Source organism: Fringilla coelebs (genome assembly GCF_963513975.1).
Source record: "Fringilla coelebs genome assembly, chromosome: 10".
Lineage (NCBI taxonomy): Eukaryota > Metazoa > Chordata > Aves > Passeriformes > Fringillidae > Fringilla > Fringilla coelebs.
Genome location: NC_140036.1, coordinates 17,524,547 through 17,812,283, shown reverse-complemented (window position 1 = coordinate 17,812,283; position 287,737 = coordinate 17,524,547). Strand labels below are relative to the sequence as shown.

At 41.3% G+C, this 287,737-nt stretch overlaps 9 protein-coding genes and 1 long non-coding RNA gene across 12 annotated transcripts in view; 3 read left to right on the top strand and 7 right to left on the bottom strand.

The window, feature by feature from the left end:
* Positions 1–3,756: 3,756 nt before the first annotated feature.
* On the bottom strand, positions 3,757–23,041 carry MCCC1 (methylcrotonyl-CoA carboxylase subunit 1). The gene is made up of 19 exons (XM_084212379.1): positions 22,889–23,041; positions 21,861–21,907; positions 20,733–20,872; positions 20,228–20,323; positions 19,951–20,072; positions 18,878–19,025; positions 17,982–18,103; positions 16,762–16,873; positions 16,363–16,444; positions 15,451–15,578; positions 14,347–14,530; positions 13,692–13,801; positions 12,233–12,449; positions 11,423–11,509; positions 10,812–10,861; positions 8,545–8,682; positions 7,038–7,145; positions 5,977–6,048; positions 3,757–4,423 (listed from the first exon to the last, which is right to left on the bottom strand). The coding sequence occupies exons 1-19, from the start codon at positions 22,942–22,944 to the stop codon at positions 4,304–4,306; spliced, it is 2,139 nt and encodes a 712-aa protein (XP_084068505.1). The 5' UTR covers positions 22,945–23,041; the 3' UTR covers positions 3,757–4,303.
* Positions 23,042–30,021: 6,980 nt separating this feature from the next.
* On the bottom strand, positions 30,022–41,525 carry LAMP3 (lysosomal associated membrane protein 3; the record flags this gene model as incomplete). Its single annotated transcript, XM_084212472.1, has 6 exons — positions 30,022–30,161; positions 33,449–33,616; positions 34,148–34,205; positions 35,862–35,984; positions 37,081–37,814; positions 41,480–41,525. 6 exons carry the CDS (start codon positions 41,523–41,525, stop codon positions 30,022–30,024), a joined length of 1,269 nt encoding a protein of 422 aa, XP_084068598.1.
* Positions 41,526–46,419: 4,894 nt separating this feature from the next.
* On the bottom strand, positions 46,420–177,094 carry MCF2L2 (MCF.2 cell line derived transforming sequence-like 2; the record flags this gene model as incomplete). The annotated part of the gene is made up of 34 exons (XM_084212569.1): positions 46,420–46,520; positions 47,645–47,748; positions 48,167–48,279; positions 48,830–48,948; positions 50,991–51,077; positions 52,731–52,802; positions 54,459–54,548; positions 57,077–57,172; positions 61,013–61,122; positions 64,173–64,245; positions 67,322–67,400; positions 67,810–67,902; positions 69,166–69,387; positions 73,389–73,514; positions 75,761–75,853; positions 76,361–76,453; positions 81,189–81,258; positions 82,521–82,636; positions 83,780–83,846; positions 121,858–121,946; positions 123,326–123,429; positions 132,200–132,377; positions 132,765–132,956; positions 133,309–133,500; positions 134,021–134,140; positions 134,809–134,923; positions 136,504–136,628; positions 137,652–137,801; positions 141,005–141,121; positions 146,470–146,589; positions 147,830–147,920; positions 152,911–153,025; positions 160,734–160,817; positions 176,953–177,094. The coding sequence occupies 34 exons, from the start codon at positions 177,092–177,094 to the stop codon at positions 46,420–46,422; spliced, it is 3,858 nt and encodes a 1,285-aa protein (XP_084068695.1).
* LOC311157721 lies at positions 100,848–139,639 on the top strand. Its single transcript, XR_014616420.1, has 5 exons — positions 100,848–100,962; positions 134,039–134,119; positions 134,467–134,566; positions 137,506–137,748; positions 137,989–139,639. It is a non-coding gene; the product is annotated as an uncharacterized lncRNA (long non-coding RNA).
* B3GNT5 (UDP-GlcNAc:betaGal beta-1,3-N-acetylglucosaminyltransferase 5) lies at positions 116,704–118,652 on the top strand. The gene has a single exon (XM_084212570.1). The coding sequence runs from the start codon at positions 116,881–116,883 to the stop codon at positions 118,015–118,017; it is 1,137 nt and encodes a 378-aa protein (XP_084068696.1). The 5' UTR covers positions 116,704–116,880; the 3' UTR covers positions 118,018–118,652.
* A 28,265-nt stretch (positions 177,095–205,359) lies between the features above and the next one.
* On the top strand, positions 205,360–217,506 carry RFC4 (replication factor C subunit 4). The gene is made up of 10 exons (XM_084212017.1): positions 205,360–205,595; positions 206,169–206,247; positions 210,594–210,673; positions 211,836–211,955; positions 212,819–212,962; positions 213,254–213,374; positions 213,808–213,933; positions 215,500–215,580; positions 216,462–216,578; positions 217,299–217,506. The coding sequence occupies exons 1-10, from the start codon at positions 205,471–205,473 to the stop codon at positions 217,392–217,394; spliced, it is 1,089 nt and encodes a 362-aa protein (XP_084068143.1). The 5' UTR covers positions 205,360–205,470; the 3' UTR covers positions 217,395–217,506.
* An 872-nt stretch (positions 217,507–218,378) lies between these two features.
* Positions 218,379–225,203, bottom strand: EIF4A2 (eukaryotic translation initiation factor 4A2). The gene is made up of 11 exons (XM_084212680.1): positions 225,148–225,203; positions 224,236–224,281; positions 224,013–224,145; positions 223,616–223,755; positions 222,376–222,544; positions 222,077–222,186; positions 221,846–221,989; positions 221,318–221,455; positions 220,941–221,030; positions 220,622–220,701; positions 218,379–219,185 (listed from the first exon to the last, which is right to left on the bottom strand). The coding sequence occupies exons 1-11, from the start codon at positions 225,174–225,176 to the stop codon at positions 219,041–219,043; spliced, it is 1,224 nt and encodes a 407-aa protein (XP_084068806.1). The 5' UTR covers positions 225,177–225,203; the 3' UTR covers positions 218,379–219,040.
* Positions 225,204–240,747: 15,544 nt separating this feature from the next.
* On the bottom strand, positions 240,748–257,376 carry KNG1 (kininogen 1; the record flags this gene model as incomplete). 3 transcript variants are annotated; one of them, XM_084212324.1, is made up of 11 exons in its annotated part: positions 240,748–241,675; positions 242,024–242,183; positions 243,645–243,734; positions 244,671–244,778; positions 246,200–246,366; positions 246,879–246,960; positions 249,042–249,149; positions 250,840–251,012; positions 253,237–253,321; positions 254,224–254,334; positions 257,182–257,376. In XM_084212324.1, the coding sequence occupies 11 exons, from the start codon at positions 257,374–257,376 to the stop codon at positions 241,488–241,490; spliced, it is 1,467 nt and encodes a 488-aa protein (XP_084068450.1). In that variant the 3' UTR covers positions 240,748–241,487. The 3 variants fall into 3 exon arrangements, with proteins under 3 accessions (XP_084068450.1, XP_084068451.1, XP_084068449.1); XM_084212325.1 differs by having other exon boundaries at positions 242,030–242,183; XM_084212323.1 differs by having other exon boundaries at positions 240,748–242,183.
* Positions 257,377–259,687: 2,311 nt separating this feature from the next.
* HRG (histidine rich glycoprotein) lies at positions 259,688–270,494 on the bottom strand (the record flags this gene model as incomplete). The annotated part of the gene is made up of 8 exons (XM_084212275.1): positions 259,688–259,781; positions 260,726–261,588; positions 262,218–262,304; positions 263,804–263,920; positions 265,558–265,724; positions 266,233–266,320; positions 267,285–267,392; positions 270,303–270,494. The coding sequence occupies 8 exons, from the start codon at positions 270,492–270,494 to the stop codon at positions 259,688–259,690; spliced, it is 1,716 nt and encodes a 571-aa protein (XP_084068401.1).
* Positions 270,495–278,144: 7,650 nt separating this feature from the next.
* The window catches only part of FETUB (fetuin B), a gene marked incomplete at its 5' end in the record, with an annotated part of 9,649 nt that continues 56 nt past the window's right edge, over positions 278,145–287,737 (bottom strand). The window contains 7 exons of the mRNA XM_084212095.1: positions 278,145–278,625; positions 279,090–279,173; positions 280,093–280,206; positions 281,042–281,208; positions 281,725–281,812; positions 283,167–283,277; positions 287,572–287,737. The exon at positions 287,572–287,737 is cut by the window's right edge and continues 56 nt beyond it. Coding sequence (XP_084068221.1) covers positions 278,209–278,625; positions 279,090–279,173; positions 280,093–280,206; positions 281,042–281,208; positions 281,725–281,812; positions 283,167–283,277; positions 287,572–287,737 — 1,147 coding nt within the window. The 3' untranslated portion in view covers positions 278,145–278,208. The remainder of the gene's footprint in view (positions 278,626–279,089; positions 279,174–280,092; positions 280,207–281,041; positions 281,209–281,724; positions 281,813–283,166; positions 283,278–287,571) is intronic.

Here is a 287,737-nt window from a genome sequence, read left to right as displayed (position 1 = left end):
ATTTAATAATTGAAATAAAATAAATAATAATACTACAACTGTAACGAAAAGACGACAGAGTGAGACATGACACCCAGAAGAGACAGGTGATGCTGTCTACAGTTGTTCAATGCACCCTGACTGATGCCCAGAATGTCCCCAAGCAGCCAGCAGTGGCTCCTGGCCAGCTTCCCCCATGGCTGTGCTTGCCACAGTGTTCTGTGGTATGGTATGTCCCTCGGGGCAGCTGGGGTCAAGCTGGCCCAGCCCTGCTCCCTCCCAGCTCCTTGTACACCTGTCTGCTGGCAGAGCATGGGAAACTGGAAAACCTTTAACTTAGAGCAAGCAATACTCAGCAGCAACTAAAACAGCAGCTTGTTACCAACATTATTCTCTCACTGACTCCAAAACACAGCGCTGGACCAGCTATTAGGAAGAAAGTTAACTCCCAGCTGAAACCAGGACACAGATTAAAGTTAAATCCAGCAACCATTATAATTTTAAAACCCAGCAGGACTCCAGATGTGTTTTATTAATTACTGCTAGAATAAAAAGTATGGTGTATTCAACCAGAACATCCATGTTTGTTGTAATATGAATTCATTGTATAATCAACAGGTTTTAAGCTAAGCTAACATCAAATGTCTCAAAATTGCTTTTAGAATCCAGGCTCTCTTCCAAGAAATTCAGTCAGATCACATAAAAATAAATACCAAGGTTTCAATTATCAATTTCTGCCATATTGATTTTTTAACACAGCATTCAGTAGTGCATATTATTTTCCAAATGAAATTCTTATGCAGAAGGATATGCCCCAGTATTATAGAGGTACTAAGCGATACTTACCTGCAAGGCAGTTGTGTGTAAAAATCTCTATTTGGAACATAACTGTACAAGAAGTTGAAGTATCTTGAGTATGTTGAGAATATAATTTGTGTAAAAGCTGGTAGTTCAGAACTGAATCAATTGCCATTGATTGTTCAGTAAACACATTCTAATTGGCACAGCTGAGCTTTTTACAAACGGAACACAGACAATTCCTGATCTGCTTGAAAAGTAGTACCTATTTCAAGGTCATATCAACAAGTTTCTTTAATAAAAGAGTTGCATGCCCAGATAAACTTTTTTCCCCCCCTATTATTGACTAAATTTTAAAGGTCCTGCCAAAAAACACTCGAGTATTCATATTTTTAGTCAGCATGAATACTTGAAGCTATGATTTCCTGGTATAGAATACACACTGGAAACTTCACAACGCTATGGTATTGATAGTTGATGTATAAAAGGTTAAAAAACCCTTCCAAGTAGGGTAGGTCCATCTGAAATTACAACTTTCCCAACAAACAGAGAAAATTATTTATCAATGAGTGTGTCCACAAATTTTGCAGTGTTTTGATTGCCATCAACCTCATTAAATAGGAGGAAACAGGCAAATATCTAGCAAGTGACTTGTCTGAAGTCACAGTGAGTCAGTGGCTAAAATAAGAACACAGTCCTGCTCTCCTTGTTCCCAGTCCAGCATGGATTGAGGCTCCACACCACAGAGCTTCCCTGGGTATCAGCCACAGGAACTGGCAGCAGCTGGAGAGTGCAGGAGAGATGGAGATCCCCACAGGGGATAACAAATGTACAGGGGGCTCTCACTGTGGTCTGGCAGCATTCACACTGCTGGGCAGGATGAACCACTCCTGATCCAAGCTGACCAGTGCTCAGTGTCACTCCCAGACCCTGTCTCAGAGAAGCCTGAGTCTGGAACACCAACACCTTTGTTCTCTCCTGCAGACCATCAACAGTGGCTGAATTAAATATCTCGTGACACAGCCCCCTCTCTCCTCTGGTAGCAAGGAAAAATCATTACAACTAGAATCAGTTCAGATTAATTGTTCCTGTAACATCTCTGACTGTTGTTTCAGAACTACAGCACTATCTGAAAAGGTACATTGATAATAAATTAGTAGCAGAGGTTACCCCTTTGGCCCAAATGCTAAAATAGTGCATTTTAAAAAATTAAAATTTTTTTTCTTAGTCTGCCATTAAGCGTTTTAGAGACAACAAGTGACAGCTATGTTACTATGCTAGGTGTCTTATCAATTTACATTCATAACACTAACATTTATTTGTAATAAACTGAAGATTCATGAATATTTTGTTAACTAAGATACTGGTATAGGAACAACCTACCTTTAATAATTTTTTGAGCATCTCCAAGTTCAATTAAATCACACTGCAGTAAAGCATTTCAAGTATGCAAACTATGACAGTGACTTCTGCAAGAGATATTTCTTATATAAACAAAATCATCACTATCTGAAAAATCTATCTCAGTAGAAACCTCCAGAGATAAAACCAGCTAATTTTTGAGAAGTGAGGGAAAATGAAGATTGGTGAGATGATCTGTCTCCCCTGGGTCCGAAGGGAGGACATTTTGTCAGTTCCCAGGGAAGGTGTTTTGCTGCACTGGCTGTGTGCAGCCAAGCTGTGCAGACTGAGCGGGCAGGGAACCTCCTGCTGGGAGTTTTAATGTTTTGGTACAGATTCAGTGCAGCAAAGTCAGTCTAGAAACAGCCCTGTCACAGAGAGAGAAAAAAAATAAATGCCAAGCTGCTGAGTCTCTTTAGGGCTGAGCTCATGTTTCTAGGTGAGGATTCAATTCTGGATAAAACAAGTGCCTAACCTTACCTGCAGTGAAGCCCATCACAAGTGTCTGGATTACTGCCTCCTAAATGTGAACTGCAGATTGTGCTCATCATCATCAGATGATACAGAAACAGCTGCTTAAACCCTCTAATCCAATGCATGAACAGAAGCAGCCAAGGAAAGAACAAAATGGAGAAAAATCAAAACAAACATTCCAAGTTATGCTTAATTTTTATTTGGCAGTAAATAAAAATCATAGTGGCAATATTCTACAAGATGATCACTGGAATTTAATTATTTGCTAGGTGACCATAGGATTGGAAGAAAAATTGTAAAGTATTAAAATATGCTTTTAATACACTGATCATCCAGAGTCATTGCTTTTTTACCACTTTTTTTTCTGCATTGCAGACGAGGCTGCACACTTTTAAAAGCAGATCAGAGAATTCCCCACGATACTGTCTAGTGATTCAGAAATGAGATTTCAGGTAAGGGTCCATTTGCACAGATTTAACTACAGGCTTGGGATCACTGCAGCATCTGATTGCTCCTTTCTGCAGTATAGAACAGATTATTTAATTAAATTAGCAAATCAAAACTTCATGTGATAACAGAACTTCACATTAACTGAAAAATGAAAAGACTTTCAAAGTTTGCAACAATTAAAACATTTTTTTCTTTCTCTTGTTTCCCTAAGGTGATGGTTAAATAAGTTAAATTTATGGCAAATTATCAGTATGCTTAGTCTGAGAATTCTTTTTCTTCACATATCCAAAAATCTACCAATTTTCCTTCCTGAAACGCTGCAGATACAAAAAAAAATCTATTATTCTTAGTATTCTTATTTTATGTTGTTATAAAGACTGTGGTGTACTTTATTCTAGCCAATAAGAATTACACTAGAACATGAACAATATGGTAACAGTAATGAAGATTTTGAAGTCAGTATTGTATTTTGGCACACTAAGTATTAAATAAGCTTATATTTCTATGTTACTACTTCATGTTTAAAGTTAAAATGGTATTTTTTGAAAGCAGTTACATTTTAACTTTGATTAAAGTTGTTTGTTGTTTGATTAAAGTGTAGCAGATGTATCTAAAAAATGCTTTGCATCACATATTTTGAGGTATATTAAAATAATTTTTGAAATGCAAATTTTCACAACTCATTGAGGTAAACAGGAAAAACAGATGCACCAGAAATGACTGAGAGGGATTCTGGGCTAAGGAACAATCCTAAATTCCCTATTAAGGCAAAAACATAAGATAGAAACAGGAATTTTGCCAGAAAATTGAAAAACTGTACTTCAGATTTCCTTCAAATCAATCCTCGCATATTTAAGGGAAAAAAGGCAGCTGTGAATAAGAAGAACCCAACCTGTCTGTACCTTATAGTCCTTATTAACCTCTCTGATCCTTTCAGAGTTTCACATCTTCTTCCAGTCCTTTCCTAAGGCAAACAACCACTGGACAACAATCACATAGGTCCACAAGTTATAAATACAATTACAGTATAGTGATACCCAAATTTTGGTGAAGACAGCATAATTTACAGTCAAACTATGCAGGAAGTGCAGAGGAAAACAATCCCCCAGTCATACAAAACAGTTTGCTGAAAATATGAAGAAATCTTCTTCCAGGAGAAAATCAGCAAAATAGAAAAAATAAAATGCACCTTCCTTGAATTTTATTTTGACTCTGCCTCTTCATCCTCGAATTCAACGAGTGGAGCATGCCTGTTGGCCTGGGCACCTTCTTGGAAATTGACCTTTTTAATCACTCCTGCCTTGGGAGCCCTTATGGTGTGCTGCACAGAAACACAGCCAGAGTGAACAGCAGACAACTCAGGGGTTCCCTCCCCTCCCTCTCTCTCCAGCAAATGCCAGCATTACTGCTTGGTCCATTTAAAACTGAACATGCTTAATTCCTTCCGCTGACATATTTTATTTTAAACCTTCTTTTAAATATTCCTAGTCCATTTTTGAGATTTATTTTCTCATGAATATTTGATAAGTATACTGGGGAGAAAAATGCTATATAATACATTTATATGAATTATCATCATCATATGAATGATCAGCAGTATGAACAGCTGATTTATTTTACCTCACTAGTACTTTCTGCTGTTGTAATAAATACCAAACAGAAATAACACAGTATTAATCCAAAATGTTAATCAGAGAGCAGATTTGTTCCCTTGAGAGAAATCTGTAAATTTACTAAAGATAATTCTGTTTTCTGGCCAAGAGGGGTCTTTAGTGGGCAGATATTTGGCAAAATTCAGATGAAACACAAATACAGCTACTAATGACAGTAAAGGAACAGCATGCTTACACACCAACCCCCAACTGGTCTGCTTGTCATTGTACCAGGTCAGTTTGATATTGTAGCTTTGCCTTTTAGTAGTTTTCTACATAGGATTAGTCTAGCATCAAAACATTTAAGATCAGATATTAAATCCTCACATCTAAGGACCCTCTAAATAATAATTTGCTTTTTAAATTTTACATTTTGTATTTCAATAGCACTTTAAAAAATAATTCAGATAATGTCAATCTGGATATCAGTTGAAGAGGCACTAACACATTTAGCATCCAACTGCAAAGAAGTTTGCATGTTGGTTTTTTAGTGCACACAGTTTTATTTTTTAGAATTTGAGTGTAATTAAGAAAAGAACATGATAAGAGAAAGGCAGATTTTCTCAACAATGTTAGTTAGGCTGCAACAAACTGAGGTTTATTTTAAACTAATAGTTCAACCAAACCAGTTCAGGCTACAGGAACTAATTCAAGCAATCTGAGCCACAGTCAAGCACTATGACAAGGCAAAATTCAGTCCTCTGAATGCTGAGTGAATAATTACATGTAATCTTTAGTGTGCTCATCATAAAAATTTATGTAAACATTATGATGATGATGATGATAATAATAATAATAGGATTATACACAAGAAGAATCCTGTGCATATTTACATCTCCATTAGCTAAATCTCTGTTTGAAGTAACTGCAGACATCCATGTGCCTGGATCACAACCAGAGACCAAGAGACACATCAAGACAGTTTTGTGCAAGAAAAGTGAAAGAAGAGGAGGGGACAGAAGGCCTGACACCACCACCCAAATGAATGCTAAAACAGCTGCAGAATACCATGGATTATATAATAATCATTTGTTAGTAAAATAACAGCAAATATAATCCTCTGAAATCCAGTCAGACACAACACTGATGTTACAGCAGATGAAGTGATACTGACAGCTGCAAGCTGTACTCCACACTGAACTTCAATAATGCAACCAAAAATAATTAAATTTTGAGCAGATGTTTATTTCCTCAATAATTAAAACCTTTATATGTCACTTACCTCCATTTTCATAGCTATCATAACCATTAGAGGGTCTCCAATCTGAACCTTATCCCCTGCCTTCACAAACACCTGCAGTTCAGGAGAAAATTGGGGGGAAAATCGTTTATGCCTGTACAATTCAAAATCAGCTGGATCTTGACTAACACAATGCACAGAGGGTGGGAGGCTTTGCAAAACAGCCACATATTATTTATTTTTGTTGGTCTGGGTATTTGAGTTCTTTAGATAGGGAACAGGTCTAGCTAGATCTCCTCAAGGGAAGGCAGAGAGCCTACAGAAAGAGGGTCAGTACCAAATGACAGGAGGACCAGGAAGCCATCTACTTATCAAAGAAGAAACACTTGAAGAGATGAGGTATAGTCTACTCTTTCTGGGCTTCAGTAATTCTATTTTGAGGAAAGTGCAAGGCCTTTTCCTGGAACCAGTCCCTAAAGTCTTTAAAATAACATCCAGATAGAAGATGGCAGGAGCCACCTCATTTTTCAACAATTACTCTGACTTGGAGTGTTCATTCAGGATGTCAGATATCCATGTTCCATGTACTCCATCCTCTATGCCTTTTTATTAGTGGCTGAATCTTTCAACCACTAAACTCTCCAGAAAATCTCTTTCTGTTGAAACTTTGTCACTGTACAGAGAATGCAGAAGCCTTGCTGAGCTAAAGAAAATTAAATCAATTCACAGCTTAACAAAAGAGGCATTTCTGAGTATTTCTTCTTTTGCAAGTGAATCTCACTCTAGTGTTAGACTAAATGAATCAAACAGCCCATAGCACTTCAGGGAGCTTTGACTTGGGAAGTAATTAAGATGAAGAAAAAATTAGTTAAGCAGTAGCATTAGTCCAGATCTTCCAGAGCTCTAGAGAAAGAATGGAAGCCTTAAAAAGCCATGGGTGGCTGCTGAAAACTCAGAGTAAACAAAGCTTTTTCCAGTCAGAAGCCACACAACACTGCATTACTGGCCCCAGTTCTTTCCTGGCAGCACAGAAGCACTATTTCTGGCAGAGTAAATTTGAATATATTGGAGAATTCAAGTCCCACCCGTGTTGTTATAATTACCTTTTCTACTGTGCCTGTCATGGGTGCCACAGCTCCACTTTGTTCTGCCCCTGAACTCACTGCAGACAAATATTTGGGCACAGGGAGGCCAATCTGAGCACTGCCTTCCTACAAAAAGAAAATCCAGGACAGGTGAGTTAACAAAATGAGATAACAGCACCAGTAGATGGGCTGACAGAGGGAAAGAACACATGCAGCCTTAGGCAAAGCAGTCAGCTCTGAGGGTGGCAGACCCTGAGGTCAGGGCTGCACTAGGACTGTGATGGTCACTGCTTTGCCAGTGCCTGAGGCCTAGAAGTCACACAGCTGCTGGAAGGACCAGCAAGGAAGGAAAAACCCCTGTGACACAGCAGCTCCATGTGGATCTTTCTCCAGAGCCCATATTTGTACCTTCCGTGTTCCTGCATCAGCAGTGCAGAAGGTTTGGAATATGCATAAAGGCTGTTTGCACAGGAGCAGGCAGGTTGCTGCAACAAGCAGGAGACATGGTGGCATCTTCATTGCCAGCCACTGCCAATGATTGCTTCCCCATTTACAGTAAAATTAATTCAGTGCTAAGTTTAGTCAAAAATTCTCACTGTTACTCAAAATTCCTTAAGTCCTCTCAGAGTTGCTTCCCAGAGTCTCTCAAAGCCTCATTACCCTCCACATCCTTTCCATGCCCTAAAGTAATTCTTCTCTATTTTTATTCTTCTAATGATTTCTTCTCTCTCACCCCAGACTCCACTCTGATACCACAGGACAACTGAGCTTTGCCATTCCAGCATGAGGTTATTTTGTCCTCATCACTGGAGCAACAAAGTTTTTGCTGCATTCTCCTGAAAGTCTTAAGGGGCTCAGAGCTAGAAGTTAATTACTGAAACTAATAAATAATAATTTATTTATTTAGATTACATTGAGTTACTTTAAGGCCTTGCAATGTTTTAACTATAAATAAAAAAATTACAGCCTAATAATGCAGTTAAAGCACCTCTTCTTTCAAATGTCACTTGCATATATGCAATACATATTATGCCATGGTAACTCATAATTGCATATTTTAATATTAGCTGAAGATATCCTTCCTCAGACCAGTATTGATTTATTTCTTGTCATATAATTTAAAAATTGTAACTGAAATTACAACACCAATTACAGGACCTTTCAGTTACATTCAGGTCTGTTACAAGACCTTTGTCAGTTTGAAGCACTTACTACTGTTCTGTGACAAATTTAATACCTGACAAATTCGGTATTTTGTGTTCCCCCCTCCTAAACCATCATCTCCAAACCATCATTTCCTCACCAGCTGTATTTTAACTTTCTAAAAGTAATTCGTTTTCTCACTCACCACAAGCAATGACTTTCTAATTAGAACAATAATCCAACAAGTATCAAAATTTGATAGGTCAAAGTAAGAAACTGAAATTGTTGTTCTCTTTCACATTCTATTGCAATTTATATTGTTCATTTATATGGATAAACTTCCAAAATTTTAAATTTGTGATAGTAAAGAAAGGAACGTTACCGGGAAGAACAGATAAATGGTGTTGTCCAAAATGACCAACTTGGACTTAGACACTGTTCCATTTACTGAAGACCTCAAGTAAAGTGAATCGCCTTCTTTCAAGATCTCTCCAGAAATCAGGAATGTTTTATCTTGAATCTGAAAGTTAAATGCTTTTATAAGGACAAAGGTTAACCCTTCATGAGCAATAAATCAAAAGATTGTATTTGTACCCTCATAACCTATGATTCTGCATAGGCAACTCTGCAACTAAAAAAAAACCAAACATTTTTAAACCTTATGTATCTTTTATTTTTCAGTTAAGAGACTGTTCTGTATCCAATAAAAACAGCTCAGCAAATTATCTAATATATTCACTCAGGACAATTTTTATGTTAAACAAGGATATGCTATCTCTCAAGACAAAACAAAAAACCCCCCAGAATATTTAGTTTAGTGATGCTATTAAAATCCAGTATTTTTAACTTGTCCTAGCATCTTGACTTTCTTCAAACTGAGGAATTCATAGTATTCAGCTGACATATTCCACAATGTTTTCCAAAAGAGAGGTGACTTCCTCTGTCTTGGAAGCTTGCAGGACAAGAACTACAACATATTCAGTAAACCTACAAAGGAACAGAGCAGTAATGGAAACAGTGCCAACGAGACACCAAAACTGCAAAAGAAAGACCAAACAGAGAGGTCGTTTATTTATGAATATCCCTTCCCACTCTCTCATTCAGTGGAAGCTGCACCTGTCCTACAACTGCAGCACACAAAGACTGTAAGAACACAAAGGTAAATACATTATATTTCACTCATATGTTTACTTCCAAGTCTGCCATCACTGAGCACAGAATCAGAGACTTGCTGTTCTTTCAAGATGGTACAAGTAGAAATAAAACTCAAGTCTTCATTTACATAGTTGCAAATTATTCTTCCACTGAAAACATGCATTGAAAGGATCCTGGTGATCTGACACTGATCCCTGAACAGAGAATCATTTGCTTGAGCACTGAGTGCCTGCCAGTTCTAGGCCCAGCCACCTGCTCTGGTGGCTTTGTCTCAGGACAGGTTCTGCAGCACTCCAGAGGCACTGTCCTCCTCATAATAAGCCCCCAGTTATGTCTTCACATCTCTTATCTCCAGCTGCTCTCCACTTCCTTGTCAACCCCCATTCTTCCTTCTTTCTATCCCTAGGAGTCTGCATTCCCCCCAGCTACACTTCCCTCCACAAATGGTCCCTACATCCCTTCTAGCCTCTTTTCATTGATGCTGATGTCACTTCTGATATAAGGCACAGGTGTAAAAGCTCTCAAGCATAACACAGATAATCAATACACTCAAAATAACCCAAGTATTACAGGAGGGATGTGGGTTATCTCATTCTTCATATCAGTAGAAGTAAAGGTTTGAGTTATCAGGATATACCCTTGAAAGCACAATAATCTTATCACTATTTTTCTAGTACACTCATCTCTATACAGTCTAAGCAGTCCATAAATACTTATTCTCCTAATTCCCCTAGTCTGACTATTAAAACAAGAAATAGAGATGGCATTCTTGAGTATTCATCCATTCTGGATGCCAAATCCGAGAGACCAAGACATTCAACTACGGGGGATGCCAGAAGGAACACTGAACACCCAGCCAAACACAACCCCCTTCAGCCCACAACTGGAGACTCACATGTGCACACACAAAATTATCTATTGCTAAGGCATCTTGAGCTGTTTACTACAGGAGCTCTATAGCATGGACAAAGAAGCCAATTCTAGGGGGTATCATTCAATTATCTAACCAGAAGATCCCTCAGCTCATCTGGTAATCACTCTCCAATTTCCATCTTCAAAATAAAATGTTATCTTGCAGACAATGCTTTAGAAAGCTTTTATTTATCCCACAGGAGATCCATTCTCTTGCACAGAATAGAGCAGGAGTCTTGTGAAAAAGAAGTCTTTTTAAATGCAGATTTAAATCTAACTACTCAGGTTTTAAACAGACAAATTTAACAAGGAAAACAAAAAATAAGACCTTTAAATACTGAAAACACAAACACTTCTTTTAGCCTTGTCAGAAACATTTTAATATATCTTCCATGCCAATCTAGCATCTAGCACAGATAATTTCAGGTCAAAGTAACAGTATATAGCAATGAATACAAGCAAACTAAAAATAGAATCTTGCATCTGTAATCAAGCAACTTTAGTAACAATTAATACTAAGAGAAATCTACAAGAAAGGAATTCTTTTATCTAATGAAGTATCTGAAAAAATTGTACTTGTACCTGCATTTTGTATGACCCATCTTGATTGTAAGTTACAGCTACATCCACAACTGTTCAATAAAACAAAACATGCATGTGTGATTAGATTTAATTGGAGTATCTAGAGAATGATGACATATAAACTCTATCAAGGTTTTCTTGATAAAAATGAGGCCTACCAACACTAAGATAAGAACAAGTATTTTCAGATTAGCTTACTACACACTGCAGAATTCCTACTGAATTCCAGACAATTTTTCTTTCAAAGATGAACATCTGAAATCATGTATCTAAAATCTGTATTATCAGGACAGAAAACGAGTTTGTGAGGGGAGGAAGTACTCCTTTCACAACAAAAAAGTTCAAAAAAAGTAAATTGCACTCTTTTTAAAATCTCAACCTCATTCATTTAAATGATGAACATGAATTAGTAGTCATTTCAATTTGGTTTACATGTGCTCATGATCTAACAGTGTGGATTAAACAAACAATTCTGTGAATTCCCAGCTTACACTGCATACAACTCATACTGATTCTATGCTGTTTCTTAGCCTGAATTTTCAAGCACCAGTTAAAATAACTTCACCCATCAAGTACCTCCCTTCCCTCCACATACTTCTTTATTAACTTACTCTTTTCCCCATCCAGCAGAGACAGTTTTCTAGTGTAACATATATTTATTCTTCTACCAGTGCTGGATGCAAATGGTGAGAATTTATCTAAAACACAAAATACACAGATATGTCATTTTTCATTCTACTCAGCAAAACACAATACTTAGAAACTTAGGCCTTAAAATCATTGTCCTACTCTTACTACCTTCATATTCATGTATTTATATTGCACAGAAAAGACTGGGGAACTACTGTAGTCAGGGAGAGTGACAATTCCTTGATCTCCAACACTGAATAAATTGACGCTGTGTGACCTACAGAAAACATGACACTAAGAAGGCCACTGGCTGTTTTCCATTAACACATCCCTGAACAGGACTAGAGAGCATCAGAATTCAACTACACCACAGCAGGTCCTGATTAACCTTTAGGTGAAGGTTCCATTAAATCCCCACTGTTTCTCCCATTCAGAGCAGAGGTAATTTTGTCTGAAGACCTTGGCAAAGTGTAGGAGTAACAGAGGCAGAAGGTAAGCTTGATAAGCTTGTGCTTGTCAAGAGCAAAGAGCTCACAGTGTCACTGACCATGAATCCCAAGGTCTTTCAGACAGTGCCTGTCTGAAGGACTTTGGGAAGTGCCCTGGACATTACAGTGGTGACACATTCCCTATCTGATCCTTAACAAAAGTTATAGTCTGCCCTGTGTGCAAATATCTGGGAGACGCCAGAAGGCAAGGCCCTGAGCAGGCACAAAGTAGGGCAAAGAAAGAACATCCAAATTAACTAACTGCACATGAACTCTTAAAACAATACAAACAATGATCCTTACCATCTGACTGATCTCTGAAAGCATCTGTCAGCATCTTCTCTTTCAGTATGAGCCCTAGAGCTGCCTGACACATAACTTCATGTGGAGTTGCCTTTTTGGCTGGAAATAGTTCATCATGGTGTTGAGGAATGAAATTAGTGTGCACATTTCCAGCCTCAAACTGTGGGTGTCCTGACAGGCTCAGTAAGAAATCAATATTAGTGCTTAATCCAACAATCTGTAAAGAAACGGAATAGAAGCATATTGCCAAATTGAGTTATGAATACACAGCTTTCTGCTCAAAAAGTTTACCAGTAAAATGTAATTCATTCAACTGGTCTGTTTTATTATCAATTAAACCACTAACTGTAAAAAGACAGAAAACCAAAACAAAACCCAAAAACCCAAAAGCTGCTTTCTCCAAAGCACTCTGTTTTCTAAATGTTGCCTTTTTCCACTGTGAAGTTGAGCAAAGTTTCCAAGAAACAGTAACTGGAGGTAGCTTCAGAAAAAACCTACTCTCGGAAAATTGAGCTCTGAGTATTTAGAAGAGCATTCCTAACTTAACAAGAGCTTCTTATTAAAAATGAGTTACAATAGTTTCAGTATCCCATATTTGATCTTTTAATAGTAAAAAGTAGGAACAGGGACTTCTACAAGTTTACTAGATACTATCCATTTCCTATAGTGCAAAATACCTAGTGAAACAACATTATTATTTTAGAGAAATCATTGAAACTATTAACAATACTATGCTGTCAACATTTACTGACAGAACTGCTGAAAAAATTCTGGAAAAACCAAGAAAATTCATTTATCTTTTTCTCTTGCAATAAATTTCATTTTTAGCTAAAACAAAAATGGGCCCATCACTTTTCACTACCTCAGGCACATGAACGTGATGTTCATGTTGTTGATTTAAAAGTGTAAATTATTTCTGCACAAGTAATATTCAGTCTCACCTCAAGCCAAACCTTCAGAATTCTGCTTTTGAAAACAGTTATACCACCTGTGGTTTTCGTAGGGAAAAATGGAATGTTTCTTAAGAAGAACTGTCAGCATATTTTTTTACCACACTTATGGTCTAAAAATTTAATTCTGTTTATAAATTAAAAATTACAAGCAAACATGGTGTGACACAAATTCCACTAAAGAAATCCTTTAAGTCTGAGAAAGCTCACACTACAATTAAAAATATTGTTTAGCCTTACCCTTCTACAATGTCCCAGGTGAATATTCAAACTGAAGACATCAGAAACCTAAAAATCTACGTGTAAAACTGGGCTGCACACTTACTTTTACTCACTCCACCAACGAAAACAGTTTGCAAATTAGGAAAAAATACAGCTTTTGCAAAATGAATTTGAAATGCAGTAGCAATGCAGACTCCCTTTTGGAAACCACTTTTGTTTTACTGCAGTATTTTCTGCATGCTTTGATGGCTCAAGCTGTGGTATCACACTGGGTTCCTCCCACTTACGTTGTACTGGCGCAAACTGTAGCGCAGCTTTCTGAGCGCTGCCTGCCGGTCCTCAGCCCAAACAACCAGTTTGGCAATCATGGGGTCATAATGCACAGAAACCTCATCCCCTGAAAAGTGGCAATAAAGCAAAAATGATGTAACATGCAACCAGGAATTTATGAAAGTTAATGCAAAGGTATGAAAGTTTATGAAAGGTAATGCAAATTACTAGACACATGGCATCCAACTTGGGCACAATTCATGGCCACATTTCTTTCAAGATTAAAGTTGTTTGAGGACATGATGTGGCCTGGCATTTCAATTTTAAGGACAATTTCAGCACAGACTTTTCATAAATTTTTGTAGAGGTAACATGACTCAAATTCAATTTTCTTTATTGCAATCAGAATGCAAGATTGCTAAATGGTGAGGAGAATATCACCACCATGAGCCAGGGGACATTAATTTGGGTACAGGTAAAGAAGAGGCAAATAAAATATTCAGTGATTGACCAAAAGTACATGGAAAATCATAAGGAAGAATAATTCTGTAGGGATTTGTCTTTATAACAACACTTTTTAGGCAAATTTATTTAGGCCAAAGAGGGAAATGCTTACAAAGATAAGTTCTTGATGTTAATTATTTCTTCTTCCATCACTGCCTTCAGTTTTACCTTGCCTGACTCCGGTCTCTATCCTGGTGGAATGATCTGCTGGGGGGGTGGATAAGTGCAACAGGGGCCCAGCTCCTGGCATAAAGTTATTATTAGGGTCTTCAGCATATATTCTAGCTTCAAATGCATGGCCCTGGAGCAGGATCTCTTCCTGCATTAGAGGAATCTTCTCTCCTGCTGCAACCTGAAAACAAGAGGTTTTTTCTTTAATGCAGGATCAATATTCTGGAATGCTGATATATGAAATACTAACTATATTTCTTCTGAATATGAACAACCAGGAAGCCCATTTGAAAAAGCACAAGGAGAAAAACAGTGCCAAGACCACTGAACCTGTCCACCTTGTTTCATTCTTTCTTCCAGTGTTGTTTGATCCCTGCTCTAACTCAGGATTCAATTCTCAATTTTCATGCCCAGATAAAGAAGACAAATGCTCCTTCTTTTTGCATCAGCATTGCCATTTTAATTTTCTTTTTGATTACACTTCCCCACCCTTAATCTCACAATACTTAAGCTTCCGTCCTCACATTTGGATTTATGCAAACAGAATTGGGGTTTATTTCAAGTTGCCTAATACCCAAAACATCCTGTGATCACTCAAACGTGTGAATAATCTCTGCAAATTGGTTGAGTGAGGAAATCCACTGCTCCAGTCCACCCCACTGTACAGCTATTTCATAATGTGGCTACACTGGTATAACACCAGACCTAGGTTTTTGTGAAGATTTTTTTCCTCCTACAGGCGGATGCAAGAATGATTTTTGGGCCACAGATCCATTTCAATTACAGTTTTAGAAACCTTACAACATAGCAAAGGAAAGATCAGGACCTCACTCCCTCCCATCTACCACACTGTAATGTCTCTAAATACATTTTAAAACTGTTTTCTCTTTACACAGCTGGGAGAGGCCTGGTTGAAATTCAGAGCACCTACACAATGCTCTACATCCAATACAGCAATGTGAGATGTTCCTGTGGAGCAAAGGAAACTCTACCCTGACAGCTGAGCAGGAGATGAGGATCTGGAAACCCATCTGGCCTCTCACAGGCAGTGTCACACAGCACTCAGGAGGAACTCTACAAATAAAATCAATTAACACTCACCCTGAGCTGCCATTCCACCAGGTCTGTTCCAGTGATCATCTCTGTAACTGGGTGCTCTACTTGTAGCCTGGTATTCATCTCCATGAAGTAAAAATTATGTTGGGAGTCCATAATAAATTCAACTGTTCCTGAAGTATTTAACAAAAGGACACTTCACCTAAGAGCATCTCAGGTGTCCATTTATGGAAAAGACATCCAAGACACTTAATTCAACTATGCCAAGACTATTATTTCTAAATCAGACACACTGAATTTCTATATTAAATTCTATACAAATAATCAAAGAGGGTCACAAAATTGAGATCTGAAAACAGAAGGGTTGTTTCCTTGTACATTTACATAACCTTTGTTTAGTAGCCATTCTCTACAGTAAGAGCTGCATTTCATTAGCACTTTAAAAGTGCATCAAGACTCTTTGAAAGTGTTCTGAATATTCATAGGGTATGTAATTTTTTTAAAATAAATATCCGAACAAAGCAGTGAGAAAAAGTTACAAATAATTTCAGGAGGTTATTTTTTATCTGGGAAATGGTGTGGACTTTAAAGTAAGTTGTGATTTTCTTTTAAAGACTACTCTTTGCATATAAAGTACTACCCTTTCTGTGCTAAAAGAAAAATTATTTTCTCCTTGCTCAGCTCAAATTTACTAATTCATAATGCTCACTTTCCAACAACAGTTGAGTTGACCAAATTATCTGCCCTGAAATTTTTTCTTTCTATCCTTCAGCTGCCACTGGTCATGAGTTCAGGTATGCAAATTTAAATGTGTAATTACACCAGAATTAACCACATGATTACTTGCTTAAACCTCAAAAATCTGAGGGATGTCTGTCATACTTGAAAACAACCAGATGCCATTTGCTTGAGACTTACAGTCTGACTAAGTTAAAAGCTGCACGTCCCCAGGCTTACCTGCTCCCACGTAATTCACTGCTTTAGCTGCTTTGACAGCAGCTTCTCCAAGTCTCCTTCGAACCTCTGGACTGATTCCTGGCTGTAAATAATAATAATATTACAAGCTATTGTTAAGTTTGGTGATATTAAACCTGGTATGCATGAATATTGAACAGAATTAACAACTGCAGTGAAACCCTTATTTATATTACACTTGAAATCTACATAATTCTTCTTTAAGAATCATTTTCCTAAAGAATGCAGGTTTTTTATCAATTAGAACATCTTCTGTAGCAAAACTAAAATGAGTCTGAGAATTACAAATAAATTATTACCCACTACATACATTCAGTGGGGGATAGCAATTGCTATAAAAACATGGCCGTTCATAAAAAATATTAACAATTTTCTACTCACCCCTGGTGCCTCTTCAATGATTTTCTGATGCCTCCTTTGCACACTGCAGTCTCTTTCAAACAAATACACTGCATTGCCATGCTGGTCACCAAATACCTGGACTTCAACATGCCTGCTCCATAAAAATAGATGTTTTAATGTATTTTAATGCTCCAAACAGACTTCAAACTTGTACATTTCAGTAGCGTTTCTTATAAGTTCAAGTGTCTGTCCTTAAATAAATACCAAAAATGTAAAGTGAGGCTGATATTACGCAGGATTTTACTGTTTTAGACTTATTCAATCTTCTAAATGAAAGTGGATTCCTAATAACTACTGCACTGAAATCTCATAGATAGTAGGATAAGCATGACATCTATCTGAAGGCTGCTACTTCTTTCTTAGTTACTATGATAAAAGTAAAACCACTTCAGTATTAATTCGATGATTATTTCCCTCATAATTTTCTGTGCAGCAATTCACAAGAGACAGTAGCAGTGCTGGCTCAGAAATAACATTGTTCACTTCAAAATACCATTTCAAAGGACAACTATTAGGTGGCAGAAGTTTATTCTATGCATAAAACTAATAAAAACACATGACCATTCTGACAATCCCCTGATCCTGGCAAAAGAAATTCCCCAGCAATGAGATTTTTCTCATGTCCACTTGACAGCATAAACAGACCCTCAATTTCTTTGGAATAGATGTTTTCCCTATAGTGATGCTTCAAGGAAGAACAGATGTAAAGTACAAGATGTCAAACAGCCCTCTGTGAGACATTCTTTACAAAAAATAAATTGGTTCAGTTTCACAGGCCAGGCGTGAGCTAAATACTCTCACTTCTGTTTGAAACATCGAAGCAGAGAAGATTAAATAACTGGTTTGGGACACCTGATGGCAGCAGAAACACCATCACAGCTTGACTAAGGTCTATAGTTTCAATATTATAGAGTGATTTTTTTCCTAGATCTAAATCAATTTTAGAAATCTCACTGCCACACCTCCCAAGCAATAGCATTTTAATTCCTGTCATTCAAAACAAAGCCACTACAAGAAATTCAATAAATTGTAAAAAAATTTAACCAAATTAACAACTTTCATAATGCAAATCAGATATACAAAACCAATTTTAATCCTACAACTAAACTAGCTATGTTTATTTAACTAAACTAAGCTATTTATGTTTATTTAGGTAGAATAAACATTACAGTGTTTATACTGAAGCATCTATCTCTCACCTTGGATTATCTACAAATTTCTCAATCAGCATTGCATCATCATTAAAAGACTTCTTTGCTTCTCTCCTTGCTGATTCTAGTTGGTCCAGAAACTCCTTTTCTGAATGAGCAATCCTCATGCCCTAAAATAAAAAAGCTTATCTAAATAGCTAAAAACACACAATGAAAAACCTTGCTGCACACATAGAGTGAGAAATTAGCTTAAAAATAACATTTTTTTTCTTTCATAAACTTTAGTAGAATTGTGTATCGGCTTCCAGTAAGATAATCCTACTAAGTCCCACTGAAAGTGCCATAAGAAGTGTATAAAATAGATATTATCATTCCATTGATATGAGGGAGGACAAAATTCAATTTTGTCCTCAAATATTATAGAAATTTCCCAAGGTTGGCAGAGAAAAACTTATTTTTCACAAAAGAAATCTAGCTATTTTGGAAATAACTAAAATTTTCCATACGCAATTTTATAGACATTTATTTCAGAACAAAATCTGATTTAGACTGGGAGTTCACCACTCATTCAAAAATATCTAGACACAAAATGGTATTTCTAATCGTTTCTTATGCAACATTTAAAACTGGTAGCAAAGGAAGTCACAGAAGCTATCATAGAGTAACAGTTTAAAGTCATCTCATTTTGCATAAATCCAGAGCATAACTTTTCTGCTCATATGAATTACTGGAGATCCATTGAAACAAACAAAACTCTTCCAGTTTATTCCAGCTACTTTTGTTCAGCATAGCAAAGGGAAATGAGATTTCATAGTGCTAGATTGGCCATTAATAAATTTTAACACAAAGTACTTTTCCAGTTTTTGTTTTCTTTTAGAATATTGAGTTACAGATCCTGAGCCATGGTAACTTTACAGCACATGATGAACAGAGGAGTTCCCTACCTTTCCTCCACCCCCACGGACAGCTTTAATCATTACTGGGTATCCAATTCTCCTGGCATGTTCCTTTAGACACTCATCAGACTGATCTTCTCCATGATAACCTTCAACAACAGGAACGCCAGCAGCAGACATTATAGCTTTGGAAGTGCTTTGACAGAACAGTTTTATATTTAGAATGATAAAAATATTTTTTTCTTACTTTAAGCTCCAACCTGTCTAATGTTCCCAGTGTTAATTCTCTCCATGAAAATAGTTCCACAGTAGACCTCAACAGGACTACTTGCATAGGTGGTTACACAGCACTGGACATGCTTCAAACCAATATTTTTGTTTCTCCTAGCAGGATTACACTTTAGTTTGACTGGTTTTTCCACATTACAGATGCCAAAATTTAGCACTTTGAAATTAAAACACTGTATCCTACAATATTTAGAGTTGTACAAAGGCAAAACTTTTCATTACACAGGCTACATTCACACCACACATAAAACACTCAAGCATAACAACTCTAATTTCTAAAATGCATGCAAAGCTTGTTAAATTACTGAGGCAATTTACTCGCACATTATGAGGTGATAAAGTTAATTCTCTCTAACTACAATTATACAGTTCCTGTGTCAGTAATAACTTCATTTCCATATTCTTGATTTACACCTCATAGCTTTAAAGTCTTTCTTTGATCTAAGTAACTAAGAATAAGATTCTCTGTGATGAACTAAACTTATAATTTTACATGAGCCACAATAACCCTGATGATTTGGTGCTTCTTTTCCAGGGCTCTTTTGACCCATCCAATCTGATTACTGAACCTTTACCTATACTACACTGCAATGCTTCAATTCTAGAAAAGTAGAATAATTTAATTACTAAAATCCCAATAACTGAACAATCTTGACTGCTTATGTCTCTAAATGAATCTATAAACATGGAGTTTATTCCTTTGAAGAAAACTGTAAAAATACAATGCAAATTGACAGAATAAAAAAATTACAGAGCAACTGGTCATTTGTTAACAAAATCAGCTTTGCCAAGCTGTAAACTGTATAACCAAGTAACAAATCAGAAATAGATACCTTTTAATACCCATATCTCTGATAGCAGATGAAGGAGGACCTATGAAGATGATTCCCTGCTGCTTACATAGCTCTGCAAACTCTGTGTTTTCTGAGAGGAAACCATAACCTGGATGAATAGCCTAAAACACAAAAAATGTTACCAGCCTGTTTTTTGTATCAGCTTAGCTTAGAAAACTCAGAAATTTCATAGATCATTAAGGAAAAACAAGATGAGCAAAAATAAAGAACTAAAGATATGGAAGTAACAGAAAATGTAAGACCCTGATCTCCTTACCTGTGCTGCTGAGACCTTGGCCACCTGCAGTATTTTCTCCATGGCCAAGTAACTCTGCTGTGAGGGTGGTGGACCAATGCAGTATGCTTCATCTGCCTGTTTTACAAAAAATACATACAACAGAGACTGGTTACTAGCAAATTTAAATGAGTTTCTGAGCTAATTATATCACTTATCAGACGGTAGTTTAAATCACTGCCTTTCCTAATGGCTCAGCTGAGCAAAACAAATTCTGACATTTTCCCCAGAATCACAGTCCATTCTCTAACCCCTGGCTGTCCAGAGTCTGAGAGTGAAACTTGAATGCATTTCCTGTAAAGCTGTCAGGTGTTGAGACAGAGCCCAGGCAAAGTTTCCACCCATTCAAGGAAAACTTGGCAGTAGGTCTACAGCAGTGAGAATCAACTTTGCATCAGCACCCAAAGCTGCTTTACCCATGGAACTTATCAATGAAAAATACTGTTATGAATAAACATCAGCCACAAATTTAATGAATATACTTCACCATTGCTACGTGCATGGAATTCCTGTCTGCTTCACTATACACTGCCACAGACTTCACCCCCATTTTCTTGGCTGTTCGCATCACCCTGCAGGCGATTTCTCCTCGGTTTGCAATAAGGATCTTCCCTATGCTGTGACCTCCTGTTTGAAAGGATGAAGCAGACTAAGAAACCAAGCTACAAAAACATTCCTGGAAACAAAGCAACCTTAAAATTCTGGTTTCTTTTACATGATTTATAAAGTTTATGCATTTCTTCAATAACGAAAAAAAGCATGCTTCACCCAAAAGCATTTTCAAGCTGCTCTTTGAATTCTTAACTCAGAGTCCTTATGCAGAAATATCCTTAAGCCATTTTTTTTTTCTTTTTTAGAATTCAAGAAATATATCCTAACCCTAAAAAAGCCCACTTCTACGTAACAGCTGATGCTTACAGTTGTGCTGTGTACCTTCTGGACTAACTAGGAAACAATCAAAGCTGTGTTGTGTCCCCCACAACAAAAGTGATTCACATATGAAGAGCACTGTTCCCCCTTGATACACAGTGACAAAGAAATAAAAAGGTATCAACTTTCATTGGTTTGGTTTTCTAATCAGTGACTTAGAAACTTCTAAAACTTGCCATGACAGTCACTACAGCTTGATGGAAGTATAAGGCTAGCACTGAGAGTCTTCTCAGTGAGAACTAAATAGCTTAAAACTGAACAATAATGTTAAAATAGATCTCTGAATTCCCAAACATAACTTTTTAGATAACATGACCACAGAGTGAGTTTAAATAATCTTGCTAAATCCCTTTACACTCCTTCATATGTTATTTAAATACATTATGCCTATAAAACAATTCTCACAGACTTTGCATTTGTATCAGAACGGGACTCAGAGGAAAACATCACAAAAAATAAATAGTTTTCATTAATTTCCATATACCTAAATATAATAGATAAAATTATACAAAATGTTGTTTAAACATTAATAATGATTTCTGTTAGATTAACTACACGTTCCTGTTTTTAAAAATTGTGAAGGTACTGAATATTTATTTAAAAACCCAGTGGTCTTTCAGCAACTAATACTCTAAAACCATCCACACTGCATAGCAATTTAAGCTAAAGAAGTGAAATGTCATACCTATCGTTGAGGCCCATTTCACAAATATTCGTACTTGGTTCCATTGCCTGTGCAATTATAAAGGGATAGAAGTGTTACAAGTGCATATGAAGAAGTGGTAACTGAGCTAACTTTATTTTCAGGTGAGAGAGGGACAGCACTGGAGCTTCTGATACTCTCCCTACATACTTTCACTTGGACACAATAAAAATTATCTCTGCGCTCTTTAGTAGCATTCAAACAGAAATAATCAAGGAGTTTTCTTAAAACAGACAAGCAAAAAACCTCTTTTTGGTGGACAGAACAGCCAACAATTAGCATTTACTTATTACAGAGAGGCCAACTCATTAAGTATTTGGGAAAGAAGACATGAGCAAATAGAAAATAAAAAAGGTTAAAAAGGCAACAGAAGCTGTTTTTGTAGAGCAAAGGTGCGAGAGAAAACAATGTGAAAGAGCAAGAGTGAGCTATGGAGACTTTTAGAAATGGAAAGTTAAACTTCAGATGATTAACGCTAACTAAATTAGATAACGGCATGAAGTGACTGGCTGTGAAAGCAAACTCCTGGAACTGTTTTAATTAGTATGTAAAACAACTTCGGAATTTTGGATCAAGTCCAGCATTCTTTAAGCGTTATCGGACAAAAAGACACGGGACGTCCTCGACACCACACAAGCAGAGCTCGGTTGTAACACTGACAGGAGAAATCGGTGCATGTCTTAAACATCGAACACACAGCTGTCACGGTCACCCTCCCAGCGGACCGACCCCCGGGGCCGAGGGCAGCTTCACGGCACCCGCGGCAGCTGCCACAGCCATTCCCCAAGGCCCACGAGGGTTTATTTGCTCCTCCTTCCCCCAGAGCAGCCCGGCCTTCCTGTGTCTGCCCTCAGGCCCCGCAGAGCCCCTTCCCCTCCTGCTCCGTGCTCGCTATGGGCAGCTCCCCCCAGCTCCTCAGGCCGCCCCCGGCCCGCACCCACGGCTGCCCCCGGCCCGGCCGCCCCTGCCCGCGCTCGGGGCCGCCCGGGCCTCCCCCGGCCCGCACTCACAGCCGGCGCAGCGCCCCGAGGCAGCCGCGGCCCCGCTCGGCCGCCGCCAGCGCCATGTTGGGGAGCGCGGGCGGGAGCGGGGAAAGCCCTGAGGGGCAGGGAGCGGGCGGAGGGAGCGCGTCACCGGGAGGAGAGCCGGGCACGGCCGGGGCCCGCTCGGGGAGAGCCGCGGAAATGGCTGTCGGGGGCGGGGCGGCGCTGGGCGGCACCGAGGAACGGCGCTGAGGGCACAGGGAATAAATTTCATTTAAATGTAGAACCATGCGTGTCGCTGAAGGGTTATCGGCCTTATGGATGCACGGGCTCAGCTGAGCGTGCTCCTTCCGGAATGATATCTGGGGTTGTAATGGGACAGCGACACACAAGGGTGCGGGTGCTTGGGAAGGGCGCGGGCATCCTCGGGTAGCTCAACATCCCCGGATCCGGCATCAAAACCGCCTCGAGCAGCAGAGGAGGTCCCAGAAAGCCGTCAGGATCCATTCCGCTCCCTCAGTCTTTGGAGTTTTGCAAGTCACAGAGCCGCAGAAGATTCGGGTTGGGAGCTTAAAGCTCATCACATTACATTAACCTCCGTTGAGCGGGGACAGCTTCCGGCAGCCCAGGTTGCTCCCAACCCCATCCAACCTGGCCTTGGATACTTCCAGGGATGGCACGTCCACAGCTGCTCTGGGCAGCCTGTGCCAGAGCCTCACAACCCTCACAGGAAGGATTTCTTCCAAATATCTATCAGTTTAAGGCCTGGCCCACCCCAGTGTGGGGCCTTCTAAACCTGTCCAGCCCCAGCACAGTCAGAATAAGTATTTCCAGTTGTTGTTTACAAATAGCTAAGCAGCCGTGCTTTTTCGCAACGGGAATACACAAGCTGTCAATTGCAATAGTGGCGATGTTTAATGTCTTGAGTGTTCTCCATACTCGGAAGCATTTTCTTACACGAAGAGCATTTTCAGTATGCAGGCAATCTCTGCTTGCTCCACTCCTGCTATTTTTACTTTGCCATGGTGACCCCTCACACCAGTGACTGGAAGGTTCAAGTAGGTTAAACAGACACCAGATCAGCTTGGGGAAATCACCCCTTGGCTCTGCAAGAGGGATCAGCACTTGCTCTGAGGATGAGATTTTAAAAACTAAATTATTAAGTGAAGCTTCCGCTTTTCCATAATCCATTCACTCCAATCTTCTTCAACATAAGATGCTGACAGTGTGGATCCTACTTTTGCCTTTTGATTTTTAAAAGGTCGTGTTTAGTTTGTCTCTAAACACAAGATGGCAGCATTTTATGTAGTTTAACTGTTGGATATTGGGGAGAACTACAGATATTTTCCAGTACATAAATCAGAGGTAGCAGAGGAGGCTTTTAGCAATAGAACTGATGGAAGTGGCAAACTCGTTTACATTGCAGATCTGCTCTTAGTGGAGGCATCCTGCCAGCAGGGCCTTTAGGGCTTGCAAAGTCAAGAGGGATCACCAGACTATAACACGCAGATGTTTGAAAGTACAGTGTAATAAAGCTTAAATGCAGAAATAATAATTTCCTCAGTGACACCAGTAATATGCTTGATGTGCACATCCATAGTCAGAAGCACTCAGGTGAACCTACCAATGTAGTGGATAGGTCGGGTCAGCAACATTTTTCTTTTAATTTTATTGGGGAAGCTGGGCATATTTTAAAATTATTTGATTAATAATTTGAGTCGTTTTCTTGTAACAATTTTTCCCATGAGCAGATTGTGAAAAATGTAATGTGAAATATGAATTCATTTTCCTTGACCTGATGACAAAAAAAGCCATTCCTTGGTAAAATGAGGTTAAACATTGGCTGGACTCATGATTCATAATCTTCAAACATTTTTGTGGTATAGGAAAGCCTCAGTAAAACTGAGGTTCTAAACTAAGATCAGTGTCTCTAATAAACACAGATATCCTGACTCAGATTGAACACCTTCCTTTTTCCCAACAGCCATTTATTTTGTTTCTGCATGTTCGAAATGCAACCTGCTCCTGTCTAAAATTGTGAACAAAGAGCTAAGTAAGAATCTGAGTTGATTAGTTTATAATTTCATAAAGTACTTGGGATCTACCAATTCCACAGGCAATAAGGCTCAAAGAAAAAGAGAAATGTGTGTTTTGTGACATTTTGTGGCTGGCTGGGGAAGCCCAGATGCTGATGAAAGCCCAGCAGTGTTATGTTGCTGTGGCAGATAAACTTCAGACCCACGTCCCCTTGTTTGCATGCAATGGCCACAGCCCTGCACATGAGGAAAAAAGAAAAGTGTAGTGTCCAAGTCTTGTCACCTTAGTCACAAAGGGTTAACTCCACAGAAATATTTCTCTTCTCACCCTTGTTATTTTGCTCAAATTGATGCTTAAAAAATACATCTCCTTTTTTCTTCTAAATATTCTGATGCAAAGGTTTCTTCAATGAATTCCAAACCTTTGTGCCTCTGGGACAGTCCAGGGTGTGACTCACAGATGGGGACTTTTTGCCTTTAAGTAAAATAGTTGACTTTTCCTCCATCTGCCACTAAGCCTTGTCAAGAAAGAATTTTGAAACACCAGCAGCTTTTGAGGGCCTACTTCACACACACAAGTGTCTATTTACCAGCCCAGCTTCTAAAACAAGAACAAATAAGGAATCTTGCCACTAAATAGGTGTGAGCCTGGCACCAAATTTAACACTGTACCAGGCCAAGCAAGTGCCAAAGGTCAGAGCAAACTGCCCCTGCTCTCCAGGCAGCCCTGCTGTTCTTCTGAAGGACAAATCAAGGGGCTTGCAAAGTTTTTACCTTGTGACATTAAATTATCCATCTTGTAGGGATTCGCACTGTCACCAGAAATGAAACATAATTCTGATGTTTTATCCCTGAGGGAAGTTACAGCCTCACTGCTGCCCTCACTGGCACTTCTCCAACAGCCAAGTTCCTCAATCAGCTGCTGGCAGCAGAGAGATTGTTTTTTCTCCCCCATCTTTACCACGTCTTCTGCTTTCCTGCAGTCCATCTAACAATCTTTGCTTCATGAAGAGCCCATTTCAGACTCAGCCATTTCAGAGAGAAAATCATTGCACACTGTAATGATTAAATACAGCCTTTATTAGGGAAACACCAATAATAGAAAAATAATTTCTTATTTCTCATAGCAAGTTATTTTTAGCAGCCATACATTATAGCAAGCTAGAAGTGATCAGCCAAGGCATGTTCAGACTCAAGATGCCAATCTAATCTCCCTTCCTCTTTCAACTGAATTAACAGCTGTTTCTTAATTTTTGCTTTTCCATCAGAAAACAGAAAGGACTGAAAGAAATTAAACCCTGTTTTTTAAACTCCTCAGTGACCTGTTTAAGTGACATCATTGTGTGTCTGGGATGCTCTCATTTTGTCTGGGGTGTGCAGAGACCACAGGGGATGGTCTGGCATGGGAGCTGCAGCAGAGCACCAGGGAGCCATCAGGATGTGGGGATGTGCTCACCTCCTAGTCCCTGTGATGGCCCCATGGCCTCCTGAGCAGCACATGCTTGCACAGAAGTTAAGCTTTGCTTCCCTGGTGGATGCATCACGTCATCAATGCACCACATCACCCTGATCAGCACCTTCTGGTTCAGGGCTGGGTTGGTCTGAGCTTGCAGCTGGGGGAAGAAGTGGGCTGGGGCTGCTGAGTCGCTCTGGCACCCAGCTGCAGCCTTGTCTCCTCCCACAGCTGACAAAACTGCCCTTCTGTCCCACAGTATGGTCATTATGGCCCAGCTAGTGTGCAAGCAGTTCACCAAGTATCCTCCTTTTGTATGGTGCTCTTTTAGGGACTTTTTGCTCAAGATACTTCCTCAGGTAAGATGCTTGAAAGAGCAAATCTGGCAACACCAAGCGGAATTACCCCTATGGAGTCTTGCCAGTAGGAGGGAGACCTCAAAGCCACTCCATTAGATAAAAAAGTGCCAGCTAAATGTATTCCTATATTCTGGCAGAAAATGAACATGGGCATCAGCTTTTAGAGCTGCACATGGCAGCTCAGGGAGCAGCTGGGCTGTCTGGTTCTAATTCAGCATTAAATCTGGAGAAGCAACACTCTCTGCTATGCTGACACATCCCTGCTGCAGGCTGGCTGGGTTTTGGGATCAGGGATGGAGGTGATGGGATGCAGGCTAGGCCACAGCTAGGAGAAAGGTTGCACTTCAAGGCTGGAATCTCCTGATGCAGTAAGGATTTCTCCAATGGATACTGTACTGCTGTAAAGCACTAACTCAATTGGATCAATTTTGCTGCATGTTGGCAGCATTTCCTGGGAGCATCCAATCGTTTCATTGGTTTGCACCACGTGCACTTCGCTGGTGCCAGTTAGAGCAAGCCCAGAGTATCATTCATGTACAAATGGCAGAATACAGCTTCATAAAAATAGCAAACAAAAAAAATAGCACAAAAAAGCATGAGAACAAATAAGATAAATCTGAATCCAAACATTGTTCAATATTAACATGTTGATTCACTGTAGAAAGAAAAAAAAAAAACTATGGGGGAAAACATTATTCATGCATCACTAGTAAAAATGCCAGGTGTCACAATATTAACCACAGAATTAGCAGTCATTAGTAACACTTTTCTGTCCTCATGTTCGTATCAAACTTTTTTAAAAGACTATTAAAATAAAGCAGTTTTTCAGATCAGAAGAAGCAAATGCTATATTCGTGTCAGTAGAAGTAACACAGATCACACAGTCCAACAATCCAAAGAGCATGTGAAATGGGACTCAGCTTTGACAAGGGAAAGATGTCTGATCCCTGGGCAGAACAGTTTAGGGCCAGACCATGTGTTGAGCTTTTTAGGCAGCCTTTGTTAAAATGGCCACATGTTGCAGACTGGGACAGTGACATCCCCACTGCAGGCACAGGCTCATTTTCAAATGGAAGCTCTTCATCCATTTACCTTTCCTCCCAGACATGCCATTTTTTAAAAAAAAGGTGAGTGCTTTAATTGAGTATAAAAATCTGCTTTCTAAGCAACAGATTCATAGTATTAAGTAACCCTGAGAATTAGAGGGATCTTATTAGGCCCAAGGTCTGAGTCCAGTGGTCGCTTGTCTGCTAAGGGGAGAAGGAGGAAGGGAAGATGAGCTCAATAAAGCTCACTAAGCATTATGAACAGGGCTGGAGCCCTTTTGCAAAAGAATAATTGAAATTCTTACCTTTTAATTTGAGTATTCAACTGAATACAGTCCAAATCATGGTGTCTGTATTCGAGGCATGAAAGTTTGGTGTCCTATTTCTTGTGCTGTTTTACCTTATAAAATTCAGCTGTTCCTGTGCTCACAGCTGGTTCTGATGTTTCTCCAAGTGTAAAAGTGCTTCAAAATTGTCTTTATCTTTCTTATTTATTGGTTCATTCAGACTCAAAGGGAACATTTCTAGAGAACGGTAATTACTTCCACAGCTACATATTATACTGATTATAGAGCAGTATGGCCGTGTTTCCTGCTTCACACAGACCAACATGTCTAATTAATTCATAGAATGGAAGAATTATTTTCTTTATTCATTTAAATAAGTAAACTTGCAATGGTGAAATACTAGTAAAGTATCAAAACTATTTTTAAAATACTTAAGGGAATATCTGATATGACACAACCATCAATTTTATCCGGTGAAAATCCAGTGAGGTTTCATCACCATTAATAACTGCGCAGGATTTGGGCCATTATTCATAGAAATTAAATTAATTCCCAGCATTTCCTTTTTGTTTAGATACAGATTCAACTGTTAAGGCATTTTTACCTATGAGTTCATCTTTCTTTTGTTTAATGAGTGCCATTTTCCAGTCCTTTTCCAGGCAAAACTTTTATTAGTAAAATTTAAGCCATTAGCCTAACTCCTTGGAGGAAGTGTGCTCTTTTGAATATTATTTTCTCTTTTGCAAATGCTTTTGTACCTAATTTCTTATCACCTTGATGTCATTTGCTTCAGTGAGCAGATTGTGTGGCATGTGCACATGTGTATGTGTGTGTATGTGCACATTTCTGCACATGTAAATCTTTTGTGACAAGGAACTTTTCCTTGTTACAACAAAGAACATGAGCTGGACTTAAATCTCAAAAGCAATTACTATTCTCATGCCTTCATCATTGGTTCAGCAGGAAATAGACTACAGAGTGTATCAGTGTGCTTTAAAGCAACTCCAGATTATTTCCATATGAAAATCCAGCTGCTCAGCTGTGAGCACACTGGAGATCACTCACTTTTGGGCAGAGTCTGTCCAAGGCCTGTGCAAGCTTTTATTTCCCATTGAAACCCTGACCTTACAGCATCAGTGGATTTCCCTTCTCATGGACCTCATGCAGGTGCCCCAGTGATGGTCACTTAATCCCAGGCATTTCCAGTGAGTGTGGCATCTGCCTGGATTAAGAGACCACCCTGTTGCCCCAGCAGAGCACATTTCCTGGGCTCAGTGTGGTCACTGCGACAGGTCCATGTCTGAACAGCCCATGGGGAATTCCTGAGCTCTCATAAGACCAGGAACATATTCAGCTCCAGGGTAAGAGTCACAGTTACCACTCTGTTTTTGCAAAGGGCTTAGTGGGACAACTCTAGGAGCTTAGGAAGTGTAACTGTGTGTAGGACTGGTGAGAACTTGCTTGTGAGTGGAGTCCCACTGACAGTTCCCCTGAGATTTTGGCACACACCATATTCTGAAAAAAGCTTCCAGTGAGCTCTCACTTAGCAGGGTTGTCTGTAGCTGTGGGCCTCTGGTTTATTCACCTGAAGGTCAGACTTACATCTTTTGATAAATCTAAATACCATCATTAACAGACCTGATGGATTTTCTGGGGGATAGTGATACTGCTTGCTTTAAGCTATTTTTAGGAATCTGGCTTAGGTGATCTGAGTGACCTCCTTTGTTGCCAAAAGAGAGAATTTAGGATCCTCATTTTGGCTACATCTAAATTAGATGCTAAGAATAGCCTAAAGCAGAAGGTGTGAGTTCTCTCCTTCCCACCTTAAAAGAACTCCTTCCAGAAACATTCATTAGCTGTAAATACACAATGTCATCTCACTTAAAAATGTGGCTTCAGGGCAGAGAGATTGCCAGGCAGAAGCAAAAACTCCTGTGACTTCTCTGCTTGCTGCACACACTTGGAAGCACAAGGGCACCTCAGATGCGTTCATATCCTCTCTGTGGCTTCCTCCTGGAGATCAGGAAGGTGGCAAACACAATGACAAACAATCCCAGGATAGTCAAGCACACTGCAATGGGAGCTACTTTGCCGTTTCTATCAAGAAAACATTCTTCTTCTGAAAGGAAAAGGAGATCAGAGGATGTTACAGCAGAATAAAATACTCCTAAACTGTACATCTGTATCCCAGTAAAGTTAGCAAATACAAGCCAGAAGTTCTCAAAACCTTGCTTTCTTTTTCTTTTTCTTTTTTTTTTTTTTTTTTTTTTTTTTGTCCTGAGCTATACTTACTACACTTTTTATCTATGGTGAGCCTTATCTCAAGAAAACCATCCTTGCCCCTTCTGCAGTAGCTCTGTGCTTCCCTGGATAGTGGCTCTTCTCCCTCACATCTGCAGGAATTGTTTCACCACTCAGCACACACACAGCAGGGGCTTTCTTCCCAAAAGCAGATGGGAGCATCACAATACAAAGTGCCAGCCTGAAAATAAAGAGCAAGACATCCTGCATGGTCAAAAACAGCTCCTGTGTGACATCTGATTGCTTCTTCCCAGTGAAGACTATCAGGCCAGAGACAGAAGCCCGTAGACCAGCACATCACTAGTGCAGTAGGGATCCTTGTTAAGTCAGTGTTTTCTAAGAATAATCAAATTCTAATTTTCTCTCTGTTTAATTCAGAGATAATTATTTGTAGATAATGGTGGCTAACTCAGAACATTCAGAGATTAGGAAGACAGAAGCCTTGGGCATAGTCCAGGGAGTTGCTTTAGCAGTACCTTTGCAATTTTGTTGTACATATGATGATATCAGACAGAAATCATATCTTTGAAGGACCATCCAAACATACCTCTTAGCTACAGAGAGGGCAAATTCTGGCTTTCTCAGCCAGTTCCTACCCAAATGAATATCAAAATCATCCTCTGATTAAACAGAAACTTATAACTTTAAAGTGAACTTCTAGACTGAAGTAAATTGGCAGCTTTCCTGTGGAGAGATTGTGCCATGTGGGCCACTGACAGAAACAGAAACTTTACCCAGTAAGAATGGCAGGATCAGCCTCAAATTAAAAATACAAGTGTGGTCCTGGGAGTGAAGGCAATGTCTGGGAATGACCACTAATGTGTTATTCCAGAATTGGATCAGACCTGTATTTTCCATCAGATCTACAGGAATTATCTTCCTTGGGCTCCAGGGAAAGACAGACCTCTGTCATGCGGCTCTGCATGGCAACTGCTGAGCAAACTGTTCTCTAAGCAGGGCAGTGTGGTCAGCCAAACCCCACAGTAGATCCCAGCTCAGCAGCAAATCCAGTTTATAGCCAGGATACGAGGGAGATCCAACACCCTGTTCCCCCTCACTCCCTGGGACTGTTCTGAGGCAGGATTCAACAGAGCTCAGAGGTAAAAACCTTGACTCTTATTCCATGACTGTGCTGGCACAGGTTGTAGCTTGGCTTGGGCTTTTCCCCCATGGGAATTTTATACTGTCAGTGGGCAATGAGCCCACAGAACATGTGGAGTCCATGACATCATGTCACAGCTCCAGAGCCTCCACATGGCTCTTCCCAAAGTCTAATCCTCTTCTGCTCTAATCCAGATGGTGATGCAATGCCACAAAGCCAGCAGCATGAGCATTCCATTAGAGGTTGCCTTTTAAAAGCTCTGTCTGGTTAATGTAACCTGCTGTTAAAAGAGGTGAAAAGTATTGGCATCTAAGTGTTGTAAAAACCAGAGATGTTTGGCCATTTTGCTTTGATGAAACATTGGGAATGAAGGAATGAACTCCATGAACTCTAGAAATTGTTTCTGATACAATGAAATACAGAAGGCTCTTTTACAGATTTCTAGATTCAAACAGATTAAGCTATTGATGCTGTAATCTGTACAAAACTGTAAGGAACTTGAAACCAGTGACCATTAATGTTTTCTTTTTCTTCCCCATTAAAAGATAAGCAAATCAGGAGTAACAGAAGTGAAACTATCAGTCTTGAGACACCCGAGGGGAGGAGGCTGATGATGTGTTTAGTCATTCCTTCACTGGGGATTTTCTTTTTCAGAATCTGCACATGCAGCCAATACACCAGAGTTTCATGACCATTTTATAGCCACAGGGGAATTATTTCAGAGGTGGGAGCTGCTTTCTCAGCTTCTGATTAAAAGCAAAACTAATTTAAATTTGTACATGGTATTGACTAGCAGAGATTAGTCTGACTTGGAGAGAGAGAGAGGGAGAAACAGCAAGCATCTTTCTCAAGTGAGTCTCTCCTAGAGGTGAGACCATACCTAATCCCATAAGTAATATCAGTCATTGTACACATTTGAATGGGAATGCAGGGACCAGGTGGGATCCCATGAGTTCTTCCATGGGATTCCACTGTTATTCCATGAAAAAAATCTCCAGAGAATGAAAGCATAGATAGGATTCTCAGTGTGGAGAAGGACCATGTCTTTAAAAAGCCCCAAATGTTGTTTCCCATTATATCCCTTTTAGAATGGAAAAGGTAACCAAAATGGTGACCTAACAGAAGAAGAATTGGTCAAACAGAGCCAAACTGAGTCAAAAGACAGATCTAAAGCAAAAAGAATACAGGGGCAATATTTTGTAAGTACATAGAAAGGCAAGTGGCAGAAGAGAAATTGTCTTAATTGCTGCATCTGAAGGGCTGGAGAGCTGGTCAGCCCCTCTGTGCACCTGAGTTCTTGTATGGAAATGCCCTGAGAGGAAGCTACAGAAATGAGAAAATGGACAACTTGAAAGAGATCACAAGGTCCCACTGAGTCCCCCTCTCTGGTCTTTGTCTTTTACTGAGATACCTGATTGCCTCTTTGTGGCACTTCTCCAAGAAAAGACAAACTGAAGAGATGAGCATCATGTTTAATTCTGAAGCTGGGAGTGGGCCAGTTGTGCTCCTCCTCAAGAGCACATTTCATCATGTCTAGACACAGCTGCTCTGAAAATATCCTGCATTCACAAATGTCCCTTATTAGCTGGCAGTTTTGCTGCTGCAGCTGTCGGACAATGGGAGTATCAGGAGCCTTTTAGAATAGCTAAAATCTGGCTATATTGAGAAAAGTGACCTGGAAATGAACTTTGCACATTGGGGTTTGGGCAGTGCACTGGTGGTGAACACACCTCTGCTTGTTCCAGGAGAAAATGGATGAAGAAGAAAATTGTGGCTGTAGAGCTGAACATTTTTAATGAGAAGGTGAAACAGAAGGTACTAAATGCAGGGGGAAAAGATATTTTTCCATCCTCCATAGGTATTAGCAATGTGTTGGAAATGACTCAGGAAAGGTTGAGAAAACAGCAGTGAGATGTATATGGGTATAATTTGGCAGATTACATCCATCAGGCCACCAGAGTGCTGTAGATCTGGGAAGGGTGGAAAAGTGTCCTTCTACTCACCTTTTCCAAACTGGTTACCCACAATGTCAAATGCCTGCAGCTGCATATGAACAAAGAGGATCTGGAAGTTCTTCTCCAAGGGGAAGGTTTGCCTGCTGGCACACTTAAAGGAATTCCCCAGCTTTGTTGTGAACAGCTTCTCATTTAGGGCAGCATAGTAAAGCATACCTGAAGGCCAGAGAGAGACAGATGAGAATCCACACTGACTCCATTGGAACCAATATCTTCCTGAAGTAAAATGGCCCCAGAGGTGACTAGAGCATGGACATCTTCTCCATAACCTATCACTTCTTCTTACATGTTTAAATGAGTGCTTTAACTATCAATGGACAATTCAGCTGAGCTTAGGTCTGAAAAAGTGGCTAAAATTTCAGATGCTTCTTCAAATCACATTTTAACAAATTGAGTCTGCAGGAGGGGTTAGAATTCTCACAGGAGCAGGCAAGATTTGAAGTAATCTTTACTCTGAAAGAGTGGGGCAGGGAAAGCTTTTGAGATCAAAAAGAAAATGTAATAATAGTGTTGCAACTGCAGCCAGGCCCCTTCTCTTCTATTTTTATACCATAAGATTTAGGTGAATGACACGTTGAAAACTTGATAAAACACATATTTGCAAAATCCAGTGTTTTAAAGTTCTGAAAGCTTATCCCACACCCAGAACAGTTTGACATGAAGTTAAGACAGGATAAAATCACTGACCTTCAGAAGATAACTGTATTCTGCTCTCAATTTTAGTGACAGAGTAACTTGGAGCTTGCTGCAAAAGAAGATGTATCTTTATTCATAATACATGCTCATATTTGCAGGGGAAAGAAACACAGCTTACCTTAGCAAAATGGTCATAAAGAATATCTCAAGGGAACATTTTGCAAAGCATCACCTTTAAGACCCAAGAACCAACTCTCTTGGATGTATTTTTCTTTTCCAAATCTCAGCTGCATCACCAGTTCACTTCAATGAAATGAGGCTATGCAGGTGTCATTTTACACAAACTGCTCAAGCTGGGAACTCCTCAGATACTTGTGATAACCAATAGTAGGAAGATTGCTGACATGGAAAGCACCTGGCACAACAGCACAGAGCAAAATTTCCAGCCAAGTGTCCTGACCACATGTGCCCTGAAGCCCTGGTGCAGCCTGGACACTGCTCTTCCCTGGAGTGCCACAGGGGGAGAGCCAGCCCTGGGAGCTTCTCCCGGGTAGCAGTGTTGGAGTAAAATGTTATGCCTCATGCAGCAGCCCTGCTACCCTGTTTAATTCCTGCTGTGAGCACAGAGGGATTCACGAGTGCAGCTGGTGGATAAATGGCATGAATGTCTCCTGTGCACTTGTAGGATGGAGTGGGAAAATTGAAGAAAGAAATGCACCAGGGAAGAGGTTCTCAGCATCATTCCAACTTAAAGACATAAATACAAACATTTTTGGGTGGCAGTGCTTTGTTCTGTTTGGCCACGGTTAAAAACTTTGCTTGGGGAAAACACCTGCTCTACTTCACATCTTGGGGGTTGGTTACACAGTTCCTTTTTTCAAGCCCTTCACAGAGGCTGATGGGGTGGTGAGCACTGAAGCAGCCCCTCTCCTCTGCCACCCCAGCCCCAGGGCCTGAGCCAGCCCCTCTCCCACAGGGACAGCCACAAGTGCCACTGGAGCACTCCTGCTTCAAAGCTCTGAGAGAGGCTGTGGGGACCAAACACCAAAAGCCAGCAGCAAACTGTTTTCTTATTAACTTGAATTTCAAAGCAGTCCAAGCTGAGCCCTGCTATGCTCTTGAGACTTATCTTTAAGTGGAGGGTGCATTGTCTAATGCTGTGCCAAAACCCACCTTTTTCAGGGCAAGGCAGGTCAAGCACCTCCTAAAGGTTCACATCACTCTCCTTAGCACTGCTGCAACTGGGGGCTTTTGTAGGTACTTGAATCCCAGCCTTTCCCTAAGGATTCTTGTTACACCAAAAATGCTCCTCTTGTTGCAGGAAGCACACATTTAAAACAAACAGAGTCTGAACTGATCCTTTGTTTTGAAAGAGCTCCTTCATTTTTTACCTTACTTTTCCTCTGTAGCTCTTAGAAAACTCTTTGCCATAACCTAAAATACAGATGACTACTAATCACCCTTCCCTTCCAAATGGAAAGTTCAAACAGAGCTGATTTAACACTGAAGTCAGGTGTACTGTGAGCACAGCATTGCACCAGGCAGCCTCCAGAGGTATTTTCCAATCTGAAATAATTAAAGCATGGTTCTCTGGTTCTAGCCCTCTGGGAAGAACAGGAGTAACCATGCCTTATATACAGATGGAAAACAAGCACAGAGATAGATAAAATGCCTTTTCCCACAGCTCAAGATGGATCAAAGGCAGCTTTGCTTTGTTCTTGCATTCCAGTCCTAAATACTCCTTCCCTCTAAATGCAACAATTACCTTTACAAAGGTGATGTTTACAAATCCTCCACTAAAAGTTAAGTTCAGCTCAGACTGCACCATCCCACAGCTTCCTGATATCTTTGTCGCATTGGGGTTGACAGTCACATATTCCATCGGCTCCTGTAGAGAAAAGAGACATTGCAGAGCTGCTGATGAATAAAAACAACCATGCAGAGATTTAATAACTTTAAAACATGCAGAGATTTGCCCCTTTTATGCCCCCAGACAGGCTCTGTGTGGCTGAATGAACAGGCTAGTGGTGGTGGCAGCCAAACTGCTGCCTGCCAGGGCTGTTCCCCACTTATAAACCAGCACTGGTGGTTGTCTGACACATCACTGAGCTGTTCCACTGCATTAAGCTGGCAGAAAATATTTGGTTTTTGTTCATTCAGTGAACTGATGATTCAAGCAGAGTCAGGTGAGTACGAACAGTAATTTAAAAAGAGGGAGTACCTTAAATAATTATCAACATCTCACTATGGTTCTGGTGAGGTTGGGAATCCTGCTCCCTTCCTGGCTTCTGTCAGGACAAGGGATGAAAATCACCTTTACCATCATTAGTCACTCTTCCCATGTCCCATGTTAGAAATATTCAGATATCAAACATGAGTATTTGTATTTGTAACAGGGATAGCATAAGAACTCCAGAGCCTGTAGCTCTATATGGTGTATTAATGGAAGCAACAAAACCTTAAGCCTGAGGGACACAATTGCCATTTCAGGTTTATGGCATCTTTTGCTGAATCATTCTCAATGGATCACTTCTAGGAGAGAAGAGCAGCTCTTCAGGACCTGGCAGTTCCCATGATCCCAAAATGTCCATAGATCAGCATCAGGACAGCCCACTTCTAAATCCAAGTCTGCAAATTGGCAATTTCTTGGTTTCACTGCAACTCACAATGTCAAGATCTTACCCAAAGTCACTTCAGATTTTAACTAACTCCCATTCTGGGAAGCACAAATAACCCTGCAGGCTCATCCAGCATCTCTCCCACACAAATATCACTGAAGTAAGAAAGCACCTTTACGTGCCCCTGGCATCATCACCACACAGGCCAAAGTACAGCAGCTGGGATGCTGTGCCATGAGGGGCCTTAGACTGGCACCAAACCACTTATTTTGATCATAGAAGCTAATTCTGAAAATGCCTTGGAAAGAGGAAGAATAAACTCCAGCTAATGGATGAAGTCACTACAAAGCTCAGCTTCCACCTCACCTGTTGTGTATTTCGGGCCATCAGCTGCAGACCCATGACGGCTTTGACGCAGGTCCCGTTGCCATCGGAAACGGCGTAGGTGCCTGTGGGGATGGCAGAGGGCTGTGGGGTGGGAGAGGGTCTCGCTGTGCTGGCAGGGGATGTGGGGGCTGTTTGTGTCCCTGCGTGGGTGCCCGTAGTGTTGGTCACGGCCGTGGCTGTTGGACCACCAGTGGCTGCCGTCTGTCTCTTTGCCCGCGTGCTGGGCCCGGCCCTCCGTGTGCTGGGGGCTGCAGAGGCGTTGGTGGCAGCTGCCCCCTGGGTCCTCGCTGTGTCGTGCTTCAGGGAGGTGTTGGTGGCCACTGCTGCAGTTGCTGTGCTCACACGTGCTCCCCTGCCATGGCTGGTGGAGGACACGGGGGCAGTGGCTGTGCTCTGGACAGCAGCTGTAAGCGAGGGCACGGCCGTGGTGCTGGGGCTGTCTGCAGGGGCTGTGGATGCTCCTGCCTGCGCTGCCGTCGGCTGGCCCGCCGCTGGTGCTGCCTGGAGCTGCTCCCTTGTCTGCTCGGTTGTTCCGTGGCTCATGGGTGTTGTTTGAAGAGGGCCTGTGCTGGTAAAATGAACTGTGGTGCTTTGATGGGGTGAAGAATGATAAAGGGAAAGTGGCTGAGCAGAAGTAGCCATTTGGTGGAAGGATGTGGTTTCTGGAGACAGTTCAACCCCCAGGGCCACTTCAGCAAAGCAGGAGGAAAATGCTGCAAAGAAACTAAAGTCAGTAGTCTAGAAACCTTTATGTTTCACTTTTATGTTGATAACCACAACATACCTGCCCTGGTTTTGTTATCAAATGGATGATACAATTTCACTCTTCATTTGGCTCCAGTCATGACAGGAGAGTGAAGGCAGACACCCTGCAGGACTGTCCACAGCTGGCACCACTCCCCTGAGCTTCCCACCTCTGAGTATTCCCATTCCAGGGGAGCACACTGCCTCCCAGCTCTCCACACACTGAGGAACCAGGCCTTGCACAATCCCCAGGCAGCACAAGAATTCCCTGCAGGAGGTAGTTCAGCAGGATTTGCTGGAAGCAAATTGTTGAGGTCTAAGGAAGATGAAGTGGGTGTAGCAGCCAAAGGGGTTGTTGGTTTCTTACCAACAAAGTGTAGGGCATGGGGATGTGTCTGGGTGTGTGAAGGAAGTGAGGCAGTGCCATGGTCTTGCAGTGATTCACAAGTCTGGGAACAGGGAAATTCCAGGTATTTATTTTGGTGTAGCAATGTCAGCTTGAACCCTGGAGTTCTTCCTCCTGGAAGAACCCAAAGACTATCCCTCTAAGTGATGTCCTTTCAGAAATGAGGGAAAAAAAAAATCAGGGTGCAAAAAAAAAAATCCAGGAGCATTTTGGACCACATCAGGAAATAGTTACAGCACCAAAACTATGCTTCCACCTAATAACATTTACAGAAATATGTCCCTTGCAGAAGTGAAAAAAAAAAAAAATCTGTCTCCTAAATGTAAATAGAGAAGTGAACAAAAAGTGGGAAAGTACATTGTAGAATATCTGAACGTCACAACTCTTCTGCTTGAGTCTTTGGTAGTGTGCAACAAGACTCTGGAAAGACAAGGTCAAGTTAAAGAAATAAATCACTCATGTATGTGAATTCTTTGATGTAGATAAAGGCAGAGGTAGTTAAATGCTTTACTGCCTAAATTAGTGGGAGGACAGAGATAAATTCTCCAATTTGGAGACAGAAGGGACCCAAAAGTCCAAGACAGCTCATATTCCCAGCAGTACAGCTCCACAGAGAATGCCTCAACATGTCTGAGTTCACTATACACTGGTTCTTTCAAAGAAATTTCTCATGAATCGGTGTCAACGTTGATGGCAGGCAGGCTGCTGAGATTAGACTATTAGGATAGATTAATGCCAGAGGCACATTTAGAGTGAAAATGGCTGAAATCTTCCAAGGTCTTCCATTTATTCATTTATTTGTTGTCACTCATCATGAACAGAGATCTTCAATAATAGCTGAATTCACAAAAATCTAACCATTTTCAGATACATATAAAGTAAGAATAATAAAACTTACTGGGTTTTGAATCAAATTCAAGATAAAAATCAAAGAAACAAGAGCAGATGCACAGATCTTAACCCTTACCACAATTTTCCCTTAAAAATGGCTATGCTGGAGGAGAAATGCAGATGTAAATACTCCATACTCCTAAAATTGCCTGGGTTTCACTCTGAGCTGTACAGAACACACCTGACTGCCACTTTAGGTGTTACCATCAAAATGCAACTTGAGACAGTTGAAAAACCTCAAAAATATTGTGATTTTTCTCAAATTGAACCTAAAAATGCATAATTCATATGATATTTTCGTTAATTTTCTCTCTTTCCCCTATGCTCTGCCACAGCTGATGCAGAGCTGTTAATCAGATGACTGATCTCCTTCTGCGGGGCCAGGGGAAAGCCAGAGCAGCTGCCGTGCGCCAGTTATGGGTAACTGCATCCAAGTGTACAAGCATGATAAAAACAAGAAAGAAGAAGTTGCAATTTTCACTCTTTCTTCTCCTCTAAGACTGTGAAACAATCCATATTTAAATTTACATGAGCCCTAAATTGTCTGTAGGTCTTAGTTTTCAGTTCACAGATTGGTTTTGACTACTGACCAGGTTACACAGATGTAGAAATATTGAAGTGACATTAGAATACCACCCATAGGTTTTAAATAAAACTTCTCTAAAGGTCATTTCAACCCAATTACTTTTCATTATTCAGCTGGACAGGGTGACCTGAGGGGTGAAGCCAGAAATGTCTTTGGAATGACCCATGGCTCTTGCTCACTGGGTGACTACCAGACTGTTCCTCCAAGCATTCTGGGGCTTCTGCCAGTGCATGATGGCCACACTGCTAAATCCATTGGCTTGGTCTGTCATCCCAAAAGGCATTTGGCCACATCAGCCCCAGAGATGGGCAGGGATCACTCTCCAGCTGCACCCACTGGCACTGGCTGTGTTTGGGTGGCTGCTCAAGGTGGTTTGGTGGTCCTGCTGTGTGAAGGGGTAGATGGGGAAAACAAAACTCCCAGAAACGGACCAGCACAGTTCCCAGAAATTCACTGTTCCCAGTCTGGGCCTGGAGATCCCCTTTTCATGCTTTGGTGACAAGTTTTGGTCACAAGGAACATCACTGCTCTGCTCCCAGGTGTTATGGTGGGAAGCTGAGTGCTCAGTGCCATGGCCTGGCTGTGCCATTTCTTAGCCTGTGCTGGGGTGTGTGATAGAAACTCATCCCCTTTTCATCTAACCACACTCATCTGTTCAGCTGCCCAGCAGCGTTGTTCTGAACTAATTATGTTTCATTCCCTGTCTGCATAGAAGGACTTGACTGTGTGACATTAATAAAACATCACAACAAATTATTAAAGGAAAGATCAAAATTGGGTAAAGAACAGAGGAAACAAGTTCTTTCTGGTCAAAAGTGATTGCTGACCGCTGAATTATTAGTGTTGTTACTCAGTCTGATCTTGCTCTCCCTTTCATCTGTATGTTTTGGGGCTATTTCAGCAGACTGGCTATGAAGCAGGCATGGGAAAGCAGAGGTACAGCAGGAACTGCTTGTGGTCGAGTCCCTGAGCACTCTCCCTGCTCATGGACTGCGAGGGGGACAGGGATGTTCTTTGTGTGATCCCCATGTGCCGATGGCAAAACACACCCAACAGCAAGCTCAAACCCTTGGCAATTCCACAGATTAAATCACATTTTGTCCTCTTCACCAGGCAAATTTGGTGTTGAGCAGTGACTGGGAGATGTCCTTCATGCATATGGCTCCCCAGCTTTTCATAGAGCAGCATTAAGGATCAGATGATGACTCTGATGGGGTTTGTCATTGAGAGAAGCCCCAGCCTGTCTTCTCCAAGCCCCTGCCTCACTCCTGCTTTCCTAATCCTGCTCTGCATCTTGCAATGCAGATAAATTAATGACTCGAGCAATGCTTCCTTGGTTTTTTTCTTTCCTGCTTGTCTCACTCAGGATTTTCAGTTAGATCTGCAGGTCTGGAAATGATTTTAATTACGAAAAGCAAAAGGTCTGCTTCTAACAAGGCTTTGAACTGATTCCTTCACACAGAGTTTATGCCACCACAAGAGTTCAAGGGAAAATACAGAGGAAAATGTCAAAAACTAAGTGTATACCACTACACAGTTTGATACACTAAGTGTGTCAAACTGAGGGTATGCCAGCTGCAATGAACAGCAGGGATGGTTATTTCTTAGCAGCGGGACTTTACTGAAAGCACCCTTAGTATTAGCAACAAAACTGTCCAAAGTTTTGAGTTTGTTGGGTGCTGTCCTGACTGCAAGGAAACCAGACTGACATAATGTCCCGTTTTTCAGGTAGAAATGATGCTGTTACTCACCACAGGCGAGGGTCAGCGAGATGAGCTGCCGTGCGCTCCTCCCCATGGCCAGCACGGCTGCGGCTGTGAGAGGCGCTGCTTCTCCCCGGGAGCCGCTGCAGAGCAAACCGAGCTTTCCTGCGGACTGAAAAGTTTCACTTGATGCAGGGAGTGCTCAGTCACATGGCTGGGAAGGAGGTGGAGAGAGAGGGGGAGACCGATGCCTCTTGCCTGTGAACTCACGCAGAAGGAAATAAATGATGGTTAGGAAAGAAAGTGAAAAGAGAAATGACTGCTGGGCTGGCTGGGAGGAGACCTGGGGCTCTGCGAGGCCAGGGAAAGCTTCGCGCATCTCCCTCCCTGTCTGAGAGCCTGGTGCACAGTGCCCCAGCAGAGGGTTACAGCCTGTAAATCAGTGCCTCCCCTGTGTTCTTTAGAAAATACTTTATTTAAGGGCAAACTCCATCTTTTATGTTAAGGCACAGAAGGGAGAGGTGAGACCATATCCACAGAGCACCTGCTAAAAGCAAGACAGGGCTAAGCAGAGCCCCAGGTGGGCTCTTGTCCCATGGGGACCATCCTTTGCTGCCTGGCCCCGTGCTGCTCCCAGGCCTGCTCCAGCCAAGGTGCATGGGCAGGGACTCACTGTTAGTGCTGCATCCCAACACCCCTGGCACACCCCTGCTCTGTCACACAAAGAGCTCTGTCACACAAAGGGCTCCTGCACAGCTCCCCAGGCCGGGGCAGGAGCCGTGCAGGCAGTGCTGGTGCGGGGCTGGGATGTGCAGCAGGAGAGCATCACTGACTCCTGCCCTGGGCGTCCCCTGCCCTGGGCATCTGCCAGGGGCCTGTCTGGACAGGGAACAAGCAGCTCCCACGCTGGCCTCTGGCTGCTCCCAATTCTTCTTTTCCTCATACGAATATCAGCTGCAGCAACATGGTGACACCAAGGACTTAAAGAGTGAGGTGAGGTGGAGACTGCCCCCAGCAATCTGGATACTGCATGAAATCGGGTCCAGTTTATCTTGGTCTATTTGCACTGTGTTTCTACATTCTCATTTTCACCTGCTTGCCTTTATACATGATCCACAGCTTATATTTGGATCAATTAGCACTCCCTAATGAACACTGGCAGGCAAAAGCATGCAGATATCTCAGGAGTAACTATTATAAAGTCATCTACAACTTTCTCTGTCTGTGTGAACCTTTGCACCCTCCTGAGAGCCCTGGTGATTCAGAACATGACTAAGGGAGATGGGTAATGGAAAAAAAACCTACTCTGCCTCTTGACACGTGTGTTGGACAAATTAAACTTATATTGGACAAATGTGTTTCAATTTTTTTCAGCTCTGATAATGTGCCTTTACTGATAATTCATGTATTTCAAATAGAAAAAATAATCTCATTTTACTTGTTCCTTCATATAGAGACATCAACCACCAGGTTTTGTACTAGTTATAATTTTTATAAATTTCAAACAAAGTGTGGTTCTACACAGGTCAGAATGGCCTAATTACAGGAAGTTCATTTGCACACTTTTTTTCTTGTAATAAATTCATACATTCTGTATTGACTGGAAAAAAGGACAGGTAATTCTGTGCTCTTTCCCTGTCTGATTATCTCTCATCAGTCACAATATACAAATACATCATTATCAACACCATGGAAATCATGTAAGAAAAACAAACTGTACCAATTCTCAGCTGGGGAGAGGAAATCTTAGCAGCTATTTCAGTCCAGCTGCAAGAAGAAATACACATTTTGGATCTTTTTTCTTATTATTCTTATATCTTTCTAATCACATATATATATATATTTGAAGTCTTTGAGTACTTTTGGAAAGGAAGCACATGGCCTTTCTCATACCCAATCCTGTTTGAAATATCAAGACTCTAAGAATATCATAGATAATAAAATGGCTTCTCATCACACACATGACCAGAACATGACACACACGGAGCTTTGCTGTCACTGGCAAGAAAAGCCAGAGCTCAGATGTGGTTTGGCTGCAGCTGTTTGTGTTCAAGACAACGAGCACTGGTCTGGTTCTCCACCTGGTGGGGCTCCAGGTGAGAGGAGAGGATCAGGCCTGATTCTATTCTAGCCTGGTTTACTAAAAGCAAGACTCGTGTGTCGTGCAACTGCCCGTCTCTGTTCACCACTGGTGCCAGGGAAGGACTCAGCAGCCCACCCACACCTGAGTGGGCACTTTTGAGGGCAGTTCTGAGGATGTGAAGTTTCTGAAGTTTCGCAGAAGAGCAGCAGAGCAAAGAGAAGAGAGCCCAGGCAAACCCTCAGCCTGGAGGGCAGGTGTGGCCAGCCCAGGCCCAGGAGCAGAGCCAGGCACGGGGCCAGCAGCAAGGGCTGCCGCAGCACGGACCTACCTGGGATCTGGTGTCTTCTACAGCCACATCTTAGTCACAACCATTACTTTTAAATGACTTCTAAATGGTCGCTATAGCATCTCCAAACAACACTGAAATTAAATCCTTATTTGAAAACTATGATTTTTAGGTCCATCTACCTGAATAGGATGGTGTCAAAGACCTACAGACAGAATAAGCATACCCTAACACACATTAGTCTTGCTGGACTTTACCAAATCATCTTCTAGACTGTACATGGAGAGTCATTCCCTTAATTATCACTTTGCTTGACAGAAATACACTAATTAAAAGACTGTCCTGCATACTATTTTAAAAACTCAAAAAGTCATCAAACCCCATTTTGTCTCATCAGCAAAGCCAGAAGGTTGCTCCTTTGTCTTTCCATGCATCGGCAATGTCACAAATCTTCAATTTGGCAGTTTCATACACTCAGGGTAACGTTCCCTATCTCTCTTCCCCACACACAAAAGTTTACTATACTCACTAATGTGCAATCAAAGCTCCCTAGCCCTTCCCTCTCCTATGCTTAGGGCAGGGGTAGACAGCAGCACTGTTCCTGTGCAAAAATTACTGAAAGTAACAGAGAAACGAAAATGAACTCATTTTAGAGAGAGGATAAAGTAATTGCACTCTAAGAAAATGTTTCTTTAGGAGACTGAAAGGAATATTTCTTTAGGGGACTGAAAGGAATCAATTCTTCCTGCAAGATGCTGATAACCACAGTAGACCAAGAGGATTTGTGTTCCTGAGAGCCTACATGTCAATTTTGAGGTAAATGACCAACACAAACAGGCAAGCTCCTACCTCTGTAGAACAAAACTAGTTTCCAGAGAGGTCCTTTACTCCTGAACAGAAAATGTCAAAAGTCACAGAGTTTAGATATGGAAGGTTAGAAGAGCCATGGGTTTCAATCACCACAGTGCAACTTATAAGCAAGCAATAAGTCTTCATAGGCAAAAAAAAATCTGACTAAGCCTTTACCTGTTCCAAGGCTTTTTCTCAAACAGGACTATCTGCCTGCTCCACAGCTATCCTGACTCCCACACTGAGATACTTGCAACACCAGCCTCCACTGAGACACAAAATAAAACATTTGAGTCCCTGCGAAGGTGAGAGCAGAAATAATACACACACCTACTGCTTTGCTCAGAGGCTCACTTGGTAAAGAGTGGGTTTTGGTTTGCTTCATCTCCATTTCTAGAGCTTTTAGTGCCCTTTGTTATTTATATAAAGCACCACTAGTCTGAAGGTTAAACAAATCCCTAAGAGTGAAAGCCACTCACTCACTCTTGAGCTTCTTCTGGGCTCATTTTTACCAGACTGGTTTTCGCCTGTTTGCAACTCTTAGTCAATATTTATTTTTACTAGCAGCTAGTTTAAATATCTAGTTTAGCTATTTATCTTTACTAGCAGTATTTATCAGTACTAGCAGCTTTTGTGGGACCTAAGACCCAATTACCATCAAAATGTCTTCATGCCTTAACAGCTGCTCTAAATGAGCTAATGGCTTGTAGAGGAATCATAACATCTGTAATCACTTTATATTATACATTACATCCTTATGTGGCAGAGATTTGGTACAGTCCTTTCATAAAACGTCCTGGAAAGAAGTATTTAACAACAACACTTTATCCACTCATTGGAGCATCTAATGCTCACTGCCTATTTGCAATGCTTAAGTATATTCCAAATGGGGGGTGAAATGTATCTACTCATAGCCCAGCACACAAGGAAAGCATGCAGTCTACTCAAACATATGACAGTAAATGGCATTCAACTGAATTCTCGGCACCAAATGCAAAGGGTTGTGATCCAGCAACCAGAGACTGTAGAGGGGACAGAGGAATGACTGAGACTGTAAAAAGAGTTCAGAGTGTTCTTTGTCACAGTAGCTGTTACGTGTCCTTACTTCCCTGCTTAGCCCTGCACCATGCCAGGTGAGGAATGCTGTGTGCAGCAGGGCCTCCCGGGCCACTGCAGAGGGGACACGTCTCTGCTGCACGGAGCCTCTCTGATGGTCCCAGCCAGAAGTCTCCTTTCCACAGCCACCCTCTGTGGGGTGTTTTTGGTGTTGACTGATAGCAAAAAGGGCACATTTGTGATGATGTATCAGCTGGAATTAAGGAGGACAGGGAAGGCACAGCCAGAGGCAAGCAAATGGAAAAACCTCCAGGTGACCCCAGGGTGGAGCAAGGACTCATAACCACCACATGCCCCTCTGCAGTGATGTGGTGCTCAAGCAAAGTTGCCAAAAGGTGCGTGCATAGAGACTCTTCAGCTCTGCTGTCGACCTAATTTAGGCCACATCTTCTGAAACAGTTTGATAATCAATGCAAGAAGCATTTTTCTCCTCTAATACTGAAGGTAGGCTTGATGTCTTCTGGATGTTTAATGCTCCTTTCAAGTTTGTTTTTCCCAGCTTGCCAGGTGGACAGCACAGTTCTCATTTGTTCATGTTGATAAAATTTTAGTGAATTATGAACCTCAGAGCTTGTGAGAAAGGCAACTTTGATCCAGTGTCCACCCAAGATAAAGACAGGTGGACGGGGTCCTGAGGAAGGCTGGTCCTGCTGTTCAGCTGCCAGCCCTCTGTTCTGCTGGGAAGCTTTTGGCCACCTCAGTTTCCTTCGTGTCTGACTCTACTGAGGCTGTGCTGCAGGAATCGTTGTACGTGTCTGAAAAGGAGGACATGGGCATTGTCACTACAATATGTCTACAGGATTTTTCATCTACAGTCTTGAAGTTCTTTCTTAGAAGCCTGGAATAAAATAAAACTTAAAATCACAATTCTACTGCTCTTCTAATTCCTTCACAAAAAGCAAGGGAGGCTCTTCTGGTGTGTAACTGTAATGTGTGCCTAGCTTTATTTTTCTTTTGAAACACTGGACATGCCAGTGAAATGAGAGCCATTGTTAGGCTGGTGAGGTGAAGGAGCAGCAATTACCAAACTCCCTTTGCACCACAGTAAAGAATCCTGAGGTTGAAAAAGGATTTCCTTCACTTAAACAAGCTGACCAAAAAAATCAAAAGAGATCAGTAACTCAGAATAAAGTGCTGGTAGCTCTCCATTGCAGATCCCCAGGGAATGGCGGTGCCAGATTTTGCTTTCTTTGCTACCAGAAGAAAAGCAGGACACTTTGGTAAATTATATTTAAGGATGGACAAATATTAGTCTGAATTGTAAAGCTTTGATCTGCAGAGTTGCTCAGATTCAGCTTTTCCAGTGCAACCTGTTTGGGTGTTAGGTCAGAACCAAAGCTGTGACTGGATGACTTTTAGTGCTGATTTAGCTGAAATCTTGCCAGAGCAGCCCTTCCTGCAGCTTTTGGAGCCAGCTGTGAAATATGATGAAGGCAGTAATGGTTCATGAAATTTTAATGTTTTCAAACCTAGGCCAGAAGCACAGCCCTGATGCTGGTCTCCATCCAAAGTCTTTCCATGCCAGGTTCAAAGCTGTCCTGCAGGCACACCCTGTGTATGAGACACTTGGGCTTGCTGTAAAGCAGCCAGCCTGAGTATTGGTAGCCATAGAAGTTGGATGTGAGATTCAAGCTCTGCTCAGAAAGGGGAAAATAATTAAGCCAGGCCAAGGAAAACTGCTGTGCTTGACTAGTTCTGACACCCAGGCACCAAATTTCAGGTTAGCTCAGCCATGTCACCAGATACTGCAGCACAGACATGCACTCAGGTGAGTACTTCAATACAGAAGTGCATTTTTTATCACATGTTTTTTGCTATCACATTCTTTTTCGGTATGGAGAAGAAAACAAACAAGCCAGTAACACATTTTCTGTATTACCTGCATTGCTGCTCTTAATTATGTTGTTACTGTCCCCCTCTGCTGGCTGCAATATGCTGGAGGGAACCCAGTCGCTTTTCTCAGAGACCAGTTTCTTCACTAACCTGAAACTCAGAGAACAGTCAGTGAATTTTCCTACATTGCCCTTTCCTGGGTTGTGTTTCTTAGAGGTGCTTGTTGGGCTATCATTTCCTGAACTAAGGAAGAAGGCAGAGGACCCCGGGCAGTCTTTCAGGTATCCATACAGAATCACAGAATGACCAGGTTGGAAGAGACCTTCAAGATCATCAAGTCCAACCCAACCCTAACACTTCAACTAAACCTTGCACTGAGTGCCACATCCAGTCTTTTTTAAAATACATCCAGGGATGGTCAGTTCATCACCTCCCTGGGCAGACCATTCCAGAACTTTATCACTCTTGCCATAAAAAACTGTTCCCTAATATCTAACCTATATTTCCATCTTTTCCAGGAGGTTCTGGCTGTTCCAGCTGTCAGGTTCTGTCTCGCTGCCATACTCACCATTGACCATTCTCTCCTTCCTGCACAAACTGCACTAAATCTCCATCCTCCAGAGAAAGAGAATCTGGGAAACAGCTGTCAAAACTGCCTTCGACCCGGAAGAGATTGCTCCCCTAAAATGAATGAAACAAGGCACCAGAAATACAATCACTGTGGATGAAAGAACACTGTGCAAGAGGTTTTAGTTAAATACTGAATTAGGCATTTCAAGCTGGCAGATATTTCTTCTGTAGGCAATTGTGTTTTATCATGTCCAGGTTAAATACTACTCAAAATTTGGATAGACCTCTTAGACCTGTTATTTAGACTTTAGGCTTGACCCACCAGCTATTATTCTGATATAAAAATTTGGTTTGTGATACCAGGTGAAGTTATCTGGAAAAGTTTGAAATTACTTTTTAAAGACTCAGAGTTTTCCCTCACTTTTGTAGCAGGCAAAGTGACATCTTACAAGAATGGGTGGCTTTTTATGATCTTCATCCTGATCAACAAAAGTCTTGTAATAATCTTCCAAAGCCCCAGATCAAATTTCCATCTTCTATATTACCACACATCCATGGATTTAAGGCTAGTATGAACCCAAACTTTGCAGGTTACATTGTGGTCCTTAGAGAGGAGGAAGTTGTGCTGGAAAAGGGCAGTGTAATTTTAAAAAGCAATTACATTGTTAGGGTTGGTCTCTTCCTCCAAATCAGAAGAGTTGGAGAGCTCATCCATGCTGGAAGGGATGGCTTCAAAATCTTCAAACGTGTCTAGAGAAGGCATTTGTCTGCTGGGCCAACCTTTTCAAAAGACATAAACCAGAAAGAATTAGATATCAGACATTAGCCTCTTTGAGAATGTCTGTAAAATAAATGTCACATGTTCACTTCTCGCTCTTCCACTTACCGAATTGCTGGTAGTTTTTGTAGTTTATTCCATGGTTTTGCTATAAAAATTACGTCACAGCCATCATTCTGTCTCTAAAAGCCTGCACCACTCACTGTCCCTGGTGTGAGAGCAGCATGTGTGGCTGCAGTGTTCACACCCATGGATACTCCCAGTGCTCAGCATTACTCAATCCCTTCAGCTCAGGAGGTACAAAAAACAAGGACCAGGAATCTTCCTGCAGAGCAAATGATAACTTGTGCTGACAGGACTTTCAGAAGGCCATGATGATTCAGTTTCCAGCTTACCTCCACATGTTTAAGTAAGTACAAAGCCATGGAATTTTGGTTGACTGCTTATCTCCATCTCACCTCAAGGGGATATTACCACCTGAGCAATTTACAAGATTATACCCTGGAGCAGGCTGCAAGTGCAGGGAAGGGACAGAGTAAACAGCAAGGCACAAAGACAACCAGGGGGGTGAGGAGAGATCTCAGTCATATTTGTGTGGTTACCTGTCTTCCTGCATGATTTTCACCAGGACCACCCCAACCCAGCAGAATGGACTCAGTGAGAGATTTCCAGCCCAAGCTCAACAGCCAGTCTCTCTTCACCTAAAAAGGCATGTCCATAGGATGTGTCCTGAGGGAAACTGAGGCTGAATCGGTCTGCGTGAGGCTCCCATGGTGCAAAAGTAGCTTAGGCTCTTTTGTGCAGATGGCAATCATCATCTTCACTTTCCTGCACTTGATGCCTGTCCCTTTTCTGGTGGGGATGGTGATGACTACAGTCCAGCTCAGAGGAAACAGACCTTGCATCTACCAAGCAAGATGTAGCTCTGACAGATACAAGCTGAATAAAGTCAGTCAATTTACCATGTGCCTTCCTAATTAGTGTACCTGCTGGGCTTTAGCTAATTCACAGGGACTTGAGCTGAGCAGATGCTGAACCAAGTTCTTTACATCCTGTGGGCCATTGCTCTCAACAGGGCGAAGCTCTGACCACAGGGCATGGAGACAGACGCTCACACAGTGGGATTATGCACATCCCAGCACTCTCAACCCACACCAAACCCTGGCCTGAGGCAATATAAAACTCAAGCCAGGCAGCTCAGGCAGTAAACAGAAAAGTGACCAGATTTGGGAGAAATAGGTTATTAATTGGTTTCTTTAATCCCTTCACATGCACACCCTCCCTGCTATCAGCACTGGTTGGTACAACACATGGTCATGCAGCTCTGCAGCCCCTTCTGCCACCCAGGAACTGTCTGCTCCACAACTGCAACCCAGTTTCAAGGGACACAGGGACCTTCTTGCAGCACAGCTGCATCCCCAGCTATCACCCCACAGGTATGATCTGCTCATCTGTGCTTTTAAAGGTGTAAACCTAAACCTGCCTCTGAAGCGACACTGTCCTGTACCAGTTTATTCACACCAGCTATACTAGCAAAGGCCTAAACATACAAGAATATACTGATTCTAATTAACTTCAAACTGCTACTGCAATTTTAGTTCAAATTCACCAGCTGGACTACAAGCACCAAGAGAAAGAGATATCACTCTACTCCATTAGACAAAGCTTCCATTGTCATTTAGAAACCTCACCAGCAAGAATTCTTTACAAACACATGCATCAGCCTCCTTCTTCCATACAAATCCCTATTCTAATTTCAGAGACTAAGGAACAGCTCGTTTCTCATGCTTAATTCTTATAAAATAAGACACATCAAGTTCTGAGTTCTCTTGCTTTCAATTAAAATAATTATTTTCAGCCTGACCTCAGAAAACCAGAATCTGGGGCATTGTTTCTAAGCTAATGATCCAAGCTTTTTCTTCCATTGTTTTGGTGGGAAATAATATTCACCAAAAGAGAAAACTCTCTTTATAATAAAGAGAGTAAATGTTATCATAAATTTAGTTTGCCAAATTGAGTTTACAAATACTTTAATTTTGTTTACCTGTCTGTGAAGCAGATCTAGGTACGGATCTCGTGGTGGAACCAGCATTACAATTAGTCTGGGCCAAAATGGTGTTCTCAAAAGCATCTGTGACAGGAAGTACAATTTGTGTCTTCAAGGTGAAACAGTGACCAGACAACCAGTACAAAGTGAATTCCTGCATCACCTCTGCAACTGACAGTCTCTTTAACAAACAGGTGGACTGGGGTCCAACAGTTATAAAAGAGGAGACACATGACCAGCACAAATGAGTGAAAGGACAGCAGCATTCCACAGAAAAACTGTAAGTCTGAGAAGGACAGAGAACAGCGAAATGAATCAAACAGAAGTATTGATGTTAATTAAGGAAGACAATTGCTGAGGGAACAGTGCAGTGTTCTATTTCATTACAGCTTCCTTACTCATTTTTAACATAGTTTCCTTGCAGCTTTTAAAATCATTTTGTAGGTGATAATTTATGGTTTTGATCCTAATCCACTCAGCAGCAAAAGGGGACCAGGGAGACCAGAAATTAATGATTTCACCCTCGATGAATGCAACAGAATTTTTTTTTGGGGGGGTGGGGAATCCTTTGTGTCAGAGCCCTGTCAATAGCAGCAATGTTTTCTGGTAAAGGGGTGATACTGGCCATTGTTTCCCACTTAAAGGTACTCAGTCTGGTGAGGGATGCTGTGCAGCAGTACCTTGTGAGGAGCAGGTCAGTTCAATGCTGCAGGTAGTTCTTGCACCTTGAAATCCCACCCTGCCCCTGCAGCCACAGGGCATGCTGAGATCAGGGCATCTGTCAGTGAGGGAAGCAAGGCATAAACTCCACACTTTGGGAAACTCTGGTGCTGGGTGCCAGGATGGTTCTAAACATCGTGCCGAGGGTCACTGGCAAAAGGAAATATCCTGCAAACAGCAAAACTACTTCTGCTGTCTCTGAATTGTTTCTTCCAACCTCTCTGTTCCTCTTCTGCTGGGAGTGCCATGGGAGATAGCTCTGATATTTCACCAGTTCCATCACTGACCTGTTCACTGGCTCTTCCTACCAAGTTTTTGTGCAGAACAACACAATGCTATGAAAGGAGTCCTCAGCCCACACCTCTCCTGCCTGTCCTACAGCAGAGGTACCTGGCTCCTTGTGTCCCCCTAAGGCAAATGATCTGGGGAAGGGGGAGGCTGACAATGGAAGCTGGTGATCTTCCAGTGGCTGAGGAACACCACCCCAATTTAACTCTTTGGTACTGTTTATTAAACAGTAATTTATGAATCTGCTGCAACAAATTGGTGGAAATTCTGCTTGTCTGAAATGAAACACTGCACTTGAAATGACTATTAATGCACAGTCTAGCCTCCCCTGTAGTCTTCATGCACATGGCTCCTGCAGACACCAACAAGGGAAGAGGGATGCAAGTGGCCAGACTGCAGGTGAAGGTGAAAAGGAGCCCCTTGGCTCCCTGCTGCTGCTCCCTATGGAGGGAGGCAGAGCCAGGCAGAAAAATCCAGATCCAGGTGACAGTCTAGAGCTTTACTTCTTAAAACAGGCAAAGAACTGGGGGTTTAATTCAGGCCCATGCCTAGGTGAATATGAGTGCAGGGGACAGGCAAGGGAGGAACAAGCTGTCTTTATCCCAGTTATGCAGATAAACTGACCCCAACCCCCTAATGAGCTCCAGTGTCACCCACCAGCTGTGATGAGATGTGAATTCAGTGAATAATATCAAACGAGGTTTTCATGCAGGATGGAAATACTCCTACCTTCAAACCCCAGGGGAGTTGGGTCACTCTTTATTTCATGTCTCTTGACTTTAACTGCAGGAACAAGGGGACCTGTGTGGAGTTTATAGAGTCACAAGGCTGTAAATATCGTTAAAGGAGAAACTTGCTTTCTTACATGTGAAAACCCTAACTACCTAACACTTCTAATTTCACCCAGAAGAATGACCAACCCCTGGGTTCTAGGAGCTGAAGATATACACTTCTGTGAAGTGGATGGGGAACAGACCCCTTTTGTCAAAAGACATTGAGACATCACCACAAAAGAATCTGCTTCCCTTCGGTCTCACAGATGTTGCCTCTCACTCCTGCCCAGGAGATGGCACTAAGGCAGCAGACCTGCAGTCCCCACCTTCAGCCGTGAGGCTGGCAGGACACAGCCCTCAAAGGCAACATTTCTGACCCCCAGAAGTGGGGGACACCAGCCACAGTCCGTGTGCAGCGCCTCTCCTGTGCCCCGACTGCAGGAGTGAGGATCAGACAAGCAGCAGCTGTGGCCTCAGAAGTGATGAACCACAACACCCTGGCTAGGTCTGCATCTGGGCTGATGCTGAGACAAGACTCAGGCTTCAGTTCTTTTGTCATCTGAAATATTTTCTTAAAGCAGATGCTATAACTAAAGCACTTAATTGAAAAGCACTGATTCTGTTTTCTAGCTTTGAAAATCATTGCAGAAGTAGCTTTCTCAGTATCCCAAGAGATTGCCAACAGTCTTTTGGCAGGATTCTAGGATAGGACTTTTTGAGATGAAACTGTAACAAATTTTAACTTTCATTGCAATTCACACATGATGCCTTTGATACACCACACTAAAGAACAACCCTTGGTTGCCCATTTTCTTTGTAGATATGTGCTTCATTATGTTCCTCAGCTTTGAAAACAATTATTAGGAAATAACTAAATCTTCCCATAATTTAGCAACTGATCATGTATCTGAGTTGTCGCTGAGGGCAAAAAGCTGTAATAGCCTCTTCTCATGTGCTTTGCCCATCACTTCCATGTGAGGATGTTCTAGTGCTGTGGTCTAAAGGTGCTGTCAAAGAAACATTTGTCGGTGGTGAGACTATCACATCCTTCCTCTGCCCATGAACCCCCCATACCCTCATTCCCTGACAGCCTCATTGCAGCCAAGGATGTGGCTCATATCCTTCACAGCTGTTGAGAAGGCAACAGATACTGAGCAACTTTCTTCCTGACAACTACAGAGCAAAGATTTTTATACAAATTAATTCTGCCATTTTGCCTTCTATTTTGATTTTTTGAATTGCCCTGAAAATCTTAACCTTGCAAATCAATTCCTCCAGTCCATTCCAGGTAGTATATGCAGAATTCCATGGAAGACCATATGTTCTGTTGTCAAAATTATCCCTGATATCCAGGCATATGTGCCCACAATGCTACTGGAAACCTAACCCCACATCAGCCAAAAATTAATCCAATTTCCATGGACATCAGCAACACTTTTTGAAGCCTACAGTGGAGAAACTGGGAAGAGTCACTCTGTGTGCTGACAGCACGCCTCAATACACATTCAGAATGTCCTGGCCTGCCTCCCTGCAGGTGCTACACTGGTGCTGACTCTTCTTCTACTGAAACCTCCTGCTCAGTAAAAACTGAGCCTGAGGGGCTCACTGTGTGAGCAGCATTTGGCAGTGGCTGTGCCAGGCAGCAGGCAGGGAGAGGGGAGCTAAGCAAGCAGCAGGACAGTACCTTTGGTGACAGCAGAAGCATTGACTGTGGTGCTGATGGAGGAGGCTAGGGAAAAGCGACGGGTAACTTCTCTGTCCTTAGACTCTGGATCTGGGAGAACAGACAGATGCAATGCAGGGCAGGGTTAGAGGTTAATAAGCACTTGGGGTAAAAGATGTTCAAAGCAAAGCAGCAGCTAGAAAAGGGTAAAGAAAAGAAAGGTTGATCCTCTAAAACAGAGAGGAAAAATACCCTCAACAAGGTGAAAAGCACAGAAAATGTTATTATGAACATATTTTCAAAGCAATTCCTATTGCACCAATTTCAATACTTCAGAAAAGAGCCATGCCAATTATTATTTTAGCAACCAACTAGTGTCCAAGTACAGCTACAAAACACAGAGAAATGAGCATGGTGGCTGGAATGGGGTGTGTGTCTACAGATGAGGTTTGGATCATTTTAGACACTGAACTGCTTGTTCTGTGATGACTGACCTGAAATACACTGAAAAACAAGGATGAATGGAGTTCACATCTGTCATTTCTAAAATTTAACTGTGTGAATGCCTGAAAATATTCTCCAAGCTTCCATCTTGACCAGTGCAAACCAGCTTGGAGAAATTGAAGGCTATGTGGTGTTTTTTTTTTTCTTTATTTAGTGTCCTGCCTTTTCTCTAAGTCTGCTCAGGAGTAAAGACACAGATTCCCCACATTTCACTATGAGATGTGCTAAAGTTGTGCCCACCCCAAGGAATATGAACTTGTCTCTGCAAACCAGGATGACTAATGCTGACCCAAGGGTGGGGAGATGCAGGGTGCTTTGAGTGTGGACTTGGATACACTTTGGTGCCAGCTCTGGGATGGCTGTGCCAGGGATCTCTGCTCTGATGGAGTGCAGGATGCCGAAGTTTCTTCTCCAGACATCAGCATTTCTTTGACTAAAACACCAAAGTGATTATACACAACATTTTCCAGCCTGTCCTATCCAGCCTAGGCAGACAGTTCAGCATTTCTCTGAGCATCCATGCTCCACTGGCAGTTGATACCAAATCTTGTTTTCACCCTAGTTAGTTGGGGTATTATATTGTTTAGACCTTCCTTTTATGTGCTCTGGACAGGAACAGACACAGCAGATCTGAACCAAAGTACCCTCAGCTCAACACACCATCCTTCACCATGGCCAATAACAAAACCTTTAGACAAAGAGTCCAGGAGCAGGACAAGCTGATTGCAGACACTTCCCTGTTCCCTTCTCCCAGCTTCCAACCTGCCTCAGCAGCCAGCCTGTGCAGTGCTGAGAGGCTTTGCCTGCAGCCATGACCACGGCCAGCCAGCCTGTCTGCCAGCAGTTCCCTCTGGCCAGGAGCAGGTCAGCCCCACAGAGTGAAGCAGGACATTGTGCAAGATGTGTTCCACAGGAATCTCGAGTAACCAGACCCAGCAAGGCTTTGAACTCAGAGCACCTACAGCTGAGCTCTTCTGAGCTGTGCTTCGCTGCCTGGAACACTGAATACAAGGCAAGGCATTTCATATGACAAGAAAAACTCAGATGAAAAAATAAGAGACCCCAAACAAAATTGTAAATCTAGACTTGCAAAAATTACAGCATCATTTCTGAAATCCGTGTTTTGCCATTGATTTTCCCGAGTCACAAGATTTAAAATCCACTTGTTTTTATATTTAGATATTGAACATTGTTTGTCCATCTTGGATCTCACTACCACATGAAGCCTTAATCTGGTAGCCAGAATCTTACAGCAGTGCTGACTCTTGGTGCATTCTTATCTACTTTATCACATTATAATTTAATGCTTCTGTATTTCTGCTTTTATGCTTTCATCTTGGTTCTTCCTCCTTTGATGTTCACCCTCTCCATCACTGCATAGTAACCCTTTGTCTCACAGAGGAAATATTACTTATCAGAACAGGAGAAAAACCACACAAAAACAATAAAGGGAGTAATTACAGTATCTTTTCAGAAAGTGATTGCAATTAGTCATTCAATTTAATTTCTATTCACATTTCTTTCCGCTAAAGTCTCTTCCTTGTACAGCCTTCACAGGAACTTGCAATACTCTCTATTCATGGATATCTACTAAACATTTATGCACAAGTACCCAAAACACAGCATTTTACAGTGCCATATAATTAAGTGCAATAAAACCCAGATCTCCTGAATTCTGGTTCCCCACTATACCGCAGCTGAATAATATTTGAAAAAACAAAGACGTCCAACCAATGAATGATTTCACACATGAAAATCTCATGTAGCACAACAGATACAACACTCTTTTTCTTCAAGCCTGTAAGCTGCTGAAAGAAGTTGAGTTGATAATTTAAAACCAGTTCACACTTTGACCCTTGAGAGAAACTGGAAACAAAGGTTATTTGCACTGTGCACCAGTATAGAACCCAACCAGCCCACCCAGAGGTTGCCTTGCCAATGCTGCTGTGGGAGCAATTTTTGGTGACGGCATCTTTGAGCAGAGGAGCCACTTGTGTGCACCAGAAAGGAGCATTTGGGTGAGATGCAGCAGCACTTTAGGAAACGGTGATGGATGGCACCATGGGATGGAGAGAACATTGTGGGAGTGCAGGAGACAGATGGCCTGAGACCAAATGCTGCATGGGTGATTTTACCTTTGGGTGGAGCTCTGCGGTTGGAAAGACCTTGCAATGTGAATCGCTTTCTAGCAAGCGCTGTGCGCTCAAGGTTAAGGCTGCTGGAAGCATCAACTAGGAGAGAGAGGGAGAGGGAAGAGAAATAAGGAAGGAAGGGACAGCTGTTCAGCTTATGGGAAAGGAAAGGTTAGCACTGGATGACAACTAAAAAGAAATCAATAAATTTTGATTCAGTTCAAGCCTGAGCAAGAGCTAATCAACTGGAAAGGTGGCATGAGGTCAGGGTGAGTAAACCAGCTGAACCAAACAGACCCCTGGGTTGAGTTTGGCTCTCTGAGTTTTAATGGAGAACAACAAAACAAAACCAAAGAATAACAGGTGCAGGGAGGTAGCTCTCATCAAAGGAAAATAAAATTTAGCAGCAAGCTGGTGCCTTCTGTTATGGAAACACATCATTGGCTGGAGCAGTGAGTTGTAGGGAGAAATAAGAGAAGAAGCTTTGCAGTACAGGACATGCAAGTGTTGGGGGCAGTCCCACTTCTGCAATCCAGCACTGGCACTGACAAGTCTGCCCTCACCAGCCCTGTGGCTGGTACACCTTCAGCCTTACCTGCTGAAACCTTTCTAAAGCCTCTGAAGCTGGCAGAGTCATGCAATTGATCTCCTGATTTGCTGGGATGTAAGGGTGCCATGCCAGCAAAGCTCACATGCCAGGCTCCTGCATGAATAATCAGCCATGCCGTCTGACAGCTGCCTCTGCAGAGATCAGTCACAGATGGATTGAGGTCCTGAGGCTTTGGGCTTGAAAGATACTCAGTTACTCACATTGCAGGAAACAGGACCTAGCTCAAACTCCCAGATCCACGCATTCCTGCCAAATCCTCCATCTGCTCATTTCTTGGTGTGGGCAGATAACACCCAGAAGGTTTATGGCAAAGGAGCAGGAGGAAAACCATGTGTTGGGTACCTGCTTTTGAGCCTTGGGATTTAACCAATAGATTTTCCTCCTCTTTAGTTCACACACTGTCACATGAAAATCTTTAGAGGGGCAAATGAGGACCAAAAGTACAAAGGGAACACAAACAGACAGTGAATCCACACTGACAGACAAGCAACAGACAGATTAGCTGTGCTTCCAAAGGAGAGTGCATCCCATCACTTCCTGATTTGCAGCCAAGATAATCCAGGACCTGAGGTGCCTGCATGCATAGGTGGGTGTGAGAGGAACAGATTTTAACACAGAAGAATTATGTCACTGTGGTTCAGCTCCTTCTACCCAGTGCCAGCTTTGGGCCAGGCAGGTGCATCTGGTGAGGAGCTGCTCCCAAGCAGTGGGTTCAGCTGTGGGGCTGCCTTTGGCTTCCAAACAGTCTGTGTTGGCCATTCCCTGCCATGGCTGCTCCCACTGCCAGGCAATCTTTGTACAGATACTGTAGCTTATAAAGAATTTAAAAACTGGTATATAAAATATATTTACTTTCTGCTTTCTTAGGGCAAGAAAATCCATAGCATTTAATTATCAGAGAGTCCCACAGGGAGTACAGCAGTGCATGTGCAGAGGGATGGACTCCTGTGTTCTTCAGCTCTGCATTTGAATCACTTCACTGAGGGGCCCCTTTGCATTTCACAAGCCCCCACAGCCTCTCAGCACCAGCAAAGCACTAGACACTGGTCTCTAAAGTCATGTTGTCTCCACCCAAGTAATACAAACCTTTTCTTTCATTCTGCAGGTGTACCAAATAACCCTGGAAATGATTTCCAAACAGAATAAGAGCCAGGTCCTGATGGGCAGCAGGTTGAAGGAGAGCCTGCAAAGCATATTTGTGGCAAAGAAAGCCAACAGCATCCTGGGCTGCATTAGGCAGAGCTGTGCCAGCAGCTCCAGCGAGGTGATGTGATGTTTCCCCTCATCTGAGCTCAAGAGAGACCCTTCTGCAGTGCTGTCCTGTCCTCCTCGAGTGAATCCAGTGAAAGACCATGAAGATCATTAAGGGATTGCAGTAGCTGACATGAGGAAGAGTGAAAGAGCTGTGATTGCACACACTGGAGAAGAAAAGGCTCAGGAGGATCTTATAATATAAAGAAGATGGAGCCAGATGCTTCTCAGTGGAGCCCAGTGAAAGGATGAGAGAGGCAACAGGCACAAACTGAAATATGGGCAATTCCATTTAAAAACGTGAGAAACCCTTTTTACTGCGAAAGGGGTTAAACCTAGGACAGTGTCCCCATGGCAGATTATGGAGTCACCATCCTTGGAGCTGTTCAGAACCCAAATGGCCATGGCTGTGAGCAGCTTGCTGCAGCTGACCCTGCTTTGAGCAGGGCAGTCAGACAAGGGGGTCCCCAGAGCATCCTGCAGGATTTGCTCCTGTTTTATTTCTAGGCAGTGACTCCACCAGTCTGGTCCATACAACACACTGATTTCATGTAGAAAACTCTGCCACAGCCACTTATCAATAAGAACAAAACTGAAACAGTTTGTCAATAGTACCCTCCTCTTCTGTACTGCAGAAACTCTCCAATATTTTAAAATAATCCGTGTTCACATTAACTACACCGATATTGGAAGCATTTACAGGCAGTAGGTGGCACAAAAGAGACAGTTTTGGCAGAGCCCCAGGCTGTGTGCCGGGTGTTGGGACATTTCCGAGTTCAGCCCCCTGCAGAGCCCCAGCCCTAGGTGCCTCGCAGGACACAAACTCGAGTTTTGGTGGGACATCTAGAGCAGGAGAGCATTTTTCTGGCTCTGCAGGGCGAGGTTTGCAGCTCAGGATGCACAGGACACCCGAATCACCCAAGAATGGACTCACTGCCCAGCCCTGCAGGAAGAGCCACCCACCAGAGGATGAGGATGCTCTGGGCTGAGCCAGTGGGATCCCAGCCAGAGCCCTGAGGAGCTGCTCATGGGAAAGCAGAATACAGAAGAATGACAATCAGCAGGAATGCGAGCCCTGTTCCCACACTCTTGAGTAAGCTGGACAGTTAGAAAACATCAGTAATCTTCCTGGGATTTTTTTTTCTGAAAATAGGTTTATAAATTTAAAAGGAAAAGCTACTTTTCCACTTTTTGAATAAGAAAAAAAAAGTCTAAATATTTTAAAAATAAAATTTTACTGAAACAAAATTTTAAGATTGGGTTTTTAAATGAAGAATCCATAACTTTTTTCCAGCATGAAAACCTAATGCAATTAAAAATCTTTTGGTGAATAGCCTCTCTTTTCCAAGAGAGATATTAAATTTTCTTTTAAAATATCTTTATTTATAAAGGGGCTGTTACTTTATGCCTCATTTGAGCATTAATCTCTTAAGACCTCACATTTTTGTTTTTCATATTAGTAAAAAATTCTTTGTTCAGCATTAAGAAATACTGCCTAAAAGAGAAACTGTCAGAAGATTTTCTCTTCCTGCTGTCAGATGAGATTTGGTTTCTTTATAGTGTTTATTTTAACTTCCATTATATAGAAGATCTATTGTACTTATGGCCTCAAATAATGGAGGGACTTTCTGTGACTGCCTGTGGGTTTATTTACTGTACACCTGAGGAGAACTGATATACACAGAGGAGGCAAAAAACTCTCCTTGACTTATACAAAGAAATCAGCTAGCAAAGTCTGTAGAAAAAAAATTTAAATTAAGTATGTCTAGAAATCAACTTCACCAGGAGGCAGCAGGTTAAAACACATATGCTATTGTCCCCTAAGTTCTATTTTTAAACAACACAAGTTGTATAAAGAGCACTATAAAGCATCAAAAATCAGACTTAAAAACCCTAAACTGGTGATGCCTTTTGGTGCTCACAAATTTTCACGGCACATTCATTCAGCCTTGTAGCATTGGTTTTTTGATGTTGGATTAAAACAACATGGATTTAAAGTAGCCTCATCAAACTCCAGAAATATGTGCAAATATAAGAATATTACCCTTTGGAAGCCAAAGCTCTGTCAGAACTCCTACCTCTCTTTTGTCTGGCACTGGGACTGGAATTCCTGTTTTTGTTGTTAGATGCATCCACATTTGATGTCTCAGATTTGTTTTCATATATACTTGATGACTTCCTGCTATACCTTGGGACAAAAGAAATACAAAAATAGTAACATTCCTGTTAACATCTAATAAAGCACTGAGCTCTAAGCATTCTGTTTTACCTTCAAACATGGAAGCCTAAGGAACAAAGGACTGGTTTTAAAATGCTGTGTGTACAAAAGCCTGCATCTGTGCAGGCATGTGTGGTGGGAAAAACCCATCCTGTCTTCACACCACACAGTGAGGGACGTGCTTCATCAGAGTTGAGAAGGGAAAAATGGAGAAACAAGCTGATTGTCTGCACAGGTTCTTTTTGCAAGTGCTGCAGATTTGAAAGGTTGGAGTGGGAAGCCAGGTAAAAAAAGACAACCCAGATTTTCCGTCCTTTGCAGCATAAATTTGTCTCCAGGAGAGAAATGGATACTGGATGGTCATGTACAGCTCATATCATGCATAAGCAACATATGAATTCTATTGGCTTCCCCAACTTCTTTTTCTTCTGCTCTTTGGAGCATGAATCCCAGTGGGATATCCCTGTCTGCAGCTGAATCACAAATGGGAGGATCCACCTTGAGAAACCTGCCCAGGTCCTGGCCTTGGGTAATGGGACTGGGGCCCCTGTCCCAGGATTGTAGGACATTCAAGCTGCAAGGTTTTCTTGTGGTTCTTTGCAAATGTCTGTTGGTTTAATTTGGGTGTTTGACTGTTATCTTTGGCAGACTGCTCCACACAAATCACTGTATCTACCCATTTGAAATACTCCTTGCCAAAGTGCTTGTTATTGACCTGTATCAGCAATTAGACTGCTGCTTGCAATTAACACATGAACTGCTACACTCAACCTTCACAGGGCTTGTTCTGCTGTAAGGGATGGTCCAAGATATCATTAACAACTTAAAAACATTTTAAATACTAGAGATTTGTAAATACCTTTTCTAAATATAAGCTAGTCCAGGACTCATTGTTTTGCATTTGAACTTCTGACCTGTTTCTGATGGAATCTTAGCAAGGTCTCTGTTACCTCCTGTACTAAATCAAAATATGATTTTGCAGCCTAATGTCGGGTACAAAATGGGGCTCAAAATAAACATGGGAACAAATCCAAAGCACACTCACATTTCCTTATTCTTTTTCCTCTCTTTCTTCCCTGCTAGGCTGGGATAACTGTGAAACATGCAGCTGACAGAGTTAAAGATTTACAGCTGTGAGAAAGACACCAAGAAAATACACGAGATTTTCTGAAACAGCATCTGCAGCCAAATTCCAAAAGTTTGTGTTTATCCATGTTCACAGGATATTTTGACATGGATGTATGACTGCATCAGTCACTTCCAACAAAGCAGATAGTTAAGCAGTTAGAACAATAGACTATTTAAGTTTCATGTGTTTAAATAGATTAGAAAACAATACAAAGGGATCATTTCATTATCAATGAAATGCAGCAGCCATCCCTTGAGAGAGACACAGCAGCAGTAGATACCACTGGGCATCCCATTTTAGGATTAAGCAGTGAATTTTGTGGAAGAACTTGGAGGGGAGAGAGAGAGAGAGAATTGAAATAGATTGAACAGGACTTAAGGACACTCAGTAACTGCCTGTATGTAGGACACTGGCTCTGAGTGTCCCTTTTTCCAACACCTCAGCTCCAATCCCAAGTCAGGCCTGCCTTATCTCATGGAATTGCAGTCTCAGGTGATGTTGGTGGCATGTAAACAGTAAAGGGGATAGTCTTTGTCATGGGACAGATACAGCCTGGGGAGGGGAAAGCATCCTGCAAACAGATTTCCCCAATAGCACAGCAACTCCCAACCCACAGCAGAGTCGCTGTCACACATGGGCAGCCCAGGAGTAGGTGTCTGTTGAGTAGATGACATGCCAGTGATGAATCAGCCTCCTTCTGCTGGCAGAGCACTGATGGTGCTGGCTGCTCTTTAGCAAATGCTGTCTCCACTGGCCTCCAGCACCTCTCACAACTGGGGCTGCTTGGTCATGTCAGCCCCGAGCACAGACCGTGCCACGTGGTGGCTGCTGCAGTCCAGCCTCTTCCTTCCCCTCCTTGTCTCCCCCCAGCAATCCAGAACAGGCTGCAGAAAAGGCTCCCCAGTCTCAGGAACTCTGGATCCACCATTTCACATCACCTCCTGCACAGTCAGCTTGGTGCTGCAATTCTGCTGCCCTTGCTCATCTTGGGACACCTTGGGTATTACAGATAATGGGGCACCCTAAACTTTGTGCCATTCATCACACCCCAAACATTGCTCTTTCATGAAGACTCACTGTATTCTTCTGTTTCTATAATAACCCAGCATTTGGAGCAGGAGCATCTGACCTCCCTTTTTCTGGCACAGTTGGCAGAGTGAGGACAACAAACACTTCATTTTTCCTTTGGTTTAATCCACTCTAGGACAAATAGCTGATCGCATGGCCTTTCTCCCTGGAGTTAATTTTCTGCTGACATATTTTGTCTATAATTTCTCCTCTGGAAAATCTCACTTTAAGAGCCTTATAAGAAGGACACACATCTGGATTCTTCTGAAACATTCTTGTGATTGCACTTCATATCCTACTGGAATCATTTTCTCCCATCCCCAGGGTGGTTCTGCTGAAAGATTTCCACCCTTGAACCCTAAAAAAAGCAAATTAACCAAGCCTAGAGAAAATATGGTGCAGGATTAATAGCACTACATCTGTTTAATATTTCTTGCATTGAGTTGTACAACTCTCAAGAGCTGGCTGTTACCTGGGATCTCCTGACTTGGTTGATCCTACTAAAATTTTACAGTGAGTGAAATCCCATGCCAGCTTACATTAAACTTGCCCAGCAACTGGGTCATTACAAAACTTTGCTGACAGCTCCATTTGAGATCCTGGAAATGTTCCAATACTTTTTCTCTAAACTTGAGTTAGTCTTTGAAATTAATTCTGCATTGTAATATTACTTGTCTCTTGAGCAAACCTTTATCTGTGTTTATTTATCTTTAAAGAATTTGAAGACAATTGAAGGAAGCTAAACACAAAAACCTATGACTTTATGTACTGCACAAATGCAAGACAAAACATGGCCCTGATATGTCAAGGCAGCTGTGGTTACCTGCTTGCATTGGAGGAATCCATTGGTGCATGATACACACTCTCAGTGATTCTTTGGTGCAGTTGACTTGCTTCTGTTAAAGAAAAAATAAAAAGAAGCTGTTCCAAAATGTTTCAATTGTTTCTGTTTTTATGTAGAAGGTGGGAGAGAGAAACAGGAGAGGAGAGATTTTGACTGCCACTCTAATCAAAATGGAATGCTTGTACTTGAAGAGAAAGACATATTAAGATCTTAATGAAACCTTCTGGCTCACCAAACAACTCACATTTTTTCACCACAAAAGAGATTTCTTTCTCTACTACCTTCTCTTTTCCCGGTACCTCTTCCTAGCTAACTGCATGATATTGATCTGAAGAATGGACATTATGGTCTTTTTCCCAGAATACAAGTTTTGTGGCTCACAGCTTTGTCTGGATTTAGCAACACATGTCCATCAGTCCTTTTGCATACTCAGCCACATAGCAGAATATATCCTCATCTCTCTGCAGAATGGTTTTGCTCAGCATCCTGACAAACAATAATCAGTAAATGTTATATATGCCACTTGTTCACACTTTTTGCAGGGCCACAAGGCAGCAACAGACTTGCACTTTGTCCAGTAAATGCTGAATGAAGATAAATTATAAGACAGTTGCTCAGAGCCTGGATTTCAGGGCCAGGAGAGTCAGACACTGAGAAGTGAGGAAGCAATGGAAGGAGCTGTGTTCAAACTCTCACATTGCTGAGATCCCCAGGCTATTTCACTCTGAAGATGAACCTCCTATCAGTGAAAGAGGCATGACAAGGGGATGGGGCAGCACTGAAAGATTAAACTCAAGTCCTTTGTTGGTGGGGTAGAAATGCCCATGCAGGCTGGGGAGTGGGAAGTCGCTCCATTCCCGGATTGGGCAAATGATTAATGGCCTTACACAGATCCCTTGAACTGTATCAATAATTCCTTTGCCTGCAAGAGAGCTATGTTGCTGGGGATTGATGGATCAAGGTGTTGCCCAAAGCCTCATTAGCACTCCATGCTCACTGCAGCATCTGACAGGGCTGGGTACACACCGAGTGTTTGGGCACCAGTGACCCATATTTAAACTATTTATCCCATCCTGTGGCCACCTTCTCTGCCCCTCACTCATCCACCTCAGCTGGTTCCTTCCAACATTCCAACCCCCTGTGCAACTCCTAACAACAGTCATGTAAAACAGCCAAACAAACAAATATATCCCTCTTCCTTCTCCCATTGCAATGCTCAGTTGTAAAAATATCCAGTCTTGGATTAAAGCCTCTTCTTTTGTGAGTCATTAAAAGAAACTTTAAAACCACAGGACAAAGTATGTGCTTCCTGACACCAGTGACTGTAGTAAGGGGTTTGATTCATGTGATCATTTGGGAAAAGGCAATGGGAAGAGTTGCAATAGCATATTAGATACAATTTATATCCTCTGACTGCTGTTCTGCTGGATTCACAATAAAGGAAAGCTTGACTATATTCATAGAGTAGGATGAAAGTCACCCTTGGATGGTCTCGAGACCAGACTGAATAAAGTCTTGAGTAACCTTGTTTGACCAATAACTGATTCTGCTCTGAGCAGGACCTTGGACTGTGATGTCCTGAGGTGCCTGAAAATCTGAAATATTCTAGAATCTTAGAGCAAAACAATAAAGAACATCAAAATATAAATGCTTCAATCAGTCTTGATTCCTGTATATTTTTCTCTGGAAAATGCAAAGCAACTCTAATAGCTAATAGGTCTTGTATGCTATAGAGATTTCACAAATGCTCATCTGGGTAACATAAAGGCATAATTTCCTTTGCCTAGAAACACAAATAGAGGACTAGCACTCTATCCTATTAAATATGTACATTTTCTCCATTTTCTCCATTAGCAACTCTGGTACCATTAGCTGGTAGCCTAAGTAACCAGCTTTTATACTTCAGAAGCAAATATTACAAATCATATCTGAAAGTCTCTAGATCCAGTCCTGAAACTGCACTAACAAGAATCTTGAGGTCTTTCTTCAGCAGTTCTGATGAACTAATCACAGTAAAATTCAGAATAAAAAGGAGAAAGGATGAAGACAAGATCAGTAACACAAGACCAGAGCAGTAAACATTGTAAATAAGTGTATTGTTATGGGTTGTATTCAGTTGTGAGGCTAATGTTCATAATTGTTTCCTTGTACTTAAGGAGGATGCAAGAATTCATTGTCTTTGTGAAACAGGCAATTAAAACAGAGGTGACCTCTAAAGTTAAAGCACAGACACAGGTTTCCACCTTGGACAAAGTCTGCTTAGGAATTTGAAGGATGTGGGTGGAGAAGTTTTGCTGACCTTGCTTTAAAGAGAGATGAGTGTATGAGAGATGCAGAAAATGACAGACCAAGGCAAGAGGCAATGCCAAGATTCAGAAAAAGTCTGTGGGGTTTTTTGTTGTAAGAGAATAAATAGAATAGCATCTATGATAGCTATCATAACTATCTTCTTTTACTATCTGAAATAACCTGACTGAATTTTGTCTGTCTGGGATTCAGTATCTTATATTAAAAAGGGTGTCATTAGGTATGTAGGAGGATTCAATCATTCACAGTGTTGAACACATCACAAACCACTTTCATAGTGACATCTCTGTGAGAGAGGGAAATGTCATGAACCATGTTTTACAGAGAGGTCACTAAGATGGAAAGAAGAGACAATTGACATTTAGAACATAAGGTAGGGGGTGACTAGACTTAAAACAAAAACCCTCAAAGCCCAAACAAAACAAAGCAAACACTAAGACAGAGGAGCAGTTGCTGTGTCCAGTCATGGATGTGGAAGGAGACCTTTTGATCCAGGAGACACAGAGTGCACACCCCTTCTCCTCACACACTGAGGTAAAAGGATGCTTCTGGAGTTGTGGCTTGAGAGGGACAGCAGAGGAAAGCCATGTTCCTTGGACTAACTGTGAATGGAATAGTTATCCCTGTCACTTATAAAAGTCCAAGAAATTTTCTTTCATCAGGACATGGCTTTAAATCCCAGCAATGCTGCAACTGCCCAGCTGGTCCTTGCTGGCTCCTCTGGGGGTACTGGCTGGCACTGTAAGCTGTCCCAGCCCCATGTTGTCACACACAGCTACAGGGGAAGGACACATTCCCAGCTGCTGCTCTGTGAGCCCTACCTCTGCATGCCTCCAGCTGTCCTGTCAGGACTTTGCGGATCTCTGAAATCCAGGTGTTTTTCAGCTCAACAGAAGATGCCTGAGAACAAAAGAGAACAAGGCAAAGCAGATCCAGTTAAAACATGCTGCCAATCACTAGGCTGCCCTGACCTACTCTGGCTCTCAGTTTTGCCAAGGATTGGAACACTGTGGCCAGCTTTGAGTAAAACAGACACTCCTCAAGATGGAAAAGTTACCACAAATCCAAAGTCCTGTCCTTGCTTTTCTGTCCAGCATTCCAAGGAATTTTCCATTACTTTATTTCTTCTTTTGGCCAAAATCCTGACCATTTTCAGAATAAATTAGCCATTTCAGTGCCTATGAAAGTGCTTTAACAATGAAGTTTTCAATGGCTATTGTTTCTGGAGTGTACAGGACAGTGAACAGTCTTAAAAACAATTCAATTGAAAGGAAGTATAGCCCTTGGAGAGAAAAATGATTGTCATTACCTGAATGATATAGACTTCTTCTCTGCCATTATACCAGATCTCAAACTTCTTATTATCCCCTTTTACATTTTCTGTAATGCCCACAGTGCTCATCTGTTTCAAAATAGAAAACAAGAAGTTGAAATCTGGAAAATATCAAGAGTCTTTAAACTTGATCCTCTGAAAAACATTTTTAAAAGGCTGCATTCACTTCTGACACCTTTGGGAGTCGTTAAAAGTAAAATTCAGATCATGTTATTTCTCAATATTTAATTTGTCATTCGTCTTTTTGATTGCTAAAGGGAAAAAGAATGTTCAAAATTAACCCAAGCTAATGTCTGATCTTGAATTTATCCTCTTTGTTTGTTGCTTGATCTGTGGATCAGTTTTCAACCCCATCCTGGCTCTTGTTCACCTTGACAAATTTTCAGTTTTAGGACTGTTTTTTTCACTTGCTATCACTGACCTGTTGAGGTGGGAGAGAAAGAGGGATGGAACAAGGCTTTGTGAGATTTAATGACTAGTCTGCAAATGCAGAAGACACAAAAAACCTGAAGAAAAAAATTCTAGATTTCTTAAATGGAAAGTTCTTAATCGCAGTCTTGAAGCTCAGCTGCTACTAACCAACTTCTCATCCTATTATTGTATTTACTCATGCCTCTTGTTCACATCCACATCAGCATTAATTTAAAAATTTAGACAGTGTTATGCCACCATTCCTTCTATCTCTACAGGAAGAAACTTGAAATACTTATATGAATTGGTTCAAGCCTTGAAGCAGGTTCTCTTACAATTCCTGTCTGGGTACCCTGAAATAAGTTTGGAACATTACACTTGATGATCCCTGTTAGCTGGTTAAGGTCACAAGTGTCACACCAATGTGCTTAGGGGGAAAATGTGGCCTACGTGTGATTGCCATCTTAAAATGTCCTGACTCATATCTGGAAATTTCTCTCTTGCAAATAAAAGGGCACTTCTACTGTACTGATTCATCTGTAGGTGTTGCTGCCACAGAAAATATCTGTTCAGCTGTGCCAATAGTAAAACTTGCAATAGAACTGCACCTGGAGGATGCCCCTAGGCAGAACAATGACAGATGCAGGTCCATTCAGTCTGGCTTCTCTTTATGGGATGCTGGGCAAGATCACACAAGGTGCCCCTTTGTATCAAGTTGCAAAGAACAAGGTTCACATCTGCAGTTGCAGGACATATGGTCTGGTCTGTCTCCAGCCCAAAACTAAATGGGAGCTGTCATTTATTCAGGGGTGCAAGACAGCTCCAGACATGTGCACCTTCTTCAAGTCCCCATATGGACACATCCCTGTCTGTGAGAACACCAGACTTATTTTTCTCCCCCACCATTACTGCATTTATTACCTTTAATGAATTTTTAAAGCTGTATGAAGCTGTCTTCTCATGGCCATCGGTGTTCTCCTCCCGTTTCTTGCAGAAAAGCAGCATCTTTGTATAGAGGAAGAGGTGTCTCTGCATTGGTTTGAATCTAGCCAAGTCCTTCACCTTGTTGTGCCCCTTCTTGTGGTCAGTCCATACATTGAAGGAACCCTGCATCAACAGCTTGCCAAGCTCACTGACATCCCCCTAGCAAGCAAGGAAAAGAGAGAGCATACATCACACTCCAACCAGAGTAGTCCCAGGCACAATTCATTCCTCTGGTGGTCTTTGAGGTTCCAGACAGAGGCATCTCTTCTGTTGGAGAGTGCATATGGCCCCTTGCTTAGCCTGTGTGGTTTCTTCCCATAACCATTAACTCACTGCTTTCCATGTCCATAATTCCCAGTTTTTCCCCACTCATAGTTAGCATTAAAGATCCATCTCAGGATCTCTGTGGATGCGACATACAGGCTGTCCCCTCTGAGGAAGCTTCTGCTGACAAAAACTGGGTTTCAAGGCCTCTGTCTCCAAGGCAGTAGGAAGGGCCAGTGCAGTCCAGTACCCAAACAAAGGCTTTGACTCTGGAAGATCTAGTTTCAGTTTCCACTCATGTACAAGCTTCCTCCATCCCTGGGCAAAACCTTGAAAGAGCTTATATGCCTGAAGTCACGGATCAGTGCCTAGAGCTGTGTAGGTATGTAATTCCCTCCTGTTTCAAAATAGTCTTTACAAGCTTTGTCAATAATTTCTTGGCTCACCATCTGCAAACTATGCAACACTGCACAGCCCTGGGCAAAGAGGGAGTGAATGCACCAAGGAGCCATAAAAGTACCTGAGGGAGAGTGAAACTAGGCAGGAACAAGACCTTTCTAAATCAAAGCTCTTGTATGAAGACCACTGATGGGAAAACACTTCAACTGATACAAATATTTAGCTCAGATGCCACCAGAACAATCCCATGTTGAGAGTGGAGGAATGTGTGTATATAAGACATGACAATGCCTATATGGTAATGGGATTCAACAAATTATGATAATCATAACTATCTTAACACAAGTTTTCCTAGGAATGTTTTGTATAATAAGTTGAGGGAATAAGCCCAGTGCATTATTAAAGTACTTACTTTCAACATTTGCATGTTCTGTTGATTATAAGGTGAAGATGTTGGCTCCAAGTGGGAATGTCTCATTTCTTATACTAAGAATTGCAACCTGTTCTCCCTCTCACTCCCCCTCCTCTTCCCTACATTCAACTGCAAAACCAGAGCTTTATTAGGTGCTTTTACACTCTATATCATGGCATTATTAGACTCTTCAAACCGTTCAGAAGCCCTCAGCTATTTAGATAAGTCTGTCATCTCTAATATATAGACCTGGATCTTTTCTTTGTGCATATAGGACTGGGGGGGTTTGTATTTATATGTGCATGTAGATATAAACTGCAAGCCTGTGAAAACCACAGCAATATGCAAAGCTAAATTAAAACACAAAAAAGCCACAAGCATATTTTCTACATGGTTCTGACAATGGTGAGAAGCTCCTATCACTCCAGGCACTGTTCAATACAGCACTGAGATCCAGAAGCTCAGTTCAACTCTTGTGACAGGTCTGTCTCTCCAACCTTGAATCTGGGATTGGGATAATAGTGAGTGAAGTGGGAGACAAGAAAGAGACAGACAGGGATGGTAGTCTGCAGCAATCCCACAGCAGACTGAATATTAGCCCACAAGCACTGCACTGTCTTCAGTGTAGGCAGCAAATAGGAGGACATTGTTTCTGGTAATTTCTGCTAGTGAGCAGCAATATTTTATCCTAAAGGAAGTTTTTTTAAAGTGGAAGATTTGATCACTATTTCAAATATAATTATTCCCTGTTAGAGCTATACATAGTATCCCATGTTTATGGAAGATGAGCAATACATAATGATAATTTATAAGAATCTCTCATCATAATTCATGGACAAACTACCCAGACCAGATTGTGTACAAATATTGAGATAACAGTAGGAACACATCTAAATCTTCTGCTCTCTGAGCTTTATTCTCCTTTTTTTTGTTGTTTTTTTTGTGGTTTTGCCTAAAAATAAAAAACATACTCCAATCCAACCCCAGACTTACATGTTAGCAATTTCTTACACAAGAGTTCAGCTCCTCTGGATGTGCCCAAGTCCAAGAAACAGAAAGTGCAGTTGGGAGCATTCATCAGCTGTCACAAAACCTGCTTCCCTACTGCCATAATATCCCTCTCTGAAAGGTTTTCCAGGCAAGTATTTCTATCATGGCTGTGTGAGAAAGACTCCACAAGATGGGGTGTGGTTTCATTGTCTATGGGAGGTGTTTATTTGGCACCACAGCTGAGCACCTGGGACAGGTGGAACAGGGAGAAGAAATTATTGGGTACATCGTCTTTCACACTTTCACCCCATTTAAAAATCATGTAACAAACCACCTCAGGAATGCTGTCAGCATTGAGCTAAATAGTGGCCATGTCCTACTCTGCCAGATTTTACAGTTCAGCTAAGAAAGCAGAGGCAAAAATCTAGTCCTTGGGGTTATTGTCTGGTATTTCATGGAAGGCTGGAAAATCCAAAAGTAGAAGTTGAAAAGGAACAGGAATGTTCTGTTGAATTCCTGAGTACAAAACTACTCACACTTTAAAGCCAGGAATAGACAAAAGGATGACCTCAGCATTTATAGGGACAGGAATCTGGATAAATCCCCCCTACTCAGGATAATATGTTACCTTTCTTGGAGAAGCTCTTCTTCCCTTCCCTTCCCTTCCCTTTACAGAACTGTTTTGAAATAAATTTTTTGCTTAATTGCTGTAAGTACATACATTTAAACTGAGAAATACAGGAGGAAATCTCCTTTCTCTTTGGGAATTAATAAGAAACAGTGGAAATGGGGAGGTAGAAGGTGTGCTATGTCCATGAGCTTCCCATGTCCATGTTGACTGGTTCAAGTCTGCAATAATAATATACAGGCTCTAAAGAGTTTTTCTAAAATGAACTAAAATACGTCTCTGAGACACTCAGCCATGATCAGAATGGATTAAGTATATGCTGCTTTAAGTTTGTTAGGTTTAGGAGATCTAAGATTGTGGATCAGAGAAACACCACAGGTGATAAAAACAATCACCACAGTTATTCAGTGTTTGCCAGTTCAATGAGGTGGCCACTGCTTCACCTCCAAGCCAGTGCAGGCAGAACTCACATTCTCGTCCCAAGTGAAATGCACAGGCCACATCTCCAGCTGTGTGCAGCAATGGATCTCTGACAAGCAGTTAAATGAGCAAGCAGTTGAATTTATTTATAAAATCATGTTGGCAGCTGGCATGGGTTCCTCAGCTACCAGATGCAGATGCACTTGCACAAAAGAGAACTGTAGAAATCAAAACTCCTGGGGCCACTCCCATGCTGATAAACAGAATAGCTCTTCCCACCCAGACATTGTCTGTACAGACCTCAGCACCTTCTCAGGAAGTCAAATTCTGGATTAAAGTTTTCTGGATTAAAGCCTGTTACTGTGATGTAAAAATTCTTTGAACAATACTCAGTATATTGTTTCTTTCTTGACATTTTCACCCTGCAGCTATTTCAAAATGGGCAACCACATGATTCTCAGGCTTCATTTTGCCAGGCTTGTTTCTCCTTTATGTGTCAATCACTTCCACTTCAAACTTAAGGGCTCATTTTATGTAGTCAGCTCTAGTTCTTGAAAGTCATATGACTTCAATGGAGCTTCTGCAGAGACATATATTTGTGCCCTTTGATTTGTACCGTGATTGTTATTTCACATTTCAGATAACAAGCTTGCCAATCACTGGCACAGATTCCATTACCCACTTTAAATGAAAGCCACAGTTTTCTCCTTAAGTGCAAAAGATTTGAAAACACTTGAGTTGCACAGGAGCCACAAAGTTTCAGCAAATTTCTTAAGTTAGTTTTGCTTGTACACTTGTACCTTTCACCTACAAGTGAGTTTTGGGTGTAATTACTCAAAAGTCCTGCATTTGCCCCCTTATGCCCCCACATTCATACCCCAGCTCCACATGACAGGGGTACTGAGATATATTTTTGGTCATCACAACACAGCTCAGAGTGCACCCCTCAGGAACGTGGCACAGGCTCCATAAAGCTCAGTACCAGCCATGGGCACAGCATCCTCAGTGTGACAGGAACATGGGATGGCTCAGGCCAGCAGCAGTTACCTCATATCCTGTGATTGCTATCTGGTGCATGGAATCATTTACTGATTTGATGATATCAAGCACCGTGGCCAGGGCTTCTTCCAATTCAGCAGTGCCTTCTGAGTTCTTGCTGCACTTCAGCATTTCCTGATTAAAAAAAACATATGGGGAATACTTGAGAACTTGTGATACCAGAAGACACTGTAGGACAATCCTCCTGGAATTTGTGTTGCATAAACAAAGTAGCAGAACTAGAGGAAAACAAAAGAGGAACAAAAAAAACCCAAAAAACCCCAAATTTGACATTCACCAGGGTGGTCATTGAGGACACACATTCTGATCTTTTGAACATTTTCAAGTTTAAAGGGTTCATTTAAAATGAGACAGGACCATTCTGACATATTTACAATGAACTCCTTGCATGTCATAGAATTACATCCAGGGTTTATTTTTTCTTCACGTCTGCTAGAAAAGAAACTCAGTATAATTATTTCAGGTGTTAGACAGTTCCCCATTTTCTTTTGCAATTAGTTGCACAAGGTACTTACAACCACTGTTAAAAATACAAATTAATTTCTAGTCTGAATTTGGCAGGTTTGACATTCTGCATTTTGAGTTTGGAAATATTTTAATCCAAAAGCTGAGGTGAATGTGTTCCTGTAAAATAGGGATGCAAAAAGGCAGTTCCTGCAAACCTCAAACAGCAGCAGTCTATCCTCAAGTCCTTGGGTAACCAGGGATTAGAAGGTAAAACCAGGATGCACTCCCAGAGTACCTGCTGCACATTTTCCAGAATGAGGATGGATCTCATGAGATGTGGGCATGCTGCTTTTATCAGCATGAGCACATCAGCTAAACTGATTGAAACCAGAGGGTTGCAGTAATTGTGACCCAAAATTCAAATCCAGTCTGCTGCCACTCAAGGCACACAGCTTCTTAAGCACTTGTTTGTTACCAGTTTTTCACTGGCTGCCATTTTTCTACACTTTTAAATGCTCCTGCAGCCAGGGAAGGAGTGCACCATCTTCCCAGACCTCATAAACCCTGACAAAGTAAATGCCAGTGCCAATGTCTTGTTGCTAAGTATGAAACTGGTCTGACCAGCTTCAAACCCCAATGGCTGAGACCTGTTTTGCTTGAGAATTTTATTCCTTGATCTAATCTTGGGTTTATTTACAGTCATATTTCAAATTAAAAGTAAAATCTGGTTTACTCTTGCTTTCCTGGAGATCTTTATGTTTTTTCCCTTCTCACAGAATAGTTTCAAGAAATAGAATTCAAATTTATTTCTGGACTATGTTGATGTAAATCTACTGGAGCCAGTGAAGTTGCATCCTTGCCTATATCCATGTTCATTAGTTGGATTCTATAGTTTTACATGAAGTCAAGAAGCAGTTCACAGAAATACAAGAATGGCCAACCAGGTCCTCCCATGGCTTTTACTGGCACATTTTGAGCAGTGCCATAGTAGCTATTAGCAAGTTAAATGGCAACTTAAAATCTTCATTGCAAATTTCAATGCTAAATTTCATGACAGTACATAACACTACTATAAGCCCAGAGGCTTGAGAACAGCATGTAATTCACCTTCATGACCTTCCCATAGGGAAAGTCAGTAAATATTATTTTTGAGAAGTGAGTAGATGGAGACAGAATGTTTTTTTTCTTTTTAAGCCATGACCTTAAAAAGAAAAAAAAAAATCATTGTTTTGAGTACATATATTTTCTATTGCCTTCAGACCAGAATTTCAAGCATGGACCACTCATGGTTCCAACCAATGAAGAGGAAGTTCACATATTCACCCTATGGAAAAATGACAGACAATTTGTTCCTGGCTGTGTCTTTTAAAAAGAAGCAGCAAAGGGAGTGGCTCCCTCTGAAAGGTTTGAGTCACAACCATGAGAAAATATTACTTCAGGGAGCTGAAAGAGTTTAGTTAAACAGGGACAGATGTTACTGACAGGATTTAAGGCATCAGTTCCTGTTTTCAAATTGTAAAACCATATACTGATACAATAAAGCCAAGCTCAATTTCTGTTTAAAGATAAATAAAACAATAAAATACTTACTATCTTAAAAAGTAAGTAAATATCTTATTTTACACGGAGAAAGCTATACATGTAATAGTATAAGTACTGCTAAGTAATAACAGTTTCCAATCTAAAATAGATTGGGAACTATGGGCAAAAAGTCTAATCTAAAATCTAAAACAGATTGGGAACAGGAAGTCCCTGTACAAGACTGTTTTCTACCATTTACAACTAAAAAATGCTGAGTATTTGCTGAAGAACTTGAGTAAGGATTTATTTCCAGGTAGTCATGACTGATATGGAATTCTGGAAGTAAAGCAAGCCATACATTGGAATTCTTTGCACTGTCATGGAGAAATTACCTTTAGCAGCAGCTGGTACTTGGTGATTCTCTGAACTGGCTTTAAGAGATAAGCATCAAGTGAGAGCTTATGATCCAATTTACGCTGACATTCCTGCAGGAGACAACACAGAAGAAAAATAAAATTGTTTCTTGAAACACAGGCAAATCACCAAGATCATTATCATTTGACAACCTGAAGATTATAAGTCTGTGAATTAATTGAGAGAGAAAATTTTTCCATCTGCATAGGAATTTCCAGGTTACTTATCCCACAGTGAAAATATATCTAAACAAGAGCTAATGTTTAGGTTCCACTTGGTGTTGAAATCTGACATTCCCTGCTGATGAGATTGCAATCAGCTGGGATTTGCAACTCAGCCAGCACTTTTTTAGTGTGGGTATAGCCTCCAGAGTCAGGCTTCTGTCCAGGAAACCTACCCACTGCTCTACCTGCACAGTCTCCTGTAGAGAACACCTTGACACACACTGGGCACCTGCCACCAGTATAAGAAGCATGCAGGAAAGTCTGTGTTTTACTCTAGGTTTTCTAAAGAATAGAGGTACACAAGGAAAATGAGTTTTGAGGGTCTTGCACTGCTAGTCTGCAATGAAATTCCACCTGAAAAAAGATGCTGTCTCCACACTGTCTCCAGAGAGCTTCAGACCTTGGTTTGTTCTGACAGTACTTTTCATAAATTTGGAGGTCCTCCTTCTGCAAGAAAAGAAGAGTTTAGGTAAGGGGCAAAAAAAAGAATCCAGAGTGTCTTTCTTGAATCACACTTTTTCTTACCTTCCATCCTAAGACATGAAGTAATTATTACATGGGAACAGCTCTGTATGTAAAAACATACTGAAATCACCAAACCTGTTTTTTCTTCTGATTAAGTTAAATACACCTGAAAATGAGATTTTTTTTTTCCCTCACTTTTCATACAAAGCAAGGAGACTGCAGCCTGGAAGATAAATAATCTAACAGCAAAACCAGTATCTTCTTCAGGGAGGTGAATTGATGGTTTGGAGAAAAAAAAAAGAAACAAAACAAAACAAAAAAGAAACATTAGAAATTTAAACTTTATTAACCATTTTATCAACAATACTTGCACAGACTGTAATTGTTAATGATGACTAAGGTTTAGCAGTTCAACAGACTTCAAAAATAGTGTTGGCTCTCAACAGTACAAGGACAAATTAAAAAGGAGGAAGTTTGTCTTGTTGATGTCCCAGGCCAGGCAGGTGGATGTGCTTCAACCCTGTCCTCTCCAAATTAGAACTGGGTGGATTCACTTTATTTAGCTTCAACTACACTCCAAGTGCTCTCACTGAGGTCCATGGCAAAAATCTCCCTGACTTCAGTGAAAGCAGAGACCATCTCCACAAAGGCCTGGGGAGGGTGTTCTGAGCTCCCTGGCTCTGGGGGTGCATGCATTGATGGGTGTTCCTCTGCCAGCTCCTGGGCTCGCTGCCTGTGCGCCCGGGTGGCCAGGGGACAGTGCCATGGGGCCCCTGAGCAGGGCTGGCTGTGCCTGACCAGCCAGGAGCTTCCCACCTTCACCTGCACCTACCCTGCTGGATGTGACCTCAGCAAGTCAAAGAAAACACCAAAAATAAATCTCAGCAATTCCTGCACTGTTCCTCGGCGCTCTCAGCCCACCAGGAAGTTCGCATACACTCCTGCTGCAGGGAAATCACTTCCTTCTATACAATTGCCAGAAGAAATCAGCATTGCTGCTGTCTTCCTCTACAGACCCATCCTGACATCACCCTGATGAATCAGCTGGGAAATCAGAGCTGTGCCACCTAACACCACACTGTGTCAAGGATTGTGCAATACAAAAACCTCTTCTGTTGCAACTTGATAGAATATTTATGGTGCTGTTTCAAAATAGGTGCAGAGTTTTCTTCACAAAAAAAAAAAAAAATCATTTGTACATGTTGCCCTGGAGGGAAGTTAGCAGGGGGTAAACCCCACAGAACTAAAAATAACAGCAAAGCATAATCAAGCATTAAAATCTCATCCTAGCCCACAGAAACCTAACTGGACTGGGTAAGAAGAAAAGAGAGAGCAACAGACGAGAACTATGAGGAATAAGAGAAAAGAACCAATTTAAACTTAAAGGAAAGGTAAATAACCAACAATTTATTAGTAATTTGCCATTGTGGAACCACCCTATGCCAGTGCAATCTACTGCTGCCTAAATCAGTGACACCTGCTAAGGCAGATACTTACACATTTAATTACAGCTTTAAGTTTTGCAATAGTGTTAGGAATAGAATTAGGCTCAGACTTTAAAATGCCAAGAAATAATTGATTGCTTAATTATTAAAATCCCAGTCTTAAATATGCCACACATCTCTATTTTCACATGTAAAGGTTCTGACTTCTTGCTGGTACTTTTACACCATGCTCCTCTCTCCTGCAAAGCATTTCCTTTCCACACTGATTTGGACCCTGTAAGCTCCAATGCACACGGCATATAAGCACAGTTCCAATTATCTTTTTGACTGCTGATTTATGGATAATTTTTGCATTAGTCTAGAATTTAGACCTTTAAATCCAACTCACAGGTTTCTGCTCAGCTGCTACTGTCCTTTTGGAGGTAGATTCCTTTTCTAAATGCTTCTTTCTCACTGAATGACCAAATGTCCCAACTGCTGGTTCCTATTAAACTATTTCCTTTTTTAAAGATAGCAATATGAATAAGTGAAGAGTGGTAATCCACAGTGAATCACTCCTGCCAGACACATCACCTGGCACATTCTAGTAAGCAGTCTGACACACCTTTGGTTCCATCCTGGGCATTCTTGCCTTGGTTGGTAAAGTTTCCTTCTTTACAGCCCTTTGGAAAGCAGATCAGCCCAGAGAATCCCTCCTGTTGCTGACAGGGCACCAGAAGACAATTCTGCAAGGAATTCAGTGCACATCCCTCCTGTCTTTGAATGCTATGTAGTCCTTGACCACACAGAGCTGTAAGTAAGGTCAAGCACCTTGGTGATGGCAAAAGAGCTGCCATGTGGGTAAAGTTTAGCTGGCTCACTTGTAATTTAGCTCATCTGAAGACCATGCCCTAAACGAGGTCAGGCAAAGTGGGAGGGAGAACAAGAAAGGCATTTCTGGCTCATCTTTTACCAGATTCTGCTGCCATGTTCCAAGAGACAAAGCCAGAGAGACTCCACAGGCTGTTTCTCCCATCACCTGAGGTGCAGGGTTCACATTCATGGTGACAGCTGCTCAGGTGGCATTGGTGGAGCTGGGAGGGTGTGTGGGGACATGGCAGAGGAATGACTCGCAGGGGATGGAGTGACTCTGGCACCAGAGTGTCTCACTGCAGCTCTTGGGATACTTTCAAGCAGCTCTGGAATCAGGGCTGAAAAGGCCCAGTGTGATCAGACAGACTAAAACTCTTCAAAGTACCAATTTTTAAAAAATTGTCTGTTTCCAATCATAGGCCCAGCCTGTTGTTGTGGCAGGATGGTCACAGCCATACAAAGGGGGAGAACCTGCAAGAGTGTGAGCTCCTCCCAGAGCTCAGCATCACTTGGAACAGCAGCTGCCTCTGTTTGCCCCTGCCATTGCAAGCACAGCCATAACTCACAGGGCAGCCAGAAGCCACTGCTCAGCAGCAGGAAGACATAAAAAGCTGCCAAATCATGGGGAACACAAACACACAACCAGACTTTTGTTTGTGCCTCCCAAAGGCAGTCCAACAGAAACAACACATTTCTGGACTTTATGTGGCTTCTTCTAAAAACAGAACATAAGGGCAGGAATCAAAGGTGCTACTGTGTGAGCAGAGACATCTCAAGAGAGAAGCTTGTGCTTTCTTAGTGTGAAATTTGAAATAGGGAGAAAGCAAATGCATGATTTAACCTCTTCTTTGATAGATTTAGTGTGGTTTGACGAGGCTGCAGAAACTGATGAGCTAAGGTGATGGAGGGACTGATTTTCTTTCACTTCATACCTGAATCCCAGCTTTAGTGCTGTTTTCATATTGGTATAATAGTGAGGACATTTGGGCTTGATAGCTGTTTTTACAGAGAGACAAGTTACAATATTTAAGTATAGAGTTTGAACCTTCTGCAGAATCCACATTTCTACATTTCTATACCAAGAATTTTTATTTAGCTGCATTCTTTAGGGATATATTCAGCACATGGACTATTTTACATTTCTTGGGTTTCAGAAGTCTGCATTCTTCAAAGGCTGCTTTTCCTCATTTGCATAATGATTTCACCACAGTATTTTCCTGCCTAGCATCTGAATCCTAGGATAACAACATATGCCTTAGTAGTGTCATTTACTCAAGTTCTACATGCTAAGTTGTTGAACAGAAAATAATCCAATGGACATATAATCACATTTGCACTTGTATGATTTTCTCTAGCCTGACCTGTTTGTAAATTGGAAGCATATCCTTTGCAAGTATCACATGCTCAAATTCCCATTAAATCTTAGTAATATGGCAGTGCTCAGCACCTCTGACTGGTTCATCTAAATATGTCTGTATTTAATGTGTGCTCTGGAAAGGCAGCAAATGCTACCTGTAGGATATAGCAGAAGTAGGAGGTACCTTTAACTACAGTGGGCAGATTTTCCCATTTCTCATGCCACTTCCATTTCCTGTGCAAAGCACAGAGCCTTATTCACACAGTTTTGTCAAACCCTGAAAGCAGTAGCAAACCACCAAAACAGATTTTTTTTTTTCATTAGTAGGGCCCCTGAAAGAGTGCTATATAAACAAGCACCTTTGGTTGTGTTGCAGGAAAGAACTAATGGTCAGGCTGAGTGGGGGTGGAGGTGGAGGAGGGACATGACAGGGAGCTCTTGGAGAGAGCTGCAGCCCTTGGGCACTGAGAGTCACCTCAGCAGAGGGGAGGATCCCACCTGGTGAGTTCTGTGGAGAAGTAAAGGGAATGGACCTCACAGAGTCTTATGGGGCTGGTGGGGTCCGTGCAAGGACAGCAGCAGACTCTGCTGGGACAGCTCTAGGGACCAAGTGTCCTGAATTGTGCAGAGCAGAGATAAGATAAAGCAGGAACAGGATGTGTTGTCTGCACTCAGAGCAGCCTGCTGTGACACCAATACCATCCTCTGCTTGTTTACTGCAGGGTGGTGTCTGGGTTACATCATTCTCCTGCTATAGATGTGTCTGATATGAAAAGTATGTCAAACATTTGGATCACTGTTATTTGTTTGGTTTTTTTCTTTTAAATGGGACTTAAAATACTTGTAAAACACTGGTAACAGACCTCTTTCTGTCAGTAAACCAGGTGAAGGGTCAGATGTCAGAATATATGCTTGGTAACAGTGGCTTAATTTGGGAATATCTGGTTAGAGGAGTTTCCCTCAATCACAAAAGCAAACAGACTGAAAAGATGAGAGTAAATCTGTAAGTGCTGTAGGATAAGACCATAGATATTCATTTAAACCTGAAAAAGGATATACTTACTCTTTTCAAAAAGCATCGGGCAAGAAGCTCAGGGTTTTCAATGCAATTTTCTATCTCCTTAAGGAAAATCCTGAGAGGGAGAAAAAAGAGTAAAGAGTAATGTAAAATCCCATTCACATTGTTTGTTAGCTTGTATAAATCCAACTTAAAGCCTTCACTTTTGTAATATGAGGATTCGATGGGGACGCTAACTCACCAAGAAATAGATATTTTAGAAAAATGGGATGTGGCTGCCACCTGATTCCCTAAATCACAAATATTATCATATTTTATCTGCTATATCTGATTCCTCTGGCTGTTGAAATTTGTTTCAAATCTGCAGCCCCAATACCTGCTTTCCATTTGAGTATGAGGCTCTTTCAGAAAAGACAGGAATGCTGTGGCAGATGTAGCTGCTCAATCAGCAAGCAGTGAAAATATGGGATGTAGTCCAAAGGCTTCTGCAGTGACAGTCAAAGCACTAAATAAACCTTTAGGGAAAGAAAGACTGGGCTTGCAAAGGGAGAGGAATATCCTTCTCCAAGTGGAAGACGCAATCTTTGAAAATAATATATAAACTGGAAAATAATTTTTTCTACCATGTATTAACTACTCTGGCATAATATTAAGAATTGCAAAAGAGATTTTTAAAATTTATTTTGTTCAACTATTTGTTACATCTTACAGGCAATTATTATTCAAAAGAATTCCTAAGTTTCCACTTTGGTTACAGCCAGTTTTGCTTAAGCAAGGCTAGGAAAAGCAGGATATTTATAGAAGCTGCCCTAAGCTTTGTGTTTTGAAAGCTGATTGCAAAAGGGTTTATCTTGTTCATAACTTGTATTCTGTAGTTAAGGGCTCTGGATTGCCTTGTCCACAGTATGGACATGGCTTCTGGAAAAATTTGTGATCTTTCATGAGGGATAAAAAGAAAAGTGGTATCAAATATATAACATCTTCTGATCTGATAACAGAAATACAGGACAAATAAGCTGAACACTAAGAAAACTTCCTCAGAGAGGTTTTGCCAGACAGAAAATATCAGGATTTAGTCCTGTGACATCTACAAGGGTACCAAGAGAGGTGGTAAAATGCTGACAACAAGGGACCTTCAAAATGGATCCTGCCAGGGGAAATCACTAGTAAATGCACAAAGAGTGCACCAAAAAAAGATGAAATAGATTATCTTGGAGGTGTTCTCTACACATGGGTTTTACAGGACACGCACAGAGACCGAGTGAGGATGACTTTTCCTGCTGGTGTATGTGTGAGCATGACAAAGCACCCAACAGAAAAGGATTGGATGTGATGGTGGCACCCAAGGATGCAGGACAACCACCAGTTCCCATGTACCTGTTGTGGAAATAGTAGATTTCTGGGAGGTTCCCAAAAAGAACTTCCTTCTTGTTCTGAAGTGCAGATGGAATCAGATGTACCAAATTGGGATTGTCCATTTCTGAAGCATACCCCTGCAGGGAAGAGTGAAAAATAAAACCAGCCTGTTTTTACCAGGGAAGAAATACTGTGTTCAAGGCACTGGAAAGCCCCAAAGTTCATGTGCTTTTGTTCTCTACAGAGCAAACAAAGCTTCTCCCATGCCTGCTGCTTTGCTGCTCCCATGAATTCCTGATGCTTCTGATTTCCCCCAGAGATTTTACCCTGTAACTGTGCAAACACATTTTAACCACAAATGAACAGGTCACAAGGTTAAGAAAAAACAGACAAAATTATGTCTCTAGGGTTCAAAAGCCATTTGGGTCATGTAAGGATGGAGACTGCTAAGATTGACAGACAGATATCTTTCTGCTACCCTGCTTCATTGCACAAGAGTTAGTTTGGATTTATTTGTTGGACTATTTTTTTTTTTTGTTTCTTGTAAAAACTGTATTGTGTTTCTTCAATAATAACTTTGAGAAAAGAACATTCAGACTTTAATCTCAAGAGTAATATATCAATTACCAGAGCTGCCAGCTCCCATGGAACAAATGCAATGAAGAATCAACCACATGTCCCCAAAAGTCCCACCTAAATATAAGCATGATTGATCCCTACTCAGGTCCTCAGTAGGATTGATCCCTACTGTCCTCCCACAGACTGGGGACCTCAGACTCCACACACACTGAGTATTCTGGTATCCTATAGTCTCAAAAGCTCAAGAATTATATTTGTAGCATGAGATTTTTTTCTGTGTTCAAGCACAGCATGGGACAATGAAGAAGAGCAGGAGGGGTGCCTTCCTCTTCCTCAATCATTTTCCAAACACAGATTCACAGAATTTAGTGTCTGACCCCATGGACATCAAAGTGCTGCTTCTGAGACCTACTGGTAATATTTTGAAAAGACATTATTAACTCTTTCTCTGTCCATAATTTTCAGAATGCAAATTGCCATTCTGTGGGCTTGGGCCAGAGAAGGAGCCTTTTCCTTTAAGGCCTGAGGAAGGATGTTCAAAACATCCTTCCCATTCTCCATCTCCAAGGCTGAGCTATCTTGCCAACACAGCCTGTGTGTTATAAACAGGAGGTGGGAGTGTTCAGCCCATGAAGGATGTGCACCTGCAGGGATGACTTAGAGGTTAAGCACCAAAAAGTAATTTCAGAGGAGTTTCTTACCTCTATTATACTTTGAAGTTCTTCTACATAAACCCGTTCTGTTTCGATCAGCTCATTGATTATGTGGCTGAAAGACAAGAAGGTAGAGGTAGAGTGCGTTAATCAGGCACATGTGAAAGAAAACATAGTATTCTTTACATATTCCTGTTTATGCCTTTGACTACACACAAAAACCCTCTGAAGGTCATTTCTCAGTTCTTCAATCCTTGATGATAAGATTAAAAGGCCTAAGCACGTCTTGGACTGTAACTTTTTTTCAGCTAATCTTAAACTTCAGCTTGGATTTTTCTGTCATTTTTATATCTGCAAACTGGGAAAAAAATTCCCAAGAAGAAAAAAAAAAGGTTTGTTTTCTAAGAATAACTAATACTGAATAAAATGAAACTATATGTCAGAGCTATGCTAATGTTTCTGTTTCATTTCTTTTATAAAATAAACAAAATCAGTGGCTAGACTTCCATCCTTTAATACAGTGCAAAAAGGCAATAAGATGATCTCAGTCTGAAAACATGAAAGTAGATTAGAGTAAAATATTTTTATTACATTTTAGACTTTTCATATCTAATATTAGTTTAATGCTCCTAGGTAACTTGAAGACCTATATCTTGAAGACGCCTGACTTATTTCACAGAAACATGAATATAACCAATTCACTTTTGGACAAATAACTAATTAGATTTTAAAATAAAATTGCATTAGATCTCTCAGGTTTGTATGCATCCAATGTCCCATATTATTTAGAAAGTGTTGTCTTTATTAGTGTTACAAACAAAGTTTTCAGGGTAGCTCCTCCAGAGGTGTGAGCAGTAGGAAAGGACAAGTACCTGGTGTTCTTTTCCTGGCTTGTGCTTCTCAAGAGTCTTTAAGCACAGCTACCTCAAGCCAAAACACATTCCCAGAAGGACACTAGGGAATAATGTCTAGAGCAACTGGAGTGTGGCCAGCCATGAGCAGCACACAACCTGAGGCCAGTAAAGTGTAGGCAACTCCTGGCATCAACAGCAGCATATGCATACATCCAGCATCTCTCTGCACACACTGCCTGTGCCTGGTTACCTGGCTTTGTGTGTCACACAACAGCCACACCACCAGCCAGACCCTGGTTACCTGGCCTTGTGTGTCACACAACAGCCACACCACCAGCCAGACCCTGCTTACCTGGCTTTGTGTGTCACACAACAGCCACACCACCAGCCAGACCCTGGTTACCTGGCTTTGCGTGTCACACAACAGCCACACCACCAGCCAGACCCTGCTTACCTGGCTTTGTGTGTCACACAACAGCCACACCACCAGCCAGATCCTGTCAGCCCTTTAGACCATGAGTCATGACTGTACTGTTGCATCCACTACAAGGGGATTTCCTCATCCTCCACAATTTTTAGGATTTCTTTTTGAGGTTAAAAAAACAATCACACTTCTTCTAAAGCCTCATTTGAATGGTTTGGTCAAGCGTTTGAAAATAAAATAGCCACGTTTCAGCTTGCAGCTTGAAATGCAAAAGCGCTGACTAAAATGTTCCTTGGCTACTACAATAGATTCACTGGTTTCCTCTGGACTTCCCCAGTCCTTTTTCAGGGAAATGTGGTTTTGCAGGCTAGCTGGGGACCACTTATTCAGGTCTCAAAGGCTATTACTCCTTTATGGACCACTGCTTGAAAAACATTATGAATACTGAGAAAACCAGACCTTACCTTCAACTGATGTTTCAAATTTTGTTATAAAATAGCTGGGATTTCATATCTGTCTTGACATAATGCCTTAAATTTCAGTGTCTACCACAAAGTAGAGCAGTGGGTGAGGGCTGTACGAGTGCTCCCATTGGCCACTCTTGCACTGGCTGTGGGCTCCTGGTGACTCTCTCTTCTCCCCCTCAGGTGTCCCTAGTTTGGGAGACCCCCCCAAATGTTCCACTGCTGATTGTGCCAGGACTGGAGCTGCTCCATGACTGTCATGGGCAGTGAGGGGAGCTTAGCACACACCTGCTGCCATTATCACATTTAACAAAAGTATGAGGCAGCAATTGACAGAATTATTGTCAATTTTCCCCTTTGACATGCATGACTAGGTTAGAAATAATTTCTAGGGTAACTGGGATGTGTGAGGTAAAGGGGCAGGGGAGAACTTCCACACTGTATTGTTTATTCATTTCAGAGAAATTTTACAAGAATTTGAGGTTTGCATGGCAGCAGTCCAAACACAACAAAACTCTGAGCTGGCTGAAGTTTATGGGCAGTTCTGACAAGGATAACTCTTCACCAGGATCATTCCCAAGCAAACTGGCCATCTCAGCAGGGATGGTAAAGGATTAGGCATCTGACCTAAAGGTCAGAATCTGAGAAATCCCTAAGGTCCTATCTGAAGGCATCCTTGTTGCTAGTAAAACTTATTCCACTCAAGTATCCTTGCTCCTTCCCCCATGAAACAAAGAGATTCACCAAACCAGCAGAGTTAGCCAACAGTAGAATATCCTGGTCCCAGAAATACCTGACCCAGTAGCTTTCCTGGCGTGGAAATAGTGACATGAAACACTGCTCAGGAGGTCAAGGCCAGCTTTCCCTCTGTGGAGGGAGTTAAACATGTCCTAGCAGAGGGAGCTCAGCAACCACCAGCATGGCAAAGTCCTGAGTATGGCAGGGCCCCTGCTGCCACCCCTGCTTGGCAGAATTCGGGTGAGTTTGTGGCAGGGATCACACACAGCTCACTGATATCATGTTGTCAGATGTTCCTCCAGCAAAGGAATCTTCTTGGTATGGAACTTAATTACAATGCATGAACTAGCTCACATTTCCTTGAATGATTGATCTGGGTTTCTAAGGAAACGTGGCCTTGGATACACCAAGACCACATTTCCCTCAAGGGGGATTTTACAGAGATGCCATTTGGGCTGGTTTTTCTCACTTCAGCAGCTGTGATATCCTGTGGCCCTGCAGCGCTACTAAGAGCTCACACATTGAGCCACTTTCCATGACTCCCAGCTTTGAGAAGCCCTGAAATGCCAGCACAATATGGATGATAAGAAAGAGAAAAAATAAGAAAACAATTTCAGCTTTGTCAATAGTGCTGTCTCTGGCAAGTTAGTCATGCCATACTGCAGTGAAGAAAAAAAATTATTTCACAGAGGAACACCTCTCAACAAGGGTTAGAATTCAGGAGCTGCAATGGACAACAAAGCATTGGGAAAAGACCTGTTTTTAGCCAAGGTTGTAAGTGAAACCTTGAAACAGAGGTGAACTCTGCTATTTTCTATCACCCTTGACTTTTAGAGATGCATTTCTCTATCAGCCCCTGCCTGTGCTGGTATTTGGATGAAAGGCAGCTATTTATATCACTTTGGACTGTGCAAATAGCAATTAGCAGCATTGTTGTTAGAAGTATAAACTTACCCTGCGCTATATTGTGTTGTTGCAACAAAATTTTATCAGTAGGTATTTCTGAGCTGGCTTCTTCGGGTAACTGAGAGCACACTTCTAGGAAGGGCCTCACCACAGTGACCATAAAGCAGACACATATCAGACCATTTCATCTCAGTAACTCTTTCTCCTTCCTTCTTCTTTAACAACAGAAGGAAAAAGAAACTTAACTGAACAGTTGGCCAAGCTCCCCAGGGTTGTCAGGTCATTCTGCAAGTCTCTGTCACAATAATTTTGGCAGGATGGTTTCTCTGCTGTGATGTGCTGCCTTAAAAAACCCCATCAAATATAATGAAACACTAAGCAGGAATATTATCTAGAGATTACCACAACCTATAAATATCTCCTCTGGCTAAATTGCTTTGTCCTCATACAGTTACTATTTGTGCATCCTGCTCAGATGACAATATAAACTAATTCAGGATTTTTGTTTCCATAGCTGTGTTTCTCTAACAAACTCATTGGCTCACCTCCCCTCACAGATCCTGTTTCTATGCCAGAATTTGCTATCACACATGCCTGTCCTGATAAGGAGTCTTTTCTCAGAAGAGGAATCGAAGCCATCAATTAGAATTAAACCAGGGAGTTTTTCTTAAAATAACCCCTAGCATAAATCATAACTGGTGCTCCAAAACTATTGTGCTGCAGAAAACCTGACTGCATGACAGGTGTGGAACCAGCAGAAATAGCAGTCATGCATGAGTTCTCCATACCTGTCTTACAAAAACATTTGGTGCCTACTAGATGGAGCAGGAGTATTTTCAACAGCCAGAACAGCAGAAAATGAGTATGCAAGAGCAAAATATTTAGTTTTATAAATTAATTTAAAAAACACTCCCATCACTTTTATAAATGTATCTAATATAGATAGAGAGGTACTTAAATTGAAAATACTGGCTCTTTTAATACCTGAGGCTTCAAACACAATAGTAAGAACTGAAAAAACCTGTGTGCAGTGTAATGGAAACATAAACACAGAAAAAATATCAACACTGGATAGACTTGGACTTAAGGGAAGTCAGAGTGAATAATTTACTGGCTTACAAAAATGAGCACAGTGGTAAAAACCTCCCTGGTCCAGCACTCTGGCTAGTTTGAAGTACTGTGAAGTTTCTATTTCTGAATGTAAATAAAATTTAACAAAATTATATTTTTTTGCAATGATATCTTCTTTGTAGGTAGTATATGATTAAAGTCTCACTGTTGCAGTAGAAACAGAATCAGCAATAAATATCACATCCAGTTTTGAATTAGAAATCACTACAAGAATTTCTAAGACTGGTCTAATTGTAAAATCTCAAAATTATCTCAGTGCTATGGAATGAAAAAAAATGACAGTATGTCAATAGCTGAGTAGAAGAAACTCCAATTCCACCTATATAATTGTATTTAAGAGGACTTTTTGTTGTTTTTCACTGTGCTAAAAAGGCCTTTTTCAGCTGAAAAGTATTCTCAACTGAGGTTGTGCAACAGCTCAAATGAAATTTGAGTAATGAGTCAGTTGCTGTACTTTACCTCCTAAAGTGTAATAAAATATCATTCTGGACATAAGAACATTTGTTTCAACAGAACTTGTTGTTAGTTGATACAGTATTTGTTAGTTGATAGAGAAAACAGTACTGATTTCTCTGACATGTACTCTTTTTTGGTTTTTGTTTTTTTTTTCCAATGAAAGTAATGCCTCAAAAGAACAATGATTGTTCTTAAAGTGCATTTCATGACTGCAAACAAAACTCCACTAATCCAACTTTGAGAAGCATAAGGGACTGAGGTAACACACTCCACCCTATCTCAAAATTCGTGCCCTTTACTGAAGTTAGTGTAGTTGCCTGCTGCAATGTCTAATGGATTTGCTCCAGCTGTTGTGGAAGTTCCTCTGAGCAGAAGGACTGCATCTTTGTTAGAAATATATTTCACCATCAAAGTCATCATTTATAATATTTTGCTTCTTCTGAAATGATCTGAACTCTTCACATAAAAGGAATTGTCCCACATTCACTGTTCCCAAAACAAATGACCTTGGGGAAATATTTTTATATATCTTAATTAGTTGACCTACATTATAGGAACCAGAGCATAGTTGTTAATGGAGAGGTAAATTAATTAAATCACCTACAGAGAGGAATAATATATATAGAGGACTAAAAGTCACACAGGAGCTGTTTCTCGTCTCAACTGTGCATCTACACTGAAAAGATGCACCTCTGAACCTAAATTTGAGCTACCTTTAGATAGTGTGGATGCTACAGACTGGTCCTTACTGTGGGCCAAAATAACAGCCCACATGGCTGTGCACATATTTTGTCAACTACCCAAATTTTGAACTACCCATCAGGCCCTCCTTGTGATTTTGGTTTTAATCTTGCAGCTCCACTGTTTCTGTTTGGTCATAAAGATATATTTAGCTCTGTAATACCTCAGCACTGAGTAATCAATTAGCTAAGAGCAGGTGAATAATTCATATACAAAAATAGTGTAACTGCTAAGAGTTATAAGTATGAGGTCCTATTCCAGCAGATTGTAGTAGATTGGTAATAAATTGAGATCCATAGAAACTACTGCACACACATGCTTGTGAAATATCTGATGTAACTGAGATACTGCAGGTTAGCAAATCGCTCCCACACTGTGCAGACTTCCAAGTAATTTTGGAAGTAACTTTGTTTGCTTGAGATCATGAGAATTTACATGCAGGCCATAGAATTAACTTAATTACTCAGATTTCAGTATTCTTCTTTAGAAATATTGCCCAGTCAAAAGCAAACATGGTGATTTCCTAGGGCCAGGCAGATTTAGTGCAGCAATAAACCATATTGCATAAAGGATTTAAAGTGAGGACAGAGAGGAAGACATAATTCTTCATTACACTTGCTTAAGGATGGATTTGATCTGTTGAACTGAAGCCAACAAAGGAAGCTCACTGTTTTCTAAAATGTAGAAATATAAATATATGCACATATGCATAAAAGTAATTAATATACTAACACTGACATTTACTCCCATACTTCTTTCTAGCTAGTAATGATTAGAACATACCTTATGACTATATCAGTCATATAGATATACATCAGTTATATATATATATGTATGCATGTATCAGTCACAACTGATATTCAAAAGATAAGGCCTCTGAAATGAAGCACTTTAGATTCTGCATGTCCTACTCATGTGGGAAATTCACTGGGTTTTTGTGTCCTGGCAGTAATTTCTTCCTGGCCGCCTTTTTCTTAAAAGTTGAAAATAGAGCAGGTAAAAAAAAAAAATCTCTAGATATTTAATGGTTTCTGACTTCTGAAAAAAAAATATTTAACAGCCTTTTTCTATGCCCAACCTGACTTTTAAGACCACAGCTGCTTTCAGATTACATGCAGTATGCTTTTTCCATTCCTTTGTAGACACAATACAACAATATCCAAATACCAGTTGACCTCATTGAGCAAGAAATCTGATAAGGGCTGACAGCGCTGTGGATTTTCCCACACAGGGTGGTAAAGCACTTTTTCAATAACAGCAAAAGTTACAGCAAAAGTGGTAAAGCCCCAAAACTTTCAGACAGACAAGAACAGCAATATAAAACCCAGAAGTAGGTTAAAGGAAATGTAACGGACATTGTTAATACAGAGAATTCATGCTGACTGCTAGAGCTCAGGCTCTGAGCAAACCTAAACCTAAACCTAAACCTAAACCTAAACCTAAACCTAAACCTAAACCTAAACCTAAACCTAAACCTAAACCTAAACCTAAACCTAAACCTAAACCTAAGCCTAAGCCTAAGCCTAAACCTAAACCTAAACCTAAACCTAAACCTAAACCTAAACCTAAACCTAAGCCTAAACCATGCCCACAGCCTCGCTCCAAAATTCTCAGCAGTCTCAGGTGGGTATCCTTGCTGTGGGTGTCTTGGTGGACAGAGAAGGATTTAGGCACATGTCTGTTCCCTACAGATTCCTCCTAATCTCTACTGCAGAGCAACTCTGATAGGGCTGTGACTTACCTGTGTCATGCCTGTGGTACTCTCTTGTGCCCTTCCTGTCTCTGCAAGGACATTGTGTGCCATACAGAGCCATTTTTGATTGGGATACAAAAGCTTAGCACAGAACTATCATTTACTTCATGTAAATGGCAACATAAATTCTATCCTGAAGGGTCAACTTCTTCAGGAGAGCAGGAGAAGAGCATCAGTGATTTTGATTCTCATGGCAGATCTGCCTTTGATAGCTTTTTCCTGCAAGAATTTGTAAGGTCATTTGGATAGATGAAGAATTATTTTTATTAATAAAATTAATAATAATTGATCTTACGGATTGGCCTGAGTTTATGCTGGAGAGGGCTCACCAGGGAAGTTCATGTTGCACTTGGAAGTGAGAGGATAGGTTTGGTGATGATGCCTCATCCTTTGAGGGTCTGTATTTCAAGCACTGGCACAGGCTGCCCAGGAAAGTGGTAGAGTCAGCATCCCTGGAGGTATTTAAAAGTTGTGTAGTTGTGGCACCTGGGGACACGGTGTAGTGGTGGCCTTAGCAGTGCTGGGGTAATGGTTGGACTTGATGACCTTAAAGGTCCTTTTCAACTGAAATGATTCTATGGTTCTATGATTTCAGTCAGAGATATGACCCTAAGGAAACTCCATCCTGCAAAATCTGCTTCTTCCTGTAATAGAACACAACATTGTGCCAGACTTACAATCTATGGTCCTCCAGCCCAAATTCTAGTCTCTTGGACTCTGCTTTAAATACCCTCAAGAATCAGCATTCTTTGGGGCCTGGGAGAAATAAACTCAGGTGTTAGTTACAGGACAACAGCAATGCAACAGGGAGAGAAAATTCTAACAAGCTCAAATGGAGTTTAGGAGAGCAACTGGAACACATACTATGCTTTAGTTAATCTCTTCTTGGCACATTTACATCAGTCAGTAAATTGTGAACTGCCACGGCTGAGGACAAACATCCCCTTTTTATGTGTCACACATCCTCAGCCACAGCAATCTGGGACAGAGGGGCAGGCAAGGATCCTGCCATCTGCAGCTATCACACTCCACCCAGCAGGGACTGGGAATCACGGCTCTCATCCACATCCACATCCATTTACTGAACTATACTTTGGGCAACCCTGTCTGCCACACCCCGAAACACTGCTTGCAGAATTTAATGATAAACTTGGAGAAAAAGGGAGAGGCACTCATGGAAGATATTCCAAACTTAGAAAGAAATTTTAGGGAACTGTTGAATAGACTCCAGCTGGAGAATATGGTCAGAGGGCCATTTTACTCAGTAGGAAACTCAGGGGAAAACTTCCACAACTGCAGGTTGCACGAAACTGGAAGGACATTACCCAGCATTTGGGTTTCCTACTTTTTTCTCTAAGCAGCTGCTAATGGGGGATGTCCAAGATAATACAATGGGACCGAGAGATTTCTAGGCTCATCCACGACAGCCATTCCTCTCCTTTTCTCCCCAGAAGAATAGGGAGCTTGGTTTATCAGCCTCAGCTGCTGTTATGGGTCTTACACAAGCCCTGCCTACGTGGGAAATGCCTTGTTTGCCACTGCAGTGTTTGTAGCTAGAGCTGGGGCTGGGCGGTTGCCTGGCAGAGGTAAGAGCACTGCACCAGGCACGGCTCTTACGGGGGTTGGAGCTCTCGGTGTCCTCTGCCCACACAGGAAATCTGGCCTGACAGGCTGCTGGGGGAGCACAGACAAATAGAACTTAGGCACTTCTACCAGAAGAGCACACTCAGGGTCACATTGTTTGGCTCTAATGCAGGTCAGGTGCCACAAAGGCAAGACTGTCCATGCTAGTTTGTCCAACATGGCTATTAACCAGGGAAAAATATTTGAAGACAGGTTTGTAATAAGTAGAAATGCAAATAAAGCATCGCTGTCTTCCAACTAGAGGCTACAGAGAAAGATCAGCAACAGTGTATTGAATAATCTGCATATGCACAGGAACTTTGCAGAGTCTACAGAGGAGCCGCTGGACAGACAAGTCATACTATGTAAAACAGAATTCCTTTCTAGACTCATATAAAGAAAGAATGTTCCTGCTGGATGAAAAAGTCCACATTAATTTTCAGAAGTGAATACAGAATTCTAAACATGATTACGTCACAAATCTTCCAAACCTAATTTTTATATTCCCACTTAATGAGCAGCTTGTTAAATGCAGGAAATAAAGTCAGCTGTGATTTACTGCACAGTGCAATTGATAAATCACTGCTCCATTGAATCCCTCACTACATGGGACTGAGTGATCTCCCATCTGCTGTGTCCTGTCTGCTGCTGTCCTGCAAACCGTGCAATTATTTAGATCAGCCCAGTGTGGGTGCAAGTCACTGACATCTGATTAGGCAACATGACGTGCTCTTTGTGCTGTTGTAAATAACAATGTGAAGTGCTGGGCACTCCTTCATGAGCTAATTGACACACAGGACCTGCATGTTTGTAACTACAGAGTTTAAAAACAGACTCCATTGAAACTGGTGTGAATGTGCAAAGGGAAGGCTTTGGCAGCTGTCTGGAGAATTTTACACTCCGAGAGGTGTGATTGTTCCTGGTTTGTTTCAGTGGTTTCCCAGCCTGGAGACTGTCACTGTTCTGCCCTTTACAGAGAAAGCAGTACCACCTGAATCCAGGTGGCATAAAATCACACCGGTGCCTGTCCTTCTCCTTCCCCATCCATCAGCTGATAACACTGATAACAGAGCTAATTTCCTCTGCTCCTTGGCTTGTGCCTGTGTTACCTGGGATTTCGGGGTATCATGTATTACGCAAACACATAACAGCCAAGGACTATCGACCTGCCATGTCAGAGCAAAGTCAGGTTTTTATGGAGAGATGAACGCGCTACAGTTAGGGAAGAAACAAACACATAAAACTTCAAGTCCATATGTGTTTCTTCAGAGAAGATGCATCCAGTCCTAAGCCAATACACATTTGCCTTTCTTTGCATGTGCTCTTCAAAGCCTGAGTTGGATCAGGGGTGTGAGGGAGCAGACCTTTAGTCCTGGCCCGGATAGGCAGAGGAAGAGGAGGGAGATTGTTACCTGCTGACTAAGTGCTTGCAGAAATTTTCAGTGCTCTTCAAGTGGAGCACATGCATTTCTGTGACGGGGGACAAGACAGAAGATACCTGTGATGCTAAACACCCCATGTACCTAAACCAAACCGACCATCCAGGATGTGCATGTAGCCAGCTGCATTCCAGGAGCCTGCCCAGAGCCAGCAGGCAGCAGAACAACTGCACAGAAAACAAGCTAAGGAATTCCTGGAATTTCTGAAGAGCATTAAAATAACCTTAGTATCCAATAGCAAGCAGGTATGAGAGATAATAGCAGAAGTGACGGCTTAATGCTCTTTGATATTCGATTAAGTGCAAATTTTGTAAGAAAACATATTGAGAGTGCTTTTTCAGCTTTTCTCTACCTCCCAGACTAGTAGGAATGAATCTCCCCTTGCTATTCTACACAGATTTCTATCAGCAGCCAGATCTCCCTACATGGCAGCATACACTTTACTTCAAAGATCTTCCCAACCCTTTAGGCTGTAATTAGACTTGTAAATGCTGGAGCCAATCTGCCCAACAGGGAAACTTCTCTGAAAACAAAGATTTTGTAAAAGTTGAAAGAGACGGTGGCAAACAAGAAATGGCTTGTGGCTTCTTGAAATTTCTCCTGCTGACTGAACTTTCATTAAGTCTGGTGAAAGAAAACAGCTCTCTGTGCCTATTGATAAAGTCAAGAGCATGGTTTGTCTTTTAAAATGTAGACTCCCAAGTTCTTCCCCTCTACCAGCTGGAAGTTTTCATGAGCCTGGAAATTAGACTGGAAGGACATGGTGTTGGGCTCCTACTGTAACATTCACCAAAATCACCTTCTTTCAATTGTAACAGAGGTCTTATATTACACTATTTTATAAAATTTGTTCTATATTTTTGCATTCAGGTTATATATATATATATTTCCATTCATTTACACACTGAATGGAAACCTTTGCAATGGATCTTACTTATGTCATGTAAAGGGAGAAAATTGTTATCTAGTCTGGAAAACAATAGGCTTTGGGCTTTGGCCTTTTAAAATATAAAGGGAGCTTACAAGAGAGACACATTTACCAAAGCCTGTAGTGACAGCACAAGGGATGATGGTTTTAAACTAGCTGAAGGCAGATTTAGGTTAGATATCAGGGAAAAATTCTTTACTGTGAGGGTGGTGAGGCACTGGAATAGGTTGCCCAGAGAGGCTGAGGATTACTCATCCCTGAAAGTGTTCAAGGCCAGGCTGGATGGGGCTCTAAACAACCTGTTCTAGTGTAAGGTTCCCTGGCCATGGTCAGGGAGTTGCCCTACAAGATTTTTGGGTCCATTCCAACCCCACTATTCCATGTTTCCAGTATTTATCTCTGCCTTCTATAGAAGCTCTTTATCTTTGGCCAATAGCTAATGAAATCAGGAAACTTAGTTCTCTCCTGCCATACACATCTCTGATGATTACAATAAGCACTTGGACACCAAAGCTCTCCGTAGCACTCCCTGAGCTACTAGTATTTTTGACACCAGTCTACACCTAAATTTAGCAATTCCCAGACCTAATGTCAGCACAACTTTGCTATTGCTGATTTAGAATAGGGCTCTGGCACAATATTCTCATTCTGAAAATAGCTTCTAATTCTTTACCCGGGGCAGAAGTGCTGTCCTGCTCTACCCACACAACCTGATGATTCAGTGATACACTCATGTTCAGAGTGATGCACAGACTGCAGGTCCCCAGTCCTTGCTAGATCAATAACCCAGACCCAGATAATAAGATACACTGAATATAAAGGATTCTAAACTTAAATAATATCCAAATCTACAATTGGAACCTGTCATTTAAGGGGACAAGCACCTTCAGGCACACAGGCTGCACACTCCAGGCTGTGAATATGCAAAGTGACAGCTGGCTGCTGGTGTGCAGAAGTGATCCCAGATGCTCCACAGGTTTCCTCGGTATGTAAAGCACACTTTATGTGCATGTTCAGAGGACAAGCAGTGAGTCTGGACTGTGCACATGTTTGGAGATTATTTTGCATGTGTACAGAAGTGCTGTATGCATATATGATAGCTGAGGCCACTCCTTAGTCTTAAACTTGACTCTCTTTCATTAAAGTCACAAAAATGATACCTCAGACTTCAAATCCTGAACTGGTCATTCATAAAGTTAATTCTATCTGAATATAAATGTAGGAGAGGTTACTGTCTCATGGGAATTTGATTCAGAAAGGAGGGCTTATGCTGCTTATGTGATATGCCTTACCTGAGTACAAAACCACCAATGCCTTGCAATTTTCAGCTTATTATTCAGCAGTAATAGACCTGAATGAAGATGAAACATGAATAACACCCTAACTCCTGCCACTGCACACCGATCACTTCAAAATACACATTGCTGTGCTTGTAAGTGATCTCTGCCAAGGCCATATTGACCACACACTGAGAACACCAAAACCACATGCAAGATTTGGGGGGGTCATCTTATGAAAAGAGTGAAACTGTGGTCAGAAAGCCCTGGAACAGATGTCATACTTCTGTGTTTTCAAAATGAAGCACTAACACTGCCCAACAGTCTCTCAGCCCTCGTTGCAAGATGGACTAGAAAAATGCTGGGTTTATCAGATCCAAAGCAAATCTACCAGGAAAATATTCCAAATTTACAGGAAATTCAGTTTCCTATCTGATGGGGATTGCCAATATGAACTTTCTGGATGGAGTTTCTTGATCAGTTTATCCACTCCATAACTACAAAGGAGCAGCTGTGCATCTCTGCCTGCTCCCAGTCGCTCCATCCTGCCCCCTTGCTTGCATTTGACACTGAGTGTACATCAGCACGCACACTCAGGTAAACTGGTGAGCAAGAGGTGTTGACCCAACTCAAAACCAACCTCACAAAAAAGAAAAAAAAGCTCATACCAGCTGCTCAGGTGCCAGTCCTGTAAAAGGAACACGAAGGGACTACATGAGGTGGGTGTGGTGAGAGAGAGCAAAAGGTGCAGCAGCAGCCCTAAATGAGTTTAGACTGGTTGTGAAACTATTTTCAGAATAGATCTATGAATCAGATTTCTGGCCATAAAATCACACCACAGAACAGCCAACCAAATAATTTCTCAACAATAACATTTGATTATAAATAGAATAATATCCCAACAAAGTAGTCAACAAATGATTTGGCCAGTTTGCTACAGGAACAGGCTGCCTACAGCCATTTGTGCAAATGAACTAGAAAGGGTTGCCTTGCTTGAAATTTTGTCCAAAATGCCCAGCTCTGTTATACTTACAGTCTCTGTTATACTTACAGTCTAAGCACAGTAATGTGGTTGTGAAAGACTTTCACACTTCTCATACAAGAAGCACTTCAAGGTTACACAGAAAGACGCTGGTTTGGCTTACCAAACAGAACTGTGCTTCTGGATCTTTAGATTGCCTTTCCATTGATTGAATATCTCTTCTGATGGATGTTGGGCCTGGGTTATATTGGGCTGCACTGGACAACACAACAGGTGCTGGCGGATCATGCCAGTCTCTCCTGTTGGGGTGGGTCTGAGGGATGAACACAGCAGCAGCTGGGCCAGAAGCACAACACCTCTGAGAGCACCGTGTGACTTCCTCAGGGCTCCTTGGAGATTCAAAGGCTCCAAGGGATTAAATGACAGATCTCTGATGCCAATCTCCTTGTGCAAATACATCATTGGCAAGTAGGCTTCTGTGTTACAATGTATTTAATGGAATTTCCCTCCCACCTTCCTCTTCCACTGGGCAACAATAGCTAAACCATGTTGCTCATACAGTAGGAAGAAATAAGAGCGCAGAACCTTAACACAAATCTGCAGGAATTACAAACCATTTTACAAAACAGTAACATCTAAGTATTGCTTCATGTTCTGTTGACTCTTATCAACCAATTATTTACTCTGAAATAGGGCCTGAGGTTTCCAGCTGGATGTGAGGCCAATGAGTGGCCCATACAGGAACCAAACCCACAATCTAGGCTGACACTGGTGCCGTGGTGTGAGGGACTGAGCGGAATGGAAAGGCTGTTTGGGTGCAGGGATGCACCTGCTAAACCCCCATCCCCACAAACTGCACTGTCCCACATCCTTACACTGATAAATCATGCTGCTCTCTCTAACAGTGACCTGAGCCTGTGCATGCAGGACACGATAACAGCAGAGCAGGTTTCCTGGGGAAAACCAAGTGTGAGGGGCCTCTCACAACAGCCAGCCACAAAGGGCTGCCTCCTGCCTTGCTGGCTCAGAGACACAACCAGCTCTGCACCTCTGCCGGGGCTGAGTGGGCCTGAAATGGCCGAGAAGGGATGTTTAAATGTAATTTATAAATAAGGGTGGTGCTCTGAAAAACTCTCCCTGCCAGCACCACTGGGGAAAAAAAAGAAAAGGTGGAGCTTAATTTCTAAATAAGTTTACTCTCAACAGAAGACTTAACAAGATTTGGGTTAATACAAAGGAAAGAGGAAGGGAAAGTGGAAAGAAAAAATGGAAGGGAAGGGAAGGGAAGGGAAGGGAAGGGAAGGGAAGGGAAGGGAAGGGAAGGGAAGGGAAGGGAAGGGAAGGGAAGGGAAGGGAAGGGAAGGGAAGGGAAGGGAAGGGAAGGGAAGGGAAGGGAAGGGAAGGGAAGGGAAGGGAAGGGAAGGGAAGGGAAGGGAAGGGAAGGGAAGGGAAGGGAAGGGAAGGGAAGGGAAGGGAAGGGAAGGGAAGGGAAGGGAAGGGAAGGGAAGGGAAGGGAAGGGAAGGGAAGGGAAGGGAAGGGAAGGGAAGGGAAGGGAAGGGAAGGGAAGGGAAGGGAAGGGAAGGGAAGGGAAGGGAAGGGAAGTCCATTTTACATTCTGTTTACTGAAAAATAAAATCTATGAAGAGATACAAATAGAAACTTTCCTACTGCAATTTTGGGTCAGAAGCAGGATGAAGTGTGATTACTTCAGTGACATCAATTGGAGAAAATCCAGATCAATCAAGATGGGACATTAGTGAGGACAAAGAAAAGGTTGTGGATCCTTTGAGCAGATGTCACTTTTCAGGAAAAAAGTGGACACAACTGTATGACAAACTCAGTTTCTTTGCAGTGCTGATTAGAAATAGTCATTTTTGTTCAATAATTGAAATATTTCTGACTTTGTTTTTTTTTGGACCCAGTTCTTCAAATCTTGTAATTATGTCTGAATGATGTTTCCCCCTAAACACACCTTAAATTTTAAAGTTATCTCCTGATTTTGAGACTGTGATTCATTGAAGCTGTATTTTCTGTGAGCTGCATTATCCAGACACAGATAATGCAGAAATGACACTTAAAAGTAACAAAGAAGAATAATGTATGGAAAAAAAAATCACATTTGTGAACTAGGGAAGGAATCAACAATTATCATTTTGGTAAGAAAAATGAATGATGCTTTGTTTATAAAGGTAATTTCTATTGTTATTTAAACTGCTCAGAAAACATATCAAATCTCCACAATGACCTACAAACTTTTCCTTCTTAGGTGAACTGAATTATATTTTGTCTTACTCCAGAACCAAACAGACAAAAGTCTGGGAAGGCTGCTATAAAGTATTTAGTCATACTAAGACACACAACAGGAGAAAGGAGAGATAAGTGAAAAACTCCTATGACCTTGAAGCTTCCCAAGCAAAACCTGTATTGCAAAACAACACATCCTTCCATAGGATCATCAGCTGCTCAGGTTTTACCCTTGAGAGCAAGGGTAAAACTGGGTGACCTTGACAACAGTATTCCTATCTCTATTTTCTCTCTTGTGTGTGAAGAGAAAACAATTCCTTGCCTCACAAAGATGTTGTCAGATTTATTGTTGCAAAGTGACAGACCCTAATTGTCATGATATGCAAAAGTTAAATTTCTATGAAGTCAATGATGAGGTCAGGAATGATTCAGATCAATCACAGTCAAGTGAAAGAATCGGAGATACCACAATGGGTTTGTGTTTTATATTTGTAGACAGTGAGAAATCTATGATTCTGTGATTCTATAAAATTACACAAGGCACAGCATTGTAGTGGCTTTTCAAGTTAATTTGAATGCCATTTTTAACCCAGTTTTTCTCTTTACAGTTTGGCAAAAGTGTATTCAATGAAGGCACATTCATAGCACTTTCTTTGGTTTGTTTTTTAAATACTTCTGTCTCAGTCCTACTGTCCATGGAGACTGACTCACTATTGATGTTCTTCAATGAATCAGGCATTTCCTCAGGCTGGTGTAAGGAAGTCACCAAGATTTGTGGGGAAGGTAGAAGAGAAAAGAAACCCTAAATCATGCTCTTTTCCACTCCTCTGAAGATTCCCAACAGCACAGTGAGACAAGTTTCACTGTGACTTACAAACTAACTACCCAGCAATAAGATGTTATTTGGCACCTGGGAGACTTAGAGGAGCAATTAGCTAAACTTTTATGGCGTCCCCTAAGAAATATTTAAGTACTTTAGAACTTCTAGCACATCACTTTTCTCACTGTGTCGGCGCATGACGGAGTTTTCCCACCTCGCACGCGGCGGTGTCGCCCTGCCGTGGGCGGGCAGAGTGTTTGCGGGCAGCGAGCGGGACAGCCGCGCCGCGCAGGGAGCCGGGCCGGCCGCGGGGAGCGCGGCGCGCAGGGGGCGGAGCCGGTGGCTCCCGGGCCGCCGGAGCCCATCAGCTGCCGGGGAGCGCCGTGGCCCGGCCCGTCCCGGCTGCCCGAGGAAGCCAGCGGAGGAGAAAGCAGCTCTGCGGCCAGTTTGGTAGGTGAGGTACGGGGATCTCTGCTGGGCGCCGTCCCGCTGCCCCTCGCGCTTTCTGAACTAAGAGCAGTCGGGTTGCTGGTGCCTCTGATGGCTAAAGAGAGTGCCGGGTAATTAAAAGTAGCGAAAATATTCTGGATTTCTAAATGCTATTTTTTCTCTTCTCTGCCTGGCTTCAGGGATTGTAAGAGCTGGTCTGTTCAGGGGAGGAGGGTGTCTCACTTCTCCGCGTTTCAGGAATTGCGGTTCCCTGCTTTGGACAAACTAGTTTTCCAACTGCTTTGTTTCCAAGGTTTCGGCGCAGACCGCATCCATTACCGCCGTACGCGCTTGCCCCTCTCCCGTCCTAAAGAAGGGTCTTGTTGGGGTTTGGGATTTCAAATTCCTGTGGTAAACGAGACCCAAACTTCAGTGTAGTTTTGATGTCTGTTCTGCGTAGCCTTTTAGCAGATTCCCCCAAACCTCTGATTGTCTGGCAGTCGATTATGTTTAAGAAAGAAAAAAAAAAAAAAAACAGAAAATTATCAGGCTTTTTGTGGTCCTTTCAGGGTCTTTCTCATGCCCTGAGCCTTGGAGGGAAAACTCGCGGCTGCTCGAGCATTGCGGTGAAACAACCCATTCAAAGGCGCGCCGTTTCCTCCCGCCCCTTGTTCCAACAGCCCCTCCCGGCTTCCTATTCCTCCAAACTAATTTTTTTCTGCAGGAAAAGTGTGGGGTTTTTTTTTTCTTCCTCCACTGTTCCCACAGAAGAAACTCGCAGATCCGGCTGGGAGTTTCTCCGCGCAGCCCTGCGTTGCAACACGGGGACGCGCCCCCGAGAGCGCCCGGGCTGCTGCCCGCCTGCTGAGCGCGGAACGTGGGCACGGAGCTGCCTCCGCCCCGAGCAGTTTTTGGGCACCCCGTAGGAAAAATTGGCACAAGACATCACATTGGGGAAAAGGAAGAGAGTAAACGCTTTCAAAAAGGGCGTTTGCGCTAAGCAAAGCTTGGGAAAAAAAGTATCTTTTTTTTGTCTGTGCTCTTGGCCAGGCTGCGGAGCTCGGGATGGGGGGAGGCTGGCGGCGGGGAGTGTGCGGGGACGGGCCCGCCGGCTCCCGCCTTTGTTCCCCCGAAGAGGCGCCCGCAGCCGCATGGCTGGAAGCTGTTCCCTGCCTGCCGCCCCTCCCAGGCCGCTCACGGGCTCTGCGGGTGCTCCGGGGGACGGGGATGGGGGAAGGCGCTGTGGGGAGGATCTCCATCACTGAGCTGGGGGCCGCGGGGCTGCCGGGAGGCGGCAACAGCCAGCGGGGGAAAGCCCGTGGGGGCGGCGAGGTGTCCTCCAGCCCGCGACTTTCCCGGTATGTTCGATACTCCTGGGTTTTAAAGGTTTCGGGAGAGCTGGGGATACCCTTGTTGCCGCGCCGGGAGGCGGGCGCGGGGCAGAGCCGCGGGTTCGGCCGGGCTGGGGGCGGCGGGACCCCAGGAAAGGGAGAATCGCAGCGCTTCATCCGCGCTGCGGGGAGCACAGAAAACGCCTGAGCTGTTGGGGAGACAGTAGCTTCGTTAACTGCTGCTGCGCAAGATCTTGGAAGTATCCGGAGATGGGTGTGAGAAACTACACGGAGTGCAAGAGAATGATAAGAAGCCCTGTAACTATCCTGACTCGGCAAGGCAGCGCAGAACTCGGTACGTGCTGCAGCATCCTCAACTCGGAACTACCCAGGCGCATGCCTGAGGAGCTCTTAGCAGCAGTGTTGAAACTACCAGTGCAGCTGTTGAAACCTGGTTTGTGTGATGCTGTCTTGTTCTCACTTCTGCTCAGTACTTGCATTTCTTCTAGCAGCTGGAAAGGAAAAGGGTCTAGAAAAGGATTGGATTATTTTTTTAAAGGAAAAATAGCTGCAATCTAAGTGGTTTTTGTTGAATAGGGCAGGAGACAGTAATTCACTGTTATCAACAGCTGTGGAATATTCTAGCAGTATTCCAGAAGCCTGGACTATCACACAGAGCTGGGTGTTGCTCTGACATTATGGAAGAAACTGGTTGTTTTTCCCAAAGCTAGTTTCATAGAAGTCCACCATCTATTATATACAGAAATGTAGTATTGCAGTAAAAAATGAGGGCTTGTTTTGCAGGTAAGGGGTTTGGAGTTTGTTTGCTTGTTTTTCTGCTTAGAAATTTTGCTTACTGGGTGTCTTCCACTGAGTGGAAACAAAACTGTATCACTTTCTGCTTTCTCTGAGATCCCAAATTATTGAGAAACAAACTGGTTGCTCCTGCTGCCCAAAGCAGCAGTTGGGACAATCTCTCTGACATCTGGCCAAACTGGAGTAGTGAGTACTGATGCTTGGAATGCTAATCTGTAATTCACTAGGGAAAAGCATGTGGAAAACCCTGCAAGTCATGGCTTATCATTGGAAATGCCAGTGGCTGATGTGTTTGGTGTCACTCTGCACCTGCAGTGTTACAGCATCCAGGATGTTCTGTGTTGCCTCTGCCAGGGCTATCCCTCTGCACCTGAGCAGCTGCCTAGGCAATCCTCTACCTTGAAGATGTAGAAATACAGAAGTACTGAGTGGATTTTGTTGTTGGGAAACCTCCCTGTGGCATTGCTGTTACTGCAGTGGGTCTGGCTGTGCCTTGGGGCTGGCAGAAAGAGGTGGAGGGAACCAGAACATGATGGATGAGCATTGCACTACCGGCTCTTCCTTCCACATGGCACTTGCAGAGTTCAATCAGACACCTTCCTTAGCTTCCTAGGATGTGCACATCTCAAGTGAAGCTATCTCACTCAGTAATAACTAATCTTTAAATTCCTCTGGAAAGCAGCATGACCCACCTCTGTCAGGTTGGCCAGAAGTGAAAGCAGGATTTTTCTCTGATAAAGGAGACATATTTGGATTCTTTGCAACATTTGGGATCCTGAACTCAGATCCTGAACTGAGATCTCTGAACTCCTGAGTCATCAAAAACTGAAATAGTCACAGATACTAGATCAGTTTATCATAAGTTTTCCATGTAGGACATTTGCCCCTGGCAGCAAAGGGGAAAATGCTGTGGAAGGATCTTTGAACGATGACACTTGACTTAAATTTTATAGTCAATGGGAAAATCACCACCATGCATAGAAGTAGGATGGTGATACACCTTGATTTGAGAATTGCAATGTTTTAGAATGAACCTGCACCAGTCCTGAAGTTTACTTGTTGCTTGGCTGGCTGTGTAGCCTGATCTTCAAATCAGAATTGTGGCTTGGACCTGCTGTGGCTGCTACATGCTAAAATAACTCAGAAAATCTAACAGATCCCAAGGACGCCTAAACAACCTGCAAACAGATGACCTCAGAAGAAGGGAATGTTGTTGAAAGCAAAAGCAACTTCATTTCCAGGACTGTTGAAGAGGGACATACATGTACACACTGTAAAGATTACAGGCTGTAGGATTTCCTGCCTTGGCTTTCTGCAAAGCAGTTTCATGAGGTCAAGGTTCACTGTCTGGTACCAACTCCAGATTTCTGAATGTAGTTTAAAACTTGAATAAAAAATGGTCACTCAGTACTCCTAGGAATGCTGCAATGTTCTGAAGGTACATGATCACCTTTCAGGTGCTGCAGCTCAACCTCACCAACTCAGGTGAGGCAGGAAGTTGGGAATAAAGAACATATTTTGTCAACACAGAGCATATGGTTGAAGGTGCTTTGGGACATGGCAGGAAAGGAAAGGATTTAATTGGTCCTTTGCATTTGGAGCTAAGGAAAGTTTCTTCAAATTGAATGTGCTGTTTGTCTGCTAAGACTGCTCACATTTCTTCTGCCATTGTATCCTGCATCATTTGTTTCTTCCAGTCTCATTTCCACTAAGATCTGAGGAGGCTTGTCAGACAAAACAGAACTTTTGTCTTAGGGCAGAAGACTTGTTTTTTCTTGTTCTTTAAACTGCTACTCATCAGTAGAAGTTTACAAACAGCACTGCAGCCCTGTGCCCTCACCCCTCGGTTAGCTGTGTTTTTGTAAGGAATAAAGTAATAAATGAAATAAAAAATAAAAAAAAAATAAAGTAATAAATAAAATATAAAACAGACAGATGAAGGATGAAATTTCTGCCACTTGACTTAGTTAACTAAAAGATGCTTAGTCTTTAACTTGGCACTGTGCACCAGACTGTGCAATCCATGTGTTTTACTGTTAAAACTACACAAAGTGCTTTCACACAAAGTGCTTTCTTCCTTCTTCCTTCCTGACTTCCCAATAACATATTTATTGACTACATTTTTAGTAGTAAGCCTTCTAGTGGATAATAAAGGCGGCAAAGATACCATACCTATGACTAATTGTTTGCTGAGGTTCCAGCTGCTTTGTCAGTTAGTCCTGAGTTAAGTCCTGTGGTAATTAAAAATACTGGCTTTCTAGTGCATTGTTCTCCAAGTTCAACTTTCTAGAACGATCAGGCTTTTTTAGCGACATCTTTGCTTTTCTTTCTTAAGTCACCCTTAAGGCATCCCTAAGTCATCCCCGCCTTGCAAGCCTCTTCTCCCATCTTTGTAGCTTCCTTCTGCAGCCCACGGGCTGGTGTTTTGTGGTTCTATCCCAATGAATTGCATTTGTGATTTCTACTTTTAACTCCGTTCCACTAAACTGTCCTCACAGCAGTTCCTAATCTGGCGCTGTGTGTATGCAAGTGCTGTAGGTAGTGCGTTACACTCTTGGCCTTATAGTAATCTTATAAAGAAGTGTGTATGTGTATATGCACACATATATACAACAGACCTGTATTTTCATATATGTAAAAATATTATTTTACTGGCTCTTGATGTTATTGACTAGTGTGATCTATTATCCCTTTCTCCTAAGCTGAGACAAGCACTTCTACTTAAATGCAAATACACAAGTTCCTTCATTTAATTTACAAAGACTGTCACGTTGGAGAAATCTCACTCCTTATTAAATACATTGGGAGTGCTTAGCAGCTCCTTTGTTTGACTTTTCTTATCTGATTTGCATCTCGAGGAACTCTTTGGTTAGCCCTCTGTTTTGTGGCTTGTTGTGGCTGCTTGGTTGCAGCTCTCGGGGAGGGCACTTGAGCCATGGTGAGCTGGAACTGCAGCATGCTGTTCCTCAGAGGCTGCGGCTCTGTGCTCCTCCTAAGTGCATGGGGTAGGGAAGGAGGGGTGCTTTGCTTTGCTTTGCTCTGCTTTGCTTCTCTGCCATGAGCCTGTGCTCGTCCTGCTCCCCATATTTAATAAAAACTAAGAGCAGGCAAGTATCTCCTGTTCAATCCCTGCCCTTGTTGCATTGCAGAAGAGGCTGTATAAAAGCCAAAATTCTCCTTAGTTCCCACAGAAGTAGGAGAGGACAAATGGAATTCATCCCACCTCGTTTGCAGACAGGCTTAAACAAAGCCTTGCACGGCTATTATCCCAGCCAATCTGCAGCTCCTTGGTATATGATGATGGTTCTCGATCCACATTATCCTAAAATCTGAAATGCTTACGTCTTTCTGGCTGGCTTGAGGCAATCATGGACACCCAGAATATGCATGTAGAAGCCTTCAGTACTGAATCTGTTTTTAAATTTTCAAAGAGCTATCAGTTATGTGAAATATTTGACTGTCCTGAAAACTTTAAAATGTGCAAACCACATGAGAACCTTGAAACTTATATAATCATACAAAATAATTGAAATTAAGCATTTCACCACTGAGCTAATGGAAAAGCATAGCTGGATAGGTGAATCCAGATGTCATAAAAGTGCTAAATCAGTGGTGAAACGTTATCCTCTCTGGTCTTTTTTGGTGGCCAGCTCCCCAAGTACACTTATAATAGCAAAACTTTGCTGGTTTATTTAACCTTTTCCCCTAACTGACAGCCCCTTCCCAAGAAGTGGGATTTTTTATACAAATAGAGATTGGAGAATATGAACCTTACAGCTTTGGATAGTGCTTGTTTAGGAGTTTGGTTACTCAAACTATCTCCCGTACCTCTTAACATTTCATTTCTTCAATTTCAATGCTACAACTATTTCGGGCTATTCTTTGATCTGTGAAAACTGGGAATGCTTTCAGAATTGAAGGCTGGAAGTTAGGAGAAATGGACAGTCTGATGTGTTCCTATTTCTAGATAATGATGTGCCTCAAGTTAGAGTGACTCTTTCATTGAATTTAAGGTGCTGTTTGTGTAACTTTGATTTTAAAGTAGTTAAAAATATAAGTTCTTTAACTTCTGCTAGTATATCTTGAATGACTGGTACTTCATGCTTTTATAGAAAATGTGCGTGTGTATACAGTATATATAAACTTCACATTTACACAGCATCTGCACAGTTTTATCAAATTACTGCTGAGCTACCCCAAATGGTAATTAATCTCTCAAGAAAATAACTGCAGTACAAATGCTAAACAAGAAACGAATGCGTGATCGGACAGGCTGATTGCTTGATTCAAATAAATGCATTTCCTATGAATGAAAAAAGACAACCCACTAGATGGGATTATGCCAGAAGCAGACAGGGTCATTAACAACTTTCCTCTTCCCTCAGCCTCGAGCAGAATACAGCATTCCTCTCTTTCTGCTTAAGTGCTGGTGGTAGCTATGCACAGCAGTGAATGGGAGGGGGTGAGGATGAACAAGAGCAGACTCTGTTCAGAGCCAAAGAACAGAGGGCAATGACTGTCTCCTCTTAAGTGCGTGTAGGTCTGTGGGTGTGCAGAAAGATAGAGTGGCTCGGGCAATATTTGCTCTTGGTGATCTCAAGGGGAGGCCTCTGAAGTGTTTGTGGTAGTGGCAGCTCCACTGCATTAATGGGAAGGGATGAGCCATTAGGGGTCATCTTAAAGAGGTTCTTTTCCTCATTATCATTAATCAGAAAGATCTTTTTTATAATTAATTATATATGAATTATATATATATATATATATATAAATTTATAATTAATTATATATGAACATGCATCCTTAGATGTTGATAGAAGTATTGTTTTTCTCCACAGAGCAGCTTCTTTTCTAGGCTGATCCTGTAGTTTAAATTACTAGACTGTGTGTGTAAGTGTGTGCTTTGTGCATGGTGGATTCAGCGTAGCGTTGGACCTTGTGCTTGCTGGGTGTGTGCAGGAGGTGGAGAAGCATGGCCTTGAACTGCAGACCTGGATACCTCCCTGACAACAGAACTGAAAATGTTCCACCCATGTCCCACCTACGGTTGATGGAAGAGTTTTTAGTAAAAGTGGTGTTGGTCCTACTGCAGGGATCTTAGGATGGGAATGAACTAGTGTTCTGCAACCCAGCTTCCTCAAACTCTTGTGGATGTGCTTTGCAGGTTACAAGCAAACCTGAAGATTTGTCTCCCTGGGCTCTACTTGTAAGTTTGGGAAAGGATTTGAAACAGAAAAGAGTGATGCAGGACTTCTGTCAGGCTCAGTTGTCTATAGAGCATAAATGGTGTCTGGATGGTAAGTCAGCAAGAGACTTGGCTGAGTTGAATGAGCCATACTTAAGAGAGCAGCTGAGATGATTTGGGAAGTCTTGATGGGATGATACTCTGCTACGTGGCCTCAAGAGTTTACCTCTGGTCTGTGCTAACTTCAGTGCTGAACAGGGAGAGTTAATCCAATAGAGCACTAAGAAAACCCACCAGCTCCCATACCCTGCAACTTAACCAGCATATTTGACATTTTAAATTCCAACATGTTTTATCATCACTGGTCTAACTGAAGGAGAAAAACACAATAATTTGGCACAAAAACTCTTCATCCTAATCTTAAACTGAACTTTGAAATTCTCATTTGTCTGTCTTCCTGTCTCAGTGCCTATATTTCAGTGGCCTATGCAACATGCAAGCTCTTGCTGCAGTGTGGGACATCCATTTGGAGTTTGATGCTGAATTAGTTTAATAGGCTACAGTATTGTCTGAGGAAGAGGGGTAGACTGGGAGGCAGATGAGGGAATATTTACTCTGTAATGAAAATCTTAAAACCTAGAAATAGCCATGGTACAACGGTGTTAGCCTTTGGTTTAAACAAGCCCTTCACACACTTTCTGACTCACTGCGTTATTTTAAAGTATTCTTATTGGGCAAAAGAAAGTTTTCTGAGAGGCCCCATAGAAAGGCAGCTTGAACTAGTCTTACAGTTAGTTGTGTCAGTCTGAAACTTGACTTCCTCTTTTAGTTTGACGGCTAGCATGGAAAAAGTCTGCTTCAGATAGTTGTTCAGCTTGATCTTCTGTTCCTGCAGACTGGAACAGAAATCACTTTGGGTTTGTGGGGAAAATAGGCAGGAAATAGCATTTCTAAATCAAGCTGCAAATAAATATTTGAATGGGCTTACTTAAAACAGGCACCTGAAAAAATTATTGATTAGGTGGGGCCCTGATATTGTGGCTCTTCAACTGGAACATGCTATGAAACAGGGACATTCAGTATTAATGCATAACTATGGAATTTTCAATTTCTTGTCTTCCAGTGTTGAGTTTTGTACTGGACCCTCAACTGCTTGATATTTCACAGTTGCTTTCTCTAGTATGGGGAAAATAGTTTTCTTCAATGTTCAGCTCAAAGCGTGCCATGCTTAATGTGATGTCCTTCTTGCAAGATTGTCTGCAGTCCACTTTTGTAAATAGGTGAATACACTAATGTGGGATAGAAAGTAGTGGTGAGCTCTTTATAACACCTCTTGTGGTCCTTGCCCACTTTTGCAGGCAAGCTGTGTTTATAAGCTCCAAATCTGAACAGAAATGATCTACTCTAAAATAGAGAGGGAGGTGACTCTCCAGAGGCTATAGTAATGGGGTAACATTAACAGCTGCAATTAATGTGGTCTACCCCCCATTTCTACCTCTTTTTCCCTTGGTGCATGGGAGTAGAAAGGAATGTGTGCCAGAGTCATCTGTCTTTAAATGCTGGCACTGTGAAAGTGAACTTACATAAATTCAGACTGCTGCTCAGTGCATCATTAGAGCTCATTGCTGCCAAAACAGATGTGGTGAATTGTACAATAGGTGCCATTACAGCCTTTGTAGCTGAATCTCAAGAGTTCTGACTTGTTTGTCTGTGTGGAAGTTGAGTGCTTAACTTAGTCCCTCCTCTCAGAACATGAGGACATGTGGCCTCAGTCATGTCACTGACAGACAGAAACTTCAGAATACTATCCTTACTGTCAGTGCAAAGAACAGGCTCTTTTCACCTCATCTGCTGCATGTCAAGCAAAAAAAATTCATGTTGGTGCTTGCGCATTTTATGCAAAATCGCTTAAACTAAATGACTCATATTTTGGAGACTCATTCTGGGAAATGGTCTCCTTCCTTCTAGCTTGTATGGGGAAGAGTCTGCAGTGGATGTGAGAGGTTAAAACAACTGAGAACTGCAGTCTCATGTAGACTGATGCTTGAAAGATGTGGTCCTGCTCCTCTCCTGCCATCTCCATAGTGGCTGTTTTGGACAACTGATCTTGATAAAAGCCATTTAAGAAGGCAAATCTGTCCTTTCTCGCAGATGTCTCCATTTACATTGGCTTCTAGCAGCTGGGAAGTTTCAGATCATTTTAGGGGAAATCATTCTTTCTCTTTTCACCTAATAGTGGAAAATTAGAAGAAATCATTCTCTTTCTTTCCACCCAATAGTTACAGTAAATGCAAAACCTCTGTAGAAACTAAATCTCTATTGGCAATTAGCTGCTTCCTGGCAGTGCTAAGCATTTACAACCTGTTTCTGCTTCCAGCCCTGAAGGAATTGAACTGCTTTACTCAATTGCCATCTAAAGCTTTGCCATCCTTTTAATTTCTCTGCCAACATTGCTCAGCACTTGCAAGTTTTAGCCATCAGTGAGAATCAGCAATTGGGCACAGCTTCAAAAGGCTCATTTTTCTTGGTGGTGTTGTAGTTATTCTGATATAGAACTTCCCTGGACAAAGTGCTGTGCTTCAATGCCCATTGGTTTTAATAAGGAGATTCTTCTTGACTGAGCAATTTCCAAATCATTTAAGGAGTTTGCGTTTTGGAAAGTGTTGGATGTTCACCTTCATGGAAAGTCAGGTGTCTGTTCAACCTGAGAAGTCCTCACCGCATACACAGAGAGCATATAAGAGTGCTGGTATACCATCCCAGAAAACTGTACCCTGAGTAGGAGCTGCAGGCAAACTCAAGAGCTTGCAGGTGAAGCCTGCATTGGAAGTTGCAGAAGATGGGTTATATGTTCTTGAAACAAAATTTGCAAAGGTACAGTCAGTCATTGCTGCATTATGTTCCTTATTGATGCAACATCTGTGACCTGGTCCTAAGCTTTCATAGATCTTTGGAGCACAGCACTGTTTCTTTTTGTCAATTCCATTGCCATTGTGACCATGTTTTCCTAAAGAATACTTGCCTGAATTGGCTTCCGTTTCTCAACAGTTTGGACAGAACAAGGTGTAACAGAGGAAGTCTTTATATTTTTAAAATTATTTTCTTTGCAGGCTGTTTGTGACTTTTCATCTTGGTGCTTGTAAACTATGTAGGAAGGCAGCCTTGGCTAAGCAACTTACTGCATCTTTTTCTTCCTAATGTGACCATCTGTCACTATGGCAGGAAGTCCCAGAAGTGCCAGGAACTGTTCTTCATTTTGTGGCACAGCTCACATAAAAGAACCTGAAGATTAATATATAAGTGCTTAATATATAAGAAGTTTTAAAAAAATGGGAAGTGAAGAAGGAGGACATAGGCTTGGGAAGAGATGACAGATAACATGACTTGTGAAGACATCAGCAACAGAAAAACCATCAGTGGAACCTGGCCTACATAATCTTTTAGCTAAAGCTGTAAGCAGCAAAGTCTATTCAGGTTTTGCTCCCATTAACTTAGACATGTACTTTCGTCATCTTCAATTACTCAATCATAATGAAAAATCTGGATAAACTTGTGTTTTGATGGCTTATTTGATGTGTGAACTTGACCAGATTTCCTTTGGACTTTGTGTGTAAACAGTACATAAATCAATACTAGAGATGGGAGAGTTCAATTTCACAGGAATTTTAACTGTTTACATTGCTTCAAACACAGCAAAAAAAGTTTTGAATTCTACTCAAAAAATAAAACTCTCAAACATATCAAGACATGTTCTTTGGATGCCATAGCCCCTTTCTAAACAGATTTTGAAAGCTTCAAGAAAATCCAACTCACTCTTTTCAGGATTACATCCTTACACTAGTCTTGACACATCTCTCTGAATTTAAAGCCAGGCAGTGATAATCTTGGCCCGTGCAGCTTTAACTGCAACATATCTTTCTCTGTCACCTCTGGCTGGGCACATTCCTTTAGTGCTGTAGAAGTGGTGTTGCAGCTTAGAGGACATCTCATGTCACATTTGACATCAGGATGGAGAAAGCAGGACGGAGTGCGGCTGAAACAGGAGCTGAAACACATCTCTACAACGTGCCTTCTAACCTGGGCATCCACTCCAGTGTCAAACAAGCTGATATGGAGTAGCTCATGTGACAGAACTATCCTGACCTTATAGCAAAAGCCTATCCTAGGGCTTCAAAATTTCTGTAGTACCAGAGCCTGGCAGTAGCCTTAGAATTGGAAAGACTGAAAGCATTAGATACAATGTTACATCAGGTTCTACAAAAGAAAACCCTTGAGTTCTATTGTGCACTTAGGTTGGGCACAGCTTGACCTCAATTAGCCACTTCCTGATATTTCCTTCAGGGATTCAGCAGGTTGCTTTTTGAGGGTAAGAGGATGGGAGGAGCTGAATTTGGATTATTGAGCAACTATATAAACTCCAGAGCTGTTGCAAGCTGCGGAAAGTTGGTGTGGTAAGGATGAGAGGGCAAAGTGACTGTGACGCTGTCTCCAAAAGCCAAGGACAAAACATGGACATAGAAAGCAGCAGCTCTTCAGATTAATTCTGTTTGGAACTAGGTAATGTTTGAGGTCTCCAGTCTTTCTGGTTAATCTTCTGAACTTTAACCAAGAGTTGCTGATATGAAAGGGCCAGTTGCTACAAGTTGATTGTAAAAAATGGTTTTAGTTAATATATGTTTCCTGGTATATCCTGGCAAAGCCACTTGTGATCTGAACTAATCTTCTGTCCTAGGTGGGAAGAGTGAAAAATAACTATACATTATGATCTTTGTCCTAAAATACATGTTGTGCCTGGATCTCATGTATTGAAGCCCAGCTTGTGTATGGTACCACATGACAAAATTTGTAGCTGGGAGTTTTGAGACATTCTGTCTGGGCAGTCTTAGTTGGTCTCTTGGATTTAGGTTATTATCAGGGTAGTGTTAGTTGGAAAAAAATCTCCATGTTGGATGTCTTTTGTGTAAACATTGTCTCTTCGTGGTTCTTCCTGTGAGGGTCTGTGCCTCTGGTGTCTCATGTCTAGGGTGTCTTTATTTCTCTTTAGGATGTGTCTTGTCTGTCTCTCCTTTGTTGACTTTCCAAAACTGTTCTACTTCTATCATGAAATAAATTTCATACTGACTTTTTTTCAAAAGTCAAAAGGATTTGCTTTTCCATAGTGGTCACTCTACAAACTATGGAGTTTGCAAGTCAAACTATGCCAGCTCCTCTTTCACCCTAGAATATATTCCAGATGCAAAACACAGAACAGTGAACAGTTGCTACAATGAGTCATGCTTGTGGAAGTACTGAAAGGTTAAATAACAAACTCCTTCAGCAAAGACAGGATTTTTTCAGGATGGCAAAAGCCTGCAGTACTTGCAACTGGGGGAAATACTACAGGCAGTTCTAATCTTAAATCTGCCAGAAAGAGGGGCAGTTACAGGAACTGTGTATGGATCCGTGGTTCTTACAATCTTTCTCCAGTGTTAGAGTGGATCTAACAGCTTTCAAGCCACAAGTAAGAAAGTGCACAACAAGAGGAAAAACACCTTAATTATGGTCAGAAAAATTACTGTCGAGCAAGGTTTTATCTCTGTTCCATGGTGTTTCCTCTTGCTAGGGCGAACATGTTTATGAGTTGGATTGCTTTCTTTTCCTGGAATGATGAAATTTGAATAGCAGCAAATAGCTCCTGTGGTGTCTTAACCTGTTTTCCTGTTAAGGGAAGGACAACATGACTAAGTCCAAAGGCTGGGTCTTGTAAATGGACTATAAAAATTTATGACAGTCAAAGAGACTCTACTTGTGCCTGTGCACTTCAGTGCACATCTCCATGCTTTTTTTGGAGAGAGATGGGCAAGTGGGTATAGATCTTCTTATATTTCATCAGTATTACTCATCCATAGTCACATTTTAAAGTTTTACCTGAGAGGTATTTTTCTGAGGAGGATTCTGAACAACTTTTGCTTACTTATGGTTCATCTATTTCCACTGAACTAGAACAAGGAAATGACAAGCAGACTGTTCCAGCCCTCAGCCAGTTAATTTTATGGCTTTTTTTTTTCCTCATAGGAAAAGTTTTAAGTTCTCTTTCCAGTATCTCTGACTTCAGGAAAGGGTGCTAGGGAGCAGAAAACTGAGTCTACACATGCCTCTTGTCCCCCGCTACCTGCTCCATATTTAAAGCTGTTTCCATGATGTGTTTTGTGGTGGATTTTTTTGGTGGGTGTGTGGCTTTGGTTTGAGTGTTGTTGGTAGTTTTGTTTTTTTTTCTGGAGACTGGTTTTTTCCCTAGTGGGGAATAACTGTCATGTAGGTTAGTTTCACTGCTAGCTTGTAGTCCTTTTTATCTGTGGTGTTGACTGTTGTCTCCTTTTACCAGATGGCTTTGGCAATTGCAGACTGTTTCCCGAACTTCTTATCCAAGTGTAATCTAAAAAGTTCTATTTGGTGATGAGTATCCCTGTGTAAATTTTGCTTCAGGTGGTTAAATAGATTGCCTTATGCTCCCTTTGCTTTCACTCCTCTGCTTTAAGAGGAGTGAAAGCCTGACTACCTGGTAGCTTCAGACCCCCTCCTTCAAAAGGAACCACCAAAAGCTGGGATTTCTACAACACTCCAGCTTGTCTGGATCCCTGTGCTTCATCTGAAACAAGAGTAAGCTTTGCAATAGTGTTCTATTGTAAAGTTGCTGAGTTTATAACTCTGAGGTGCATTGTTTCACTTCATGTTTCCAAAATAAAAAGGGTTTAAACTGATACTATAAAAAGCGCTGACTGACTTTTAATCACCAAACTGCCCATACAGCTTTTCTGTTATGCATTGCAATCTGCAATCCTCGGGTACACCAATGCATGGTTTCCATTTTCAGCAGCTGGTCCCCTTCCTGGAGCACTACAAAATTGCCCCAGGTACTCTTTATCACTGTATACTCTGTTGTGTTCTCATCATGCTATTCTAGTTGCAAGACTTCAGATGGCTAAAACAGTCTCAAAATATTTGTATTGCACGTAACTTCTGACTTGAAAGCGATAGCTTGTGTTCTCTTGCTTCTGGGGTTGTTTCCATGCAACAAGTGCTTAGCTCGTGGGATGTACATTCCTTATGGTGCTAGTCCTACACTTCTTGCTTGACGACTATTTTTGGCTTTTTATGGGATGAAAAGTAGTTGCTACTTCAAGCTGCTCTTGTTTATTATACAGCAGAGACAAATCCGGCTACAAGAACTAAATCTTAACGTGCAGGGCAAGAAGGCTGAACTTGGGTGGCTTTTTGTCCTTTGGATTCTTCACTTAAACCCTGGCCGGTAGCAGAGACAGTAGCGCTGTGTGAGCGGTGTCGAGAGGTGTACCTGTGGCAGGGTGCCTAATGGGAGAGCCAGTGAGTCTGTGTGTCTGTGTGTCAGTCTGTGTGTCCCGGTAGCTCGGGTACCCGGAGGGGCCGGGCAGAGCCCGTGTGTCCGTGCGTCGGTGCCCTGAGGGGCCGGGCAGAGCCTGTGTGTCCGTGTGTCCGTGTGTCGGTGCCCGGAGGGGCCGGGCAGAGCCTGTGTGTCCGTGTGTCCGTGTGTCCGTGTGTCCGTGTGTCGGTGCCCTGAGGGGCCGGGCAGAGCCTGTGTGTCCGTGTGTCCGTGTGTCCGTGCGTCGGTGCCCTGAGGGGCCGGGCTCTAACGGCCGGCGCGGGCCGGCGGGCCCTCGCGCCCCGCGGCCGTTGGGCCCGGCGATCGCTCCCCTCAGGCCGCGGGGCCGGGCGGGGCGGCGGGGCCGGCTGGGGCTTGGCGGCCACCGAGGTGCGGGACGAGGCCATCGGGGGGAAGGAGCGGTGCGGGCAGGGGGGCGGCGGGGCGGGGACACGGAGCGCGGCCGGGCGGGACCCCGAGCGCTGGCGCGGCACTCGCTGGCCGGGAGCAGCCGCAGGGCTCCGCCTGGCTCCGGGCTCGGCAGACTGCCGGCCCAAAAGCCAGTTTGTAAACCCGGCCGTTTGTAGCGAGCGGCGCTCTCCGGGCTTAGTTGAATTTGAAGAGGTTGTCATCTGCCGGCTAACGGCAGCGGGGGTTTCTAAGAAAGAGGTGTTTGTGTCAATCTTCTCTCTCACTGGCCTCCACAAGCTTGCCCGGGGCCACTGACCGCTTCTGACTTGCTGCCAAATCGGCTCTTTTTTTGTTATTTTGAGGAGTGTGTATGTGGGTGGTGATGGGCAGTGACTGAGAAGTCAGCTCATTTTCATGACCAAACCTAAAACCAAATGTGTTAATAACAGCTCACTTAAACTTTTCTCCTCTCCCCCTTCAGAATTGGCAGAAGTTCATCTTCATGAAGGAAAGAAACACTAGAAGTTCCGACTAGAGCTGTAGTGTTTGCTTCAAGATGCCCCAAAGGGAAAATTCTCATCTGCAAGTCTCTTCTTTCAAAACTGCCTGTGTTCTTTCAATCAAAGAAAAACGTTTTTTGAGAAAGATGACTTGTGAAGTCTGTGAACAAAGCTGTCTTCACAGGGATACTGAATGAAAGACATCATGCCTTACAAGGGACACTGGTCTTGAAGGGTAACACTGTGCTCTTAAACTAAAACACAGGCACTGTAAAAACACTGATCCTGAACAAGAATAAGGATTATAAAAACTGCATCAGAATGTTTATTAGTCCCAGAAGAGTCAGAAAATGCCATTTTTTGCAGTTATGTGCCACTTGCTTCATCCTATGTCTCATGATTTTTTGGGTACCATTTGATAATGACATTGTGAGCCATATGAAGTCCTATTCGTACAGATACCTCATAAACAGCTACCATTTTGTGAATGACAGCTTGTCTATCAGCAGGGATAACCTGAACAGAGTATCAAGCTACCAGTACTTGATCAACCACAGAGAGAAATGTCAGCAGCAGGATGTCCTTCTCCTACTGTTTGTGAAGTCTTCTCCTGAAAACCGTCATCGAAGGGATGCAATTAGACAAACTTGGGGTAATGAGAAGTATGTTCATTCTCAGCTTAATGCCAACATTAAAACCCTTTTTGCTCTAGGACGACCAACACACCATCTGCAGAAAACACAGCAGCAAAGAGAACTTGAGCTGGAAGACCAGAAATACCAGGATTTGATCCAGCAAGACTTCTTGGATACTTTTCACAATCTTACTCTTAAATTGCTTTTGCAGTTTAGCTGGGTGAATGCCTACTGTCCTCATGCCAGGTTCATTATGTCTGCAGATGATGACATATTTATCCATATGCCAAATCTCATTGCTTATCTCCAAAGCCTCACACAAATGGGTGCTCAAGATCTCTGGATTGGTCGAGTCCATCGTGGATCCCCTCCCATAAGAGACAGGAGTAGCAAATACTATGTTCCATATGAAATGTACCAGTGGCCCTCTTACCCTGACTACACAGCAGGAGCTGCATATGTAGTATCAAATGATGTAGCAGCTAAAGTTTATGAGGCTTCATTGACTCTGAATACAAGTCTTTATATAGATGATGTTTTCATGGGTCTCTGTGCCAATAAAATGGGAATTGTACCACAATATCATGTATTTTTTTCTGGGGAAGGAAAGGCTCCGTATCATCCCTGCATTTATGACAAGATGATGACATCTCATGGACATGTAGATGATCTTCGCCAGCTCTGGAAGCAGGCTACAGATCCCAATGTTAAAAAGATTACTTCAGGGATTTGGGGTAGAATGTACTGCAGACTAGTCAATATTGTGCTTCTCTGTAAACTGTATTATGTGGACACGTATCCTTGTTCAGCTGCGTTTTCTTAATACTTGAATATCTGCATTGAAGATCCACTGAGCCAAGACAGAGCAACAACATTTTAGGTGTTTATCTCAAATGTATGTAAACATGGAAAGAGGTAAAATTTATATGTGAATACTTGGGGTGGGCAGAGAGGAAGAAGATGGTCCCAGGGTCCCAGATTCTGTTCAGAGACTCATTGGAATAGCTCTCTTGTTGTACTTCAACTTTTTACATTGTAGCCTGTTTTTTTACACTCTTCAAGGGATGCAAGTCTGGATTATAAGTGAACTATAACGGACTTCACTTCTAGACTTTGAAATGCTTGTTGAAAATATCTGTTTCTTTGAACTTGTCAGTAAGTCTTGATGGTTTTTATAACAGCTATGTGAACTAAGGCATGTGGCAAAAAACCCCCTGTTGTATCAGAATGGAGTAGACCTTCCAAAGCATGAGGAAAGTGGAACTTCTGACTTGATGAATGAGGCTATCACAGTAGTTTAAGGTAGTGTAAACTCTCTACAAATATTCACCATTTCTCAGTGCTTCATACAAAGTCAGTCTGGACCTGCACAGCTGACAAATAGTGAGTGCTGGAAATGAAGACCTGCTACAATTGTTTTCTCAAAGCTGCCTAAATCTTTAAAATAGGGAAACAGTGTTTGGATGCCCTCTGACTTGGTGGTTTTAAATAACAAAGGAACCCCCTTTAGAACCTGAAGCTACAAAAAACCAAATACCACTCATGTGACTGGTTGGGTTAATATTTCTCTGTCTTCTGAAAACTGAATCAGCACATTTAAAAAGTTTAACCTTTAATAAGCAAATAAGTTAAGTTAGTTTTCTTCTAATAATGCTTCTGTTTTCCAGTATTCTAGAGGTGAAAAGCAAGTGAAAGTCCCCCGCAATGTTACTTAGAGCTAGTTAAAGACTTAAAAAAACCAAAATTTCATGCTTGTACTAACAGAGAGGGAGGATTTTTTCTCTACAAACTTTGACTTTCCATTGAAGGGATAGGGAGATGGTGATTCACACAAACTCAGTACACAAATCATAATAACTAAAATATTTCTCCTGAAGTAAAAAATTGTCTTTATAATTTCAGGGTTGTTGGTGTCCACAAACCCCTGTACCTTGAATATATCTCAATGTTAGTATCACTTGCAAAGGAACAAAATGCCTGTGCTTTGTAAGCCAAAACAGAGCTAAGTGATGTGCAGGCTGCAGCCCTCATGAGTTGTCCTGTGGTGCCATAAAGATACTGCAGAGAACCAGAGTTGTAGGCTGCCTGCAGTCCTTGCACAGCTCAGTCATGGTGCTTCCACAGACTCTCAGGACAGATATCTTAGTTGCTAATTGCCAAACCTGTGGCAGCTGTACAGGACTTGCTAGTTTGAAGCTGTGAGTAGTAAACTTTGTATAACTAACTGCTACTGCTCTTGGAGCTGTGCTGCAGGTTTTCTGGTTTGAATGGATAATGGCATCTGTCAGTGCAGACAGAATCCAGGAGTGAGATTGCTGACTGTTCTCTAAGCTGTTTAGATGGAGGGTAGGTAGTTACTGGAACTAAGTCAAACATGTAACTTTCTATCATTGGTTTTGCAGAAGGAAGGTAATAAGATTCCTAACTGGTCCCAAATATTGGGCATATAAAGAGCTGACAAAGAAATAATTTATCAGTGTCAGAATGACTGACGAGTATAACAGCTATACTTCAGAAGGAACAAATCCAATTCCTTTCTTGACTAAACAAATGGATAATAGTACTGGGGATGTAGATCTTTATAACCTGTTGCATACAGAAAAAAATGCACGTATAGAGAAAGTATTGGATATTGAAGGAAAGCTGATTCATCAGATTTCTGACTTCTTGTGAGCCGTTCAAATCAACAAAGCTGCACAGCAAAACTGCACTGCTAGAAAAGCCACCCTGTTCACTGAAGGGAAAGAGGGTCTTCATATGCAGTATGCAACCAAAATGTGCTAGTAAGACTATAGTCTTCCAGCATATCTGCGTGTTGGGATTTGTTTTCACTCATACATGCAAAAGTAAAGTAATCTTTAAGTAGCTTAAACTAGCTAACATCTAAAATGCTGCTTAAATGTAGTTGCCATTATCTGAAAATCACTTTTGACAATTGAAATACTTTGTTTTACAGTTGGTTTGAGCTTTGTTTGGATTGTTTCTTAATCTTAAAAGGGCCTTGATGTTTGCAGTATGCATTTTCTTTTGCTGCAGTGAAAAGAAGTTGCTTGTTGAATAAAAAGGAAAGCATGAAGGCACTCCTTTCAAAAAATAGAAGAGACATTGAGAACTTCATATTTTCTGGTTCTAAACACAAATTAACATTTGTACACTTCCATCAGGAATCTTTTTTAACAATAGTCTCAGTGCTCCAATGCAGGGCTGATAGGTTTTACTTCAAATAAAACTGTATCAGCCTGAATGGACACTCCTCATTAAGAGTTTGACATTGTTGCACAGAATATTTAATGCTATTTTTTTTTATCTGTTTGTTTGGTTTGCATCAGTTTCCCTTTGATATTACTAATTTTTATACAAAGTATTCAATATTTATTCTTAAACTTTGCTCTGTACCACAGAAAGACAGTTGTTTTGTAAAATTTGTTTTGAATAAACAGACTTATTTCTTTTAAAAAAACCTAAGAATACAGAAAAGGTAAATATCTCTTGTTGCTTTCTTTGTAACTGACAGGATCAGTTCTGATACTTTTAAGTGTTGTTCTGAGTTCTCTTTTACAAGAGGACTTCAAAGTGCCCCTCATTCCCCGCCCCCCCCCCCCGCCCCCGTGTGTGCAAAAAGCAAAATTGGTGTTTCCAAGAAATGAGAGAACTCACAAATTTGTTTACCAAGCTTCTAGGTCTAAAGTTGTATAAAATTGCCAGGTATTAGAAGCTGAACCTGTTGTTAATGTTATAATTTGTATGTTCTCTTCAGGCAGCCTGTTCCCCTGGAGATGTGTATCTGTCTACACAAGATTTCAGATCATACTTTGCACCTTTGGAAAAGTAGCTGATGGTCTGGGGACCAGACCTGGTATTTTCATAGGGTATAATTAAATTCAGATAATTATGATTTGTATGTCTCTCCAATTTGTCTGACATAATGTACCAAGTTGGGGTTTTTACAAATGCAATCATTTGCATCAGGTAACTGCAGTGTATAAGACAGGGGAATAACTAAAGCACGAATTATCTAAATGATAGTGAAGAAGAGAACAAAGGAAATTAAGTCAGGATTGTGGCATTTGGCTTCTTGCAGGGGGAATTTTTTGTGGGTTTTTTGTTTTCTGGGGTTTTTTATTTAATTGTTCCCTTTGGCCTAGAAACTGCAGTTCAGCTAAAATTGGGGTTGCTTGATAATTTTTGTTGAAATAAATGATTTAAGTATCTGGTGCTTTAGAATGCATTGATAATAATATTTTTCTCAAGCTTTTGCAGTAACTTGAGCTTGCAGTTAAAAAACCCAGAAGCCCCTCAGAGGTATATAGTCAAATGTGAATATTCTGAACACTATGAGAGGATCTTTTAAAAGCAGGTTTTTTTGTAAGTACATGCAAGGCTTATTCTAATGATTTCTTTTCTCAAATTTTGTAATTAATGCTTCTAAGAGAAAAAAACCTGTAAAAAAGCCCCAACACGAACAAAAGATAACTCTTATTTGCTCTTTCATCTGATAGACTCGGTATAAATGCATGGCTGTGAGCATTTCAGTGACTTCATTATTGCTAATTATTTATTAATCTTGGTTAACTTCAAAGAGGTTATAGAGAACGTACTACAATGCAGCAGTTTGCATTCTAAGAAGAAAAAAAAATATTGTGGCTCATATGTGCAGCCTTACCTCCTCCTTGTTGACAAGTTCTCATCACTTTCACTGGTCACCAGGACTCTGCTGGATCCTCCTTGACTGGCTTCATGCATCACTTCAATCTGAATGAAAAGGACATGTTAAAACTGATGCTTGTATTTAGAGGACTTAACTCTTTGAAAGAATAAAAACCAGATCCTACCTAACCTAGAAAGTCATTAGACAAGTTCAAATAATTGAATTCTAGATGTGCAGAAACATCTCCTATTTATATTCTCCATCTTTGCTCAGTGTTGGCATGGAGGCATTCCTTACTCCAGGCAAAGTCATTATATTCTTGCAGCACAGAAGGGGAATTATCTCCTTGTGTAGATAATTATGGGCATAATAATCTGTTCCTTAGACTCCTGAATACTATTTTTCCTGTCTGAAGCCAACCCAAAGACTTCACATTTCCAGAGTTCTTTGTAGAATGTCCTGTGGAGAAATGTGGGAATCCTCTGTGTGCCTCTGGGAAGTGTCTGTGTCCCAGCAGCAGTGCTGGGTGAGGCAGTGCTGAGCACAGGGACCTGTGCAGAGCCCATGCCCAGGCTGAAACAGAGCTTTTGCCCAGCTCCAGTGTTTGTTTTGATAAACACTTACACACTCCCTTGTCCAGTCTTGCAGAGTTGGATCATTTCAAATGCTCTCCAGGCACGTTTTAAGCAGGCTTTTCCTCCTTTTGCCTGCAGTTTTAAGAGCAGCAAGCACTACTTGCTCTTACTGAAAAGTCAATCTATTCAAATTCAGTTAAACAACCCATCTGCTGAGTTTGCTGTTAATCCAAGCCAATATCTAAATCCCAGCAGAATCCAACTTCCTGAGCACTTTCATTTTTAAGGGCTGATTCTTACATTCTATATTGCTAAATTATTTAGCTGGTCGATGATAATGATGGAATCCAGTAATGAACTATCGTCCTCTGAACTATTATCAGAACAATGGGAGGATAGGGAGGGGGCATAATTTGCAGTGTAGTCATAGGAAGTGGATTTAAAAAGTATTGAATGGATGTTTTACAAATCCTATACCACACTGCTGCATACACCTAACTACATGGGAGAAATGCAAATGAGTATCTGCATTGCTGATGAGAGTAAAACTAATTCCAAAGTCACTTTCTGTGAGTTTAGGCAAAGGGGAGACCACCTGTATGTTCCTGCGGGTAACTGTCTTATTCTGTGCTTATTGCTGAAGTTGTGGGCTGAGCCGGCCATTTCAGAAAATGAACTGCATGTCATTTTGCTTTCAGCTTTAGAGGAATAAAGATGGAATGTATGAACAAGTCAGGGGTGTGGATAACAGACAAGTTGGGTTAAAGTAGCTTGTCCTTATCAGAGAGTTAAGTTAGCAGTGCTCCAATTTTTTTTTTAAATTCCAAGTATAGGTATGTAAATCTATATTTTTCAGGTTTTGAGTTCTCTCACAATATGGGATGTCCCCAAATTATAGGTAATCCTACCTTAATTCCACCTTTTGTCTTCTTAATGCTTTTCTTTTTTGATAACTCTACTTCTGAAACAGTCTTTGGAGGGCAAGAAATTTCTGTAGACCTCCTGTTGGTAGCTGAAAGAGTAAAAAAGAAGGTAGCGTTAGAAAATGTGTTAAAAGTTAAAATTCTACTTTCTAATCAAAGCAATGAGCAAAGTGGTAAATGAGGCCTGGCTTAGAGAACTGAGCTGTGCTGGAGCAGTGATGGACTGGGTGGAACAAGGGATGGGTCCCCTTGTTCAGTGCTGCACTATGTCACAAAGTGGCTTCTTCAGCTCCACACTGAAAGGATTACTTTGGTTTGGCTTCCCCTGGGAAAACCATCTTTAGGACAGCACAGGTAAAATGTTAGCCAGCTGTACCAACTTGGGTAATTGCCACTTGCATGGTGTTGCTTGTGTGGGTTCCCATGGAATTTTAATTCTGGTAATGGTTTGCTGATTGGTGTTGGATTGTTCCCTGTAAGGTTTCATTACATGAATAACTCTCAAAAGAGGAATCACATGAGTTCAGCAAGGCACAACAACAGGTGTGTAAGGAGAGAATCTGAGGATATTATTTCAGAATATGCCCTGTTGTGTCAGGTTTGGTGGCCCTTGCAGGCTCTGAAAGGCCCAGCTGCCACTGAGGTGCCTGAGGCTACTGGACATCCTTAACAAAACCAACTGTGCTGAGCCTGCTGTCCAAAGAAAAGGGTTAGACTGAACTATGAGAAGGGGAATCATACATTTGGCTTGAGTAGAAAATAATATCTGTTACAGCTTTATCTTTGTTTAAATTGGTAATGAGTTCACAGTACATGTAAGTACAAGGCCAACAGCACTCTTTCTTTTCTTCATTGCTGAATTGTTATGGGCAGCCATTCATGTCATGGGTGAAAACATGTATGAAAGCCAGATGTAATGCTGAAAGAATCTGGGTCAGGCAACAAAGAACAAAATTGAGGTTAAGTCCTTTTCTTTTTTATTCTGGCAAAACTTTATAATTGAAGAAGCACTTTTTCTAAGAATAAAAGCCGGTGTTTTCAAACGCATCTGGCAACATTTTGTTTAAGAGAGTTTCACCAAGTTTAATGTTTTGAAGTGTTGAGAGTCTTGATAGTCATTAACTTTTTCTTCTTTGGGAGAAGCTGAGGGATACAGTAAAAAAGATGAAGACTTCTTTGAATGAGGAGGACCTAGTATCAAAGGTTTGATGTAGGAGAGGTCTGAATACTTTTTTAAAAGAAACACCTTAACAAAGTTTCACATGCCCTTGTCATTTTGCATTCTTCTTTTAAAGTAGTTTTTAAAAAGGCAAAAAGAAGCATATAGAAGCACCCCAAATTATATTCAGTTAAAAAGACAACATATCAGTTTCCCAGATTATAATAATGGAAGCTGACATTTCTTCCAGCCTATGTCTTTTCAACAGCCTTATCACAGAGCTGGGAAGAGAATTAATTAAAGCAGCCTGTCTCAAACTCTTCCCTAAATCTTCTTGGATTTATCCAATGCTGAATGACATAAGGACTTGGCAATGCCCATTTCATGCCTGTTACCTCCTCACAATGACTCCATACTAGAAAGTTTCCTCAATGGAACAGTGAAATCTGGCAATCACCAGCAGCTATAATCAACTGGTAAAGAATTCTTGTGCTTCCCAAGACTGGGCTGAAATGCAAATGTCTCTTTTTTTGCTCTTCCATCACTCTTTCAGATTATACAGCAGGGGATTTGTTTTGATTTTGAACACTACTTTCAACAAATACCTTTTTCCTATCCCTAAGCAAGCTTTCCCTGAAGTAGTATTTGTTCTCTCAAAGGTATTTTTATTTCATTCAAAAAGAGATGTACTGACATTTTGGAACGAAGGGAACAAAATGATGCAAGATGCAGCACATGGAAGCTATTGATCCTGATTGTCAAACTTCTTCATGCCTTTCTAATCTGCTGGGAGGGTGACTGCTACTGTTGGCAAAACATGAACATTTAGTAAGTTTTCAAATGGGTCCTTTGATGTGTTTTCTCATGAATCTCTGAGTAAAGTGTCTATAAGTGTCAGCAAATTCACCCTTTTCTGTATTGATGCACCCTGGAGATTCTATTTAGCCATAAAGTCTCACCTACCACCATCATGACAAAACAGGCTATGATCAGACTTACTACACTAAAAGCTATTATCTCCTGGAGCTTCTCCCAGCTACATCATATTTATACCTTGAAAAATCAGCATTAAGAAAATAGAGCTAAGACTTGGCCACCAAGACATTTTTTCATCATCTTACCCACACCTGAATACCCTAGATATGCTGCCAATGTCTAGTTGCCCTCTCTAAATCACAATTCAGTCCCTTGGATTGCTCTGCAATGTAATTCACAGTTTTTATGGATATGTCATGGAAATTAAGGGAAGAAACAGAAATAACTTCAGAAAACATGAGGACTTTCACTTAGAAGAGCATAATCAGCAATACCAAGTTGTTTGGCTTATTCATTATTCAGAAAATTTTGTAGCTTGAAGGGATGGTTGATATTGGTGTGAAAACCCTTGCTGAAAGCAATCAGCAGAAAAAGTGGAAATCAGTTACAACTTTGATGTCTGGATCACAACTTGCAAGCTCAGACAGCTCCAGGTGATCCAGGAAAGAGAGCACAGTGCAGTTTAAATGAAAGATGACACATTCATTCACAAGAAGCCAAACTGCAGGTGCTCCTTGATCCAGCAGCAAATTTCTCAGGTCAGTTCACAATCTGAGTCTTGGCTTCTTCAGTGTGACATATTTCAGAAAAGGAGACAGGTACTAGATAAGAAAGCAGTCAAATTCAACTGAGTCTGTTTCAGAGATGAATTTGATTCATATTGTCACAGCAAACTTCTCTTTCCAATTAGACCCAGAAATGAAGTGAAAACAGGAAACAAGCTGCTTTGGTTATACTCTGGAGAATTTTTCAGACATTGACTGGCCCATAGTCTGAGACTGTTACATGTCACTGCATTTAAGTAGTTCCTGAAGCAGTACAGAAAGAAACAGCCCAAATACCTGCCAATTATTATTGCAATAATTACTGTGGAACTGGAAATATAAGGGAAACTCCCTTATAGAATTCAGTACAGTTGGCTGTTTCAAAGTCAGTACTGTCTTGCTGAAGAAGCTGAAAATTACAATGTTGAACTGCCTTCTGAAAGAATAAAGGCACAGGAACAAAGGAGAACTAGAAATGATCTAATGTATGCACGGTTTCAGAGTTGTTTTCATCCTATTGTTTCACAGTACTCCCCTGGATGACACAAAATGATGATTTCATTTTGAATTCATTAATAATTTTAATTGCTTGATACTGCTTTTAAAGCAAAGGGCATTGTAAAGCAGAATTTGGGTCTGTCACTTGCATTCACCTAGAGCACCACTACACTTTTCCAATGGGGCTTTAGTACTGTTTACTGTTTTTTTATGAACAAGTTGTATGACAAGTATGGAACAACTGTTGTGTTATTTAGCCCACAGCAAATGGTGAAGTGGGCTGTACTGTCCCCAAAGCTGCTAGAAAATGACCGAGACTCATGTGCTCTGTTTTGCTTTGCAGTCTCTCCACCCCTCTAAGACTGAAATAAATTCAGTGAGGAAAACTTGCTGTGCAGCTTGTGAGAAAAAGCTGTGGTTTCACTCATTCTTCCCCCTGCTCCTTTGTGGCAGGACACAGGCACCATCTCTCAGGCGCTGGTCTCTTACAGGGGGGGCTACATCCCCCAGTGAAGGACAGACTGAGGGACAGACAGAACTGTGGGCAGCTCCCAGGTGCTCAGAGACAGCTGGATTAGTTCACCTGGGTAAATGGCCCTAAGTTAGCTCCTGCTAGAATAAGTGTAACTCATTTGCTAGCAAGAGACACAGTCCGTAGCCAAGGGTTACAATACATACTGAGCACCTGTAAGATATTCCAAGCCCCCCTCAAGTAAACACCACACTTCACATTCAGGTTTGGGGGAATTCCCCCATCATGTTCTCCCATCTGTTTTCTGTATGGGTTTGTGCATTCTCACTCATCACCAACAGCAGAATTGAATTCTTTTGGAAAGAACAAGCATGGAAATAACTACTGTGCTAAACTTTATTGGGGCTTGCTGCTCATGCTGTCCAACAGGAACACAAGTTTGAAGATAATTAGTGGCTTAATTGATGTTTTGAATGCTGGTGATGGCAAAACAATGTTTAGGCAGCTAAAGAAACACCAGAGCAGCTATGGTTTGTCACCTAATGGCTTTGGGCAGAACAACTTTGCCATTCTTAGACAATATAATTTAGACTTCTCTCTGGCAAAATTTCTGTCAAGCCTCCTGAAAATCTGCTGATATAAGAAGCACAGAGGTTCCTGGATGTGGAATATTCTTCTACAAGGAGACACTACTTGGTTTCCTCAGACTGGCCCAAGTGTAATAGCAATCCCACAGCCACAAAACTGAAAGTCTCTTTTCCTTTTTACAACTTCATTTATAGAAATATACTGAACCAGACAAACTAGTGGTTTCTCAAGCCATTCATGAGTCACACACACCATCTCTTCTGAGTCAGCTAATCTCTCCACAGCTTCACTTCCCCTGCACACATCCCTAGACTCTTGCAAGAAATTTTTCCTTTATCCTCTGTCCAGATGTTATTAGTTAGTGAGTGTTATGCACTAGTGACTGTTAGGAATGCTGGACTGGATCCAATGAGCAGTTGTATACATTTAACTGAGATGGAACCCACTTAAATTTTATTATTTAAAGAACTGAAAAGGCTCCAGCTGTGTTTTCCCCCCTATGAATCTTGTGTTCCAAGTTGGCCTTCTTAGATGCTTGCATGGTGAGTCATGGACTTTGTATGTGCAATGTGCTGTTAAACATGTTATTTGTTTAACAAGCTCACAGAAATTCTGACATCTCTGCTCCTGTATTTCACATTTATGTTGCCCACAAAGAACTCTCTAGGTGAATATTTTATAGCACTTTGTGCTGCCATGTTCCAACTCTTGTCAGAAAGGTAACTAAAGCAAGATATTTTTCCTAACCATGGTCACTGAGATGGCCAAATCATTTTTTACCGAAACTTTCCAAGAACGTATGAGGTTGAAGGGAATAGCCTATGGGAAAGTTTCATTTCAAAGAGTAAGATTTTGGGAGAACTACAAGCAAATGAAAATAGACAAATGCTAACTGCAGTAATTTCTAATTGCTTTCATTATCCTTTACAGTTCTGTAGTTCATCTCATTGTGTCTGACAGACTGTGTGGTTTGACTCTGTGGACCTATTCCAATTCACTCCATGCTAAAGAGTTTTGCATAGAAATGCAGAGAACAAATATGTAGTCAAATCGTCAAAAATTATGCCCTCAAAAGTGAATCAGAGCAAAAATATTTCCCTATCAAGTGCCACTTCTTTCCTCCCAACAGACACAGGGACAAATTTAGCTATTAGAATTCAAGCAGCTTCCTCTGGGAGAAAATGGAGTTCTCCTTAAAATAAGGTATCATATATACTACTTAAATATTTTCAAGGTTCTTATTATAAAAAGGTCAACAGAGTTTTCTGCCTTTTCAGGGCTGATCTGTGAATAATATTTAATCAAGTTCTCACAGCTAAAAAATGCACCAAATACAGCTGCCACAGACTTTTCAGTTTCACAATAATTCCAGAACTAGTACTTCAGGCTTGAACAGGCCTGTCCCTGCAAAATATGGAAGTCCACTTGTGAAACCAGAACCATCAAGCAAAATTATGATTAATGTAAAATTTTTCTTCAGAGTTTCCAGACCCAGAGAAAAGTATTTACCAAAGGAGAATCAATTCTGAGCTGCCATTCTGGATCTTCACTGAGCTAAAAGATTGCTGAGAGTCACCAGAAACCAAAAGGACATGCACATGAAACTGTGACAGTCATTTCCCCAACAGAAACCTGCCCTTTCTCTCAGACATGGTATCAGTTATGCCTGTGTGAAGAAAATCCATCTCTGCCTACGTATTTGTCCATGTAAAATGGAGAGTCTGACAGTTACAATAATGGGGTATTTAATGTCTGTGCCTTCATATCCGTGAAGATTTTTCCATTAGCACCTGTAATTGGACTGAATTTTCCCTACTGCTCCCTGTTAGGAAAATGGAGAGTCAGCAAGGAAGAAAAAACAAAATCTATTCTGGAACAAATGTAACTTCTTTTCCTTTCACAGACCAACCACCCCAGTACTGCCATGGTATTGTCACTCTACTGCCTGGGGACAAAAGCCTTTCTTTCTGGTCTTCTATTTCTGTTTACCACATTTTATTGCCTTTGCTTGCCTTTCTATTTACACAGTCTAGGAACATGGTATTTTCCTGTTGTCATATTCTATTTTGCAAGCTTTTAGAAATATTCAGGTATGTCCTGGGTAAAATATGACAAATGAGTTACAAAACCTGTTTCGAGAAGGTGCTCTAAGCCTCTCTCAGTTTCCAAGATGCTGCTTAATAAATTCTCCCCATAAGTAAATGCTGATTGTGCATCGATGCCATGAATGTGAAGAAAGGACACAGAGGAAAGTCCAAAAGAGAGTAGCTTAAAGAAGAGCAGAATTTCACAGCCTCATTTTCAGGCTTGGAATAGGACTCAGTGTCCCTATTTCTATTCTCAGACATGTTTCAGAGTCAGACTGTGAAACACCTGGTGAATTCCTCTGTTTATCTTGCTTCAGTTTGCTTTCTGAAAAAAGAGGTTAAAATTCTGACCAGTACTTGCCAAGTGCTGTGGCATTCTGAGGGAAAGGGCGCTCAGGAATTTCAAAGTATGATTCCCTGTAGCAGATAACTGGATAACACCAAAGTGATTCATAGAGAATATGTGAATATACATGTACTATTCATGGCTGTTAAAGTCACTGACTGTGAGTCCCTGGATGAGGTGCAGATCCTCAGGTACTTCTGTTTCTTTGCACAGAGGTACTCTTGGTCAGTCACCTCCCAGAATCTGAATGAAACGGCAGAGTCTGCTTATCAATGTCTGAACGGAACTGGGTTGTACTTTGCAACTCCTCACAACCAGAGTAGCATTTAAAAATAAATTTCAACTACCTATCATTTTGCAACAGGACATTAAAGGCTAAGCCTTGTCACACAGTTTTCCTGTATTGGGTTGTGTAACTATGAACTGCAATTCAAAGGACAGAGCAAGGGAGCATCTCATGATTTTCTGTGAAAGAGCTGATGGTATGTGGGATGGGCTGTATGAGCAAGAATCAAAACTTAGAGCACTGTCATAAACCAGTGGCTGTCCTATAAGGTTCTATCTATATCAATAATTTCTTTTAAAAATCTGCAAATGTGCTAAAATTACAAGAAAGAAGTTCAAGAAACAGTTCAAGGGACTGCATGCATAAACAGAATGGCAAGATTAGCTTTTAGCCTGAAGATGCAGTTTCACAGTAGGTAAAAGTCATCCAGAAACTGTGCTGCCACTGACGGGAACTAACTGGTCCTGACCTACTGACCCCATAACTCCCTTTTCTGCAACTTCCTTTGCTTCAGCACTAGTGGCCATGCAGTGAGATATCTGATGAATGCTGGCATTAGTGCTGCTTGGAGCAGGTGACTGGGCTGTGTGATCTCCAGAGCTCCCTGCATTTTTCTAGCTCATGCAATGGAAAAAGAACTACTACAGTTTTGCAGTCTGTTTACTCAGTTTTCAAGGCAAATCACAACTCCAGCAAACTGACTGCCCACCCCAGTGCAAGAGGGGAGCACAGTGCTGGAGGATGTGTGTGTGGCAGAGCAGGACCTCTTCACAGGCATTGTGTTCTCAGCTTGCCTCAAACTAAAAGAGAAGCTGAAAGTTGAGGTAGGAACTGTACATAAAAAACACAGCTAGCATGTGGTTTGGGGGAAAAATGTACAGATGTCAAACCAGCATGGGAATGGGAAAAAGATTATTTTCCTTTGGAAGAAAGAATGAATGCTGGGGAGCAGAGGAGAACAGGGGCATTGGTGTGACTTTTTGCTAGTATGCCTAGAAAGCAAAATGGTCAGGCTACTGACCATCCATCTCATCAGGAAGATTCCTGTTGAAAAAACAGTTTATTAAATGCTCTTCATGCAAGTTAGAGGGGTTTTTTAAGGCTTTTTACTAAAGGTTCCCCTTTTGAACAGCCCTAAAGGTTACAAAGGGAAGACCTCTTCCTGCCACCAAGCACAGGGTGGCTGGTCCCCAGGATACACTGTTTCAAATTATCTTCAGCCATGTTCCTTTTGCAGAATACAGATACCTTGGCTAAATGCACATGCTAACCTCAAATCAGGAACTTTCAGTAATTTCCAAACAGAACCAATGTTCAACTTCTATGGTTAGCAGAGGGCAAGTTAGAAAGTGAAAGGTAGGAAGTGAACTAACATCTATGTAGAGGGGGAAAAGCAAAAATTTCACAAATGAGTCAGTGTCACTTACTAACGAACCCTTAATTTTGCAAGTATCTGATTGAAACTTGAGGAATTATGACACTTGAAAGCCAAATATTCATATTACATTATCTGCAATATAAAAGAAGTTCACATACTTGCATTGCAGGCTTGCATTGACTACTCTGGTGTGGGTATTTGAGAATTAGGATTAGACACACTGAGACACAGTTTGGAAATGTACTCTGTAGATTAGACCTAGGAAGAGAAACCTCGTGGCTTTTTTTTATTCACCCTTGTTTGTATGTTTGCAGTGAGAGATATTCCATAATCATTTTTACTAGCTGGACCTATGAGGCTGACACTGCACATCAAATTCAAGTGTTCATTCTGATAACAAAAATCAAACATGACCATGGGGACAAAACATTGTTGTGAGTCTGAAAGCAGCTGCTGATGGCCTACCTACTGCTGCTGGTCTGGTAATCTTTGGCGATGCTCGCTTTGGGGAAGATTCAGGATGTGGAGCAACAGGTTGTACTGGCCGGGTCTGTTTGGCTGCCAGCTTCTTCAGACTTACTTGCCTCTTGTCAAACATTTCTTGCACATCTTCGAGTTTTTGTACAATTCTTTGGGCATTGGCCTGGACAAAGAAAAGGCAAACAACAAATGGTTGTCAGTGCTAAGCTGAGTGAGTGAAGAAAGGACTTGTACTACCAGACTCAGACTAGAGCTGAAGATCACACTGTGCTGCAGTTTGCATCCTGCCCAGATCACAGTTTCTCTGACCAAGACATGGTGACTCAAGCAGTGTTTCTAGCACCGCTCTGAGGAAAATGACCTAAGTGTTGCATGACTGCTCTTATGAGTAAAACTTACCGCCACAAATTCTGACCTCTGTGCCCTTTTAGAGTAGGGAAAGAGGTATATTTCAGCAAACTCAAATATATAGCCCAGTACACTTTCATGGACAAAGCAAACGGAAATGTTTCACTTCTAAGTGAGCATATGCACATCTGAGGGGTTTTACCTTTATTTCAGGGGTGAGGATCATGTCAAACTGATTGTAGAACTCTTTCGGGTTGGAGAGCTGGTGTTCCTTAGCTGTTACCAAGAACTTCTCAATTTCAACGAGTGCAGTTTCAGCTCCCTCTTGTGACTGGCACTTGTCCACAGCTTGGGAAGCTAAGAGGTAGATTCCAGCTTCACACCATTGGCTTGCCTTCAAGGAAAAGTGGGGGAAGAAGGACTTATCATCACTGACAGTCCAAGTTGTCAGCTGTTTCTTCTACTCTATGAAAAACAGATTTGCCCTAACACATCATTAAAAGGGGATCAATGTTACTCATAGTGTGCCTGCCCATAGTTCCTGCCCACAAGTCACCCCATCAGCATAAGCAGAAATGAACTTGCTGAACTAATGCAAAGCTCCAATATTTATACTAACATTTACTGAACAAAATGGAGAAAAACCAAACACAATTTTTTCTCTTCAGCATAATTACCTGAGCTAATAAAATCCTTCATTTTTAATAGAACTTTGCCAGAGCTGTTATCTGAGAAGGTTCACTCACCTTATCTAACTGCTTATGCAGCTCAAGAGACTTTCCCAAAATATCATATTTTTTCTTGGTCTCATTGGTAAAGTCATCACAAATTCGCCTGAGTTCAACACACTTTGGTCTAATGGAGTCAACTGCATAATGGTTGTTTTGGATGAGCTGTTCTCCATGGAGAGCCAGAGACTGGGCCTTCTCCAAAGGTTCCTGTGAAATTAATGAGAAAAATCCAAAGTTAGAATTACATGCCTAATAAGGACAATTCTTCTCTGTAACCCCTGCTGTAGCCTGGGGGTAAAGGTTTGGAATATTAATATAGCTGATATGTCTTATTTTATTTTTACCTTGAAGGCCAACTTCCATATCAATGAGTACATTGAAACTTGTGAGGTTCCATCTGAACACCAGGAAGCATTTTTTTATTGTGAGGGTGACTAATGCTGGAACAGGTTGCCCACTGAGATTATGGAACCCACTTCTGCTTTCTCACATACTGGGGACATTCATTATACAAGTTTCTCCCTGCTCTTTTCCCTAGCTTTCTGAGTAATGAAATGGAACTAGTGGGTCTGAACAACCCTGACTTCTGGAACTTAAGATCTGTGTTTTGCAATTTAAAGTAATGACTCTGAGAAGAGGGTAAATCTGGACAAAAAAAAAAAAGGACAGTGGTAAGTGTCTAGAATACCATGTCTGCAGCAGCTAGAATACTAAATTGAGTGCAAACCTGTCCTTTCTCTTCCAGATGTTTCTGTTCCTTGAGGAGGTTCTCAACTCGAGTCACACTGTCTCCAATATCAGCAAAACCTGCTTGTGTTTCCATGAGGTTATCCAATGTCAATTTTACCTAAAAAACAGCAGCAACAGAAACATAAACCAAAACAAAATAAACCCACCCAAAACCCCATCACAAGATACTGATAAAAATTACAAGAAACATTCACCTACATCTCTGAGAAGAGTCTGCATCTCAAGTTTAGTCTTTCAGTTTGTTCCAAAATGGAAAATCCAAGGAATAAATCAACAACCAACTATTCTCCAAAGAGTTTCCCTGCTTCTCACTAATTAGACCCACAAAGTTTTGACAACCTATAACTCAGAGTTTATATTACTTCAGAATCTGTATTACTCCAGTCTCTGGGCTGACAGATGGGGCTTTCTTTTTTTCTTCAGATTAAAGTATTCCGTTTACTCTGGTAGAATTGGTGACTTACCATCACAGAAGAATTGATGTTTGATAACTTCACACCTAAATGCAAAATTATTTATCAAGGTAAATTTACTTATTGGTGTTCCACATTTTGCCCTCACAGTCTGGCACTTTCCTACTGTGCCTTACTCAAGCGTTGTAAGACATCTGAAAGGTGTCAAGACTTTAATGTTTGAATATTAATTTCCTATTGCATAACGATCTTCTCTCCCAACCTCCTTTTTGGACTGCTGGTATACTCTAAGTATGGGTAGAATTGGACCTTATTTACCAGAGAAGGCTAGACAGCATGAACAAAGAAATACCTCTCTAAAATCATGTTCAAAGTGTCGAAGCTGCAGGCACTGTTCTAGTTTTAGATGATGCTTGGTCCAAAATTGATCAAAAGCCTTTTCTGTTTCATCCAACTGAGCCAACAACCTGTTAAGAAATTATAATGAATAGAATGTACTTATTTCCTATAGTTAATTTCTTTTAAGTTACAGTAATTGATGGCAGAAAGCAGAGCAGCAAATGGTGGGGAGCCCTAAACTTATGTAAGAGGGCTCTGTGCCAACTCTCTCATAAGCAAAAGAGAATGAAATTTGCAGTAGGACAGGGATGAATGTCACAGATCAGTGACAACTACATGGATCTACTGTGGCAGTTACAGTCCTGCCTCCTGATATGCAAGAGGGACTCAGAGTTGTTCCATGTGCTGGCAGCCAAGGGCAGCTGTCACTCCCTAGCTTCCACGCAATGCTTCAAAGATAATCCATCCCAAAAATATGCAGATTGAATATGATGCAATTATTATTTTATGGAATGATTAAACCAGAATGCTACAACTTGTTAGTTTTCTTCACCCTTCAGAAATAGGCAAGGACTAAATAATTTTTCCCAATCCATTAAAAGCAATAGATTAGGAGCTCATAATGACTCCCATGGGCATTGTTTTACTTTGTGTAAATGATGAAACATTTATTTGCAAAGGCATTACTCTCAAGGTGTCATATCTTCAGTAAAATATCTGACACCAGGCTAGTGATTCATCCTCACAGTTTCTCAATGATCCATTAATTACAAAGTAAAACAGTTTTAAACAAGTAGAAAAAATGAAAAGGAATTGTTCTCTGAATATCTTGTATTTCAATAGATGGGTATTCTTTGGGCAGATAAGGGATCAGTGCATGCTGGAGTCATCAAGTGTCATGCATGAAATCATCATGTTATTGGGGCAAGTGCCACTAGCTCCCTCCTATTTGTCTCAAAAACAAGTTTCTTTTTTCAGTCTGTCCCTGGAAAACTTTTTTTAATCAAAGCTAGTCGTTGAATTCAAGATGAATTCACAAATTCCTTTGGGATGACTGTTCAAAGGATTTTAAAGTATTCAGTGAAAAATATCAGCTCAGCTTTACTTTTAGCACCTTTGTTCCCAGTGAATGCAGACACACTGAAACCCTAGCACGGCATTTCTCTTTGCTCTGCATCACACGGCACAGCAGAAACTTCTACATGGTGACTAAAAGCTTTATGGTAATACCTAGCATTGTAGGAAGGAAAAGGAGGTTCTCTCTCTGTATACCTCTGGATCTGTGACACACATTTTTCACATGTTTCAGGTATCATCTTCATCTGCTACTCCCCCAGTGTTTCCACAGACACTCACACGCACATCACCCACTCATCTCACAGAGACTCAGGTGCTACTTTCTAGCCAGGTACAGAAGTTTGGAGGACATACATGTTATGGAGAAAATAAGTCCCACCTTGAATCTTCAGCCAAGTAGTTAGTGGTCTGACCAAAAATTACCAAGAAATTCAGGACTTGTTTGAACTTGCCTTGGCAGTCTAATCAAGTCATTTCCTCTAAGCATTCCCTTCTCTGACTTACCTGTCCATAAATCCTGAGTATGTGAACCAGTGGTAATTTACAACCTGCATATTTAAATGATTTAAATTACATTTGCATCTCCTAGGAATAAATTAGCAAGCTGCACAAGGTAATTAGCTCCACTGACCTTTCCACTGTGGCCACATTTTCCAGTTCATCTGGACTGAGTTTGCTGTTGGCACTTCGGGTGACTGGCTCCCGGATGCATGTCAGTAAAGTGGCCCCCTGCTTCACTGCTAGCTTCAGCTCATCCTGAGGGCAAAAAAACAAGCCAAAAACCAAATTTCACGTACATCTAACGACACTCATATCTCTTAGGTGACAACAGAGTAATGATAAAGGAGGATTCTTTCATAGGTACAAAATGCTTGAAACAAAATATAAATGCTTACCAAAGGTGATATGTTTTTCTAGCAAATGCAGAGACCTAAATTTTTTAACTTTGAAAAGTACATCTATTTCTGAGAAAAGGAATAGAGTAGTTTCTCAGTAGATTGCATATCTGACCAGGCCACTTGCAGAATAAATTATTCTACCATAAATTTAATGTATCCTGTAGATTGTGAGCTGAGAGACTGGGCTGAGACATTGCACTTCTTAATGGAATTTCCTCAAATAACATTGTGCCATGCTGAGCCATACTACATCAGCTATAAGAAGTCATCCACAGAAGTGTCTTCCCAGCATGAAAGATGAGCAATAAAAAAGACAAAGGTGCTCAAACATTAACTTGTCAGATGACGAATCCCCACATCACCGCATAAGAACATAAAAATTGTTCTTGTGCTAATATAGCTTAAGTAGTATTTTTAATCTTGTGTTTAACCTAAGGCATTTGCTGACAGCAGTAATATTTACTTCTGATACTTACTCTGCTAAGCCAAACTAGCCCCCAACTTTTTTTTTAAACAAAGCAACAGTCACCATCTAGTTAGATCATTCTGTCTATTCCTGACTATCCTCACAGATGTTCTCTGTTTCTGCTCCAATGTACAAGTCCATCCTTTCTGATGAACTCTTCATCAAGAGCCTGTCTATTCCAGACGTGATCCCATTACTCCCTCTCACACAGTGGAAGTGACACATCCTATTCTATCATTCCTGAACTGTAAAATGTCCTTTTCCACAGCTGAATCAAGTTGATCTCCTGAACCCAGGTGTCTGTCCTCCTCTTCAGTGGTTTCCAGACAATGGATTGCCAAGTGAAGGCAGAAAATTTTGTTAGATCAGAGCTCATGTATTACACTGCTGGAGCCATCGTGGGGCAACAATCACCTTCAGCTTGCTGTGGTGCTCGGTGTGTGAGGAGAGAAGCTCCTCTGTGCACTGCACATCGTTGGGAAGTTCAGTCTCTGCCAAGTCTGTTCCAAAGGTCTGTAGCATCTGTGCTGTTGTTTTTACTGTCATTGCAAAGTTTTCAATGGCCTGGAAAAGCAAAAGCATAAAGTCACAGATTGGTCATTTACCCTCAGCACTTTAACAACACTTTGTGCTTCAGGCACACCTTGCTGCAAGTATTACATGCCTGTAAAGATGGTCACATTGCCTTTCTTTGGGTGGATGTGCTTAAAGTTACAAATTAAACCATGTGTCACAAATGACCTTTTCACAGGTCTGCACATATTGTCCCTTCCGTGAGCCAACGGGGAACTCCCAGAGCCCAACAGACATAATGAAACCACAGAGGACATCAGCTTCAAAGGCAGGCCTGGAACTTCAGATCCTCTGCCCATGCTTGCTGGGAAATTCTGCTGCATTTAAAATTTTAATGAAGGCTTTATTTAAGTTGAGAACACTACTAAAATATATAGGGCAAAGCCTTTATATTTATACTGCCATTGTTCACTCAGCAGTAATCTGTCTTCCCCTGATTTCTGAATATGTGCATCTCCATCTTGCCATGTACGAGATGCATTCTAGTCCCTTCCTCCCATCTGTCCATGCTAGTACACAAATAGAGGAACAAGTAACTACAAATACAGTTAAAATGCATAAATTCACAGGATCATTGCTGTTTCTTTATCACTTGGATGCACCAACACCAAACTCATCAGAAATCTGGTTTTAATGAAGAACGGGGAAGAATGAAGAAGTGAGGAAGGCTAAAAAAAACAATGCCACCTTCTCAGTGCAGAATATAATGTTCAGACCTGTGACATGGGATTAAAACCTTTATATCTAGTAGCAAGTAACTTCATGGGATGTTTTTCCATGATCATGCCCAAATTTGGGGGTGGCTGTGTTGTTCTGTATAGCTCTTTATTCTTTGTACATTTTGATCTAATCCCCCACAGGTTTGAGTCAGTCAACAAGCACTAGGGATGCTCTTACACTCAATCAAACACCATGTAGCTGTTGCACACTGCGTTCCTTTCTCCAGCAATGATGGGAATTCATTGTTTGCAACCATGACAGATGAAATTATGCTGTGTGCTCAGTGAAAAATAAACTGGAGGTAGATCATCATTCAAAAGGCATAGAGAGAAATTAGCTCACATTCGTGATCTCAAACATGCCCCCCATGAAGGAAAGCTAGTAGAGTTCACAGCCTTCTTCCCTGTTCCCCCATAAATTCATATCTGCTTTCAGCACAAGCAGAACAGACCCACACCTGCTCTATCTTAGAGCTCAGTGCCCTGCAGCTGTATGCTGCTGTTCTCAGCATTGAAACTACTGGATTAGAGTAGGCTGAAATGTCACACTTCTGACTGCAACAGAGACATGGCCATCCAAGACCAAAGGCCATCCATGCCTATTTACTGAAAGCCAAAAATGCACTCAGTGGGCAAGAAAGTCCACAAGCTCCTGGCAGCCAAGAGAGGAGAGCAGAAACAGTGAATGATGCGAAGAGGTTGCTGTGTCACTGCCATTTAGCCAGAGTTTAAAGCTTTTTCAGAAGAAAAGCACTGGCAGGACAAGATATGAGAACACTTGAGAGAAGAAGCAAAGGGCATGAAGACCATAGCTCAGCAAGACTGGAAGTCAGATTGTTTCAAGGTGCCATGGAAGCTGACACTTCCCTGATGACAGCCTCTTACCCAGCAGATATTCCTTGGCTGACTGCACCATGAACTTATCAGAGTTTCACTTAATAGCCTGCTTGCCCCTACTTTCTCTTGTGTATATGAGCAATAAGTTGTTTCATGTACCTAAGTTACATACGTGGATTGGTTTTTTTTCCAGTCTCTGTGCTTGGTAAAATTTTTTCTAACAAATTTAACCAAAACCCCTGGGGATTACATAGCCCTACTCCCGTAAATTCTTGGCTCATTTTGTTTGCATATTTTACCAAAATATGTATTATTGCAATATGTAAACCCCTGTCATTAATAAATAATACAACCTTTCTTGTGCCTCTTTTTATCCCTCTTCATATTTTCAGACCTTTTGTTGTTTGAAAGCTCTTATAGATGATTAATTTCTTCACACTCCCCCTTCTTGCAAGGACAGTTTCATATTTTTGATACTTTTGACACATAAGCCTGTTCACTCATCTCAACCCTAACCTCATTATAGTCAACACAGTTATAAATGTAGAAAATCAATGTTAGATGAAATTCAGATTCTATGTTTACATATTTAGAAGCCTGAAATATTTGGTAGTTCTCAAGGAGACTAAAATTTAATAAGGACAGCAAAACACAAAAAAACTATAGCAAGAAAGTGACAAAAGTGATTTGGCTTAAATTACCTCAGAAAAGCTCTTTTTGTGGGTTAGGTGTAACCTGCTCATCAACAACAGCAGACTCAAACCCAGGGCTGCTCAGAACTTTGCAAAACATCGAGGCTTACATTAGATGTGGCCTCTAATTTATCAATCTTGCAAGTAGACCCACAAGAAGAGACACAAACATTGTATAAACTCTCTGTGAAATTAATTACTTTTCCAGGATCATGATCCAGCTTAGCACATTTTTGCTTAGGAAGACAGAAACAATATTTTGTCTGCTAATGTGCTGGAGTTTGGAGTCTGTTTTTTGTGAGCTGTCATCTTAACTGGGCACCATAATGAATTGCTTACATTGTTTTGAACCAAACACTAAAATGCATTAACCAGCCCAAAAAGGGAGCAATCAAACCTGTACAAGTTTCCTCAATAGAATAAAAAAAGTCTTTCTGCCTTCTCCTAGCAACTGTTCTTCAGTTATCCAAAATAAGACCCAGCTGGAGTACATGCTTGTATAGTATAGAAATGAAAAATAAAATATAGTGACCTGAGTATTTTTATTCTCTTAAAAGCATGGATATAATTAATCATTAAAGTGAGACTTTTGACCTTACTTTTAACCTCTGTAAAGTCAGCAAAGTGCTACAGCCTATTTTCAATTTCAGCTGAAGGCCTATGAATCCCATCAATTATTTCAAAGGCGAGAGAAGGCCTTGCTGAGTAAGAATACCAGGACACTGTCAGGCCCTGGGCCAGGTACACAGTGAGATACAATTACTGCTTCCGCTACAAACTTCTGGGGAATTTGCCTTTCTCTCTGTTCAAGCCATGGATTTCCTCTTTCCCTGAGTCCCTAACAGAATCCAGAGGCTGTAATGCAACTGCAAAGTTCCTGCTTAATGCTTGCTCTGCATTTGTGCCCGGGCCAGCTGTGGTGCAGATGTGCAGGAGCAGCACTCACCGTTCGGTGATGGATCCACTGGCTGTGGCCATACTCCAGGGTCCCTCCCAGCTCCCGGGTCAGCTGGCTCTTGTCAATGTAGCCATGCAGATCAGAGACAGAATTTAACATGATGATCTGAAACAAATCCAAACACACTGGGCTGAGAGAAATAATGAGACTTTCAATCATTGTTCCTAGGATCTGGGTTTGCCTGAACATAGATGACCACTGCAGTTCCACCAGAGACCATCAGTTCTCATTTTGCATTTTTTCATGCCATGGCCAAAGTTTATTTTCTCTGCATTTTGCCTTCTTAATGTGTACATGGACATTCTTGAACTAACCTTGGTTTGACATCATCTTCTTCCTTGCTGGGCTGGCTCATTTTGCATGTGCATCAAGAGCAAAAGTATGGTATTCATAATGCTCACACAAATTCCCTAACATAATTTATTCTCTAGATAACATTTATTTACAGAGAAATGGAGGCACGGGCAAGTTAAACAGCTTCTTCAACACAAACCACTTGATCCAGGGAAGTGCTGAAATGAAACCATTGAGAATAAAATTTTTCTTTGTGTTTTCTGATTTTTTTTTGGCGCTGTATGTTCACTGAATTCACTGGCATTTTTCTATTTAAAATCATAATGGAAGAGAAAGGAGAAATGCACCTAGATAAATTCTTTTACTTTAGAATCTCCTTACCACTAGACTTGCTTGAAGAAAGCCAAACAAGATTTGAGTTCAGCTTCAGATAAGCAGCATTAACTTTTGGCAACCACTGTAAATTTGTCAACGCAAGTGGTTACACAAGTAACACTCATTTATTGTTGTTCCAACAGCTAGAAGACATGCCAGGATTTCAGCAACCAAAGAATAAAAAGTTGAGCACAAATGACTAAGAATTTTAAATAAATAAATGTCAAAAATATGTCAAATGTGTTACTTGACTGTATTTAAAGAAAGCTTAAGTGGCTCTGCATGCCAGCATGCTCCAATGGAGCATGGTAAATACACTGACAAACACTGTGGGCAGTGAGATGAGTGCAGATGCATGGAGACAAGAGGATGCATATTCTAAGATAAGAGTGCTCCAAGAAAAGCCTCAAGAACAAACCTGGACAAGTTTTTAGCTGATCTTTGTTACAGAATCTTTCTAGAATAATTCAGGTTGGTGGGAACCTCAGCTCTCTAGTCCAACTTTTTTCTCATAGCTGTGTCAGCTGTGAGATCAAACCAGGTTGCTCAGGTGTTTATTCACCTAACACTAAAAAACATCCAAGGATTGAGGTTGTACAACCTCTTTGGGCAGTCTGGTCTGCTGCCTGACTGTCTTTGTGGTGAGAAAGTTTTTCCTTATGTCAAGTCAGAGTTGCCCTTGCTTCACTTTATGTCAGTTATTTCTTATCCTACCACCACTGACAACCTGGCTGCAGTGCCCAGTAACCTGGAGGGACTGGAAAGCTGCTGCTTAGGAGGGTTAATATGGATCATATTAACCCTCCTAAGCCTTCCCTTCTCCACGTTAGGCAAACACAGTTCCCTCAGCATCTTCTTACAGAACACATGCTCCAAGTCCTGACCTTCTTGGCTTTCCAAGAATACTCCAGGTTAATATTTTTCTTGTACTGGGGGAACCAAAACTCAGGGCCTTCTCAATGGGAATTAATCAGAGCCAAGTAAAGGGAGATGAGTGGTTGTCTCAACCTGTTGGTTTTGCTCCTGTTCATACTGCTCCTGTTAATGCAGGATGCTGATGGCTTCCTTTGCTGCCAGGCCACACTCTGGCTCATGTACAGCTTGCTGTCTACCAAGTTCCCTGCTGCTTTTCTGCAGAGATGCTCCCCAGATAGTCAGGCTACAGTGTGAATCGTCAACAAAAAAACTGTTGTGATGTTGGAAGGGAAGAACAAGTTATTTCTTCAGTAAGAAAATCCTTGTGGAAGGAAATTCTTTCCCAGTTGCAGGACTTTGCTTTGCCCCTTTCGTATATAAAAAATAATATGCTGGTCAGCCCATTCCTTGAGTTTTTGTTCCAGTGGCCCTGTCTTGGAGCATACCATCTGCTCCTTCTGGTTTAGTGTCATCTGCACACTTGATAACAGTGCAGCCTGTTGCCTCTTCCATGTCACTGATGAAGACATGAAAGAGGGCAGGTCCCAGCAGGTATCACTACAACACTCCACTTGTTGTCCACTTCCAGGCAGAGTATGACCCATTACCATTACCCTCCTAACCCATCATGAAACCAGTTTTTAAAACCACATGTAGTTGTCCATCCATCCATCCATCCAGATTTTAACCTGACTTGGATACAAGAATATAGTGGAGGATGCGTCTGGCCCCAGGGAGCCACACAGGCTGAAAATTCTCAAGCAGGCAAATAATTGTCTCACTCTGTTCTTTTTCCCTTCCAGCAGTTCATCTTCTCCTTAACTGCATCTTTAAACACAGAAACAAGGAGATCTTGTTGGTGAAGAAACTGTGGCAAAGAAAGGCATCTCAGCCAAAGTTAAAGAAAAAACTGTTCCCTGAATGTGTTATGAAACACTGTTCTGTTATGATCAAAGTCAGAAAGCCCAAAAAGCTGCATCATCTTGAAAAGGCCTCATACTGGAACACTAAGTCTATGCACTAATTCTGAATTGGAAATCACATTTGAAAAAGTAAATCTTAACTGCTTTGTAGCTCTTCCCCATCACAGATGTTGCTGACAAGTTGGAACTCTTCTGATACTTCAAACCTCACTGAAACCACAGAGGTACACTGTCATGCAGTTTTCTTTTAGGAAGAATTTTATGTTTGTTTTAACCTGGTATGCTCAGCATGAGCCACTAAACAAACCTATTAATATTGCCAGCTATGGTGGTACCCAACAGGGTGTGGGTCTTCACCACACAAACATTCCTGCAGGAGAAAGCCTATGAGCAATCCAGCATCCACCTAAAAAACCAATCTGAGAGAGCATTAGCATCTCCCATGCTGCTTGCCAGACAGGAGACAGCCACAGTCAGTCAGCTGGAGAGTGGAAAGGAGCAGGAGTTTAGAGAGAAGGGTCAGTGTGGGACATGGAGCTGTGGGGGGGCTGCTTCTGGATGGGTTAGGCTGTCAAAAAGAAGTCACAGCCTAAAAAGGCCAAGGAAGTACTTGCTATGGACAGATTGTTCAGACTTTTATGTATGTTCTGAAGATGCTTTAATTCACTTCCTATGATGGGAGGTTCCTTGGGTGCAGGTCTGAGTGTTCCTTTTGAATTCATAGATTTCAATCTCAGATGAACACTGCTGTGTCTCCTATATTTCTATATCCTGATTCTGGCTAATGATATCTAATCAAATCACTATCCCAATAGAAATTTACCTAATGAGGTTTCATTACCCACATTTGTATGTCAATGTGATATAAATCCTGCATTTCCTTTTGGCGTCTGTTTGGTTATTGCAACCTTCATTTCCAGCTCCTGTTTGATCTTCTGGTGCCTACTCATTCCAGTATTGATTTAAACCAGTAAATCTATTTTACTGAGCATATTTGCAGGGTGATAGCTCAAATAAATTATTAAACAAATGTTTCCTTAACAAACAAACACAATATTCTTGGAGCTCCTTTTGAATGCTCATGTCTTGGTCCTGACTCACAGTTGTGACAGGAACTGCTACCCATCCATGGGCTAGTTATGACATGAATGTTGTCATAGGACCAAACAGACAACACAAACAAACAACCTGCAAACAATTTAAAAGATCATGGTGATATTGAAGGTAGGTACTGATCCCTAGTTCCTTGAGTAAGGACATCTCCAGTGGAACAAGAACTCTGTGGTCCTGTTCTCCTACTTGGCCTTTAGGGTGCTGTTTTCAAAGAGGACAAACAGACATTGTTCTCAGTAACTTCCCTGCTCTGAAGCAGGACATACCCAGATGGTATTTTTAGGATGGGCAACACGGGAGAAAAGCCCCTCCAGAGAGCATGACAGACCCCAGGAACTTAGAACACCTGTAGTACAACCCTAAGCAAATTAGCATCAGACATATGTGGGCAGCCTGTCTATAAATCTGACATATTATCTGGACAGGAGGCAGCAAGGGTGTCATGCTCTTACTTTTTGTAAGGCTGCTCTCTAAGAGCTCTGTGGGCATACCCAGGATGGCTCAAAATATCCAAGATGACCCCAAACTAAACTGACATCTTGATTTTCCTGCCTGTAAGAAAGATAAGTTAGCATTTCATACTTAATGCAGTGCTTGACCCCTGTCTAGAACTAACTTCCCTTCCAACTTTGATCCCTTCCAAGTTTTGAAATGCAACTCTGATGTCAAATAAATTGCTAAAAGTAGAGGAAATGCGGAATTGTTGGAAAATACCAGTCCTTGGATGAAGTTGTCCCTTTCTGGGCTGCAGTCACTGGTAGAAAGGTTGCTATAGCAACAGATTGTGGCATATTAAATATAGGTACATCCATTTTTTAAAGTACTATAAAATATTTTGGTTTGCATTCAAACGTAATTTTTTTCATCAATTTTGCATTTTACCAAAAAGCCACCCTTACCAAATGACAGTAAATGTTACAATTTAACCACAGTAACCAAATGTCTATTCATGGTTCCTTTGCAGCGTGCGCTGTAATAAATAGCTGCTGTCTCTCACTTCAGGAGAAGCAGAAAGTGTTTTTAACACCTGAACTTCAAACTTGAGTTTCAACAGAACTAGAATTTGTTGAAGGAGAGCCATAAGTATTTTGCAAAACAACATAAACCCAAAAGCAAAATCCAAAACAGTCATCTGAAATCCCTCCAGTAAAGTCACTGTGGAACACATTATGAGTCTGATCCAGGATGAAATATCATCAATAATCATAATTCAAGTTTATTTATAAAACTTAAAACTTTTTGACACCACATGCAAACATGCGGCTAAAAACAACTCCTAAAAGACCCCTCATAGACTAATCTCCAACTCTTTCAGGATTGATAACCTCCTTCATATCACAGTCTCATCAACCTACAGCATATGCCAAGTCCATATAAAAATAACTAAAACACAAACTCTGAATCTTGAGGACATGGGAATCATAAAAGACATTCAGAATAAGCAATGGTAGAGGGACAGTCAGCACTACCATGGATTACCCATCAAATAGTGCAGAATTCAGCCCTAGGCTTCTGCTGCTCTTTTGTCCTGAATACTTATGTTTGTCACTGGAGTGGGATCTACCTCTGCCTACATGAAGGGAACATCTCCACCGAGTTAAAATGCCAGTACTTAAAAACTGAGTCACATTTCATAGCTAGACTGGACACGGGAATGTGTCCGTTAAACACTATGAACTATCCACTGCTAAATAACTCTTTGGCGTCACCACACAGACCCAGATGAAAGGCCCCAGGTGCCACTTGCAATCCTGGGTTATGGGAAATTGCTGAGAGCCCAGAACTGCAGAAATGGAGAAAAGAAAATGCATGGACAAAAAACCGCATGCTTACCGGTACCTTCATTTTAAAGTCATCTCGATAGAGTTTAATGCCAATGTCAGCGATTGCCCTTTGGATAAAGCGGGAGGGTCTCAGGACAAACACCAGCTGCAGGTTTCCTGGAAATGCTCCCTGTAAGAAATATAGGATTCTTAGAAGCCACATTTTTACACTACAAGGAAATTTTCAGCCAAGTGTTTCCTCACCAGTAGGGCAAAGCAGGTAGGACTTACTGCATCTTGCTCAGTCCAGCTGCTCATTGCCTCAGTTGGTCCATTCAACACATGCTCGTTGTCACTATTTCCAAACCCAACAGGAAGACTGACCCATGTATTTTACTGCCCAACAGGAAGACTGACCCATGTGTTTTACTGGCCACCCACACGTTGTTTCATGATACAGATTTATCACAGAGCTCCAAAGTTCCTGACTATTGCCTTTCTCCCCCAGACCCCAATCCCACCAAGTCCCACTTGCACCATCACACCAGAAGTTTTCCCATTTTTTAGGCTGCAGCCACTAGAGGGCAAAGCTGGCTGCCCAGGTTGGACTGGTGAGGGAAGCTGGTAGCACAGATGGGTTCCCCAAGCTGACCTACCTATTCACTCTGCAAAGGGTTTTGAATCTTTTTAACCTCACATATTTTTACACACAGGCAAGCACTCCACATGTTCATCAGATACGTCCCTGCCTGCAACACCCAGCCTACATCTCTCACACTCCTCTTAGCTCATCAAGCATAAAAAAAGGACAATTTCTTGAAGAGAGCAGCAAAAAAGCCTGAGAATGAAAAACATTTCTGTCTAAATACCTTGAAAGAACTTAAAGTCGGCTTTGTGATCCCACCATCCTACAGCTCTGTGTGTAAGTGCTTGGTCCTCACACAGTAAATGCTCCTAGTAAGAGATGTATAAAACCAGCTGCTTTTTTTAGCACTGAAAATCAGTGCCCAGATCTGACTTTTGCAAATAAGCTATTAAGAGTTTCTGACAGAGATCATTTGCTACTGTGCAAACACAAATCCCTTGGGATCTATTTCTTTCATAAGCAGGCCACGTCATCCCTCCTCAGGGCACAGAAGGGGTACTTCTTAATACTCTTCTAGGAACCAACTTCAAATGACTAGAATTAATATTGCAGTCAACCCGGAAAATAAGGAATTTGTCCTAATTCAGCAGTAAACAAGACTGTAATTTGTCTCTGCAGCTTCCTCCCTCTCTTATTTAACACACGAGCTGCAGGTTCGAGGAGAATCTGCATCCACAGCCAGAAAATGGGAGCCTAAAATGAGCACAGGAGGCTGTATTGTGTGCTGAAGGTTCAGCAGACAATTTTAATTTCTAGAAGATAAATAACAAAAGCAAACACTTACTGCTATTCGTGTCAGGGATGCCTTGACTGCACTCCATTTGTCCCGTCGTCTGTCTATGATGATGATGAATCCGATGCTGGCAGCCTCCAGACTGCAAAACAGATGAAATAGGTGTGCTGGGTTACAGGGAGACACTCCTGTTCCAAGGCAGAGAACTGCAGCAAAACACAGCCTCCGTCACACCACGCTCGGAGCCCATTATGAAAACACAACGTACAGTGGAAAGAATGAATATTTGGCAGAAATGCACATGAAAAGGAAAGCCAGCAAAATTTCTCTTTCCAGCATAAGGCTGGCAGCTTACACAAAACATGAATATTTTATCTGCTGAATCTCTCAGCTGCTGTGCTGCTCTGCTGCCAGTCTAGGTGACATGAATAGTTCAGGATCACAAATTACACTGTGCACTTTTGAAGACAAAACCCCCAGATCCTTTTTTTTTTTTCTGCAAAATTAGACACCCCCCTACAGTCTTCATTCTCCAAGTATGCTGACACCTGACAGGAGTACTGAGCTCCAGGGCATCAGTATCCCCTGACTTATGTACACAAAGCCCCAGGAATTCTGGTAGGCAAAGCAGAAAATGAAGAGTTCTATTTTGCCAATCACAAACTTGCTCTGGGGTTGCAAGTCATTCAAAACTATCCTTTTCAACCTATTGGCTAGAATGACAGTTCCTGCTCCTTCTCAGTGCTTTTCAAGGAAGATCTAGGAGGCAGTGATTTGGTGCTCCATTCCACCTATGTAGACCTCATAAATAGCCCATCCTCTCTTTCCCTATCAAAAATCCCACTCTGGAGTGCCAGGTTTCAGTGGGACTGCTCTTCTCTCTGCCTTCCAAGAGCACTCAGCATTGGAGAAGCTAAGAAATACACACTGAGTGCCCAGAACCTTCACTAAAGCAGGACGGCTCAGCCATCTCAGAACAAACCACAGGCAGGCAGGAGGAGAATAAATGTCATAATCAGAGGACATACTGCAATCAAGCATCTTATCACAGGTTAAGGAAAAAAAATGGTTTAAAGTATCTCCTTGATCTCTATTCTACCTTCCATACAAGGACCAACTCAGGAACTGTTTCCATGGGTCATTTTATCCAAACTCATGTCAATAATCTACTGAAGACTATCAACACAGTAACATATCTGAGCTCTTGTTGCAGCTCTGCAGGATCAAAAACTGAAAGCCTAAGTATTGTGCAAAACTGGGATGCCATGTGAATGCTCCTAGTAGCTCATACTGCTAACAGGAGAACTCACTGAATTTTCTAATGCAGTACTTTTACAGCATTCCTCTGAGGATTTCAAAATACAATGACAATACATGATCTTTCCTCTTTAGTAGTGCAACATGCAGATCTCTGCAGAGTACAGAAAATATGTTTGCAACAGTGCCTCTCAAGCACAGGGAAGAGAATTCATATTTTATAAATACACAAATGTATGCATACCCTTCAGTAGTCTTAGATATACACAAACACATACATATCTTTCAGTAGCTCAACAAATATTTTACAGAATAAAATTCCTTGATAATGTTCAAATAAGGGCAACAAAGATTTTGTGTGTGTTGCAGATTGTTACAGAAAGGGTGAGAAAATAAACATAAAAGTCTCAACCTGGGTCCTGCAGGTCCAAATGATGTCCAGCACAGCATCAGTTATAGTCACTGAGATAAGCCAATGGTACCTGTACGTTTGCTTTTTGATGTGGAGGTTTTTTTCTTGTTTTGCTTGTTTGTGGGGTTGTTTGCTTATTGTTGGGGGGTTTTGCAGATTTTTTTTTCTTTTTAGATAGATAGGACTGACTGAAGTCCTAAATTTAACCAGGGAAACAGAGAGAGTGTCAGCAAGGGATCCTATTTCACCAGCATGCTGAAAGGCCATGCCAAGGTCTGAATGTCATTTGGCACCAAGGGATGGATGCAGGCACACAGCCACGGGAAGAGGCCTGGCCCAGATGGCAGCATCAGCACAAGTGGATGCACAGCTGAGAACCCCCACTCCAGTGTGCATCCAGAGAAAGTTTGTTTAAGAACAAACACACACACACATTCTAGCAATGTTTTCTCACTGTCAGTACTGTAATATCTCTACCCTCATTATGAAAATGCATTGGGGTTTCTCCAGTTCTCTGAAAAGGAGGGTTTGAAGACAATCCAGAAGAGCAGATAAACATCAGGTTTACCTCCAGAATAAATTCTGGCACATTTGCCCAGATCTACAGATGTCTGGCAGAAAGGTTCTCTTTCCCTGAATGAAATATCTGCAATCAGCAGAACTCCTCCATCCTCAGCTCTATATTCAGGTTAGCCCTTGAACACTGACTTGAGATGTTGAATTTCCTGACCTCTTTTGGAAGGAGAAAAGGACACCAGTTTATCAAAGTACTTAATCCATGTCAAGTGAAAGAGAAAGAAATTCTGGCCATGGAATAAAGCAAGTAAAAAAGGGCTTTCTGGAGCTATCTAGTGCATGCACAGAGACATGCATGGGCATACACCATGTTACTGAGCATCTGTGGATGTGTTTGTATGCAGACTCCTTTGGTGGAGCACTCTCACGGGCAGGTGTTGAATCACAGGGAAAATGAATGAGGTTACAAAAGTCTCACTGGGCTGATCTTCAATCCTATCATATGTTTTGTCAGATGAGCATATAAGATTAATCATTCCAGAGGGACTTAGAAAGTTACAAACACTAAGTTATGTTCTCTGCAATCACAGAGCTTATCTCCACAACTAGCATGAACCTTATAGTACAGGATATGCAAAATCAGACACTATAAAAGACAGATATTCTCTCTACATTTGCCTGGAAAATGATGCTGATTTCTCTGGTTCACTGAGCTCTGAAGAAGGAAGTATTTTCTATGATAAATAGGATGAACTGCTTTTCAAACTATACCTCATCTTACTTAATTCATGGCCATAACCTTTGTAACTCCAGAAGACTTAGAGACTGGTCTCTGTTCTTAGTTACTTTGTTGGATACCTTCACGTCTTTCTTGAGAATTAAAGTGAAAGGTGGACTCCTAGCAGTGAAACTACACACACAGGAATAGTGTTATATTACACACAGCACTGTCTGTAGAGCAGTGCTGCAGTGCAAAAGTAACAATGCACACCCTTTACTGCTTGCTGAGGTACCCGGCAGAGACACTGTGTGCATGGACCAGCCAGCTGCAGACTGACAGGGCTCTACTGCACCCATACAGGTCCACTACTTGGGCCTCATTGAGTTTGAACTCTATATAATTATGTCATAAATCACACAAAGCTTGCTGCTTGGCTTCTTCTAAATTAACATCTTTCTTCCTCACCATTTACAGAGAGAGTGGCAAGTTTCAAATAGTGACTCAAAAAATGCAAGCAATCTTTCCAAAAGTACTGCTATAAAGACTAGAAAATTTCCTGGAAAATTCACATCCCTTCAGTGTGGTCTGTGATGAACCTAAGAGCCAAACCAATGTGCTGGTATGCAGAAAATGTACCTTGAAACCCCAGTAGTCACTGACCTTGAACAGGTCATTTAGAGCAAACTGAGCAGTCATTTACTCAACACAAGTTCTGAAGTCTGTAGAGTGAGATATTACTCCCACATATCTCACCATCTGTAAAATAGGTATATCACAGCTCTCCTGACTTACAAAGTTTTGATACTTTATTCTTCATTCTTTGCACGTGGCTCAGATTCCTCAGGGGAAGAGAAAACACAGAACTGAAATTGAAACAAAGCAAAAGTCCATCTAGTTCAACACCCTGAATCCAGTGTTGGTAGATAGTGGCTGTTAAGACAAGGGCAGCAGGAAAATGAGAAGGACAATATTTCTCTTGGAATATTCTCCCAAGTCCCAGCATTAAGGAATAAATTAATTTCTTCAGCCTGGGTTTGCATTTGAGCCATTGTGTCCAGCTGCCATTGATGGAGCAATCCTTCATGAATTTGGCTGATTTCTTTTGAATGCATCTGTGCTTTTGGGCTTCACACAGGCTGTAGAAGCTCAAAGAGTTTCTGTCTGTCATGTTGACATTGTAACGTGCTGGTTCTACACATGTGACAAAATCACTGGGACTCCTCTCCCTGCGTACCAAGTACAAAGAATTGAAAAACTACTTTTGTGCTTTTCTCAGCCACTGCTGCTGTTGCATATACCCTGAGGCTGGTCACCCTCCCAGTCCTGAAGGAGTAAAGAAATATTCAAAACAGAGTTTCCCCTGGTGGAACAAAAGTCCCACAGAGCAGAGTGAAACAATGAAGCTGTTAAGTTCACAGTTTGTGGTTTCTCTCAGCTTGCTTTGGCAACTCTTTAGCAACAACTTTGGCAAATACACGTAGGTGAAGCTGTAAAACTTCTCACTCAAACTTGAAGGAGGCACGTTTTCTGCTATGATCCTCTAAGCACCTTTTTGCAGAAGACCACAGGAAATGACAAATTGTTGCTGTGCTTCTCACTAGCACAAACAGCCATGGTCTAGAGACAGGATCAGGGGACTGAAAAAATATTAAGCTCTCTTAGATATGCAAAAAGTAATTCAGCAGTCATGCCTTAGCACATTTCCTCAGAGCAGGGCAAGTCAGTTTGTTTTACCATCCTTATAAAGCTGCAGGCAAAAAGCAATGAAAACATCCTGGCTGTGGAGCAATCTCCAAAGAAATGAAGTACGTGAAAGCACATGGTGCTTGCCAGAATCCTGTCAGTGGGGCACCTCACGTGCTTTTTCAGCAAAGGAAAAGCTGCACAGAAAGGTGCACTCAGAGAAAAAGCAGTCATGGGGCCTGTGTAATTATGGCTCCTTCCTGAAGCAGCCCTCCCCTCATTACATCCAGTGCCCCTGAGGCTTCTCACCAACAACCCCTCTTAGCTCCCTTTGATCTGGCATCTTTGCTGCTGCTCTTCAGATCTATTCCTGTTCCAATTCAGTCCAATCTGCCCTGTGTGAAGCTCTCTCTTCCATGACACAATTCCTAGGGCCTCCAATAGATAGGGAAGTTTCATAATGACTGGAGAGATGCAGAGGCACTGGTATGTCCTGGTAGCACCACTAAAATCAGAGAGCCACTGGGAAAGCAAAAGTCTCACCTGGGAATGCTGGTTAGATAAGTGACCACATTCAGAAAATCATCATCAGGTATCTCACTGAATCCTGCAAATTCTGGAAAGGTTATAATGGGGGCCCCATCCTTCCCTCTTCCTCCTGCAAAAAAAAAAGTCAAAGTTTAGAAGGTGATTTTATGGCTTTGGACAGACTGGTCAGTCCTCAAGTGGGAAACACTGGCATATTTCTCCTTGTAAAGCAACCACATCCAGTAATCATCATCAGCTCCAACCACACAGAAGTTATGAGGGGTTTTCTCAGCAGCTTGGGCTCAAAGCTGAGAGCAGACTGAGGAGGCAACAGCACGTAAAGCAACATGATGAAACAAAGCTTTTGTTACAGGTACCTTATTGCTTAATTCTCCTTAACAGGGTATTTAGAATATTTTCCCTGAGTCTTTCTCCTTTCTGTGCAATCTTTATGTAAACCTATTTTTTGCACCAGGCTCAGGAATTCTCTAACAACCCAATACTCAGTGTAGTTCTGCTGTAAACACAGTTTTCTGAGCCATTCATCACACACAGAGGACTCTTGCCCAAGGGACAACCAGATTCTGGGCTTCTCTTTAGTAAAGAGGAAGCTCTGAGGCAGTAAATTACCTTCCTCAGGAAAATATCCAATAAATTATCCCATTAAGAACATGGGATGGGAAAAAAAAAAGTGTTCTCATTCCTTGAAAGCGCCCTCTAAATCCCCAAAATAATCCCTGTTTCCAGGCTGCTCCCAGCCACCATTGCCTTTCCTTGTTGATAACCACAGCTGATGTCACAAAGCAGTTTCTCCTGCTCTGTTGGTGGTCATTGCAAGGAGGTGCTCCAGTAATTCCTGGCTATTTCTCTGTAGAGTGGACAATCCCTTGCTACTCCTGATCCTGTCTCTGCCCTATCCTCACGGCCTCAGTTGGATTATTTAAAAATCTCTTCTGGCCATGGAGAGCTGGAATGCTGTGGAATACAATGTTTGCACAAGGAAAAACTCAGAGCTCTAGAAAATAGGAATTTTGAACAAGGAAACACTTTTTCTTCTTGACATCTGGTGACATGGTATCAGCACACTACCTTTAGCCCCTCTTTTCCTTCCTGAAGGTTGGTTATTGTTTTGATCACATCTGAAAATGACTCAGTTATCTTAGATCATTCATTAAACTCACCTTGCTAGAGAGAAATCAGGCCTACAAAGACTCAAAAGTCTCTCAGCCCAGAAGGAAAACAAGAAAGCCATTATGCACACTGCACTGAATTGGATTTCAAATGCTGAGCAGAGCCACAGCCTCCACATTGACCTCCCCACTGGCCATGGGGTGATGCCAAATGCCGATGCATGGCAGCTGGATCTCCAGCTGCACTGTCTGCAGTCAGCATTGATGTAGAATATGCTGTCTTGTAAATTTAGTCAGGCTTTCCCCAGACTGCTGCACTCTAGACCGCCAGGTACCCAGTCAGGCTGGTTTGTTACAGATTCTCAGTGACATCTCCTGGACACAAACAGTAACAGCCAGGAAAATTCAATACCAAATTTGTCTGCTGTCTCTTTGTGCAGAGCTCAATACCAAATTTGTCTGCTGTCTCTTTGTGCATGCCAAGGTATTTCATACTTGGTATCTTGTGAACATTCACAGGATTTCTGGGCACCAAACTTTCCCATTCACATGTTCCAAGTATGTGAATATACTTTAAATGAGAGAGATGTAGTAACTTGGAATATTTTGGTTTAAAGCAGCAATATTTGCCACTGGAGGATAAGGTACAGATTCCCCTGGATTCCCTACTTCAACACCTGATAGTTTAGCTGCAGTTATACCCAAGATTTGTTCAAACTACAAGTTTCAAAGGGTACTTCTAATGCTCCTCCTGCTCATGAGGATCTCTCTGTGTCCCTTTTATTTCATCTCCTGCATCTCCATTCACACACACACTCTTCTTCCCCTGGCCTCTTCCCTGAGCTGGATGAGGCAGGCTGATGATGCACTCTATGTATGTGGGTGTGTATTTTTGTTATGGGATCTTCTCCTATAAAAAGCCATCCAAAGAATGAATCTTAGCAGACTGAACACTGACTTCTTCCTTTCACCACTGGCAACAAATCTAGGACACTTAGGAGCAGCCGCAGACTGAACATTCAACTAAGAGTCAGCAGCTCCTGCCTCTGACTAAGCCACAGGCCCTTTACAGCTCCTGATCTCCATCTCATTCCCCAATGTGAAGCAACACTTCCTGCTGCAACCACACCAGAACCCTCAGATGGTTCAGCAGAGCTGTATTTCAGACAGGGAAATAAACAAGGAAGCCTTCAGTTCCTGCCACACCAGGAAATTAGGGGGAAGATTTGAGGGAGTTTGGTATGCAGAAATTGTTAAGTGCTATGATGAGAAGAGAGCAGAAGTGTGTAAAGTGTTAAGTGACAAGAAATACCATGGTACGAATATGTTACAAATAGTTTTTTCCTGCCCATATCTGAACTTCAAGCAGTAGTTGAATCACAAAGGAAAATTATCTATATCCATTTGGATAAGGGAAGCTCCTTAAATACCAAAGGTGTCTGGAAAACTATCTCTTCAGTACAAGGGAGCAATTCCATACATCTTAATGTTAATGCCACTTTTTCTCTGACACTAATCCAAGAATTGCTGCAGTATGCAAATTTCTGCAGAATGTGGATTGACAAGCTGCAGCCCTTTTTTCCTCGGCCATCAACCTTTCTTTCTAGGGAGTTGCCACAAGATTTCTTCCAGTCCTTGAAATACTTTAGCTAGATACTACTCAGTGTCTCGAAAGGGCAGACAGCACAAACTAAAAGCCAATAGGGACAGCCTCCAGTCAGCACCATAGCCATAAGGACTGAGTACATGAAATTTGTCTTTTATGAAATTTAGAAGAGACAGCACACAAGCTGTATCAGCATTGTACAAGGTACCCATGGTAATGGGACCTTCACTAACTCTTAGGTGTGCCAATCCCCAAAGTCCCAGGACACAGAGCAGCACTCATAGCTGCTCCTATTAGACAGACTTTCCAGCAGCAAATGCAGCTTGGATAGCTGCTGCAGTGAAGATGGGGCCAGAATTCAGCTGTGGAAACAAAACAGCTGAAGTATTTGGGGAAAGAATATATGTGGGGGAGAAAAGGTTATGGCAGCTGAGAAATTTTAATTTTGCTTTGCAGTATAAAGGGTGTGATTGACAAATGAGGTGTGAGTGCTGAATTCTGAGATCTCTCACAGCTGAATCTGTATGTTGCTATGACTGATGTAAAAGCAGAAAGCAATCACAACTGCAGGCCAAGGCCCTGAACACAATGAGGATCTTAGAAATGCTCCCACTCCTCAGTTCCAGCCCTCCCATGCTTCCCACCTAGGCACAAAAAATATCCATGGTTGAGACAGTAAGGGGCTACACTGAAGTCCTAACTCTATAGCCAGTAGCTCTTCTAACTAGAGATCACCAAATATGCTGACTCCCTTGGGAAACCAAAACAAATTAAAAGCACCAGCCCAACAAAGGAGCTATAGTCAGGAGAAGTTCCAAAAGTTAGTTTGCAAGTTTCCAGAGCTCACCTCCCCAGCCTGCCACAGACACTAACTCATCAGTTAGGGTTGGAAAGTGTTCTCTCAAATGCTGCTGACACATGCAGGCTTAACTGCTTGGGCCTGCCCACATGCAGAGAACTCCCTGAGTCATCACAGCCCAGCCCTTACTGCAGTTCATCTCCTGGGTCAGACAGCCAAAAAGTCTAATGACATCTCAGCTAAAGTTTCACTGCTTTGGTCAAGTCTTGCTTTTTCCAAGCTCTGGTCTTTTGGTTTTCCATGTTGATTAACAGTTGTGAGTAATGAATTTCTCATTAAATCATGTTTCCTGGGTGTCAATTCTTATAAAAGATCCAAACTGTCCTTTTGGTAAGGTCAGGCCAGGTTTTCCAAAAGGCTCAGTTTAAACAGGAAGCAGATGGCCAAATACCCTCCAGGCTTTGCAAATTAAATAAACTGGCTTCTGAGTCAGTTACTGTTTTCAGATATACTCTCCCATCCACTGAAGTCTGTTAACAGGAGCAGAACACAAAGAAAATGATTCTCTCTGCTAATACACTTTGTGACAGTTTGTCTAATAAAGTCGTGATTTAGCAACATGATCCATTATTGCCGCAAATGGCAGATTGGGCTCTTTGACAGAGTAATTACAGATAAGAACAGGTTGTGAAGCTGCAGATAAAAAAGTGTGGAGGGGAAGGAATGGTAGCAGTTCCAAGAGCAGATTGGTACAGCAGGACAGAAAAAGTATTTTACTAGTGGTTCTTTATTCTTGAGTAATAACTGGTGTGTTAGAATAACCAGGCTTTCAGTACTACTCAACTTTGTGATCTAGTTCCCTTAACACCTACAGGAAACACACAAAGCTAGCTGAGCACTCCTGTGTTGTCACAGCTGTAGTCCATTAATTGAGAGTTTGGTTTTCAGGGAAAGGAAAGAGGCAGTAGTGATATCAAAGCTAGAATTAACCACAAGAACCAGTACTCATACCAGATCTCACAAGCTAAGCAGGGCTAAATCAGCACATGGGAAAAGAGATGACCAAAGTAAAATTACGTGATTAAGGACATTGCCACATTACACTGCAGCCTTTTCCGTGACCTCAGTGGACCAGGGAAGGCTTTGGAGAGTTTTCCTGTTCTTGGCATGGAGTAAGGTCTAGATTAGTCTGGTAGGTGGAGGACCAGGACAAATAGGAGGCTGTTAGCAGGTAATACATACATTATAACTAGACCCTGACACAATCAAACACCAAACTCATCAGACTTGTTACGTAATTCCTACCATCTGCTCAGAGACCACAAGACAGCCAGATCCTCTTAAGAAGTTTGCACACAGCAATAGTGGAGAGAAGTGTTTCTAATGAGTCATGTCCAGAGAAAACAAAGAGCCTTTGATTCAATCATTTCCATTTTCTTTTCTGCTTTACTGCAAGGAAACATTCTGCGTTCACTGCATCTGCCTCAGCTGCCAGCTGTTACTAAAAAGGTGGTATTAACCAAAGAAATATTCATTTACGACAAAGTTTACAACAGTTAACCCCTGACTTTCATTATCACCGGACAAATACATTTGGAGTCCACAGGACTGAGCAGGAGAGCTTGACAAAGCTAGAGGCTGTGGAGTAACACAGCTCAGTGCTGCATCCTCAGGGCTCTGCACAGGCATGGAAGAGGTACCTGGCTGTGCTCTGGAGGCTGCAGCCTCCAGACTGAAAGAAATAACCCCATCTAGTATAAATCAGTGTATACCACTGTTAGGAAATTGTTCAGAGAAACATAATTTATGCCCCTAACACTCTACAAGAACATTGGAATTGCCTTTTACTGCCCAAGATGGTGACACCAAAGAACAGAAGGGGTTTTTTTTCCCAGACAGTGGCTACTGAGCTGCAACATTTCAATATGGAAAATCAGGAAATAGGCTAAGTATCAAATTTTCAGCCACCATGTAGGCAAGCACTGAAGCACCAAAATATTTGTGGTTGCTCATACCTAATGAAAAGCAGCTAACAGCATGCTTTGAGGAAAGCTACAGAGCCATCTGGAAAAAAAAATCTAAATCAAATGATGTCATTTACATGTGAATTACTTTAATAAGTGAAATGAGGCAGAAGAGTGCCCAGTTTTGTTTTCATTGCATGAAAAAACCAATCTTTTGCTAAAGGAAAAAGAAAGTTACATTATTTAGAGAAATGCATTTTTGAAAAGTATAGTAATGTTTGGCTGGTACCTAAAGTTCTCTTTGCAGGAGGCAATAGAGAGAGAGTAAGGAAGAAAGGAAGATTCCTGCTCTCTGTTACCTATGACTCACCAGTGGTCACCAAGAGAATAAGACACTGAGCCAAAGGGGCTTCTAAGCTTTCCTTGTCTTCTTCACATGCTACCATGGGGATTTTGGAGTGAAGCAGGTTTCCAAATTTAACTGTAAAATTCAGACTGAAATCAACTTTGAAACTATGAACTACACTGCCCTGTTCTATAGTAGGATACTATTTCTGGACTGTGCTGAAAAGATTTCGGATAAGCCTGAAAATTATTAAAATGTGATTTGTTATTTAGGTAGATGGGGACATGAAAGACACCCTCTCACTCTCCTTTGCCATTTGTTATTAGTACTTCCATGCTGATGAACCAGTTCTTTGCTGATTCCTAACAAAAAAGCCCCTCAGCCTTGCCTTCTATGAAGAGCTATTTTTCAAGTCTTTAAGCAGTTCACATTTAAACAGCCTCATTTAAACACCTTTCTCATCACTTCCAAGAATAAAAGAATTAGATAAATGTGAAGAGTCGAATTTGCTAAAATAGCAGGTGAGAATACAGGCACTGCTGAAATTATGAGTCCATAAAGAAATATGAAAATTCTCTTTTAATGTCTACCCTTGACATTTTTATTCCATGTTTAATGTCCTAGCTGGAACTGGAAGTGGGTTTTTTCTTCCTGTTTAGTAAACCACTTTCCATAAGTTGCTCATTACATGCTGTATTCAACTTTTGCTATTGGTCCCAAATGTTGCAAGGTAATGGAGTTCAAAAATAGCAATCTTCCATATTTTATTGCACAGGCAATTGCATACGAGGCACTCAGTTCTCAACAATTATTTATCCTACTTATCCTTCACTGAGCACAACAGTGGGATGAAAAGGGTTTGAGCAATTTAATGCAGTTACAGACTCTCTCCTGCCCAGAGGGTTGTGGAATTCTAGGAAGGTGTGACCTTGAGATGTTTTACTGCAGATGAGAAGGCAGCACCTTCTGCTCAGTCAATACTCTCTGCCTAATGCAAACCCTTTAGTTATTGAGCTTAGGAAACTGCCACAGGATCCTACTTGCAAGCCTCCAAAATCAAGTTTTAACACTCAGAGCTTCATAAAGAAGCCTGTGTAAACTAGATATGGATTTCTTTGACTAACTTGGAATGTATATTAAAATGCAAAGACACAGCAAGGATTGGGCCTGCTGAGCTGACCATTTCCAGAGCTGGGTTGATGCACTCTTTACACTCTATACCCACCAAGAGGGACAGGTTTCCAAGAGGACCTTCTTATAATCTCAGCATTTTGTGCAAAATCATGATACTTTACTGACTCTATGAGGAAGATGATAAGTAAATTCTGAATTTTCTTATTTGTAGAACAGACAGAAATAGAGACAAAAGGAGTTGCCAGAGGCCATGCAGTCAACAGCAGAGACTGTTTTAGGACCTAGATAATATTTTATCATCTACAGTATCCAAAATAATGAATTAAATAATTTGCCAAATATTTCAGTATCAGCTCTTTCTTTGGGGAAGGAACTGCGTCACTTTGTGTGATTGCAAATTTCAGGCAAACAAAGGACTATGTAATAATCATATCTTTTAAAGATTAGAACCTTACACTTTAGCAATGAATCATTTCTAAAACAAAGGCAAATGAGGAAGAAGGGGGAGGTCATGAATAGATCCCTGATAGACCAAAATCTTTTCCCACAAACAAGATGCTTGGACATTGTGCAAAGATATGTAGCGAAAGTTTTGTTTAATTTCTTGCCCTCTAAATAGGTTCCTCCCAGCCCATTGTGGAGAACATGGAAAATTAACTTGCCTTAAAAAAGCAAGAACAGCAGCTTGGCACTTTTCCATTCCATACACCATGAATATCTGACTGTAGCAGCTTTTCTCAGGAGCAATATGAAAATACTATTGCAACTGCTGTACAGAGCTGAAGGGTGACAGTCAGCATGGCACATTCCAGTATGTCTCCAAGAGAATCACAGAGTGTCATTACCAGCAACTTCTTACCTGACAAGATTGCAAATTGCCTGTGGAGCTGCTCTATTATATCCACTGCTACCAGCGGCCGTATCTCCTGCTGCATGATTTCATCTGTGCAAGGGAAAACAGAAATCTTCTGTGAGTTCATAAAGCCTCAATGACAATTTTTTCCTCCTTTAACAACCCAGCAAAACAAAGATGACACTCAAAGTAAAAAGCCTAGCCAGACTATTGCCTGAGCTATTAGATGACTATTGTGGTAAAGATTATGATACTTACAGAGTCTCCTCTTCAGCCTATTAACTTCATCTATTGCCTTGTGATTTCAGGGAGAGCTTTTCATAAAGCAGCCGCAGTGGATTTGCCAGAGCTTGCCACAGGTTTGCTCAGGCTGACAGCCTGCTCCTTACCACTTCAGCTTCCATATTAAGTCACTGCATTTGGCCTCCCACTACAGCAGTTTTTCAGTCTTTGAAGCAGTAAAGTCTACTCCACATACATGGCCCTGTTCCACCCTGAACTCCCCGAGCTCTGCTGGAGGACTTTGTGTAGCCAGCCAATCCACAACAGTTTCCTTTCCCGATGCTTTTTCCGCTACAAGCAAATACATAGTAAAAGGAGGAAATAAGGGGCTGTGAGACTTTCTTCTCATGAAAACAAAGCCTGTTATTTTAACTAAGCCAGTTAGTTTAAACACTAAAAAGTTAAAAAGTAACTTGGCAAGCAGCTGGGCAAAAAAATGACCTCAATTTTTGTGAGTGATCTATGGAGTGAAAAGCAATTATAGTTTCACATGGAGCTAATTTGATCTCTTTTTGTAACAGGTGCACCCAGTTATTTTCCGCACTCTTCACACCAGTCTAAAGCAGCAACATTTACAAGAAATATCTGCCAACTTAACTGGCAGGATCAAGGTTTATCTTACAATAACACACATTGGTACTATTCCTTTAGCCACTGTACAGAACAACAACCAGTCCTGGTGTCTGGGTACTTAGAGGTGTACAGATCACCTCTAAGTACCCAGACAACAGGTGGAAGGAAGGAGGCTGGGTCCAGATAGACCACAGATCTGAGTCAGGGCAAGCAGTTGCCCCATTTAAGCACCAAGATCTTAACTAATGTGAATTCAACATGGGTACTGAAATACTTTTGTGCACCTGATTTTAAACCAACAGTCCAGAAACAGAGAGTGAGGTCAGAGAGGTTAAAGATTAGCTTCTTTCTCCTTCATCCTAGTCAACTGCCCAAAAAACTTTCTCTGTCTTGCTTTCAGACATCCACTCTGATCCTTTCCAGAACTAGGGATTCCAGGTTCTAAATGACACAATGTCATTTGGAAAGTTTTATGTTCATTTTCAAACACTTCACTCATGCCTTGAGATGAAGCAGCTGAAGAGCTTGTGTCAGAGTGGGTGCCACACAATGTGAAAAGAAGTTGCACAGATGCAGACTTGAATGAGTGATGTTGATGTGGGACCTTCTTTTCCATCCTGTTTATGAGGCTCACTATCACCTCTCTGATTTTTGACATTCTAGGTGGCAAAAGCAACCAGGAATCACTAAGGAGCTTGGTGTCAGGGATTGTTATACATTGCCAAAGCAAACAAAATAAGTAACCCATTAAGTTTTCCTCTTTTACTCTGCAATTTCTTCCATGAAATCCAGAATGGGACCGGGGGGGGGGGGGGTAAACTGCAGAGCAAATAAAGGAAAGCAAACCAAAATCTTTTTGAACACACAAAGGTTATTTTTTAGAGAGTAGAGAATACTATAAGCCTGATTTCTCTCTAGCTGCTGAAGAACAGCTTGTTGATAACCCTGTTTGGAGTCAGATAAATACTACACTCAGGGAACTAGCAGCAAATAACTCCTGTAATCTATGAACACAATTCTCAACAGATACTGAGAAGTGTCCCCAGATTATTGGTCCAAAGATTCTACCATCCTTCAGAAAGTACACTGGAAGTATTTCTAAATCACCATAATAGTAAATGATTTGCCCTTTTCCAAACAGGTGTTGGCAGCAAGAGGAAGGCAGAAGAGAGAAAAGCTGATTGTAACAAAAACCAGTCAACATGGAAGCAAATTAATAATTTAGACAAAGCCTGGATTCTCAGAGCTGAGAAACCTCAGGGCATCATACATTGAAGGAAATACTGTTGATTTTTCAGCATCCAGAAGGTGCAAAGTTATTGTGACCCCTGTGCAGTCCCACAGGTCAGGTACATTCAGGTTTGATCAGGACTGAGATTATGCCAAACAGCTGCAAAAATAGAAAAAATATTTCTACAATGTATGACAGAAATGTACAGTTAACTAGAAAAGGTGCTACCATAACTCACCTCTCAGAGACTTGCCCAGCCCTCCAGGATAACAAACCTGCCAGTAGTTAAGTTTGTTTGATGTTTGCCAATGTGAAGACATCATTAATATTAACCATCATTAATATTTCTTGAGCAAAACAGAAATTCCACCACCCACCCAACCCCTATTTAGCTTTATTAGCTTGCTCTAAACATAGCTTGGTTTCTGGTTTCTAAATATCCTTTTTATTTCAGAAGGTTTTTGTGATGTAGGATAAGCTGAAGCAAAAGAAACAAGAACTGCAGAGTGCCAGTTAGTTCTTATCAAATCCCCTGCCTGGGCAAGACAAACCTGATGGGATTGCTGTAAAAGCCACACTCAGGAGGAGATGTTCAGGTGATGAGAAAGGTGGTACAAAACACATTTGGTGACTAGGAATCACACATCCAATAAGTCAGTACAGTTCACACTGACATGCTAGGAAAAGCAATTGCAGCAAAAGAAACTAGCAGGAGACAGAAAATCTGAGAAAACAAGGGAAGGTGCCTCACGAGCCCAATCGGCAAATGAGATCATGTGGCTATGAAATGTCAGCAGCTGTAGCCAACAGCACTCAAGGTCCCATTTGCCCATTTGCACTTCTTCTAGGACAGTGCTTAAAGGTAGTTACTCCCCAACATGGAAGAATTGGCAATACCATCACAGCACAGACCTTGCAGTAGAAGTCCCAGTCCTTGGAAACATGATTCAATACCTGGGGCTGTTGGAAGAAGTTTTTAATCTTTGACTAGAAGAAAAGCTTGAAAAAATCTTATAAGCAAACAAAAATACACAAGTCTGGGTTTGTTTCAAAGCTATGACATTTTCCTAGTATCAGTGAGCTTTAATAGTTTATATCTTCTACTAGCTTTATCCCAGGAAGCTCTGAAGCCTCTCTGGTCTGTACTGCAAGCCAGAAAGCAGCAGGAAGTGCTGCTCACCCTCCTGGACAGAAGCAAGGTACCATTTTTCTGTGGGACTGATATTCCAGCGGACATGAGCTGGGTGACATGAGCTGGTATTGAGCTGACAGCTACAGGTTCATAGACACTTCAGAAAAACTTATTGATGATAGGAACATTTTAACACTACTTGGGGTAAAGGGGAAGGTTTCAGGAAGCTGAAAAGCTTCAGGAATTTGACAACTATCTTGTTTCATAGCACCCCTTGCTGATATCTACAAATGACATTGGACAACTCCTGTTCACTTCAGAGCAGTGCTGTCCTCTGATAAAATCTGTATCTGTATAGGCATGCAACTCAAGATCTTATCAAAACATATACCAGCCAAGTGTCTGCAACATTTATTTTGGGAAACTTGACTCAGACATTTCCCACCTTCTGTGTCATTGCTCTTGTGGTCTTTTTTTTTTTTTTTTAAGAGGCAGTTATTCATAGCCCCTGAAATTTCAAAAGAAAAATTTAATTGTTTGGTGTTACATGAAACAATGCCAATCCCCTACACGGGTCATCAAAGATGAACATTTACATATACCATACAGTTCTTCATTACTTGAATTAATTGAATTTGTCAGGATAATTTAAATATGAATAAGGATGTGATAAAAGAGGAAAAAAAATAAAAGAAACAAGTCAGTTCATCTACTCTTGGTTCTCCTCTTAAACTGCTATAAATTCAATTCCTAGCAGAGGCCAGTTTCAATGCAGAAGAATTAGGCCTTACAGTTTTGCTTCCCAAGGTTTTCTACCAAGGGGGAGAAAAAGAAAAGCAATTACTACAGCCATCTGTCTGGCACAGCTTCTCCTCCTTCCTAGCTCTCCAGGGAGGCTCACTGCAACTGTGCTATCTGATCCTCGAGGGGAAAGCCATTCAGTTATGCTTCATAATTCCTCATTCAACAATGAAACCTGCTTGGGCTCAAAAACACACAGTTATTCTGGGTCTCACCCAGCTCACACAGCAGGTCTGGAGGAGCTACACTAACAGCAGATGGTTAAAAGCAACAAAGAATATCCTCTTGTTCTTTCCTCTCTTCTCTGAGCAGACACTAACTAGTTTACATGCTAATGGCAACTGATTATTTTCAACAGCACTGGAAAGGTGACTTGCTGGAGTGAGGGACTGGACTGCACCAGCAGATTGACACAGCAGTGCCTGTTGCTCCACCAAGGACAACTAAATGCCACCAGCCACACCAGGACACTGGGGCTTCTTTGTTTTTAAGAGGCTGGAGGCTACAACTGCCTGGCCTTCTGCTTACTGCAGGAGAGGATGGCTTCAATCCCCCATCTGAAGTCACTTCTCTTGGAAAAATGGGCTACAAATTTCTAGAGCAAAGTTCATGTCTTCTTAATGACAGCCTAATATGTAATTCACAGTGAAAGAAGACAGCTGAGAGTGAAAAGAAAATCTTTTCTAAAATAGTCAGGTACATCAGCCTACTTCTACTTTGTGCAAGCTCTGTCAAAAGTTATGCTCAGAGCTTTTGTAATTTTTTTGAGAAAAATCAGATTGCTGATGTGATGGAAAAGGGTCAGACAGGATTAAGCATGAGACCAGATATTTCTTGCCCAGATATTTCATTTTAAGAACATGAAAGCACACCCTTACATTATGTGTTCTTATGCTCCTTAGAAAGTTCCAAAAGGCAAAGCCAAAGTTTTAAAGTTGCAAAATTCCTACAGTCCAGAACTTCTCCCAGGTCCTGAGTCTGCTTTGCTGGCCACCAACAACAGCAAAGTCTAGCAGAGCGAAGTTAGATTTCAAGAATTAAACACACTAAGAAAACAAATTTGCATGTTTGATAAGGTTTAAGCAGGCTAAAGGATTTGAAAATATTCTGTCCCACCAGGACTCCCAGTTCGAGTCCTTATGCAAAACATTTCCCTTTTTGAAGGTCAAAAAGAACTTCAAGGTTATTAGATCAGAGAAAGAATCTCTTCGTTTGGAATCCTTTTTATTTAATTACTATTTATTTTTCTTTCTCACCATTTGCGCCCCTTGTTTACTTTCTGAAAAGATTTGTTTATTCTCTCAGCCCAGGCAGACAAACTGTGAGGTCAGTTTCTGACAAGCTGCTGTGCTACAGATGGTTCTAAAGAAGGAACTAAAAATCTAGCTATAAACAGAAAGGAAATCTCATCCTTTCTCTTATTCTTCTGCACATTCCTGCCACCTTTCTTTTCGCTAACCCATGTTGAGTCAACTGAAAACTAAGCCAGGAATAACTTTATTGTAAATAAGGTGGAGCAATCATTTCCTTAGTAATTGCTTCTGATCTGGGTTAGTTCTCTGCAAAGCTGCTTGGAGGGTACAAGTGCTGATAATGCATAGGAGGGGTGGGGGATGACAAAGCCAGGACTACCCTTCCAGAAGAGAATCAGGGCAGCTTAGAGCAAAAGCCAAAATGAAGCATAGGTGGCTGGCATCAACTTTTCTCTCAGATCGATTTTTCACCAAGCACAACTGTAAAACCTACAAGGAGTATTTGTCTGAGAGCAATTTCTCTTATCATTTAAGACAAGTTTCATAGCAAAGTTTGGTAGCCATCTCCCAAAAACTGAAGATCCTTCCAAAATATTTAAGTAACTCTTGGTCGTGTTTGGAAGTATCTGTTTAAGTTGGTGGATTTTTAGTTGCAACAACAACTCAGTTTTATGTACTACAGATTTCTACTTAGATAGCAGAAATCTGGAGAAGCAAGGTTAGGAGCAAGACTCTGTCTTGAGTAATGCACTGCCAGAATGTTCCAGTCCCTTAAGAAGGGGACAGATTGAGGCCATGGTGTGGAAGGAATTGCCTTGCAAATTTTCCCAAACAATTTCCATGGAAGGTTAGAAATGCACAATTTCTCTGAAGAGCTCAAAAACCTGTGAGTCCCAGTGTCTACCTGGGCAGAAGTTAAACTGGTGCCTGATTAGATTTTCTGTCACACAGCAGATGTACTCTGAAGTTTTCTCCTGACATCACACTGAGTTGTGATTGGTATTTCCAAGGCATTCTGTGCAGCTTAATGATGGAGGTACAGTTTTACCTGAGCCTGGCTCTGCAGGCACATACTTCTGCTGATTTTAAGTCTTTCCGGGAAGACTGTTCAAATTCTTTGGATCACTGCATTTCTCAGTTAATCTCATTTACTAAATTTGATGCTCATTTTAACATAAAATTACAAGAGTGGAGAGTTCACAGATTGAAAAGACCTGTTTGGAGGCTGTGTTTTCCTGTGCTCCAGGAGTGGTTACAGACTTTAGCAAGCTGTTTCTACAGGCAGGCACAGCACACATTAGGAGTCTACTATGGTTGATTTATAAGGGGAAGAAAGTAGAGCTGTTCATATATAAAACTGAAATCTTGCCCTCCCAATTGGAAATGCACCCTCTAGGCATGATGTCAGCCTTCTAAGCCCATGTCAAAATATTTTGGAATATACTTCCTTGGATGAAGAAACAGATTTTGCTGCTTTTTCCATTTAACCACTTCAAAAACAGTCTTTAGATGTTCTTGTTTGAAGGAGATTTTTTTTGTTTGTTTTTAAAGAAGTCTTAAAATTGATTGGTAAATAAAAAAAAATTAAAAGCTTTCTTCTGCATAGGTAAACTCTCATTTTAATTTACTGTTGGTACATTCTGCAAAAATACATTGATGCGTACAAATTTATACTTATAGTCACACTTCAAGGACTTCAATGACTATTTGCTGTCAGAACACACCATACATTTGTGCACACATCTAGGAATTCTCCATTAATAATCCCCATAAAAGCCAAATTTACAAACTAATATAAAATTCTCAAAGCACTCTCCACTGTTCAGTTCAATTCATATCCTAGCCTATTATGAAGATACTTATAATACTGCTGTAAAATTGTAAGAGATAGACAAGAAATTATTAACAATTCTTACAATTATTAACAATTCTAACAATTATTAACAAATCTTCAATCTACATTATGAATGATACATAATCTGATTATGGATAATTCAGATCTTTTCTGAAAAGATCTAAAGAAACACACCATACCACATCATTTGCTCAGCAAAATATTGCTTGATTTCACAGACCACCCTCTGGTGGGGAGATGCTACATCCTGCTATCTACAAAACTGAAACTTCCCTAATAAAAGGCATTAAAGGCAAAGGTCTAATCTCAGCATTCAACAAATAAATCCAGATTTATAGCAGCATGGAACAACCTCTTGCCTAGTGCCTCAGTAGTAAAAACTTCTTCATAGTTCTGATTTTTGCCAGAGAAAAGTTAATTCATCTTCTTCCCAAAATCTGTCCTTCACAACAATGCTGGATTGCGAGAACACAAATTCCTGCTCAGAGAATAGAAGAAAAGAACTTTTCCATAATGTCATGTTAAAAACCATTGTGAATAACAAAACCCACATGTGGCAAACTGCAAAGCTAAAATATGCTCACTACAATGCCTGGACACTGAGTTAATCAAGAGATACAGCAGGCTGTGCAGCAGACTTCATTCCTTTCTCCCAGAGCTTGCCAGCAGACAGTTTCATGGCTGAAACTGTATCTTAGAAAAATTCTAGCCACTGGCTCTGCCCTGACCTACCACATCCAGCAAAATAATTTCAGAGCCTATTCACATAATTTCTGAGCTCAGGAGCTGAAGGGCTGGTTGCTTGCTCACTGCTGAACACAGGCCAGTTAGCTCAAAAAATATTTCCCTGGTTACTGTATTGGAGACAAACAGTGAGCCACAGCAGGCATCTCTGCTGCCAGCAGCCCTCTGAGTGTACCTCGGGGACAAACACCGCTCACAGCCGACCTCTGCCCAGGACAGCTCCCAGCCACCCTCCTGCAGCCGTCTCCAAGCTGTCACCAGCAGCTCAGCTCAGAAGCCCCGAGAACGACACGGCAAGGAGCGATGGCTCCCCTGCAGCCCCTGCAGCACTCACGAGGCTTCGCGGGGAGGCAGCGCGGCTCCTCGCAGTCCCGCCGTGGCAATGAGCGCACCGAGGCACCGGGCAGGGAGGCAGGGAGGGAGGGAGGGATGGAGAGAGGGAGGGAGGGAGGGATGGAGAGAGGCCGCACTCCCTGCGAGCAATCCTGGATCCAACCAACGGTGCACCCAAGGGCTGACGCTCTGCTGGAGGAGTCTGCACAAATTGCTTCGGAGCAGCTCCAGGGCAAAGCACAGCAGAGACCTCTGACTGCAGCACGGCCAGGTTGAACCCTGCCCAGGGACAGCTGCCTCTCCCCGCCCGGACAGCTTTCTGCTCAGGCCCCTCCAAAGGGACACTTCGGAGGCTTTCACAGCTTGGCGCAAACAATAAAGGTACAGCCCAGCAAGCAACAAAACAGATTCACTTTCTCAGACTAAGGCATGGAAAGGGCTTTCATTAAAATAACTTTAAATAGTAGGGTATTCAGGGCCAAGGGAAACCAGCAGTGCTGCTGTGAATTGCTGTCTCGAGTACTATCCCGAAGGCACACCCACACATCAGAACACAGCGCTGTTATTTAAAGACAAAGGAGAAGACTGCACGAGACCTATGAATTTGGTAGGAAACATGACCTCAGGTTTTGAACAGGGGAGTAATCATTTTGACATATATAGTTCAATGAATACTTCAGAACACAAGTTTTCAGTGCATGAAGGGAGTACACATGTGGCTTGAAGAAGGTGACATCACACCTATAGCAGTCTGAAGCAATACTGGGAAGCATTAGGTTAACTCATTAGGTAAACTCATAAAAAAACTCATACATTAACATCAGGTTAACTCATAAAATTTACTGTCCCTTTACTGCCACAATCCCCAGCAGCTCAGTGGCTTTAGATACAAGTCACTCTTTACCCAGGCTACAGTAGCTGTCCCCTTGGATGTGTGATGCAATGGTAATATCTTGTTTGTTCTGTGTCTTCAGGCTCCAAAAAGACAAGTGTAATTCATTTTATAGATAGGGAAATTGAGGCACAGGGATAGGAATCCAGGTCGTCAGTCAACCTCAGTTTTTCCCAGCAGTAAATTGAGGAGCAGACCAAAGTTGTTTCTACAGACAGGCTACTGGACAGTGGATCTCTCTTAAGGATAATACACCCAGGATTTCCATCCTTCTCCCATCAGCTAACCAACACATGCTATGATAATGCTTTTAGTATAGCATGAGAAAACAAACAGGATTTTCTGCATAGTTACAAATGAATGCCAGATCTAAGCAGAGCATCACCATGCTTGGTACAAGATACACCTGAGAGCTTATGACACCTGTAGCTTCACAGACAGACACTTGGTGGATAAAGGTACAACAGGAGAGTGGCAAGATGCATGGATTTTGCACTGCACTTCCTTTCCCAGCCTCCCTTACACTGCTTGCCAAACAAGTGAATTCAGCGTGGAGTGGGTGTGTTACTCTCTGCTGCCTGTACCAGTATAAATGTACCAGTATAAATGTGTAACCTATGTACAAAATCTGTCTCCCATTCTAGAAACGTTTTGCTCTCCTGGGAGCTTCCCCTCCCCTTCTGCTTGTGAGGAGGGAACAGACCACAGCCCTGCTGGCCACCGAGCCCAGCCCGGCCCCGGGGCAGCCGCGACAGCAGCAGAGCCTGTGCGCAGCTGATCCCCAGCCAGGTGTGGGGCAGCCCACGGCCCCCTCCTGGCACCATCCCTCACCTTCCTGCCGGGACTGGCCTCCCTGGGAGCACAGAGGGACAAGTGTCCCTCCGGTCCCAGTGGCTGATCAATGGGCCAGATGATTACTGTCTGAAAAGCACTTTAACCCTGAGTGTAGAGATGCTGCAGAAGCAGCAGATCCAGCCGTGGAGTCAGAAGATGAAATGTTACTCTGCATGTGAATGTAAATTACTAACCTAATGTGGATTCAGGATATAAGGAGAGGAACGATCTCACCATGGAAGTTGCACCAAGAAATTCCTCTCAGGCCACTACATTCTCCTCGGGCAGTACTTAAAGTTTCATAAGCTAAATTTACATGTCAGACATTTTTTCATTTGGGTAATTAGTACAGGTAATTTCAGTATGCATTGGCAAAATGTCTTTGCCAAGCTAAAAAGGCTTAGTTGTGCCTCTCTCAGCAGAACAATATTATGTACTATCCAAATATTGTCTCACCAGCATACAGCCCATAGAATAGGGTAGTACTGACATTTCAGTTTTTGTTACTAGGAAGCAACTGTATTACACACTTAAGTTTACTGTAAAAAAAAATATATTCAAGGACATGATCCTCTTTGGCTACAATACACCCCAGTTTCATTGAAATAATTTGCACCATGTCAGCATCTGTCTCCACATGTTCATGTGTTATACCCGTGGGTGTGGGCCTCCAGAAGCATGACAAGGAATGGCTCACACGCAAGTGCCTCCAACTCAGAGATCATCTGCCTAGATTCTTTCACTGCAGCACCAAAGGGAACCACTAGGTTCATTGTGTTTGACTTGTTGAACACACAAGATGTTCATGGCAATTGGATTAAACCAGCATTTTAGAAAGCTCTTTAATCTTATGTTAAAGACTTCAGGCAACTGCAAATCTACTGTTTCTTCTAGAGAAGGCCTAACACAAAGAAACTGGTTTGTGTTTTACAGCTCCCACTTTGACTTACAGCCCATTGATTTTTATTATGCTTTTGACTTGAAAATTTAAGTTGCCCCCATTTCATCCATTCTCTGACAGATGTCACTTCTTCAGCTTAGGGGTAAATCAAGGGGAAAAGGAGCACAGTATCCCTTCACCCCTTCCCATTTTACCTCAGCGTTTCCCAATGCTAGCAAATGATGACCTTAGTAATTAACAGTATACCAGTTTCAAAATCAGATCTTCACTCCTGTAGACCTCCTCAGAGGCATCCCCAGAAACACACTGTCTCAAGGTGTGACTCAGGAGTTTAGACAAGTAGCCTAAACTGAGCAATCCCCAGTATAATGACTCATAGGCACAGGTTCTGAATATAAATAAGGCACTGACTCTGAGCAAAACAAGGCAATGCTGGGATATTCCAGCTTAGAAAAATGTTGAAAAAAATGTTTGGTCAATAATTCTTGTCTGTTGTAATAGCCTGAAGGATTTTTTTCCCCCTTGAAAAATGGAATCAACTAATAGGATCAGAAATTTGTGCATTTGGCATAGTCCAAATAGTCATAAATAGCTGGGCTGCTCCAACCAAGCATTTATTTATCATTACTTTATACTTGATCCTGAGTATCTCTAGTAGATAATGTGGTGAAGAAGGAAAGTCTTAGAAGGAATGTCTTAGAAAACTTGCTGGTCAGGCTAATCCACAGCAAGATTCAGGTAATAAAGCTGCAGTACAATTTGTATAAAAAAATCAATACATTAGCAGAGCAGAACTGGGTCTTTAAGTGAGGCTTGAAGCAGTAGAATTGGCTGAATTTGGAGAATAAGCTCTGTGGGCATAACCAGGCTGAGAGCTCTGCACAGGCACTCTCCAACCTCCCAGCATACTCAGCACCATTCTCTCCTGAAATCTTCTCCCCAGGCAGTTTACACTACAATTTAGGTAATAAAGAAAAGCAAACTGGGCTATTATATTGTGGTAATAAGTCCCACAAGCTAACAAAACATTGCCAATTATAGCAATCTGTCTATCCATGTTTAATGCTTTTTCATTTTGCTGAGTTGTTTCTTGTTCTGGTATCATGGGAGAAAGGGAAAAACATAAATACCCACAAGGCCTCTGCTCTAACTTGCCCTCTGAGAATTTGTTCTCTTGATCTTTGCAGTACTGCATCTCTCTCAGAATTCTTTTAAATGAAAATCAAGCTGTGCCTTCACTATTTGTTTCATAATTGTCTGGACTTTTCTGATTAGGTAAACAGGGTTTTAATATTTTTCAAGCACAGCAGAGCATGCTGCATATAAATGGGAACAGGTGAAAAGAAACACAAGCATCTAAGATAATTGTCTTTTCTCAGAAAAACCTCAGTGGAAAACAGAATATTTTATTTCAGCTATTCTATATGCAATGAGAGCCAGCTGAAAAAAGTTATCCCAGATCCCCTTGGTAGCATTTTTTACTAAAGATAAGAAGAAATACTGAATGCAAATAGAACCAGAACAATTTTGAGCAATATACAAGGAGCCACTGTGATTGAGTCTCAGGGGATTTAGAAATACCTTCCACTTATACTTCAGATTTTGGTCTTCACATAAAATAGCCACTTTCTCCAGTAACCATAACTTTTGTGGAAAGGTCAGTCATTTGAAAAAAAAAGCATTTCTCATTTATTTTACTACTAAAGGTGAGGAAGCTCCAAAAAGTCCAACAAATTTCAGTCCCAATTCATTTCAGATGGGATTTCCTTCCAGATATAGCACCCATAATTCCTTAGCCACTCCAGTACTTGAGTCCCTTTTCCTCCCTGAATAGATGGATGTGAAGAATTGGTTTTCAACTCCAGCAGTAAGAGAGACACAGCAGTAGGACTGAGAACAACCTCCCACGGTTGCTGGACAGATAAAACTGCAGCATTCCTCTGTCCTACAGAGAACAAAAGCAGAAACACTGCTAGCACAACAGACAGGTCCCCATCCTACTGGCAAGGAACCTCTTGCCTGGTTTTGCAGCAACAGCAAAATCCTGAAAAGCCTCAGTAATAAACTGCATACTCCTTAGTGTCTGCAGATTCACAACCCTGATTTAAGCAGCCACCAGCCTTGAGCACAGATGAAAACCACACATTTATTCTCCTAAAAATATAAAATCCCCTCGCAGCCCCAAGCTCCACAGCATGCAGAGGCAGTCATAGCTAGCACAGGATCATTCATCCATGTAAAACCCCTGTAGGTGCATAATCCCCTTGGAGCACTTGAGCATCACAACAAGACAGGCTAACTAGGAGCATCTGGGGACAAGGGGGCCAGTTTGGCAAGAGGTGTCCTCAAGCATTAAAGGTGTTCACCAGCAGCAGGGTGACACAAATAGTTAGGTCCATGCTGAAAAGACATGTGAGCCACTGTGCAAGAATGATGCACTTCATGGCAGGAGGCTATGCTTTGCTTTCAGCCTCAGTATCTGTTTCATGAGGAACCGAGGGCACGCCAACAATGATCAGCCCTGGACTGGGGTCCCTGTCACATCTCTGCCTGGCTTTCTGGGGGCTCCTTCCCTTTGGTTCTCATAGCTGAGCTCTAACCAGCACCTTGGAGCTGCAGCTCCAGTCTCAAGGTCACATAGTGGCGTTCAGAATAGCATTTGTACACCAGACCCCAGAGGGCCCTGTAGGCAGCTCATATAGCCTGTTGCAGGGAGCCAGGGCTGTGGAGTTCTCAGCAGGCATCATGTGCCCATAAGGAAACTGCCCTTCAGCTGGCCCCTCACAGCAGCACTTCTTTCTTGTGAACATTCGCTATTTTTATCCCTTTACCTGAACAGAAGCCTACAACCACACCTCTAACCACTCACCAGAACAAATCACATTGATTGAAAGAAAGCCTTGAAACTTGCATGATCCAGGAATGTGGAAGGTCAGACTGGAACTGGAACATAGGAACTGGAATGGCTTGGCACTGCTTACTGTGGGGTACTGCTGATAAAAGGCAGGTAACCTGCAGGCCACTGCAAGCATGTGGCCTCTATTTCTGCTGTAGTTACCTGCATGCCTTCCATATCTTCTCATTATGATATCTAATACACACGATAAAATTGCAACAGAATATTCAAAAGGCTCCACAGGCATGGTCTGTATGTGTGTCCTGGGACAAGGTGAAAATTGCTCCATATTTTTGGAGTGCTTGAAGTACTGAGTAAACATCAGCCAACTGGACCTTAGCAACAGTCCAGCTCAACCTCTACACTGCAGAAAGGGTACTCCCTCTAAAATGATGGCAAGTTAGAACATGCCCCAGGGGCCCTGCATTGCTGCTATGTTCAGAGAAAGTCAGCCTAAGAAAAAGGCAGTCAATGAGTCTTTGCTTGTAGGACCAGGTGGGGCAGACAGAATCCAACTTTTTTGGGACAGATAATCTTTTTGCCTAAATGTTTACGCAGCACAGACAACTAAGGGAAACTGGTCTAGTCTTCAAATCAGTAATATGAAGTAGTCATAGCTACATCATCAGCATCCACTTTTTATGGAGGCAGGTAATTCCCACTCCTACTTTACAGATAAGAAAACACAGGCCAAAAAAAAAAAAAAACAAAACACAATGAACACAAGGTCAGAGTCTGTTCAGAGCAGGAGAAAACAACCCACGCAATGTTGTTATGAACTCCTGTGCCACCTTGCCAGCTCCTTAGCCCCCTTCTAACACTGTCACCACACAAAGAGCTGCCCCAGTGCGTTCTCACAACTCACACAGCTCCAATACCTGCAGCTGAAGGCACCTGGTCCTCAGCAATAACTGAACTTCTGCCCCTATGGCAATTTTGCTGGCAGAATTTAATACTAAAGCAGTGAAGATGTTTTCTGCCTCACAAAATGACAACAGGCTCAGGCTGATCTGACATGCTCTCTGTTCCCTAGCAAAAAATGATTTTCCAAGGGATTTCCGCCCATAATACTATGCTAGGTCGTCTCTCAACATGAGAGGCAGAGAAGGTGTTTCCCTGGGAACAGTAACCATGGCAAAGCCCTTACCAGTCTCTTCCCCTCTCTACTACAGGAAGAAAAAGAGCAGCAGATGCCTGAGCTCTGCCTCCAGCAGGTCCACAGGCCCACAAAGCTATAAGCAACCTGATCAAACATTCAGGAAGGAACTTCAATGAATCCACTGTCTTTTACTGGATACCAGACATTTCTGCCCTGCTGCGCTGAACTCGGAACGCCTCGGTACAAAGAGTGCAACTGGAAACATCAGTGTTACTGAAAGGTCAGCCAAACACAACAATGCATAGGTAGGCACTGAGCCCAAAGATCAGCATGGATGGATCACCCACAGAAGCAGAGGTACAATGGACTGGCTTTGCACTTTTCAAACCCTGACATTGTGCATTAGAGCCCTGTTAAAGAAAGCATCTGCAAAGCCCAGTTTGTGAGCAGTGGCTGCAGCTGATACCCTGCTTCTGGCCCACCTCTTTTTCTACAGAATATTCTCGATTTACAAGATCAAATGCAACTCTCTTTGCTGAAGAGCTAATTAAATCATAATAAACAATTTAACTTCCAAGTACAATAGTATTGCATGCTTTTGGGAGTCTTCAACATGCACTAGTGAACACCTTGCAAATTTCTGGATATGAGGTTTACTAAGCATTTATTCAAGTTAATAGGGCAAATGAAGGGGGACTGTTTGAAAAATCTTTCTTTCAATGACACAGAGAAAAATTGTTCTATGATTCAGCAATCTTGATATGTGAACAGCCTAGATTTCAACTGCATCACTCCACTTCAGAGTTAGCAAGTAGTTAGCACAAATTGCTAGGTACCAGTACCTTATACTAGCAACCCCCTGAGAGTGGAATTACTGCCCTGTACCTGGGCTGCCTCACACAGAGCACAGAAAGCTCTGTTGTGCTACTTTCCGAACACAGTGAAACCAAAATCTTTACAGAGAGGAAGATATTAACCTTCTATGTAGTAATTCAGGAGCACAGGGTGACAGGGTCATCTGGGTCATGACACCCACTGCTCCAGCTCTTTACATTTATTTTTAAGAAGTATTTTCCACACACAACAGATACCTACTCCTGACATATACAGAAAACTCAGTGTCTTACATTCGAATGAAATAAACATTTATTCAGAACGAGTCTAACATTCATTTTAACTCCTTTAGGTCAAATCACTGCAAATATCCCAGTAATATACAGCCAAGTCAAATGCTGCAGTCACACCTGAGTTAATACCCAAATCCAGCCAGTTGCCTTTAATGATCACTGACTCCTCAGAGAAACATTAAGAATATAATCTCTTTTTGCAAATTGCCTGGGGATGCAATGCAATTACCACTACGAGAAGATGCTATTTTGTTTAAAGATGCTACACATACCTTTCTTTGCCATGCGCTCCAGTCTAACACATCCTCCTATAAAATCATGATAAGATTTCATTTCTCCTTCTGTTATCCGGACAGCAGTGAAAGGCAGATTCCTGGGTACCTGTTGTCCACATTTCCGACACCGAGAAGCCATTGCCACAGCTCAGGAGACTCCTGTCAGGAATCTGCTCTCTGTTTGCTGGAAGCCAGCCTGATTCTTCAGCTGTCAGTCCAGCCTGGTGACTTTATCCCACTTAGTTCATTCAAGGTCACCCTTGCCAGCAGGATGTTCACCATTGCAATTGGCTAAGACTTTTATAGGCTTACTGACTGTGTTTGTTTCTTCCTCCTTGCCTTCAATATCAGTTTACTTTAATCTCTCATTCAGAATGAAAGCTGTGAACCTCAGCGCAGCCCATGCTCTGAATGGCTTCCTTATCATTAATTTAAAGCTGTCTTATAAGCAACAATGAAGAGAGAAGATCCCAGAAGCACATTGCAAGATCACAGAACGACTCTTAATGAGCATGCCAGATATGTTCACAAAGAATTTTTTCTTTGAGAAAAGGTTTTTCTTCATGATTTTTAGTTCCTTTCAGGCTTATGATTTTATGATTCTTCATCTCTGAGAACGAATTTTTTTACTTCTGCATTTCAGCTTGGACGGTGCAAGGAGACTGCTCTGCAGAGCTGCTCAACCAATTACTCACACGTCTGGCAGTGGCACTGGGAGGCTGCAACTGTACAGAAAAGCCCTCTGCTGCTGTGCACAGTCCCTGCTCATAAGATCTGATAATCGAAATGAACAGAGTAGCAAATGGAGGACAAGGGAAATATTGTTGGCAGACATGCTCTGCTAGCTGTGCAACCCCCCCAACTAATTTTTTTTAAACAAAAACATTGGATCCATTAGCTAGACACCAAACTCAGATATTTGAAACATTCATTTAGAAATCCTCCTTGGAAGGAGCTGGATATTTAAGCTGACTTTTTTCCCCTTTTAACAATTACCATAACACAAATCACTGGTTAGAGAGCCTTATGAAGAACCTAGTTATTGGGGAATTGAGTACAGAGAGCACTCAATCCTGATCCAGTGAATTAAAAAGGAGCTTTCCCTAGGATCGGCAGGGGACTGCACAGGCGATGCATAACAGGCACAAGGCCAGCACTGGTGACAGTGCAAAGAATACAGTGAGAACCCAATGAATCAGGGCTGAGCTGCCACCCAGAGCTCAACTGCAGTGACCTGAGCACACAATGAGTTTCCTGCAAGGATCTTACACACAGACTGAGAACCTTTGCCTTCCTGTTCCTCAGTCACTAACAACTGCTGGCACTTTACGTAGTGCCTGAATATCCAGTACTGTTCAGCTCATGGCCTGCTCAGATCACAGCTGATTCCTAGATGTGGAGTGGGAAAGCAGAAGGCTATTTAATCTAAAACAGAGAATGACCTAGAGGGGACAAAGATGTCCAGAAGAAAAAAGCCTCCTATGGTGCCATTACTAAAATACTGAATAACTGGCTGGATTGCATTGAATGCAAAGAGAGTAAGCTGAAATATAGAGAAGTAAACTCACCTGCCCCTACTTTTTTTCCCATTCCACAAACTTGCAGCTTCTCCCCAGCCAGCTTTGCTACCTCATGCACACAGGGAGAGATGTTTAAGCTTCCTAACCCAGCACACACAAACTGGCCATGTAGCCAAAGAGCTACCAAACTTGAAAACTGTCTCAGAACCTCTTCTTTTGATGAAATGAAGCTATAAGAGACATTTCCACTCTTAAAGGTAAAAGATTTTACTGCCCTCACCTCCAAATTTGCTGTGTGGTATGAAGTTGCTCACTCTCCTGCTCTTTGCCTTTGCCAAAACCCTGCCTGCAAAGTGAGAACACTGATGTACTGAACTGTTGAATAACCTGATTCATTAGCATTTGTAAAATATTCATTAGAGCTTCCATAGAGCAATCCCTAGGGGAGAGCAATATTTTACAGATAGGGAGACCAGTGGCACAGAAGGCAGAAATACTTTGTAGAAAACTGTCATGATGAGATAAGAAAACTAGAAACACAACCCTGCAGTTTTATCTTTAAACATTTCCTCCCTCTTTTCTTTCATTACAAGGGTTCAAGGTGTCCTTCCTTACACAGACAAACATGATATATCCTGACAAATAAACTTTTCTGACAATATATTCATGTCTGACATACACAGAATATTGCACTTCAACCCTGCACACAGAGATAAACAATGAGGGAGAATCCAGCATTTGTGGAAATATGTTTCAGTCTCCCACCCTTCGCTGCCCCCCAGCAGTACCCACATGGCTTAGGAACAGGAGGATCTGTGACATGCTGCATTCCAAGGGGGAGACTTGATTCTGGAAGTGGATGCAAGAAAAAATCTGCCCTAGATGTGAGCTTTGGAAGCACAGGAAGCCACACAGCACGCAACAGGGAAATGATCTAAAATAATTTCCCAGTCTTTCCCTAAGAAAGCCTGATCCATTACAATGCTAAATACAAACCTCTGCTGCCTGGGGTACCACAGCCATCATCCAGCTCCAGACACAAAAATAAGCTGGCTGCAGCTGCTACACATTCAGCAACCAGGCACATAAGGGTCATCTCAGGGACTGCGTGCTGTGATGGATGGACAGAAGGATCTGTGTGCTCTGCTGTAAGTTTCATTGCAGTCCCATTCACAAGCTGAGCTAACTTCTCCTGACACATGGAAAACCTGACATGGAAGCATTGAGACCTGCCCTGTTTCCTACCACACAAATGACCTCTTCTGTACTGCTCTGGCTGTGTCTGCACAGGAGCTGCAGGGAGGGCTGCCTTGCAGAAATTCTTCAATGTAACGTTACCAAACACACACTCTGTGTGGATGATGCAGAATTCACAAATTTCCTCCATTAGCTGAAAGGTACCAGTCTGTTTGAAAGAAGAAGGTTGTAGTGCAGGGAACAGGTACAGAAAATGGTAGGCATGCTTCCCTGGGTCTTCTCCATAATAACACAGAATGGAAGGGCATTACTTTCCTGCTGCTCTAAACACCCATAGCAAAATGATTGGAAAATTGGTCATGAATTGCCAGCATTGCCTAGCAACATAAGCTGGGTTGGTCTGTCAATGAATAAGCAAGTAAATAAATGCAAGAAAGTGTCATCAGAAATTAAAAATTTAAAAAAAAAAAATTTTAAAAACCCACAAAAAACCCCACCCCACAACCCGTGACCCAGATATCCTCAGATGGCATTACCCAAAACAGTCTGCAGAACTGCACTAGGTCTTAGTTTCATTAGAAATACCAGTTTGCCTTGGAATTGATGCTTGCTGGAAAGTGCTTGCTGCCATGACTGTATGACCAGAGGATGGCAACAAATTTAAAGTCAGCTCAGTTAAATCCGTTTAAGCTCCACATCTCTTCTCATGAAACAAGATACTTCTGCTTCAAAAAGCAGTGCTGTGATGGTTGGTATCACTGTTAAGCACAAAACATGCAACAAACATATTGGATCTCAATGATGCTGAGCCCAAGGGACATAATTTCTTTTGAAGAATCAAGATTTGAGTTTGGGAACAGCATTTATGTGTCAGAGGAAGGAGGAAGAGGAGTGTGCTTCTGCTGCATGTGTAAATGAGGCAGCCAGAAAACACCATAAAACACTCGCTGTTTGAAACTTACCCCACACAGTCATTAAAGCAATTGAGGTGAAACAGTCATCACTTTTCCATCTGAGCCTTGTAAAAGCCATTAATAAAGTTTAATGTAGAAGGGCCTGAAAAAATTACCTCTCTTATCCACCAACACTTTAGAGACAACAAAACATAAAAACCCAACAGCAAAAGGTGTCTTATTTATTAATGAAGACCAGCAGCTACCCCCACCAAAGTATGTAGTATTCCAAAAATCTAAGAAATAAGTAATCTAAATCCAATGCCACTATAAAGCCTGATACTCACAGAAGCTAAGAAAATAATATAGATTTCTTTACTGAAACCCCAGCTTCACATTTTCATATTTCATGATGTTTGAACTAATCTTTGATAGTTATGCTGAAACACATTTTCATTTTGCATAAAGCTTCTGCCTCCCCATCTCCCAGATCTTGAATCTGATAAGCCATGAGGCATTTCAGTAGTTTGACACAAAGGTTTCTTTTCAGAGCACTCTTGGTGCAATGGTAAAATCCATTCCAGTGTTCAGCTAGAAAGTAGAAACTAATCTTTTTTATTAACGTTCATTTATTTTCTTCCAACTAATAAAAAGAAGACCAGGACTTCCTCTCCCTACTTTTTTAATAAAGGGCTACATCCCAGGCATGGTTTTAAACCCCAAGGAGTTAAAGGAACAAGCAGAGGAAAAAACATCTCTGTTCTTGGAATTCCTTGTAGCGCACAGCACTGTGCAATTGCAACATGCAGCTCCTGCACTAGAAGGCTCTAATTCCAGTGCCATATGGCTTCAGAATCTCATTACACTGATCTGCTTAAAGTGATTTCTTAACGGACAAGCAAAACATTTTTGGTCACCTTCAGCAGAGGGAAACAACAATTCTGCCACTGTTGACGCACAAGAACTCCCACGCAAACTGCCAAAAGCAGGAGTAAGCAGTGAAGATCAAAGGACAACCTTAGCCAAGGAACTTTTCTTGTCATCTCAAAGCTGTGAAGACATCAAGGGTATTCAAGGACCATTACCATCATTAAACAAAAAACAAAACAAACAAACAAAAAACCGAAGAAGAAGAAAATCCAAACCAAATAAACAAACTGCAGACAAAAAGAAACCCCCAAGCCAATGACATCACTGCTGGATTAGACAAGATTCTCAGGAGATCAGGAGAGGACGAGAATCTTTACAGGCCAAGCAGTGGTCACGAATTGTTGCTGCACCTGCAGGATTTATTTTACCTGGCTCTCTTGATCTCTGCAACTAAGAGCAGATCACCAAGAACAGAAGGCATTTCTGTCCTGCTAGGCCTCTGTTTGCAAGATCAAGAAATCCCAGAGTTACCAAAGTATAGCTTGCAAAGGAGTAAAGAGTAGCTGGATGCAGGGTTTTGGCTTGGATGCAAAGAGATTCCAGTCTTGACAATGAAAATGGTTACAGACCTACGTGAGACCAAGAGTCTTTCTGAGCAATCTACCCAAAACATAAATGGCTCTTGGCTTAAAGTCATCGGGATAAACTGAGAGACAAGTAAATGCAAAAGAAATACACGAGTGAGACACTGGGTAAAGCAGAGAAGGCTGTGATCTATAAAACCAGGCATGTCAGGTCCCCCTTCTCAAGCTCCTAAACCCTATCACCAGTGCATGGGCACAGTCTTTGTGTCGTGGCCCTCCAGCACCACCATGACATCTGGAAAAGACAGACTCTGCACATTGAGAAGGGAACATGTTTTGTCCTCTCTGTACTCTGCCACTGACACACTGAGTCACATCCAGGGCATGGTAACCCTGATCCTTGCTGTCATCTAGAGCACTGCACTGGATTCACTGCACTGTTCCTCTTTCTTTCCCCCTTTACCTTTTTCTCCCTGCAAGGAACCTCTGGAGCATTCCCAGTGCAGAACAGCTGCTGGATCCATGCAGCTAAGACCACCAGGTCAGCTTCTTTCCCTGAGGAGCAGCTGTGCACATTCCCTGATGGAAACAGCATTTTTTTTTTTTTGCTTGCAATTCATAATTTGAAACACATAAAGGAGAACCAGAAAGACACAGGGATAAAAATAGCATCTGTGAGCATCACAAGGGCTGTTGATACTCCAGGCTTTTGGACACACGCCAAATGTTAGCTGAACAGGAAGAAAGAGCTTCTCACATTACAAAGTACAGTAAGGGCCTTTCCAATGTTTTCTTGCCATCTCTCAAGCACTCAACATCAGTTACCACAAGGGGTAGGAGACTGGGCCTTAGGGACTATTGATTTTTCCCTGATTGCCTGTGTGTGTACTGAGGTTCACTCAGTCACACTGGGCAGTCCAAAGGAAAAAGAAGCTCTTGTAGAGACTTTCCTGGATGCTGCTTTGCCTGACTGGGCTCTCACCTGGCAGATACACATCAAACACACTCCTTTAACATCCCCAAGGCAGGGCTTGTGCTCATCTGGGGAGCTGAGGATAAAATCAGTAAAAGAGGAGTTATTCCCTCTGCTCTGGGCAATTGTGAAGTACACCTCCTTTTTTATCCCAGGCTAGGACTGCTGTCAGAAACCAGAGATCTGTCTTGAAGGACCTGCCCACACAGATGTTTCTCTGTGCTGAGCACCCACAAATGAGGGGCTGGAACACTCTCCTCTGTGTGCATCCACAAGTGCAACCACACAGGGCAGCTGGATGCTTGCACACACCCACCCAGGTAACAGGAACTTGTCCCGCTCAGTGCATTGTACTGCAGAGCTGTTCCTTCCTCATGTCCACTCACAGCCTGAACCCTTGCACCGTTCCCACCCCAGTTTACCCATCCCAGCTTTGTCTCTAAGCCATCAGCTGTAATAGATTCAAGGTTCTAGAAAGACACAATCTATGGGATGATTTCCCAGGTCACACCAAAGCCTGGTGTGAAGCAGGAAAATACAGGTAGGATAATCTGCTAGCACATGCAACAGTGTGCACCATGTGTGCTCTTCCTTCACCTCTCCCCACCTGCAGCACTGCATCACACACCAGGCACAGCAGGGCAAGAGGCTACCACAAACAACCACACCCCAGTCCTCTCCCTCTCCTCCCCAGCCAGCACAGTTATTGGGTTTTGTCATCACACCCAATTTTCAATATGTAAATAGGATAAACTTACAAGAAACCAAGAGTTTCAATCCTTTGTCAAAACCAGGCAAGAGCTGCTAAATTTATATGGAAAAGGGCCAGCTGGGATAGAAAAAGCATGAGCATGAAAGCCACGTTTTCTTTCATAGCAAGACTAAAATTATTCTTGGATCTATATTAACAGGCAAGTATGCCCACACAGTAAAAAAGACATCAGTAAGTCAGCTTCAGGTACAGATACAGGAAGCAGCACAAGTATTTCTCTACAGCATCACACTAATGTTGTGACCTTGCCTGCCAACTCCAAGCATCCCACATGCAGCATTCACGTGCTGGGAGGTGCTCAGCACTGTCTGAGGTTAGACCTCCAGCCCACATGAAATAAGGGCAGTGTTTTGACTTCAACAGCACCATGGACTTAAATTGCCTAAAGCTGAGTGGTGCAGTGTTCTGATGAGATAAGAAATTGCTCTTTAGTCTGTCAGGAAACCTCATTACAAATGCTTTCTGCTGACCAGCAAAGATTTACATAATAAAATGTATCTAAATCCCACATCCGTTTATGGACCTTAGTCCCAACATAAGTTCACTTCATGGCATGTAGCACTACATAATGCTTTGTACTTCTCCAGTGATTCTCAGCTGGCACCACAGAGAAATTGTTACTCCCATGAAGTAGACTATTTCCTTTCTAATTGCCAATAAAAGGATACAGTTTAAGAAGAATATTTTTGCTTATATATATTGGAGAATGCATCTCAGAACTATTTGAATAAAGCTTGTGGAGGAAAGAATAATTTCACCTCAAGTTTTGCACCACAAAGAGCCTAAAAATGGGGAGGAATGTGCTAAAAGCATATATCCACACATCTCCCACTGGCCTGAGAGCCCTTTGAATTGGCTTAGCAATACTTTCACCCTCTCTTTAACCACTTCTTTGCTGCCCCTTTGTAGCATAAATGCACATAATTTTACACAATATTTTCCTGTCTCTTGTTTAAATAGACTTGCTTCAAGATTAGCAATCAATTGTAAAACAAAGCCAATATTTTTAGTTGTATCAGAAGCATTGTAAGGACCCACCAGTGAACTTTAAAATCTCAATACAAATAATGAAGCATAAGGAAAAAATTCTTCAACTGGGAACTGAATCCCAAGGTATTAATAAAGTTTCTCTAAGATCAATTGCAATTACTACAGTAAAGCTGGAAAATATAGAAATATCCACTAACACAGCAAGAAATATCCCTTTCTTGAATGTAGCCTTAAGCATGGCACATAGAGCATTTCTCAATGTTATTTTATACCATTTGTAGATATCCCCATCTTTCTAACATTGAATTTAAAACAGAGTTCTGCTCATTAAGATTTTGCAGCATTATCTGGATCAGTTTACTTACTACTGCACACACATGCAGGGTCAGCAGGTCTCATAGTGAAGGCTGCTGAACTGAAACTGTTAAGAATGAACTAATTTGGTAAAATAAAAACAAAATGCTAACAAGGAGTATTATAATCAGGCTCAGTGACTGATCCCAAATATCAGCACTGGCAGTGGACATGCCAGGTATTTTAGAGCATGTGAGCCCTACTGAGAAAATATTTTGCATTTGGCAGCAGCATGGAGTCACAGGTCCTGAGTACAGCAGTCAGCCTGAACTGCCAGGGCGTTCTCACCTGAGGCTTCCACCAACACACCCTCTACCCAGTGCTTCAGCTACTGCTTTTAGGAGGGTCCCCACTACCTTCCCTTATGCTATGGGTGATGCTCTTTTCAGCTGCTTTCTCTGCTGTTCCTGACCGGCAGTTTAGACTTGTTAGATTAATTTAGACCTGATATACCATTTTAATGTCTCCATCTTTGCTCAAGTATTGTAGGACAGCTCTCTGGGGGGTGAGAATGAATATACTAATGCCAGTCTTATTTTTCTGTAAGGTAACCAAGGAATATTCCTAGGTTTTATATTTGCTGGCAGATGTTTAAAAGCTTCTGTAGTGTTTAAACAAGTTATTAAAATCACAACAGATCCTCACATTTGCTGAAAGAGAAGCTATTATAAGATTAGGCTTTCCTATATTTTCTACAGATTAAAATAAACATATGTGTTTACTCTCAAATAAGAAAATGGACTTTATATGAAACTTAAACTATTGTTCCTAAAAAGATCAAGAACAGCACACACATAGTCAAGTGATGTCCTCCTATAGTATAACCCAGCTTGGACGAAAAGCTAAATAGAGAACCTGGGTACCCCATTTTCAGAGGCTCAGCCTGTTTATCTGAGCCTGTTTCAAAGGTTCTCGCTGTTTATCTCTGGTGACCTCGGTTCTCACCGAATTAGTGCTGTCGGTACTTTGCATGCGGTGCTGTTGCCGCAGGAGCGGGAAGATGCGCCGGCTCTGCGGGGCTTGAGCTGGGAGCGGGTCCCTGTCGGGCAGGGAGCGGGTCCCTGTCGGGCAGGGAGCGGGTCCCTCTCGGGCAGGGAGCGGGTCCCTGTCGGGCAGGGAGCGGGTCCCTCTCGGGCAGGGAGCGGGTCCCTGTCGGGCAGGGAGCGGGTCCCTCTCGGGCAGGGAGCGGGTCCCCACCCCGCGCCCTCCAGCGGCTCCTCCGCAAACAGGCGGCGCTGGCAGCGCTCGCATCTCTCCAGCAACAGAGAGCAGTTCCAGCAGTACCAAACCCGGCAGAGCCATCACATCTCTTGGAAAAGGGGCTTGAAGTAGAGAGGCTCCTCTGCCCAACTCTGTAGCAGCCTGCCTTTCAGCTGATCCGGCAAGGGTCTGGCCCTGCCCTTGAGGGTCTGGGTAAGTGGGAACGGCAGTGTCAAACGGCGCTGCTGTGCCCTCTGCTGCCCTTTCCCCCGGGGCGGAGGAGGCTGCTCTGGCGCAGCTTCTTCCTGAGACCAGCACACAAACATACCCCTTCCCCAGGCAGCAGCCCTGCTCTGCTATCCTGCTGTAAAGAGGATTCAGGGGATAACTGCTTGTGTTTCATTTCTGTTTCCCATTGCTGGACTGGGAAAACCTTGCACAGTGGTGACATCTCAGCTCTGAAGGGGACAGTGAGGCAGACAGCCTGTACAGAGCTGCTCTTGCAGATATTGGGGTAGAATGGGCACCAACTATCACTGACAAGCTCCTCTTTGCTCGGTCCAACCACTTCTGCTCCTCACAGGGCTCTTGCTGGCAGCTCTCTGCTCCCATTCAAGATAAAATGATGCACAAGGCTCTGATCTATAGCCAAAGTGTAATTCAACATGATCCAAAATGACAATTGCACATTGCTGAAACTGCATTCTCCCCTAACTGAAAACAAAACCAGGAAGATGTGTTTTTATGAGCTATGAACAAAAATTACTAAAAAGTTTACCTCAAACTGAACTGGGACTTCAAAGCCAGCTATGAAGCCTCTCCTGGTTTCATCAATGTGGAAAGGGAAGAGATACTAGACACAGATAACAGTATAAATATCTGAGACAGATGAATTGGTGAGAATAGTTTAAGAATCTCCTTTTGAAAAATAGGAAGTCTGTTTTCACAGAATAAGCTGATCACTATAACAAGGATTAATCAGGTTTTCCCAGGAACCTTTCTGCATGACAACTGGCATGTAATTGCCAGAGGTCTCTGATCAGTTGTGCATCTGCTTACAGCTCAGGGTCATGCTAAGGCCAAAGCTATTTCAGTTTGAAATAACCTTTTCTCTGGATATTGCAGGATCAATAGTATGGCTCCTATGTATGTCATCAGCTTTGGCTTTTATGCTGCGAACACCAATATTGATCTCTTCAAAAATTAAGCCTTGACTTCAGAGACCTCTGAACCACAGTGTAATGGATAACAGTGAACTTCAGACTCAAAGGAGGGAAATATTTATAGTCATGCTTTGTTAGGTGAAGGATTATTGATTGATAACAAGAAGCAAACTCTCCTGATAGTAATTCTAGCCACAGCAGTTTGGTGAGAATATGAAATCCATATCAGACAAAAATGCATTTGAAGTGTTAAAGTTGTAGCATATATGATTAACAGGCAGCATATTCAAATTTCGCACATCCAAATAATCTAATTTCAATTTGTCACTGCTACTAGAGCTGCATGTGTTTGCTGTGGTTCTTTCCTCAATACCTGCGTGTCAGCATGTGCACATCCTTGGAAAGTTATAATTAAACTGGAGATATTGCAGTAATAATAATTGGAAATGCCAGTAACTGTGGGCTAATTGCCTACCTAGATATAACTATAATTCTTATAGGTCTTGGAACTTAAAAGCAAAAGTCACTCTCCTGAAATACTGAAAGACACCCTCTCTGCATTCAGATTTTCTTCACCTCTTCACATTGAACCTCAAGTGGTTTTCCGATGTAAAATGTGAGTACAAAATCTCTGAAGCTCAAGGCATGTAAAAGGAGAGTCAGATCCTATCAGCAGCTGTTGCCAGGCAGCCCACAATGCTGTACATCAGTATTGTTTGTCTTGTATTTATGTCTCGGAACTGCAGATAACTGCTCTTGTATTTGGGGCCAGCTGTAGACAATTCATTGCCCAAGGGAAACTAGAAATCACACAGCTCCCGGTCATACAGAGGAAGCAAGAGCTAAATGGTTTGCAGCCCCTCATATCTCGTTGCCCTGGGCAACAGTCTGCACTGTAGAAGTGGCAGATTCAGCCTTCCTCATATGAATTCTGTCATTTATGGTGTTAATATATGGATTGATACTATGACAGCCCTTCTGTAGTACTATTGGGGTGCTCATGCATTAGGTGATACGGGTGGGTGCACAAACAGTCTCAGGATAAGAGCTGCTGGTTTCCATCCAAGATCTTTGAGACACAGATGGAGGTAACTAGAAGCACAGAGATTACAGGTTGCACTCACGGATGTGGGGAATCTGAATCCAGATCCTCTCAGCATGGCTTTCCTTGAGGTCTAACAAACGAACTCAGGATCCTCATATGAACCCAGGATAATGCTGACAGTAGGTGCTAACTCTGTGCTGCCTCTTATATCTATTTGCAGCAGGGGCTACAGCTGGGTCAGCTACAGTTGAGTGCACTCAGACAAAAATATCTGGTCCCATGGAGTGCTGAGTACCAGCAGTTCCCCATATTCACACAGAAATAAAGAGCTCTTTGCACCTTTCTGGATCAGAGCCACTCTGTTGTAATATTGATGGCAGATCATTTCCCATCACCACTTTGCAATGTTTCAAAGGATCTTGGCTTCTGCAGAAATTTAACCTTTACTCCCATGCTTGAACAATCCAGGTCAGGAATCAGTGAATTTTAAAATCAAAATAACATTGGACTAATGTTCCAGAAAGGACCTTTGTGTCCCTGTTTAAACTTCCATAGAGTCACCTTTGCATTCACTGTAATAGTCCTGCACTTACTGCAACTGAGTCCCCAGAGAACTTCATCTGTGTTGCATTCATGTACCTCTGGAATCAGGGAAGATCTGCAGATAGAAGAGAGGGCTGGGCTGGCTGCCTTGAAGCACCAAGCAAGCCCCTGTGTGCTCAGAGCAGGAGGGCTACTGTGAGATGATAGTTCCTAATACTGGAGCCAAACCATGGGCACTATCCACCTTTGAGACAGGCAGAGTAATGGTACTGAAATGATTAGCAGTCTCCTTGGAGGCATGGACACTCAGTGTGTTGTGCTTTGGTTGTGCTTCTTTAGCTCCTGACTGCCCAAAAGATTCAGGACTCAAAGGTCATGACAGCAGTGATTTTGGAACAACACATTTTCAACAACACACCAAACACAATGCACAGCAAGTGCAAAGCTTTTTTTGAGCAGGAGTGTGGGTGTGGGTGGATGTGTGTTGTGCTGGCAAACAAAATAGACAATCATTTCATGTTAGCATGGATTATTGATCCTGGTAGTCTGTCCTTCCTCTGGCCATTTTTCTTTTGGGGATATTGCATTGTACTGTCAGGTCCCTGCAATGGCTAGAAAAGATGGAGACACAGCAGTTTATAACCTAAGTCCTAGGGTCCATGGAAATTTATGATTGTCTATCTCAGTTCAGGACTTCATTCCATACTACAGTGCAGGAAATATTCTAATAGAAAATAGGATGAATGCAGAATTATATTCACAATAATTCATTAATACAAAATTATTTGCAGGCCTCTGCTGAAAAGGCAGCAGCTTTCTGCAATGCTGCACTGCAAAAGACAAGAAGTAGGTGCATATAAATGTAATGTATTTCACCCTTGAATGAATGCTGTTGCTTCAGATTTTACCAGCCTGAATTCACATGCTGGACATGGCCCTCCTCCAGTACATGAGCTCAATGATTCCTCAGAGGCAGTTATGCTTTTGGACTCACAGATGTTATCTGTGTTGTGCTTACATGACAGTGGAGCTTGAAGATACTGTGATCTCAACCCAATTATCCCCTACACATCTGTCCCCATGCCAAAGTGGAGCCTGCTGTCCTTTGCTCCACTAAACTCAAGAGCTTTGTACAGTGTTCCTGCTCCCTAAGCAGTACCTCCTTCCATGCCATGACTTACAGATCACTTAAGGTATTCACTACTGATGTTTTTCCATCTATGTATGTAAGAGTTGGCTGTTTCTTCACCCTGTCTCCCTTCTGTTCCTTGGTTTCAGTTCTGGCAGCTCTGCTGCACTGGTTAGTGTGAGTCACTGATTAGCAATGATCCATGTGCCATGTTATCTCTTTCACATCATTCTCCAACATTTTCTCACATGACCAGGATCAGGCAGCTTTGCAGAGAACTTAGATTGCTGCCAGTCATTGACCCACTGACCACCTGGGGCAATGCAGATGTTACTGGAAGCCTGGACAGCCTGGCCTTTAGCAGCAAAACATGCATGGCTTTTCTCTTCTCCCAAACACTTGAACACACACCCAGCTCTGAAGAACAGCAGAAAAAATATACACAGGACTAGTAACTAGTATCATGTACCAGACATGTACTGCTGAAATTATTTTAGCAGTCACCTGGGCCCCATTCAGAAAAGTTCATCCTAGATTAAACCTTGGGACTAAGAGACGCGGTAGAGAAGGGGGAAAAGAGTGACAGCAATGGAACTGATTAGTTTATTTTCTATTCAATGAAATGACCTGGTGCTGTAAGTAGCCTCCCAAATCCTGATCCTGTTTCCCTCAGGGAGAGAAGTCCTCTCAGGGGAACTCTTGGATTTAGACACCATATGGAAGGCGAGAAAAAGGAATTAAATAAAAGATGAGGCAAGAGGTGGAAAAAGGCCCTTGTATTTAACGAGCTGCCAGACAATGTGATAGATGTCAGCTTAGTTTAATTTTCAGGGAGGCCATCTGAGCTCCCCTCTGCCATAGAGATGGGAACAGACAGGGGCTCCTCTCTGCCTCCTTCTGGTCCTATTTGCTTTTTAAGCTTAAGCCTTAGCAACGCAGAGTGGTCACTACTGCCTGCTCTGTTAGCAAGCAATAACTTCTGCCAGCACCAGCATCTCATTGTGCCGGACTCAGAGACCTCACACAGGAGGAGGTCCTCCACTTGTTTTGCCCTGGAGATTCCTCCCACTTCCTCCTTCCAGGTAACCTGGGGCTTGCCCTGGAGTGTTTAAGAGCAGACTGGGAAGTGCCACAGCCTGACTAGATCATTGAATGATGGCATTATTTTTCCCTTGCTTCTGACTGAAGCTACTTCATTCTTTTTTAAAAAATTGTTATTTGATATTCAAGCCTCTCCCTACCCCCCAAAAATAAAAATGTGCCAAAAAAAAAAAAACCCAAAACCAAGGACCCAACAAAAGACTACCACATAGTATTAGCAAGAGCCTGGTCTGGAAGTCAGAGGTTTCTGCTTTCTGCTCCACTAAAACTGCCAACAGAGGGCTAACAGGCCTGTAGAAGCATCAGGAAAATCATATAAAAAGCTGACCCAAACAGCAGACAGGCTTCCTTTCAGCTGAAGCACGTATCCTGGAATAACTCATTTGAGTCCCAACTATTTTCCAGGCAGTAAAAAAATGTACTGCAGAACCTTCTAAGGATCTAGAGGACCTGGTGTCTGGCAAGCACAGCTGTGGAAGGGACCATAGGAATCACCACCACTAACACCTAAACTTGGATCCTGCCACCTGACTTTCCTTTACTAATTTCCTCATGTGTTAAACACTCCTCCATGCCAAGAGACAAACACCTACAAGTAATTACTAAGGTAAATTAGAAAATAAAGGGCAGAGGGAGACTGCTGTAGCATTAGATTTAACAGCAGTAATACAGAGGCTTTTGAAAGAGAGAGTGACTGAGAGATTGACAGATTGGATCACGCCTCAGTTCCATCCAGCCTAGTTCCCTGTCTCCAACAGTTGCCATCACAACATGCGTGAGTAGAAAGTGTGAAAACCTTGCAGCAAGCAGATGGTGGATAGCTACTCCTATTCCCTTTTCTCTCCAGCATCCTGGTCTCTTACTGGCATGAGAATGAAAGCTCAGGGTGTAACAGCTAGTTTTGGGAAGGATATCAATAAATGAGAAAACAGGTCTGTAAACAGCCTTTCAATTCTTTGTGGCTCGGCATGGCTCTCCTTAGGGCATGCCACTCTGAAACAAATTAGTACTAGTATCACACCTGGATATTGCAAGGTTTTCTTAAATTCTGTCAAGGATGCCAGGATCACATCCCATATGAAAAAGTATTCACCTGAAGTAAAAGGTGGAATGTAGAAGAGGGACCCCTCTGAGCTGTTCTGAAACTGAAGCAGCCTTAATGCATGCTACTGTTTCTGGGAAACTCTTTAGTCACCTCTTTCTGAACACGAGGCTAAACTATCACATAAGTATTTTGCCTTGAGACAAACTAGTGTTCTGGATCCCAACTCACAGCAGTTTCTTATAATCTTTATTTCTGATAATGTCTCTGCAAACCAGATTAGAATGTGGCCTTTAAACAAGTCTGTGGTACTTGCAATATTCTACATCTTGGAAAGTGCACCACGTACATCTGCACAATTTTCATGGATTCCTCTGAGAGCCTAGTTTCTGCTTTTTATAGATACAAAATTTGCAGCATTAGCAAAACACTTTTAAACAGTTTTATTAAATAGCTTCCAGTGAAACAGCTGCATGGAATAAGCCATATAGAATGGGGTAAAATTAATAACCCAAATCTATGAACAAAAAAGTAAACAAGTAGCTTTTTTAAGCTGTAAAATTAAAAAAGATAAATTGCAATTATCTCTCCCACATTCCACCGTCACACATGGAATCTCTAAGGTCTAATAGAATGAGCTTATTTCCCTTGTCTTCACTATTTTCATCTTTCTCTTCAGATACAACTTTTATATTTGGCATTAATTCAATATTTTTGATCTTTATCACTTCACCAAGTTTGGTAAAAATTGGCCAACAGTTCAAAAGCTTTACTGGGGAACAGAGATAAAGATGCAGATAACAAGACCAAAGCTCAATTTTTTTATAGAAGTACATTCATGGGGAAATTTCAACCTACCATTTCTCATAAGCATGAGATCTCAAGTAAATTTAGCAAACCTATTTCTGCAGTTTTCTATTGTTATATTTTATTGGGAATGCAGTGACAGATGCTCCTCCCATGCCTGTATGTTATTGTGGGTGAAGAAATCTGGTGTGCTGTGGTCAGTGGAAAGACCACTTTCCACTTGCTGTGCACCAGAAATCCCTAAGTAGGACAGAGACACAGAATCTGTGGTTCAAAAAGACTTCCTGAAATGCATGAATGCTCTAAAACAAAGGAAAGAATTTTATGTAGCAGAGGAATTTGATTTGATTTAAGCCTTTGCATTGGAGTAGCAAAGGGCCTATTTGATATGGTATCTCAAAAGTTAATTTCCTAAAATATCCTTTTTTGTGTCTTTAATGTCCACAGACACATATCAGAAACATTGCAATTGTCTGTCCAGCTGTAACATATTAGATTATTTGTGGCTTTGTAGCATAAAGCAGATTCTGTGACTTGTGATGCTTAGCCACTGGCCTTGGACAAGTGCCAACTCGGGTTATTCCATTCTGCTGACCTAAATTCCTCTCACACAGTCAGGTGGATGCAGTATCATCCTTTACTTCCTGCCCCAAATTATAACACATCTTCTCTTCGCACACACACGGGTATTTTACACCACTCCTCAACTCCGGTGGTTAAGCCAAGAGTGATAGGAATTGACATATTATGGTTAACAGACAGGAATTTTAAGTCAAGAGATGTCAACCCTAAACTAAATTCATTCAGTGACTTTCCTTTTGATTTCCATCAAGTTGTTTAAATTCCTTCCTGTTTATTTTTTTTTATGAAATTAGAGACTGAGGAAATACGAGTGTGTAAAATCAGATGAAAGCTGACGCAAATATATGGGGTTATTTCTTGTATGTAACATTTGTGCAATGTAGTGCTTTCTGCAAATTCACATCAGGGCATCTCCTACCAGGGACACCGACAGACAGCTCATCTGGGTCCAGTTAACACTCGAAGGGCAGGAACTCTTACAACTTCATTGAGAATTATGGGGAGCCTCTAACAAAACACCATCTCCCATGTGCTGTGGAATTCTTTATTGGCAAGAGATGAGCCAAGCTGCTGACCTTTTGAGACAGCTCACATTGGTTCTGGCAGCTCCATCCTATCATAAAATCATTTTAAGAAAAAAATCTGCAGAAAATGGGGCACTGGCTGGAGGTGCTTGTGTGCACAGCTGTGCCCAGAATGTTGCCCACACACAGCAAAGCTGGCATCAGATTTCTGGGGGACAACTGCCAAGTGTGGGTGGGTAGTGAGAGCACAAAAGCCTATTCCTGTGGGCTTTGCAGGCTGGAATAGCTGTACATGTTCCCACAGGGAAACAATCTTGCCGTCGGCACCAGGCGTGTCACCCTGCAAAGCTCTTCCCTCCCCACCACAGAAGAGCTGCCACTTGCCCACCTACCCAAAGGACACGCTTTTTCCAAAATTGAAGAGTGTTTCCCTAACACCTCCCAACAAACAAGTTCAATGAAAGTAGGGTAAATTAAAAAAAGACTCTTGACGCAGTTTTGGTAACAAGATTGGGTAGTGTTGCTGCAAATCTCAGATAGTAAGCAGAAAGCCTGCTAGCGTTCACAAACTACTCCTGTCCTAGGTACCTGTGGTGTCCCCATTACCTCACCCACACCAGGACAGGCAGGAATAATCCCAGGGAGGCTGAGGGAGCACAGAGCTACATAAGAGATCTAATTTGGTCCTCTGTTGTTTTACACTGTGTGAAGATGTGCTACTGTGCAGGTTGGTACTAGAAAAGTATCAAGGTAAGAGAGCTACTGTGGAGCAGGAAAATACCTTCAAAGCTTTGATTTTGACCCAGGTGAGGCAGGTACTGTATGTATGAAGTCTGTAGCAGGATAAGAAGCTTTTTTTGCTAGCACATGAACTGTGTAACACAACATGAGTCAGCTAATGAGGGATGAAATTTTTTGCCCAGGACAGATAAGTTGAGCCCCAGGCAATTAATTATGTGACACTCTTATTGACACATTAAAAATAAAATGGTGTGTCATTACTTCACACAGACCAAAATGACCCTTTAAAGGTTTTATTGAAAATGTAAATGTTTTTCTTTTTAACATTCCCATAAAGTTCTTGTTTGACATTTTTTGTTTGAAATTTTGTGAATAAATTTCTTCCCTCCTGCTCTTGGGTGAGCTGGGAGCTGCACTCCCAACCAAGAGCTGGCTACATTCTAGAGAGTTTGAATCCCACAGTCCGAGTGGCAATATGAGGGTGAGAGTTGTAAAAATAATAAACACAATAAATGGCCAGGGATCCCCTCAGTTTGCTAAGGCTGAGAGCCCTTTCACTTGTTTGAGCTGTAAAGATTCCCAATGAACATACAAGAGACCCTTGCAGCTTCCCAGGAATTATTTGTCCAGTAAGCTACTGCTGATTCAGCGAAGGCACCCATGTTACTACATGTGATTCATAAATTTGGTGCATCATCGTCATTGGTTTGGAATAAATGCTTTTCCTTCAGCCAATAACAAATATTTTGATGTTCCTTTCTTCCATTTTTGCACAACTGCTTTTGCCACTTACATGATTCAATAAAAAATGAACTCTGCTACAAAAAGGCAGGCAGATTCCACAAGTAGGGTCTGATTTGTAGGTTTCAAATGGTGGGGAAAATGGTGGGATTATCCTTCCCTGATGGAAGCTGATCAGCTAGGTTCCTGCCTCAGTGTGGATGGATAAAACACCGCGATCCGTGACCTTCACTCCTCTCCCGAGGACTGGCCTGCTGGGTGACCTCCAGGAAACCAACAGGACTCTCTAGCATCAGCCTCATGACCCAGAAACCTCTCTTGAATTCAGCAGAGAGCAGGGGAAAGGTTCACCAATATTTCTAGTGTCCAGAAGGACTTTCTATTAGACAATAGTATATTACACAGTAGGTAACATAATGCTATATTACCTCTAACAAATCCCTTCTGATTTCAAGGAGAATCCTCAACATGGATGATGGGACCTACATTGAGTTTAACAAGAAAACCAGACGACATACAAATCTTTTTGGCTCTCCTGAAATACTTATTAAAAAAAAAAAAAAGGATATGCCTCATATTGGATTCCAAATCTTCATTAAAAAAAATGTGAATTCATGTGACTTCATGTCAATCTGAATTTGCACAATTGCAAAGCAATTCATGTTGGCATTACTGGGTCAAAGAGCCTGCTGCTGCAAGCTCTCCTGGCAATCATACTCTCTCCCACACCAAGCTCCTGCTGAGGTTATCCTGGAAAAGATTTTGGAGAGATGGGGCCTGGTCCTAAATATTTTATTGACTTCAAATCTGCTTTTGTGCTATTTCTTTAGGCAAGATACTGATTGCATGTGGTCTATTAAACTTAGTTCAGCTGCCATAGCTAATATCAAACCAAAGAATAATGTTGGTCTAAAATCTTACTTATATACTCTCTAAAAGCCAAATTTTGGTCACACTCACTTTCATATACAGATTGAACAAAGCCAGTGACAAAGGCATTTCAGGAACCTGTACAACCTATTTGGCATTCATAGCACACAATCCATTGCAAACACTGACAGCTATAAAATTTGCTCCTATGCAATTCAACTAAAAATGTTCTCTTTATGTGATGCAACACAGCTGTAATCTGCTTTAACTCAACTGCAGGTAACAAAAAAGGGTCACAAAAGCTTTTCTCAGCTGATATTTTAATTACCAGCATCTCCTACTATCTTGCTAGTTTCAGGTTCCTCAGTTCCTGGTCGTGCAGTCCCCAATGCCAGCAGGTGGGTATCCAGCTCAGATGCACAAGGATGTCAGTGCAAAGCATAGGGCCTCACCTGTATTCACTGGCATTTGAATGTTAGAAACAGTAAAATCAAGACTGACAGAAAGAAAAGCTTTTGAGATCCCGTCCCTGTCCTAGCATCTTCCAGAAATCCTGAAACAGCAAAGGCCATGAAAAGATTCTCTGAGAATGGGCTGCTACTCCAGTATCACAAGCAAATGCACAGCACATTAGCGCTGCCGTTGCTCCAGCATCCTCCCACACCCCCTTTTCTCCACCACCTCCCTGCAAGAACTGTGCTCGGGTATTTTACACAGATCACTTCACAGGTAGGACACGCTGCTCTTACTGTTCTTGCTTTTCAGAGAAAACATGCTTGAAAAACAAACAATCAATAAAAGGCTGTGTAATTGCCCAAAGCCGGGGATTCGCAGTCTGCTGATGGCTCCGATTTCACACACAGGTGTGATATTGTCACACAAAGGCAGCAGCACCTCCTGGGGGTACAGGGCCCCCAAATCCACACAAATGTAGTAAGAAGAAAAATAAAGATGCCTTACCCACATGGGTGATAACCGTAGTCAGTCGCTGGGTGAGCTCCTGATGTGACATCTCTTCTTCTTTTAGCCAAAAAAGCATTTCACACAGGGAACTACACAGCATCCAAAAAAAGATGCACCCAGAGTGGGAGGCTGCACACTCACTGCCTCACTTGCACACAAAGCAAGGACCACTCCCACGGCACGGCCCTTCCAGCTTTCACATCTTCTCTCGGCTGCTCACCTCTTCCAATTTGCTGCCATTCATGCATGGACCTTGTAAAGCTCTTTCCAGACGGGGTCTTTACCCCCCTCGACGGAAGGAAGGGAGCAGGAGAGGGGAAATATAAAAGCGGGGGAAAGCAGACGAGTTGATTGCTTATGGCTTTTTTCCTCCCTTCTCCCGCGGATGAGGCAAAGGATAAAGAGACAAACCAGCAAGCAGATACCTTCCTCCAGGGAGACTTTTGGATGGTGATGCTGCGAGTCAGGGAAAAATCCTGGAGGTAGGAATGGCATCGGGAGGAGTGGAGCTGGCAGGAGAGCTCGAACAGCCGCAGCTGCTCTGCGACGCTCCCTTCACCAGCGAGCCTGGGAGCGGGGAACGACACGCACACAGCCTCCGATGCTAACCCTCGGCCCCTGGGGCCCGAGTGCCTTGCAGGCTGTCGTTGAGTGGAACCCCGCAATGTCTCCAGAGACCCTCCTCCCACCCCCTGTCAGAAGCCCCTGCCTGCGGGGCCACCGCTTCCTTGGAGGGGGAGGGGGCCACTGGGCGTTCTACGTGTGCTGCGGCCAGAGGCTTGGTTGGTCCACCTGCAAGGACAGGATCCCCGGGATCCTGGCTGAGCCCACAGGAGCCTCTCCAGCTGCACCTGTACAAGCAGGGTGCATAAATCAGCTGTGGGTGCTGGGCAGGGCTCTCCTGCGACCGTGGCACCGGAGCTCAGCCGTGCCCGTGGGCAGGCAGGCACAGGTGGCCTTCAGTGGCCAGAGCAGGTCTGCAGGGAGCTGCTGCCCACGGGCGCCAGCCTTGCCCAGATGCGTGGCTGCTGTGGGGCAATGAGAAAGCTTCATCAACCCTGCAAGAACAGGGAGAGCAAGGCAGGCAAGAAAGTGAGAAAGGGCAGGACGAGCCAGGGACTTGTATGTCTCCATTCCATCCCTCTTTGCACCTCATCCTCAGAAGCCTACCTGAAGCTCCACACAAGCCAATTCCAGAAACATGGAAAACTTACTGCACACCTAAAATGGAAGGAATAAAACAGACCAGGGTGCAGCTGCCTGTAAGATCTAATCTATTACAACAAAATTAATTCAGCTCTAAATCCAGATCCCTACCCATCCATAGAGTTTTGCTTAAGTCCACCTTTCCAAGCACAAAGAACCTAACAACATGTATGCCCAGAGCTGGAGCTGTAAAATACCCCTGTGGCCTTGTCAGATCTTACAGCACAGTTAGTGAGGCTGTCCTGGTGTTGCAAAAAGGTTTACCTCTGTGAAGAGAAAATCCTATAATCAGCTGGCTGACCTAAAAACCAGTCTGAGTACCTCTGCTGCTATCCTCATTTTTTGATGACTGACCAACTATGCCAAGAGGTTCCTTGCACAGTTCTTTCTGTTCAGTTAGTTTAACAGCAAATCTGTCTGAAAACATGAGAAGGATGACTTCAGAGCCGCCCACCAGGCAACATTTTAGGATTAAAGCAAAAGCCATTTTTTTTCTGAGATCCAATTCTACTGCCTATCTGGGCAGTAAAGGCCAAACTGCAAAGACCTTGACTTTGATTCCCCCAATCATGGAAGAGATGGCATCATTGGGGGGAAAAAAGTATGTGGGAAACAGACTGGCATCTAGCTATAATTTTTTTGAGGGATTTGAAAGGTCTGGAATGCTTTATTTTTTTCTTGAAGGGTCACAGATGGCAGGTAGGAACATGGCACTAAAAAAATCATCATGTTTCCAGACACGTAAAAGATTTTTTTTTCTTTTTTTTTTTTCTGCAGGCACAGACACTGTATAAGCCCATTCATAAAGTAAATACACTGAAAAGCAGAATAGATTATTTGCTCTCACTACTCCTACAGTAAGACTGTTCAGGAACATCAAGGATAACTAAGAGCTTTTGTCTCTAGCTAGATTAATTCTCAGCTATTTTAAGACCATATGCTCTTATACCAACATTGTTATTCAGCATCAGTAACTGCAGATTTGTGAATATTTGCTATTTTAAGATCCCTTTTCTCTTATTATTTGCTCTTGCTATGTTAATCTGCTTTCTAGCTTTCCAGCATACCTTCAATAGCTTTTGAACCTGCCAGCCAATTGCAATCCAGTTCAGGAGAGAGGAATTCTCACAGGTTCACTGAAACTCAGCCAGGTGCACAAAGTCTGAAAGGGGGAAAGGATGCAGTAGGGACTCACTAATTAATCCTGGCTGCTCCCTGCCCAGGTGAGTTAAACTGCAGGGTGCGTTACATGGGATCAGTCCAAGGCTAAATGGGATTCAGTCCAAGTTATGGTGCTGTCCCTTCCTTATGATGGGAGTGATGACAAACAAAAAGGGGGAATTCCGGTAGGAAGGTTTTGGGCAGCAGGACACAGCCATAGGATAGCAAACTCCATTAGTTTTACCAGTTACAGGATGATTTCTTTACACTGCCAAGATTCAGTGGTGCCTGCATTAGAAAAAGGCTACTGTTCATTGTATATATTGCCATTACAAATTCCCAAATGGAAGAGCCACTGGCTGGAAGTCAAAAATATTGCAAAAGCATGGGTGATCCACAAACTCAAGTTGAGAAAAGGAAAAAACAGAAACCTAGACTATAGGGATCTCTTGGAGACACAGAGAAATGAAATCTCTGTATCTGTCACTTGAGGAATGGTTGAAAGTTGCTGAAGTAACTCAGTCTATTGATGGGATGGTAACAATTGCCAGTGCTGGGAATTTTTTTTGTGAAATTGAGCCAGTACTTTTACAACAAATACTGACTTCTCCTCTGAAGCATAAAAGCCCTTGTTGATAAACATGTGGTAGAGGTACAGAGGATGACGATTTACATTCCAGGCAGGGATCTCACTGAAAACAGAATCAGGGACTGTGAAAACACCATGGTTCCACTGCTAAGATGATGGCCAACAGGCAAAACAATTTGATTTTTCTATAGAGTGACAGCCTGACAAATCACCAGCTCTTTATTAGATCCTGAATCAAACATCTGAGGCCAAAGCATTGTAAGCAATTCTAGTAAGCAGTAAATTACATACTGCTAACGAAAAGTGTTTATAAGACTACATGGTCTGACCAGTAGAAGGGGTAACTCTCAAAGCAAAAAAAAAAGTTATTTTCTCCTTTTTCATCTTATATAGCTATATATGTTCCTTCTGTCACTAAAAAACATTTGGCCAAATGAGCCTGAAGGACCAGTGAGAATTGAAATGAGATCCATCCCTGAAACTAGCCTTTCTTCTTCACTGTCTTGATTATTTCAATTTTCCCAGTCCTACATAACCTTTACAAACTCACCTGTCTTTTAGTTTTTCATGAAAATCTCCTTCCAGAACAAGATTACAACTTTCTTTTATATAGAGGACATCTGAAGACAATTCCATAGCAGAAAAATAGGCAGGCTGACGGAATAACAGAGAAGTTTAGAATCCCTTTACCAAGTTTCTTCCTTTGAAAACTTTGGTACTACTTTGATATCATACCCCTTCCCCCTTTGTCTCTAGACTGGCAGATTCCTGTATCAAAGACTGTGGCTCTGTTACTTGCTGGGAAGAACTAGAACACTTTTGGCACAATTGGGAAAGGTAATTACACTGTCACCACTTCTGACAGGCTATGGCAGTACCTCAGAAACACAGCACATTTCCGTTAGCAGAAGAAACTGTTAAGTGAGTCAGATACTTCTTTGATTCACACAAAAAGAAGGCACCCAGAGTGCTGCTTCCTTTCTGGAACATCAGTCACATAGTAAAGGAAAATAGCACTCCATATTTTAAGTTTTCTTACTTTTATTCTATTTGGAAGACTTCAGCCAACAGTGCTTTTGCTTGGCTTTTAAGAAAGTCACAGTGCTGGGACTTCTCTGCTGTTCTTGGCTTTCTGCTGGCCTCTCAGTCAGCTCCTGAGACAAATCTGGGCTTCTTTGCCAAAACTCGCAGGAACACTTTTCTCCACACACAGCTCCCCTGGCAACTCCTGAGGCTCTACCCTCACACTTAGCCTCTCACCTAAGCTCTGCAAAGTCTGACCTGCTTTGCCTGTTTCAGCTGTTTGAAAAGGAGCACATCTCCTTGTAAAATCTATTCTGAACAAAAAGAGGCCACTGAAGACACAACACTAGTTTTAGCAAAATTCTCTGCTCCTCTCCCAGTCTTCCTTCCCAATCACAAACCTTTTTGTCAACATCATTTACATCAATCATTCACTTTCTGTGCTCCAGAACAACTGTCCTGACAGGCTGGGGCAGTGGCCCATCTGTGAGCAGGACCATTAATATATCCTCAGGAAAGAGTACATGAAACAGGACACTTAAAGAGATTATTCCTCACCAGTATTTCCCTGTCAGATTGCAGTGACCTCTGGTTCAGGGACTTTCTGAACTTAAGTCTGCATATGACTGATAATATTTAATACTCTATTTCTTCAGGAATCTGTCCAGATATTTTTTTAATCTACTTATAATTTTGATGGTCATAAACCTTGATAGTAACAAGACTTGCAATTTAAATATACATTGTGAAAAAAGCTACTTCTTTTGATTTTAAATCCGACACAATTCCTGCATCTTGAGAAGGAATGGATACTTTCCTAATTGCAGTATCCACTTTAGTCATGACTTTTTATGTAGCAATCATATCCCACAGTTACCTAAGCTGAGCTGAAACAAATGCTGCCCTAGCTATTATATCTGGGGGGGGGGGGGGGAAGAAACCCATTGATACCTTTTGCCATGTTGCTTTGAACCTTCTCTTGTTTATGCAGCTTTGACAGTGAAAACCTCCAGTGCCAGTCTGCTCTGTGTTGTTTACATAATTCTGGCAGATGTCTTCCAACGCTAAGAGCTAGGAGATAAATGTTTGCTGTTAAATTTTTACAAAAATCTGTATGGCTATTTTTATTGCATTCATTTCTTTCAACTCTTTCCTCTTTTAAAACAAAGCCTGGATTTTAGACAAAGCTGTTGAACAGAAGTGATTCTGTAACTTTTGGGCCCAGCTCACTTTTATGAACTCTAAGTAGTTTATTTTAAGGAAGCCACTTGTCCACTTTCAGCATAAAAATCCCTAAGCTGATCTCCTAGGAAGCTTTCATGTCAACTGACTGAAGCTCTAGATTGATGGAGGCATGGGGAGGTCTCCAGGGCAGCAGGCAGAGTAACTTATTAAGACAAATGTCCTCCCCCTAATCAATTCCCCTGCCCAGCTACTGTCACTAGTTCCTGACACATTGGTTTTCTGTCAGATGAGCTCTGGAACCCTCATTCTGTGGCTGTACATCTGCAAATGGCTCACATAAGACTGGTGTCCTGGTTTCAGCTAGGATAGATTTGGCTTTCTTCTTAGAAGCTGGTACAATGCTGTGTTTTGGGTTCAGTGTGAGAATAATGCTGATAGGAAACATGCTTTGGTTGTAGCCAAGCGGTGCTCACCCAAAGTCAATGACTTTACAGTGTCCCATGTTCTGCTAATGAGGAGGGGCACAAAAAACTGGGAGGGAGCATGGCTGGGACAGCTGACCTGAACTGGCCAAAGGGATATTCCATGCCACAGAATGTCTTGCCCAGTGTATAAACAGGGGGGGGCTGAGAACTGCTCAGGGATGGGCTGGGCACCAGTCAGCTTTGTGTGAATCACTTATCTGGGGTTTTATTTCTCATTCTCTCCTTTACATTACAATTATTATTGCTATTTTTCTTGTTATCTTCAGTATTATTATTATATTTTACTTTGTTTCAATTATTAAACTGTTCTTACATCAACCCACAAGTTTTACTTTTTTTTTCTGATTCTCCTCCCCATACCATCAGAGGGACAGAAGTATGTGAGGATTGAATGGATTTAGTTACTGGCTGAGGTTAAACCACAGCAGCTAGGAAGGGTTTCCATTTAGGTCAGCTCAAGAAGCACTGACATGGCTGGTGTAAAAAGCAATCTTTCCATGGAAAATGCCAGACAGAAGCAAATGAGAGGACATGGTAACAGAGTTGGATCTGTTGGACCTTGAGATGGTGATTGAATGCACCAGAATAGAGGAAGTATAATTTTCAGTCCTAATATATATGAGGGAGAGAAAGAAAAAAATAGGGAGAAAGAGAGAGAAGCTTGGGCTTCATTATTCCTTTCTGGAATTTTAAATTTTCTTAAAGTAATGAAACTAAAAGTTGTGTTATGAAGTTCATTTAGTATAGCAGAAGGTAAATTCCAGTGCTGAATTGAATCTCAGGCTCATCCAGAGCTGACAAAATGAGAAATGCAAGGTACATTTGAGGTGGCCCCATTAAGGAGAGTGGATTGAATAGAGACCAACAAATAGAACAAAGCTTCAAAAAGACAGCAAAGCTTTATACAGTTGCAGAAAGAAACTGATTTCAGAAATAATTTTTTACCATGACTTGGAAGTATCCAATATAATCACAGTAGGAAAAAAAAATTCATTTCTATCTAGAACAAAACAACTTCAGTAATTATATGTGTGGGCATTTCTTGCTAAGACTACAATCTGGATTTCATTCTTCAGTAGAAGAATGCTAGATGAAAGGAAACAACTTATTTAAAATTGCCCAGACACGAATTACAGGTTTGACTCACTGACAGATTTATGTATTTTCAGCCTACATTTTTTCCTACATCTCTTTTTCCAAAGGCTGTTCTTCTGTTGCCATAGAGACCATTTCCAGTCTCTTTTCACTTCCACAGGATCTATTCTGGGGGATCACTACTGCAGCTTCCCAGGCCACTCTCTCTGTGTCTCGTGCCCAGGAGTAGCCAAGAGAAAACAGTAAAGCAGAACATCTGCAGCCACACAATACAATTCTGCTGGTAGCAGAAATACTTCCATCTTTTTACCCACAAAGCTGGTGTGTAATTGGAAGGATAAGCTACAGCCACCCCGCACACGGAAATGTGGGCGTTCATCACGACTGCCACATCTACCAGGATGTTTTCTCGTCATTTAAAGGGATCTGTCACATCAATCACACTCCTGAATTTACTTTTTCCCTGGCTTAGCTGTGATGGATGTCATTAGAAATAATGGGAAAACACAAAGGATTGACTTTGGGTTCACTCCATCACCAATACCCCTGAGCCTGGACACCTGGGGGAGCTGTTCGCACGGCAGCAGCGAGGCCGGAGCAGGTTTGAGCCCCGACGCCCATGAGGGAAATGTCTGTCCCAGGACAGGCCCTGCCCGGCCTTGGGCTCTCCTGGGTTTCATTTCACTTCACTCGGGGGCGCTTCCAGCCAACCCAGAGGCACCTCAGCCGTCAAGGGAAGGGAGCAGGCCGTGTCTCAGGGCCGCAGAAGGTCCCACCGCGCAGAGAGGTCCCTCCTCCGCTTACTCCTGCGCAGCGCTTGCTCTTTTTGGGGGGAGGGATCTTTTTGTTCTTCATTTCACGCTCGGGGCCTTTGTGGGGAGGCGCATTCCTGAGGCGGCGCGCGCGGCCGCCCTGAGGCACCGCCCGCTCCGCGCGCGCTGCCGCCCTCAGCCCCGCCCCTTCAGCAGGAGCGCGCGCAGCGTGACGTCATGCCCGTCCCCGCCCGGCGCCGCCGCCGCAGCACTCTGTGATTGGCTGTCGGCGGGCGGAAGCGGCTCCGCCCCCGTGCCCGGGCAGGTTGGCGGGAAGGGCCGGCGGGGCCTGAGGGGTCTGTGGCTGACGGGACCGTGAGGGGCCCGGCACAGCCCGGCACAGCTCGGTACAGCCATGCAGGCCTTCCTCAAGGGCCCGGCTTCTATCAGCACCAAGCCCGTCGCTGCTAAGGAAAAGAACGCGGCCGGGAGCAGCGGGGAGGGCAAGAGGACCAGACCCATCCCCTGGGTGGAGAAATAGTAAGGGATGCTCTGGGGCAGTGGGGGGCTGGCCATGAGGGGAGAGGTTGGCTCTGGAGGGTGTAGAGAGGTAGTTGGTGCAGAGGAAAAGGGGGTCGCAGGTGTGGGTGTCCCTCCCAGGGAGAACAGTTTAACTTTCCCTGTTCTGGGGGAACTCCAGGGCTGGGAGATGCTGTAAGTGCCCTTTGTGACTGGTACTGAGCAGGAAATCTTGGCCATGCCAAACTGTGCTGTTTCATCTCTGTGTTTTGGTGCATGAATGCATTTAATACTTTGGTTTTTTGAGAAGCCTTTATCACAACGTGGCAAAATATTGCAGCTCTGCTTTTAAAAACATCTCAGATAGGTGTTTACAAGAGAAAAAGACAAACAGCTTCCTGATGAATTAGATCACTTCACTAAGAGACCAGAGGTATTAGATTTCCTGTTGTGATTTTGATTTCAACTACAAAATTCACTGTAATTCTTCAGTGCCTGATGTAATCAGATGGAGAAATGTTGTTTTTTCTCAATTTCAGCTTTCCTATGAAATTTTGTTAGCTAATAAATTTTATTTAATGTCTTTTTATTTAGTCGTCCCAAAAATGTGGATGAAGTCGCCTTCCAGGATGAAGTTGTAGCTGTGCTGAAGAAGTCCCTGGAAGGTGCTGATGTGAGTGTAATGATAACATCTACCTAATCAGCATTTTTAAATAGACACTTGTGTCAGTGGTAACAAAAATTTCTCTTTTTCCACTCAGCAAAGATTGTTTTTACAGTAGTACTTCATGAACAGGCTAAGTGACTTCCTTGTAGTATATCCTGTGTGGTATCCTGTTTTCATATATGTGCAAAGCTTCTTATATTCCCAGTCCTCTGAACACTGTAGAATTGTAAGTTCCATGATGCAGTTTGGAATTTTTCTAGAAAAGCTCAAGTAGTAAACTTCTTGTTAATAGTTTCAAACCTGGAAAAGCTTTTGTTGTCTCCCCACTGCTATTCCCCTAGTACTTGTGACATTCATGTTTGAGACAAGAGGAGAAAGTTTTTCTTTCATAGACAAATCTGAATTGACAGTCACTCCTAAACATTTCTAGTGATCTGTCAGTGCTTCTGTGAAACTGCTGAACACTAAAAATTTTGGTTGATGAGAGAAATTTAATTTATAAGTGCCAGATCTACTGCTTGGATAGTGATTCCCAAACTTTTGGGGTTAAAGTTTCCAAGTAAGTCTCTTTGGCTTTAAAAAGGTAAATATAGCAGTTGCAGGGAGTAGATAAGCAGAACATTTGTAGTTGCATTTGTTTACTCTTGCATTTGCTTTTGGGTAAAAATGTATTAAATATTTGGTGTGTTTGATGGTTATTTCTTCCAAAGCAGTTGATCTGGAGGTGAAGGGGATGAAGGGAGGAATAAAGTACATAGCCAAGAGATGGCTTTGCTTTTTTCCAAATCTGAACAATTCCTTCTTTTGTACATACTGAGACTTTTTTCCTCCTCACCCAGGACAATCCCACTTGCGCTTCAAAAGTTGTCTGTTTTCATGGGCTGCAGTTTTGGTTTGCCCTGCAGTGATATAAGTCTGTTTATCTCTGAAAATAATAATTTCATCAATGCTTGCAAAACAGACACACCTTATTTGCCTGAGTGTATGAAGCCAAAATCAAACAGGTACAACACAACTGCAAAAGATTTGTGCTTCTTTCTTTAGCTTCTTTCTCCACGTTCAGTTTGCTTTGAGAATGCTCTTGTAATGTGACCCTGTCAGGAAATGTTGTACCCCAGAAATCAGTGTTTCAACAGCAATGCTGCTGGATTACAGTATTTATAGAGTTGAGGTAATTAGGAAGGAACTGTTAACAGCAAAGGAGAAATGAGCTGCTGCCACCTATTCTGGACATATCAGTTGTCTAACATTGCTTAGGTGATGGGTTGGGAAGTTCTATTTTGAGCAGCAGTTATTTAAAACCCTACAGCTTGTGGATCAGCAGTGTTTCTTGGATTCTGAGCCTAGTGCTCTTGTGTTGATTTTTGGCCTCCTGAGAAAAGGCAAATTATAATTCCTCCTTATGGTTAGGGGCTCTGTATTTTGCCACAGCTACTCAAACTCATTAAGGCATTTGAGAACAAAATCATGCAAGTTCTTTAAAATATTTGTTGTTCTTTTTTTTAATTTAGTAATTTTTATTCGTTTCTTGAAAGGACTCATTCTGTCAAACAGACAAAAGTGTAATTAAACTCTGAGGTGGCTTGTACTTACTTCAGTAAGTACACATTAGTGCAGAGGTTCTTACTGATTTTGGTGATCTGGTGAGATCAAAGAAACAGATGTGACAATGCTGTAGGTTTGAGTAATGTGCTTTATTTAAACCATAGTGTTGGAAATGGAGAGTCAGTCCTCTGTCAATTGGCCTGTATTTGTGCACCTTGATTTGGGAGCTGCTAAATGGAGCAGGATTTGTAACTCCCTATAAATAATACAGGACTTGTAACTCCCTGTAGCCAGCATACCTCCATCTGCAAGAGCGCACATCGTCCTGCTATAAACTGGGGACAGCAGAGTCCCAGGGGGTTTGAACTGGAGAAATGGATTTCTGTCTGCCAGGAGGGTTGATTTGTTGTTTTTTTTTTTTGTCAAAGGAACTGAAAACAGTCCTGGTATCCTTTAGTTTTCATTTGCTTCATGATACCTTAATAACTGAAAAGACATTGTAGGATTATCATTGCAATTTATGTCTTCACTTGTACTGAAACTTCTGGAAAAGCATCTGAGGTTTGCACTGTATGAGGTAGCTTTCCCATGAGCAGAGTGATGCCTGCAGGTATCCTGCTTACTCCTGGCAAACGTGGAAAAGTGGATAACCAGATCAGGTTGCAGTTTATTTAAAAATACTGCCACAGTTACATAAAGGATTAGGCTGTGCTTGTGAAAAGTGGTGTAAATACTTCAGTGAGAAACCAGCATAAATCAGGTTGAAACAGAAACAGTGATAAAGTTGTGGTGTAATGGAATTTGGAAACATTCTAATTAAAACCTTTTTCCTGCTTATGCTTTTTTTGAGGACAGTAGTGTGTGAATTAGCACAGAGATACGAAATTATGAATGTCCTCACAAACATCTGCCCTTGCAATGTGCCAGCCTAGCACAGAGATTGGTGAATTTTCAGCTGTCATTCAGTACTCTTTTGATCTCTCTGGCTGTCACAAAAGAGGGGGATAATACTATTGTGGTATCTAAACTTGAATAGGTGTTTGTTAGTGGGGGATGCTGTTTGCTTATTAGTAATTAGAGAAACAAGCAGAAAGAGCAGGCAAAACTTGAAATTCATTTAATTACTAGAAGTTGATTGAAAATTGAAATTCTTCTATCTCTACTTGTAGGTGCATACACAGTAAAGTCTGTGCGCTGTGTCTTGTCTTAGTTGTTAAAACAGGATGTTTGTTACCAAACTGATTGTCTCTGTTTCATTTTCTGATTATGGGTTGTGTACTCCTGTATGTTTCTCTGCTCTTTGAATGGTTTTGGTTTTGCTGTTCCCATTCTGTCTGCATTACATGCTATATTCAGCATAGAATTCTCTAATCTAATTTTAGTTGACTCTTTAAAAATAGAATGCTTATTAAGGGCTAGAAATCAAGTCAGACTGAGAGGTTTGGTTGGAGGAAACTTTTGGATTCTTGTTGTAAGAATGTAGAAGTGGAACATCCCCTATTGTCAAAGACAGCAGTTTTAAAGTGATAATTTAAAAAATTGATTGCTTGAAATAGTAATATAGAAAACTATCACTCCTGTGTCAGCTGGAAAGCTTCTTGATTTCAGCCAAAATTCAGTCATGGCTTGTACAGATTTTGTTTATGCCAGCTTTGTTCTTTGTGTTGCTCAAGTGTATTTATGAAGATCAGTCATATTCCCTCTCAGCTTTTGTTTTGCTGAGCTAACTAAATCAAACTCTTCAAAAAGTCACTTCTCATAAGATAGGCTTTTCACTCCTTTAATCACTTTTCTCAGTTTGGATTCATTGTCCTTGTCTAAGGGTGACTTGAACTGTGTGCAGCTCATTACCTGTTAGTATTAATAATTTACATCTGCATTAAAAGTGCGCAGTTCAGACTACCATGTTACACGGGCTTATACTGCTCCTCTGACAGACAAAATTAAATCAGCTTATGTTTCATTCCATCTAATGAATTTCAGCTACTTTGCAGGTACTTTGTTATGTTCTCAAATTGAGAGATATTTTTGTTTTGCGCTGCTAAATGTCATCCTAAAATTATTGCTGCAGTCTTTGCTGTGCTGCTCTGATCTTCCTGTGTCAGCATATCTCCTTAATGCAGTTGTATTTTTCATGCTGAGGTCATTAATTAAATTATTTTAAAGATCAATTAACCTAATTTCTTTAAGAAATGCCAGTGGTCTCCTTTGAAAAGGGCTGGGTGCAGGAATTTGCCAGGGCTGTGCAGTGCAGGGAGTGGGTGGCGCTGTCCCCGTGGTCGCCGTGGGGCTGTGTCAGCACTGTCTCGCTGCAGCCCGGCGTTCCCGAGCTGCCCGTGCTCGCTGCAGTGCACTTGGTGCAGCAGCACGGAATCCTCAGCATGGCTGGACAAGGCAGGCTGGGGAGCTGAGAAAGCAAAGGATGGTTTCATCTGCACTGCTGGTATTGCCCAGGCTGTTTAAGGCTATTCTTGGATAAATTTGGGTGTCTCTGCAATCAGAACAATAGGCTCTGTAGGCTCTAGTGATCTCAGACATGCCCTGGGTGTGTATATAAAAATAAATATAGATTGGAATATCAGTTTGAATAGAACATGGGATGGTGCCACCAAACAACACTTGTTCATACTGTACTATAAACAGCAACTGTTTGTCCTCCTTTAGAGACCAAAAGAGAAAGACTGGCCACTATTTACTGTGAGGAATAGACAGTTCTTGTTCTATTAGGTGCTCAGATTGTCAGCAGGTTTTCTTGTTAGTGGATTTTTTTATTACCTTTTCTTACAAATGATGCCTTGCTGTTTCAGCTTCCCAATCTGTTGTTCTATGGCCCACCTGGAACTGGAAAGACTTCCACTATTTTAGCAGCTGCTAGAGAACTGTTTGGGTAAGCTGGAATCAAGTTGCTTCAGTGTAATCAACTGTCACATGTCTCCTAATCATGTGATGAAGTGCCTCTGGTCATAGCCTGCTCCTAGGTAGTTCCCAGCACTTTTTCAGGAATATCTTTGTATTCTAATTCAGCTCTAACATAAGATTTTTTTCTCATTTGTCTTGTCACAAGTCACCAATTCCTGTTACCAGTATGGACTTCAGATTGGCAGCCATGTAACCCCCTAGCAAAGACTATGGAAAGAATATGGTTTGCATATGATTTACTAAGCTTTGTAAAGGAATTCCAGTTTTTATGGTTTATTTAGTAAGTTGTTGGCTTCACATAGATCTCAAAGTACTTCATAAAATGTCTGACTTTTAATCTCTCTGTTATGCACCCTTGAATTGTGTCTGGAAAGTAGTGTTGGGGCTCAGACTAAAACTCAGCATGTAGACATTAATTAACTCACTTGGAACACTTGGGAGTTTTTGAGTAGCAAATTCAGTGATCTATAAGCAAAAGATGGATGAGAAAGTGGTTTGATGTTATGATCAAATGTGATGCTGAATTTAATACCTCCCCTATCCCATTTGTCATCTTTAATCTTTGACTCACTGTTTTTTGAAGAGAACCACTTCTACTTAAGTAGGACGAAGACAACTCTACATAGTGAGTCCATCTTAATTCCCAGGATTTAAAATCCAGTGTATTAATTGTTGGTTGGTTTTTTAAATGCAGTATAGTACTGCAGGTGAATACTGCATGTCTTACACTTTCTGGATCTTTCGTTCTGGTAGTACTGCTAGTTACTGCATTGTGGCATTTTACTTGTTCTTTCACATTGCTCACGGGCTGTAAGTACAAAGGCATATAACCTAGTGCTCTGAACATATGAAGCCAACTTCCTACTTTTTTTTTTTTCCTTCCTGGTTAACTGATATAATTTTATACTTCATTGTTTTCAGTAGCCCAGGAGGAGATTCTAAAAATATCTAATGGAAATTCATACTTAACATTTTATGATCTCAACTCAAGTGTCTTTTAACAATGTTATTTAGTAATGCTGATAAAAATAATCCCTGCCATTCAAAACAGCCAGAAGGGTTGTTGTTATATTTTATACCAAATCATTACAAGGGTTAGCAGCTAACATGTTGCAATAAAAATTTTGCAGGCCTGATTTATTCCGGCAGAGAGTCCTTGAGCTGAATGCTTCTGATGAGCGTGGGATCCAAGTGATTCGGGAAAAGGTGAAGGCTTTTGCTCAGCTGACAGCGTCTGGAAGCCGTTCAGAGTAAGTGCTGCATCAAACCCCTCCTGCTTAGGACAAAGCATGTGGTTGTTTTTGTTTCTAATATAAATGATGGGTCAGCACTGCCCAGAAGTTGGCAAAACACAGTGCTTTGGCTGAGCTTTTACTTCATGGAATTTCACATTGGGGCTTTGAATACCCAGGAGGATTTTTGCTGTTGCTGTTATCATTGGAGGCAGACAGCAAAAACTCCACAAGGTCAAGACTTCTGGGTTTAGGCACATGTTGTTGCCTTTGCAGATGTTGTCTGACTATCATAGAAAATTTTCTTTGGGTAAATTGTGCCAGAAGTTACTTCCCTAGTCCTTCTAATCTGCAGGAATTTCTACAACATGGGTGTTGTTTTCTAAAAGGATTCTGCTGTTAGGTGATGGGAAGCTCAGTGCAGGTCAAGCCATGTGTATGGACTGTGGAAAGCAGCAGGAAGAAACCGCATGCCAAGACAGCCTGAGTGATTCCAGTACATTATTGTGTACTGGAATCAGTCTCTTGAGTATTCTTGGGAGTTTAGGGAATCAGAAAGCCTGAAAAAAGAAGAGCTACATAAGGTGTTAAAAGAAGCATCTTACAGTAAGAGTATGTATTTTAGAGGACTTCTGCAGTATTCAAGTGTTGGTCTTTTTAACTCAGTAACTCAGTCCCTGCCTTTATTACAAATATTAGTCTTTAATCTAAAAATAATTTAAAAAAGATTGAACTTCTGAATCTGTTCTATTTTTCAAGAACACATGCATAAGTAAAATATTACTTGCTATTTGCAGTAATTTTTCTGTGTATATTTTTCTTTTCTTTTTCCTTTGTCTGTACATTTCATGTCTGCTGAATAACAAATTTCTAATTTTCAGTGGTAAAATGTGTCCTCCTTTTAAAATTGTGATCCTGGATGAAGCAGATTCTATGACTTCAGCAGCCCAGGCAGCCTTAAGACGCACAATGGAAAAGGAATCTAAAACAACACGTTTCTGTCTTATTTGTAACTACATCAGCAGGTATACCTGGAATTTTTTGCTTATTTGGATTTGCTGTCTGCTCTGTAGTCTCTTTTTTATTTTTTCCCTGTTTAAAAGTTGAAATCTAATTTTCATAGTTTTCAGTTAAAGAGGTGTCACTATATGCATGCAAGCCTGAAACAATACTTAAATTTCACTTTTAATTTTTACAATGTTGCAGTTTTAGAGTTATTTAAACCTTAAGGTATTTTAAACCTTTTCTGCCTTTGTTAGCTTTGTCTGTGAGAACTTGACCCATGCATTCTTTACCCTGTCCTTCCTTTATTTCAGAATAATTGAACCTTTAACATCTCGATGCTCCAAATTCCGCTTCAAGCCTTTGTCTGACAGTATCCAGCAGCAGAGGCTGTTAGATGTTTCTGAGAAGGAACATGTGAAAATCAGTAATGAGGTAACTTTGTGGTTGCCATGTAATTTTACTGCTTAATCCAGTGCATAATTGCGTAGCCAAGTCAGCATACTTTTCCAGGCTGCTCAGTTGTATGAAATAAAATGTATAAACTCATTTATTCTCCTTCCATAGATGAGATGAATTTTAAGTTGTCCTAAAACCAGAGAAATATCCACCAGAGAAAACTGAAGCCAAACTGTAGGGCTTTTATTTTCTCTGCTGAGTGTACTGGCAGAGAACTGTGCTTCTTTCTCAAACTGCCAGCACACATTTGTGTTAGTAGAGAGGTTGTTTTGCAACTTGTGTATTGTGCTTGGCTCAGACAATCTGCTTTATGCACTAGTTGGTGTTTTAAAGTAACTGCTGAAAAAGTGTATTAGATTTTAATTAGCAGTGAGCACTTAATTTAGCATTTTCTGACATTATTTTTCAGGCAGTATCATATCTGGTTAAAGTGTCAGAAGGGGACTTAAGAAAAGCAATTACTTTTCTTCAAAGTGCCACTCGCCTAATGGGTGGGAAGGAGATCACAGAGAAGATAATCACTGAAATTGCTGGGGTAAGCTATGCCTTACAGTTTCTCCTGGATTTACTCTGAGAAGCATTTTTCCTACCTCTGTCTGCCATTGCTCAAAGTTTGGTTAAAAAAATGGTTTTATACTCACTAGTATTGCAGCATGGTAATGATGCACTATCTACCAGAGTTTTAAAGACTGCCTGATTCTGTCTACTTATTACATAGCAGGTTTCTAGCAACTTCTTCTGTAAATCATTGGAAACTGTAAAACAGTCTTATAATTCAAACTGAAGTTGAAATAATCTGCCCATAAATGCAAACTGTGGTTTTTTTTGTTGGAGAGTAGGTTAGAACATTTTTTGGTGCTTTTCTGTATATGTGTGTATAAGTATAGATCATTGTAATATTGGTTTGGAAGCACCACAGGGAAATGACTTTCAGTAGCAGCTCATTTTCAGCTTAATGTTCACAGTGACAGTGACATGGATCTGTGGGGATCCTGCTTTTTAATGAAACAGCAATGTTTTTTTCTAGAATGACATGGGTAATACTGAAAGGCACAGGAGAAACCTGAGAGAAAATGTGTTTAATAAAACTTGTGTGAAGGTGTTCCTATAGCAACAAAACACCCCTGAAGAAGGAGAAGTGAGACTAGGAGCTGAAAAATAGATGGGCTTTAATGATGGACTCATTTCCCATGAAGGTGCTGCCATCATAGCTCATTGTGGGGGTTGGGAGGTTCTGACTTTGATGAAACGAGAGGCAATTGCTGCTCTGCAGAGTTTACAGAACAATTTTAAACAATTTTCAGAGTCAAGTCACTGTTCACTTTTGTGTACCTGTAAACTAGTTAGTATCTGAATAGATATCAGACATCTGAAACCTGGCAGAAATTGACTGTAATGATAAGAAAGAGAAGCATGATATTCCATTATTGAATGAATAATGCTCATTTAAAGCAAGGGAACCCAACTTTACATCTTCATAAAAACTCCTTGGTCATTCACAACTTCCATGACCGTGGAGTGACCTTAGTGCAAAAGCTTTATAAAGAAGCTTTGTAACCAAACTGTCCAGGCACTCAACTGACAGAAATGACAATGAGTGAAGGGGGAAAGGGGCAGCTCTTCTCTGCACAGAGTGACATAGTGGCGTCTGTCAACTTTTTTCCTTCTGATTTATTGTCTGGTCTTGTTGCATTGGGCATTTTTTTGATGCCATTGGTTTGTCACTGGAAATAAAAACTATTTGCTGTGTTGTTTAGGTCTAGAATGGTACAGAAAGCATTGTCTGATCTAACTGTTGAAGAATGTCCTCCTCTTACTCAGTGTCCTGAATAAGCAGTTGGATTTAGGAAGGTGACTTTGACAGTCTATTGTCATGATATGGTTTATGTTTTAATATCACCAGTAAAGGACAAATATCACAGCCGAGTTTTCACTTTTAAAATGTATTTAGTCTGTCACACATACTTGCTAGAAGTGGATGGGTATGTAGAGGAATGAAATCCTGAAATGCCTTCTGCCATGAACAGTTTGTTACTGTAAGCATCAACACCAATTTTAAGTTGACAAAGTTGAAATTAAGAAATGTCACTTCTTGTTACAGGTAATCCCTAAAGAAACAATTGATGAACTGCTATTGGGCTGCCAGAGTGGTTCCTTTGAGAAACTTGAAACACTGGCAAAGGTAGAGTTCTCTTAGTGCTTAGCCTGGGTATTTCTCTCACTCAAGGCCCTGGGATTCCTTTGTTCCCAGTGTATGGCTGAGGAACATTTGGCCTCAGTCTGTTTGGATGCACTTTTGGGAAGTGTCTTTTACCAGTCAGGACTCCCAGTCTTTCCCTTCTGAGGAAGAGCTGTCAAAGTTGCAAATAAATTTCCCTACCAATGTGACTCAGGCTTTCTCCTGGGTTAAACTGATGTAGATTTGTTAGCTGAACAGAAGAATAAGGTTGTACCAATGATGTTTCTGTTTTCATAAACTTCTTTCTCCCTAAATGGCTTCACTGACCATTATTCTCAATACCTGACATTTTTGTAACTTGGCACTACTTTTTTTTTTTTTTTAAGCTGTCTTTAGTTGCCTTGGGTTTTATTTTGTTAAAAAAGCTTTGGTCTTATAGATCTCAATTCCTGAGACTAGCAATGACCAGATGAAGAAAATAAATCCTAAGTAGATGGCCCTTTAAAATGTGAAGGCTGTGGAACTGCCATCTGATGCTGTGGATTCCAAGCCCTCCTAATTTTAGAATAGTATTGGACAGGTTCAGTGGAGGTTGTTGAATGTTTTAAATGACTCATAAGGTTTCTGAGATGTAAATTGTCAGAAGCTGGAAGAACGTTTGGACAGAACTGCTGCTCTGTGCCTGCCTTGCTCGTGCAGCCTGTCACTGTCGGGTGCAGGGCAGGGCTGTGCACAGGCTACGGAGTTGTCCTCCACAATGTACAAGTTCCGTACTTAAATTGCAATGCAGTGTCTCAGTTCTGACAGAATTTTTCAAGATTATCTTTCCAGTTTGTGGTGTTTCTGCTGCTGAATTACTTCCATTTTCCTCTCTCCCTGTGCAGAATCTCATCAATGAGGGGTTTGCTGTTGCTCAGCTTGTAAACCAGCTGCATGACACCATTGTGGAGAGTGAAGATTACAGTGACAAACAGAAATCTGCCATAGTTGAGAAACTTGCAGTAAGTCTAGCTTGAGTTAAAAAAAGCAAAACACATTAATCTCTTCAGCTTGATTTTTGTTTGCACAGTGTCTCCCAAGAAGTGCATGGTGATTTTTTTGTTCTGAATGTTTCTTGGTAGAATTTCTGTCCTGAGAAATTTCATGAGAAGGAATTGAAATCTAGTTAAGTGAATTATTATCCATATAATGTTGTTCTAGTGGATTCGATCAAGAGGTTTGTGGGTTTGGTTGTTTTGGAGTTTTTTAATATAATGTAGAAGGGAAAATTAAGATGAGAATAAGTCAGCACTTAAAAAAAACTAGGAGCTGCAAAATTCAAGTTTTTGTTCTGGTGAATAAAATATGCCTTTTCAAAAAAGAGAGGGTTTATTAACTTGCTCAATTTTTGATGAAGAAGGTAAGCCAGCTGTGGTGGAGGTTTTGCCGGGCAGGTGGTGTGGATGCCCTGCAGTGATGCTCCTGGCAGGGGCTTGCAGGGCCAGTGCCACACCCCTTTGTGTATGGAGCTCCCATGTGGAGGCCTCCTCTAGGAGGTGAGATGGAGGCTGGAGAGCTCATGGGTCCCAGTGCAGCTGGACGGGGATGTGATGTGGCTGGTGGAGAAATCTGTGCAGATTAAGAGAACAGCTGGCAAACTTGTTCTCCACTGTACCCCAAGACACAGGTGCCTTGAGCATGGCCATTTTTAGTGGGTTTTCCCTTCTCTATTCCCTCTGCAGGAAGTGGATAAATGCCTGGCAGACGGTGCTGATGAATTCTTGCAGCTGATGAGTCTCTGTGCCCTTGTGATGCAGCAGCTCACACAGAACATCTGACTCCTCCAGCAGCCCTTTGTTCCAGGGGTGGCTGGGGGTCTCAGAACAGGGACCTGTGTGCTTTTGTACTGGTTGTTTTTTTGCAATAAAAGGACTGCAATGCAGTTGGAAAACCTGAGGCTGGAATATTTGATTTTTTTACACTGGGTCAAGAGCACAGGGATCTCTAATGCTCCTGCTGTGCAGTTCATTGTTGTGCACTTACACATGCAAATTACCAGAAGTGACCATATCCATACTAAAGTCTTTATCCGCTGCAAGCAGACACAAGGATTAGTCCTTGTAGCCTATATTAGCTTGGCAAAATGATCACATCCTTATAGAACACACTTGATGCACATCAATGCCACAGCTTCAGGCTGAACACAGCCCATGCCTCCGCCATCTTTTATCTGATCCTTCAGGGTCAAGCATAGCAAAAATCCCTTTACTAGCAAACATATTGCAACTTTTATTCCATTCAAGCTCACCAAGAAAAAAAACGTTCAGCAGAGAGTAAGTCACCTTCTGAAAGTGTCACTTAGAATTTCCTGTCATCTCACACTGTTCTTGCTCACAAGCAATTTTAAAGCTGTGACGTGGATGAGCATCTTTGGGACATACTTTCAAAGGTGCTCTTTTGACCACCTGTCCCTCCTTCCTGAATGGCTTGGGAAAAAAAAATACCCTTGGACAAGCATTAAGCATAAATGATGCAGTGCAGAGCTTTTTCATCAAGCCAGCACCAATTATTAAGTGAGCCATTTTCTACTCTGATGAAAGGGTGTTTCAGTTTTAAGGACACAGGTGCAGCACACCAGAGCCACACTGGCACTTAAAGCTCTGCTCTGGAGGGAGTGCAGAACCATCCCTGCAATTAATGATGGAGTGTGGGAGCTGTGGGCACAAGGCTGCAGCAGTTGCCACCTTCAGCTCCCACCCTGAGACAGTGCAGGTCGCTGTCACCCTCCCCTCAACCCAAGAAGCAACTTTTTACAATTTAAGTGAATATAGAAGTATTTTATTGAACATTCAAACTTCATTAAGACATGTGCAATATGGCAAATTTTACTGGGTTTAACCCTAACTAAGACAATAGTATGATTGCTTGCTTGCTGGGGCTTAGCAACAGGGTCCAGATCACACTTACCACTAATTAAATACTTTATTGAATAAATACATATGAAACAAAAATGCATTTTAATGCTCTTATAAAAGTTTAGAGATTTTGAAAGGCCTTTCCAATTTAATCTGAGGTGTAAGTACATACAATAAAGGAAGGTAGGCTAGTTTAACATAATTGGCTGACTTTATACAGCACTTATATCTTTTAGTCCATAAGTAAATTATTAAATGATAAAGAACATCTAATACAACCACTTCTATGGAACTAGGAAATAAATTTCTAATAAAGAAAAAATTTACAGACCCCATGACTTTCCACCCAACCCCAACAGTCTAACCCTAAAGTGGACAAAGCCAATGGCCTTCCCCACAAGAGCTCACGACAGAAAGTCGCTTCTCTTATCAAAAATCTGTATTTCTGATCCGTAATGAGCATTGAGACAAGATTCAATATATCCCCAAAGAAAGAAGCACAATGCGCGTTGTGAATCGCCTATTCAGCAACAGCGAGCACTGGATTCACAACCACCTCATCCCGGGGATTAAATGAGATCAGCCACATTCATCGGCATCTCCTCCACTGTAGTATTGTAGAAAGTCTCAATGTCTCGCAGGATCCTCTTGTCCTCTTCAGTGACAAAATTGATAGCCACACCTTTTCTGCCAAAACGGCCACCCCGGCCAATTCTGCACAAAAAGAAAACACATTTACACTCAAGTTAACCTCACCCATCTGCTTTACATGTCTGCAAGATCCATTCTTGACTGCTGCTCCTATCTGCCACTGGCCAGTCTATGCTGCCTTAAGAGGGCCAGCTGCCACCCAAGTCACATCTGGTCAGGAAAACCAGCAGCTGGTGCCAGCAGCACAGCAGATCCATTCCGTGGCAGGCAGCAGGGCACACATGGTTACTCTTTGGCTGCAAAGTAAGATCTTCGTTCAATGCTTGGTGCTGCGTTCTGAAGTCCTGGGTCAGACTCTCCCTTCTGTTCAACTATGCACCCACCCCTCATGCATTCACTCCCAAGCACAGAGCACATGCTGCTGTTCAACAATTAGACTGTTACCACGTTAATCCAGTAACATGGAACAGCACACTTAACTTCAGAATTTCAATTCAACCTGTTTCCAGTGGGAAAACTTAGGATTTGTTGGTTTCCTTTAGAGTAAAATCCAAGCTCAACATTTGTGTTTAAGCCCCCATCAGTCACCGACACACCAGTGCATGTGGTTTAGTTACCCCCACCGTGAGCTCCACCTTCCTACAGACTGCACAATAGAGCACCTTGCCAGCAGGAGCTAAGTACACAGAAAGGGCTCACAAAACTTAGGGGATAATCATGACAAAATAAATAAATAAATACCAACTCGCTCTTTATTCAAACTGTGCCGCTTACGAATCCACGTCCTAAATTACGTCAACGTCGTTTCTGAGCACCATCTTGTGTCATCAACTGCTGCTATCGACTCCTGTATTTTTTTACATCAAGTAACAAAGCACAGTTTACTTAATTTAGGGACAGTCACTAGAAGCAGTTACTAAACCTAGGGAGACAAACTGGAATTGCTACCAGAAGACACACCACAAAGAATCCCACTAAGGAGCCACCAAGAGCAAATATGGAACACACAATGTGGACACACTGAACCTCCACAAACAAAGGCAGCCCTACAAGATAGGAGGAAGGTCTGTCTTGTCACTGACCAGCAACAACTCCAGATCAGCCAGAACCCTGACCAAGCTGACCCTGCTGTCAAGATACTGCACCACTAACTGTCACACTCATATGTCACAGCCTACGTGAAAAGAGGCAAGTCAGTTGCTGGCACTTTCCGCACAACTGCAAGGTTTATGACTGAACCTGTTACATATCTAAGTTTTCCCACTGCTTCAAGTGTTCAAAAGTTCTGCTCCTCCTTTGTTTTAGAACCATTGCTGTGCAAGGCAGGGCTTTTTAAAAGCCAATCCACAAGTGGCTGCATTCCCTGCTAGCTCTGAGAAGTTTATGCATGGATGCTAACACCTCTGGTTTGGTGAGGTTTTGATCTACAGGTGACGAGGGTGTGTGCCAATGCCCATCCAGCACAGCACAGGGACTGATGGGGGGCAGAGCCAACTGACCTGTGAATGTAATTCTCACGATTGGTCGGCAGGTCGTAATTGATAACCAGGGACACTTGCTGCACATCAATGCCACGAGCCTGCAAAGCAACACCAAGTCTTTAATGCAAGTTAGAAGCTATTTTCAAATTTATCTAACTCAGGCTTTTGTCAACCACATCATTAGTTATGAACTACAACTGTGTAGTTCACAGTGGAGCATGGTCTTTGCTATTCCAAAAAGCTCCCAGCAGTTCAGGTTACAAAAACCATCACTCAATTATGAAGCTTTTGGGACAAGGCTGTAACAGGAACATGTTCAATGAAAGACAGTGCTCACCAGCAAGTCAGTAGTGATCAGGACACGGCTGGACCCTGATCTAAACTCCCTCATGATAACATCCCGTTCCTTCTGGTCCATGTCACCATGCTGGAGAGTTAAAACAAAAAGCTGCAATTAGTACAGTTCCAATGCTCCAAACCAGAATATTCTTTAAAGAACAAAGGCTTGTATGAATCCCAGCGTCCCTACCTGCTGTGGGAACTAAGCAGGTAGGGATAGAAAGGAAACATTTTACTTTAAGCAGGGGGAACGATAATACAGCACTGCACAGCTATATTATAACTTTCCTGCTTCTCACTGATATCCCCTCCTCACCATTTCTTCTCCAGTTAATACAAAGCATTTCAGAAGTGATTGGAAGTAGCAATTCTTACCAGAGCTGAGACTGTGAAGTCCCTGGCATGCATTTTCTCCGTAAGCCAGTCTACTTTTCTCCTTGTATTAAGGAAAATAACAGCTTGTGTAATGGTCAGTGTCTCATACAAATCACAGAGAGTATCCAGCTTCCATTCCTAAGCAGAACAAAGATCATCAGAAAACACATCATGACACAGCTCAGTACATAACACAAACTTGAAACAAGGAATAGAACTCCAATACAACAATCAATTAAGCCTGCTTTGGCACACAACTACATTTAGTATAACCTGGAAACTAAGACAAGTTTTTGCATCAATTGTGGCACCAAATCTTCAGACACAGGACACTGGACATTAAGAAAGAGGTCCACCCTAGTCCTTTTCGATCTAGTGCATAGTTTTTCTTCTTCTTGCATTTACTCTACTAGCATTATTGCAGAAACTAAAGCTCAGCCTTGGTTTCCGCAATTTTAGCACAGTGCTTTAACAAGAAGGTAAGAGAACCTAACTCTTCTTGCCAGAGCAAGTATAACCAGTACCAACCTCTCTCTCAACATTAATGTAGAACTGCTTGATACCCTCCAGAGTCAGTTCTTCCTTCTTCACCAAAATACGGATGGGATCTCTCATGAACTTTTTGGTCACTTCCAACACATCCATTGGCATTGTAGCTGACAGCAACACAACCTAAAATACATTACTCTATGTTAGCACATACCCCATACAACAATTTTCATCTGCATGCATCACTTTACTATGTGAAAGCTTTTTTACCTGGATGTTTGTGCTTAGTTTTTGAAAGATCTCATAAATTTGATCCTTAAATCCACGGCTCAACATTTCATCAGCTTCATCCAGAACAAACATTTTGATCCATTTTGGTGCTATTGGAAAGAGAGAAGCATCTCATAAAGTTTCAGAGATACACAATCCTTTAAGAACACTATGCTTCTGTACTAGTAAGCTTTCCAGCACAACTCTCTACAGTGACAACAAATACACTAAAGCTCTTAGTGGGTACGAGGCTTTCATCGGAAATTTATCAGCAAGTGCACAATGAGGGCCATACTTACAAAGATAGCGCCTGTTCAACATATCAAACACACGCCCTGGAGTTCCCACCACGATGTGTGGAGCCTCAGCCTGGAGTTTCTGCATTTCATTGCGCACATTTGTGCCACCAATACAAGCGTGGCATGTTGCTCCCATGTAGTCTCCAAGGGCCAGGATTACCTTCTGAATCTAAAATAGAACCTCCTATTAGTAGCTCATAGGACAATAAAGCTTTAGCCACTATCACTGGCTTCTATGGACTCTGAAGCCAAGACACCAATAAGGACTATGGAACTGAGAGCTACTAAAGACTGCCCAACTTCTCATAACTCATGAGGGAAGGTAGAGGAACAGTTAGGTTACAGTTTTGTTTTTACTGGCTGAACTTGCTGATTGAGTGACTGCCATAAGACAGTTATTAAGCTGAGAGCAGGGCCACCAGAAGTGAGCTCAAGCTCTCAGGGGCTCAGGCCTGCATGTTAAGCACTTGAACTCTCTTTAGTGAACTTCAATGGCACCACTACAAGCCAGGTTTCAGAACGAATCTCATCTCAACAGCTTTAGATCAGAACAAAGGCTTATCATTCTGATAAAAGGCCCTTATTCCATTAACTTTGTTTTTTGTCTGATTTAGTATGTTTAACTGTACCTTGAAAAATTGTCACATAGCACTGGCATTTCAGTATAGTCTAGTTGAAAGTGACCCCTCATTACTGATACAGTTATCCTAAATATTTAGGTTTTCTTGAAGTTATAACCACACACCCACTTAGCATAACAGAATACCAAGCCTTGAAGGTGAAAGACATGCAATTATATTGTCAGGAAAACATACAAAGAAACAAAACCATTTAAGTAACCACATGTGCACTGCAGTTTTCATGTTGCACAACTGCATTTAGCTTTAAATAGCTTCCAAACAAGTGTATTTTTTTGTTTCCACTCAGAACACTGGGCTTTAGAAATTGTGTTTTTCCGCTGAAGATGTTCCCTCCACTTTACACACAGCACAGCAGCTGCCTCCTGCACCCCTGCCCCAGCACACCCTCCATGTTTATCAACTCAGCTCTTCAAGGAGGCAGAGGACTTGTGGGACAGAAGCCAGTTTGTATCCCCCATTATTTGACAAAAGAAGGGTTCTGAATGGATATTTATTACAGCCCCTCAAGAAGTCTGGTAATGTCTCACAGTTGTGAAACCTGAAACCTATGCAACACACAAAGTTTTTTCTTTTTTTTTTTTAAACTACACTATCAATACCTGTTGAGCCAGTTCTCTGGTAGGGGCCAATACTAGTGCCTGGGACTCCTTGAGATCAATCTCCAACTGCTGCAGGATGGAAATAGCAAATGTGGCTGTCTTGCCAGTACCTGACTGAGCTTGAGCAATCACATCATACCCTAAAAAAAGTAGGATACACATTTACTGCTCCCACACGGGTCAATCATGTTAGTTTTACTTAATTCCCCTTGAAGTAAGTGATCAGTACTAAAGAGGTCTCTCCATTTCAGGTCAGTCCCGAAAGATGGTGTACCATCATATCACTTGTTCAATGAAGACTGAAATTAGTTATTACTGCACACTAATGAAACAACATATGCATTTCACATTGCTTTCCTAATAATCCGACGTTGATACTAATGAAACTACTGCATACCTTTGATGCACGGAATAATAGCTCTCTGCTGAATAGCTGAAGGCTTCTCAAAACCATAAGCATAAATGCCCCTTAGAAGGGATTCTTTTAAATTCATATCATCGAAATTGTCAACAATCTCATTCCAATTGCTCTGTAACAAAGAAAGAATAAAAAAAAAAAATAAATCGAATACCCCTGTCGACCAGCGATTAAATTCTCAGGTCAGTCCGTAAGTGCTCACCTCGATGACACCATCGGGCTCCATTCCCTCTGGGCCGCCATGGTCTCTGCCATGAAAGAGAACACCTTGTTAGCACAGGAGCCGCCACCATGCAGAAGCAAGCTGACACGTCGGCTAAGACAGCAGCGGGACCCGTGACAGATCATTCCAGCAGGTGCTCTGAGCTTCTGCCAATGGACCAACTTCTACCCCTGCTCCGCAGTGTCCCGGGCGCCACCGAAGCCGGTGCCCAGCTCCCGGGGCCGGGCCCGACGCCGCGGCCATGGCCGCACCGAGCGCGCGCTCCCGCGGCGGCGCGAAGGGGGGTGGGGGGGGGGCGGGCGCGCTCCCGGCGCTGCAGCGGATCCCCCCGCCCCGCCCCGCCGACGAACTCTCGCGAGAGCTCCACCCCTGGGATTGCGCAAACCGGGCGCTGCGGGCGGACGGCGCCGGGCGATCGCCCGGGGGGGCCGCCCCCTCCCCCCGCAAAAAAAAATAATGGTGTCGCCCTCAGCGCGGCCCGAAAACCCGGGGCGAACCAACGGCGCGAGGGAGAATAGACCTTTAAGGGGAAAAATACAATCCACAGAAAGCCATTTAAATATTAAAACTACAACACAGCTGTATACGAATTGATTTTGAAAAAGTTCTTTCTAGGGCTGACTCGATTGCTAAGAAAGCCAGTAACGAAAACCAAGCCCCGAGGACTAGAGCTAAACCGTTGCTGAACCGCGAGCAAGGGGAGCGCAGGGACAGAAACGTCTAGAACGGGAGGGGCCAGGGCGCAGGGCTGATTGAGCACAGCTCCTTGCCTCCTCCAGGGCGCTCCGACTCCCACCCCTCCACCTCTTCCGACTTTTCCTCTCTCCCTGGCCGCCCCCGCCTAACCCACGAAGCCCCCGAATGTGGAAAGAGCCCAGGCCCCCGCCATACCTGCTATAATCCGCGGAGCCCCCTGACATGTTCCGATCACCAGCTCAGTCCTCAACTGAAAAGGCAAGCCCTCCGCGGCGCCCGCCTTATATACCCGCCCTGCTGCCGGACTCGTTGCGCTCTGCTCTGCGCATGGATATACACCTTAAACCACGCGCAAAAAAGCAAGAATCCCTCCAGTTTAAGCCCTGTATCCCAAGAGATTCCCAACACGCGACTTTTTCAGTTAATCCGAAGGTTGTGTATGAACCTCTGGGGTTTAGGAGGCTACGTGGAACATAGAACTACTTTTTTTGTCGGATCGCGGAAGGATATTGCACCATTGAGTGCGTCACAGCGCCCCACTCCTTCCTCCCTCTGCCTCCCCTTCCCCCCCGCGCGCACGGGGTTTCCCGTCCGGTCCCTGCTGCAGCGCGGGGCGGGAGGGGGAATGGCGGCGCCGGCTTGGCCGCGCTGAGGGGACAGGGAGCGGCCCTGCGGCAGCGGCTGAGGTGGCATAGGGCCCCTTTTCGTGGCCGCGTTTTCCCCACCGTGTTCGTTGTTTTAAAGCCCCGGGGTCGGGGGGGGGGGGGGGGTGACAGGAGAGAGAAAGAGGCTTCCCCGGGCGGGGGCCGGCGGTCGCGCATCCGCCCCATCCGCGCACAGAAATGGCTCCCGCCTCCTCCTCCTCCTCCCTGATAGCCGGAACACACCCCAAGCTCTTCCCCTGCGTTCCCGGAGCTGGGGCAGCTTTGGTCATGAGGGGGCAGCGCTGGGACCTCACGGAGAGGCCCTGAGGCGAGGGGGGCAGATGGAGGCGCCTCTGAGGGCTCCCCGGCCCCTCGGCCCGGGCTCACACCCAGTGCAGGCCGGCGGGGCCGTGACTGGATCCCGCAAACTTGTCCCGAGGCGCTGAGGGTGGATGGATAATTCCTGAAGGGGATGCAGGAGTATTTGTAGGAGACAGATTAGGTGGTCCTCGGCGTGCTGCTGAAAGCGCAGTGCTGTGATGTGCTGCAGATCGCAGTACACGAAAAAACCTGGCAAGAATGATTTAAAGGTTAGTGCAGTCCAAAATAAAGCACTAAGAACTGTTACTGTGCAAACCGATTGCATGATCATGCCCAATGCTTTCTACTGTAGCAGAAAAAATACCGATCATTTTAATGCTTGTATCAGGTTTCACAATAATCTATTAATCAGTATTTCTTATGGTGGCAAGTAATATCAATTATAAGTGATAATTCTGTGCTGCCTTTGTATGGTTTATGTGTATCACTTTGCAATCTGTTTCCATAGTGATTATATATGAAGGAATGGAGGCAGTGCTTGAAAAACTCAACCCTTTACTTGTCTAGAATATAGTAAATTGTCTAGAACCATCTAGAATATCCATAAAGGGAATGTCTCAAAGACTGTATATACCTAAATGTTCCTATGATAGCATCTGCTGGGGCAATATTATCTGTAGAAATAGTACAACCTATCACTGTCCCAGCAAAATCATAAATGCGGCTCCACTATCAGCCTATCCTGATGCTCTCAAGTTCTTTCTATCCATCCCTGCTGGGTAGAAAATATTGAGGATATTTCTTGTTTGCAGTTCAGCTAGACACACAACAATAACCAGAGGCCTGTTAAATGTATGATGCCAGTTTGTGTGGACTGTTAACCTCTGGTTGAAGAACAAACAGGATGGACTGAAGAAATCATGTGAACAAGTTTTGGGCTAGCAGTTAGGTTTCCCACTGCATTAAAAGTGATTTGAGTCTAAATGGAGAAAGAACACTACTGAATATTTGTTAAGAATCTTGAATATTTATTAGGAAAGCTGTTGACTTTGATTTGATGAATATTTTTATTCAAGCACTGCATTTTAGTCTTAGTAGATTTGCAAATCTGAGAGGAAAATGTTTCCAGACGTAGGAATTTCAGGAAGGTGAGCCATCATTCTTCACAGACCTGGAATGGCATCTAAGAAACAATTATCTGCTTTATCTTTTTTAATAAACAAATCAGTGTCATTTCAGATTACCCAGGTATTCAGATCACTTTGTTCAGATTTGACAAAAGGTTTCTAGTACCAAGGCTTTCCTGGCTTTCTTTAAGGAGAAATTGTTCTCATTGCTCTAGCTTGCAGCAAATCTTGTTTTACAACACTTGGTCAAACTTCATTCTACTAAAAAAATTTAAAAACTTGAACATTTTTTAAAATTATTATCTTCAATCAAGAGGGACAATTTTAAAAGTTGGTATTGTAATTTATTGGCTAAAATAGTGGGAGGTCTCTTGATTAAGAAATCTTGGCATTAGGCAACTACAGAGCCAAACAGGTCCCCCTGAGCTCCTGATCACTGGCCTTTATTGAGGACCTTGAAATATCCTTGTGTCTGAGGATTTTGTTCATTTCTGATTCACCTAATGCTTAAAGTCAAAGTAAAGCCTGTGAGCAGACTGGTGTCTGCTGTCACATGGTTGTGGCAGAGTTTGGCAGAATTTAATAAATTATTTGATCATGTTATTTGCTCTGGTTCGTGGTTGTTTTGATGCAGTGACACTCCTCAGTCCAGTGGCCCCTTGGCAGATGCTCGATTTGCCACAAGTGTTGTATGACTGGAACAATGAAATTATTATTTAAGAAACAAATCATCAGTTCCCATGTGAAAGGCATTTATTATATGGATGTTGCACATCCATATGGTATATTAAGGTATATGAGAAAAGCACCCCAGTGTTTCTTCCAGTGGAAATCATTGACTTCTTTCACCAAATGAAAAGATGAAAAAAATGTTGTTTCATAAACTTCAAGCAAACAGTTGGAAATGCAGAATCAGTCTTCTCTTTTTACGAAACAAGATATCCAGGCTTCTTGTATTAGCAATGACCCCTAACTGCACTAGAGGAAAAAATCCTACATTTTATACCCTTTAAAACCTCTGTACAATGTTTGAGAAATATCTCTTTGGTTACAGTAGTGCAAACAGCCTTTTCATGTGTGTTCATACCTACTTTGTGTATTTTTGGGCCAGTGTTAGCCGTACTCTGCCTGGAATTATTTGTGTTCTAAACAGGAAGCATCAAACTGAGAGGTACCAAAAGGTCAGATTTTGTCACTGACAAAAATCTTGTAATGACACTGGGATTTCTAGTGGTCCCCTGGCTTTAAATCTGATTAAGCTTTTTAAAGCAACCTCAACTGAAAACTTGCTCCCCAAGGACCAGGTTCATGTTATCTTCAGGCAGAAGGGAAACCAAGAAGATGCTAAATAATATGTCTGGGCTGCTAAAGATAGGATCCACAACCACATATATATATGTACACCTAATATACTTCAGTAGATGTTTCCCAAAAAGACAATCCCAGTGAATCATGAGCTCTTTAGTGAGAGTGAACATAATAATACATTTATTAACAGGGGTAACAGATGGACTAGCTGGTTTAGCAGCTGGGTTTCCAGTGATTATTCATGCAGACTGAATGAAGTAAGGAGTGACGTAGTTAAAGAAAGCAGTAGGAGCTGACACCTCCTGAAACTGAGCTCCAGTTGAGCAATTCCTGCTCACCAATATACTGGCAAAGGTGATGGTATAGTTTGCATTAGGAAACCTCAGAAATCTCCTTTTAATAATCTCATGGCATGATTTGAATTTGCCATGAAACTGCCAGGTACTTCATAGGAAACCTGCAAGATCCTGGAATTCTTTTCCTGCATTTTTAAGTCTGATACCAGGGTTCAGACTGTGTATTACTTGATTGCCATGACTGGCAGGGCAAGGAAGGTAATGGTAAACAGACAGAATTTGCCTACAGTAGATCATGTTAAGGATCAAGATGATTTGTTAGGGTGTTGTTAGCAAGAAGTGATATTTTCAGTTCATCAGTCCCAAAGGATCCTGCCTAAACAAAAGCGTGCTTCCTCAGATGTAGGAGTGGATAGGTTCTGGAAAACCTCCAAAGGAGAAAGAAAGTCCAAATTTCTGGAGTCCCATGCTTGTTATTTAAATGCAGTTGGGGTGTCATTAATGCTAAAAAAGTATTTTTGGTTACTACATTGAAATTAGAATCTAAAAAAGCTGAACAATAAGAATGTGTAAGATACAGTGTTTTTAATGGGTTGAGAATGCTGGCTTTGTATTTTGTAGTACTTCAGTGTAATCTGAAATGCATATTATGATGACTTTAGTACATTGGGTTGTTAGGCTTGCTTTGTCATCCTTTTTTAAAGTTATTTTACAACTTTGTTATGTTTTGACAGATATTTCTAGTCCTAGTAATTGTAGTCAAATTTGTGTTGTGAAATTTCAGTGATGTCCCTGTTGAGTTGATTGAAAGTACATCCAGAATTTCCTCTCTCTGTCCAAGTTCTGTCTCACTGAATAGTTGTGCACTAGGCCAATAAGGAACGTATTCAAAGATGCTTAAATTATTTAGGCGCCAAGCACTATAGAAATGCCGTGGGATTTAAACTGCTTTGGTTGATTTAATTGCTCCACATGCTCAGTCTATTCAAGATATTCAGGCTTGTGCAGAGGATGTGGTGTGGACAGGGCCTTTTGCTGGCCAGCTGACTCACTTGTCTGAAATGTTTGCGGGGTGGTTTATGGCTTGTGCCTCCTAATTGCTTGGAGCACACATCTCCAAGGAGTGTTCCTGCTTCACCTGTGCAGAATTTTGTTTCTTAGCTTAAGTTCTCTCATTCTCAGTTAGATTTTTTCTTGATTATAATAATTTGTTAAACTATTTAAGACTAACTGACTTGGGTGGTTTAAAAAAAACCAAAACAGCAAAGTTGTGTGAATTTAATTTTTCAGGTTATTCATCCATTAATTCATCTCCTCTTAGAGTTTGAGGTTTAAATTCAGAGTTGTAGTGACCCTCCCACCTTCAGGGGTTTGGGGTTATTTATTACTTATTTCTTGCTCTGGAATGGTGAAGTTCTTGCCTAATTTGTAAGAAAGATGGTATTTCTTTTATACACTGGGACAGCTCTTGTAAACTGCCGCTGAAAAGGAAGCAGCAGAAGTGCTCTGGGCCCTCAGAGGAACCTTAGTTTCTCAGCCCTCTCCCAGGGGGTCAAAAAATCTAAAGAACTAAGGGAAGTTAATTGCTACTTATTTTTATAGTGGGTATCATTTCATCCAAAACTTTTATTTTGTGAAAAAAACCCCTTTTACTTTGGTTAGCATTTGGTTGAACTTTTAATAAAAAACTAGGGTTAATTCTAGAAAGTCAGTATTTAATCTTTAGTGGAAGTATGTAAATTACTGTTAATTCTTTAAATGAGTGTAGCATAAGAAAACTGTCATATGGAATCACTTATGGTGGTCTTGTAATTTTAGTAATGATTCTGGTAATAAGAAGAATGTTAGCAAAATAAAATCTTAACCCAAGTACTTGAAACAGAAATATGCTTTTCTTTCTATGATTTTTGTAGTCATCCAGGCCTCTGCATGCTATAAAACTCAATAATTACAGTTTTATGTCTTGAATGTTCCTCTTGATTGAGCACTTAGATTGTTTGTTTCCAAGTTTCCAAGGTTTATAGTCAAGCCCAGGACATGAAATCAGCTTAGTTCTGTTCGTCTCTTGTGTTAAGGACTCCTGTTGTGACCATAGACTGGAATTTTAGCACTAAAATTGAGCAGATGATATTTATTAGACTTGCCATTGACTTTTATTGGAATGAGAGCTCTCTTTGTATTTCAGTTTTCTTCACTGTAATGTGGGGGTGATATTATTTGTTTCAAAGTTATGTGTGGGCAAATCCTTGAAGAATGTGGGGATCAGTAATGGAAGGAGGCCTAGAAATCTTTGATAGAAGTTGCAGGCTACTTTCAGGGTAGAGTTTGTTCTTTATATTACAAAAATAAATAAAGCTGAGAGGTAAACCAGGTGGCCGATGATAACACCCTGACATAGTTGAGGTTACATTTATTTTTTAAGCCATGAAATACTGCATGTCATATCTTTCTGTGAGACAATTGGCCAGGAATATTTTTTCCAGTTCTGAGAGAAAGGTAAATACAAGCCTGTGCATTATTTTGAAGAAAACTCTTTTCCTTCTGCTATTGGTTAACCATCTCTACACATTGTTTGTTCTCATGATTATGCAAATTTGCAATCCACTGACATTGCTTGAGTGTTTTAATTGCTGTTTTCAGTTGGTTAAGTTTTGGAACAGTCACTGCAGGCACACCTAGGTCTGTATTTAGAGTACTTTTCCTTATTGGTAAAAACGTTGAGTGTTATGTGCCTAGTAGGAGGAAGTAATGCGTGAGAACCGAACCCAAGATGAAAACACCAAAGGGCCAAGCAGTTCTTTGACTTTTACAGGGATAAATTCACGGGAGCCATTAGTGGTGAAAAAAGTACTAATCTCTAATGTATGCCGTACATACGTGTCCCGCATTAGCTGGCCTGTGTCCTGACTGGTGACAGCAGCGAGCCGTGTGACTCTGTCTGTGCCCATCCCAATCACACTTTTGGACGTCAGAACAAACACACTGTGCTTTCCAGAGTGTGCGTGCAGCACTCTGAGGTATGAGGGCCTATCTCAAATTAGTGACAACAAAATGTCTGGTGTTATCAGCTGATACAGCGCTGCACAGAGAGCTTTGCTTTGAGTGTATTACAGGCTATAATACACTCTGTATTTATTGTCAGAATATTTCAAATCTGTACATCTCTAAGCAGTAATTCGTCACAGAAATAATTTCATTTTTCCCTAACAGAAGCTCTTTTTGTCCATATCCTGCGTTGCATAGTTACTGAATTCTCTTGTTTCTTTTCTATCAGAGTATTTTAACCTTCACAACAATATTTTGCAGTTTACAGAGCTTGTTGTAACATGTTAAAGTTAACAATAAAGCTAAATACTTTGTCATTAATAAAATGAGCTGTATGATCAGAAATACTGGCCTCAAGGTAAATCTTAATTTCTAGAAACTGAAAGTTTCCTACTGAGCTTTCCTTCTCATAAGTAAATGGAGACTGTTAATTTCTTCAGGTAACAATAGCTCAGATTCCCCAAGTTTTGTTTCTGTCACTGATACTGGCACAATGTGAAACTATAGATGAGTAGTTTCAGCTTTGTGCCCTTCTTTCGTCTCTTTGTAAAATGGAAATTATTATCTCTCTTTGAAAAATCTCTTTTTGTAAATTGTAAATTTGTAAATTGTAAAGCTGGTACTGATTGCTTTGTGAGCTGTGCTTCAGCCTTCAAAGCAGCCAGCTCAGGTGGGGAAAAGTTTAAAAAAAGTTTAAAAATTAATAAAGATCAACATTCTGACTTGTTTAATAATTTTATTTCTTTTGTTTCTTAATCCTTCTGAGATTTTTTTTGAATGAAAAATAACTATTCAAAGGCTGTTCTCTTTAACAGTGTTAGAGATGCATGTTCTTCTTGTGGCTGAGTCTCAGCTGTGTGCCCATGAAGCTGAAGTGCCAAGTGAGCTGCTAAATGTAACTGCTCTGATTTCTGGGGCAGCCTCTGTAGGCCAGTCCTTAGCCCCAGTTGTTTGTGCTTCAACCCATGCCAGAACACTATTCTATATTATTTGGTATGCCAACTGAATATTGCCAGATGAGACAAAAATGAACACGTGAGGTGCTGGATTAGTAAGGAATTCAATGTTTTCCTCTCAGATTGTGGCCAGGAACACCTGCCCCTGTTTTCCACGTTTTCCAGCAGGTGTGGACATGGGCTGATGCAAGCACAGACAGGATGCAGGCGATGCCTTTACTTCACCCAGGAGTAACTGTGGTGTTACTTGTGCCAGTCCAGGACATGCACTTTAACACTTCTTGTCACAGCAATTGGCAGTGGCCAGAAACCTTTGTTCTTTACACAGCAGGAGAGAGAAATGCAAATTCATGCTGAATTGCAGGAATTTATCGATTGATTTATTTTGTGCATGTGATAAAAGTGATTAGATTATAAAATATTGGCAGTTTGTTGCAGTATATAGAGAGAATGTATGTGCCTCTATTCAAAGTATTTTTATCTTGTGCTTTGATTTAAGAGCTTCTGCTAATAATTGTTTCTGAGTCTTAAGTAGTTGGGTTTTTTGCTGTCATATTCAGCATTTATTTGTCGCTCATTGTTCTGATTAATTTAGAAGTAACAAAGTAAGAAATCAGGAAAATCCTGATTTTGAAGCAGGCAGATACTATAGTACTCAGTAACTACTCAGTTACTAGTAGTTTTTCTTTTGTTGCTTTTTTGTTCTCTAAGGTTCTAAATGTATTCTGGTATATACTTTCCCATGGGTTACAAGACTACAAGATTTTGTATGCCATTGTTGCCTTTATTTCAGCAGGATTTTAACAAACAAAGCACTGATTTAATTTATGTGCTAAAAACAAATAAAGATTCCATCAAACAATGACATATTCTTAGAGGACTTTATTTGAATGTAATACTGTGTATATTAAGCTCAGAATTCTCTTTTTTCACCTTTCTGTCCAAGAAAGCTGAGTTATTGCAAAGAAGATTTTATAGTTAATTACCCAAAAGAATTTCTCTGATTTCCTTTTCATATTTTTCATTTGCATTGCTAATATTCATCTCTTCTGGGAATACAACTTTGTACCCCCTGGAACGCACTTTTTTCTGAAATAATTGTGGAATTGTGTTTACTAATTCACATCAGAATTGTCTTTGCTGATTTCCTGGGCTAACAGGCTATGTATCTTTATGCAGAAGGAAGGAGAATGAAGTGAGAACTGTAAAGGACTGCTGCCTCAGAACTGCTGTTGCCATAGAGCTGCTAACGAGGAAAAAAAAACTGCAGCATGGATTTCTTGTGCTGCTGAAGGTAAGATGAGGGCACAGCAAAGACTGTAGGAGGGGGAGGGGAGGCGAGGCAGAGGGAGGGAGAAGAGGAAGAAAGTCTGCGTCCTTGCTGTCTAAAAAAGGAAATTCAGTGTCAGTGTTCATGAGCAGAACTGCTGGTGCAGAAGAACAAAGCTATCTCAGTTGTTTAGGGTAGCAGGAGTGATGAGCAAGCAAGCACACTCCCATGCTTTCAGGAAGAAATGCTGCAAAGAAAGGAGGGAGAAGAAGAGTGACTTTTTCCTTTAGAAAATACTCACTCCTGCTTCAAGGTAGCTGCTTTTTGATACTACTTGGGCATTAACGTTATTACCCTGGGTAAAGACAGCCATGAAAAAAACTCAGTAGGGAGAAAAACAAGAAGAAAAATGGTGGTAAAAAAAAAAATTCAGCATAATCTTGAGCTGATGGATGTAGTTTGTATGCATTAAAATGTCTCAGTTGTTACATTCAGCTGTGCAGTGCTGTGAAGCCTTTTAAAAAATGTAAGTGAAATTATATTTTTTGTGGTAAGATTGTTGTGATATGTTGATGTGTTATCAACCTCTTATCAATGATCTTTTGTCTTCTGTTATCTAAGTAGATGTCTTTTGAGTGGAAATGTATAATAAATAAATAAAAATTAATATTAGATACTCAAGCAGACTGACTACAGAACCAACATCAGACATGCTTTCTGTGGGATCTCTTTAATGGGGTGAGCTTTGTAGTTGTCTAAGACTTCAATATCATTACAGAATTATCTGCAACACACTCATGCAAAAGCTGCTGCTGCTGTTTCTACATCTGCTGCTGCTATTTCTACATTCTACATATTTTTGCTATCCTTCACCTGCTCCTTATCCCAGTCACTAGGATGTTTCTGAGGTGTCGGAACCCACATGCCCTGCACAGCAAACCCAGCACACCTGCCATGTTTGCACGGTGGGGCCTTGAGGAGAATAAAACAAACTGTGGAGGCAGTGATAACACTGTATTAGCTATGTTGATACTCCTATGTTGATATTGCTTAACCATCTGTTTGCTGTGTTATTGAGTGTGCTTAGATAGATCAGCCCTTTCTCACAATTTCTTGTTTTGCACTTTATCACAATTTACCAAATAGTATTTGACTGTTCTCCTGTAGTCTGTTTGCAGTTTGGGTCAGGGTGAATTTTTTTTTCTATAGCAGCCTGGTAGTAAGACTGAGTAATTCAGGCTGTTAATGTTAGGGATTCAGATTTTATTTTTAGTATTACCATCTCTCACTGTGAAATTTTTATTCTTTGAGTGTATAGAGTTTAGCTCATACATTTCCCAGTCATAAATGGCACTGGGCGAGATCTATCAATCATGAATACAAAAGTTTCCATTTCCAAAGGCTGTCATGTGGAATTGGATGTTCAAGTGTATTTTTACTAGCCAGACTCATTTTTGATTCAGACTAATTTTGTCAAACTTGTAAGCTACAAGAAGTTCTCCTGCATTCTTTAGAGCCATTCTTTTGATTTACTGTGTTCCCTAGTACACTTGGGGCTGATAACATCCTGTTAAGGTTTGTGGGGATCCTCTGAGCCAGTGCACGTGAAGTTCAAGTCTTAATTCATGACTGAGGCATCCCCTGGCAGTACAAATGATGGTAATTTAGTTCAGTGTCAGCAAGGGGTTGTCTCTTTCTCTAAACAATTGATAGTGCCTTGCTGAGTGTCTTAGGACTGATTTCCACAAACCATTAGGTGCTACATTTCAGAAGAGATCACTGAACTTCTGAATCAAATCAGTTTGGGTTCTTCAGAGACATGAGATGATTATTCAAACAAGTATGACTGTATAATAAACACCTCTTTGTAGAATAAATGCTAAACAAGGAATGGATGGGCCCTATCCAGACAAAAATTTGGTTGCCTTATATAAATATTTAGTGGATGGTTAGTGTTGCAGTCTAAGATCAATGTAATAGTTTTTAATTGGCAGAGGGGTGGGCAGAAGCACAGTGTTGCTAAATGACAAGCTATTCTCATAAATTTCCAAATAGTATGAATATTTATTTGTTCCAGTTGATGGATTGATGGTGGCTAGTATGTATTTACAGTGAATAAGAGCAGAGCTAGAGTAGTGCTGATACAGAAACGTCTTGAGTGGAGTGCACCCACATTATAACCTTCATATTGCTGCTGTTCCTATGCCAAACTGTCAGCTACAACCCACAGATCTATCAACTTGAGTCAAACTTTCAGAGGCATCTTGGTTGTCTTATGACAGAAAAGCAACTTAATGAAGCTGAACAAGACAGAGTTGTTTGTAAATCTACTGATCTATCCACGTTTGTACTGAATTCTGAAGAAAAATTCTGATCTTGTAGTTTATGCTTGGTTTGCTTGTGTCTTCCACCTGGTTTATGTTGTGGGAGTGATCAAGAGAAAAAGGAAGTATGGCAAACATTTCCCAGAACACTAATTTCTGTGTCTGGGCCAGGGAAAAAAGCTGTTAAGCCACTAGTGCTGCTATGGTTAATGCCATGGCTTACACCAATTCCCAAAACACTGTAAAATATAAAAGCTATTTTGATGGCTAATGCTGTCCATAATTACCTTTTTGAGGTGTTGCACTGCTCAATTTCCATTTCAACCACTCCAGGTAATATCAACTTTCCACACAATGGGCTTTGGCTGAGTGGTCCAAGGCCTGAGTTTTGAAATGCTGAGTACCCATAATGCTATTTAAGGTTAATGGGAGCACAGACTTCTCAGCAAAATGTAAAATCAGGCTTCTGCACTCAAACTGGAGCTTTCAGTTTAGCAGTCACAAGACTGCTTAAATGATCAGTCTGAATTCTGGATTCCTTCTGGAACTGATTTTTTTTTTCTTTTGCAAAGCCTGAGTTATGTCCCATTATACCCCTTTGTTTTTATTAATTTTGTGAGCATTATTACTCTTTTAGTCAGTATACAGCTAGTAGAACAATTGACACAGAAAAGGAAGAGAATTCAGTTATGCTAGATTTCCTTCTTATGGCATTAGTCTTTTTTTCTATTGGATTAAATGGCAAGAAATTAACTTCTGCTGACATGCTTAAGGGTTAGAATAAGAAATAAAACAATGTTCCTATACACATGTCTGGTAGATTTTTCAAGGCACTGAACTATAATGTTTTGGGCATGTAGGACAAAGTCTTTTTTTAAAAATGCTCCTGTTGATATTCTGTTCATAAGCATTATGTTCCCCAACTTGAAATCAATAATCCTCAATTCTTGTCTAGACTAACTGTTTGAGTGTTCTTATAGTAATCTAAGTTTCAGTTAAAAATACATCCTTGTTTATTCTCTGCCTTAGTCAGCCTTGTTTTGTTCCCTTGTTTTTCACTAAAACTATAGTATTTCTTTTGTTTCAAGCCAAATGGTCTGTTGAATCTTGTGATAAGTGCATCCAGTGGAAGGTGGAGAGGCATCCACCAAATTAATACAGGGCCTCTCATAAATATATTTTGTCTTTGCATTTTTAAAACACATATATTCCTTTGGCGTGACTCTGGATTCTGCAAGGCATTCTGATGTTCTGTGGCTTAATTTGAGTAAGGTAAGTATTTTAATGCCTGATCTTCAACCCACAGATCAGCACTATCTGTAGTCATGGCAGAAGAGAAAAGAATCACTATGAGGTTTCTAATCCCTGTTACCCCATAGTGATAGGTGTTACTCCTTTGAAGGTTATGGTTGAGTTTTCAGTGGGCAGCAGTTTGAAACCATTGCAGTAGCTGCAGTATTAAGAGTATTCATTGCAGCAAGATGCCTTACCCAACTAGAAAAACCTTCACTCTTTACTCCTTAACACAGCCTTCCTCTTATTTTAGAATGCAGTAGAAACGCTGTGTTATTAATTACATTTTCCCAAATGAACTTGCACATAAAGCGTAATTAAAACTGTGGGAGCTGCATTACACTAATGTGGTCTTGTAAACACAGCAGAATTAGGAATTGTGGGTGAGTAGCTGGTTACAGAATTAAAAACATCTATCCCCATTGTTATTTTTAAAGAATATATGAGGAATTTGTACATTGGATTTGGTACAGCTCTGTCTACATTACAATGGCCATGTAGTAGTGTCATTTCTAATTCTGTAGCCACTTAGACTCATTTATCCTCAGAGCTGTTATTCCTAAATTGGAAGCAATTATCTTGCTGGCTGAGAGACCTGAGAAAACAAGGAAAGAAATGGATTCTTACATCCTATCAAATAGCAGTGCTCATCATTAATGCTCCACATGTTCTGATGTCAGGTGTTTGCACAGCTCGCTCCCTTGGCTTACACTGTGCGAACATTGCACTGGAGGATGATTAAAACTACAGAGTGTGATGAAAAGGTCATGTCTGAATTATGGCAAAAATCCAGTAATCCATCTATAGTAAAGCTGAGGAATTTTTCCTATGGTCAGTTAAAATATGTGTTTTGTGCCATTGTCACAGACTGAATGAACAGGGGAAGGAGAACATTAAATTCAGAATGGCCATCATGTGGCTCTGGATGGCAGCAGTATGAGTAAACAGAGGTGTAATTCAGACATATTTTCATACCCCAAACTCCTAGTTCTGATTATCTGTAAATGCATTTTTTCTGGTGCGGGAGTAGTCCTTATTTTTCATGTTCATGGAATTACATTTAGAGTGTTATTTATATGCTTTGCGTATAGTAAGTAACTGGCAAGCATCGAAGCTCTATTGCTAGAGCTTAATATGTAAAACAGATTGCACAGATGGGGTGTTTTTAGCTACAGTGTTACTCACCCAAAAGAAACGCTGAGTGTTAAGCCTACTAAACCATTCCTGGTAATGACAAACCTGACAAAATTTGGCGATCGTAAACCCTGTGACAAAACTTGTGCCATCTGCCGGCCAAGACGGAAAGTGCTCGTGAGGCGCTGCAGGCCCTGGATAGAGCGCTGCAGCGTGATTCCAGCAGGAGGAGAAGCTCGGAGTTTTGCAGAGCTCTGCAGCAACTGAGCCGACACAGGCCTGGTCAGGAGTTTTCTCACAGCAGCTTCTTCCATCTGAAAGTGCTGTTTTATGATAATTGGAACTTTCTGTGGGAACACGTCAATGAGGAATGAAAATGTTCTCTTCTACAAATATCCAAACATTCTGTTTCAGAATTTTTTCACATGGAACACTGATTTTTATTCCAGAATGATTTTTTAAAAGTAATTAATTTTGTAAATTACATAAGCAAATTGAAATTGTCATCTTTGTGTCAAACAATAACGGAGCCTCACATCATCACTATAGCATGTGGTAAACGACCGCTCAGTCCTGTCTCGCTACTCATGGTTGTGTATGTGCTCTGTGGGGAGAATACATCAAGAGTGTGACATTCCTTTCATTCACATCAGGGAGACTGGAAGTGGAAAGAAAACTTTGTTTTTCTTATATTTGCATCTTTGTGTCTTTACTGTAATTTTGCATTAATTACTAAATTGCTACTGTAATCTAAAGAAAAACTGTTTTGAGCTTATACTCCTGTTAGTAATTCAGTATACACAAAGAGATTCCAGTTACAGCCAAAATCATACCAATCAAATATTCAGAAGAAAAGAAGCAGAGAACTAAAGATAACTCTCGAGGCTTTCATTGGCATAGCTTTGTAAGTTTAGTTCTTGTCAAAACAAGAAGATAGCCTTTGCAGGTTATGCTGCAAGGAAAGGAATGAATTTAAAAGGCTGGATTTGATTAGTGATGGATCTAGGGGCTGTTGTTACTGTAGCTTTCTTTAAAATTGGGCTCCAGCTAATTTTTATTACTTCTGAATGATTATTTTCAGAAAGAAAGGAAGTACAATGGTTCTGATACCATCAGTCATGATAGATATCTGTCTGTCTCAAACCATCCCTATGTGACAGGCAATTATACTGTGTAAAAAAAGTTCAGATGCACACAACCATGCTGAATTTTTACTCACAGGCACTGTTTCTAATTTTAGATTTCCTTACTTTTTCAATACATTCTAATGAATTTTCTAATGCAATTGGAAAAAAAGGAACCAGGCATTGAAAATGGGAGGTGTGCCTACACTTTCAGGGAATGCTTAGATTCAGGCAATATGAGTTCTGTTCTGTGATGTGCTGGGGGCTCTCCTGCACAATCAGAGAGACCCCTCTCTTGCTTCTTATTTTTGTTCTTGCCCCCCTTCTTGAGTTCCTGTCTTTTATAGCTCCTTGACAATTGCACCTTCACCTACCTTTCCATCCCATTCACTCTGTTGAAATTTTTTTTATTTACTGTTTTCTTTTGTTCTTCTCACCCCAGCCATATCATGCCACCCTGCCTCTGTTCTTCCCAATTCTGTGTCTTCTGACCTTTCTTGGTAGCTATCTATCTCCTGTCTGCAGATCATCCTCTGCCTGTTATGGCAATACCTCATTCTGTTCCCATCTCTTTTGCATTCTCTGAGTAGACTTCCCCTTCCTCTTCACCAACTATAGAAGCACAGCGCACAAAAGGACCCATTCCCAGCTGTGATGGAGGGCATTTTCACTGTGGTTTCAAGTAATGTGGTCTTTCACAACAAAATCAGTGGGGTGTTATCATTTGTAGGACCTCAGCCTGTCACTGACCCTTTAGAGGATGGAGTAGCATTTCAACTGGTGAACTGATCTGGCATTGAAGTATTTATTTATTTATTGCTCTGTGGGTTTTGGGGTTTTTTCAGTTGAATAAGTTATCGCATACAACCAGAGGGAAAACATATTTTATTTTGCAAGAAATATTTGGTGCTTTTTAGCTAATGCATTGCACCAAAAACTCAACCTTTGGAAGATGCCCAGAATAGAAAAATCTGTCCAGTCTCAAAATGATGCACAACTTAATAATGGAAGAAAGCACACAAATTTTAAGTGTCTCAAGAGTCTGTAATTTTGTCATGTGATCTGTAGTATTTGTTCATCTCTGTTGAATGAACATCTGGCAATCAATGTGCTTCTCTAGGTAGTTAACATAATATGTATAGGGAGTAATAAATCTGCTTTATTTAGGATTCTCTCAGCTGTCCCTGTTATCTCATCCAACAGAACAACCGCTAGTGATAGACTGGTACCAATATTGATTTGTTTAAAGAAATTAACAGGTAAAAAGGTTCCTTTGTTTTATTTTATTCTTTAAAGGATCCACTCCAGTAAATTAAAGAAAAAATATTTCACATATCTAAGAGAGGTCCCTTGTTCTATATTGTCTTGTTTTACCCATATTTGGTTGAGATTCTTAGTGTAATCTGCAAAATTCTTTCTGCCATTGTTTTAGATATAATACAGTAAGATTTGATGCAGTGATTCAGTTTGTGCTTATAGAAAATTGAGGCAGATGAGTTACACAGATTTACATATTTGCAAATATATGCAAATACACAGTATTGCCATATGGTCTTAGGTCCCCAGAAGTGCTGGTGACCTACTTGAGTATTTCAGCTAACAGAATATGAGCTTTTACTTTATACATTTCAAAAGGCAGTATTCTTCCTATTTTCTGTATAACATTTCTGAAAAGGATCCTGCAATGTTTGAATTATGATAAAGCATCTGTGAGATCAAAGTCTTGCTCGTTGTTTTCTGTAGCTGGATCGATGTTTTCTGCTGCAGAAGGCAAGAGATCCTCATTTGTGAATTCTCTGGGAAAGCTAGGAGGGGCTAGAAAGCCCACAAGTTGTTTCCATGGTTTTCCAGGACATCTGGGGCGAGGAGATTCTGGGCGATCTGGCAACCCATTAAATAAAGAAGTATCAGGAACAATTAGTGGCTCTGCAGGTCTACTGGTTTCCTCCCATGCAACCCCTGTACTAACCAGTTCCAGTGCAGTTTCAGCGCTGGGTGATGGGAGGGTTTCATTTTGATTAAAACCCCTTTCATTTGACTCCTCAGAAGATTTGGGGTTTGGATGTTTATGTTTATTCTTTTTACTGTGTTTTTTATGCCCACACCCATGGCCACTTCTGTGCTCACAACCAATGTCATGCCTATGCTTTTTGTCATTGTCATGATCCTTTTTAACTCCATGCTTGTGCTTATGCCTGTGTTTGTGCCTGTGTTTGTGTTCAGGTTCACCTTCACCTTCTGGTTCCTGTCCAATGTCTTTCCTCATTTCTGTGCTAGGGCTTTGACTTTCTCCTTCATTTTTATCAGCATGTGAAACTGCATGTGGCTGGCTTAACATCACAGCGTTCCGGAAAGGTGTGAATCCAGGAGGCCTCCTTGCAAAGAACACCTGAAAAACATTGCAATAGTAGCCACATTTGTTACATGAAAGAGAACAATTGCTTCAGATGTGGGAAATTCAGAAGCTGGCTCATTGCAGTACATGAATCATTTAGCAGATTTTTAAACTAAAATCTAAATAAATCTCTCTTCTGAGATAAGCATACAAACATAAACATCCTCCCCAATAATTCTGGAGTATTTTAGCAGCTATATGTGTAAAAAAAATTTTTGTATCACTGAAATTTTGTCAGTGTAAGAAAGGAATTATACTACAGAGAGCAAAACACATGTACTGGTTTTAATTTATGAACAATACAGTTGGATTCTAGGACTACATGTCCCAGCACACGTTAGAGTGATAGACTCCCATGTATAGCACCAGTTTATGCTGAAAGTTAACACATCTCTGAATAGCATCAATGGCAGAATATACAGAAGGTCTATGTAATTTTGTTATATAAAATGTAACTATTAAATTTTTTACTTCTAGATTTGACATATGCATTTCAGAATACTGCCTGGAAATAACACAGAGATTAAAGCTGATAATATCAAACATTCTGTTGTAATTAAGTCATCTCTACTCCCTCATCAGTGTTCAGCTGGAAGACAAAGGCTGTGAATACATGGTGTACACTCACTGTACAATACGAGTTTCATTTCTCTCCACCAAAGTCTCTGATCATTATCTATCTGCAAATCAGAGTTATTTGGGTTGAAGCTAAATTTGAAAGTTGATATGAAAAAAATATTGTAGTGAAAATAAAGGAGAGACATTAGTTGATACATAACCGATGACTATATAGTTATGAAGGTTCTGAGCAGAGTGAGTTATTAGTTACAAGGGCAGGGTAATCTGTCTTTATTCAGTGTCACAATGGAGTCTCTGTAATCCTCAGAAATATCTGATAATAAAAATATTTGTATCCCATTGTGAGATTTTCAAACTGACTTGCATTCAGGACTAGTTCATTGTGGAGCTGAGTAGGAAGAAATTGGAAGTTCCTTGTGCAGAAACTGACAGCTGCAGCTGGCACCACTCAACTCATATGGAAAGGTTCACAGACATTTTGGATATCTGTGGGGTATAATTATTGTGCCAGCAAATACATTTTTATTTCAACTTTAAAACCTAGTATGAGTAGCAATTTGAGGGGTTTGATGGGGCTTGATACTCCAGAGCTTAACTGAGAATGCAGAGGAGCAGCCAACAGACAGAACTTCTCCGTGTCCCACTTCTTTGTTTGTGTGATCACCTTGTTGGTCATGGTGAAATGGCTTTGATATAACAGGTTGTTGAGGTTAGAGGGTGAGAGAAAAGCATGTGAAATTAATGAGGCTGTTAAAAGAACTGTATTCCTTTATTTTTGGTATAAAATATGGGATAATTTGGAATGGATAAAGAATTTATTGACTGCCTTTGTCCTATGCTCTGCTTAAGAGGATGGATAAAGAAGAAGAATCTTACTGCTTGATGGTCCTCAGAGCAGTTCACCTGGGGATAGATTTTGTCCTGCCATGGGATCACGTGAATTTGTGCGTTGCATGACAGTGATCCCTGTTAACAAAACAAAAACCAACACATTAAGGCAACAAAACTTCAGACACAAAGGAAGAGACTTGGGCCTGAAAAAAAAGTTTTTCTAAATAATACTTTAAAATCCTTGGAACTTAAACTGTTTATTAAATCTTAGTGATGGATACTTCTGTATTGGGACACATCACAGTTTAGCTTTTCAAGGTTGTAGCATGCCTGTGTGAATGCTTTAATTCAACTTTGGATTTCAGAATAAATCTTGAAAATTGGATTTTTCATCTCCATCACTTTTGGAGCACTAACTGCATAATCTTCATGATATTCTTAAGAAATATTTTTTGTTTATGATGTTTCTCCTACTAAAAATTGGGAAATTTAAATAAAGCCTTAGTTTTTCATTTTAGTGCCTGCTGCACTAACAAATTCTAAAATCTCACAGGTAAGCACTGTTCATATGGTGGGAAAAGAGACAGGAGATAAAGGCCCTCTCCCCAAACAACCTTGCCAATGGTTTCTGACCCAATCAGCATTCCTTTCCAGTGTCCAGAACATATTTTCCCACTATCAACCACATGGCACGTGCTCCAGAAGGGTCGTTCCTTTGCTCACAAGTAACAATCCAGTCTCGTGTTTTCCTTAGCTGCAGGTCCACAGAGTCAGGAGCATTGCAGCTATTTCATTTGGCAGCAGCCTTCCCCCCTCCTTTCTTTGATTGATTATTATCAAAAGAAAGTTCCTTTGGTTTTGCAGTGAGCACAGATCCTACAGCTGCAGTTCAATTCTCAGGGTTTCTTAACTTGGGTTACAAACAGTGAAAGCCGCCCTTCTTCTTGGAACAAAAGTTTACTGAAAGAGGTAACAGAACCCAGGATGTGATTTTACTTAAGCCTTTACAGTTTCTGATACAAATGAATTTGTCCATTAAACATTGCAGTTGGCAAGACTATCATTACTTACACTGTTTGATGTGGCTGCACAGTCTTCATTTAGTTTTTCAAATTCACTCTTAGAGCAGTTTGTCTTCCAGACTGTAAATTTTACTCGATACTTTTTTCCTGCAACCACCTGAAAAATTAGCAAGAAAGCTTTCTGCACTAAAGGCATTTTATTGAGAAGGTTTCACAGGAAAGATGATTTTCTACAAGCTTATACTACTTGTATTCTACAAGTCCTAACCACTGGGCCAACATATGTGAAGAACAATATTAAAATATTTGGCAGTAAACTTATCTGCTTCTAATCAAGTAACTTATTTACTCCAGTTCCTATTCTCAAAAATTCTGGCATTGAAGCTGAAGGAAATGGAAAAGGTCAGAATAATAGTGGGCCCTCAATTATTAAATGTCTGTAGTAATTTCATTAGTAACAGATGAAATCATTAGTGATAGCACTGTAGAGAGCCAAATACGATGTCAGAAAAGTGGAATGTGAGTAAAACAAAGTGTGTGATGAACGGCTCAGTTGAAAATGAACCTATTTGCCAAACGCATTAAAGAGAGAAACTGCATGGGTTCAAGAATGTGCCTGCTATGAGTTCTCTTAGTATTTTTCACAGAGCTTGAAATAATATATCTTCTTTCGGGGTCATCAGGCAAGACATGAAATTTTATTTCCCTGAAATCTATTTTAAAGGTGTATGCATGCTAATATCAGTCATGATAGGGAAAGTCAGAAGAAAGAAGAAACTTTGAAAGAAGAAAAGACACAGATATTATCAATAAGATATGAGCTATTTGGAAAAATTCTGGTGTGCTTTTGATGCCTTCTCCAGTGACAGCTCATGCTCAGGAGAAGTTATGACCAAGTATTTGCTGAACTACTCCACTGTCAATTTTTCAATTCTCTCCTAAACTTCTGTTTTGATGTGTTGGGACAGTAAACAAGGCTTATGCAAATGCTGACCAATATCATCCTCCTGATTCCTCATCCTTTATCAACCTCTATTTATCTGTATGTATTAAGTTATACACAGATGTCCTTTTCTGAATCTAGCTAGAGTATTATTAGCAGCACAATCAGTATATAAAATAATACATTTCTAAGGGAAATTAAGATGCCTCATTTTGGACCATACAACAACTGTAGAGTGGACACTGCTTAAAATAACGTGGAGAGTATTGGTGTGGTGGATCAAGGGAGTAGTCCTATCTAATAAAACTTTTATACTTTAAAAGTTTAAGGTATGTTACAAAGGTAAAAAGTAGGGTAGATACACAGAAATCAAATACCCCGAGTCAACCTTATTTACATCCTTTTAAAATCATTTTGTTTTAAGGAAAAAAAAAAAAGAGAGATTGGAAATTTTTGAATGCAAGCCAATGTGGATTAGATTTTACAGGAAAAATTGCATGGATATTTCAGTTACCACATGTATCAGGACTTAGATAAAAACATTATTTCAAATCTAAATACAAACTTCAGGTAACATTCAGCTCAGGCCAATAATAACATCATGTCTGCTCCTCATCTCTGTGAAATATCCCAACCTGAACTGCCGCTGATTGTATTTCTCCAACTTTATAGTAGAAGTCATCATCGCTCTCTGAATTATACTTCTCTGTAGAAACCTTTAGCAGCTCCTTCAGTTCTGGACTGTCATTTGGGATAGTCCTTGGACAACCTGGGCAAATGGCAGCAACTACTGTTTCTTCAACTGAAAGAGAGCAACAGGTTTCGGATCTAAGAAACAAAAGGTCCAATGTAGATAAAGGCTGGGAAAAGCAGTTATAAAGCCTTGCTTTCTGGAACTCTTCATGTTTGGGTCTACGAAATGAAAACAAAATATATTTGAGTTTTGTGTGCTCAGCAATATCATATCTTGGTTATCTAAAAGAACATCTGCACCTACTGTCACGAGGGACATTTAACAGCAGTTCTCTCGTAGAAACAAGAATTGCCTGTGCCAGTTGTAGGTAGCCAGAAAATATGGAGAGGGAACAGCTACACATATGGAAAGACCTGAATTGGATGAAATAAGAGGTGCATGTAACTGGCAGCGAAATTTGTGTGTTGAAGAAAATCTAGTCTGAATGGGTGAGAATGCAGCATTTACTACATGGAACAGTATCTGTGTCCAGATATGCTGGAGGAAAAAATAGCAATACATAACAATAAAAGACACTGAAAACTGTGGAACTTTCAAAACTGATAGTGCCTAAGACATACCTGGAAGCTTGCAGTCGCTGACGGTGTCTACGATTTCTGCCTGAAGATTCTGAAATGCTTTGGCCTCACATTTAGCTACACGCTGGAGTCAAAAATACAAAACAGCTCATTTTTATTTAAAAATCATGAACAAACTCACATCCTAATACCTTCCTGCTAACAGAATAAGTCAAGCTAGCTTCCTTCCCTTCCTTCCCTTCCTTCCCTTCCTTCCCTTCCTTCCTCCCTCCCTCATCTGACAGACAGTCTGCAGAGGCAATAAATAATCAGAGCTCAAAAGGAACACTCAGAGAATAATAATACCCTAAAAGAGAAGCCAAATGAACTACTTGTGTGTGGTCATTAATGAGAAAAATGAGAATGTCTACAAGCCAAAATCATATTTTATGGAGAACTCCATGGAATTTCTGTCTCAAACTGTAAAGACCAAAAAGAAAATTACACAATTATCAAATCAAACATTACTGAGTTTCTTGTATTTTCTCAGGTCTTCTAAAGGAGCTGTGGTAGATAACTTGCTTTAAACTGCCTTGATATCTTAAAGCTTGAAGAAAGCAGATATTGATTGTGGGGTTTTTTAAAAGATTAAAGAGCCTAAAACCAATTCCATCGTCCCAGTAATAAAAAACAGCAATAAGGAAAGAACTAGGGGCACTCAATACATCCAGGAGAAACGGAGGTTTTATGGTAAACAGAAGTCATATTTTGCAGATTTGTTAAAGTTCTGCAAAGCATCAGCAAAGGTGGGTAAAGAGACCTCTCAATATACAGAGATTTTGAGAAAGGTTTTGGTAAAATCCTTTATCAAAGACTAAAGAAACCAAATAAACCATAAAATAAGAAGGAAGACTTAAAATTCAGACCTTAGGACCATGACAGTTACTTGAAAATGTAATTATAAAAAGTCTACTTAGTAGTATTTTAGAAAAACTGATGAAGAATGATGTCAAGGCTTATTATACAGGTGAAAGGGATTGACATAATGTCCCAGTATAGCTCAGTGGTTCATATGGGCAATTCTGGCCCTCTCATTTAAAGATTAATAGTACAGAGCTAAATAAAGGTATGAGAAAACTTCCTTGGAATTTGGTCATTCCAATATTATTGGAATATGGTATTCTAGTATCTGTCAATGATCTACTGGCAAGTTCAGGGGATAAGTGTTTATGATCTAATTCCAGAAGCCCTGTGTGACCAAAGCAGTATGTGAGTGAGGCAGTGCTCCTGCAGTAGGTGAGGTGACAGAAGTCATCACCTCTAGGTGACAGCTGGGGAAACTCAGACTCAAGCTGGTTAAGTAACTTGCTTAAGGTTTAAGGGCACATGGGTAGTGGAGGGATTTGCTTCAGCTAGTCTGACTCTCACACTTCTGTTATTTACCAGTGCTGTCATTCTTTCCTTTTTTGATCAATACTTCTGAAACATTCTTGAGATGTACAAGGAGTAATTTTTGAACAGGATAGGGTCTTGAATGTAACACTCAATGGTGCATTTCCTCAACAGCTGAAACAGATGCCATTCTGTCCCTCCAATTTACCACCACTGTTCATAGTGACTCTGCATTCCTGCCCTCTGCCTTGTGTTTGTAAAATCATCTTTCTGATGTCCTCGTGAGCTGGTTCGGGGAGGTCAGTTGAGAAAGGAAGCCTCTATTTTTGGTACAGCTGCTTCAGTTCCAGGCCAGTGAAGCCAAGGGAGTACCTGGGTTTGCAGCACTGTTTACCTGGATTATATATAAATTATGTTAATAAATTTATTTTGAAGCTATTATTTGGACTGTGGTAAGGGTTAAGTAACAATTCAGCTACTGGCTTTCCTGAGAAAATATGTCTTACGCTGGAAATTTTGCTAATTTTAATTATCACTTCTTGGGTTGTACATGAGTAACTCCTTGAATATGCGGATAAAAATGTCTCAAGGTATTTATTATTTGTGTAAGTCTGGTTAGATTCTGTGGTGTAATCTGTAAACCTTTCAGTGGTCCTCTTAGTCACTGATTCAGAAGATATGGATGTCCTAGTTACATAAACAGTTATGTATAAGACTGTGTTTAAATTTTGTTTATGAACTGAAGCAAGACTATAAATATTTTCTTGAGTCAGAGCTCAATGACCATTTGTTAATGTGATACTTTCTTGATAAACAGATTTGGAGATTACTTACACCTCTCGAAGTGGTTTTGCATTCTGCAGTTAAATCTTGAAATTGGTCTTTGGTGCAATTAGTCTCCTCAATTTCATATCTAATTACATAATTCCATCCAGCTACCACCTGGAAGAGATATTTAGGTTATATATTATGTAAACAATGCAAACTTGAAAGTTAAACTATAACGTGAGATTAGCAAAGAAAGCAAAACTACTCATCTAGTGCCTTCTATCTATCAAATCGTTTTGCACTCATTAAGCCATAGATTGTTCATGGACAGCAAAAAAAATCTTGTCTTTGCAGTACAAAATGTAAACCAAGTCCTGCTTTTATTAGAAGTGCACTCTGTATTTGGTGTCCACTTCTGGCAAGCCTGCAGCCTCACACTGCTGGGTTTCTTGCGCTTTCCTCCAAAGATCTGTTACTTATTACTGCCTGTGACAGGAAGCTGGTCTAGATAGATGACTACAGTAACACAGCCTGGCAAGTCCTGCATTCCTGAGCATGGGACACAGTAAAACAGTATCTGAATAATGTAACTTTATACTGCTGGCATCATTTTTTGTTGAGTGTTCTGCATTTATCATCTACCCATAATTGTGTCTATCCTGGGCTTTACCTTCCCACACACACTGCTTTGTCCAGACTCATAACCCTTTTTCAAAATTTTCTCTCCGGGAAGCTTTTCCATTTTCCTAACAGTGGCTACTTCTTCTCACCCATGAAACCTCTCCAAATCATAGTGTTGGGCCAGGTAACATTGTATTAAAAAGGAAAACCAATCATATATAAGAACTTGTTATCGCAGATCAATTGATGTGGAGAGATCTGACTTTTCTCTGTTTCCCAGAGGTGATATGACAGTTCTCTTTCCAGCTGCTGGATTGCAGTCTATCTGCAACACTTTGTCATGTGGCTTAATTGTTGTGCAAGTTTGTCTTTCAGCAAAGAGGATTGCTGCCACCAGTAAATATAATGAGGACAGTCTGGTTTAAATCATGAGTCAAGCTGACATGAGATCAGAAGTTGCTTTTTGGCTTAGTAAATAAACACAGGTTCAAAGGTCTGTGTTTGCTGTTGGGTTCTACACTAGTTAAAAACCAAATAAGAAACTTTAGTTTCTAGCAATGTCACACCAATCCATAGGAAAGCCTTTCACAGGGAAGGAATTATTGCATGAAATACCAGATGACACAGAATTTCTGCAATCTGAGTAGTCATTTCTTGCAAAGCAGATATTCCCATGAGCAGAAATCTTGCAGCAAGTGGCATGCTGGGTTTTTGAGTTCTCTTACCCCTTTTTCCTATGTGGGGTTTACCGCTCCTATAGCACATAGCAGCTGCTGAAAAATGGGCCCTATTGCCTGCAAAAACAGACATGCCTGCTGCTGTTTGAGAGGCTGGTGAGTGTGAGAGACATCTGTGCAGGCTGGCAGATTTGGCTCAACCCCTAGGAGGGATCTGCTCCTGCTGGAGCCTCAGGGCAAGGCCAGAGGAAATACCCAGGAGGGTCTGAGATGATACAGGTTGCATGTGCCAGACCAGAATGCAAATAAACTGGTGCTAAACACTGCTTAGAAGCAACTGCAGATTAAAGATTATCAGTTGAGAGCTCTGAAAATCCAATAGGTAACTGCTAAAATTCCTTATAAATGAAGATAATTATTTATTGAGTCTACCCTCTATATACATTTTGGATGATTTACTATTAAATATAATCCACTTTAATATCAGAAACATACACAAAACAAACAAGGTACCTGCTTTGGGTTGGATTATTTCAGTAAAATTTAGAGAAAAGTCATGCACAAACCTGTCTCTTAGCTTCTCTTATTTCCACAAGCTTAAAAAGGGCAGGTTCATCACTGTGCTTGTTAAACTTTTGAATGGCTTTTTTCAGAATTTCTGACACTTCTGAACCATCACTTGATATAGGATGAAAGCATCCAAGACATGGAACCTCAGTAAGTCTTATCTTTGACACATCTGGAAAATAAACAAAAAAACATAGGCCTTCATGCAAAACAGCCTTAGGTTTTCATTTTTCCTATCTGGAAATTAGCAAGAACCTTTCCTGCTTTTAACTGGTGTGATAAGCAAACCCTATATTCCAGTTTCAAGGCCTACAAAGACATTTTTATGTTGAGGAACATGCTCTGTGGTGGCAGGGGCTATCCATGACCTTAGGGTCCAGGCATGGTTTTGGCAGTGAACCCCATACCAGCAAGTACGAATTGCAGAAAAACCTTGCGTGTAGTTTTGACACCATAAAGGAAGATATATCACTCATTCAGCCAGGGACGAGCCAGTGTAAGATACAACTAAGGGGATGGTTTTCAGATTCTTCAAAGCTCACCCACAGTGTGCAGCTGCTTGCTGTCCTCACCATGTTTCAGGATGGGGACTTCAGAAGTGTTTGGGCTCACCCATATGACTCTGAGTGCCCCAGGGACTGTAGATGAACTATTCTGCTGTCCTCACCAGTCTTTGTGGCTGCCAGTTACCACTTGGTGCTACCTTCAGGCTTAACCAGCTGGATTGGCTGTGAATAGACAAGCTTGACAGGGATGCTCAAACTCCTGTTTCCTACTACTAATCCTATTAACTCTCTTTCCTTTCTAGTAATCATGGACTGGATTTTCATAAATTAATTTTATAGTTCAGTACATAAATTAATTTCACAAGTCAGTGAGCTTGAGAATGGAAGTGGGACAATATGTGGTCTCTGTGGAATTGAAGTAAAATTTATGTGCCTGATCTTCAGCTGGCATAAACTGGCTTAAAGGAAGTTATTCCAGTTTGCACCAGCCAGGAAACCAATCCAGGGTCAGTTAGATCAAACTGCTCCACCGAAGAGGCTGAACAGTGTGGTACCAATACAGTGGGGAAATCCCTCACCTGTCAGGTGTGACCAAAGCATGTCTTATGGTGACTCAGTAATGACGAACAGCCACCTTACAGAAAAGTATGATCACGTTTTCAGTAAGCAGTCACAAAGGAGAGGATGAACCAACAGCACACCCACTTCTAGATAACTGTGGTCTCAGCATTTTCATAAGGACTATGCTGAACAAACCTGTACTATTTTCCAGAGCTGTTATAACTTGGTAAAAAGAGATGAGTTCCTTAGGCTGAATACCCGATTCATTTTATTTATACATGGGGATTTTTTGCTTTCTAAGCAAAGATTCAAATGCAAATTTCCGTGTGTTCTCTGTGGGATTCACACAACTTTCGCTGGCAACTAGGTGTCACCATTGCCCTACAAATGCAGCATTTGTTCAATGCAGAACATGGAGTTTGTGTACTGCAGTTCCTAGAAGGACGCTGGCTGTAGGTAAAGCCATTTCAGCTTTAAACAAGATAGCTAGGAGCAAAAAGCAGATACCAGCTGCCAAACATCTCAGAAATTGGGGGGAATATTTCTGTAGTTAATAGTTAGGTGGATATTTTAAAGCAAATTTGGGTATGTCTTTCAGACCACCAGGCACAGAATCTCAGTTGGAAATCTTTAAAACAATGTGATCTCTATTTACTAAGGGAAATTCCTATGTGAATGTAATAGTCATATATGAGTGTCTTATAGGTGAAAAAAGTAGTACTGCTTATTGTTAAGGTGTAAAAGATCAGTCTCTTAATCACACATGATTTCATCACTGCTGGATTTCTATTTTGTAAATGTATTTTTTTTTCTATTCTTGTTTGGGGTAAATACTTGTTTTGGTAAACTTTAACAGCAAGAATTCAGTCATTTTCAGTTTGAAGAAAATGAAGGTGCAATTTTGTTATACCAAGTTTTTTCCTGTAATTCCTTGGACAATTTTATGCTTAAATAATTAAGGACAGAAAGTTGAAGTGTGACAAGTTGCCTCTAATCTCTTAAGTTATTAGTATGCTTTTGGTCTTAAGCAAACAAATTTTAACTTGGCATAATTCTAGTGCTTGAAGAAACTTGCTACACATACATGCTGAATTTTATTACCCTGGGCAGAAACTGCCTGTGCTTCACTGATTTAATTTATATGTATATACCAGTGAAGTGAAATTTTATCTTTAACCAATAGTTGCTTACAAAAGATTATTTATAAATGTCTGACGAGAATGATAAGGAGCTTCTACCTTTAAAATTACCTGAAAGTCTCTGTATTGCATTTATTCAATTGTTATTTGTAAATGTATTTGTTGAAAGCTGTCCCAGATAGTTACATACCTGAGAAAATTTTGCACTCTTGTGAAACATTAGTTGTTTTATCAGCATCATTCATATGAACTCGAGCTGTGCACTCTCCTGTTTTCTGCAAAAACATATGGCAACAATTGTCTGAAACTTGCTAAAGAAAAATACAATGCTTTAGCTATTGAACACAGCTGACAGTTGTAGACCAATTTTGGGGAAGAAGTTCACATGTATATTTGTAGTAATGTCTAACTTGCTGTTTTGTTACTGAAAAAGGATCAGTTTTGTTGATTGTGAGGAAAGTGGGGAACAAATTGAGCAGATTACTTGAATAATGCTCTGTATTTGTATGATGTGCATTGATTAACTGAAGACCTTACAATCAGAATAATGGAAATTAACACATGACTAAAGACTATATAAACTATGTATTTATCCATTTTCCTCTCTGCTAGTATAAGGTTTGCAGTAATGACCATGGCATTTCACATAGATTCAAATTATATTGTCACCATCATCCCTTCCTGTGCACTGTGTGAAAGAGCAGTGCCACCCCCGAGAATGTGCAGTGTCCCTGCAGTGTGTGGCCCTCCCCTGGGTGCCCTCTGGTAGCACGAGTCAGGCAAATTTGGCACTGCTGAAAGCCCTCTGCCAAAATTTCTGCCATAGTGGCTTCCATGTCAGTATTTGGTTGTGCAAATTTTCAGTACACATAATTAATACCAAGTTTTACAGTCCTTGTGCTCTCACAGTGCACAAATCTTATGTTGGGTTTATTGAGAACCTTCATATTGAAGCATTGAAATGCTCCTTTCTGCAGATATTCAGGATTGTACCAGAAAACTCAGGACTATAATGGTTAACTTTGGGGTTGTAAACATTTCTGTACTGTAGTCATATAAGCTCTAAAAAGCAACACAGCTAAAAAAGTTAATTCCTCTACTGTATTTTCCCCAGGCAATTGCAGTCCTGGTCCTTGTGTTTCTGCACAGAGAACTTTTAAAGAGAACAGATACTTACAGCCTCTGCAGATACTTTGTAATGACAGTGTTGCCAGTGTTTGTTTTCCTCACTGGCACAAGTGCTTTCAAGTATTCTGTATTTCACATAGAACTGTGGGTCAGGACCTGCCTGGATTAAAACAATATACATGTCATCATTTGCACGGTAATAAATCAAGTGAAAAGATAAGAGTTTCAAAAAAGTAAATACTATTATTTAGTTACCTTAAATTTTATAGTATGGTTTCCCATTAGCTGCTGGTGTCTCAGATCTTGGTAGTTCAAATATTAATTTACCTAATTATATTACTTAGCCCTTACCTACAATGACAATATATTGATATAATGGACACAATATGCTCAACTGCCTTCATTTTAACTTATAGTACCAATAGATTTAGAACCAAAAAGAAGTGGTTAGATTTTATACTCTCATTCAAATGTACTCCAAAAAAGCCATTTTGGGTGGCTGCTTGGATAGTTAGCATAATTACCAGCTTGGACTGTGCTCCTGTCTGACTCCCTCACTCTCACTCTTGGCCTCCTCCCAGATCTGTCCACTTTCTTTCTGCAGAGCTCCCCTGGCAGCCCAGAACCAGCAGCCCTCAGGCAGCCTGGCAGAGTCCAAACAGCCTCTGCTTGGTGGTACTGGGGGGCTTCAGCTGCCCAGCCTGCACGGGAAGGGGGAGCAGGGATGTGCTCTGGAGACAGCCTTGAGCAGTGCCTGCGGTTTTCTACAGGCAGGACAGCCTCAGCAATCCCATAAGATGAAATAAAAACATTAAGCAAAGTTTGGCCCTGCCAGTGTAAGCACTTCAGAATTTGGTAAATCAGTAATGGGCATTTTCTCCTTGTCATAAACCAGGTAGCAGGCCTGTGCCTACAGGTGACAGTGACAACACTGTCAGGTTTTGGTTCATCCTTTAGAGAAGATATAAAGTCAGCAGTTACAAACCTTTTACAGCCACTAAAAATACTCTGCCAATGTGACTTTTCAAATACAAACAGGCAGCTGCTGTAGTTTAGCACTGATTATTCTAAAATATCCAGTTATCATTCTCTATCTCTGCTGGGAGGATTAAATTATAATTCTTGCCTCAGTGCTACCAAAAAAATGAGGCTGAGCTGATGTGGTTGGCATATACTGGATTCACACTGATGCAGTAGACACAGAATTATATTCTGCCTTCTCTTAATTCCTGTTGTGCATTGCTACAGGTACGAAGAAGTGTAGAGATACCTCATATAATGGTTGTAAAAAAGGATAAAAGGGGCTCTAAAAATATAATAGACTTAATCCTCAGCAGGTAGAAATTGACTTTTATGGAATTACATCAGATTATACTATTTGGGATTTTAAAAGAGCCAAATTCTGTTGTCTGTTGCAGTGTTCTAAATCTGCAATAAAACAGCTCAGTAAGTAAACAAAGTAAGAGAAGGCATTGTTTCTGTATTATTTGCTATTAGATTATTTCATTACTATTATGAACAGCTATGCCTATAACTAGGGCATGTTTAGTCTTTCACTAGTAAGCTTTTATGTTTTATTACCTTATCAATAATGAATGTACATGAATATGTAATAACCAGCTATTTAATTAATGCATTCAACATTGTGAGACTAGGAAGGAGTAAAATCTATACTCTTTTTAGAAAAAGAATCTCAAATATGAGGAAATTTTAATTGCAGATTCCTTTTCTCTGTTTTTACTTAACACCATAATCAGATCAACGATTCAAAGTAATAATTGATTTCCACTTTGTATCTTTTAAGAAAAGGAAAGATGGCTATCTAGAGAAGGAAAGATGAATAATAATTGCAATAAATATGTAGTCTTAAAAATATAGCATTGTTTAAGATAAAATTCTGAAACTCCTATCTCTCCTTCGGGAATGCCAGCAAAAGGAAGGTAGGTGGTACTACAGCTCTGATATAGAGATATTTGCATTTGGCTGTTGTTAAGAATGAGAATGTTAAGAATGTTCAGTGAGACTATTCATTTACTTAATATTAATTATATAAAGGTTTTTCTCATTTTACTCTTTGTCTCCACATGCTAAAATCTCCCCAGTGTGTAAACAGGAACACAAGAGGGCAGGGGCCAGGAGATGTGGGTAATTTGCTGGAAGTGTTTAGCAATGCGAGGCTCCTTTCCGAGGTCAATTTCATTCTGGGTAAAAGTGTCTTGTGATTTTGGAGTGCAAAATATTCTCTCTAACACTGAGATTTCTTGTGGTTTACATCTGAAAATCCAATCCAGTAGAAAAATATGCTAATGTTATTTTCAAGTAAAATAATGCTTGTCATTATTATGGTAATACCATCTTTGTATACCTCTCCGAGGTAAATACTCTTTTGTTAGATTAAGGCTATATAGAAGGATTCCAGGCAAAGGATCATGTTGCATTCTTCTTTCTCCTGTAATTTTAGCTGTCACCCTATTTGACTAAAATACCACCTAGTGATTCTAGATAGATCTGTGACTTAGGACTGGTGTCAATCAAATAATATTCACAAACAAGTCAGAATATTGCCAAACTTTGTCAGGTGATTCTTTTTTATGTGCAGCACCAGCTCTTCCCAAGTCAAGATTATATTAATTTTTTTTATAAGTGTGGTTTTGCCATTGGCCTGAAAACCTTAGAGATGATGAAAAGGGGTAGAAGTCCCAAAAAAGAAAAAAGAGAACAGAGTGGAATAATAAGACAAATTGTGTTGGTGATAGAAATTTTATATTCTTTAGTCATTGCATTAGTAAGCAATTCACCAGCTCAGAGTTCTGCTGATAAAAACATAATATACACCCCTGCTTGCCAGGGGAACAAGTATCTTATTGTGCAAGTCGCTTTGATTTTTTAAAACATTTTTGGAAGACACTGGGCTGTCATGCTTGCCCCCTCACAAACGAGATGGAGATAAGCTGATTCAGAGTGCATAAACAATTTCAACTTTTTTTTTTTTGCAAAGTCTACTTACAGTTCTCTTGGCTTCCATCACCACGTATAGAGCAAATTGGTTACCAGTTGCTTCGTCTCCATTGTATTTCTTCAGTGCTGTGTCAACAGCTTTAAAGACATCAGGGTCATCACAGTCCGAAAACTCAAATGCAGGAGGAATGGCTCTGCTAGAGAAAAAACTACAGCAGAGTGCTAGTACGATGAAGGCCTTCATAATTGGATGAAAAAGGCCCCCTGAATTAGAAGGCTCTTTAAGAACCAAATGGAAAAGGAATGCCTGACAGGATTTTAATCACCTCTTCTGTTTTTTAGGAGCAGTAGTTAAGTAAACAGAATGAGTGGGTTGCTGGGGTTGGTTGGTTCTCATCATACCCTGTTTATACTGCAAATAAACTTCTGAGTTTATCTAAATAAACTTTGTTTGTTCATCAGAATGACACAAAGGTTATCCACCTGCCATCAAGATAACAGGATAAATGGCTGCAGCTGGGGACTTGTTTAGGCAAAGCAAAAGAAAAAGAAGTGGCTGTAGCTTTCTGACTTCTTAACACCTAAACTGCTACTGAGAAGGAATTTTACAAGGCTTAAATAAAACATCCAGGAAGGTCACAGTGGCAATGAAGTTTTTGGCAACAACCTTGTAAATTTTATAGATCTGTTTAGTGTTCAGGCTGCAACAGTTCTGAGAACTATAGTACTCAGAACGTGTTTGAAAACTCTTTGGACATGTGCATATGGTTGAATGTCACATAACCCTTCAATAGCACTTGATAAACCTTGTCCTTCATGGTCCTGCTGGAAAGTCCAACTCTGCAGCCGTGTGGAGACTGCCTGGTTTATGGATTAGTCAGCCATCGTAGTGCTTTGTTATTGTTACAGATATGTGACACCCAAGAATAAAGGATTAAACACTATCATCTGAGTCTGGTCGAGCCAGGATTAGAGATGGCTAAGAACATCTGATGCTTGTCTCCCCTGTGTGGCACCTAATAACTTTGCTTTGGGTCTGTGAACACCTTGGGATTGCCTCAGCTCCTGTGTTGCAGCTGTTTCTTGCTGTATTGGGTTTGTGTGGCAAGGTTTTGATAGCAGGGGATTACAGGGATGGCTTCTGTGAGAAGCTGTTGGAAGCTTCTTCTATGTTTGACTGAGCCAATGCCAGTGAGTTCCAAGATAGATCCAGTTCTGGCCAAGACTGAGTCCATCAGTACTGGTGGTGGTGCCTCTGGGGTGACACAGTGGTGAAGGAAAAAAAGAAGGAACTGGGAAAGAACAGGAGAGAGATGAGAGAGAATATGTGAGAAAAACAGCTATGCAAACCCCATGGCCTGTGAAGAAGGTGTGGGAGGAACTGCTGTGGGCGAGGAGTAGAGATTTTCCTGCAGCCTATGGAGCTGACCATGGTGAGGCAGCTGTGCCCCTACAACCCCTGGAGGTCAGTGGTGGAGCAGGGATTCACCTGCAGCTCATGGAGGACCCCACACCAGAGCAGGTGGATGCCCAGTGGAGGCTATGACCCTGTGGAAGCCTGGGCTGGAGCAGGTTTGTTGGCAGGATTTGTGAGGGTACCAATGCTGGAGCAGTTTGTTCCAAAAGGACTGCACATCATGGAAGGGACCTACACTGGAGCAGTTCCTGAAGGACTGCCTCCAGTGGCAGGGATCCCTGGCTGGAACAAGGGAAGAGTGTAAGGAGTCCTTATCCTGAGGAAAAAGGAGGGGTAGAAGCAACATTTGATAAGCTGACTGCAACTCCTATTCCCATCCCCCTGCACCAGCTGAGGGAGAAGGTAGAGAAAATCAGAAGTAAATTTAAGCCTGGGAATAAGGTGTTTTAAAGATTTTACTTCATTTCTCGTTCTCTTACTTTGGTTTGATTAGTAATAAGCCAATTTCCCTGAGTCCAGCCAGTTTTGCCTGTGATGATATTTGGTGAGTGATCTCTCTATCCTTAGCCTTGACCTGTGAGCTTTCTGTCATATTTTCTCTCCCCAGTCTGGATGAGGAGGGCAGTGACACAGCGGCTTTAGTGGGTACCTGGCACCCAGCCAGGACAAACTCACCACACTTACTACAAGTTTTGATTAAAGAAAATGCACTTTAGAGATTGTGGATAAACTAAACCAGAAATAAGTTTGTTCATACATGATAACAGACTTTTAAAAATTAGTCAATCTTCACTCAGTCACAATGGGTCCTCATTTTGTTTCTTTTTCTTCAGTGTGGCCTTTGCACTGCATTTCACTTTATGCCATTAAAAAGCTATTTGGATGATCAAATTACTAACTTTTTTGAGATTAATCCCATGTTCTTGCTGATGACATGGCTGTTCTGAACCAGCTTGCTGGTCCCCGGACAGTCTGAATGGACTTGACCTTGATGGGGGCTGGAGTATAAAGAGGCACCACTATTCTTTCTTCCTGCTCCTCCCAACTCAGTTTCCAGTGAGGAAGGTTCAGCAATAAAGAAAACATTTACATGAAAGAGTTATTACATGCATCTGCTTTTCTCTTCCCCTGAGAGCAATTATGAACTATTTGAGAAGGGCTGTCCTTGACTGCAATATTTCTGTGTATCACCACCAGCAGCTGTAGCGATGGAAGCACCTGTGCAGGCCACCCTGCAGTGAGACAGCAAGTCATTAACTGTTCTTAGACCCCTTCTAGATAACAGTGCTAACCCAAACACCATTAGTCAATTTATGCTAGAGTTTGCTTTGTGGATGTTTATTACCTAAATAGCTTCATAGTTTAATATAATTTCTAGTTTAATATCTAATAGCTAATTATGTGTAGTAAAAAAAACCCAAAAAAACAAAACGGGCAACGTTGTCAAGAAAAAAATGCTTGCATTTTTATTTTCTATAAATCTGTATAAAGCATGAATGTAGTGTCATGGATTAGTTTTTTATGGAAAGCAGTCAAATTTCCTCTAGGTCAGATTCATTATACATTATAATTATGAATGATGAAAAAAGAAAGATTATAGGTGGTGATTTGCACTATTAGAGAATTTTCCTTTTTGTTAGAACTGAAGGAACATTGTTTTCTGAGGAGATTTTTACCCATTCACATTATCTGAGGGACTCGGAATTTTGAGCCTTTCATTTACAGTGGAGCTTGAGATAGCCATGATGGAGACACAGGTTGAAATACTTAATGAATATTTTCAGTGATTCTCCTTACTAGAAACAGAATGCTTTTCCCACTTCTCCATCTGCTGTTTTCATTTACTGTAGGACTGTGGTTGCCCCTGAAATTATTGAGCCAGAAGCATTTTCTCTGTGGTCATATAGGAGAATTTTCTGTTACAAAGCTATGAGGAAATAGAGGCAAAATTTTTGGAAGGTCAAGTTTGGGTTTTCCAGGGCATGACTTTGATTGTATAGGGTGATCTGGAAAGCCTGGAAATTCTGCCATCTCCTTTAGTTTTGAGTCAGTGCTGGAAAAGTAGAGGTTGTGTTGGGATAGTTCAGGAAAGTTTGCAGTGGGAGGTGTGAGAGAATCCTGCTGATTTAGAACTGGGATGCGATAGACAGCTCCTGTTACATGGCATGGAAAATACTTTCCTGATATGCTTGTCTTGTTGTGATGATGTCTGTTATAGTGATGACAGTGATGAGGAGGGTGTCCTGGAGGAGGGGGACAGGGTGGTCCATGGTGGTGAGGAGGGTGGTGGTGACCTGGTCCATGAGGAGGGGGACAGGGTGGTCCATGGTGGTGAGGAGGATGGTGGTGACCTGGTCCATGAGGAGGGGGACAGGGTGGTCCATGGTGGTGAGGAGGGTGGTGGTGACCTGGTCCATGAGGAGGGGGACAGGGTGGTCCATGGTGGTGAGGAGGATGGTCGTGGTCTGGTCCATGAGGAGGGGGACAGGGTGGTCCATGGCGGTGAGGAGGATGGTGGTGACCTGGTCCATGGTGGTGAGGAGGATGGTTGTGATCTGGTCCATGAGGAGGGGGACAGGGTGGTCCATGGTGGTGAGGAGGATGGTCATGATCTGATCCATGAGGAGGGGGACAGGGTGGTCCATGGTGGTGAGGAGGATGGTCATGATCTGGTCCATGAGGAGGGGGACAGGGTGGTCCATGGTGGTGAGGAGGGTGGTGGTGACCTGGTCCATGAGGAGGGGGACAGGGTGGTCCATGGTGGTGAGGAGGATGGTCATGATCTGGTCCATGAGGAGGTGGAGTAGGATGGTCATGATCTGGTTCATCATGCGGAGGAGGGGGAGAAGAAGGTCCTTTGTTGCTGTCTTGATCTTCCTTGCTGGATTCAGGGTTGTGCTCAGGGTCTTCAGGTCTAGACTGAGAAGGGGGGGGGCATTCATGTCTGTGGTGATGCTTATGGCGATGTCTGTGACCAAAATGATGATGACAGTGGGGATGTCTGTGTGGATGTTTCCCTCTTCGCCCGCAGCCATGGTGCTGTTTATAAAAACACCAGGGAAGAAGTATTAATCAGGTGTTGATAGGGCAGAAGAAATTGATGAGAAAGAGAAAAGTCAGAGTTAGCAGGTTTGCATTCGTAGCTCTGATGATTTTTAAGGAAAAATATGGGGGGTTTTTTTGTGATGGAGGAGAAGGAATAGATAATAAAATGCCAAGTTACTGAAAATCTGCTGGAAACACTACACCATGTTGAAATTATATAACCATTTGAGAAGTATTTGTGATAGATCAAAACAAAGCAAATCCACACTGGAGTAGCTGTTGTGATATTAACTGGAATACCAGATATTATAAAGATCATCTCCCCTCCCCTTGCTTTCTAAAATTCCTTTAACTTTTTTGCCAATTTCTACTCAGTGATACTTAGTCAAGTGATTAAACTGAAAGAAGACACACTTGAAAGGAGTGGTTGGGACACCTCAATTCTGATTCATCCTTTGACTGACCTAGGACTTGCAGGTCAGTCTGTCCTGACAGGCTGCATCACACCCAGGCAATAGAAGATTTGCATAAATGTTACAGTCATCTGCCAGTCTGGACTAAGCAAGGTTGCTGCAACCTGCATGAGGATACAGCCAGAGATGTTTCCATAACTGAGTACATACCCAGGGATGGTAGATTTCACAGCTTATATCTGTTCCATCAGCTTCATCTGCATCAGTGATAGTTCTTGCCTTGCAGAATCCAGTGTCCTAAGCAAAAGACAAGGAAAAAGACTCACAATGCACATCTGGGTTCTTGTGACGGAATTAATACAAACTGCTGAATGTTCAACATTTTACAAGTTAGGCTCTTCCTTTGACACCTGAGTATCTTTACATAACTTAGCCAGATCCTGAGCCTTCCAACCAATGCTTGCTAGTGATTAATAATGATTAAAATAAGTGCTGGTTTTGAGGGTTCCTGACTGTGATGCACTCTAGATGCACTTCACCATGTGCACCTAGGGGGCTACTACTCTGCATCTCACTTCCCTTTTGATGTTTAAGAAATTGGCCAGCCTCTAATGCCTCCAGAATGAGTACTCTTGGGTGCCTGGTTTTTCTTCCTTTTTTTTTTCCCATCTTTGCTTGTCAAACATCTGTTCAGATTGGACTATCCTGTAATTCTGCTCAAAGCTCTCAAAATCTGGCACAGTGTAGCTATGCTGCTTCAGATAAAGCTCAAGCAGAGCTTTCTTCCATTTATTTTTTAAAAAGCAATTTGTTATAATTTTTTTGTATTACTTCCCTTAGCAATCCTGTTTGCTATGACTTTCTCCTGCTGTCCAGTTGTTGTGTGTGGAATTGCTCATGTGAAAGAGCACAGAACTCAGGTGATGGGTTCTGTGTATGCTCTCTGTATTGGGTGTACTTTGGGCCATTAGTAGTCCATTGTACTCAGTGACTACAAATGATAATGGCATTTTACACACAAACAGCAGTGATGGCAGCACTGAGAACAGAATTCAGGCCCTCTATTGCCATCTGCCTTGTTCTAGTGAACTTGTGGCTCCCTTACCAGTTAATTTTCCAGTCTTCTGGAGTATAAAAAAACAGAGAAGGTGATGGATGTAAACCATCAAACCAAAATGGATGTAAACCATATAAACCAATAGTTTTACATATTTTATTTTTTCCATGTTTTATTTCATTATTTCAATTTACTTTCTGGGGAGTAATTTATTCTGAAATTATGAGATCTTGCCTAGCTGTTTCTTTGGTGTAGACTATAATAGTAATGGGAAAATGGGGTGAAGAGAATACTTTGGTAATTTCCTACAGATGAGCTTGAATTATTCCACTCTCCATTTTTCTGCAGTGGAGAAAAAAGTGACCCTGAGCTCACTGGGATTACATAAGATATATATTTTTTTCAGGATCTATGACTCATATTGGTGTAAAAGTTTTTATGGACATAGCATGAATGATTTGCTAGGGATTGGCCACAATTTGAATGCAAAAGCCAGATACAACCTGAAAAACTCTAGGCCTCTAACATGCCAGATTCCAGTCACATTAAGATTTGAGAGTTCAGACTGTTTCCTTATAAAAGATAATGGAGCAGCTGTAAAATTAGGATCTGGGCTTGCACATGCTGGATTTTAATTTTGGGTTTGGGCTCATGCTTATAATAAACACTTGAATATATATTGGTAGAATCTTCCCGGTACCACCCTTTATATCAGTTCTTGTTCTAAGACTTTACTTACAGCATGCCAGTCGTGCAGAAAATCACATTCCAGTGCCTGATCTGTTTCCTGCATAGATTTTGAACAGTTGGTCTCCTTTATAGAGAATCCTAAAATGTGACCTTCACGGGAGGCAGTCTGAAACCAAGAGGTCAAAGAAAAAGTGGTAACTACTTGTATTTAAAGTCTTGTAATTTTCAGAGCAACCATACATCATCTTATTGTCAAAATCCCATCTACCTCATGCTTTCCTTACCTGTCCTGTTCAAATGTTCATGCACATACACATATTCAGCAAGGAAAACAGGTTAGATAATTTATATCTCACACCTTTACAGCTTCCAGGAACCCTTGCTTTAATTCTTTGTTTAGTATGCGTGTGTTATAAAATCTGTTACTTTTACAGCCTGTGTTTTTAGAAAGTAGTGTCCTTAGAGTCTTCTCCCTAAACTGAACTGCTGCTTCTGTGAAAGTAGAGAGATCTATTGGATGGCAACCCCCCATTTCCAGTGATGGGAGTGCGTAGTATTAGAGTGCTGATGTTAATTTGAGCTGAAATTCTGCCAGTGACTGTGAGAATGTTGCTTTCTCTGTTGTCAAGGGCTTTAGTTATGGAGAAGGCCTTATGCCATATGAACATGGGAGAAAGCCTTTGTGATCCTATTAAAATCCATAAAGAGGTGTTTCATTTTAATTTCCAGCTATAGCAGTGCTTTTATATCAAGTCTGTGTTGAAGGTGTCCTTAGCATGTGTGCGCATACGAGTTTCACTACTTAAACTAAATTGGTTGAAAGTGCATACACATATTTTATGGTATGTTTTTTTATTGTAATTCATAGTTTCTGAGTGTTAAAATCCAGTGGTACAATGTAAAGTGTTGCTGAAGATGATGAAGCATGAAAACAAAGTGTTTGGGGAGAAGCACAAGAACCCAGGCAATGTGAAAACAATCCCTTTCTAAATGGCAGTAGGGATACAACGTGCACAGGGCTCCAGTGTGGGACACTGTCAGGTTTCTGAGTGATATTAAAAGCTGCAGGGAGGTGGCTTTGGCATGCTATCATTTAGGCAGTTTCCAAGATCAACATGTATTATGGTGGGAGCCTTGGGACCTCATTACAGAGGTGTCCTGGGCTGACACATGTGTTGGCAGAATGGTCCTGTGCTGTTTAAGTGAAAGTCTCCGGTATCTACCAACAAGAAATTTTGTTATTAATATACTTCAAATCACCCAAAGGATAAGTCTTCATGTTGACCTCACTTAGATATGGAGATATTTACCAGACCCAGAAGTTTTTCAAGAGTTACAGCACAAATTCACCTCCTTTCCTCAGAGTGTTGCTTTGCTCTGCAGCAAGAGTCAAAATGATGCTGAGCACGTTCCACTGTTTGTTGTACCCATGTGATAAATATTTTAAGAGTAAAAATTATCTGCCTGCAACTGACAAAAGCGTGACTGCAATAATACGTGACTGTCCGTCTTGAAGTCTGCTCAGTAGTAAATAAACTCATGTATGTCACGTATGTCAAAATTAAAATATATACAAAGGAGGCCTTGAATTCTGAATGCCATCATACTGCCATAGTTCTTTAGCAAATGAGAAGTCCTTTTGCTTTCACACACCTAAATTAAAGTTGATAACAAGTCTTTGCTAAAGTAGGACCTTCAACTTAGATCTGATCCTAGAAGGGTTTGAGTTCTGATCCCATGGTCTTGGAGTTGCTCACAAAATTGTGTCATTTCTAAGTAATTCTAGAAGAAAATGCCACTTACCATCTTTAAAATTCTTTCAACTTTATCCACAGCAAAGTTGTTTGTGTGGTTACCTTCACTGTTGAATTTCCTCAGGGCCTTTGCAGCAATATCTTTATGTTGCTCAGTGACTTCTAAGGCTTCAAGTTTCACAGGACAATCTTTGCACTCTACTAAGTCAGGTGGAACTGTGGAAACAAATAATTTACTAATATTACAGTGGATGTTAATACTCTTGGGAGTGTGCCCATGCCTTTAATGTGAACTCATAATGACAAACTTAAATGCAGCATTTCCTTGGAAGTGAAATACCTGTCCCTTGCTCTACAAATAAGGGTTTGTTCTGTAATGTGAAAGAAACCCAAACCCGTGAAAATGAGTATTCTTATAAATCACCTTAGGTTCTTATCACCCCAAATGTGCAGTCTTCCCAAGTTTACATTTGTTCTGATGTTCATTATCATATTTTGGTGGACTGGAATGGTAATATCAGCTGACATCAATAAAGTCTGGTTTAGAGCAGTAGGGTAACCTTAATTCTATTACTCATTCTTAACATTCCATTTGAATTATCTAAAATATGAATTACAAGCAGATGAATGGATCTGTTATGGTTTCCATAAAATGGTAGTGTACAGACTTTGGTACAAGGGCTGGTTTGAGGTATGCATTGGCTTACAGCAGTGGTTATTTTACCTGGACTTAATGTACAATTAAATCCATATAGTTGAGGTTTCTTCAGCAGATGGTTTATATACGTGATAATCTTACATTGGCCAAAGTCCTGAGAGGAAAAAAAAATACATGATTATGATGTTATTTTCCCGGGATTTAATTGGATGTAGGTGATCATAGAAATTGTACCTCCTTTTAATGTGCAGTACCTCTGCACAGAATAACAGATGTGATCATTAATGGAATGTTTGATCAGGTACCACTCAAAATTTGTCTTCAGATAAAATGGGATCTCTCTGTACAAGTGCTTTTATTTTAATTCTCAGTTTGCATTATTGAGTAGAAAATGGAAAACTGAAACAGCTTTCTTAGTCATCCTGATACTTATTTAGAGTAGGATAAGACAAGATGGAAGGGAAACTTAGAATGCCAGGTTACACGAATCTTTGTCAAAAGTGGATGGACTTTTCATCAATTCCTTTTCTCCATTAAAAAAAAAAAGAATAATTGCTTTCTCTTCTCTGCTCCTGGCCTTTCTGCTTTGTCCTTTGTCAAAGTATCACAACTCCTATTTAAATAAAGTTTTGGACTGGGAGTTCTCAAGTTCTCATCGCTGGAGTGCAAAAGAAAGGACAAGTATTGCTGTATATCATTTATATAATGACACTACCAATATTTCCCATTGTCATACCACAAATGTTATGACAGAAAACTGACAAAATATACCACTGCTATTTCTGGCTCATATACCAAGAACATGCTTAAAAATAATTTCTAGTGCCCTTTAGTTGTCAGCAAATTACCCTTAAAACATAAGTTCTGCTACAAGCAGTGGAATGTGGAGTATAGTTCCTTTGAGACAGCAAGATGAATAAAGTTATACCTATTTGAACACTCAATCCTTTCCCAAGCCTTTAGCATATGTTTAACATTCTAGAATTAGATAGATTTTAGTTAAGAATGAGCCATATTAAAGCCCAGTGTTCACTGAGACACAAATTTCTGGGCAGTTCAGAGGAAGATCAAGTTAGTGCATTATTGATGTATGGGGTGGTGGAGATGCCATTGCTTGCCATTGGATAGGTGTGACTGTATTCACAGGACTCCCAGTGTCTTCTGGATAAGACAGAGCATTCCGTTTCCAGCACGTCCAAAGTTAAGTAGAGAACCGTTGAATTTCCCTGGAAGAGAAGTGCAAGTAAAACAGAGTTTGTAGACAAGAAGTTTTATCGGAAATGAACTTTTTTTGAGGTCACTATATTTAATATTTAATGAAGCTTCCCCAGTTTTCTATTAAAGTTTTTCAGAGCTGACAAGCATAGAAAGGGTTCAGGCTGGAAGGGACCTTTGGAGGTCATCTTGCCTAGCCACTTGCTCAAGGCAAAGCTGAAACTTCAAAGTTTTGACTGCATTCTGTGTATCACCAAGACAGACATTCCACAACATTTCTGGGCCATTCTAGTACTTCACAACTTTCTCCATGATTATTTTTAGCCTTATATGTAGTCAGAATTTCCCTTCCTGTAACTTAAGCTTGTTGCCTCTCATCCTTTTGTTGATAACCTGTGAGAAGTGTCTGTTGTTAATCTGACATTCATCAAATAGGGAAAATGCCAGTGTTAAAAGTTTGCTATTCCCTATTTCTGATTTTCCTGTAGAATGTACTGTTCTATTAGGACATCAGTTGTCTAGGCAGCCAATTATGTATCTACATCCATTTCAAATTACCTTAGTGACCAGAGACTCTTTCAGAACTTTGCTTCCTGCTCAGTTTATTCAGGGAGTGATGCAACAAAATTCTAATAATCCAAATCAGAATCCTTAACTCTGAAACTATTCTAGTATGTTCTGTCTCCTGAGCAAATACGATCAGGAGAATTAAAATTTGAATTTGGACAGCAGTGTAATGACATGTAGTACTAAGAATTTTCTGCGGCCCACAGAAACCGTTTTGGATTGGATTATTTAAATTTTATTCAGCCCTTGTATGGACATTCAGAATAAACACATATGTGTTTTATTTTGTCATTTTGATAAAAACATGCAAAGCCCTTCACTGTGAATAGGTGTCCTTGGGCATTATGAAGTTCCATCCCTTCAGGTTCCTTTTTCAGTGTTTCTGTATAGATAAGACCTTGTTGAAGAATTGCTGCAGTCTAGGGTAATATTTTCACTAGTGAGAGTCCACCAATGTCATGTTAAACACTGGTTTTGCAATATTTGTATATCTTAGCATTGTCTCTAATTTTAAAATAGGGATTAAGTGTCTACATCCAAATACGCAGCAGAAAATTCCTCTGTTCATCTGCTCAATAGCTCTTTGGGGGAAATATGGTGTCTTCTTGGTTGTTTTAAAAGCATTTTGCCCACTACAGTTCTGCACAAGTCCAGAACTGTTTTGTTGTGGATACCTGAGTATTGTATGCTTCTAGAACTCCTGTGTAAACCCAGTAGAGATTTGGCTGGAATTGCTCTGCTTAGGTTTCGGAGGGTGCTGATATGAAAAACCTGTTGCGCACTATTGCATGGAGAAACAAAAATAATGTTTTGGTCTTTTTTTTTTTTTTAATATATACATATTCTTAATGTTATCTTGGCAGTGGAACCAAAAAAAGCCTTGCACAATAATGTGCAGGAGATCATTTCTGATGGCTTGGGTCTGAGAACGTACAGAGACCTTACAGGGAGGATTCTTTAGCAATCAGATAGATAGAAGTGTCTTTTCTGTTCTTCTAGAAACTGTGTGACAGCTGAAGCTGTGGCCCTAGACTGCAAAGATGGCAAAATTTATTAAGGGTACAAGGCAAAAACATAAATGTGGTAGTCTAGTGTTTATGGCATTCATCTAGAAATGTGAATCCTCAGCACTAGTCCATATTCCAAGTTATGGTTTATACTTCATATAGTCAATAGTTGCTCAAAATGTAGAAACACTAAGATTTTTCTTTTTAGTCACACCTTTGCTTTTTATCCTTTATCCGATGCATTTTGCATGTCCTGCTGCCTGGTGGTCCCACTTCAGAGGGGTGGCACACACATAGATGCATGGCAGCAGAATTCTTCTGACAGGAAACTTCAGGGTTTAAATCTCTTAATGCAGAAGAGATCCTTCCTCGATGAAGTGCTTTAACTGCCTGGCTACTGTGTACAACCCAATGGTATAACTTGCTGCATCCTTGTCTTTGAAAAGCAAAAAAAAACATCAGTTTTTTTTGCAGGTGTACCTGAAGACCTGTGACAACCTGGCCTTTGGGTCCCTTTCTGAATCTGTACTTGTCCTTACAGGCACTACTAAGCAGCTCCATCAAAAACTAGCCTGTTTTTTCTGTTGCTGTACTGAGATTTCTGTGATGGTGCATGTGTGCCTGGATACCAGTTTCATAATCAAGCAGCTGAAAGCTACCAGGTGAATTAGTAAATCTGCCTGTCCTTGGTCTCTTTTATGTACTAGTTAAAGACATTTTTATTCTATTGCTTTTTCTGCTATTGATTTGTTTTGGCATTTCAGCAGTCATTGAGAAAGGCTTATGTATCTTCTCTAGAAAAAAAAAAAAAAAGGAACTAGGAAGGAAATAGAAAATGACTGATAGGGATTCTCTATCTAGTCCCTCCCCTGTTTTGCAGAGTAGCAACTCCTTTGACTCCTCTGCCTTTTTTCCTTTCCACCAGTTTATTCAGCTGAAATTAAGATAATAACAAAATACCAATCTTGCAGGATACATCGATCTAATTAATGTTAGACATTCATGAAATAAAGAAACCTTCTGAATATAAATTTTGAGTATAACATCTGAAACCAGACAGCAGACAGAACAGATTAATTTCCAGAGTTGTATAGAGCTATTCAGACCATCTCTTATGCAAACATCCTGCTGGCCAAGAGAATAGGGGCCATTCAGCATTGTTTGAAATCAAGTTTACGTGCAGTAAATCATACACAAATGAATACTGAGGTGGCGTAAATCACAGCTGATTCATTGGATTACATCAACATTGTTCTAGTAAAAGCAATAAACATAAGCTCTTAATTACCTGGCTCATTATTTAAAAGTCACAGTCTTGTGTAAATCAGCCTTTAAGTTCATACTTACTAAATGTAGTTCATGTGCATCAGCAACACGGAACAAACCAAAAACATAACCATCTCTGCGATGTCTGTTGACCAAATCCAGGGCCACTCCTGCATCTGTTTCAATGGTGTTACAGTCTGCAGGTGTAATTTCATTTTGGGCATTAGAGCACTGCAGTAGTGTTAGAAAAAAAGCTGAAGCTAGAAGCAGCATTTTGTTTGCAGTGTTCAGTCACTTGTGCCCATGCCCTGATAAAGCCAGCCTGCTCTTAAATCAGATCAGCCCACCAAAGTCATAAATGAGTGCTAAAAGGGCATGGTTTTATATAAGTTTAAGTGTCATGCCAGACAGCCATTACCTTGACCCTGGATTAACATTTGCAAACAGCAAGTAAATGATTATATAGTGATTGATCAGATTTTGAGGAAAGTAGGCTTTTTAACACTGTCTGGACTACCCATCAAAGGGCCTGTTTATGATTCTTTAGGCAGACATTGTGCAATGGTACTTTATCATGGAAAGAACGTACCTCTAACTGTGTAAGGCTGAGCCTGGCAGTAAGGTCCAGTTTATGTGTGCAGGTATTATACAATCTTGGTCTTCTGTTTACTATTAAAACAGTTGAACTGAAAATATGCTGAAATATTTGTGGTCAAATTATGGCTATATCCATATCCCTGTTTTTACAGATCCTTAACCACCAGGCAACTAGGGAAAGGGAAATAAGGAATTCACTCAGATGTGGAAAAGGGATATAGCTCAAGGTGCACTGCAGGCTGGTGATCTGTAGCTGCTATGTGAGTACCTGCTACTCCTCCAGCTAAAGAAAATTTAGTGCTGATTTCTATCAGCTTTACATCATTTCAGTCTGGTACTCAGAAAGAGACTGACTGGCTAATACCTGTGTAATCTAGGTATGGCAAGAAGTTAGATAAAGCTGCCTTTGCATTCTCAACCTGAGCAGTTTTGTGTGCTTTTTGGTTGTGGTAGTCTTCATGGACTTCTTTAGAGAATTGCTGGTAATTTTTCTTTTTGTATTTAATAAAATAATGCAGTACCTAGCAAGATTTATACCTTTCAAGGATATGCCAATATCCTCTCCAAAGCAGAAAGGATGAGATGTTCTCTCATTGTATTCAAAATCTTTTATTTAGGATAGTTTAAGACATTCTTAAAAGGCAGTAATTGCTTGTCAAGGAGTGGCTGAAGATGGAATACAAAATTCAAACCATGAATAAGAAAATACAAAAATGCAAAGTGAGTCCAAAATGACAAGGTCAGACTCAGATGAGGAATTTTCCAAATCTAGGTTGATGTGAAGATTGGATTAGCTTCTCATAGAAAAGGTGCTGGCTGTATAATTGACCTGGGGGCTGGAAGCTAGATGATCTTTAAGATCCCTTCCAACTCAAAACATTCTATGATTCTATGACTTGGATTTACATGTTTGATCATGAAGGGTTTTTTTAACTTATTTTTTGAGAAACCTTCAGAAATACAGTAAATATGATCCTTAACAATTACCTCATTTAATTAATTTTTATTTTTAAAAATTCCACCTCTTAGCATGTCTGTTGTCTAAGAAATCATGTTTTAAAATGAACTGAGCTGAAGCAGTATATTTCATTCATAGTTAGTTCAGGACACACTTAACAGTTCTCTGGTAATAGATAAGCTAAATGGAGTATCTTGCAATATTAGAACCAGGGGCAGCCAAAACCATTATGAGTAAGTTTAAAATGGTTACAAATAGTCCCCCCACTTGTGGAACTTGCTGCCACAGAATGATCTGGATACAGATACTGTCACTGGGGGCAGAAATTGCTTAGAAAACTTCATGGGCAGCAGGTCCTGACCTGGACACCAGAAGGACTCAGCAGAAGAGAACCCTTTAAAGTCCCTGGTGGAATGATTCTGGGTGCTGGAAAAGTACAAGGGGAATGCTTTGCAGAGAGGGGCAGGTCATAAGCTTCTTCTAACCACAACTGTCTTTTGCCACTGGGAGAGATGGATACTGGGCTGGATGTACAACTGTTCTGATGAAATAGGACATTTCTTTTGGCTTGGTTTTATAATATTTCACTATAATTACTCAGAATCTCTTCCAGAAGATGGTAAAAAAACAGTGAAATAAATGTTGTGTAAATAATCAAAGACTTTTGAAATACACGGCATCAGTTAAAAATAAAGTTCCTGCTGTTACTGTGTTCTAAATTGCACCCCAATTCATTTATTACAATACTTGTTAATTTTTTCAAATGGGCAGTGATACTGAAGAAGAGCATTGGATTAGGTGATTTATAACATAATTCTCTCAGCTGTCTGTTGTTTGCAGATTGTTCTTTTTTTCCTCTTCTGTTCGGGGTTGTTCATTGTGACACTCATAATTTATATTTTTTTACCATAGCTTATGTATATTTTATGTATGAAATTGAAACAGTATGAATAAACAGTGGAAAATGTGCAATTCCTGCAAAATTGACTGCAGAAGTAAAGTAAGATTGTTTCCACTCTAGAGAGTTTTGTCCTTGATTTCTTTGGAAGAGAAAGATTCGACCCTTTTATTAAAGCACTGACAAGAACTCCAGGCACAGTAAGAGCAGTTCATTAAATATTGGTTGTACTTAAGTCAGAATAATGTATTTTTATCACTCCTCCTTCAGTTTGATATCTTTTTAAAAACTTATTTTGTTTTTATATGTATTACTTTTAAGTTTTGTGTGTTGCTTTAATGAAGCAATCTCTGTAAATAGATTGCTGGAAGGAATAGAAATATTTATCCAAACATGGCATTTCTCTTGCATAGTGTCCATTTATGACTTTTACCAAGGCTTGACTTGCAACAGTAAGAGGTGATCCACATTCAGACTTTAAGGATATGGTAATAAAAATCCATCCTAAACCTCTCCAGAGCACTGGGAGAACACATCAAAGAGGCTTATCTTCCCCTCTTGAAAAACGGTGTATTAAATGTGCAATAAATATAACTTTAAACTAGAGGGATAGGAATAGGAGAGCTGACACGTAAAGGAGATGACATGCAATAACCAATTCCTCCTTTCCTAAAGTACAGCTGTAATTATTTACAGATATCCCTGGCTTCTTGGGAGCACAGCTGCTATAAGCAGACTGTTCTCTGCCTTCTGCAGGAGTGCTTCACACCCAGGCTGGTGTCACCACATGGCACAGCTCGTCCATACCTGTGCAGGCAGCAAAGCCTTTCCCATCTCATACTGCGCTGCTCTGCAGCCACTCCTGTTCCTGCCCCCAAGCCAGAGCCCAGCTAATACAGACACATGTGGCTCTAGCGGCTTAGAGGTGAATTCTGGCTTCTCCTTTGTTTTAAATTCCCCAGAGCTTCAGGCCTTATTGGTATTGATGCAAAAAACAAAAAAGATTTGCAGTTCTTGGGGTGGCTCTGCACTTAACAGGAATGCCCCCAAGTAGGACAGAAAAATATGTAAATATGACATGTCTTATTTTTATCTGCTGGGTGTAAACAGGATGTCCCCAATGCAAATGCAATGTTAGACAAATTTGCTTTGGTTATGGTTTTCAGAGCAGCAGCTCCAGCTCCAGCTTCCCCTCTCTGCCTGTAGCTTATTTTTCTTTACCAATCACCAGTTTTTTATCAAACTTGTAGAAGTTTCATCACCTTGTCTATCAAATTTCATTCTAAGAGACCTTAAGTTCAAAAGCTATTTGGAGGAGACAAACTGTCAAGTGAGGAGGTTGGCAATGTGGTTACAGAAGTCTTGTTGACTAGGAGGCCTCAAGGACTAATGCAAGGAATAAAAAGGGTGTCAGTATTCCTTGTCTTGTCCTCAGTGTCTTTGGCTGCAAATTGCTTTTCAGAAAAAGCAGTCTAATTGTAAATTGATGACTGTAAGGATATGTTGAAAGACTGACCTTTTTGCAGAGGGCTTGAGAGGCTGGGGGAAAAGGTGAGGTTAAGAATTTGATGTTAAGAATGGAGTCAGAGGGAGTTCTACACCTCAAATGCAGAAGAAAATGCTTAACTATGAAGTGTGTGAATAGGTAGGTTCTGAAGTCACATAAATAGAATTTATACTTAGTTTATTTTATAAAAACCTTGTTTTTAAAACTCATCATAAGAAGTTTGATGTCTGGGTCTTGCTTTTTAAAATATTCTGTTTCCTTTGAATATTACTGTTCCTGCTTTTGCATTCATGGTGCCTCACTATAGTCTGAGGTAAAGGCTTGAAAGTATCAGATAAAAATGTCAACAGACCTGGAGGTTATTGACCATCATTTATCTGTGCCTGAATAAAAAATGTTGTTCATGTGAAATTGGAATGTTTGCTCAAACAAATATCAGACCACATTTTAGACCACTTATTGGCCAGATAAGTTATTAATGGATGATATAACATCATAAGATCAATAAGTGTTGAAAAACGGTAAAACAAAATTGAGAAGTGAATTGGGAATTGTCTACCCAAATCCGTTTGCTTCCATCTCCAGTACTGGATGAAGGGCTTCTTTGTGTCACTGGCCTATTTTCTGCAGGACAAGGACAAGCAGCATGTAACAGATCAGAGTCCTGGGAGGAGGTGAGGAGCGCTCAGGGTGTGGCTGGAGGGATACAGGGTGTGCTACTGCCCAGCTGCTTTGCTCACACTGCCTGGAAGCTGAGGCCAGGCCAGAAGATGGAGAGCTTCAGCACAACCTGGGCATGTTTTTAAGAGGATTTCCTGCAGTCCTGTCTCAAAGAGTCACTGTGTGGAGACAAGCTGCCCATGTGGGTGTGCTGGAGGGAGAATGCTGCAGTGCTGGCCCACTCACAGATTGGCATAAAGGTGCTGAATCAGCAGCAGGATTTGAAATCCTGATGACTAAATGCTACCAGCTGTTAATAATATCAATGCCATATGGAGTGCTGCAGTACCCAGGTATGTCCTGAGGACAAAGGAAACACAGAAACTATACAAGCTCAGACTCCTTCTTGTAGTTCAAGAATTTAATCTTGGACATCAGTACCAGGACTCTATTATGGTAACACTGGTGGTGACCCAGGTGACCCTGAAACTGGGCACGGACTCTGTGCTAGAGTAGCCACAGCAAATAAAGGAAATGCTCATGACTCTGCATTGTCCACTGGTGCTTTGCTGATCTGTGTTGTAGGTACAGTTACTGCTCAGATAAACACCCCTTCTGTTTATTTTTAAATCAGAGAAGACTTTGAACCCAAATCCCAAATCTAAGTTAAGGAAATTATTGATTCAAATGCCATTTCTGAGCCTCATCTGCAGAGCAGACTACACAGTATTCAAATGGAATGCTCAAAACTGGGCATCCAGATTTTCCAGTTTCCCCTGCTTATGTTCACACCAACTCCACTCCATTTATCTCCATTCACTGTGGCTGTTCAATTTACTGTTGTAAGGAGCCATAGTCAAGGAAAAGAACTGAGTGAAATGGGGTATTTGTGGCTGTGACCAGCAGTTAGTGAAGCTGATTTCTTCCCCAGTGCTCCTTTAGGGGAAGAATCTGGTTATGTTGATAAAAGTCTCAGTAATGTCATTAAACTGATGGAGCCACAGTGAGAATAGAATCAACATGCACACAGTTAATAAAAAGGACAGTGCAGCAGAAGTGAGAAGTGTGGTGATTAACTGAAAAGAGGAGCAGACCCAGTGTTTTGAAAATCTGAAGTGTGACAGGCTGTTGCCCCAGTGCTCTGTTCCCTGACTCACTAAAGGCAGCCGTGGGTGCTCTGTGTGAGGGCACGGGGCAGTGCCTGGGATCCCAGATTTTGGCATATGGCAGATCAGCAGTTCCTGTCCAGGGAAGGAGAACATCCTGGTTGTGTAAGAGAAACCTGAGCTGGCAAAGGTGAAACTTCCCAAGGGAAAAACAAGATGCAGTAATTCCATGACTTGATAAAAAAGGAAATGCTGACACAGCCTAGAGCTCCTACTGCAATAAGAATTAGTTAGAATTTGAATTTTAGGATTTTTCAAGAACTGTCTGATTTTGAAGGTTTTTCTACTCTGAAATGAATGAAACCAAAATATATTGAAATTTCTCATAATGTAGAATTAAAATGGAATTATTTTTGGCTCAGTTGATATGTTTCACACATCAGTTTTTAGCTTATTTTAATCTTTGAAGCAATTAAATTACTTCTTTATATCAAATTTATGTTTGTAAGAGTTTTGCAGACTGAAAATGCAAACATAGTTTCTGTGAATATAATTCCACACATTTCAGTATTATTTTGGCCCCACTCAAAACAAAATAATACTTTATATTTTATTTATAATAATAAAATAATACATTTTAATCAACTTGCATAGTGCTAGAATACTTCGACAAAACCATAGTTTTTTGTTGGAAGGCTCTTTAAATGTAGAAATTATCCAGGATCTCTTGGGATGATACAGCTCATAAAAGCTTGGAACAATATTTTATTGATTTTGTTTTGAAGAAATGGTCTTACAGATCTGGTGGCAACTGGAAAAAGGCTTTATGCTTTCATACAAACCTCTTAATTATTGCAAATATCAGTGTACTCCTGGCCACAGATGACATTTCTTTCCTATGTTCATTCTTTTTCTTCTTGTCTTCTCATTTATTTATGTTTGTTTTTGTCAGTACAATTACCATGTCTGACTTTAGTGAAATAGATTTTTCCTGGCTGCAGGCTGTCGAGTGTCCCTGTGGCTTTTATTATAAAGCAGTTAATATGACCTATCTCAAGAAAGAATTAGCCTGATTTTTAAATCATTGTTTTTCCTGCACAGCAGCATCACTAGAGCATAACAATCCCAACAGCCTGGATTTGATTCTTCACCAGCCAGAATTATGTGCAGAGGCTTCACACGTGTGTAGGTTCTTCCACATGCTTTAAGTGAGGTATGAAGCATTAAGAAAAAAATAATCTTTCTTGAGATCTTCTATGGGAAATACTAAAATAGGCTAAGCTCTTCACATTATAATTAAGTTTACCCACAAAGCAGCAAAACCTCACTAGCTTTTAATGCTACCCAGTGGCGATCCCTGTTCATGCCCTGTCCCCTGCTGTGACCCTCCAAGAGTGTCGCTACTCCAGGGGGGTTTGGTGCAGGGTGCCAGGCTCAGCACACCAGGGCTGTTCCTTGGTGGCCTTGGGGACAGGCTCCTGGTCAATGCTGGGGGAGGCCATGGCCCCACTTCCCTCGGGAGCTGCTTTAGGCTGAAGCTGCAGCGTTTGTGCCCTCCCTGAGCTGCAGCTCCTGCTGCATCGCCCGTGCCTGGCCCCAGGTGCCGGGCAGGTCCCGACCCGCAGCCCTGTGTCCCTCACGCTGGCCTGTCACTGTGGACTTGCTGGGACACCCTGGGCTGTGCCTGACTCGCTGCCATGACCACTCCAGCCCTTGACCATGCCTTGCTAACTCACGGTCAGGGCTTGCCCTCAGGCCTGCCTCCTGCTCCCGGACTGACACGGTGACCTGGCTCCTTCAATGACCTGCCCCCCACACCTGCGTGTGCCCTGCCCGCCTCCCTCAGGCACCGCAGGATGGGCCCCTGCCCGGCTAGCCTGGTTGTCACACTCGGCTCATCTCCCCATCCCTTGGGGAGCAGCCATCCCCCTCTGGGCCCTGACAGATTTTGCTACCAAGGATATTTTTTATTCTGTCTTTGGGCTGTCCCAGCCCTGCAAGTTCTTTTATCCTCCACAGTCACCTTTCCTTCATGCTCTGCTTGATGGGGGGAATTTGAGAATTGAAAACCAAATACTGTTGTTGGAAAATGCCTCTGTTAAAATTCCCAATCTGTTCTTGTGTTTTCCTAAAACTGAGGATGCCAAAGATGAAGGACTGTAACACGCTATTTATTTATTTGAAGATGTTACACAAATTGAAAACCATGTTGCTATTTTGCTGTTATTTTGTTGCAGACAGTTGAGGTGCTTGGGCACTGGCTACGCTGTGGTAGGCTTTCTAGTTATCAAAGGATGGAGGATGCCTTCTGTCTGCTTTGCTTCTCCTGGACATGAATCTGATAGAGAAGGTTCTTCAGGAAAAGGGAGAATAACTGGTCCAGTGACTGGTTTGGTCAAGTCTGGTTTGTTTACTTGAGTCTTTTCTCCATCACACCTCTGGGCAGACCCTACAGCCTGAGGAGGAACTGGCTTTCTGTCTTTATGTTCATTTTGACTTTCTCGTAGGCTATAGAAAGTGATGTCCTCATTTGAAGGGGGTAGAATTTTAACCCAGCCCACTGTTTTTTCCAGGTGTGGGGAAAAAGGATTGTCATCTGAAGGGGAAGCCTGTTGGTCCTCCATGGATTTTCCAGGTGTCTGATTAGCTTCCTGGTTTTCCTTTTCAGTGGCAGGATCCTAAATAACAAGGAATAAGCATTATCTAAAATGAAGCAGTTCCAAATTCTTTCAGATATGAAGGTTACCTTTCACACTAAGGATCTCTAGTCCTCTAAGACCAGCTACAGAACAGAGGCTCAAAGCATAAATGGATTGAACTACTTCTTGTGCCAGCGGAGATGGGTGCGTGAAACTTGGTTAGCTACAGTAACATCCCCTTGCATTCCCTTTGTGATTTACCATTTCATTGCAGAGCATTCTGAACACATTCTGCAGGATTGTCTCTATACTCACTCTATTGCCTTTCTGTCCACCAAACAACTGTTGGTTTTTTCACAAGAGAGATTTCTTCCTGATCTGGCCTTATTGAAGCACATCTTTGTGAATAAGGAAACTTGAAAATGGCTAGGCTTTCAAAAGTTCAATACTTGTTGTGTAAAGGAGTATTACTCTTGCAATATTAAGATTAGATTAAGAAATACCTGCTGACTGTAGATTTCACAGGATATTGTGACAAACTGTTCCGCACGACTGTTTGATACAGAGCCTTCGCAGAAACCGATTTTCTGTAAGAAGAAAGTACAAACATTTTTTCACATGGAGCCCTGATACTAAGCTCCTATCTTGTAAAATAAGTGATTATGAAAGGCTGAATAGTTATAGCTTCTAAGTGCATTTATAGGGATAAACAGCTTGAGCAAATTTTTATTTTGGGATTGGCAACCTCACAAAGGCAGGCAGTGTTTTGATAAAGGCCTTGTGTTTGCAAAGAAGGGTTAGGTAGCACAATAGCAAAACTAAGCTGGCTACTTAAGGCCAAACTACAACAGCTTGCTTCAGTTCTCCTGCAGCAGAATATCCCTATACAGGCAAGTTGTGTGGAATATAATATAATTTTCCACACAGAATCAATTTCACACCATACTAGTGAAAGAAACCATGAAAAAAATGCTGTTTATAGCAGTTGTCTATAGGTATATACAGCTATAGGTATCATGCCTTGGATCTCACTTAAGATGGGGCTTGAAATGTTACCTCTTGACTCTTGACAACACGCCTGTTTAGTTCTTTCAGTTTATTTTACAATTTTTTCCTTAGTTCCTAAATGTTTTCCTTAGCTGACCTGATTGTAGTATGAATATACTTTTCATGCATTGTTTGTGATTTATTGTCTATGTCTGTTTCTTTGGAAAAAATCCTTTAGACTCATTCAGTTTTGTAAGGTGATTGCTACTCCACCTTTTTCTGAAGGGTGTTTTTTTGTTTTCTTTGCTTCTGGACTTCTGGTAAGAATTCAGAACTTTTGCTGAAATGTTTCTCTATTCTAAAGCAGTCTGTAGACTTGCAAGACACTATAGAACTATGATGCATAAACATATGACTGTGGGTTCTTGTCTGCAAAGAGCCAAGGAGATAAATACTAAATATTTGCTGAGGAATCATAGTATCTGGAAAATTGGTGTTCATACAAGGAAAAGTACTTACAGCTACTTCTGGTGGAAGTGGTTCACACATTGAGGTGTCAGCAACCCTGTCATCTTTGGAGCAAGATGTCTCCTGAATTAAAAACTCCACAAAATATGCAGGACCAATGACCCACTGTAAATGAGAGGCCAGTGGCAATTAGAACTTGTGCATGTGTCAGGAAGAATAAAGAATTTCTACTGGCCTTGAAATATATTGAAAACTCTTGCTAGGTCTGGAAGAAACAGGTGATACTTGGGCATTACTGTTAGTTGTGTTACAGTGATTTTTTTTGCCAGTGCTGCTTTATTGCCTGGTATTGCCTGGTCATTTTTTATTTATATATGCACAATCTTAATAACCTCATGGATTGGTGTAGTGGAATTTGGTTTAGATTTTGTCATAAGTTAGCATCCCCATAGAACTATGTAGCCAAAGACCCTCTTCAGTATCTTGTTGACAATTTCTGGTTGTTTTAATGAGCAGGATCATTTTACTATTTCTGAAATTGGGGTTAGAAAATGGAATAGATCAAATAGTATATTGTAGTAATATCTGATGGTTTAGATAAAGAAGAAAAACCACCTTGCTATCTACACAAACTGAATTTTAGAGAGACTAGGTAACTGTGGTAAACAAAGAGGATTAGCCATGAGATCATGAGCTCTCTGTTAGTCTAAAATGAGTTCTAAACCATGCTTATATTCATTCAGTGAATTACAGGTATGTATTGGAAGATATGAATGTACTTTATTAAATACTTTCTATTAGGGAATTGCAAATTCATGGTAGTGGAAGAAGAAAAAGTTAACAGTGAAGCTTTTCTAAACTTTGGAAGCAAGTTTACGTCTTGACTTCTGCATTTCTTTTTGCAAGAAATGGAATCAGAGCCTTGGATCATGAAGATCAGGAGTATTCTGAATAGAAGGATTCTTGAGCACTAAACCAAGTCAGATGAGCCTTGGCTTACCTGCATTGAAGCTCTTGTGACATTGAGGACAGAGAAGTAATGAGTTTGTTCACTCTCTCCATTGAACTTGGCAAGGCTTCGGGCAGCAGCCTCCAAGTATTCAGGCTTGGTTGGAGAATCATCAACTGGGCAGTCAGGACATACTGACCAAATATATCTGGCTGGAACTTTTTATTCAAACAAAACAGTGTTGTTAGAGAAGGCATAACCAGAAAAGCATGTAGGTCACTGTAATCTATACCCCCAGCCCTTCCCACTTGTCCTCCACTCCCCTGGAGTAAGATATATGTGGTTTGCACCCCTCAATAATTTTGAATCTTTATGTATTCACAGACCCAAAAAATGTTGCAGTGGAGGCAGACACCAAAGGAAAAATTCAACCTATTGAGAGTGGGCTTGCTGTTTTTCCTTGCCTTTCACAAACCCACAAAAATGTTTTTTGGTTCGAAGGGTAAAAGTCCATATAGAGGCTCTGCTGAGTCTCCCAGGGGTTAAAACAGTTATTACTGAACTCTTTTGAGCTGCATTACATCCCTGGCCTTATGATCACTGACTTGAGAAAATCAGGGCAGCTGAAGCTAATGGAGATACTGCGGTGTCATAATTACATTTAAAATTTAAAGTAATGCTATTTGGCAAAGAATTTTTCCAGTTCTCTTATAAAGAGTATGTTAAAGACATACCTGGTTGTAAAGTGCACTCATAAGTATTCAGATGAGCAATATTTCTTGCCTGATTAATATAGATAATTGCTTTGCATTGACCATAAACCTAAAACAATATAAACATTTAGAAACAATTAATATTGCGCCCTTTACTGATCATCTAGTACCTAGACAGGAGTGGTTAATTTTCTTCTTGCAATTATGGAATTCTTTTCAGTACAAAAGTTTTGTTAATACTCAAATGACAATGAAGCATATTTCCAAGCATCTCATTTAAAAACAAAAGGCCAGCTCATCCTCTGGTGTGATTCTGAGCTGTAGAGATGCAGTGCTTGACTGCTGGGTGTCCTGCCCAGAGCCACTCTTCTGGCAGCTGAGAAATGCCCAAGTGTCACAGAGTGTTCCTGGGTCTCTGTCCTGGGCTGGGTGTATGTCTGGAACTCAGAGTTTAAAGCCAGAGATAATTCAGAGTGTCTGGATCCAGTCACCTGTGTCACCCGTCTTCCACCTTCCCCCTTTCCCCTATACTCATAGGGAGAGTGGTAGGAAGGACCATAAATCAGTTTTGTGACACAGTGGGGTCATCCTTGCACACAAAAAAATCTGACTTTATGGCCGAAAAATATTCTCTGAGGGCTTCTTAGATATTCCTGCATGTGTGCTCAAGGCCTCTGGACATGCATTTCTTGGCTTCACTGAAGGCATATAAACCATATAGGCTTTGTGCCCTTTTTCTGCTGAAAACACTGTCATGAGAAGTGAGCAGAATTCTTTTTATTTTTTTCTAGTTTTTCATTGAAAAGTTAAAATTGATTAGCCTTAGAAGCAATCCAGGAAAATTTAATCATAATTTTATATATATATATATATATATGAACCTTTTTTCTTGTCCTTCTTCATTTTCTAAGAGTTTTTTTCCAGTTGTTCAGAGCAGTGTTGGTCACCTGTAGCAACAGACTTGGACCACTTTCTGTCTTTTCAGCTTATCTTGCTGAGCTTTCCTTTTTCTCCTATTTCAGTGCAATTTTTGCAAAGTTGTCAGAATAAAAGTGGAATTAAACTAACCCAAAAATCACATGTTATATAAAAGTGTGTTTCTTTTATTCCCTCCTTGACAAGCTGTCTTTAAAATAAACTCTTATATTGCTGCTATAAAAAGTAAACCATTATTCTAAATAGTGTCCTAGCAGGGCTATTTAATTTGGTCCCTTTATTAGCTCTGGTCAAAAACTTTCTTTTCATTTTCACTTTTTAAAATAAATCTTACCAGTCTATAAACTGACTAGAACATACAGAGTAAAATTGTGGATATTATAAATGGGCTTAGATTTTTTTCTAAGCTTTTTTGTTGTTGTTGTTGTTGTTGCCCACTAAAAATGCAAGTGTAGGGTTTTGCAGTCATCAGTGGTACCTGAGTAACTCATCATATGTGAGATTAAATAGAAAAATAAAATCCTTACAGTTGAATGAGCAGGTCTGGGGCTACAGTTCTTCCACAACTTTTTGCTGAGTACATGGCATTCAGTATCTACGACATCCAAGATGAGATAGAAGACAGAACCAGTGATTTCCTGAAAACAAGAAACAAAAGGCTCACATCCTAGTTTTGTATCAAACAAAGTAGGGACTCATATAAAGGAGAGATGAAGAAATGGAAAACACACAAGTGGAAGGCATAGATATCCTAAAAACTGAACACTCTCCGTGACAAAAGAGGCAAATCAGGTGAAATTCAGGTCCTGTTAGAACAGGCTTGGACATGCAGCTAGCCAGCTTCATATAAAGAACAGTCCTTTGGTCAGTTTTATTCTTCTGTTTCTGGTACCAACCAGAACTCAAGAATAAAGACTAAATATGTTGATGTTTTCAGTGTCAACTGCATTTTATTATCAGATTTGAAAGGTAGGTTATTTTGCCCGAAATAAGAATGAGATTGTAAATACCACAAGTAATAAAAAACTGCTAATGTGGAACATTCCCAGCAGGAATTAGAAAGAGAAATATCTTATTTCTTAGGGCAGTGTCTTCTTCAGGTGTGGATGCTTTCATTTGCTGTGAAGAGGCAAAGGCTCTGTTGATAGAGAAGCTTAAATATTCTCTCAGCTATCAGGGAGTCCTGTGAGAGACCTTGCAGAGTCATATGGATGTCTCAGACTCACTTAAAGCTTCAGTCCAGTGCTTGAGTTCTGACCTGTGCTTAAGTCCAGAAACCTTTATTTAATTCACTGCAGCACAAAGCAATTCAGGCCCATCTTTCCAGGCAAGAAGTACAAGGAGGGACTAAAAATACAGTTCCATATATCTAGTGCTTACATCATGTAGAGCAGGAAGATGAGTTGCTGCATGGTGCAGCTCCTCATTCTGCTTCCACAGTAGACATGGGTAAGCACCTTTCCAGCATATTTATCAAGCTTAGTTGGATCATGTTTTATTTATATCCTTAGTGGAAAGCTGCAAAGAGGGCAGCTGTCATTTATACAGCCTAAAGAACTTAGATGTGAGCATTAGCTGCGTGTTTAGACTGAGATTATGTCTTTGCTGAAGGGGGAGAAAAACCAAACTGAGTGACAGCAGTGTTCATTCATTTCTGCTTGATTTCATTGGTTTGTGGAGAAAACACTAAATGGGGCAGCAGTCTGGTGGAAGTCTGGGGCTGATATCTGTATCATTTTGGCTTCAGTTTTGGCCTCTGTTCAACAGTAACTAAATACCAGTCCATAGGGCCTATGAAGCTGGAGTACTGCTGACTTTTTTGTCTTCATTCTGCTTAGAAAACCTCAAAGTGGTGTCTGCTCTGGAGTTCTGAGCAGATTGAAAGATAGAAAGTATTCTGATCATACCTATAGAGATCTGAGGGATGGGGATTTTATGTGAGCTCTACCATGTATACTAGTAATACTAAACCCTTTAAATATGAAAGGGCAAAACTGAAATAAATATGAAGAATGATTAAATTGTTTTGTTATCATTGTCTCTTAGTTCTGTTCTTACATATGCAGCTTCTCATGCTTTCTACTTTTTTTTTTTATTTTCATATTATCTCTTTTTCCTAAGTGTTCTATAAAGTGATCTGGTAATGCCTTACACTGAGATCTCAGGGCTTGCTTTCACTAATCCTGAGGTTTAATTATGAGTTTCATTTTGAAGGCTGTGGAAAGATCAAAAGTTACTTTGACAAAGAGTGACACAGATGTGCAGCAGTGCTGTTTGTGCAGTGGCACAGCAATATCCCCACACCTGGCTGCAGAGATCTTTCTGTGGAAAGGACTAATCACAATTTTCTGTTTATGTACAAGATATCTAAATACCATTATAATAATTCTCTTTAATATGATAGCTAATACAGCTTAAATCAGTAAACACACTGTGAGACCAGTCAAAGAGTAATTGCTATTTGCTGAAAATGTGTTTTGGAGTAGTGCAGCATTTGGTACAAGTTTGTAACTTTAAATATGACTTCTATGAAAACAAAAAGCCCTCAATAAGACTATCCACATGAAGAAGAAATAGCCAAGAAAAATGTGCATCTTTAAGGAGTCTTACATTTGGAATTGGTGACTTGAGCTTTCAAGCTGGTTGTTAAGGTATTCTGGAGGCAAAAGAAATTAAAGAAATTTCTCATTAAAGAAGTTTTCTTATAATCAAATGTGTTTGGTGTTAGATGGGTTTCCTCAGCTGAATCATGAATATTGATTATAAAGAGTGGTGATCTTAGAAATATTAAATCCATTCAGGGCAGACCAAACTGTATTTCTTGTTGCCTATAGGTCTCTTGTATAATACCAGCTCTAATAAGCAGATACGTTTATTACAAAATCTACACATCTTTTGGTCTACCTGCCTCTGTATGTATCATTCTCCCCCAGGGAAAGGATAATTTGGGGCTTATTCAGAGCTCAGCAGATCACTGAAGATTTAATCATCCTTATTTTAATTTTCATTACAAGACTGTTATGCAAGGGCCTTTTGATATCTGCTTAGTATTGAATAAAAAGTTGTATCTTTTTCCATTGCCAAAAGGATCCCTTCCTCAGCACTGCTGGTGCCAGGCTGCAATGTGTGCTGGGCAGCCTGGGAGCCAGAGGAGATGTGGCAGCAGGGTGACCTGGTGCAAGGGAAAGAAATAAAATATTTTGGCATGTTTTGTAATTTTGGTTAAGTGCCCGTCAGTGAAGCTAATCATGAGTATCTTGTATGAAAGCAAGCTCTGTCCTACTTGCATATAAGTTAATAGCAGATGGCTCATTAGTTTCAATTAGGGCAAAGCTGAACCACAGGTTGCTTAAGGGCAGATTTGAATTTGAAGTAACTTTGAAAATGTTTTTATCCTCAGTACTACTTAAGAAAGTGAGAGGAAGGACCACTGACTGGCACACAGGGGAAAAAAATAATTTTTTTGAGAGGAATGGGAGGTGGCATAAGGCTGTTACTGTCCATGAACCCCTTGACATTGCTGACTGCTCGTTATGTACTCAGTCCCAGCAGCAGCAACCATGGGACAAAGGGCTTAGAATGTCTAGCTTGTTATTGCAATGTCTTGAAACATCTTATTTACAGGATACAGTAGTAGATGAAAAAAAAAAGAAATAATAAAAGTAAATAAATAAATTAAACCCCCAGATGAACAAAGTATGCTTGCTCTAAAGCAATAAGGTAAGTCTTTGGGAAATTGAGTGACAGACAAATCACAACCAAGGACCAGAATTCTCCAGTGTTGAGATATCTTTGGCACAGGTGAAGGAAGAAGTAGGGAGATAACTGAGGTGGTTTACAGCATGTCTGCACCCACCATGCCGCACTCGAGGTTGCTCATAGGGCGCTCTAATTATTGTCAACAGGAAATAGCCCCAGGAAGGGGTCTGAGCACCTAACTCCCTGCCTGCTGATGGACTCTGGGCCAGCTCACCTGCATCATGTGGAAAAATTCTGAAGAGACCTGATCCAGTTGCTCAGTGGGCACATTCTGTCACCTGGGCAAGGCAATGTAGAGAGCATAGTGCAAAACACAGCAGAGCATCTTTAGCTGTGAGATCTCGAGTTGCTGGAGTCCACAGTGTGCCTGCAGGAACCATGTCCTTGTAAGAGCAGCAGGAAGAAGTGTCATATCCTTGCCAGCACAGATCTTTAAGCATCTGGCAATGAGCCTAATTTTCTTTAGCCTTCAGAACTCAGCCTTTCAGGTATGGGAAGTGAGCAGGCATTGCAGGGAATGCTAGCAGTAGGCTTCCATAGTGCCTAAACTGCTGCAGGCCCTTGTGAATTCATTTCAGGCTGTCCCTAGTTAGTGCCAGTAGATTCAGTTATTGTAGCACAAAATTGTCATAAATTTGGCATACACAGAGAAATACAATACTTGAGGAAATGTGAGTGATATTCTGTAGGTATTTCCAGTGTATTTTTTGCCCTTGAACTGGTGTCAGGTTTCTTCTGGAGAATGAGTCATCTTTTAGAGGTCTGTAAAGGAATTCCTTGGTCCCAAGCAGGATGTGTTTACACCTGTTAGTGCTCATATCTTTTGTGCAAAACACACTATGACTTACTAGCCTTTGCACTCCAACTGCTCAAGGCAGTGGGAGGAAGGTGTAAAATGAAATTAAATCAGAGTAGTGGTGTTTCATATCAAATTTGAACTGATGCCTGGAGCTATTCCAAGGGCCTGCAGCAGAGAGTCATGACTGAGATTTGCTCTCTAATTGCCCACAGTGTGATGAAATTGTTTCTAGTCTGTGCATAAAGCTGACATGGCCTCTGGAGTCCTGTGAATAGAGCTTTGCATTTGCCTTTGGAAATATTTCCTTATTCAAATAGATATTTCTGAGAAATAGACCCAGGGAGGAACACATATTGAGCAAGAGGGTGACTTACCTGGGGCTGCTCTCGGGCACTGACAATCCTGTAGAGGCTGAGTACGTAGCCCTCCTCTCGGTCAGCGTTGATCTGGCGGAGAGCCAGGTCTGCCGCCGCCTCCACTGCGGCGTCATCGCAGCGGGGGCACAGCAGGGCAGCCCCTGCTCCTCGGGCCGGGGGGGCA

Bases quoted from the DNA above. Each gene is read 5' to 3' on its own strand.
- MCCC1 (XM_084212379.1), bottom strand. From the start codon at position 22,944: ATGGCGCTGGCGGCGGCCGAGCGGGGCCGCGGCTGCCTCGGGGCGCTG. The intron at 18,104-18,877 runs GTAGGGAACTCC...TTTTTATTTTAG, and splicing joins TCCGTGGGGGTGGAGGAAAG to GGCATGAGGATTGCTCATTC. The intron at 4,424-5,976 runs GTAAGTGACATA...GTTTCTGTGCAG, and splicing joins TGATAGCTATGAAAATGGAG to CACACCATAAGGGCTCCCAA.
- B3GNT5 (XM_084212570.1), top strand. From the start codon at position 116,881: ATGTTTATTAGTCCCAGAAGAGTCAGAAAATGCCATTTTTTGCAGTTA.
- RFC4 (XM_084212017.1), top strand. From the start codon at position 205,471: ATGCAGGCCTTCCTCAAGGGCCCGGCTTCTATCAGCACCAAGCCCGTC. The intron at 206,248-210,593 runs GTGAGTGTAATG...TTGCTGTTTCAG, and splicing joins AGTCCCTGGAAGGTGCTGAT to CTTCCCAATCTGTTGTTCTA. The intron at 212,963-213,253 runs GTATACCTGGAA...CCTTTATTTCAG, and splicing joins ATTTGTAACTACATCAGCAG to AATAATTGAACCTTTAACAT.
- EIF4A2 (XM_084212680.1), bottom strand. From the start codon at position 225,176: ATGTCAGGGGGCTCCGCGGATTATAGCAG. The intron at 222,545-223,615 runs GTATTGATAGTG...GTTCTATTTTAG, and splicing joins CCAGAGAACTGGCTCAACAG to ATTCAGAAGGTAATCCTGGC. The intron at 220,702-220,940 runs GTGAGCACTGTC...GTTGCTTTGCAG, and splicing joins TGATCACTACTGACTTGCTG to GCTCGTGGCATTGATGTGCA.